Source organism: Lithobates pipiens, unplaced genomic scaffold, assembly GCF_037356315.1.
Source record: "Lithobates pipiens isolate NorthernLeopardFrog02 unplaced genomic scaffold, aLitPip1_a1.2 Scaffold_18, whole genome shotgun sequence".
Classification (NCBI taxonomy): Eukaryota; Metazoa; Chordata; class Amphibia; order Anura; family Ranidae; genus Lithobates; species Lithobates pipiens.
The window spans coordinates 542,439,627-542,722,662 of record NW_027507758.1 but is presented as its reverse complement, the minus strand read 5'-3'; the positions used below and the strand labels follow the sequence as shown (position 1 = coordinate 542,722,662).

The following is a 283,036-nucleotide window of genomic DNA, read 5'->3' as shown; positions in this document are numbered from 1 at the left end:
ACACCAAAGAACAAAGCGGACCTCTCCTTGCTCCTCATCAGCTGGCATCTCCAACCCCACTAGACCTTCAGTCCTCTCTGAAACCTGCTCTGAGAGGAATGAAGGTGTAGAATTAGGTGTGTCACAGCCAAGTGCTTCCGGGCACTCTGCTAGCAGTACACCCACGTCCAATTATAGCAGGCAAATGTCCCTGCCCCAGCTGCTGGACCGGCGAAAGAAGTTCACTCCCAGCCATCCACATGCCCAGCGGTTGAATGCTAGCTTGGCTAAATTGCTAGCACTTCAACTGCTGCCTTTTCAGTTGGTAGACTCGGCCCCCTTCCGTGAGTTTGTACAATGTGCGGTTCCTCAGTGGCAGGTCCCCAAACGCCACTTTTTCTCACGGAAGGCGATTCCGGCTCTCTACCGGCATGTGGAAGGCAATGTCATTGCCTCGCTGGACAGGGCGGTCAGCGGTAAGGTGCATATTACCGCTGACTCATGGTCCAGCAGGCATGGACAGGGACGTTACCTGTCTTTCACGGCCCATTGGGTCACTCTTCTGGCAGCTGGGAAGGATGCAGGACAAGGTGCAGTAGTGTTGGAGGTTGTTCCGCCACCACGCCTCCAAAATGCTACTATTGGTTGTGACACACCTCTCTCCTCCACCCCCTCCTCTTCTTCTTCCTCCATGGCCTCTTCCAGTGCTCTGTCCTCAGAACCAGCGGTGCTCCGTAGGCGTTCCAGGGGCTACGCAAGTACGCAGGCAAAACGATGCCATGCCGTGCTTGCGCTGGTTTGTTTGGGGGACAGGAGCCACACTGGGGCGGATGTTTTGTCAGCTCTGCAGGGGCAGGCCGAGAGGTGGTTGACGCCACGCCAGCTTAAGCCAGGAATGGTGGTTTGTGACAATGGCACCAACCTCCTCTCCGCCCTCCGACAGGGACAACTGACCCATGTGCCCTGTGTAGCTCACGTCCTTAACCTGGTGGTGCAGCGGTTCTTGGGCAGGTACCCCGGCTTACAGGATGTCCTGAAGCAGGCCAGGAAAGTCTGTGTGCATTTCCGCCGATCATTTAATGCCTGTGCTCGGCTGGCTGAGCTCCAAAAGGAGTTGAACCTGCCCAAGAACCGCCTTATATGTGACATTCCCACCAGGTGGAACTCAACGTTGGCCATGCTGCAGCGGCTGCACACGCAGCAGAGGGCCATCAATGAGTACCTGTGCGACTACGGCACCAGGACAGGGTCAGGGGAGCTCGGTTTTTTCTCACCACGCCAGTGGGGCATGATCAGGGATGCATGCACTGTCCTGTCACCGTTTGAGGAGGCCACAAGGATGGTGAGCAGTGACAGTGCATGCATCAGTGACACTGTACCTCTTGTCCACCTCTTGGAGCATACGCTGTGCGGAATAATGGACAGGGAACTTGAGGCAGAACAGAGGCAGGAAGAGGAGGACTTCCTTGCCTCTCAAGGCCCCCTTTATCCAGACAGTGTTCCTGCTGTGCCACCCATCACACAGGAAGAGGATGAGGAGGAGGAAGAGGAGGAGGAGGATGATTGTGTCAGCATGGAGGTGGAGGCTGGCACTCAGCATCAGCAGCAGCAGCAGTCTTGTAGGGATGATTTACAGTCCCAAGAAACACGTGGACTTGTACGTGGCTGGGAGGAGGTAGCTGCGGATCATGTTGTCCTTAGTGACCCAGAGGACTCCGGACCGAATGCCTCAGCTAACCTACGCTGCATGGCCTCCCTGATCCTGCAAAGCCTGCGGAAGGATCCTTGTATTCTTCGGATCAAGGAGAGGGACCATTACTGGCTGGCCACTCTCCTTGATCCACGGTACAAGGGTAAGGTTGCCGACCTTATCTTGCCATCGCAGAGGGAGCAGAGGATGAGACACTCTCCTTGATCCACGGTACAAGGGTAAGGTTGCCGACCTTATCTTGCCATCGCAGAGGGAGCAGAGGATGAGACATCTCCGGGAGGCCTTGCAGAAAGGTCTGTGCAACGCGTTCCCAGAGACTGGGAGGTTACAAACTCCTGGTCCTGGACAACGTGTTGCTGAGGCATCGGTCAGAAGGAGCGGTGGAGAAGGTGGCCGTCTGACTGATGCTTTCAGACAATTTTTTAGTCCGCAGCCCCAAGGTATGATCGGTTCCAGCAACCATCGCCAGCGTCTGATTTACATGGTGCAGGAATACCTAGGGGCAAGGTCAGACTTGGACACCTTTCCCACCGAAAATCCTCTGGCTTACTGGGTCTTGAGGATGGATTACTGGCCAGAGCTTGCACAGTATGCAATTGAGCTACTGGCCTGTCCTGCATCCAGCGTTCTTTCGGAACGCACCTTCAGTGCTGCTGGTGGCTTTGTTACCGATCACAGGGTGCGCCTGTCTACCGAATCAGTTGATCGACTGACCTTCATCAAGATGAATCAGTCTTGGATCACCCACAGCTACCAAGCACCTGAAGCTGATGTAACCGAATAATTTTTTTTTAAATATCATATCCCTTCAAGACTGCCTATGCTGATGCTGAGTGACTGTCCTGTTATGTTGATTGTCTATCCTCTTCCTCCTCCGCTGATATGTTGGAAGAACATTTCTGGCTCTGGGTGATGCCATCAGCCCAATTTTTCTGCCCCTGTTTAACAGGGGCGTTTAATTACAATTTTTGATGCAATGCTTTGCAGCAGGGCTAATTCCTGCAATAAAACTAGAGTATATGGGAGAGGTTGCAGTGTGGTGGCACCAGCACCAGTGCCTGAGGCCCAATTTTTCTGCCCCTGTTTAACAGGGGCGTTTAATTACAATTTTTGATGCAATGCTTTGCAGCAGGGCTAATTCCTGCAATAAAACTAGAGTATATGGGAGAGGTTGCAGTGTGGTGGCACCAGCACCAGTGCCTAAGGCCCAATTTTTCTGCCCCTGTTCAACAGGGGCGTTTAATTACAATTTTTGATGCAATGCTTTGCAGCAGGGATAATTCCTGCAATAAAACAAGAGTATATGGGAGAGTTTGCAGTGTCGTGGCACCAGCACCAGTGCCTAAGGCCCAATTTTTCTGCCCCTGTTTAACAGGGACATGTAATTACACTTCTTGATATAATATTTCACAGGAGGGCCCGTTCCTGTGCCCACCCAGAGTAACTGTGAGGACTTATAGTGTTGTGGCACCAGCACCACAACCACCAAAGGTCAATTTTTCTACCACTGTTCAACAATGGCATGTAATTACAATTCTTGATATAATCGTTCACAGCAGGGCGCTCCAGCGCCCACCAAGAGTCACTTTGAGGGCTTACAATGTTGTGGCAAAACCAACACCTTGTTCCGCCATTTCTGCAGAGCATATAGGGCAGGCCCCTACTTTCAAACATCCAACTTACAAACATCTCCTACTTGCAAACGGAAGGAGACAGCAGCAAATGAGATGAAAAAAGATGGACGACAAAACAAATTATACAGGGGTGATAACCCTTCCCTATGTTTTCCAAAAAGCTTCAAAATAGTTTTTTTGACTGGAGCTACACTTTAAAAATGTACCAGTTGAAAATTACACACAGATTCAACTTAACACAACAAACCTACACAGTCCCTGTCTTGTTTGCACCGCCTGTATACTGCTGTTCTGAGTATATAGGGCCTGGGGGCCACACGCATTTCCTTTTTTTAATATGGGTACTGGGTTCCCCTTAATATGCGTACAAGACCCAAAGGGGCTGGTAATAGGCAGGGAGGGCTACCCATGCCATTTTTCTCAATGATTTTCAACCATATTGCAGGAACCAGATATAACATTAAAACCGCAAGCAGTTTTAAATGGTGTTATTTCCATTTAATGTCATTTTGTGCAGGGACTGTTCTAAACACGGGAAACACGTGGCACTTCACAGGCATACTACAGACACCCCCCAGGCACCATATTTAAAGGAATATTTCACTTTTTTTTTTCACTTTAATCGTCATTAAAATCAGTGCTCCCGCCAAAACGGCCATTTTTAAAAACATTTTAGGCATTGACCCATGTCCCCTGGGGCAGGAGCCAGGTCCCCAAACCCTATTTACGACAGTATCTTGCATATTAGCGTTAAAATTAGCACTTTTTTATTTCGAACGTTCGAGACCCATAGACTTCAATGGGGTTCTAAAGTTCGTACGAATTTGGGGTCCGTTCGAAAGTTCTGGTGCGAACCGAACCGGGGGGTGTTCGGCTCATCCCTAATGGCAGCAGAGACTAACTGGACATTTGGGCACGCTGCACCCTAGGTGGCTGCCTAGTTTGCCTATCGGTAGGGCTGGCCCTGGTGTACTTTAATGTACAACGAGGGCTGTGTTTACCCGCACGGGGATGCACAGGTGTTCCGTGCATCCCCATGCAGGCAATCCTGTTCATGTCAATTGGAATGCAGTGGCTGCAGCTTGTGCACAGCCCTAAATGCAGTGTGCGTTCAGTGCCATGTACCCGCAGTGACGTCAGATTGGGAGCAGAGGCCATACAGCTGCTGTGTCCCAACTAGCATCTCTACATAAAATACGATACCAACCACCCCCTTCTATTTAAGCCTTATATCCCTTCCTGTTAACTAGATCCGCTATAGCAATCCTCACACGAGGGGAGCTTCTCTACCCTAGGTCCCCTCTCCCCCGCCACTCAACTGACCTAATAGGTTCTCCCCACCGACTCAATTGACCTACCTGAACACGGAATATGCCCACTAGATTCACCTTTCTCCTGTGGATTGCTAGTGGTCTGGTGACCGCAATCCCACAGGGATTCAACTGACCTAGAAACATTAGACCACATCCAATGGACACCATTGTGCATCCAACCCATAACAGCATACAACTATCTCTGAAAGGGAAGCATGACCAGTAAGCCGACATTCAACCTCTATTATAGCCAATGCTCCCTAAAATGTTTATCCTCGACCAATACCGATATAGTGAAAACACCCCAAGAAGCACGAGGGCTCACAGCTACCCTAACGGTCAAGTGCACTGTCAAGATAGGCAAACCCCAGTATGCTAACCGAATAGGGTAACCGTGATCATTATATAACTACCCGGTCGCTTTCAGGGCTAAGTGTCCATGTTGTTCATCTTGCTGTTTCTTTTTGAGTCATTATTGTTACACCTTACTGAAAAACAATGTACTATTCCCAATAATATCTCTGATGACTTGTAACATTGCAATGTACTACAATTTAGACATGTTACAAATGTATTCCTATTGTACATTATATCTTTTGTATATAATAAACTTTGATTTTGGGGGAAAAAAAAGTTTTGGCACACTTAACTAAGATGCATGTTTTTACAAATTAAAATGAATATAAGGCCCTGTTTATACCATCAAGCTTCTGAATGGCACCCCAATGCTACCATATATTGCAGACAATGATAAGTGCACCTTTCTGATATGTTTTGGTGTATTAGGCAATCATTTCTAATGAATGGGCTGGCTTAACATAATGCAGGTTAAAGCAGTTGTAAACACCGCTTGGTGATTTTTACCTATAGGTAAGCTTATTACAAGGCTTACCTGTAGGTAAAATGAATATCTCCCAGACATGCACCATTTAAGAGATATTCACTCTGCATGCGGCCATTGACATCATGCGTTCTGAAGGTCCGGCATACCTTGCTGGAACTTTAGAGCTTTGTGCCAGGACCAAGGGCTCCCGTGCCCATGCGCGGGATTGATGTCATTGCGGCTCCGGCCAATAACAGCGCCAAAGCTGGCAAACCCAGAAGAAAGACAGGAGAAACATTTCAGCCTTCTCAGCAGTGACTTTACAGCGCTGGAGGGCTTTGTTTAAAGGTGAGTACTAGCACATTATGCTATGGCCTTTTTTTTTTTAACATCCGCAGTTTACAATCGCTTTAACATGTCATGCACTAATGCAGTGCAATGTGAATTGGGCCTAAATTAATTAATTTTCTAAGAAAAAGCCATATTGTTGTTGCTATGTGCAAAACAAGTGTTTTTTTTTTTTTTTTTTTAATGTGGGTTTTATTGTCTAGTGGTTTTGTCATAGCTTTTGTCTGTTAATGATAACATGCTCCAAGATGAGATGTATTATTTGGACTCATAGTGTGGTATGCGTGCAAAACGATAGGAAAGGAGAAGTGGGTGCCAAACTTTTTTTTATCATTTTATTTATTCACAAAGGTTTTTTGGTCCCAAATATGGAAAGCCACTAGGCCTGCCATAACTTTCATAACCACTCAAGTTCAGCATCTCCACAAATACTGAACTTAGGTTTATCTACCAACATTACAAAAATAAATTAAAGTAATGGGCAGTGCCCACAGCACCCATCTTGCCATAGAATATGAGAATCTGGTTAGATGCTACTGGCAACCCAGTCATTTATTTGCATTTGTATCGTCTTCTATCTGCTATAGATAAAAGGAACTGCACAGCTCAATGTTCTCAGCGATATATAAGATGTCTTCATAATTCTGGAATTCAGAGTGAACTGACTCATTCCACTACCGCACTGCCTGAAACAATTATATTAAATATAAACAGACTACCCTGGCTTACAGCACTTGTCTGTTCAATGTTCTGTTAATCTGTTGCATTCTGAATAATTCAGCTTCTGGTGAGGCATGGTCATGATCACCGGGACCATGAATGTCACACACATGGATTTCCTTTCTATTAACACTGCAAATTTTGTTTTGTTTTTATTAGTTTTTTCTTACTTATACATGCCCAGACTGGCCACCTGGAAGCTCAGACTGGTACCAGAGGGATTGGTAAGAGAGTGCATTTCAGGGCTTGTGGGACCTGCTGTAGGCAACTCATTCTAAGCCCTTGTACACACGGTCGGACATTCCGACGGAAAATGTCAGATCGGACTATGTTTTTGGATAATCCGACCGTGTGTGGGCTCCATTGGACTGTTTCCGTCGGAATATCCGACCGACAAAGTTTTAGAGCTGGGCTATAAAATTTTCCGACAACATGATCCGATCGGACTTTGTCCGATCGTTTGTAGAGAATTCCGATCGGACAAAGTGCCACGCATGCTCAGATCAAATTTCTAGACCAAAGCTATTGGCTACTAGCCTGAACGTAGTCCCGTCGTAACGAAATAACGTCATCACGTTACAAACAATCGGATTTTCCGACAACTTTGTCCGACCGTGTGTATGCAACACCAGTTTTGGACAAAATCCATCGGACAAAATCCGACGGATTTTGTTGTCGGAATGTCCGACCGTGTATACAAGGGCTTAAACCCAAGTAACTACAGCCTTTGTGCACTACCCTGGAATCTCACTGCAAAATTGCTTAGAAGAATGTAGACGGCAAAGTGCAGTAGCAACAAACACAAATCATCTTTTACTCTTCAGTAGAGCAGATCGCTTGAGCTTTCAACCACTTCCATTCCATCCCCTGCTCTTTCACCGAATTCCTTGCTGCTATCCAATATTTAGCCCTGAATTGAAAAGGCTTTGTTGCATACTGTTTCTTGAACTCCTGGAGACTCTGGGGTAAGTGGGGGCAAATATTTTCACCTGAGCACCAGGTTTATCAACCTGTCTCTTACCAGGGGCTGTGACTCTCTTTGCATAGACTGTTATAGGCTACAAAAGCATGCCCTAGAGAGAGTGAGCCTCCATAACAGAATGGGCAAAGACATGAAATCCAAAGAGCTGGAATATTTGGTGTGGAATAGGTGGATCCTTAAAGAGGCTTTCTACATGTAGATATATCCATTTATTTTTTTAAGAAACAACTACTTTTAAAACTCTTTAAACTCTTAAGTTTTTGTCAGCTTGCAAGGAGATGGCTTGTTCTTTGGAGCCTATGGAGAAAAGTCACACAGGTGCATTACCATGTGGCCTGCTGGTAATGCTTCAGTTATGAATGAACACAGTGAGTGTGTTCACTTAGAAAAGATAGGTGCTGGTAAATTACTAGTCCCTTCCCCCAGTCTCCTTCCTGAACTGTCCCCCGCAGCAGCTGGGGGGAAGCCAGCAGCACTCTGGGGTTGGATGGCCAACATGGGGGAAGACTGGGCAGAAGGGGGAATCGGCACTGTACATAGTGATTAGGGTGGGCCCAGGCACACCTGGCACACTCCCTATGATACACATATGGGCATCATGCTGATCCCTCCTACCTGGAGCTTCCTCAGCAAGCAAAAAATAGTATTGGAATATATTCTAGAAGGGGTAAGGATGGTTTGGGGATACATTTGGATGATGCCTATATAAATCATTTAAGATACAGTGCCTTGCGAAAGTATTCGGCCCCCTTGAACTTTTCAACATTTTGCCACATTTCAGGCTTCAAACATAAAGATATAAAATTTTTATTTTTTCTGAAGAATCACCAACAAGTGGGACACAATTGTGAAGTGGAACGAAATCTATTGGATATTTAAACTTTTTTAGCAAATAAAAAACTGAAAAGTGGTGCGTGCAAAATTATTCGGCCCCTTTACTTTCAGTGCAGCAAACTCACTCCAGAAGTTCAGCGAGGATCTCTGAATGATCCAATGTTGTCCTAAGTGACTGATGGTGATAAATAGAATCCACCTGTGTGTAATCAAGTCTCTGTATAAATGCACCTGCTCTGTAATAGTCTCAGGGTGCTGTTGAAAGCGCAGAGAGCATCATGAAAACCAAGGAACACACCAGGCAGGTCTGTAATACTGTTGTGGAGAAGTTTAAAGCCGTATTTGGATACAAAAAGATTTCCCAAGCTTTAAACATCCCAAGGAGCACTGTGCAAGCGATAATTTTGAAATGGAAGGAGTATCAGACCACTGCAAATCTACCAAGACCTGGCCGTCCCTCTAAACTTTCAGCTCAGACAAGGAGAAGACTGATCAGAGATGCAGCCAAGAGGCCCATGATCACTCTGGATGAACTGCAGAGAACTACAGCTGAGGTGGGAGAGCCTGTCCATAGGACAACAATCAGTCGTACACTGCACAAATCTGGCCTTTATGGAAGAGTGGCAAGAAGAAAGCCATTTCTCAAAGATATCCATAAAAAGTCTTGTCTAAAGTTTGCCACGAGCCACCTGGGAGACACACCAAACATGTGGAAGAAGGTGCTCTGGTCAGATGAAACCAAAATCGAACTTTTTGCCCACAATGCAAAACGATATGTTTGGAGTAAAAGCAACACAGCTCATCACCCTCAACACACCATCCCCACTGTCAAACATGGTGGTGGCAGCATCATGGTTTGGGCCTGCTTTTCTTCAGCAGGGACAGGGAAGATGGTTAAAATTGAGGGGAAGATGGATGCAGCCAAATACAGGACCATTCTGGATGAAAACCTGTTGGAGTCTGCAAAAGCCCTGAAACTGGGATGGAGATTTATCTTCCAACAAGACAATGATCCCAAACATACAGCAAAATCTACAAAGGAATGGTTCACAAATAAACGTATCCAGGTGTTAGAATGGCCAAGTCAAAGTCCAGACCTGAATCCAATCGAGAATCTGTGGAAAGAGCTGAAAACTGCTGTTCACAAATGCTCTCCATCCAACCTCACTGAGCTCAAGCTGTTTTGCAAGGAAGAATGGGCAAGAATTTCAGTCTCTCGATGTGCAAAACTGATAGAGACATACCCCAAGCGACTTGCAGCTGTAATCGCAGCAAAAGGTGGCTCTACAAAGTATTAACGCAAGGGGGCTGAATAATTTTGCACGCCCCACTTTTCATTTTTTTATTAGTTAAAAAAAGTTTCAAAAATCCAATAGATTTCGTTCCACTTCACAATTGTGTCCCACTTGTTGGTGATTCTTCACAAAAAATAAAAATGTTATATCTTTATGTTTGAAGCCTGAAATGTGGCAAAAGGTTGAAAAGTTCAAGGGGGCGAATACTTTCGCAAGGCACTGTAGCTATAAAACACAATTTATTGGTGTGTGAATTTTCTTATACCATGTTGCAGGTTGGTCGCAGAGCTCTAGATTACCAGATTTAACTTTTGTATTGCGTAAAAACAACATAGATTGAGCTACAGTTCGCCTTTAATAATGCAATACCTGGCACTATGACAAATATCAGCCTGAAGGAAATAGACATTTTTTCTTGATTGCTGATCTTCTGGAAGACGCTTATCTTTCATGTATTATCCAAACACTGAAACAGTTTACCCGAACAAGATCCTTTACACAATGTACGTCAGGCAAAATAAGCACGCAAAAGGAAACATTCTATAGAATAGTTTTCTGGTGATGCGGTCTTATTGAATTAGCATACTTCCTATCACAAAAATGTTTGTTAAAAATACTAATACATCTATTATAAAATACAGAATACAGAGCATTGTCTGTGCAGCTTTAGTGGTACACTTAGTTATTTAGAGACAAGGATAAAGGTGAGAGACTCATCAAAGTTTATGCGGTAGGAAAGGGCTCTACTGGCCCATAGCGACCAATCAGATCTGTGCAAAATGCAAAATGGCAGTCAAAGAATGGAAGAATAAATCTATGGGGTATAAATCTATGGGGCAACACATACACATTATTGTTTTGCACACCCTAATAAATAAGACCCTACAATAGGAGCAGGAGAGAAGAAAAGTTGGTTAGCCCTCTAACCTCACAGTGGTACTGTCCTGTCCTATACGAATTAAAGCAACCTGTTGCTTTTGCCTGAATGTACATAGCTCCCAACTGTGCATTATTTGAACAGACTGTCCATATTTTTTTTAACAAATCTTTGGTTTAAATTGTCCCTCATTTTGGTCTGATGTATATAGTTATATAATAATGCAGAATTTATCTATCAAAACATGTTTTACAATCTTAAACCTTTCATCCAACTTCTAAATTATTGTATTTTTACATTTCAAAAGGCAGTAAAAAGGAATAGTAGTGGTAAAAAAAGAATTTGTGGGTATATCCAATCTATTTTATTTACCCATTCTGCATGTGATGTGGTGTGTCCTTTGCCTACATAATTTTTGCTAAAATATGTCCCTCTTTCCCATCTCAGAAAGTTGAGGGTAAGCATGTTCCTGTAGTGGTATCCATTGAACTTACAGAAGGCACCTTCAGTTTTCTTTTCTGTGAGTCTTGAAAACACCCTTAATGCAAATAAATGAGAAGTGAGAATGTTGGCCCATCATCTCCCATGCCTTGCTACTGGCCGCTAAGTATGGTGGCCTCCCTAACAGAACAGCTGGGGATGGTCTAGAGTACCAATTTCCTAGTTAATATTTACATTATCGAGTGCCCCCTAGATGTAAAGGCATTGACTTCTATAGAGCTGAAACAAGCACTTTCCCTGCCTGCACTCCACTTTCCACTAGAGCATTCGTTTTCTGTAGACTGAAAAAAACCTGGTCGATCTTGCTGTTCGCTGTCCCTCCCTCCCTGTCTGTGTCCCCGCTGCAGCCTAAGATGGTATAGATCAGTCATTGCCACCTCTACTGAGCATGCTCCAGTTTCCAGAGCTGAATCATTCACCAGCTTTTTTCAATCTCAAGTACTGTGGTGACAAGAGATGATGGCTGTAGTTCTCAGCTGAGATCCCCTGACTCACAGTTGCCATGGCAGGTGGGTGGACCTGGAAACTCGGATTAGAAGATCTTGTCTCTGGAGCTTCAGACAGATAAAAGGAGCCAGCAGGGGACTTACACATCTCTCAATAGCTCCATTCATTTTTGAGTCGATTGAGCCTTGTGTAGAGCAGGTGTTTTTGCCACCTAAATTACCATATGAATAGTATGATATTTATAAGTTAAAGAATGGCTCCCTCTAGCATCCTTTCTTTGCATTATTGTTGTTGGCGCAGAGAGGAGTTGAAGCCTCCAGAGAGGTCTTGAACACAGTGTGCTGGATCAGCGCGTGATCAGATCGGAGGATCCAGGATACTGGAAAGAGTTCAGAAAAACAGTCATCAGTCATCCGACGGAGAGGTTCGGTGTACGGAACTAACTTGGAGCGGGACTGAGATCACAGAAGCAGAGCAGCAACATTGTTCAGGCCCTGTGTGGTGAGAGGGCTGTTGCCCAAGATTTACATATTACTTTGTCCCTTTGCAGACTAGCTCAGAAGATTGCTGAGACCTGTAGTTCTACAGAGTGGTCTCACTGTTATAGACTGTGTCCAACCAGGCCTCAAAGTTTGCCTTCCACATAATATAGGGTGTCTGGTTGCACCCTTCATAGAAGAAGAAGTTTTCACGTGTTTCACACAACCAAGTTCACAGTTCACCTACCACCCTTATCTTATCTTAACATTTGCTTACTCTCTGGATTACAAATACTGCAGTATAATAAAGCTAGCTGAAGAAAGAAGATCAAAGATTTTTGCCATTCACTATAAAGCGCTTATTACTTTTGTTACGCACACTCCGAGGACTGCAGTACAACCTAGGGGGAGCCCTTGAGCATATGTATTGTATTGCATTGTTACCTAGTACTGGATAGTGTACGGCAGGTTAGGAGCGTGTTTGTGCAGCTGCATCGGGAGTGGAAAAGTGCCCAGTGTCAAGGTTTTACCACCCTGGGCATCAGTCTCACTTTGAGGCACGCCCGCATGCGTTACTCATGTGATCTTTGAGTCTGAGTATTTACATGCACCTTGATTATTATTGTTTTAACCCTGTGAATCAGAATCATTATTGTATTTTCTATCCTAAACCAGTTTCCAGTAAACGTACTGTGTGGTTAAAGTACAAATGGTGTGAGACGTTGTCTTTTTCTATAGCAGGTGGAGTGATGGATACCCAGGTAACGGTAAAGGTACAATATATAATGCTATTGTTGGGTTGTTCCTTGCTATTGAGTTTCACACCAACACTATTACATAGGTGTGTCAAGTGCGTTGAGCCAATTCTTTTGGGTTCGGAAATCAGAGTACAGGCCCAATTAATTACCAGCAGCTCCTTCGGGGGTAAGTGCTACACTTGGAATGAATATATTCTTTTTTTTTTTTTTAGTATTATTACTTTAGGATTCAAAAGGTTGTTAAAAAATCAGGAAGTGCCTCAAACTACTTATTGGCTTCATTCTCTGTATTAATTGCCATACAAGACATGAGAAAAATGAACAAATAGCTGAGGCTTCAATTCTCATCTCCAAGCCTGAGAACATTTGTTTTAGATTATCCCCATCAGAGTGAAAATGCTTAGAATCATACAGTATTAAGAGTATCACATAACCATGTAGAACCATCAATCCACTTTTTTAGCTAATACCATGTACTCTATTCATCATTAGCGCAGACCTGATGGTAATTGAAAACATTAAACGTTAGCTGATTATTATTGTGCAATGTGGCCTCAAAGAGTTTAGGATTAGGCATTCCATTGGCATTTGTTTTAATAGAGCACCATCTAGTGTCTGACTGGCTATCTTTGGTCTTCTAAGACTGATCGGTGTACATATAATAGACCAATTCTTTTGAACTTGTTCATAAATGATGTAGCGGTTGGAATAAATAGTTGGAACTCAATGTTTGCTGATGATACAAAGCAAAGAAGAGCTATAACCACACAACAGGATATTGCAACGTTACAGGAGGACCTTGATAAAATAAAGGGGTAGGAATCTACATGGCAAATTAGTTTTAATATTGATAAATATAAAGTGATGCAGTTAGGGGCTAAAAATATGAATTGAATCTATGGGCTAGGGTGAGAACCTCTGGGGAATCAAGGATGGAAAAAGATCTAGGGGTCCTAGTGGATGACAGACTTACAATGATATGCAATGCCAAGCTGCAGCAAGCAAGGTTAGCAGACTATTAGCGTGCATTAAAAAGTGTATTTGCACAACAGATAAAACTCTGGTTTTGAAACATCTTGAGTATGCCATCCAGTAGCGGTCCCCCCCCCCCCCCCCCCCCGGTATAGCCAGGAGCTGGGCTACAGCAATATGGAGAAGGAGACACTGAGGTTGATTTACTAAAGACAAATAGACTGTGCACTTTGCAAAGTAATGTTGCACTTGCCCCAGAGCTTAGTAAATTAGCAGAAGCTCTGCTGACTTCAATCAGCCAATCATGTGCAAGCAAAAATGCATTTTTATTTTCCTTTCACATGATTGGTATTCTATATCGTTTTGCATTGTGGGCAAAAAGTTAGATTCTGGTTTCCTCTGACCAGAGCACCTTCTTCCACATGTTTGGTGTGTCTCCCAGGTGGCTTGTGGCAAACTTTAGACGAGACTTTTTATGGATATCTTTGAGAAATGGCTTTCTTCTTGCCACTCTTCCAGAAAGGCCAGATTTGTGCAGTGTATGACTGATTGTTGTCCTATGGACAGACTCTCCCACCTCAGCTGTAGTTCTCTGCAGTTCATCCAGAGTGATCATGGGCCTCTTGGCTGCATCTCTGATCAGTCTTCTCCTTGTCTGAGCTGAAAGTTTAGAGGGACAGCCAGGTCTTGGTAGATTTGCAGTGGTCTGATACTCCTTCCATTTCAAAATGATCGCTTGCACAGTGCTCCTTGGGATGTTTAAAGCTTGGTAAATCTTTTTGTATCCAAATACGGCTTTAAACTTCTCCACAACAGTATTACGGACCTGCCTGGTGTGTTCCTTGGTCTTCATGATGCTCTCTGCGCTTTCAACAGAACCCTGAGACTATCACAGAGCAGGTGCATTTATACAGAGACTTGATTACACACAGGTGGATTCTATTTTTCACCATCAGTCATTTAGGACAACATTGGATCATTCAGAGATCCTCGCTGAACTTTTGGAGTGAGTTTGCTGCACTGAAAGTTAAAGGGCCGAATAATTTTGCACGCACCACTTTTCAGTTTTTTATTTTCTAAAAAAGTTTAAATTATCCAATAGATTTCATTCCACTTCACAATTGTGTCCCACTTGTTGGTGATTCTTCACAAAAAATTAAAATTTTATATCTTTATGTTTGAAGCCTGAAATGTGGCAAAAGGTTGAAAAGTTCCAGGGGGCCGAATACTTTCGTAAGGCACTGTAGTATATCATACATGCCATACATTTGTCCCAACTCCCAGAGAATCGCTAGAGCCGCCACTAGAGGACCAGGGCCGGAACTGGTGATGATCTCCGGCACCATTTTACAGAAGACCAGCTCTTGTGGAGCCGGTCACTCACCGAGGGGAAGAAACAAGATGCGGAGCCCAGGTGGCTGTCAGTAGAAATGGAGCCCCCGTCCCACGGCCTGCTGCTGGTCTGTTAGCTCCATTCCTATTGGCAGCCACCTGGGCTCCGCCTCTTGTTTCTTCCCCTCGGCAAGTGGAGCTTGGCCTGCACAAGAGATGGTCTTCTGTAATGGTGGCAGAGATCAAATCATGCATTATCCGACAAGAGGCACAGCCAAGGGACTACTGGGGGCACCTGATGTAAAGAGGGACTCTGCTGTGGACACCTGATGTAAGGAGGGACTCTTCTGGGAGCACCTAATGTAAGGAGGGACTCTACTGGGGGCACCTGATGTAAGGAGAGACCCTACTGGGGGCACCTGATGTAAGGAGGGACTCTACTCGGAATGCCTTATGTAAGGAGGGACTCTGCTGGGAATGCCTGATGTAAGGAGGGACTCTGTTGGGGGCACCTGATGTAAAGAGGGACCTTGCTGGAAATACCTGGTGTAAGGAGGGACTCTGCTGGGGGCACCTGATGTAAGGAGGGACTCTGCTGGGGGGCACCTGATGTAAGGAGGTACTCTACTGGGAATGCCTGGTGTAAGGAGGGACTCTGCTGGGGGCACCTGATGTAAGGAGGGACTCTGCTGGGGGGCACCTGATGTAAGGAGAGACTCTACTGGGAATGCCTGGTGTAAGGAGGGACTCTGCTGGGGACACCTGATGGCATCAGGTGGCATGTGGTGCTAAGTGACACGCTCAGGGCTCCCACTGATTGTGCATTATGGTGAGTTGAACTATTTCATTTTATATTACAATGTGATAATAGAAATAATGTGCTTCAATCATCCTGACCCCATAACAACCATGGTGCCGTGATGATTGAAGCGCTAACACCAGGTGTTGGGAGTATTTTTATCTGCTGATTGTTAAACTTTCTGGAATACATATATTTCTATTCTGGTTTTGGATCTGGACTTGCTGTCCCTCCATCCCTGTTTCTTTCTTTCCCTCTCTCTTTCTGCATTTCTTTCTCATTGCATCCCTCGTTCATCTTAGACTCTAACCACACCCCAGTTGAGCCACGCCCCCTTTAACCACACCCAATATTTAGTTTAAACCAAGCCAGTTTTTCGCCACAGCGCTGCACTTTTCTTCCCCACTATGTCACGCCTACAAACAAATGCCCCGCCCCTAATTATAATAAGACTCCGCCTACAGACAAAAAAGTGTCCCTATACTTTTTTTTTTTGCAATGTTGGCAACTATGGTATATTAACTTTGCCTTTATTTCCTGGTTTGGTGCCTATTTTCTGTAGCCACCCTGGCGGTATGATTATGTCAGATTCTTGCGTCTCAAAGCAGTACATTGTTTTGCATAGAAATTTGGCGTTTTACATTGCAGGCCTGTAATTCTTAGCAATAACACACTTAAATCTGTCCAAACCAGAGTCTAGTAAACATCCCGGGTATGATAAAGTTTGAAACACGAAATCATAAATTATAATATAATAAATAACTATAAATAATTATAAAAAATAATAATATAATAATAATAAAATTAATTTCCTCACGATTCACTATATAATTCTGCAAGTATTCTAATTTACTATAGCTGTTTTCTAGCTGGTCTAAAACCACTATTGACATAAACTGACACTTTTTGGTTGTCATGGACAACCTCAAGTTTCCAGGCAGAAAGAACAGTGTATATAATATAAAAGTGCATGCAGGCCACTGGACAAAACACTAGGGACAAAAGGGATGTGAAATTAATTGATACAGTAATGTAATTTTACAGATTACAGTGTACTGTATGTGTTATGTTTTGTGTACTTTTTGAATTTGCCGTTGGGCTCCGCCCCATGCGTTGTGCCGCTCACAGAGAACAGAGCCTGGCACACAGAGCATCAGGCGGAGGACACAGCCTCCGGACACGGGGGAGGGGGGGCGGGGGTCTCTGGGACATCACAGGATCCTGGTGACAAGGTAAGTACACTGGACCAGGATTCGGGGTTACCGCTAATGGTACTGAACTTACACCCCAAGCCACACTCGGGATTTCCACCAGGGAGGTTAATATAGCACTACTATTGGGTACTGAGTATTACTTTCAGTGAATTCCTGTGCTATTGTATGTTTGTACACTCAACCTGGTATGTAAGGGGGGGTTGAGGTCCTTGAGAAGGTCAAGGCAATGAACAGAGGACCCATCCTGCCCAGCAGCTTCTTTGGGGGTAGCACTACATCTAGAAGGATGTGGTGGAGTTGGAGAGAGTCCAGAAAAGGGCATCAAAGCTAATAAGGGGACTGGAGGACCTCAGTTATGATGAACAGCTACAAACATTAAAGGGTTTATAAACCCTTGCTTTTTTGTTTTTTTTTAAATGACAAACATATTATACTTACCTCCACTGTGCAGTTCATTTTACACAGTGTGGCTCCTAACTTAATCTTCTGGGGTCCCCCAATGATGCTTGTGGCTCCTCCTTGCATTTGTAAACCCCCTAGCAGAAGCACTCTCCCTGGGGGTTACCTTGCGGGTGAGCTCCTGAGTCCAGCATTTGCGTCCATAGACACAGAATGCCGGACTCGGCCCCGTCCACTGGCGTCCACGTTGGTGGATTTGATTGACAGCAGCGGGAGTCAATCGCTGCAATGCTATCAATCTATCCACTCAAGAGCCAAGAACCCCAGGTAGAGAGGGTGAGCGCATCTCTGCTGAGGGACAGGTGAGTAAAACAGGTAGGGGGCTGGTCAGTGTCAGAATTTTTTTTACCTTAAAGCGGAGTTCCACCGGAAAAAAATCAATTGAAAGTCAGCAGCTACAAATACTGCAGCTACTTATTTTTAATATATGAACACTTACCTGCCCAGGGCGCCCGCGATGTCCTCACCCGAAGCCGATCTGTCCCTTCGCTCCCAGGTGGAGGCACCGGCATCTTCAGTAAGGGAATCAGTTCACTTCCTGGTTCCCTACTGCACATGCGCAAGTCGCGCTGCATGATCTCACTGGTCCCTGCTGTCTTCTGGGACCTGTGTGTCTCCCAGAAGACAGCAGGGAGGACGGAGGAGGGGACGGACATGATGTAGATAGCTGCGGATACTGTGGAGATCTATGCCCAGAAGTGGGAGCAAATACCTGGTTTATCCCTGATAGGTGCCAAATGTAGCACCAGAGGGGGGGGGATTTCGAAAAAAACAGAAGTTCTATTTTTGGGTGGAAATCCGCTTTAATGCATAGTATGCATTAAGGTTAAAAAAACACGAGGGTTTACAACCCCTTTAAGTTTATTTTCCCTAGAGAAGAGGAGCAAGAGGAGATATTATCACATTGTACAAAGAAATATTTAACCACTTAAGGACCAGGCCTCTTTTTAAGACTCGGTGTTTACATGTTTAAAACAATTTTTTTTTTTTGCTAGAAAATTACTTAGAACCCCCAAACATTATATATTGGCGGTCATTGCAATACTTTTTTTCACACCGTATTTGCGCAGCGGTCTTTGGAAAAAAATGCACTTTTTGGAATAAAAAAAATAAGACAACAGTAAAATTAGCCCAATTTTTTTTATATTGTGAAAGATAATGTTACGCTGAGTAAATTGATACCTAACATGTCACGCTTCAAAATAGCGCCCGCTCGTGGAATGGCGTCAAACTTTTAGCCTCAAAAATCTCCATAAGCGACATTTAGAAAATTCTACAGGTTGCATTTTTTATGTTACAGAGGAAGTCTAGGGCTAGAATTATTGCTCTCGCTCTACCGATCGCGGCGATACCTCACATGTTGGTTTGACTACCATTTTCATACGCTTCTGCGCGTGAGCTAGTCGGGACGGGTTGTTTTTAAAAACCTTTTTTAATTTTTTCTTATTTATTTTAATTGATTTTATTTATTTTTACAGTTTAAAAAAAAAATGGATCACTTTTATTCCTATTACAAGGGATGTAAACATCCCTTGTAATAGAAAAAAGCATGACAGGTGCTCTTAAATATGAGATCTGGGGTCAAAAAGTCCTCAGATCTCATATTTGAACTTAAATGCAATAAAAAAAAAAATGTCATTTGAAAAAATGACATTGAAAAAATATACCTTTAAGAGGTATGGGCGGAAGTGACGTTTTGACATCGCTTCCGCCCTCCTATGGTATAGAGAAGAGTGGGGGCCATCTTAGCCTCACTCATCTCCATACCCAGCACAGGAAAGGAGCCGATCGCCTCCGCTGCTACCGACGGCGCAGGAGAGCGGCAGGAGGGGGGGTGGCACCTCTCCCGCTGCTGATAACGGTGATCTCGCGGCGAACCCACCGCAGAGACCACTATTATCGCACACACGACCGGCGCCTGAAGAGATGGATATCTCGGTTGTGGCAGCAGCTGCTGTCGTTGCCGAGATATCCCTCTTCAAAAAATGGACGTACATCGGCGTGCGCAGTTCGTAAAGTGGTTAAATGATGGTTCTAGCAAAGGGAGAAAAACATTCAGTCTCAGGTTGCTTAACCACTAGAGATCTGCGCTATAGCAGAATGACGGCTACAGCGCAGACCTGCTTTGCCGGGACTACATCTATTGACGTCGTCCCGTGCACGAGCGGCCTGCGTGCCCCCTGAGGGGCGCGCGCGGTACGCTCTGTGATCAGCGAGTCTATGAGACTCGCCTGATCACGGATCGGAGCAAGGGGTTGATCCCGACCCCTTACCACGTGATCAGCTGTCAGCCAATGACAGCTGATCATGTGACACAACAGAGCCGGTAAAAAAAAAAAAGCCAATCACCGGCGGCCGTGATCGGGACATGAGTCCCGATCACGGCCAGCTTATCAGTGCCCACCTGCCCCCTGCCAGTGCCACCTAACTAATAAAAAAGTGCCCCCCATCAGTGCCACCCATCAGTGCCCATAGTGCCACCCATCAGTGCCCACAGTGCCACCCATCAGTGCTCACAGTGCCACCCATCAGTGCCCAAAATCTGCCTCAACAACAGTGCTGCACCCCAGTGCCACATATCCGTGCCCATCAGTGTCATCTACCAGTGCCCATCAGTGCCGCCCATCAGTGCTCAGCAGTGCCACCTATCAGAGCCACCTATCAGTGCCACCTATCAGTGCCCATCAGTCCCATCTTTCAGTGGTACCTATCAGTGCCCCTTAGTGCCACCCATCTGTGCCACCCATCAGTGCCACCCATCAGTGCCATCTTATCTGTGCCCATCTTTGCCCATCAGTGCCGCCTTATCTGTGCCCATCAGTACTGCCTTATCTGTGCCTATTGGTGCCACCTTATCTGTGCCTATTAGTGCCGCCTTAACTGTGCCTATCAGTGCCCACCAGTGCAGCCTATCAGTGCCCACCAGTGCCGCCTCATCAGCGCATTTCAATGAAGGAGAAAAATGACCTGTTTGCTAAATTTTATAACAAACTAAGAAAAATGTATTTTTATTTTTTTTGCATCTTTTTTTGTTTGTTTAGCAAGAAATAAAACTCCCAGCTGTAATTAAATACCACAAAAAGAAAGCTCTATTTGTGGGAAAAAAATGATAAAAATTTCATTTGGGTACAGTGTTGTATGCCCGCGCAATTGTCATTCAAAGTGCATCAGCGCTGAAAGCTGAAAATTGGTCTGGGCAGGAGGGGGGTTTAAGTGCCCAGTAAGCAAGTGGTTAAACCGTAAACCGTCTGCTTCAATAGGAACCCCCCCCCCCCCCCCTGCAAAATAATAGCATATTGTGCCAGTATGCATTGCATATGAGCACATTATAAAATACCTTAAAACGAAGTTCTCTAGTGGCATGCTGCCACTGCTGAGAGGGCTTCTATCTCCCCCCAGTCTTTCTTCTGGGTTAGCGGACTCCGGCTGTGTGAGTGGCCAGAGTCACAATGACATCACTCCCACACATAAGCGCGGGAGCCCTTTCTTAAGGCATGGTGCTCTGAGGTTCAGCATGGTATGCCGGACTTTCAGAGCGCATGCGCCTGTGATGTCACTGGCTGCATCCAGGGTAAATATCTCCTTTACTGCCACTTCAAGAAGACACATGGTCACTCAATTAAGTAGAATGAGAAGCAGTTTAACCTTAGACTTCATAAGGTGTTCTTTAATGTTAGAGCGGTAAGGAGGTGGCACTTCCTTCTACAATTGGTGGTGTTGTGTCATTGGGGTGTGTCAAAAATTAAAAAAAAACTAGCCTATAGAATATAAAGAGATTAGTCTTCACCTTAAAAGAATACCTGCAGATCCTTTCATGAAGGTCCTTGCTCAGGAGCTGTCATCCAGTTTTCCTCCTGCATTGTCATATGCACCCTTGATTGAGACTACAAGCAGCCTTGCCCAAACATAATAGGATTGATTTATTAAAGGCAAATAGACTTTGCACTGTAGAATGCATTGCTCCAAATCTTAGTAAATGAGGGAAATATCTGCTGACTTTTATTATCCAATCATGTGCAAGAAAAATGCTGTTTATTTTCCTTGCATGCATTTGGGTAGTCTTTCAAAAGTGAAGCTTTACTTCATTTCTAAGCTCTGGAGCAACTGTGCACAGTCTATTTGCCTTTAGTAAATAAACCCCAATGCTCCACCATGTTCCACTATCAGGGAGCCATTCCAGAGCAATGATGTGCAGATAACACTGGAATGATTGCATATAGACAGGAAGTGCCTAAAAGAGGTTGAGGGAGATCAGGAACACTATGATTCCAAAATATATATTTTTTTAAAGGGTAAAAATGGCAGTTATGAATTATGAAACTCAGGGGTAGAATTACTAAAACCGGATGACAGCCAGTCAGCTTCTAATTTCAGGTTGTTCAAATAAAGAGGAAGTAACCCCTGATGGGTTTTACTTCCTCTTTTGCTCGCTGCAAAGCCTGCATTTAAAAGCATAATGGGCTAGTATGCATCACATACTAGCCCATTGTGTGCCATTTACCTGCAAAAGAATCCAGCGATGTCCGGTGTGTAGGCAGCGTCCATCTTCTGGCCCCTTTTCCTTCCAGGACGCGGTCTCAGGCTCTGTGATTTGCTGGAGCCGCGTGACTTCACCACGATTAATGGCACAGGCTAGGGGAGAAACGGCACTTAATTTCGTTTCTTCCCCGCGCATGCGCCGTGGGAATTTTCGGTGGACTACAAGTGAAGTATCTCCTAAAGGGCGCACGTTTAGGAGATATTTCCACTACCTATAGGTAAGCCTTATTCTAGGCTTACCTATAGGTAGAAGTCCAAAAAGTGGGTTTACAATCACTTTAAGCTTTGACAATGAAACCTGGAAGCTGATTGGTTTCTATGCAGAGTTGCAGCAGATTTTTCACTCTTAGTAAATAAACACAACAGTGTTTTGTCGAACGTTAACTTGCCCAATCAAGGTTTACATTTACTTAATTGTATGAGCCAAAACCTTCCGATGTACAACCCTATCACAATAGAAATGTGGGTTACCCCGGACAGAACTCAGGACCACCCAAACCTTCAGTATTTCCCTATGCCTTCAATGGCAGAACTTAAATCTTAGAATGTAATTTTTTAGGAAAAGCACTAAAAAGTAAACTTTGTACCTGGGCATGTAAGGGTCATTTTTTTAATGGCCCGTTTAGGAAAAAAAAAGTATTTTGCTTCTGCTTTAACCCTGGTATACCTCCTGCTCTGTCCGCCTGCTGTGACTCAAGCGGAAGGGTAAATGTTACCGTCTATTTTGGACAGAAGTCTGGCCTTTGACGGATAACACACCGGGGTTTCAATAAAAGTCTTGCCCTTAGCTTTGCTCTGGCAGAGCCCTATTCCTGGCCTGTAGGCACAGGTGCAGCGGTTTGGACTGGAGAGTACGTGCAATCAAAGCCTACCAGAATAAACACTGAAGCGTCAGGGGTTTTATTAAAATAAATGGAATGTTTACTCGGGGTCTCTCCAGAGCCAGGCAGACACTTCTTTCAATCCTTCACACGGAGGAGGATGCCAGCGAAGCTGCAGGTGTACGAGGATGATGCCAGACCATGAGGGTTAGATGGATCCGCCAAGCTAAACAGGCTCTCAGCACAGTAGTTGCTTAAGCTGTGATCCTAAAACCTTGCCAGTCCATCGTCTCTCCTGCTACGCGGGATAAATGTGGCCTCTAAGGTGTCATTTTTATTGCATAGGGGATGAGGAAGAATTTTGTCATTTGGGAGTAATCCATGTGTTTTATTATTTTTCATATATTCATTTTAGGAGGCTTTTAAACAAGATTACCCACCACATCAACATGCTACACGACGAGTTAAAACTCTTTCATCAGTTCCTGCCCCAGTGGAGCTTAACCAGTTCAGCCCCGGAAGGTTTCACCCCTTCATGGCCAGGCCATTTTTTGCGATACGGCACTGCGATGATTTAAGTGACAATTGCGCGTTTACGCAATGGTGTACCCAAACAGAATTTCTGTCCTTTTTTTCCAACAAATAGAGCTTTCTTTTGGTGGTATTTGATCACTTCTGCGGTTTTTATTTTGTGCGCTATAAACAAAAGAAGACCGACAATTTTGAAAAAATATATATATTTTTGACTTTTTGCTATAAAACAAATGTAGGAAATCAAATTTCTTTATCGATTTAGGCCAATATGTATTCTGCTACATATTTTTGGTAAAAGAAATCCCAATAAGTGTATATTTATTGGTTTGCGCAAAAGTTATCACTTCTACAGCTAGTTTACTAGTAATGTCAGCGATCAGCGAATTTTTAGCAGGACTGTGACATTGCGGAGGACAAATCGGACACTAAGTGACACTTTTTGGGGACCAGTGACATCAATACAGTGATCAGTGCTAAAACAAAATTGTCACTGTACTAATGAAACTGGTAGGGAAGGGGATAACATCAGGGGCGATAAAAAGGTTAAAGGTGCTCCTAGTGAGAGCTTAATAACTGTGTGGGGGATGACTTAAAGGGGTTGTAAAGGTAAATGTTTTTTCACCTTAATGCATTCTATGCATTAGGTGAAAAAACATCTGACAGTCCCGGCGCCCCCAGCCCCCCCGTTTTACTTACCTCACCCCTCGAATGTCCCGCGCTCGTCCCCCGACGTCCTTTCCACCATTCAGCCTGGCCGCTGATTGGCTGGAGTGGATGGATGGAAAGCAGCGCAGACATTGGTCTGCTGTCAATCACATACACTGACGCGGAGCGCTGGGGGCGGGGCCGTGTGATACAGCGAGCGGCTGTATCACGGGAGCGCGCCCGCAGATGCTTCTCACCATGCGAGGGAGCTCGCATGAACGTGAGAAGCATCTGAGGGAGGAAGCAGAGACAGCCGCCGAGGGACCCCAGAAGAGCAGGTTCAGGGCCACTCTGTGCAAAACGAGCTGCACAGTGGAGGTAAGTATAACATGTTTGTTATTTTTTTGTTTCACTTTACAATCCCTTTAACTGCAGGAAGAGAGAGATACCCATCTTCCTCTCTGCCTTGTTTACTGCCGTTCTGCCTCTCCTGTCAACGATCGGCAAGTCCCGGTGGACATCGCGTCCATCCGACCAGCTGATTGGCTTGTGCTGTGTCCAATTACAGCGAGAGCAGGTCACCGGCGGCGTGTGCGCAAGCCCTAGACCCAGGAAGAGACAACAATGTACATTGTTTCATGCAGCCAGGCCACCCTGCTGCAGTAAATGTGCAGTGGGTGGTCCGTAAGCCGTTAAAGTGTCTAAACGCTGGTTTTAAAAAAAAATTATATTCATGTTCCTAACTCAAAAAAGTACCTTCTATTGCTCTCAGTCTTCTCCAAATTCCTTCTTTTTTTTTTTTTTGCTGCTGTGATATGACTTTCTTAGTTAGAGGGTGGCTACGCATGTTCTCCATGGTCCCGATTTGAAGAGTGCATAGAGCAGTTCACATGACCACCCGGGAACACTTGCCCATTGGTTTTCAATGCTCCATCCTATTCCCTCCATAGCACAGCAGTCAGTGAACGCAAATTACAGTGCGTGAGATTTGAAGAAGCTATATCAAGCATGCTGCTCCACATTGTTTAGATCTTTGGAATCAGAATTGTAAATTATTCTGCCAATGCCCTGCCAACTGAAGCATTGCTGGATCTTTTCCCTTTGTTCCCAGGTGTGCACAGTGGTGTAGTGGTTAGCACTTTCACCTAGCAGCAATAGGGTCACTGGTTCAAATCCTGACCACAACACCATCTGCCTGGAGTTTGCATGTTCTCCCTTCCCTGTGCATGCGTGGATTTCCTCCGGGTACTCTGGTTTCCTTCCCACACTCCAAAGACATGCTGGTAGGTTAATTAGACCTTGTCTAAAAAAATTGGCCTTAATATGTGTATGTCAATGTTGTATGTGTTTGTAAGCATGTCAGGACCCTACGGGGTAAAGGACCACACAAAGCCACAGATGGACTGTGGTGGCAAGAAAGCGTCCTGAGGCGATTCAGTTCACATAGGTAGCGCTATACAAGTTCATTCATGCAAATATGTTGAGAAGGAACACCATGATGGGAGGGGAGAGTGGGCCTAGTAGAAAGAGGAAGCAGAGGGATGACTTCATCAGTTACAGTAACTTCTGTTCTTTTACTGCCCAGTCGGAAGGCTTGGAGTGGAAAGCAGTGACGGCCCTTCAATCCACGGCCACCACCCCCTCCACCTTCTAGCAAAGCGGCAATGTGATGGATCCATCGCTGCCGCCACCCCTATTCATGGTTCTGGCCTCTTTGAGGACGCCGGGCACCTGATATACAGCAGCGGGGGTGTTTTTTTTTAAACACCTGATTAGAGCCAGAGGCTCTAATAAGCTTAAAAAAATTAAAAATAGGGTGGGCTTATGGCGCAGAGCATTGCGCTACGAGCCCACCCAGGTGTTACAACAGCGAATTAATATTCACTGTTGCAACAGTGATCTTCCTCCCGGCCAATCGGGAAGCGGGTTTGATACCTGTCACCTGATTGGCTGAAAGGACAGGCGATCCTATTGGACGCCTAGGAGGAGGGGAGGAGACGCATGGTGGAAGCCAGGAGGAGGGAGGAGGAAAAAGACACAGGAGCCACTACCCGATACCCCGATGCCTGCCACAGCCTGATGTCTGCCGATGCCCCGATCCCCGCCGCTCCTTCATGCTCACTGTCTAGATGGGATAAGTGGACCGACCAGCAAACAGCGAGCAGGGGGGCTTTGAGGTTCCTTAAGGGCGGGGGTTGTTTGCCCCCCCCCACTAAAAAAAACACGAGCCACCACTGGTGGAAAGAAGACACCACTTTATTTCTGTAGCACCCTCCTAGCAAAGGTAAATTTCATTTTTGGCGCCTTCTGTAATCAAAGGAGCAGTGATTGTATGGTTTGGTCTGTTCACAGGCTGGGAGTTTGATTGATTCCCCCTGGCTCTAGAAGAAGTTTCTAGAGCTTAGGGAGGGAGAATTCAAATAACCAGCCTGGATATCGATCATGGCCTAGCCAATCCCCGGGGAGGTATGCCCAGATGGTGGGTGAGAAGCTGATAAATAGTCTGGAGCCCTTAAGAGATTGTCTGGCCCCAGCGAGAAGAGGCTGAGGCAGCATGTGGACTGTGTTGCAGTTCTGTGAGGTTTCAGTGGTGGCAGAGCTGGGAGCTGGAGGCGGTCTGGAACTGACAGCAGAACTTTACCAAAGGGATCTTGTCTAAAGAAGGACTGTCTCACTTAGTGGATTGTGTCTGAAGGAAGCTGTAAGGTGGCAACATAATGAATCCTGCATTGATTCCTGGTGACTGTGTGCTTTTGGGATTTACTGTAAGTGCCATGGGTAGCTTAGGCTGGGACAGCTCCATAGGGTCTCAGATACTGACCATTCCTCCTCCTCAGCAGGACATAAACAGGATCTTGTGGTAATACTGTAAAACACCTCCCTTATTTATTTCTTATGTGTGTAGCACCGGCTCCTAAAGAGCACACGCTATGTTTTTGAAATTTAATATTACACCTGAACTGCAGTTTGGTTTGGGTATAATAATTCCAAATTTTGACCTCAGCATCAGTCTGACTGGACTATAGGGTGTTCAGCCTGGCCACCAGAGGCACTGTCTCTTCTGGCAGGCATGGAACCACAGTCTGGTTGGGTGCTTTAAGGTTACTCTCTCTCGGAGCCCGCCCAGTGGGAGTGTCACTCTTGCTGTGCTTTCTGGGAGAGGGTAGTTAAGATGTGGATGTCACGTAGTTCGGGGTTCCGGTCCAGAAGGGTGTTCTGACTCAATGGTCCTGGTCCTCCTGACCAGCCCCCAGGAAGGCTATGGTCTGGGGTGTGGATCCACCTGACTTTATGTCTCGGGGCTGGCTAGCCCGAGGCAAGGAAACTAAAGAAAGGATTCCGAGGTGGTCCGGTGCCGTCTCTGGTTGTGGAGAGGCCCAGCAACTTCGTAGCTATCCAGGGGAGGACTCTTCAGAAGAAGGCCACGTACGGGTTGTCTTCTTAGCAAGAGCCTGGTGAGGCTGAGTGAATCCAATCTCGTGGGTATCGCCAAACCGGCTGAATGATCCAGATATTACAAGAGTGTTCTACAAGTTCTAGTTTCCTACATGTTCTACAGCAACATCTGTGGCAGAGACTTATTCCTACATGTTCTACAACAACGTCTGTGTTGAGTGAACATCCAGCTGTGAATGGCTATCCTCTGGATTTAGTCAAAGTAGGAGAGTTCTTTATTATTGACTTTGACACTAAGGCCGCGTACACACGGGCGGACTGTCTGCCCAACTTAGTCCGCCGAAACACATTTGAGCGGACAGTCCGCTCGTGTGTGGGCTTCAGCGGACTTTTTCAGCGGACAGTCTGACGAACAAAGTCTTACGGAATTTCCGTAAGATTGTCCGTCCAAACTTGGTTTGAGCGGACAGTCCGCCCGTGTGTGTGCCAGTCCGCTGTACTTTCGAAATGAGCGGACTTTTCCCGCCCGGAGAAAAGTCCGCTCATTTCGAGCGGGTATCCAGGTAGGCGGAGCACGCGACGGAGACGTCGCGGGCCCCGCCGCCTGGTATGGACTTAAAGGGGAACCCCCACGCCGAAAAAAATCGGCGTGGGGTGCCCCCCAAGTCCACAACAGACCCTTGTCCGAGCACGCTACCCGGCCGGCCAGGAAAGGGGGGCGAGCGAGCGCCCCCCCTCTTGAGCCGTACCAGGCCGCGTGCCCTCAACATGGGGGGTGCCTTGGGGGAAAGGGGGGCCGGGCGGCCCCCCCACCCCAAAGCACCTTGTCCCCATGTTGATGAGGACAAGGGCCTCTTCCCGACAACCCTGGCCGTTGGTTGTCGGGGTCTGCGGGCGGGGGGCTTATTGGAATCCGGGAGCCCCCTTTAATAAAGGGGCCCCCGGATACCGGCCTCCCACCCTATGTGAATGAGTATGGGGTACAATGTACCCCTACCCATTCACCTGTAAAATAAAAGTACCAAAAAAAACACAACACACGAGATAAAATATTTTATTGCACAGCTCCGGGGGTCTTCCGTCTTCGGGGGTCTTCTTGCCGGACTCCTCCGCTATCTTCTTGTAGCTCTTTTGCTAGTGGAGGAGTCCGGCTTTCTTCCTCCCCGCCGCCGGCCTCTTCTCCCGACTTCGGGGGTCTTGTCCCCCTCTTCGGTTCTTCTGCCGGGCCACCGCGCCTTCTTATAGCTCTTTTACAGGGGGTGGCCCGGTCTTCTGTCGCCACTGTCGCCGCCGCCTTCCGTTCTTCTTCTTCTTCTTCTTCTTCTCCAGGAGATGTTGCCTCGACGATCTCTCCGGCCGGAATGCCAGAGCCGCGCTGCGCGGCCACTTATATAGTGACAATGGGGCGGTGTCACATGGTATATGTCACATGGGTTGGTGTCACATGGTGACCCTGCCCCCTTACGATGTCATAGTCCCCATGTGACATCAACCCATGTGACATATACCATGTGACACCGCTCTGGCATTCCGGCCGGAGAGATCGTCGAGGCAACATCTCCTGGAGAAGAAGAAGAAGAAGAAGAACGGAAGGCGGCGGCGACGACAGCGGCGACAGAAGACCGGGCCACCGCCTGTAAAAGAGCTATAAGAAGGCGCGGTGGCCCGGCAGAAGAACCGAAGAGGGGGACAAGACCCCCGAAGTCGGGAGAAGAGGCCGGCGGCGGGGAGGAAGAAAGCCGGACTCCTCCGCTAGCAAAAGAGCTACAAGAAGATAGCGGAGGAGTCCGGCGAGAAGACCCCCGAAGACGGAAGACCCCCGGAGCTGTGCAATAAAATATTTTATCTCGTGTGTTGTGTTTTTTTTTGGTACTTTTATTTTACAGGTGAATAGGTAGGGGTACATTGTACCCCATACTCATTCACATAGGGTGGGGGGCCGGTATCCGGGGGCCCCCTTATTAAAGGGAGCTCCCGGATTCCGATAAGCCCCCCGCCCGCAGACCCCGACAACCAACGGCCAGGGTTGTCGGGAAAAGGCCCTTGTCCTCATCAACATGGGGACAAGGTGCTTTGGGGTGGGGGGGCCGCGCGGCCCCCCCTTCCCCAAGGCACCCCCCCATGTTGAGGGCACGCGGCCTGGTACGGCTCAGGAGGGGGGGGCGCTCGCTCGCCCCCCTTTACTGGCCGGCCGGGTAGCGTGCTCGGACAAGGGTGTGTTGTGGACTTGGGGGGCACCCCCACGCCGATTTTTTTTGGCGTTGGGGTTCCCCTTTAAGTCCATTCCAGGCGGCGGGGCCGGCGACGTCTCCTTCGCGGGCCCCGCCTACCTGGAGACGCGCTTGAAATGAGCGGACTTTTCTCTGCGTGTGTGGGCGAGTCCGTTCATTTCAAAAGTAGAGCGGATTGTATGGCGGACTTAGTCCGCCGTATTAGTCCGCTAAAAAAGTGCCGTGTGTGGGCAAGTCCGTTCATTCAAAAGTTTGGACGGACTGTCTGTCGGATTGTCTGACGAACTTAGTTGGCCAGACAATCCGCCCGTGTGTACGCGGCCTTAGAGTACCTGAACCTTTCCTCCTAACCCTCTGATCCCATACTAAGAGACTGTTCGTTAACAACGTTTTTTGCAAATAAAAATCCCTTTAAGCGGATCTGTCGTCGGTCTCTAAAGTTTCTGAGCCATTTGCCACGGGAACCCCTAGACACAAATCGAGGTGAAGAAGGTAATGGTAAGCACAATCAAACCAGCAGCTCCTTCTGGGGCTAGTGCTACATGTGTATTTCTTGAGTTGTTTGCTTGGTGTTCTGCTTTATTAAAATGAAATGTCCTATTACAGTCATACAGACATTCCTAGGAACTCAGCAAACATTTGCTATTCTTTACCGCAGTTTCCTATTTTGAGAAATTTGCGGTTCACTTATGATCGTATAAAGTGAATCATTATTGATGTTGGAAATGCTCACCAAAAAAAGAAGCACACCAGGTAGAATTTGATTTAGTTATTAGACTCAGATATATTTGTAGCACTTACCCACGAAGGGCTGCTGAGAATATACCCAGGTTTCCCAATTTAGGGCAGAGGCTGCCAGTCACACAAGCACAGTTCCACTCATAACGATAATTCAGGTTCAGTCTAGATGTCTTTTTAGTATTTATTGCTGAAGAACTTTAACACGAGGGGGGTTGAGGGCCACAGGATACTCCAAAACAATCAATGGCAATAATGGGAATACAAACTCTCCACTAATCTTCTAATAACAGCCTTTCCTGGAGGTAACAGAATGGTCAGTAAATCTAGGACCCTATTGCAGCAGTCCCAGACCATATAGCAGCTTCTGACACTTGGTTCCTTTCTGGCAATTGCACAACTAATAGTCCACAGCAAGGTCTTTACTCACAGTAATAATGGAAGTAGAGAATACCGCGCTAAGTACAAAATTGAATGATAAATAAATAAATAAAATAAAAAACAAAGCAGCTGCTAGAAACGTGAACTACACACATATACAAATATAAAGTAAAGTAAAGCTGCGCTAAAAAAATAATAATAAAAAGTTGAAATAAAAATTATGTAAATATAGTCGGAAAAAAACACGATTGTGTGGAAACTTCCAACAAGACAGCATCCTGTGTGTTGCACAAATTCAATCCATAGAATGTGCACTAGTGTATAATCTTGTACTAAACACCACTACGAGTGCACCGCCACCACACAGAGTTCATGCTTACCAGAAGGCAAGCTCTTAGGAGCCTGCAGCTATAAACCCAGCCAGGGCTTCTGTCCGGAGGAGTGTTGATATAACAATTCACAGATAATTGATAGGAAGAGTCTTGGGCTAGGCACCAGGCCACCAGGGAGACTCGATCATCAGCCAGGGAGTAGGTCAAGCATTACCCAAAAATGTAAACAGACTCACCATAGTGTAAAACGTACCATATAAGGTTTATTAAAGCTAAAAATTGCACTTACGAGAATGCAGACTAAAATCATCAAGAAAACAGTAAGCCGGCTTGCGAACACCCGTCCACTGCATTACAGTGTGATGAGATCAGCACATCAAACCTCCCAACGCACGTTTTGTCAGAATCTGACGTTGTCTCAGGGATCGCGCTATATAGTGAACCAAAAGAACCATGCCTCCATCTGAGTCTTGGGAGGCGGGACCCAATCCTCCTTAGGGGGAGGTTTTGGAAACATATGTTTAGAATTGTAAAACTTTATTCAAAGTTACAAGGGACCAATTACGGGCCACATTAAAAGATTAGAAATTTAGGAGGTACAGAAAAACTTAAAAAGGGGATAAAACAATACCGAATACGCAATTGCAAAGGTAGCAGCAAGATTAGAAAAAAAAAAATAGTTCTCAAAACTAAACAAGGGAACAACCGGTTGAGCTTAAAGAACAAATCTTGTTTGATAATTAGTAATCGCCAGGCTTTTATGGTGGAAAATACATATACATTATACACCGATTGCGGGCTCACACCAAACAGAAGAAAGCCAGTACAACACTAATTATGGGTCCCATCTCCCGGAAGTGAACAGGAGTTTGGGGCTAAGGGGACATGGGGACTCACAGTGTCCCAAGAGCTATCTGCCACCCACTTCCACAGGTAGCTCCTCAGTGAGGGTGATAAAAAGATCCTTCAGACTAGGACCTCAGGGCAGTACCCTCCAGCAAATAATCCTTTCGCAATATTCTCCAGGCCCTCAGCCCAGCTCTTCTGAGGCCCAGACTGCAATCTCTTGTCTCAGAAGCCCTCCCCTATTTGCAGTAGCCCCAGGAGAACTGGAACCCTCCCTGGAGAAGAAAGAACACTCTGCTCAGGCCTCCCAACCTTTATCACCTCCCCAGCCACCTTCTGGGTGCTTCCTTTCAGGGATTGGCAGAAGCATGATACATATTCACTCTTGTTCAATTGAATTTCCCTGCCCTATACTCTGGAAACTTATTCCAGGGACAGGTGGGAGAAATCAAACACTCAGCTCAGGAAACCCTGAACAGAGCAATCAATCACTGCTCAACTCAATACAGTAAAGTCAAAAACTACATTTAACCTAGCAGCCCAATTAGAAGAGGATGCTACATATTAGAAAGTATAGAGGCAAGGCCTCATTTCATTAATTTATTCTTCCATAATTTCCTCCAGCAGGCCACCATTGCAGCCCTACCATCTCCATTGGGAAAGTGAATTGGGGAAGTATAGGCAGATCATGACCCGGGTGCTTTCTAAAAGTTCTAAAAATGTATTCATACTGGAGAATGCTTATAAAATTTTAAAAAGATGGTACTATGCACCAGCTAGGCTGGCTCACTTTATCCCTGCTTATTCCCTGCTCTGTTTTCGAGGGTGTTTGCAGGTAGACACAATGGCACACAACTGGTGCACTTGCCCAAAGGTGTGCAGACTGTGGGTCAGGGTTTATGCTCTTCTTCACACTCTACTCCACGCTGACCTCAAAGGGGACCCTGTACAAAACTCTTCTCTATAAACCGTTTGCTGAATTGCTTCGCCCAGAACGGCAACAAGCTTTGCATCTTTTTACTGCAACCAAATTAACTATTACATTGTCAAACACCCATGAAAAATGTTGGCGGGTTTGGCAACCCTGGATTGCCCATGCCCAGCCTTCCCGATTTGATAACACTCTTTTGTCCATTTAGTGATCCTCCGCTCTGCCTCTTTTTCTCTCTGCCTTTACTTTTCTGCTCCTCCTGCTTTACTACTTCTGTTCACTTTACATGCCCATCTGGTCACCAGGCAGAGGCGTAACTAGCATCTTCAGGGCCCGGGTGCAAGAAACCATGAAGGGCCCCCACCAGGGACGTTGCTGGGTCTACAAAAGATCTCGGGGCTAGAGCCCATAGCAGCAAAGAAAAGAAAGTCATACACTTGGGCGGGCATACACATGTATATTAGATATATATATATGTGTCATTACATAACTGAGTACGGGTCCCCCACTTACATCAGGGACCCCAGAGAACTTTCCTACTTACATTAGGGTCCCCAGAGAGCCCCCCCTTACATCAGGGTCCCCAGAGAGCCTCCCCTTACATCAGGGTCCCCAGAGATCTCCCCTTACATCAGGATCCCCAGAGATCTCCCCCTTACATCAGGATCCCCAGAGAGCCTCCCCCTACATCAGGGTCCCCAGAGAGCCCCCCCTTACATCAAGGCCCCCAGAGAGCCTCCCCCTACATTAGGGTCCCCAGAGAGCCTCCCCCTACATCGAGGTCCCCAGAGAGCCTTCCCCTACATTAGGGTCCCCAAAGAGCCTCCCCTTCCATCAGAGTCCCCAGAGAGCCTCCCCCTACATTAGGGTCCCCAAAGAGCCTCCCCTTCCATCAGAGTCTCCAGAGAGCCTCCCCTTCCATAAGGGGTCCCCAGAGAGCCTCCCCTTCCATAAGGGGTCCCCAGAGAGCCTCCCCTTCCATAAGAGTCCTCAGAGAGCCCCCTTACATCAAGGTCCCCAGAGAGCCTCCCCCCACATTAGGGTCCCCAGAGAGCCCCCTCCTTACATAAGGTTCCCCAGAGAGTCCCCCCTTACATCAGGGTCCCCAGAGAGCCCCCTCCTTACATCAGAGTCCCCAGAGAGCCCCCTCCTTACATCAGAGTCCCCAGAGAGCCCCTCCTTACATCAGAGTCCCCAGAGAGCCCCCTCCTTACATCAGAGTGCCCAGAGAGCCCCCCCTTTACATCAGGGTCCCCAGAGAGCCCCCTCCTTACATCAGAGTCCCCAGAGAGCCCCCTCCTTACATCAGGGTCCCCAGAGAGCCTCCCCTTACATCAGAGTCCCCAGAGAGCCCCCCTTACATCAGAGTCCCCAGAGAGCCCCCTCCTTACATCAGAGTCCCCAGAGAGCCCCCTCCTTACATCAGAGTCCCCAGAGAGCCCCCTCCTTACATCAGAGTCCCCAGAGAGCCCCCTCCTTACATCAGAGTCCCCAGAGAGCCCCCTCCTTACATCAGAGTCCCCAGAGAGCCCCCCCTTTACATCAGGGTCCCCAGAGAGCCCCCTCCTTACATCAGGGTCCCCAGAGAGCCCCCTCCTTACATCAGGGTCCCCAGTGAGTCCCTCCTTACATCAGGGTCCTCAGAGAGCCCCCCCTTGCATCAAGATCCCCAGAGAGCCCCCTCCTTACATAAGGGTCCCCAGAGAGCTCCATCCTTACATTAGTATCCCCAGAGAGCAACCCCTCCTACATTAGTCTCCCCAGAGGGCCCCTTCCTTACATTAGTGTCCCCAGAGGGCCCCCCTTTGAAAGTGAAACTGATACCTGCCAGGGTCAGAGGCCCCTCCCCTTTCCTCTCCACTGTATACACTGATACTCGGGAAGAGAGAACTACAAGCCCCAGGCACATCCCGCCGCTCACAGGCACCATAGAGCTGCCGATCGCCGCTTTCCACCTCCCCCCAGTGCTTTCTAAAGTGCCAGCCAGAGGTGCAGGGGAGATGCCAGGTCTTGGGCCCCCCCACAGCGGCAGAACGGCAGGGCCCAGTCGCAAGTGCAACTGCAGCGACCCCTATAGTTCCGCCGCTGTCACCAGGCATTGTCCTGATTATCAAAAATTGGAGGTAATTGTTATCTGCTTTAACAGGCCAGCATCCCTCTAATGCCCCGTACACACGAGCGGACTTTTCAACATCCAAAGTCCGTCAGACCGAGTCCGTCAGACTATCCGATCGTGTGTGGGCTGCAACGGACTTTAGCTTCGCAAAAGTCTGACGGACTTTAGAAATGAAGCATGCTTCAAATTTTCCCGACGGAACTCCGCTGGACCCGGTCCCCTTTGAAAACTCCGCTCGTGTGTATGCTACTCCGACGGACTAAAACCGACGCTAGGGCAGCTATTGGCTACTGGCTATGAACTTCCTTATTCGAGTCGGGTCGTACGTCATCACGTTCGAATCCGTCGGAGTTTAGTGTGATCGTGTGTGGCCAAGTCCGTTCGGCCGAAAAGTCTGTCAGAATTCCGTCGGAACTCCGGCGGAACTCCTTTGGAAGTCTGTCGGACATAAGTCCTCTCGTGTGTACGGGGCATAAGGCTTCATGCACACGACACGCAGGTGCAAACTCTGCTGGACACGTTTTTAAAAGCTGAAAACGGCGTTTAGAAACGCCAGTTTTGCCGCGATTTTTACCGTGATTTAGCTGCGGTTTACCGCGTTTTACTGTGTTTGCGTCTAGAAGCATTTAGTTAAGCTAACATCATAGACCCTCCCCAAGCTCAAAAAAACAGTATTATTAACTATTTCAGCCATTTTGTGAGACCAGAGTGAGTAGCAGCAGCTGTAAGAGCAGCAGTGTACTTGTGTTTAGCGTGTCACTTGCCCTGTCACCTGCCACAAGTTGTGGATTTTCCACTTGCCACGTGACTTGCCACATCACCTGACACAAGTTGTGGATTGCCCACTTGCCACGTCACTTGCCACATCACCTGCCACATCACTTGCCACGTCACTTGCCATGTCACTTGCCACGTCACCTGCCACAAGTTGTGGATTGTCCACTTGCCACGTCACTTGCCACGTCACCTGCCATGTTACTTGCCACAAGTTGTGGATTTTCCACTTGCCACGTCACTTTCCACGTCACTTGCCACAAGTTGTGGATTGTCCACTTGCCGCGTCACCTGCCACGTTACTTGCCACATCACCTGCCATGTCACTTGCCACAAGTTGTGGATTGTCCACTTGCCACATCACTTGCCACGTCATCTGCCACAAGTTGTGGATTGTCCACTTGCCACGTCACCTGCCACGTCACCTGCCATGTCACTTGCCATAAGTTGTGGATTGTCCACTTGCCACGTCACTTGCCACATCACCTGCCACGTCACTTGCCACAAGTTGTGGATTGTCCACTTGCCACGTAACTTGCCACGTCACCTGCCACAAGTTGTGGATTGTCCATTTGCCACGTCACTTTCCATGTCACCTGCCACAAGTTGTGGATTGTCCACTTGCTACGTCACTTGCCACGTCACCTGCCACGTCACTTGCCACAAGTTGTGGATTGTCCACTTGCCACGTCACCTGCCACGTCATTTGCCACGTCACTTGCCCCAAATTGTGGATTGTCCACCTGCCACGTCACCTTCCACAAGCTGTGGATTGTCCACTTGCCACGTCACCTGCCACATCACCTGCCACAAGTTGTGGATTGTCCACTTGCCACGTCACCTGCCACATCACTTGCTACGTCACCTGCCACAAGTTGTGGATTGTCCACTTGCCACGTCACCGGCCACAAGTTGTGGATTGTCCACTTGCCACGTCACCTGCCACAAGTTGTGGATTTTCCACTTGCCACATCACCTGCCACAAGTTGTGGATTGTCCACTTGCCACGTCACCTGCCACAAGTTGTGGATTGGCCACTTGCCACGTCACCTGCCACAAGTTGTGGATTGCCAATTGCCACGTCACCTACCACGTCACCTGCCACGTCACCTGCCACAAGTTGTGGATTGTCCACTTGCCACAAGTTGTGGATTGTCCACTTGCCACCTGCCATGTCACTTGCCACAAGTTGTGGATTGTCCACTTGCCACCTGCCATGTCACTTGCCACAAGTTGTGGATTGTCCACTTGCAATTGCAATTGTTTCAAATATTTTTTAATGGTTTTTCATCATTTGCCATCATTTTTGAGATTTTTTATGTCAAAAAAATAGGTCACCTTTAAAAACGCTTATAAATGAAAACGCGGCAAAACACGGTACCGGCATTTTGCCGCGTTTTGCGTCTGAAATGTGGAAAATTTTTTGCTTCTGAACCCATTTTTTTGCTTCTGAAAAAACGAGGTTATACGCAACTGCATAAAAACGGCAAAAAACGAGACTGTGTGCATGGACCCATAGGATAACGTTGAATGAGTTCAGGGGCAAAAAAGTGAAAAAAGTGTCCAACTGCCTCTGAACGCGCGTTTAACAGCGTCTTGTGTGCATGAGGCCTAATGCATGAAAAAACCCTAGAAATTGGACTTTAAAGGCACAGGTGTGTAACTAAATAGTAATCTAGTTTAATGGTATCAAACAGTCAGTTTTTTTATGCCATTAAACTTGAATTGTATACTATTTTGTTACACATTGGTGCTGTATATATAGTACATGAATAGACACCATTAAAAAAACAATGGCAAAGCTCTGCATATGCGTTACAGTGACTGGGCTCTTATGCCACGTACACACGATCGGAATTCCAGCCAGAAAAAGGCAGATGAGAGCTTTTCATCGGAAAATGCGACCGTGTGTGTATGCTCCATCGGAATTTAGCTGTCCGAATTTCCGCCAGCCAAAAATTGAAAGCATGTTCTTAATTTTCCAGACGGAAAAACTTTCTATCGGTAATTCCGATCGTGACAAAAATCACGCATGCTCAGATTCAACTATGAGACAGAAGCTATTGGCTAGTGGCTATTGAACTTCCTTTTTCTAGTCACATTGTACGTGTTGTACATCACCGCGTTATAAATGATCGGAATTTGATGTGACCGTGTGTAGGCAAGACAGCTTGAGCCGAATTCCATCGGAATTCTGTCGGGAAAACCATCAGAGCTTTTTCCGACGAGAATTCCGATTGTGTGTACGCGGCATTAGTTTATAATGTGCATCTAGAGTGAAGAGCTGTACTCCTCCCAGGTTTTTATCCCCTGTCTTGGCTGGGCTATGGCATGAAAAGACTCATCCACATAGTTACATAGTTAGTCAGGTTGAAAAAAGACACAAGTCCATCCAGTTCAACCACAAAAAAAAAAAAATTATAATATCACACAATCCCATATACCCAATTCTATACCCACAGTTGATCCAGAGGAAGGTCAGATCTTTGGATGTGTTTTAGGGACTACTTTGCTCTTTATCCGTTTTTCAGTAGCACAGTCTGCCAGTCTAGCTTCACACTTTTCTGTTGTGCTGTATAGTATATGCTGTATATTGTGCCCTATAGACACAACAAGAAACAAGAAGTAATGACTTAAAAGTGTGGAAAATCCTCTCTTAGGAGTTACTGCAACCAGTGTCCCAACAGATGTCTCCATTGGAAGATGTCCTCTCTATTCTTGTTCTACTTAAACCCAAAACCAAAATTGTCCCCATTGGAAGATTTTCCATCTATTCTTAATCATCCTAAAGAGGTTCCTCGGTCTCTTTGAAAAAATGAAAAGTGAGCGGCTACAAATACTGTAGCTGCTGACTTTTAAGAAAAGGACACTTGCATGTCTAGGGATCCAGCACTGTACTCACCTGTGCCAGTTCTTGGCCAGTCTTTGAGTCCCCAGCACCAGCATGTTTACTGTTGTAAGCCAGCTGGGACTCCTTGCAGCTCCATAATTGACTCCTCACTACGCAAGACTGTGCGAGATGCGCTGCACTTCGGGAATGGTCCCGCAGCCTCCTGGGAACTGACATGTCCCAGGAGGATGCAGACAGGAGAGGAGCAGGTACCTGACAAAACTAGGTACTTAACCCGCCCCCCCCCCCCCCCCCCCCCAAGAAAAATAAATTTCTTTACAAAAGTGGTAGAGGAGGGGGGAGGAGGGCATGTCCTAACAAATGTCCGAATTAAATATTTCCTCCCTATTCTTGTCCTATTTAACCGCATGCCAACCGCTGCACAAACATTTACGTTGGCACAATGGCATGGACAGGCAGATGGGCATACAGGTACATCCCTAAATTTGCTGCCGTGCCATCGCGTGCACTGGAGTGACGTTATCGCGGCTCCGGCCAATCACACAGCCAAATCGTGCAAACCCGGAAGAAAGACCGGGGGAAGATGTCAGTCCTCTCAGTGGCGACAGCGTGTTGTGGGAGGACTTTGTTCTAAGGTAAGTATTCCATAATGTGCTAGTATGCAGTTCATACTAGCACATTATACAACTGCCTTACAGGTGTTTTTTACCAGCCGTGGTTTACAACCGCTTTAAACATTTTAACAGAGTTACCCAAGGTATGGTAATGTAGCCAACAGACTGCCCCTTTAACCATTTCAGGGTCGGAAGGTTTTACCCCCTTAATAACCAGGCCATTTTTTGTGATGCTGCACTGTGCGAGGCTGTACCCAAATAAAGATGTCCTTTTTTTCCCCACAAATAGAGCTTTCTTTTGGTGGTATTTGATCATCTCTGCGGTTTTTATTTTTTGCGCTATAAACAAAAAAAGGCGACAATTTTGAATAAATAAAAAAAAAACAATATTTTTTACTTTCTGTCCAAAAAAAATTTAAAAAAATATAATTTCTTCATTAATTTAGGCCAATATGTATTCTGCTACATGTTTTTGGTAAAGAAAATCCAAATAAGCGTATATTGATTGATTTCGCAAAAGTTATCGCGTCTACAAACTATGGGATATTTTTATGGCATTTTTATTTAGTCATTTTTTTTTTTATTAGTAATGGCGGTGATCAGCGATTTTTAACGGGACTGCGACATTGTGGGAGACAAATCTGACGGTTCACTGACACTTTTTTTGGGAACCGATGACATTACAGTGATCAGTGCTAAAAATATGCACTGCGATTTTACTAATGACACTGGCTGGGAAGGGGTTAACATCAGGGGCGATCAAAGGGTTAGCAGGAACACAAGATCTCCATCTTCTTCCCTGTCAGAACAGTGATCTACCTTGTTTACATAGGCAGATCAACGTTCTGCCTCTCTGGGGAAAAATCGCGGGTGACCGCCAGACATCGGGTCCACCAGACCCGCTAATTGGCTCTCCAACTGTCCAATAAGCACGTGTGTGCCTCTGGTGACACACAGGCACCCCCAGTGTCTATTGCATGAAATGACGTACAGGTACCTCATTTCGCACAATGGAGCCAACCTGCCGCAGTAATTCTGCAGTAGGTGGTCGGAAAGTGGTTAATAGGCAAGGGTAATATGAAGAGCCAGTTTAAGGACATCAGATGACAAACAGAGGTTGCTTTAACAGATTGAGAGGAGGAGGGATGGGGAAGATAAAATTTGGCAGAAGTATGTCCCTTTAAATGGAAACTGGACTTAAGAAGCTAATTCCTTAGTTGGATGGCTAGAACCTACGATAAAATGTGTGCAGGGTTCCTGCCTAGCAGGGAGGCGAAGGGGGTAATCTCTAGTATCTTGCAGGCAGTGTTAATATATACAGCTAAGTGTGGTAAGCTGCAGCACTGAATGGGTTATAGCGCTCGTGTCTGAAGGTAGAGGTCTTTATTCTGAATTCAAGCAACTGGGAACAACAAACACACTTGAAACTATTGCGGTGTTCTATGGGTTCGGAGACCTCTCACCAGGTCCTACAGCACAGCAGGGCAAAGCGATGACCTTCCTGTTGGGGTGCCCCCTTTAGGGTGTGGCTGTGCAGATGGTGGTGACCCAGTCCGTCTGCCTGCAGATTCTGCTGACCTGCATCTTCAGGATGCCCAGCTCTCTGGCAACTTGTGCCATTTTCCAACCCCAGCCCAATACAGCTAGGTCTTGCAATAATATTATTACATTACAGGATTTATATAGCGCCAACAGTTTTCGCAGAACTTTACAACGTGAGGGCAGACAGTACAGTTACAATACAATTCAATACAGGAGGAATCAGAGGGCCCTGCTCATTAAAAGCTTCCAATCTAAAAGGAAGGGGCAAGTGATACAAAAGGTAATAACTGTAGGGGATGAGCTGATGGAGAAAAAAGTAGAGCTGTGGGGTGGGGGCAGAAAAAGTTTTCAGGGATCGCCTAAAAGTGGATAGAGTAGGAGATTGGGGTAGGGAATTCCATAGGATGGAAGAGGCTCGGGAGAAATCCTGGAGGCGAGCATGGGAGGAGGAGACAAGGAAACTAGAAAGCGGTCTTGGGAGGAACGAAGAGAACGATTTGGTTGGTATTTTGAAACTAGGTTAGTGATGTAGCTGAGGGTCAAATTGCGGATGGCTTTGTAAGTTATTGTTAGTATTTTGAATTGAATTTGTTGGGTGAGTGGCAGCCAATGGAGAGATTGATTGAGAGGGGTAGTAGACACTGAGCAGTTTGTAAGGTGGATGAGTCTGGCAGCAGCATTCATGATGGACTGAAGGGGGGTGGCCTATGTAAAGGTAAGCCAATGAGGAGGAAGTTGCAGTAGTCGAGGCAAGACATAACCAGGGAGTGGACTAGGAGCTTGGTGGTGTCATTGGTTAGCAAAGGGCGTATTTTTGAGATGTTGTGGAGGTTGAGGCAGCAAGCTTTGGAAAATGATTGGATGTGGGGCCAAAAGTAGAGTTCAGTGTCCAGGATTACACCTAATACCTTGGAATGCGTAGATGGGTTGATGGTTGTGCCACTGATCTTGACAGAGAAGTCAGGGGAAGGGGCATGAGGGGGGAGGAAATATGAGAAGCTCAGTTTTGAAAAGATTGAGTTTTACGACATGGTGTGACATCCAAACTGATATATCGGTCAGTAAATTAGTGATATGCGAGGAGACTGATGTTGTCAGCTGAGGGTTAGAGAAATAAATTTGGGTGTCATCAGAAAAGATATTGACAGCCACAGGAGGCTGACCCAAGGAGGAGGTTTAGATTGACAATAGATGAGGTCCAAGAACAGGACCTTGGGGGACCCCGACAGACAGAAAGGAGGAAGTAGAGTTGTAAGTGACACTGAAGGTGCGGTGGGATAGGTAGGATGAGAACCAGTGAAGCGCACAGTCATGGAGATAAAAAGAGTAAAGTTTTTTGAGGAGGAGGGGGTGGTCAACCATATCAAAGCAGCTGAAAGGTCCAGAAGTAGGAGTACAGAATAATATCCATTGGTTTTTGCTGTTAGTAAATCGTTTTTGAGTTTTAGGAGAGCAGTTTCTGTGGCGTATTGGGGGCGAAATACAGACTGAAGGGAATCAAGAAAGTTATTCTTAATGAGGTGGTCACTCTGCTGATTGTAGACCAGGCGTTCAAGGAGTTTAGAGGAAAAGGGGAGCAAGGAGATGGGGCGTAGGTTGTTAAGATTAGTGAAGTCCAGGGAAGGCTTTTTAAGTATGAGGGTGACTAGTGCATGTTTTAGTTGGGGAAGATGCCAAAAGAGAGGAAGAGATTAAATATGTGAGTTAGAGAGTGAAGGATAGAGCCAGGGGGTGACTGCAGTATTTGAGAGGAAATAGGGTCCAGGGGAGAGGTGGTTAGGTGAGCTTTAGAAATAAGTTTAACAACCTCTTCTATAGTAGCACGGTTGAAATAAGGGTTGAGTGTAGCCATGGACATGGGGTGTTAGGTGAGGGGGAGGGTATCTTTAGAGTGGAGATTTCATCACAAATCCTATCAATCTTATATCTGAAGTGATTGGCAATCTCCTGTGCAGTGAGTGTGTTAGTAGGTGGGGGCAAAGTAGAGAGTTAAAGTTAGAGAAGTGTTGATGGGGACTGGATGGGAAATTGTTAATGAGAGTGATAAAATAGGTCTGCGTGAAGCGTGGAGGCAAGAATTGTATTTTTTATTTGGAGAGCAGATTTATATTGGTTGAAGTCTTTGCGAGACTTAGTCATATGCCACAGATGCTCAAAAGCACGGCTGTTTTTTGTGACTTCTGGTGTCATCTGATTGCCAGGGTTGTAGGGGTCAGGGTTTGATTCTGTATGTAGTGAGGCGGGTGAGCTTGTCCAGGGTGGAGGACAGGGATTTATTGTAGACAGAAGTGGCTAGATTGGGCCAGGACAGGGGTGAGATTTTGTCATAGAGATGGTCAGTAGCAGAATAGAGAAGAGAAGGGTTGAAGTGGTGAAGGTTTCTATGGGTAATTGTTAGGTGGTTGGAGGGAAAGGTGATGGAAGACAGGGAGAGAGAGAAACTAATAAGGTGGTGATCAGAGAGGGGAAAAGGATTGTTGGAGAGGTTCCACAGAGTGCATAAGTAGGAGAATATAAGGTCAAGGGGGTTGCCATCAGAGTAGAAGCATGTATCCATTTCTTCGGGTTAAATGAGGAGGTTAGACTAAAGCCCCGTCGTACACACTATCAGATTGTCTGCTGAGTTTTTCCTTCAGATTTACCAAAACCATATAATATGAGGTCAAACCTTAGGAGTTTCAATGTGTATGCAATCAGACAGGCCCTTCTACTACATGGTTTTGGTAAATCTGAAGGAAAAACTCAGCAGACAATCTGACAGTGTGTACGGGGCTTAAGAAGTTTAGAAGTAGCAGGAGTGTTAGTACTAACCGGGATTGTTGACATTGCCTAGAATGATTGTGGGAATTTCAGAAGTGAGAAAGTACGGTAGCCAGGCAGAGAAATAATCAAGGAAAGTTGATATTGGTCCAGGGGGCTGGTAGGTCACAGCAATTCTTAAAGAAATTTGAGAAAATAGACGTATACCATGAGCTTCAAATGATTAGAGGGATAGAGAGGGGGCAAAGAACCTGGAAGGTGCTCTATGGGGATAGAAGCATTTCCGCTCCACCTCCCTTGCGTCTACTGGGTCTAAGGGAGTGAGTCCAGAGAAAGCCACCATGGGAGACGGAAGCAGGAGAAGCAGTGTCAGATTCATGAAACCAGGTTTTGGTGACAACAAGTAGATCAACGGAGTTAGTGACTTTATTTTCGTTTTCGTTGTGACAACAGTTGGATATAGATAAGAGATTCAACATGACACTAACAATAGCGATCTGTGTCCATCGAACCTGTGGTTTAATGCGCTTAACCTTAGCTCTATTAGTCCAAGATTATTCTACATAGAGAGAAAAGATTCGACATTATAGAGACACTAGCAAAAAAGATGGAATGTGCCTAACCTAACTCTATTAGTTCAAGATTATTCAACATAGAGAGAAAAGATTCAACATGAAGATTTGAGGATGCAGTTGCTGCGAGTTGACATTTATGGTCAAATGCTCCGCCCATAGGCTATAGAAGAATTCTAATTTTGGTAAACTAGTAATAATAATTAATAAATATAATTATTACTAGTGTCATTCAACATTAGAATTCTACTATAACTTGTAGGCGGATCATTCGTCCGTAAATGTACGATTGCGGCGTCGTAGAGTTTAGCTGCTCCGTCGAATCTTCTTAGAACATTCGACAGAGACCATAAGCCTTCAATGACAGATTTGACCTTAATTATTCCGGATTTTCAGACGAATGCATTTTTTAACGAAACAAAATAAATAAAAACTAATTTTGGGAGTTAATAATTAAATGTATTTTTCGAACGAAAACAAAATTCCGAAAAACAAAATATTTCAGTATGCACATGTCTACTTCCATCTACCCCCTGTGTTCCGAGCTTTCTCATTTTTAAATACACTTGCCCCTTTTCCAGCTCCCTTGGGCTGTGTGGTTCAGTTTCAGCTAATCTAGATGAAAAAATCCCGTTTACAGCATACAAATACCATCGTCCCCAGCATTCCTGTATTGGGTCTTGTGATAACTAAGGTGTGAAGCACTGCCATCCTGTGGCCAAATAAAGTTCTGCATAACAATAACAATGCACATTGTTACAGAAATATAGTGCCTATCAGAGGGTGGGGGAGAATTATATTGCCCATTGGGGGTGGAGAGGAAGAGTAGTGCTCAGCAGACTAAGGAGGAGCGCTATAGTGCCCAGGGTGATGAACAGCTCCGTGGGAAGAATAATAGTATCCAGCATGAGGAACAATATTGCCCAGTGGGAAGAACTATAGTGACCAGTGGGGGTTGGTGAGAACTATAATGTCCAGCAGTGGGTGTGGGACAATCATAGTGCCCAACAGGGATGAAGAGGAAGAATAGTGCTCATCCAAAGGAGAGGGAGAACTATAGGGCCCAGGGAGATGAACAGCCTGGTGGGATAAACAATATTTTCCAGAATTAAGGAACAATAATGCCCAGTGAAAAGAACTATAGTGGGGGGAGACAATAGTGCTCAGCAAAGGTGAGGGAGAACAGTTAGATAACTATAGTGCCCAGAGAAGGGGTGAAGGAGAAAATAGTGCTCAGCGGAAGGAAGGAGGAAAACTTTAGTGCCCAGCAAGGGGGTGAAATATAATGCCCAGGGAGGGAGAACAGTAGTGCCCAGCAAGGGTGGGGGAAAAAAAAAAGGCCCGGTGGGGGTGGGGAGAAAGAATAGTGATCAGCATAAGGGGGATGGGAGCTATAGTGCCCAGGGAGAAGAACAGCCCAGTGGGAAAAACAATATTTTCCAGCACGAGGAGAAATAACGCCCAGTGGGAAGAAAAATAGTGCTCGTGGGGGTGGGGGAACAATGGTGCCCAGCAAAGGTGATGGAGAATGTTTAAATAACAATAGAACCCAGGGAAGGGGTGGAGGAGAACAAAAGTGATCAGCGGAGGAGAGGAGGAAAACTTTAGTGCCCAGCGAAGGGAAGGGGAAATTATAGTGCCGAGCAAGGGGTGAACTATAGTGCCCAAGGTGTGAGAACAGTAGTGCCCAGCAGGGGCGGGGAGAACAATAGTGGCCACATGGGGAGAGGGAAAAACATAGTGCCCAGCAAGAGAATAGTGCTCAGCAGGGGGTGAGGGAGAACTATAGTGCCAAAGGTGTGAGAACAATAGTGCCCAGCAGGGGTTGAAGGAGAACAATAGTGTCCAGGGTGTGAGAACAGTAGTACCCAGCAGGGGGTGAGGGAGAATGATAGTGCCCAGAGTGTGAGAACAATAGTGCCCAGAAGGGGGTGAGAGATTGTGCCCAGGGTGTGAGAACAGTAGCATACAGCAGGGGGTAAGGGAGAACGATAAGGCCCAGGCTGTGAGAACAATAGTGCCCAGCAGGGTGTGAGGGAGAACGATAGTGCCCAGGGTGTGAGAACAATAGTGCCCAGCAGGGGGAAAGGGGGAACTATAGTACCCAGGTTTTGAGAACAATTGTGCTCAGCAGGGGGTGAGGGAGAACGATAGTGCCCAGGGTGTGAGAACAGTAGTGCCCAGCAGGGGGTGAGGGGAACTATAGTACCCAGGTTTTGAGAACAATCGTGCCCAGCAGGGGGTGAGGGAGAACGATAGTGCCCAGGGTGTGAGAACAGTAGTGCCCAGCAGGGGGTGAGGGGGAACTATAGTACCCAGGTTTTGAGAACAATCGTGCCCAGCAGGGGGTGAGGGAGAACGATAGTGCCCAGGGTGTGAGAACAGTAGTGCCCAGCAGGGGGCGAGGGGGAACTATAGTACCCAGGGTATGAGAACAATAGTGCCCAGCAGGGGGTGAGGGAGAACAATAGTGCCCAGGGTGTGAGAACAGTAGTGCCCAGCAGGGGGTGAGGGGGAGCTATAGTACCCAGGGTGTGAGAACAGTAGTGCCCAGCAGGGGGTGAGGGGGAGCTATAGTACCCAGGGTTTGAGAACAATAGTGCCCAGCAGGAGGTGAGGGAGAACGATAGTGCCCGGGGTGTGAGAACAATAGTGCCCAGCACTCAGGGTTTGAGAACAATAGTGCCCAGCAGGGGGGTTAGGGAGAACTATAATGCCCAGGAGAGGGTGGGGGGTATACACTATCACACAGCAGGAGTGGCAGAGAACTATAGTGGCTATCTGCTGTGCGCCTCCCTGCGTTTTAGTGCATCCAGCGCCCCGGGGTTAGTTGTCGCACCTATCGCTCCTGGGGCATTAAAACGCAGTTGGGGGTGGTTATAAATAAATAAGTATTGACATTATATACACATATCACCCTCTGCTACAACACATATAATAGCTTGCAGTGACTTATGTAGTGTAAAGTATGGAATAAGTAACCAGCACTGACAGAACTGTATCCACCAAACCCCTCAACCTGTGCTTACATCACAGAAGTAGTCGTGGCCGAGTGGTTAAGGCGATGGACTAGAAATCCATTGGGGTCTCCCCGCGCAGGTTCGAATCCTGCCGACTACGCGTTCAATTTTCTTTTTCTCCTCCCAAGAAATAAAATAAAAAATAAAAATAAAGTAGAAAAAATAAATAAAGCAGAATATCTGAATGTTTTCTGTGAGCGATCATTTGCTGCATAGCAACCCGGAGCTGGGCTCGGCAGACATTTCTAGAGCTCCCCCGCACCGGCTGTGTATGACTGAGGGGTGTGTGTAGAGCTCCGTCCATCGGGTCCCGTGACCAGCCGCCTCCTCTTCTGCTATGGCGGCCCCGGTGCTCACATCCAGGTCAGTGCTCGTCTCCTTCCCCCGGGCTGAGAGGAGCCCTGTGTGTACTCTGCACAGAGCCGCTCCCCTCCCCCTACACATATTGTATGACTTGTCTGCAAGTTTGTATGAAGAGGACCTGTCACTTCCTGTGTACCCGGGACTGGCCCCCCTGGTGCTATGAAAAGGACCTGTCACTTCCTATGTACCCGGGACTGGCCCCCCTGGTGCTATGAAAAGGACCTGTCACTTCCTATGTACCCGGGACTGGCCCCCCTGGTGCTATGAAGAGGACCTGTCACTTCCTGTGTACCCGGGACTGGCCCCTCTGGTGTCCGGGATTGGCCCTCCTACTGTCCGGGACTGGCCCCCCCCTTCTGCCCAAGACTGGCCCCCCTCCTGTCCGGGACTGGCCCCCCTCCTGTCCGGGACTGGCCCCCCTCCTGTCCGGGACTGGCCCCTCTCCTGTCTGGGACTGGCCCCCCCTTCTGCCCAAGACTGGCCCCCCTACTGACCGGGACTGGCCCCCCTACTGACCGGGACTGGCCCCCCTTCTGTCCGGGACTGGCCCCCCTCCTGTCCGGGACTGGCCCCCCTCCTGTCCGGGACTGGCCCCCCTCCTGTCCGGGACTGGGGCCTTATGGAGGGTTTCTGGGACCCAGTGTGCTGGAACTTACCTGTTTTCTCACTGCAGGTTAGTTGCTGAGCTCTGCAGCCTGGGGGTCCAATCAGTCCAGAGGTGCCATTACCTCTACCTGGGGATACGCTCTGAGGGGGTGCTACCTGGGGATATACGCTCTGAGGGGACTCTACCCGGGGATATGCTCTGAGGGGACGCTGCCCGGGGATGCGCACTGAGGAGCGCTACCCGGGGATGCGCACTGAGGGGCGCTACCCGGGGATGCGCACTGAGGGGCGCTACCCGGGGATGCGCACTGAGGGGCGCTACCCGGGGATGCGCACTGAGGGGCGCTACCCGGGGATGCGCACTGAGGGGCGCTACCCGGGGATGCGCACTGAGGGGCGCTACCCGGGGATGCGCACTGAGGAGCGCTACCCGGGGATGCGCACTGAGGGGCGCTACCCGGGGATGCGCACTGAGGGGCGCTACCCGGGGATGCGCACTGAGGGGCGCTACCCGGGGATGCGCACTGAGGGGCGCTAGCCGGGTATACGCTCTGAGAGGCGCTATCCGGGGATACGCTCGGAGGGGCGCTAGCCGGGGATACGCATTGAAGAGCGCTACCCGGGGATACGCTCTGAGGGGCGCTACCCGGAATACGCTCTGGAAGTTTGTATGAAGAGGACCTGTCACTTCCTGTGTACCCGGAACTGGCCCTCCTACTGTCCGGGACTGGGGCCTTATGGAGGGTTTCTGGGGCCCAGTGTGCTGGAACTTACCTGTTTTCTCACTGCAGGTTAGTTGCTGAGCTCTGCAGTCTGGGGGCCCGACCAGTCCAGAGGTGCCATTACCCGGGATACGCTCTCTACCCGGGGATACGCTCTGAGGGGGCGCTCCCCGGGGATACGCTCTGAGGGGGCGCTCCCCGGGGATACGCTCTGAGGGGGCGCTCCCCGGGGATACGCTCTGAGGGGGCGCTCCCCGGGGATACACTCTGAGGGGGCGCTCCCCGGGGATACACTCTGAGGGGCGCTTCCAGGGATGGGCTCAGAGGGCTGTTTCACACCACAATGCCATGCCAGAAAGAAGCGGCCGCTTTCTGCACAGCGCTCAAATCGCAATGCACTACAGGCCAGTCAAGTTTCTCCACCCCAAACTCGCTCATCCATATCTATAATCTATAATAATCATTTGGTGGAGGGGGATTAGGGTGTGGGGTTGTTTTTCAGGGGTTGGGCTTGGCCCCTTAGTTTCAGTGAAGGGAACTCTTAAGGTGTCAGCATACCAAGACATTTTGGACAATTTTATGCTCCCAACTTTGTGGCAACAGTTTGGGGATGGCCCCTTCCTGTTCAAACATGACTTTCTCACCAGTGCACAAAGCAAGGTCCATAAAGACATGGATGAGCGTGTTTGGGGTGGAGGAACTTGACTGGCCTGCACAGAGTCCTGACCTCAACCCGATAGAATGCCTTTTGTATGAATTCGAGAGGAGACTGTGAGACAAGCCTTCATGTCCAGCATCAGTGCCTGACCTCACAAATGCACTTCTGGAAGAATGGTCAAACACTCCCATAGACACACTCCTAAACCTTGTGGACAGCCTTCCCAGAAGAGTTGAAGCTGTTATAGCTGCAAAGGGTGGGCCAACTCAATATTAAACCCTACGGGCTAAGACTGGGATGCCATTAAAGGGGTGTTCCGGCCGCAATGTTTTTATTGAAAATCAGCAGCTACAAACACTGGAGTTGCTGACTTTTAATAAGGACAATTACTTGTCCAGCAAGCCTACGATGTCGGCCGCCCCCCGAGGCCAATCCGTCCATCAGATCGGGTGTTGGCGCTGGCATCTTAATGAAGGGAAACGGGCAGTAGAGCCTTGCTGCTTCCCTGCCCGATTCCTACTGCGCATGCGCGAGTCGTGCGCCGTTTTGTGAATGGCCCTGTTGTGTTCTGGGACACACACATGTCCCAGAAGGCAACGGGGCCGATCGCTGAAGAGGAGGAAACAGGCAGAATAGGACGAGGCAGATTAGGAAGGCTGCCTAGCAACAGGGGTTTCTAGTAAGTTACATTTTTTTTATTGATTTTTTTTATTTTTATTTTAATGCTATATATATATATATATATAATTTTTTTTTTTTTTTTTTTTTTAAGGGTGGCCCTTTGCGTTAAATTTCATGTGCGTGTAAAAGCAGGTGTCCCAATACTTTTGACAATATAGTGTGTGGTGTGTAAAATATATGTATTATACATTTATTTTTTATTTTTTTTAAATAACAAGCATGTTATACTTACCTGCTCTGTGTCATGGTTTTGCACAGAGCAGTCCTGATCCTCTTCTTTGGTCCCTCGCCAGCGCTTCTGGCTCCTCCCTTTAGCTGAGTGCCCCTATAGCAGTGATGGCGAACCTTGGCACCCCAGATGTTTTGGAACTATTTCCCATGATGCACCACTACACCGCAGAGGGCATGAGCATCATGGGACATGTAGTTCCAAAACATCTGGGGTGCCAAGGTTCGCCATCACTGCCCTATAGCAAGCCACTTGCTATGGGGGCACTCGTTTGGGCTTGCTTAGCCCTGCCCCCCCCCCCCCCCCCCTACTCTCTCCTCAATGGGTGTGATTGACAGCAGCATGAGCTAATGGCTCTCTGTCCAGTAAGGAGAGAGAGATGCTACTCTCATGCACTGTGCTGGATTGAGATGGGGCTCAGGTAAGTATGAAGGGGGGCTGGGGCTGCACACAGAAGATTTTTTCTTCCTTATTACATAGAACCCATTAAAATAAAAAAAACTTCTATTTTTAGAAAACCACTTTGACTGTATTTGTCAGATTCAAACCAAATAAGTCTTTTGGTTGTTAAAAGAATGTCCAAAAAGACTAAGTTGATTTATTGTTGTGTTTATGGGCCACATAAAGGGAAGAGTAGGAACCTTAATAAATGGTTTGTTATTACTATAAAGATGTCCCAGGATATGGTGTGTACAATTCTACAACCGGTGTGCTTTATTACTGCCTTTCTCAACCTTTTAACCCCAGAAAAACCTGAGAGAACCTCATTGGGGCTCATTTAGAAAATACCCTTTATATTGGTGACAAGTGGGAGAATGTACCCCCTTGGCATTGGCCTTGGAAATATGCAGGCACCATCAGATGGCAGGTCAATGAACCCCTAGCAATTCCTGAAGGAACTTGGGGCCCCATTCACACCTGAGCGTTTTGTAGCTTGAAGCCTGAAGCTACAAAACGCTGGAGGGGGGAAAAAAAATCTATTATTCTCTATGGAGAGGGTTCACATCTCCACTCCAAGGCGCCTGAAGCTCAAACAAGTTCTGGACCCTTTTTTGTCGCTAGAAATAGGGCAGATTTGGGCTTTTTTCTTCTTTTTACATTGGTGACCTTTTGCCCTGCACAAAATCGTGGCAAAACGCGGTTAAAAAAACACCGCAAAATCACGGTAAAAGATCCGCAAAAAAATGCTGCAAAATCGCGGTAAAAACGCACGATTTTCTGCCTGAAAACGCTATGCTCAGGTGTGAATGGAGCCTTATAGGTCCAGGTGAAGCTGTCTGAGAACGGCTGCTTTACTAGTACGGATAACACAATCTCTTCTCTTTTCTCCCTGCCCGGGTGTTTTACCAACATGGATTTTATTTGCTACAAAGTATTTACTGCCATTGTTAAAAAATGCCTGGAGGCTTTCATTGCTGTGTTTAGGAGTTTTGTGGAAGCTAGAAATGATACAAGACTGCCGGTGTCAAAGGCCTTTGTTAATAAAAGAAGAATATAATCTATTCCAGCAACCGTTTTATTTATTTTTTATTCTTTCTCCCCTATCAAAATGGGAACGTTTTCACTTTTATTTTCATAGCGTAGTCTACTTCTTGTGCTGCCAAGCACACTCCCTGCTTTCTGGCCTAGGCCAGGCCCGCTGCCTCCTGGGGTTTATACATTTTTTTTATTTCAGGTACTTATATAGCGCCAGTGTGGTCTGCCACGTCACACCTATCCCAAGAGCCAGCGTGTTACCCAGGGCTCCAAGATTTAGCAGACTTTTGCTGCTGCCCTTGGTATGTCTGCACACATGTGAGGGATTTTACAGTGACAGTGCAGATACGCCACAGGGCTCGGATATATACCAAATACTTGGCAGACGTCTGAATCGCACCTGTATGTGCTGGATATTAGAGGGTGGCGGTGGGGGGAGGGGATTGATGCAAAAATGGACATTCTCTTTAATCCATCGAGCAAAAAACTTTATATGACACAAAAATCAAATCAAATCCCTTGTCCTGGTTATTCAGTTCCAGTAATAGTTGTTGTTGCTGTTGTACCTAGACACAAAAACTGATGGGCACTTTGGGTCTACATGGCAGAAGAGCCAGGCAATGGACATGTTGCAAAAGGCATTGGAAAGAGATGTTGTTGCCCTCTATAGTTTTCCCACTATAGTGGTTATAAAGCCTAAGCTTTTTATTTTTTTTACCTTATTTTTTATTTTATTTTTTCTATGCATTAAGATAAAAAAAAATCTGTGCAGAGCAGCCCCCCCTAATACTTACCCGAGCCCTTATCTCCATCCAGCAGTGTTCCACAAGAGCAGCGGCTGTCTGGGACTCTCCCTCCTGATTGGCTGAGACACAGCAGCGGCTGCCATTGACTCCCACTGCTGTCAATCAAAGTCAGTGAGCCAGTGAGAGTGAGGGCGTGGGGCCAAGCCGTGTCTGAATGGGCACACAGGGCAGCGGCTTGGCTCAGGTGCCTCCATAGCAAGCTGCTCTCTATGAGGGTGCTTGACAGGAGGGAGGGGCCAGGAGTTTTGACAAGGGGCTCGAGAAGAGAAGGCACCTGGGCTGCTCTGTGCAAAACCATTACACGGAGCAGATAAGCAATACATGCTATTTTTAAACAAAAAAAAAACAAGACTTTAATATCACTTTCACCACTTGCAGACTGCCCACTGCACATTTACTGCAGCAGGGTGGCCCGGCTGCTCTAAACAACATACCTGTACTTTGCTGGTTCTTCCGGGTCTGGGGCACGCACGCATGCCCCCGGCGGCCCGCTGCTGCTGTGATTGGACACAGCGTGAGGCAATCGGTGGGTCTGGCGGACCCGATGTTCACTGCCACATGCCGATCTCTCCCGGGAGAGAGGCAGAACGGGGGTCTGCCCATGTAAACAAGGCAGATCGCCGTTCTGTCAGGGGGGAAGAGAGAGATTTTCTGTTTCTGCTAAGCAGGAACGCAGATCTCTCTCTTCCCCCAGTCAAAGCACCCCCACACAATGTCACAGTCCCGCTAAAAATCGCTAATCGCCGCCATTATTAGTAAAAATAAAAATAAAAAGTCCATAAATAAACCTCATAGTTTGTAGATGCAATAACTTTTGCGCAAACCAATATATGCTTATTGGGATTTTTTAACCAAAAACGTAGCAGAACACATATTGGTCTAAATTGATGAAGACACATTAAAGATATGGTATATAGGTCAGCATTACAGATATGGTATATAGGTCAGCACCACAGATAGTATACAGATCAGTACCACAAGTGTCTAGTGGCACTTTCACAGCACCCCAAAATCCCCCCCCCCCCGGGTGGCTGAAGGCATTTTTTTTATAGCACCCCCCTCCATCGCGGGTGGCTCCACACAGCACTTTCACAAACCCCCCCCCCCCCTGCAGGTGGCGCCTCACAGCATTTTCAAAACAACCCCCTCACACGGGTGGCTCGCGGCACATTTGCAGCACCCCCCACCCGGGTGCCTCTCGGCTCCTCCAGGCAGCTTTCTCCGCTCTATCCCGTTTCCACCAGAGTGCTGGCCATCCAATAGTCCTTCTGGCACTTTAGTCAATCGGGAAACAGGTCTCATTGACCTGCCTCCTGATTGGCAGGGAGGCACTGTGGTGTGAAAATAGTGAATATTGATTCACTATGGTCCCACAGTTGGGTGGGATCAGGGTGCACTCTCTGCGCCCCAAGCCCACCCTATTTTGAAGCCTCTGGCTCTAATCAGGTGCTTAAAAAAAATACACCCCCCCCCGCCATAGGTGTCCATGCGTCCGGAATCCTGAGAGGGGCCAGGCACATGGATAGGGATGCGGCAGCAGGGATGGGGAGGAGGTGGCACCCGTGCGCCCACAATGCGTGGTACTATTTATTGGTTTGTCTGACCATTGCTAATATTTTGTTTATAGATAGATGCTGGTGAGTTGAATCAAATACTATTTTCTCATACTTTTTAGGGAGGGTGGTAGTGGCATCTATCCTCCTGGAGATCCTAGATGTGCCCCCTACATCATATGGCAACAAGAGGAATCTCAATCCTCTATCTGACAGGGAGTGTAGGATTTCCTAATAATGGCAATGGCAGGTGGATCTGGGAATTTAAAAGCCAGGTCTTTCTCATCACAGTCTCCACGAGGCACATGAAGCTGAGGAGGATTCCTCCAAAGACATCTAAAAAAACCTGAAAGTTTTGTGTGAATTAGTTAGAGAGATGCTTGGATCACTAAATATAAATGTAATTAAAATAATAATTTATAATTAAATATAGCTTGGGCCTGCCCTCCAGCACTTAATAATGGTCATTGAAGCTGCCTATTACACCATAGGACAAATAAAGAAGTTGGGGAGATGGGAAGTTGTGAGATCAAACTCAATTTGTACAGGAAAAGTTAAGATTCGCATTGAGTTAAGCTGCCTATATCTTTGGATCTGCTGATCAGTCTGCTGAAGGTAACCTCTGTTTACAAAGCTTTCATCACATGTTGAGTTTAAATTACTTTTAGTTTTGCAAAGCTATTTTCTAAACTTTGAAGGAACCCTGGCAAAAAAAAAATTTGAGAGAAAAAGCACTAAATGTCTTGCACCCCTGCTGGCACTTGCACAACCCCCCCCCCCCTCGGGGCTCGTAGCTGGCACTTGCACCCTAGACCGCCACCCGGCACTTACCGGGCTGAAGAGCATCCTCTGTGTCTCCACTCTCCTCCACGGAGGTGTCCGCTCCTCTCATGCTTCCTCCGCTTGCTAAAGCACCACTAGGCATCCAATAGGTTTGCCTGGTGCTTTGGCCAATCGGGAAACAGGTCTCACGACCTGCCTCCTGATTTGTGGGGAAGCACCGTATTGCGTAGATAGCGAAAATTCATTCGCTGTGGTCTCTGCCCGGGGCCCACCCTTTTTTTTGAAGCCGATTAGAGCCTCTGGCTCTAATCGCGTGCTTCAAAATAAAAACGCCCCACCATAGGATTCCATGTGTGAGGCATCCTGAAAGGGGACGGTCACATGGATAGGGAGGTGGCAGCAGGGAAAGGGGGGCCTGGCACCCGTGCGCCCTCAATGCATGGGCCGCCACTGCTATAGACACAGACAACAGGACTCAGGAGTGAGTTTGCCCCCATAGAAAGCTCCTTCCTATGGGGGCACTTGCCAGAGAGGAGGAGCCAGAAGCCCTGGCGATTGACCCAAGAAGAGGAGGTTGGCAGATAGTCAAACAGGAAGACCTCCCCTATATAACTCCTCCTACATTGGAAGTACCTCGTTTTTTTTTACCAGTGTCTGTGATGGTCACTGATGTGATACATGTGCTCTTGGAGCATACTTGGAGGTCTAGAATGGTTCTACTGAGAATCAAGGACTTCAATTGGATCCGTTCGAAAAAGCTGTCAGCCAAAATGGATGGTAGCTGAGCCTCATGGGAAGGAGAGAAGATTCTTGAGGTTTGCCTGTAATGCAGCCTTATGGTGCTGGACCCTGCGTAATGGAACCCTGTGTAATGTTTATGCTTTCCTGTAGGGTGTTTTACAGGTCTAGGGGAGTGGACCCCACATTAAGGGGGACCCAGTCCCTGAAGGTCTTTTATGACAAAGCCCATCGTGATGGGTGAAGATTGGACTCCAGTTATGCTCAGAGTCCTGCAGCAGGAATGGTAAGTTTTGCATTTTTTGCAGTTTCTCTTTAAAAAATAAAATAAAAATAGATCTGTCTGGTCTTCTCTCAGTAGCCCCTAGGGGCAGTTTTGCTGTTTAACCCTTTCATGACTAAGCCTATTTTTGGAATTTGGTGTTTACAAGTTAAAATCCATATTTTTTGCTTGAAAATTACTTGGAACCCCCAAACATTATATATATTTTTTTAGCAGAGGCTCTAGAGAATAAAACGGCGATTGTTGCAATATTTTATGTCACACGGTATTTGCGCAGTGGTGTTTTAAACGCAACTTTTTGGGAAAAGGGACACTTTCATGAATAAAAAAAACAAAACAGTAAAATTAGCCCAATTTTTTTGCATAATGTGAAAGATAATGTTACGCCGAGTAAATAGATACCAAACATGTCACACTTTATAATTGCGCGCACTTGTAGATTGGCGACAAAGTACGGTACCTAAAAATCTCAATAGGCGACGCTTTAAATTTTTTTTATGGTTACCAGGTTAGCGTTACAGAGGAGGTCTAGTGCTAGAATTATTGCTCTCGCTCTGACGATCGCGGCGATACCTCACATGTGTGATTTGAACACCGTTTACATACGCGGGCGCGACTTCCGTATGCGTTTTCTTTGCTTCGCGAGCTCGCGGGGACGGCGGGCGCTATAACATTTTTTTTTTATTTTTTTATTTATTTTAAAATGACTAAATTGTTTAAAAAAATAAAAATAAATTGATCACTTTTATTGCTGTCACAAGGAATGTAAACATCCCTTGTGACAGTAATAGGTGGTGACAGGTCCTCTTTATGGAGGGATGGGGGGTCTAAAAGACCACCCACCCCTCCTTTACACTTCAATGTATTCAGATCGCCGAAAACGGCGATTCTGAATACCGAATATTTTTTTAAAACCGGCGCCATTGGCAGCCGAGTAAACGGGAAGTGACGTCATGACGTTGCTTCCGTGTTTACGATGAGGAGACTGGAACGAAGCCGATTACGGCTTCGTTCCAGTTCCTCCCCAGCAGCCGGAGGCGTCGGATCACTAATCGGTGCTCCCGATCGAGCAGGAGCACCGGTAACAGCGGCGAGAGGCGGCGGGAGGGGGGGACGTCCCCTCCCGCTCCTCCGGCATAACAGCCGAGCGGCTTTTAGCCGCATCGGTTGTTATGCCTGGATAGCCAATCGCCTGATGCAAAAAACGGTACCGGGATGATGCCTGCAGGTGCGGGCATCATCCCGGTATAACCCCCGGAAGCCGAGTACGCAGATCTGCGTACGCTCGGCGGGAAAGGGTTAAACTGTTTAACCACTTAAGGACCAGGCCTCTTTTTCAGATTTGGTGTTTGCATGTTTAAAACAGTTTTTTTTTGCTAGAAAATTACTTAGAACCCCCAAACATTTTATATTGTTTTTTTTCTAACACCCTAGAGAATAAAATGGCGGTCATTTAAATACTTTTTTTCACACCATATTTGCGCAGCGGTCTTACAAGCGCACTTTTTTTGGAAAAAAATCACTTTTTTGAATAAAAAAATAAGACAACAGTAAAATTAGCCCAATTTTTTTTATATTGTGAAAGATAATGGTACACCGAGTAAATTGATACACAACATGTCACGCTTCAAAATTGCGCCCGCTCGTGGAATGGCGTCAAACTTTTAGCCTCAAAAATCTCCATAAGCGACATTTAAAAAATTCTACAGGTTGCATTTTTTGCGTTACAGAGGAGGTCTAGGGCTAGAATTATTGCTCTCTCTCTACCGATCGCGGCGATACCTCACATGTGTGGTTTGACCACCGTTTTCATATGCGGGCGCTACTCGCGTATGCGCTCGCTTCTGTGCGCAAGTTCGTCGTGACGGGGTGTTTTTAAATTTTTTTTTATTTTTTTCTTATTTATTTTAATTGATTTTATTTATTTTTACACTGTTTAAAAAAAAAAAAAAAAAATGGATCACTTTTATTCCTATTACAAGGAATGTAAACATCCCTTGTAATAGAAAAAAGCATGACAGGTCCTCTTAAATATGAGATCTGGGGTCAAAAAGTCCTCAGAGCTCATATTTGGGCTAAAATGCAACAAAAAAAAAAAAAAAAAAGAAAATCTGACATTTAAAAAAAATATACCTTTAACCACTTTCAGACCGGACCATTTTGCTGGTAAATGACCAGAGGTCTTTTTACAATTTGGCACTGCGCTGCTTTAACTGGTAATTGCGCGGTCATGCAATGTTGTACCCAAACAAAATTTGCGTCCTTTTCTTCCCACAAATAGAGCTTTCTTTTGATGGTATTTGATTGCCTCTGCGATTTTAATTTTTTGCGATATAAACGTAAAAAAAACGAAAATTTTGAAAAAAAATGATATTTTCTACTTTTTGTTATTAGAAAAATCCAATAAACTCAATTTTAGTCATACATTTAGGCCAAAATGTATTCAGCCACATGTCTTTGGTAAAAAAAAAGTCAATAATTGTATATTTATTGGTTTGCGCAAAAGTTGTCACATCTACAAACTAAGGTACGTTTTCTGGAATTTACGCAGCTTTTAGTTTACGACTGCCTATCTCATTTCTTGAGGTGCTAAAATGGCAGGGCAGTACAAAACCCCCCCAAATGACCCCATTTTGGAAAGTAGACACCCTAAGGAAATTGATAAGTGGCATGTTGAGCCCATTGAATATTTTATTTTTTTGCCTCAAGCGATTGAATAATGACAAAAAAAAAATTTTTTTTTTTTTTTTACACAAAGTTGTCACTAAATGATATATTGCTCACACATGCTATGGGCATATGTGAAATGACACCCCAAAATAAATTCTGCTGCTTCTCCTGAGTACGGGGATACCACATATGTTTGACTTTTTGGGAGCCTAGCCGCGTACGGGGCCCCGAAAACCAAGCACCGCCTTCAGGCTTTCTAAGGGCGTAAATTTTTGATTTCACTTCTCACTACCTATTACAGTTTTGAAGGCCATAAAATGCCAAGATGGCACAAAACCCCCACAAATGACCCCATTTTAGAAAGTAGACACCCCAAGCTATTTGCTGAGAGGCATTTTGAGTCCATGGAATATTTTATATTTTGCCACAAGTTGCGGGAAAATTACAAACTTTAATTTTTTTTTATTTTTTTTTCACAAAGTTGTCACTAAATGATATATTGCTCACACATGCTATGGGCATATGTGAAATGACAACCCAAAATAAATTCTGCTGCTTCTCCTGAGTACGGGGATACCACATATGTGGGACTTTTTGGGAGCCTAGCCGCGTACGGGGCCCCGAAAACCAAGCACCGCCTTCAGGCTTTCTAAGGGCGTTACAGTTTTGAAGGCCATAAAATGCCAAGATGGCACAAACCCCCCCCAAATGACCCCATTTTGGAAAGTAAACACCCCTAAATTTAGGGGTACACTAGTGAGACTAGGTAATAAATGGCGGGTGCCCTGAAACTATAAAAAAATAACTAACCAACCAGCGTCACCTGTAACAGTTATATGGTGATCACTGGTGAAAGGGTTAACTAGGGGGCAATCAGGGGGCTTTATGCGGTAGTATATGGGGGTCCCTGGCACTATAAAAAGCTGCGGTGAACCTAAATACCTACCTGCCTAACTAGCGTCACCTGTGACACTAATACAGCGATCAGAAAAACGATCGCTTATTAGGCTGGGTTCACACTGGAGCGATGCGGGAACGCCACGAATCCGCGGCGGGTTCCCGCATCGCATGCCTCCCGGCGGCAGTTCACACTGCCCTATGCGAACTGCTGGGAGTGTCAGTGAAATGTTAATGACACCCCCAGATCAGTTCGCATATCGCAGTGCGATCTGCAAACTCGGATCGCATGGTGTGAACACCCATGCGATCCGATTCTGCTGCGGGCCAAAAAAAGGGTCCTGTGCGAATTTGCGGCGGGTGCGATGCGAATTCAGCCATACTATCTGTATGGCTGAACTCGAATCGCACAGAGATCGGATGTGATTTGCACTGCAGTGCGGTGCGAATCACGTTCGTTCTCATAAACCGCTGCAATGTGAACCCAGCCTTAGTGACACTGGCGACGGGGGGTGATCACGGGGTTAAACCTTTATTGGGGGGGTTAGGGGGATACATTAGAACTAAAGGGGGCTAACCCTAACTGCCCTAACAGTTATTACAGTCACAAATGACACCAATGCAAAAAAAAATAAAAAATGACATTGGTGTCACTGTGACTGGGGGGCAGGGGTAATTGGGGGGGTGATCGGGGGGGTGTGAGTGTGCCTGGTATGTTCTACTGTGTAGTGTCGTGTTGGTGCAACTCACCGATCCTCTCTCCTCGGTGTCGGAACGAAAAATACCGACACGGAGGAGAGAATACATCACTTCCTCTCCTGTGTTTACATTACAGGAGAGGAAGTGATGTCACGGAGCATTTTCATTCGTCGGGAGCGATCGCGAGGGGGTGGCCATGAATGAATGGCCGTCCCCTCGTCCGGGATCGCTCCCGAACGAATACCGACCGCCGCAGGCACCGGGCCCCGATCGGGCCCCCGACCCGCGGGCAGGCAAGGACGTACATGTAAGCCCTTATGCCTGCCCGTGCCATTCTGTCGACGTACATCGTCGTGCGGCGGTCGGCAAGTGGTTAAGAGGTATGGGCGGAAGTGACGTTTTGACGTCGCTTCCGCCCTCCTATGGTATAGAGACGAGTGGGGGCCATCTTAGCCTCACTTGTCTCTATGCCCAGCTAATGAAAGGACCCGATCGCCTCCGACGGCTCCGGTAAGCGGCGGAAGGTGCGGGAGGGCGGCGGGAGGGGGGGTGGCACCTCTCCCGCCGCCGATATCGGTGATCTCGCGGCGAATCTGCCGCGGAGACCACCGTTATCGTACAGCCGACCGCCGCCTGAAGAGATGGATATCTCGGTTGTGGCAGCAGCTGCTGCCGTTACCGAGATATCCCTCTTCAAAAATAGGACGTACATCGTCGTGCGGCGGTCAGCAAGTGGTTAAAGTTCTCCCTTATTTGATGCTGTCTTTCTGTTTCGACTTTTGCCACATCTTTTGCAAAGAATCCAGAGGGGGGTAACACTGATAAGTGTTAACCGAATTAGCCCAGGAGGGCTTGGTACACTGACATAGCGAGTCTTGTGGGGGGTCACTTCTTGGACACTCCCAGTCCAGTGGGACCTAATGGTCTTGAGTCCTGTACCTCAGCACTGTTGAGCCCTGGAAGCCAGCTTTGGGCAACTTCAATTACAGGACATGGAAATATTTTTTTGCTCGGGGTGAAGCCAGGAAGTGGCACCCACAGAAATATGTGAGTGGGAGATTTTATTTTTCTTTCTCCAATCAGTAGGAGAAAGAAGATTGGCCTTAAGTACCGTTAAGGGTCAAAGTTCGTCCCTATCCATTTTTTTTTCCAGCGGCCGTTGTTTCTCAATCCTGGATTCATACTTCATACAGTGTATAACGTAGACAGTCCCGCCTGTCAGGACATGCTTGTGTCCTTGGGTCTTAAATTTGATCTTGACTGTCCATGCAGAGGCCACTTTTTGAACCAATCTGGGGATTCCGTTGGTCCTTTATCTCGGAAAGTGGCTTATTTGGTGGCTATCACTTCACTAGGTGGAGTGTCAGAGTTGGCGGCTCTTTCATGCAAGGAGCCGTTGTTGGTCTCACATCATGATAAAGTGATGTTGCGTCCTCATCCATTTTTTGCCTAGTGGTGTCTAGTTTTCACTTGAATCAAGACAATGTCTTGCCTTCTTTTCTGATCCTCAGTTGGCAGGAGTGAGATCACTGAATCCTGGTTTGTGTTGCCAGTAGAGCCCAGTTAACTCGGTGGCATCCAAGTTAACTATTTTCTTCGGATTCGCCAGTTAATTATTCAAGCCTATGGCTTAAAAGGGCAAAGTCCTTTTCTTTGAGTACATCATGGGACACAGAGGTCCCTCCCATCTTTTTTGGGATATTCATTGCTTTGCTACAAAACTGGGGTACTTCCTGTGTAGGAGGGGTTATATAGGGGAGGACTTCCTGTTTGACTATGTGCCACTGTCCATTCACCTATAGGTGGCGTATAACCCATATAGTCATTATTATGGTTGCTCTTTGTCATGTGATGTACTCAAATGATTTTACAGGTAGGTATGATGAAAAAAAAATCCTATTTTTAGTGAATTGCAAAACCTTTTTGATAAAAAATGTAGAATTGAGTCTATCTCCCACAAAGGCACGTAATATAACAGAAAATGATGAAACCAGGCATAAGAAACTGAGGCCTCCAACTATTAAAACATTTACCAGTGAATGGAAATCTGCGGATTATGGTGGATCATGCGGCTATAGTTTCAGTAATTTACACAGGCTGTTTTATGTGGAGGGTGTTTTCCTGCATTTGACCTGATTAATACCGATCTATAGATGTTGGATGTTTATCCTTCGTTATCTGTTTGGGGCAACTTTGTATTTTGGTTTTATTATCTATCAAATGGTGTATGCACCAAGACCTCGTCTGCCATGTGACTTTATCCAACCAAATTCATCTGATGCCAGATATTCTTGGGGTACTGAGGAAGCAGACTGGCCTTTTTACCACTAAGACTTTAGCCCCTGGTGGTCTGTGTATGAATAATGCTATGTATATATTTTAATAGTAGGAGGTTGGAGACCCTCCTTTGTATGTACAGTATGTTTCTCTTTCTACTTTTTTAGATATTTGATGTGATTGTAGCCATATTAGTGCACTTGCAACAAAAAAAACAGTATCAGAGACAGTACGCAATTGTTTTACTTTAAAGGAGTTGTAAAGGCAAAAGTTTTTTTTTATCTTAATGCATTCAGTGCATTTAAGATAAAGAAGCTTTCTTGTGTAGCATGCCCCCCAGTACCCCCTAATGTTTACACTGAGCCCCTTCTCTAGCCAGAAATGTCCATGATTCCCTTGGCCGTCCGGGACTCTCCTCCTGATTGGCTGGGGCACAGCCGCGGCACCATTGGCTCCTGCAGCTGTCAATCAAAGTTAGTTAGCCTATCAGGGGAGAGAGGGGGTGGTGCTGGGTCGGGGCCCTGTGTCTGAATGGATACACAAAGCTATGACTTGGCTCGGGTGCCCCCATAGCAAGCTGCTAGTCTATGGGGGCACTCGTCAGGAGGGAGGGGCCAGGAGCAGCAAAGAGGGACCCGAGAAAAGGAGGATCTGGTCTTCTCTGTGCAAAACCACCTGCACAGAAGAGGTAAGTATAAAATGTTTGTTATTTTATATTTTTTAAAAGCGAGACTTTACGATCACTTTAATATACCAAATAAAATATGGCTTATACATTTTAAATAATTTTCCAGTGTATTGATACTACGTACGGTTGTGAGATCTGAAATTTAAAGTTCCACATTATGACTTAATATTGAGAAGTATATACTGGCTCTCACAACTTCTCTGGGTTCCACCATTTACTAGTTGTTTGTTTGATAAGCAGTGGTAACCCCATGTCCTTACAGTGGTGTCATATTGACTTTTCCCAGGCAGATCCAGAATGCATACACAGGCCTTGACATGTGGGTTCCAGAATACCAGGAGATTCGTGGCAAGATGATGACCGGACATGTCGAGTATCAGATTATTGTAGTCACTACACTACCTGCTTTCAAATCGGCTAGACACAGGCCCGAGGATGTCGTACAATTTATTGTGAGTATGGCTTGATGATCTACATAGCTAAGTCATAGAACAGCATGTGTCAGACCTGGCTTTGGGCCTGTTCGATTCCCTCCATGGAGTGTAGTTATATTTATTTCCCCTTTAATGACTTAAGACCTGTAAAATGGATTTCTAATCTGGTTTGGAAATTCCCTTTTTGTGGTTGTGGCAGCTGTGGGCTCAGGCTGCAAGGGGGCTTCTGTGCATCCCTGTGCAGGAAGGCTCATTCATGTCAGTTGGGAAGCAGCGACTGAATGGACAGAGCCGCTGCACAAAATTTGACAGCCGTGTGGGTGCAGGTCAGCCTGTATGTACCCACACAGCTGTCAAATTGGGAGCAGCGGCTGTGCATGTGCAGTCGCTGCTTCCCAACTGACATGAATGAGGCTGCCTGCACAGAGATAGACAGAATACCTGTGCATTTCAACATGGCCCTTGCTTAGGCATACACTTAAGTACACCCGCGTGAATGAGGCTATTGTATCTGCAACAGTAACATTTCTTATTTTAAAATGATCCTATATCAAAAATGGAAACTGTATGTGTGTTTCACTTTTTCACACATATGCCTGTGATATACTGTACATAGAAAATGAAATAATTAAAAGTAAACTTCAGTAAAAGAAAGTCTTGTTGGTGCTTTAAAGAGTTTTTTGTATCAACTAGGTAACAAGTGTGTAACTATTGACAAAACTGTAGCTGAATCAATGAATGTAATGTAAAAATGGATCTAGTCTGTAGGTGGTAAACAACCTCTAGTAATGAATTGGTTGACGGTTGAAGCTGATATTGGGGAACTGTTCTTTGTACTCTCTGATTGTGACTCTCTGACAGCCCAGGCACAGAAACAGTGGCGTATAGATTTGCGTTGAAGTTTCCAATTTCACACCTACAGATGTGATTGCCAGTTGGCACATGAATTCATGCGGTACATGAGTAGCAGCGCCAAAAGTCAGTTTATGTGTTTAGTCTGCCTACTCGCCCAGCACGAAGTGAACTGATCATTTTAATGCCTTTTTTTGTTCTTCTATGTGGAGAATCTCAGAAATGTGCTGCCTCTCGAAGTTTAGTTATCACTAACAGACCTAGCAGAACAGAGCTCATTGTACTTTGTTATAAGTTGTCCATCAAGGACACCCAGGCTGCTCCGCTCTAAGATCAGATTATTTTAATAAGTAGCTAGTTGTAGCCATATATTGGGATCCCTTTTACCATAGAACCACCCCCCTTCTTAAAGCCCAACTTTGTTTCTCATTCATTGAGGGACACAGGTTTCAGAGACAGTTGGGTTATAATGCTGTCTACTGGAGGATTTGGAAATTGACAAACAAAAAAAACAGTGATCAGGTCTGGTGCTGAGCGGCTGCATTCTGAACACAGGAGAGGTCAGCCTCTCAGTACAGGCACCATTCAGAGAACGCTTTGCATTTCCTGAATTGCTGTAAAGTGTTCTCTGATTTGATGAAGTGGAGAGCATAACGTGACCACCTCGCTTCTCCACCTTGTCCAATCAGAAAATGCTTTGCATTCATTCAGAGTTTGTGCTGTGTCTACCTTGCCGCCAATGCTTTCATTCTAAAGTCTGGCTTACTCTTTGTCATTCTTGGTGTTCCCCATAAATGGGAACTAGCATCTCACTCCACCATTTCTCTGTAGCTTGAACAAGTTATCGTTCAAGCTTATGGTCTTAAGTACGGATGAGTCGAACACCCCTGGTTCGGTTCGCACCAAAACTTGCGAACAGACAATGAATTTGTGCGAACACCATTAAAGTCTATGGGACATGAATGTGAAAAATTTAAAAGTGCTAATTTTAAAGGCTTATATGTATGTTATTGCCAGTTTTTGAGGACCGGGGTCCTGCCCCAGGGGACATGTATTAATGTTTTTTCAGGAGCAATGATTTTAAGAATGCTTAAAGTGAAACAATAAAAATTAAATATTCCTTTAAATATCGTGCCTGGGGGGTCCCCTTAGCCCTCCTGTAAATTAGCGAATTTTTCCCATGTTTAGAAAAGTACCTCAGCAAAATGATATTTCTAAAGGAAAAAATGTAATTTAAAATTGCCCACGGCTGTAATATATTGCCAGATACATAAAAAAATAATTAAAAAAACAGCGTGGCCCCCCCCAGTCCATACAAGGCCCTTTGGGTCTAATATGGATATTAAGATGAACTCCACGGCAGATTTTTTTTTTTTTTTAAATGGCGTGGGCCCCCCCTCCCCAAAATCCATACCAGACCCTTTGGGTCTGGTAGGGACGGGGGGAACCCATGCCGTTTTTACTTAATTGTGTCATGACCTCCCCTTAACCACTTCAATACACTAAATTATATATTGTACCCTGCACTGTATTATATATACACTGAGTGCGCTATATACTCTGAACTGCAGTATATATACTATACGGACTGCACTATATACTCTGCTGAAAAATTGGACTTTAGGTGCCAGAACATGGTAATCCCTCACAGTTACTCTTGCTGGGTGTAGGAACTGTCCCTGCTGGTAAATATTATTTCAGAGGCTGCTTGCCCTCTTTTAGTGGCCTCTCCCTCTCCTTTGAGACCTTCTGAACATGATGTTTTTTTTTTTTTTTTAGCACCGCACGACACTGTTTTATATACTGTGTAGACAACGCCTGAAGTGTATTTGAAACTGTACACACTGTATTATATGCTGTGTACACCGCCTGCACTGTATTAAACTGTACACTGACGAATGCACTGTATATATAGGCTGAATGCAGAGTATGTGTGTATGTGTATAAATTTGAGCACCCCTAATGCAATGCAAGACACTGCATTCAGCATAGCCTATATATACAGTGTAAACTCTATATTCAGTCACTACAGGCAGTGTATTTGATATATTCAGTCAGTATATCAGAATATATATATATATATATATATATATATATATATATATATATATATATATATATATATATATATATATATATATATACTGACTGACTATATCAAATACCTTGCCTGTAGTGACTGAATATAGAGTTTACACTGTATATATAGGCAATGCAGAGTGTCTTGCAGTGCATTATGGGGCGCTCAAATTTGCCGCGATAGCCCCATAAAATTTGCTGAACGGCGAACACCCGATGTTTTTGGTCAAACTTACATGTGTATTGAACTCGAAGCTCATCCCTAGTCTTAAGGATAATGTTCCACCATCTCTAGGTGGTTCCGGCACACCATCATTCAAGCATGGGGTTTCAAGAGTCGGTATCCCCCCTTTTCTGTCAAGGCACAGTTATACTAGATCTGTTTGTGCTTCTTGCGCTTTTTGGCATCAAACAACTGTTTCCCAGATTTGCAAGGCTGCCACCTGGTCTTCTGTTCAAGCATTCTCTAGTTCTACTAGGCGGATGCTAAGGCTTCATCCAATACCAGCTTCGGACATAAGGTCCCTCAGGTGACTCAATTGACCCAATTGAATCCTGTGTTCATCAGTGAAAGAGAAAATTCGATTTTTATGCTTACTGTGAAATCCATAGACACGTGTCCCACCCCTTTGTGTCTATGATCATGTGCTTGCTATTTCTTACATACAAAACTAAGGCATGCTGGGAGTGAGAGGGTTTATACCGGATTGGTCACTTTTTTTCTTTGGCAGTATCCAAACAAACCCAATTGTCTATGAATCCCATGTTTCCTAACCACTTCAGCCCCAGAAGATTTTACCCCCTTCCTGACCAGAGAATTTTTTGCGATTGGGCACTGCGTCGCTTTAACGGACAATTGCCTGGTCGTGCGACACTGTACCCAAACAAAATTGATGTCCTTTTTTTCCCACAAATAGAGCTTTCTTTTGGTGGTATTTGATCACCTCTGCAGTTTTTATTTTTTTGCGCTATAAACAAAAAAAGCGACCATTTTGAAAAAACAATATTTTATACTTTTTGCTATAATATCCCCATTTAAAAAAAAAAGAAAAAGCAAATTACATCTCAGTTTAGGCCAATATGTATTCTTCTACCTGTTTTTGGTAATAAAAATCGCAATATCGCAATTGATTATAGCCTCTACAAAATAGGGGATAAATTTATAGCATTTTTATTATTATTATTTTTTTTTTACTAGTAATGGCGGCAATCTGCGATTTTTATCATGACTGCGACATTATGGCGGACACATCACGCAAAGTTTGACACATTTTTGGGACCGTTGGGATTAATACAGTGATCAGTGCTATAAAAATGCATTGATTACTGTAAATGTCACTGGCAGTGAAGGGGTTAACGCTAGGGGGTGATCAAGGGGTTAATTGTGTTCCCTCAAGTGTGTTCTAATTGAAGGGGGGATGGGACTGACTAGGGGAGATGACAGATCGCTGTTCATACTTTGTATGAACAGACGATCTGTCACTTCTCCCCTCTGAGAACCGGGATCTCTGTGTTTACCCACTGCAAGGGTGTTTTCTGGGGTTGGGCTGAAGAAACAGACACCATTTGTAGTAAGCTAGTGACTTTATTGAAGTAAAAATACAATTTTAAACAGTTTGTTCTCATATAGGCCTGAATGTATTAAAAGCATGCTTAAAGGGTAACTCCACTTTTGTGGGGAAAAAATATAGCAAATAAAGAAAAAATAATATAGCGATACAAGTCCTATTGTATTTGAATGTTATTAAAAATTACCTTTCCTTTTTTAATCTGCAGCCGCTGTAATTTTCTATAAATACAATGCAATATGGCTAACTGGAGGTGTTCTGTACACAGAATGTGTAATGACCATTCCCCAGAAACATCTTTTCCTCCTTGTGTGATTGACTCACCAATTTTCCCAAAAGTCTGCCTAAGATACAAGTAAGATTTTAGGCCTCTCCTGCAACAAAAATGTCATTTTTGGTGAGATATTTCCAATAGGAGCACATCTAAAGGGATGCAGGCCCAGCAGCTTTCCTCATTAGTGCTCAGCTGACTGATAATTATGACACCACTCCCATTAGACCCACTCGGTACAGAGGCACAGACAAACACACATGAATTTCTTCAGAATAACAAAGGGTTGTTATAATCCCTGAAATGTACATAGATCACCCAGAGGGGAATGTTTTTTTCTTAATAAGAGTGGGTCTATGCTTTAAGAGCCCTTTCACACGGAGGGAGTTTTACAGGCGCTATAGCGTTATAAATAGCGCCTGCAATCCGCCCTCAAACTGCTGCACCATTCATTCCAGTGTGAAAGCCCCGAGGGCTTTCACACCGGAGTGGTGCGCTGGCAGGACGTCAGAAAAAGTCCTGCCAGCAGCTTCTTTGGAGCGGTGGAGGAGCGGTGTGTTTACCGACCCTCCACCACTGCTCCCCATTGAAATCAAAGGGGCAGCGCTGCAATACCACTGGCAAAACGCCGCTATTGCGGCGTTTTACCGCCGACGCTATGGCCACGGCAGTGTGAAAGGGGTCTAAGGATAAAATTGATTGTTTGGCACAGCCAATCTGCAACCTCGATTTAGCACATTTGGAAGGTGATTGAGTACTATGTGTAGGAGCCATATAGCAAAAGTGGTAACTTTAGCACTTTTTTTTTTTATGCAGCAGTTCCTATGATGTGTTTCAGGCATCTGTCTTTACAGAAAACCCATCTTAAACTTGGGAAGTTCATGGGATAAATAAATAAATGATGTCACATTCCAATATGAATTATTCCTGTTAAAGTTCTGTAAAAGCTTCTACTTCTGTTGCTTTCTTATTGGTATTGTGCTGTGACTGGCAGCCTCACTGATCAATAGAGAGATATGGGGGTTGGGAGAGGGTGCGACTAAGGTAGACTTTTTAAAGTGCTTGTAAACCTCCATCATAAAATCTGAACAAAGCACTAAAAACATTTGTAGTGGGCTTCCATGAATATGGGCTTGAGCCTTGACCTACATTCTTGCCTATCCAAGCCGGCACGGTATCTCTCCTGTATCTGCAGGCAAACCCCCCAGGACCCCTCCTTTCCCCGCCATCTCTCCCTCCTTGCCCTTCCTTATTCCTACATACATTTGGAATTTGTATTGTATTGTGTTGTGTTTCCAAACACTCTTGCATTTATTCATATGTAAAACTCTTTGTAAACAACATGACTATAAGAATACTGCTGTAACGTTAAGGCCATGTTCACATTTGGAATCCTGCAAATACAAATTTCGACAAAACACACAACACACAACGCACACATGGGTGGCATTATTTCTAATGGCAGCCCAGCCATTGCCATTTTTTTAATGGCTGCCCAAAATAGTGCATTTTTGCTGCAATTGTTAATCGTGGCAAAATTATATCTCCTCTAACTACCAATAGGACAGTCAGCATTTCTTATGTCCAAAAATGCTTTTTTATTAGCTAAATTGAGTGCTGCTAGAATATGCAGCAAGGTTCATTCGACTCCCAACCGCATCGGAGCTGGGTGTATTACCTATACCAATTCTGGTGTTGTGCTTCCATCTCCTCCTCCCTCTGCTTAGTCATTCATAAAACACAGTCATGTGATGATGCTGCAACTTTGTTTTACGAATGGCTTAGCAGGGGGAGGGGGTGGAGGCATAACTCGGGGATCGGTATTTGTAATAGGCCTAGTTTCAATGTGGCTGTGAGCCCAAAGTGGAGCTCTTGCTGTACATTCAGGCAGCAATCTGTGGAGCTAATAGATCACTCATACTCACCTAGATGGCTGCAGCATCAATCTGAGCTGCAGCTGTTCCCCGGCACCTCTACACTGAGAACTGAGCGATCTAAAGGCCCGTACACACGATCAGACTTTTTGACAACAAACATGCAAATTAGCTGTTTTAAGGCAACATCCAACCGTGTGTACGCTCCATCGGACAAACTTTTTCGGTTTTCACCAAACAAATGTTGGCTGTGCGAACAGACAAACTTTTCGACAACATAAGTCCGATGGAGCAAAGTCCGATCATGTGTACAGAAAACCATCAGACTTTACAAACACGCATGCTCAGATCCAATGCAAAAGATCAGACAACAATACAGAAGTTGACCAAAGGTGGCGGTAAAGAGCACAAAAACCACGTCATTTGGTGAAAGTTGGCTGAAAAAGTCAGATCGTGTGTATGCTTAACAAGTTCAAGGCCAACGCCCTTTATACAAACTTTCCCGTGGACTTTTGTACAAAGTACGATCGTGTGTATGAGGCTTAAGACTGCTTACTGCTTAGTTCTTGGGTCTGCCCTGAGCACAGAGCAATGACTGCCATTTACAGTTCTGTACTGGATCGGCTGACTCGGGCTCTCAGCAGCACAGTTGGACATCTGGGTGGGTCCCAGCATTATTGTCGGGATTCCTCCAGAACCTGGACTGGCTCTGTGACATCAGCCAACAGCAAACTTTAGCCAGCAGTGGGCTGAATCTGGGTCACAGGAGTGCAAAAGTGTACTCCTGAGACCCACAGGAGAAGTATGGCCAAAAGAGCTTTAACTATACTTGTCCTTTAACTCCCACTCAGCTGGTAGTCTCAGTCCCATAGCAGCTACCACATTTAAAGACAGGGACTCCACAAAAGTGTTCGTGGACTTAGGTGTGTAGGTGTGATCTGACCATCCTTCAGCACAAGATATCTCATAAACAGGGACATCTGGCAAAGCCAAATGTTTCTGTCAAGGAAGGGGCAGAAGGGGATGCCACTGGTAAGTGTCAGTAATGCTTATTCTGGGGGGAGGGGGGAAGCAAAACTGCATTGCACTAGTTCTTTCCTGGTGCTTACATGACCTGCACTTTGGTAGATACTTTTGGATGGAATTGATGCACACAAGTTCAGGTGAGTTCAGCGGTCAATATTTCAAGACCTTGTGGCAGGCAGCAACATTTACAAATGTAGGCAAAGCCAGAAAGTCTCTGCAAAGTCAAAAATTGTTAAAAAGGGGAGAGAGAGACAAAAAAAAACCCTCACATTTAATTGTTATGGAAACGATAAACTTACACCGCAGGCAATTCAAAACCTTTATGCTTTATTTGTGGGTGATAATTTCTTCTAACGGGGAAATATCCAACCATGGAGGTGTTGCAGATGGTTGGTGATACCACTCTGGCGTCGTACCCCTCTATTAATTGTTCATGAAAACATGCAAAGAGGAACACATGTAGAAGGGGCACGGGCTCAACTTTATATTTGGGATATGCTGATTTGCCGAAGGGATTATAATAACAGAATGTAACACTTTAGTACACGGCCGTTATTGTCTTAAATGACAATGTGTTAAACTCTGGGCCAGGGAGAGCAGCGTGGAATCCACCGACACACTCTTTGACTTAGGATATAGTTACCGTTCTTGGCATTTTTTCTGTATTTTGATGGAGAGTCAGATGACATCAGATTGATTCCAGACCCTCCAATGGCATTAGCATCGTGAAGAAACGTGTGAAGCCATGCCTGATATTAAAACACACTAAATTGAATTAATAGTATCTACTTCTGGCACATAGCAGTCATGTTATTTTCATTTGAATTCTGATCTATGACTGCCAAAACATAACGAGCCGTTCTAAGACTCGCCAGGACTTTGTTTTAAAGGAGCACAAACCTGCATTGAGAGAAATATGGAGTCTAGCTTTGGCTGATTTTTTATATTTTTTGTAAATACTAATTTTGTTAACCTTTTCTTGGTGCCCTACAGCATATAGTCTTGTATAGCGTTAATTTTGATATTAAATAAAATGTATTTCTGTGAGTGCCTACATACTTTCCTTCTTTGTAGGCTTATTTCTATGAGCTTAAAGCGGTTTCTTCAGCCTTTTGGATAAAAAAATTAAATGTCAGCAGCTACAAATACTATAGCTGCTGACCTTTAATAAAAGGACACTTACCTGTCCGGGGGTCCAGCGATGTGCTCATCCGAACTGCTACTTTCCCAGTCTTCGGGTCCCTGGTGCCAGAATGTTTACTATGGGCAGCTGGCTGTGATTCTTTGTGGCTTCACAGCTGGCTACCCATTGCACATGAGCTGCGCTTTGTGAATGGTCCCACCACCATTTGGGCCTGTGACATGTCCCAGAAGGTTGCAAGGGGGGTGGGATAGGGGGGAGTAGAACTTCTGGTGGATTGCCATGGTGATATGCCTGGAAGTGTGAGCAAGTACAAAACCAAGTACCAGCTACCCCCCCCCCCCCAAACAAGTACCAAAAATAGAAGAGGAGGGAGCTTCCTCTTTATACTGCCTCCGGCTATGCTGCCCGAGTCCAGGTATGTGAGTGCCCCTTGTACCTGCTGGGACCTACAGTATGCAGTCTTGCTGGACTCTCCAATGTGTGCGGACTCCTGCTTAGAAAAACAACTTTACATGCAGCAATTCCCGAGAGGGACACAGAGCCTAAGCCTTGCTGATTTGGGCATTGCTGTCTATCGCACCTGTAGAGCAGAAGATGCCTGGGCTTTAGCTCTGTGTCCTTTTTGCCTGTGTGTCTCTCTGAGAACAGCTGCTTGTAGCTCTAAATAGGAGCACAAACGCAGTGGAGACTCCACTGGAACTTCAACGGTCTCGGCAGGCAAAGGAGGCCCCCCACATACTTGGTCAGCACTTCCTGGGGGTAGCATGCAGAGGAAATTTAGAGCAGAACAAATTTAAAACATCAAGAACATGTAAGTTCTGCTATTATCAGCTCATTTAGCAAACAAAACAAAAAAAAGACGTTACAATTTTACTTTGAAACACTTTAATTTTCTGAATAAACCTCAGATCCAGGTCAGGTTCCCTCTCAGGGTCCCCTTAGTCCTGTTCATGTGATGAGATGGCAAAACATTGACCATGTGATTTCTGTTCAATATAAATATCAGTTGAGGCAGGAGGCCTTTTTCTGTATATTATCCAACTTCCTTTTCTGGGATCGTCTGGCCTGCACCTAAGCACTTGGGCACACCACGGGTGTATGGCTTTCGCTTTTAAAGCTTAACATCAAAAACCTAAAGTCATCACAGAGTACATAACCTACAGTTAGTATGATGTGCACCTTTTGCCAACTCTTCTTTTAGGAAAAATCTTCCCGTGTCTTACCCTCGCCTTACCATGATCTTCTGGTATTGCGGGATTAATGCAACTAAAGAGCTGCAAGGAACTCTAATTAGGTGATCTTGACAATGCCCTCCCTTTCCTGCCAGATCTACCATTCACAGAAGCCTTACTATAGTTTCTATGAATGACACAGGGTCTATAAATGGAGGATGGGTGGATGACTGTTAGCTAGATTAATCTCATTCATAGAAGCTGTAGTCAAGCAAACTTGATGAGCGCTGACAGCCTCCCTTATTAACCCCCACCGCACTGGAGGATTACAGTGAAGAGTGGGGGTAGGACGGAGGAGCAGTTTTCCTAAAAGAAAAAGAATCAACACGTTCCAACGATTTTCAATGATTCCAATATCATCCTTGCACTAAGTTATGTCAATTGTGCTGATTTTTATTTTTTTGATTATTAGCTAAAGCTTAAAAAAAAGTCCTGGTAAAAAGTGCAACTTCATTTTCACTTACTCACTGCATTCTTTTATCTCTTGTAGTTCTGTGATCTGAGTACCTTAAAGTAATTGTAGAGAACAGAATTGTGATATGAGGCTCGATTCAAATCTGTGCATGCACATGTGTGTCATGGGTAGGTCAGCCCATTCATTTTAATGGACTGCCCTACCTTTTGAGAGACACAGGGAAAGAAGTCCCAACCCCCCCTTTTTTTAAAATCGCACTGCATCAAGTTGCATGATACTGCAGCACCATGTGGTTTGGTGTGTGCCCACACATCTACTAAAGTGCAGTGCATTTCCCTTTAGGCCAGGAAAACATGATTTTGCACTTGTTTTCCAGCAACAGACATGTGAACCTAGCCTAAAAAGAAAGGGGTGCTGTGATGTGAAGGATCTGAGTCATCGCACAAGCATGCGATTCAGGTCTCTGCCGGAAGAAAATTTTACTGACTGGAACGCTGTGAATTTTAATTCAATACCCCTGCTGACTTGCCACATCTGCACAAACTGCCTACTGCAGTGTTTACCCTCGGTCTGTCATCCTACTAGTTTGCATTTTTCAGCCTTTTCCGGGGACCAAAGCACTGGAGAGCAGTGATGCCAACCAACCAGATTGAAATTTACTGACACAACACCCACATTTCTTTTCTTACATCAGGGGACACAGAGCCATAGTAATTACTATGTGGGTTATATCAGACCGACAGGTGCTGGACACTGGCACGCCCCTAAGGCGTGTACTCCCCTATTTAACTCCTCCCATTACTGGGAGTCCTCAGTTTTCTCGCCAGTGTCTAAGTTGTTGGTCACGAGTAAAGATGTGCTGTGCTGAGCTTGTCAGTAAAATTCCACTCCTCTTACTGATCAGTCAACTCCGGTTATGTTGATTAGAAGACAGATTTATTACAGATGTACCAGTACAAATGGATGAGGGACCCTTCTAGCAGGAGGTCCACAGCAAAGTCATACCAGGAAATATCTACACAGTCATTTTATAGTAGTATTTGGCAACCTGCCATTGGCTAAGGCACACTGGTGGCTCATGGTGCATTGTCAGCTTTATTGCCAAAGCCAGAGTGCCTTTTACAAGCTTTTAGTAATATTTGGTAATATCTGCTAGTTTCTCAAGTATTGCCTCAGGTCTTGGTCAGACTCTTTAGCTACACAAAGTACATATAAGGAACAAGGCAAACATCGATATCACCTGTAATTCTTTGCATATTTCTTATCATTCCCTCCTCTGATATCTATATTTGCCTCCTCAATTTATTATTTCAGTGCAGGTCCGTTCCACAACTGGGTTTTCAGACCTTACTTCATTCAGAGGAGTACTCTCATCATCATAGATATCTTCTCCTTGGGGGAACTGTGTGGTACATTGTCCTGGTCATGGCTGTCTCAATTAATCTTTGAGAGAGTCCTCGAATACAGGGAATACAACACCACCCACAAATGACTAAGATGGCTAAAACCACGGCGATAGAGATCAAACATGAGGTGACAAGTCCAGTCCATTTCCCAAACCAACCTTCAAGCCAATTTGTGAATGGATCATTACCCGAGTTTTCTGAGAATTCATTCGATAAAGCTGTCAATCCTTCGAGGGCTCTAGTCGCGGTTCCTCCAGGAGCTGTATTGTTAGGAATAAAAGTGCAACACATACCGACAAACATTTTACAGACCCCTCCTCTTTCTGCTAGGATCATATCTAATGCCATCTTATTCTGCCATGCCATCAGAGAGGTAGGGGCTAATTGCTCTGCTAATCCCTTAACTGCATCCCTGGTGTAGTTTACAAACCTTTGTTGGTTATAGTGTATATATAGTTAATCTAGTCAACATTCTTGTTTACTGTCACCCACCAAAGAAGAGACTCAAATCCAGCTGCCACTTGATTCCTAGCCTTAAACTCGCTTGGCACTCCACATGGAACCCCAATCTCATCCATGTAGATCTGAGGGTCAAAAGACCCTGCAGAAGAGGTGTCCCTTCTGCTCCTCTGGTGACCCTTCTTCCAAGGGGACTCTGACAGTAAGCGCAGAGGCATTGCCAGCTATACCAGGGCACAATCCCCTCGGGAATTGGCTGGGATTCAAGCTCTGAGCCTCTTATCTCCGCATAAGCACCAGACTTCCGCCCTCTGGGTGTCGTGCTCAACCCAGTCGTCACCCTCTCCCTTTACAATTTTGTTAATCCTCTCCATGCAGTAGTCATCCGGTAAAGACCCCAAATCTGTGCCACTCTCATTCCCCGGAAGTGCAAAACAAGTAAAGTTGCCAGGGTATGCCATGACAGCTGGGGGTATCTGAGGTCTCTGAACCTGGGGAAACAACAAACTTAACGTGTGACAGGAAGTGTTGGTGTCAGGTTTGTATGTTTTTTGATACAGTTTTAGCATACACCCTAAGCCATCTGGATCTGTATTATTATTTAAGGGAAAGGGCACTGTAGCTAGCTGGGGTCCGGCCCCTGCACAGACCAAGCAGTTCTCTTTTTAAGGGTATTAGCAGTATATATTAACCATTCAAGCCATTCGTTCTTATTCTGTTTCTAATATTATAGTTTCTTCCACTGTGAGATTGATGAATCTCACTGTGGGTCCTAATACCTCTACTGTAAGTTGGTCCTCATTAGCTAATTCTTTCTTCTTGTTTGTCTCATTCTTGGGTTTGACTTCAAGGAAGAATTTTCCCAAAGGGTCAGTTCCTGATATCCAAGCTCCTATACAGTATAACCTCTGATCTTCTAGTTTGGGGTCCTTCAGGGAAATCAATAATATATTGCAATTCTTTGGCTCTGTACAGGGAGAGTGGGCCGCTTTAGTTATGATTAATCTATTCTTTAAATCTCCTGCTGCTGGGAGCTCATATCCCCAATCCTGGGCTGCAGTTGTCCACATGACTGAATCCCAAGTAGTACACCCGGTAGTTCCAGTCAAGTAGCACACGTATTTGTCTGCCCAGGTCATCTTACCTGCTACATTATCTCCACAATCTGTCATCTGGCAGAAATCCACCTGTATAGTACTGGTGGTTCCCTCATCAAAGGTGAGGTTCAATGCTCTTCCTGTCTCTTCCCAATTGATTGGTTCCACTATCCTCCTGTGTCTCCTACCTCCCCGTATAGAGGCCTCACCTAGAGTCACCAATGCTGCCACGAGGAACAAAATCCCTACCATCCTATCTGAAGTGAGGGGGGCCTAAATAGGGCCTTTTCTTCACCAAGGTTGAGACAAGCAGACCTTTTATCTGCCTCCCTTTGTAGTTGGACTTTCCCCCTCCTTCAGTCTTTTTATGTCCCTACTCTGCCTATGTTTACCTTTTTACAGTGGGATTGGTGAATCCAGGTAGACCTTTCAGCAATTCTTACTGCGGTGGGAGTAGTAAGGAGTACTTGATATGGACCATCCCACTTAGGGGAGTGCCAGTGATTCTTTTTGATCACCTTGATGAGGACCCAGTTTCCGATTTGTACTTCGTCTTTTCCTATAGGCTCTTCTTCTGGAATGGAACACACTTGGTTAATTTGTTTCTGTTTTAATAACCTTGACATGTATTCTGCTAAGGTTCTCTCCACTTCCTCTATGTGGGTTTCATTTGGTAATAAAGGTATTTTATAAGGTCTACCATACATCATTTCAAATGGACTCAGCCCCTCCTTAGTGGGGGTGATGTGCATGCTTAAAATAGCTAGTGGGAGACAGTACATCCAATTTTTCCCTGTCTCTGCCATAGCCTTTTTTAGCTTGCTCTTTAATATCCCATTATGTCTTTCTACGAGCCCTGCTGACTGAGGGTGATATGCACAGTGATTCTTTACTTCTATACCCATCACTTCTGTCAAGTGTCTTATGGTCTGATTTACAAAATGTGGACCATTATCACTATAAATCTTCTTTGGTATCCCAAATCGTGGAATGATATCTTTTAGTAAGGCTTTGGCTACTGTTAAGGTATCAGCACTTCCTGTGGGGAATATCTCTACCCATTTGGTCAATGCATCAATGATTACCAAACAATATTTCTTCCTTTCACATTTGTCTAATTCAATAAAATCCATGCAAATGTGTTGGAATGGATATTGAGGTGTGGGGAACTTCCCTTTCTGTGGTCTTATGCCTCTCTGAGCATTGTCTTGCACATATAATGCATTGAGAACAAAAAGTTTTTTTAGTAGTTTGTAAAGCCATAGGCTGCTACCACTTTATTTAGTATCTCACTCATCCCCCTGTTTGACACATGTGTTACTCCATGGGTCAAGAATGCTGCATACTTAAATAAAGTCTTTGGCGGGACTGGTTTGTTCTTTGGAGAGATATATATGTCCTCCTGGAGGGTGCATCCTTTTGTGACCCAAAGTTGTTTTTCAGATGGGGGTGCACAACTTTGCATATCCTTCAAAATTGTGTGATCTAATTGTATATCTTCCTGTTGTACTAAGATTTGTGTAGATTGATTAGCTGCTTGTTTAGCAGCTTTGTCTGCTTTTTTTATTCCCCTCACATATTGGGTCTTTGCCTTTTGTATGGGCCTGACATTTACATATTGCCAGCTCCATTGGAAGCTGGATAGCATCGAATAATCCTAAAATGAAATCAGTATGTGAAATGGGTTTGCCCCCAGAAGTGACCATTCCCCTGTTTTTCCATTGCTGGGCAAATACATGCACTGTAGAAAATGCGTACTGGCTGTCTGTGTAGATGGTGGCCTTTTTCCCTTCAGCTAGGGTACATGCTCTTGTAAGAGCGATTAATTCTGCTACTTGTGCTGAGTAATGACTAGGTAACATTTCAGCTTCCAGTACCTCTGTTTGTGTGACGACTGCATATCTAGTAGCATTTGTGCCATCAGGATTCTTTCTGCTAGATCCATCAACAAAAAGTGTCATGTCAGAATATGGTAATGGGGTGTCTTTAAAGTCAATCCTAGGTAATACCTTCTCAGCAATAGCGGCCGTACAATCATGTTTTTCACCGTCTGTTGGTATTGGCAGAAGTGTGGATGGGTTTAAAGTAGTGCACCTTTGGATGGTTATATGCGGTTGTGTCAAAAGCACAGTCATACAGGATAAGTGTCTTGCTTGGCTAAGGTGTGAAATTTTCTGTTGTAGTAATATTACTGATACAGCATGTGGGACCTTTAATATGAGCGGGTGATACAGTACAATGGAGGCTGAAGCCTTAATCGCTTCTGCTGCTGCGACCACTGCCTGCACACATGGGGGAAGTGCTCTTGTCACATTATCAAGTTTAGTGGAGTAATATGCGATTGGTCTTTGTTTACAACCATGTGTCTGTGTCAGTACTGATGTCATGTGTCCATCTCTTGAATCTACAGTTTGCTCAAACAGTTTCTCATAGTTGGGTAGTCCCAGCACTGAGGTCCTTGTTAATGTTCTTTTTAATTCAGTAAAAGCTGTCTCACTTTCTTCATTCCACTGTATATCATCCTTTTTCTGTTCCCTTCATTCCTACCTCTTCCTCTATACCTGCCCCTGCCTCTCCCCCTGTTGCCACCCCGACCTCTCCCTCTGTTCTTGGGCGCGGCATCAACAGTATATTCCTCCCCATCATCCTCATTATTGTCACCTTGCAAGAAAACTTTCACTTTCACATTCTTCTTTCCTTTCTCCTTAAGCCACCTTTCATTATGTTTTGCCCATTGTAATGTGTCTAACACTCCAGCCGTTCTATATGTGACCATACTTTTTGTGCTCTGGTTTTAATCCATTAACAAAAGTAATCTTCAGCTGTTGCTGATATGCACTATTAACGTCCACTGATTCCGGTAACCCGGAGTATGATTTGAAAATTTCTCTTAATCTATTTAATCGTTAACGTTTTCCTTATCCTCTTGTGCAGTCATATTGATCTTTTGCCAATCTGTGCGCTGGATGAATCTATTAGTTATTCGTTGGAGAAGATTTAAATCTGCGTGATTTGGAGCAAGAGGGAGTCCCCTATTCCCTTGGTGGTCCACTGCACATGGTTCCCAGTCTCCTTTTTACTGAGGCCCAATCTGGCCCCAACTGATTGCCTGCTCTACCTCCACCCCATTTAATTTATAGCTATCTCGTAGCCCTTGAATATTTTTCAACAAATTCTGCTGGACCTAATTTGGGGTGCTTAATATGTTTGGTGGCTTTTTGCACATTACTTTCAGTCCAGGGCCGATATACGGTCATAGTAAGAGGCTGGACTTGTCCATTTATGTTTTGACCTGCCATTGGATTAGGGACCTCAATCAGAGGGCACATATTCTCCTCCTCATCCTCCCCAGGGTATCTTGTGGGAGCTCTTCGATTTCCGGCTGTTTCCCCCCCTGTGCACACCCCTTAGCAATGGCTTCCATTAATGTCTCTATCATGGATCTGTTTAAGCTAGGGCTGTCATGGGCTGCTTGTGCAATAGGGGAGACGCCCAAGCCTTCCTGTGGGGGCTGGTTGGGTCCCTTCTTGGGGTGGAGGCTTGAAGGGGAAGAGGGTGTGACTGCAGGATGAAGGGGTTAGTTCCAGCCCCCTGCGGCAGGGTGGAATATGTTGGCTGTGGAGGGGGCGGGGCATGATAGGGCGGTGGTTGCTGCACTATACACATAGTATCATCTTCTCCATCAACCAAAGGCAACTGCATTTGGGATTTATTCCTTTGGTTTGATTTAGCTTTACTTTCTGCTCTACTCTGCGCTTGTTGCAACCATTCCTCTGCTACTTGAAGTCCATATCGCTTCTGATCCTTTGGTCCAAACATTTTAATTCTATCTACTAAAGCTTGACAACCCCTCACTGTTAGTTTCCCATTAAAACCACAGTCCTTTTCCCACTTACGGCAATATTTAACATTCTTTGGACTTTTACCATGCATACATTTCTTATCACCTTCTAATGGTACATTTGGTACACAGCAACAACACAAACAAGCGCAAGAAATACCTTTGCAGAGTCTATTCCCCATGTCTGTCTCTCTCTTTTTTTTTTTTTACGCACGCACGCACACACACACACTGCAGGGACACAGAGATATATATATATATATATATATATATATAATCTGCCTTAGCAAACAAATTCCCTACCATTAGCATTTAAGCGGGCCTTTTATCAATTTGTAAACCACCAGACTAGCAACCCTTGGATCATGAACAATAAGAATACAAGAAAAGCAAAAATATCAAGACACTCCACACTCAGTAGAGAATCAAAAAAAAAATCGCTGCAGTAAGGTTAAACATGAGGAAGAAAGACCAAGAGAGTTAGTCTCATGTGTTAACAAATGCAGCAAAAGGAACAGTGCTTGAAATATTAATCTCGAGAGAAAAAGAGAAAAAAGATTCGATCTATGGGGGGAAGTGTTGCTGAGAAAGTTACTCGCACATTCACTTCCTCTTTTGTCCCAACCATCAAAAACCTGAAATGGCCACCGTGACTCTCTGTAATCTATCCAGAATACTTGTAGTCACTATTCACAACAATTATCAATCATCTTCCGGTACCTTATATTTTTTGTAATCTGTCTCTGACAGCGGGCTACGTCTATTTACCATAGGCAACGTCCCCAAGTGCCTCTGTCTTCGGCCACTGTGTCACCTAGCCACAGTGCCGGCATACTCAATAAATAAAAAAACAAAAAAAAAAAAACAAATCGCCTTGAGTAGAAGAGAAAAGAAAAGATCTGTCTTACCTTTCACAGACGGAGGACTGGATCAAATAAGTCCAGTAGCAGAGCTTAGGTGTGGTTCCGGAACCGACCAGCCTCTTTTTACCACTTAACTTGAGTGGGAGGACCTAGGTCTCGGCGAGAGGGAGTCTGATACTCACCGATATTTTGGACGGAACCGTTCGATCCACCACCTAATCCTTGCTTCCGGCTCGAAAGGACCATGATGTCAGTAAAATTCCATTCCTCTTACTGATCAGTCAACTCCGGTCATGTTGATTAGAAGACAGATTTATTACAGATGTACCAGTACAAACGGATGAGGGACCCTTCTAGCAGGAGGTCCACAGCAAAGTCATACCAGGAAATATCTACACAGTCATTTTATAGTAGTATTTGGCAACCTGCCATTGGCTAAGGCACACTGGTGGCTCATGGTGCATTGTCAGCTTTATTGCCAAAGCCAGAGTGCCTTTTACAAGCTTTTAGTAATATTTGGTAATATCTGCTAGTTTCTCAAGTATTGCCTCAGGTCTTGGTCAGGCTCTTTAGCTACACAAAGTACATATAAGGAACAAGGCAAACATCAATATAACCTGTAATTCTTTGCATATTTCTTATCAAGCTCCACTGGTAGTAATCCTTGCTGGGGCTAGCCATGCTGACCGGATCCGTTCTGGTGTCTTTTTATTGGCTAAATGAATGGTACCTGGGCCTCGTGTCTGGAGAAACAAGGTTTTGCTTGCGAATGCTTCTCTTTGAGAGCTGGGCCCTGGGATCTAGTACTTTTTGGTAGTGAGGCCATAAAGTTTTTACTGGCAGGGTGCTGTCGCAGGTCCAGGATTGTGGGTAACCCGAGGTTCTTTGGTTCCTGAAGGTTTCCTAAAAGGTCTCGGAACCCACCGTGAAGGGTGAAGATTGGGGTTTTATCTCTGATAAAACCCTGCTGCGTGGATAAGGCAAGGGAGATTTTCTCAGGTATTTCTCCTTCTATGTATAATGTTGTCATGCCTATGTGTCACCACTGGGGGTTGTATTGAACACTCACCATCCTGTCGCTGGAAACAGCAAGGAAGCCTTCACTCTCCTCTCCTCCAGCCGCAACAGATCCTCCAGGAAGAAGGGGGGGGGGGTCTGGTCTCCTCCTGTGCCCCCAAATATATGTTTTTTCCCCATCAGGGGACAGGATGCAAAGCAATTGATTTTTTTTGAAAAAAAAAAAAAGTACAGACCGCGGCCGCATCAGCGGAGGATTTACCCCCCCACCATGCACAGGACGCCGCTCGCGCGGGAAAGCACTTTTCTTTGAAAGGAAAGGGCGGGGGGCATGGCTAACGGCATCAGACGCCGGCCACACATGGAGGAAGCTGGTCTCAGCGCTGTGTATGTGAACGCTGCTGCTGGCTGTAGAGGGACAGAGCAGGTGGATGGCTTGGTCAGGTTAGTGAACACAGGCTTTTTCGCTTGGCACATTATACTTTACTGAAGCTAGGGTTAATAACAGCTAATGGCGCTGAACTATAGCCTAGCCATGTACATTCTTTTGCATAGTGCCTCTGCTTTATGCTTCAGACTATGAATGGTAATGGGACCACTTCTCTAAAGGGTCATTTGTTTTGCTTTGTAAACTAAATCCATTTCCAAAAGAATGTCATCCTCCTCTGAGAGGGATACGGCTAGTCAGATTGAGCCGTCAGGGGTAGAACACTTCAGTCCCTGTATATATCATACAAACACCTTTTTTCTTCTACCATTTGAAAACTTGAAAAGAAGATGAATGCTATGATGTCTCTCCATATTAGGACTAAACATAGCAGATTCCCATCTAGTCCTCAGGGCCCTTTTGATGTGCAGGAGGCTGGGGATCAGGTAGATCTTCCCAAATATTGGAAGATACTTATTTATCCTCCTTGGAGGATCCTAATATGCAAGGAGTAGCATTGCAAGTCATTTTTCTTGTGTACTCCCTTACTCAACCCTTTTGTTGCCTGCAGCACAGACTCTTGAGGTATCTACCTCTAATTGGGTTCATTAGAACCTCCCCCACCTGGGGATGTTTTTTCCTATTCATGCATAGCTAAAAAAGCTTATGTATTCTGAATGGGAACATCCGGATAAACAATATTATCCTCCCAAGAAATTCTCCACACTTTGTCTATGACAGAGGATTTCTATGAAGAAAATGGGGGGGGTTCCAGCAATTGATGCTGCAATCACCTCAGTGAGCAGAGTCTCACATGTCCGGTGGATAAAGCACTGATGTTAAAGGATCCAGCAAATTAAGGTCGTAACTTCCTTTTAAAGACGTGATGTCTTTTGCAGTTGAGTAGTGCAGCCTGTTCTTGCAGCAATTGGTGTATCTCAGTCCATTAACCCTTTAATGTTCTGCTCCACCATTTTGGTGGAGCACATTTTGAGTCAAGCTAACTCATTGAAAAATGTGGACTTCAAAGGGTTAAGGAACAGTTTGTGGTCTCTCGAGTCCTGACATCAGCGGGGAATTCTTAGCTCCGCCGCCTCTCTTCTGATATGATAACTATAGTCAGCGGGCGGGGCTGAGAATTCCCCGCTGACGTCAGGACTCGAGAGACTTGAGAGGAGAGAGGTGGGCCGGTGTTGTGCCGAGAATGGTTTCCCCGTCTAAATCTGTTCCCCCCCCCCCCCCCCCCGACTCTCGGCTCAGATCGGAACTCCGCCTGTCCAGCCCTCTGCACTGTGGTTCCTCCTCCTCTACCCCGAATGCAAATCTTATTTCCACCGTCCCCTGTACAATATTATTAGTCTATTCTATCCACACATATATTTATATGTATTACTCCATATATATATATATATAAAATCAATGTGTGGATAGAATAGACTAATAATATTGTACAGGGGATGGTGGAAATGTGATTTGCATTCGTGATAGAATGTGAGGAGAGGGCTGGACAGGCGGAGTTCCGATCTGAGCCGAGAGTCGGGGGGGGGGAACAGATTTCGACGGGGAAACCATTTTCGGCACAATACCAGGCACGGCATATGATCGGGATGTATTTACTGTGAAATGCGATATAGTGACACATTTTTTTAAAAACCACATACATTGCATAATGTGCCCCGCTGTATTTATTAAAAAAAAGTAACAGTAAGTAGAGTACAAATGGGTTTGTACTCTACTTACACCTCACGCTGGCTGCATTTGATGGGCACAGCTGGCTGCGTTTGACGGGCACAGCTGGCTGCGTTTGACGGGCACAGCTGGCTGCGTTTGATGGGCACAGGTGGCTGCGTTTGACGGGCACAGGTGGCTGCGTTTGATGGGCACAGTGGCTACGTTTGATGGGGGAGGTTCAGTATTTTTCAGTTTGTTTGCACCCCCCCCCAAACATTTTGAGCACCAGCCGCAATTGGTCAGCACAGAGATGGTACAGGGAACATCACAGGGCTGTTTGTAAGCTGTGGATTGTTATCCCTCCTGACCTCCCAGCAGCCGTATGTGAATGTCTGTACCTTGTAGTGCACTTTAAAGGAGTGAGGTTATTTTTAATTCAAAGCTGAGTTCCAGTCAATTTTTTGTTTATTAAAAGTCAGCAGCTACAAAAAAAGTGTAACTTCTGACTTTTAATAAAAAGAAGTGGGAGCTCGTCAGTAATCGTGATGCATCGCGGAATCGAGTCGAATCGTTGACCAGATAATCGTAATCGAATCGTGAGACCAGTGAAGGTGCGCACCCCTACTCTGCAATAGAGATCGTCGGGGGGGTTGAATCGAGATGACGATTTTTTAGCAATTAATTGTGCAGCTCTACTCTGGCTTATCCGTACCAGCCTTTTGCCGACCCGGCTTGTTCTGTGACTCTCCTTCAGCCTCCTGAATCTGCTCCAGTACTGCTTGTTTGTTTTTGACCCGGCCTGTCTGACCTTTCTGTGTTCCAATCCCTGGGACCATCTTCCTGCATCCTGTGAGTGTCTCCCTGCTTGCCTGCTTCAGCTTCCAGTCTGCTGCATCCCACCTGCTGTTCCAGTTGTCTCAGCATCACCCGGAGCTTCAGACCAGCCATCCAGCTGTCAATCCTGCCAGGCACTCATGCTGTCCTGTACTCCTGTGCTTCCTGTCTACTCTACCAGGGGCCGCAAGTCAGGGACGTAAGAAAGGCCTCCCTCTGCATATCAGGCTCAACGACCAGGTACATGACAGATTCAGACAGCCATGGAGCCTCTCCTATGGATGAACTGTGTTTACATCTAGCAGGCCGGACAAAGGCTGTTAAGAGTCTTCGGGAAGGCTACACCTGCCTGGTAGAGCACGTACAGCTGCTCTCATCCCCTGCTGCACCTCAAGGGACTTCACATACCTCCGTCAGCACCTCTGCTCCACCTGCAGTTGTGATCTTACCCCCAGAGCCTCTTATACCCATACCTGAAAGATTCTCAGGAGATAGCCGCAAATTCAGGGCCTTCCGTAACTCTTGTGAGCTTTACTTCGCCCTACAGCCACGTACCTTCTCCCTAGTGACTACCAAAGTGGGTTTCGTGATCTCCCTGTTACAGGATAAACCTCAGTCCTGGGCACATGACTAACAGAGCAAAAGCTGCGATCCTGACTATTCTGACCACATTTCTGGATGCCATGGCACAACTCTATGAGGATCCACAGCTGTCAGCGACTGCGGAAGCTGCACTTCATTCATTACAGCAAGGTCACAGATGTAGCGCTGTCACCAGCTGGAACGACGTGCCCCTCTGCTACCAGTTCCGTGTGGGACTGTCAGATCCTCTCAAGGATGAACTGGCTAGGTTAGGGGTACTGCAGACCCTGGATGCACTGCATCTCCAGTCCCTCTAACCCAGTTCCTCCAGTGCAATCAGCACCGACTCCTGACATGCCTGAACCAATGCAATTGGGCATGCTTCATCCCCCTCTCACAGGAGAGGAGTGCCAACGGAGTCGCCTGAACAATCTGTGTATGTACTGTGGGGAACCTGGGCACTACGTGAGAACCTACTCGGCTAAGCTCAGTAAGTCTCTCTTAAGTTCTACTGATCAAACTCCTGCTGCAATTAATACCTCTTCTCACCTTGCTCTTCCTGTTTTATTACAGGTGTCTGGAAAGAACATCCAGGTACCTGCTATTATTGATTCGGGAGCATGCAGTTGTTTCCCAAGACTCAAGGACTTTTTGTTCATCTTGCTGATGTCAGCCATCAAGTCAGGAATTGTCACACAGGAGACAACCCCTCTGCCAGCTACCATTGCCAGCCACCATCAAGAGCTATTATGTTTTGACATCATCACATCACCTCTGTTTCCTGTCATTCTCTGCATGCCCTGGCTGCAGGCCTACAACCTTCAAAATCAATAGGACCACTAGAGAGGCTACCTTCCCATCTCCTTATCGCCACAGACATTGTCTTCAGGAAGTTTCCAATAATTCTTCTTCATTATTATGTCTGCACTCTGAGATCTGCCAGTCAGTCCCGGAGGTATTCCATGACTTCCTGGATGTGTTTAGTAAAAAAGGCGCAGAGACTCTTCCTCCTCACAGAGTGTATGACTGCCCTATTGAGCTCCTCCCTGGGGCCGAGGTACCTTTTGGGAGAATCTTCCCTCTAACTGAACAAGAGCTGGGTACACTCAAGAACTACATTGATGATAACCTGAGAAAAGGTTTAATCTGCCTATCCACCTCTCCGGCAGGAGCTGGCATCTTTTTTGTGGAGAAAAAAGACCAATCTCTTGGTCCCTGTTTTATTACTGCAAACTCAATAAAATTACCATCAAGAATCGCTATCCTCTTCCCTTAGTACCCAAACTTTTCCAGAGACTGGGGGCTGCATCTATTTTTACTAAACTTGAGGGACCTATAATTTGATCCGTATCAGGAAAGGTGACGAATGATAAAAAATAGCTTATTGCACCCGATTCTGACATTTCGAGTACCTGGTGATGCCATTCGGACTTTGCAACGCCCTTGCCACCTTCCAGCACTTTATCAATGACATCTTTCAAGATTACCTGGACCTGTTTGTTATCATTTACCTAGACGACATTCTGATTTTCTTCTCCTCCATTGACAGTCATCACAAACATGTTAAATGCCTTTTAGGTTGCCTCCGCCAACGCGGCCTATACGCCAAAGCCGAAAAGTGTGAATTTGAACGACAAAGCATACAATTTCTGGGGCTGATTATTTCCATCAAAGGCATTAAGACGGACCCTCAAAAAATCTCTGCTATTTTGGAATGGCCTGCTCCTACAGATAAAAAGGGGATTCAGCAGTTCGTTGGATGTGCAAACCTTTATCAAAATTTCATTAAAGGTTTTTCAGCCATTATTTCCCCTATTATTCAGCTAACCAAGCAGAGAATCTGTTTCCACTGGACACCTGAGTAAACTAATTATATATTCCAGAAATATATTTAAGTACATATTCTTGTAGTCTTTGACATTTTGTGTCCAGAACACATAAGTAAAGGGGAGGATTAAAAGCCTTTGGCCTTAGGTCAAAAACACTAGACATGTGCATTCGTTTTCGTCCGAATGCATTTTCGTCCGAATTTCAGCTATTTTCGTTTTCGTTTTGACAAACGATAACGAAAGCACAAAATCCGAAAAACGAAAGATCCGACATAAATAAATGCTTTATTTTCGTTTTCATTGTTACAACAGTTCGATATAGAATAGGAGATTCGACATGACTCTGACAACAATTTGTGTCTATAGAACCTGTGTTCGAATGTGCCTAACCTTACCTCTATTAGTCCAAGATTATATAGAGAAAATATTCGACAGAGAAAAAAGATTTGACAGAGAGAAAAGATTCTGCAAGATACTGTCCTAAAAAGTGTTTGGGGACCCGGGTCCTGCCCCAGGGGACATGGATCAATGCAAAAAAAAGTTTTAAAAACGGCCGTTTTTTCGGGAGCAGTGATTTTAATAATGATTAAAGTGAAACAATAAAAGTGTAATATTCCTTTAAATTTCGTAGGGGGGGTTGTCTATAGTATGCCTGTGAAGGGGCGCATGTTTCCCGTGCTTAGAATTGTCCCTGCACAAAAGTGTAATTTATGCAGGAAAAAAAGTCCTTTAAAATCACTCGCAGCTATAATGAATTGTCGGCTCCGTAATACAGAGAACACTCATTAAAAGTCATTGATAAAAAAATAAATAAATAAATTTAAAAAAAAAGCGTGGGGGTCCCCCAAATTCAATTACCAGGCCCTTCAGGTCTGGTATAGATATTAAGGGGAACCCTGCCTCAAATTTAAGAAAAAATTGACGTGGGGTTCCCCCTAAAAATCCATACCAGACCCTTTATCCGAGCACGCAACCTGGCAGGCCGCAGGAAAAGAGGGGGGGACGAGAGAGCGGCCCCCCCTCCCTCCTGAACCGTACCAGGCCACATGCCCTCAACATTGGGAGGATGCTTTGGGGGTCTGTGACCCCTCAAAGCACCTTGTCCCCATGTTGATGAAGACAAGGGCCTCATCCCCACAACCCTGGCCGGTGGTTGTGGAGGTCTGCGGGCGGGGGGCTTATCAGAATCTGGAAGCCCCCTTTAACAAGGGGACCCCCAGATCCCGGCCCCCCCCTGTTTGAAATGGTAAGGGGGTACAAAAGTACCCCTACCATTTCACAAAGAAAGTGTAAAAAATGGTTAAATAAAACAAACACACTTTTGAAAAATTCCTTTATTAAAAATAAAAAAAATAAAAAAAAGATTCCAGCGGCGGTAATCCACTCTTGCTATCCAGCGACGGACGGTCATCTCTCCAGCGATGGCTCATCTCATCCAGCGCAGCGAATCCATCCTTCTTCTGTCTCCGTGTAGGAGACACTGCAGGCATTCCGGCGGCTGACGTTTCTTATATACGGAGGGCGGGGCCACCCGTCACCTGACCCCGCCCCCCTCTGACGCAAGGGGAAACCCGGGGTTCCCTGTGACGTATGGGTGACCCCGCACCCCTCTGATGTAACACAGGCAGGTTTCCGTTACATCAGAGGGGGGCGGGGTCACCTATACGTCACGGGGAACCCCGGGTTTCCCCTTGCGTCAGAGGGGGGCGGGGTCAGGTGACGGGTGGCCCTGCCCTCCGTATATAAGAAACGTCAGCCGCCGGAATCCTTGCAGTGTCTCCTCCACGGAGACAGAAGAAGGATGGATCGCTGCGCTGGATGAGATGAGACATCGCTGGAGAGATGATCGTCCGTCGCTGGATAGCAAGAGTGGATTACCGCCGCTGGAATCTTTTTTTTATTTTTTTATTTTTAATAAAGGAATTTTTCAAAAGTGTGTTTGTTTTATTTAACCATTTTTTACACTTTCTTTGTGAAATGGTAGGGGTACTTTTGTACCCCCTTACCATTTCAAACAGGGGGGGGGGCCGGGATCTGGGGGTCCCCTTGTTAAAGGGGGCTTCCAGATTCTGATAAGCCCCCCGCCCGCAGACCTCCACAACCACCGGCCAGGGTTGTGGGGATGAGGCCCTTGTCCTCATCAACATGGGGACAAGGTGCTTTGAGGGGTCACAGACCCCCAAAGCATCCTCCCAATGTTGAGGGCATGTGGCCTGGTACGGTTCAGGAGGGAGGGGGGCCGCTCTCTCGTCCCCCCCTCTTTTCCTGCGGCCTGCCAGGTTGCGTGCTCGGATAAAGGGTCTGGTATGGATTTTTAGGGGGAACCCCACGTCAATTTTTTTTAAAATTTGACGCGGGGTTCCCCTTAATATCCATACCAGACCTGAAGGGTCTGGTTATGGATATTTAGGGGGAACCCCACGTCAAATTTTTTCTTAAATTTGAGGCAGGGTTCCCCTTAATATCCATACCAGACCTGAAGGGCCTGGTAATTGAATTTGGGGGACCCCCACGCTTTTTTTTTAAATTTATTTATTTTTTTTTTTATCAATGACTTTCAATGAGTGTTCTCTGTATTACGGAGCCGACAATTCATTATAGCTGCGAGTGATTTTAAAGGACTTTTTTTCCTGCATAAATGACACTTTTGTGCAGGGACAATTCTAAGCACGGGAAACATGCGCCCCTTCACAGGCATACTATAGACAACCCCCCCCTACGAAATTTAAAGGAATATTACACTTTTATTGTTTCACTTTAATCATTATTAAAATCACTGCTCCCGAAAAAACTGACGTTTTTAAAACTTTTTTTTGCATTGATCCATGTCCCCTGGGGCAGGACCCAGGTCCCCAAACACTTTTTAGGACAGTAACTTGCAAATTAGCCTTTAAAATGAGCACTTTAGATTTTGAACGTTGGAGTCCCATAGACTTTAATAGGGTTCTAAAGTATGCTATATACTAGCTCCGTCGAATCTTCTTTATACATTCGACAGACACCATAAGCCTTCAAAGACAGATTCGACCGTGATTCATGTGGATTTTCGGACGAATGCAATTTTTGAACGAAAAACGAAATAAATAAAAACGAATTTCGGGAGTAACTAAATAAATTAAGTTTTCAGACGAAAACGAAATTCCGAAACGAAATATTTTACTCTGCACATGTCTAAAAAACACCAAACTGGGTTTTCATTTTAGTGGCAAATTGCTGTAAGGTAAAGGCAGTGTATTGTGCAGATTGTTGTGTTGCTACATTGATTGGTGGATATTCCTAAAGGACATTGTTTAATGTGACACCAGCTAATATCCTTTAGCCTAATATCTTTTAGCTATTAGAATTCAGTCACATGACTACTTTGTGTTTCAAAGGAGGTTGGTGCTGGAAAACCTTTTCTCTGCCATACTCTGTAATTTCAGTTGTGAACAAGGAGCAAGTAGCTATATAATGCCGAGCATGTGTCACTGATTGAAGGTCCCACTTTGTATATCCATTTGGTGACACTAGCCCAATATATATCTTTTTAGTCCTGGCCTGGGAGACAAATGAAACATATAGAAAAACAGAGAGGGCGCACCGACCTTGTGCATTACCAAAGATAAAATGTATTTGAATAGTAAAAACAAAGATCACACTTACAAATAAGCGAATAAAAAAGGCTTAACATTACTCCAAGGAGACGGAGTCCGCTATCGCTGGGGCTCTGATTAAGAGAGTACTCCCTAGTAATGCGCAAGCCGTTTTGTGATGCCACCTGGTTCCTCCTAACATCTGGTCCAGGTTGCAGGTGTCTAGAAGACACGGCTCCGAATCCTTGGAGTAATGTTAAGCCTTTTTTATATGCTTGTTTGAGATTTATGACCTTTTGTTTTTCCTATTCAAATAAATATTATCTTTGGTAATGCACAAGGTCGGTGCGCCCTCCTTGTTTTTCTATGTGTTTCAGCTTTAAGGACACCCATTGTTCTGAGGAGGGCAGCAAGACTTTTGACTTTCCACACATTATCCAAAGGGTTGGCTACACCACTTACACATGGACTAAGGCAGGGCTCGACAAAACCCAGGCGCCAGGTCGTATTTGCGACTAGAATTAGTGACCTGGCGCCTGGGGGTATCCTGTCTCCGAGGACCCCCCCCCGGCATGATCGCGTCGGGCCGTTCCGCCGGCGGCCGGTAATTGAGGCCGCAGCTTTGAGGCCTTCTGTGGTCCTATGATTCCTTCTGGAATCTGGCGCCCTCTTGTGGTGGCCGTTGGTATGACAACCAGCAATGCTAATGGAGCTTCCTCTGCCTGTTTTTATTGCCTGCCTATCTCCTTTCCTTTATTTAGAACCCCCTAAACATATATATTTTTTATTCTAACACCCTAGAGAATAAAATGGTGGTTGTTGCAATACTGTCTGTCACACCGTATTTGCGCAGCGGACTTACAAGCGCACTTGTTTTGGGAAATATAATTTATTTAATAAAAAAATAAGACAACAGTAAAGTTAGCCCAATTTTTTTTATATTGTTAAAGATAATGTTACGCCGAGTAAATTGATACCCAACATGTCACGCTTCAAAATTGCACCCGCTCATGGAATGGCGACAAACTTTTACCTTTTAAAATCCCCATAGGCGATGTTTAAAAAAAATTCTACATGTTGCATGTTTTGAGTTACAGAGGAGGTCTGGGGCTAGAATTATTGCTCTCGCTCTACCGATCACGGCGATACCTCCTATGTGTGGTTTGAACGCCGCTTTCATATGCGGGCGGGACAGGGCGCGTTTAAAAATATATTTTTATTTTTTTCTTATTTTAACTTTTTTTTATTTTTATTTTTTTCACTGTTCTTTAAAAAAAAAAAAAAAAAGTGTCACTTTTAGAATGTAAAAATCCCTTGTAATAGAAAAAGCATGACAGGTCCTCTTAAATATGAGATCTGGGGTCAGAGAGACCTCACATCTCATATTTACACTAAAATGCAATAAAAAAAAAAATTGTCATTTGAAAAAAAATTTAATGTCCTTCTAAGAGCTATGAGCTATCTTCCCCTCACTCATCTCCATGTCAGGCCAGGGACAGGTCCGGATCGCCGTTGCCGACCTGGCTCCTAACTTTTTAAGCTGGCTCCTAGATTCCAAGCAAATTTGTCAAGCCCTGGACTAAGGGCCTGAGCGCAGGAGATTGTTTTGTGTTGCTAGGAGGCAAATGAACCAGCCCAGTCCTCTGTATCGATAAAATCTTTTAGGTATGTGATGGAGGCACGCTGAACCCCAGAGTGAGCTGAGATCTTCGCAGTCTAGATCTTACACTTAGAGGTAGTTCTCTGCCAGCCAGGATGTTCTATAGGGCCAATGGAGCTGTCCCTAAAGCATTAGAAGGATGAGAGTGCCACAAAGCTAGATTTGGTCTAAAAATACTTATTTTTCACCAAATGGTAATCAAAAAAGCCAATAAGCAGACACGTTTCTGTTGACAAGGAACCCATTCCCTGACAAAGGAGTTTTGAGCTCTTGTAGCTTTTTTGATTCCTGTTTGGTGAACAATAAAATGTACTATTGAACTGAGTCAAGCTTTGTGGCACTTTCATCCCTCTAATGATTTCATATTTTATAGACATTCCAATATCAGTGCTCAGATTATTTGTCCTGTAAAGGATAACCACCCTTTCAGAGAAGATTCTTAAGCTGTCATTGCCCTTGTAGAGCAGCTATTCTTTAAATAGGTTGTGTGCCAATCTGAAAATATTTCTGACGTCATTCTCTTGTGTGAATGTATAGCACAACTTATTTAGAATTGTTTTTGTTGGATTAGTAAGAGCAAAGATTTATAAAGTGATTGCTTTTGTAGGTCCCTGCTGTGTGCCTCCTAAATGTCACATTTCTAAAGTTCAGCTAACCTTATATGTCAGAGTGTTCTTAGTTCTACGATTGACCTATGAAACATGAAAACTGCCATGGCTGATCAGTTTTTAAGGATCCGTGCACACTGGGCATAAAAAAATGCAGCTTATACAGATGTTTCGTTTTTTTCTTCAGACTGTAAAAGCAGCTCTATATTACTATTACTCTGTATTAGTATATTATATTACTATTGGTCAACAAGGCTTATAGTGACAAGAATACTATCCCCACTGTGAAGCATGATAGTGAATTTCTGATGTTTGGGGGGGGGGGGGGGGTGTGTGAGTGCTAAAGGCACAGGGAATCTTGTAAAAATTGATGGCAAGATGAATGCAGCATGTTATCGGAAAATGCTGGCAGACAATTTTCATTCTTCCGCATGAAAGCTGCGCATGAGACACTCTTGGACTTTCCAGCACACCAATGACCCTAAGCACGAGGCTAAGGTTCTGGAGTGGCCATTACCTTAATATTATCAAGCCACTCTGGGGAGATCTCAAACGTGTGGCTCATGGAAGACAACCAAAGACTTTGCATGACCTGGGGGCATTTTGCAAAGACAAATGGGCAGCCTTACGACCTGCAAGAATTCTGGGCCTCATAGACCAATATTACTAAAGACTGCATGTTGTCGTTAATGCTAAAGGGGGCAATACACAGTATTAAGAACTAAGTGGATGCAGACTTTTGAACAGGGCTCATTTTTATTGGTTTAATTGTTGCCATGCTTTGTTTTATGATTGTGCCATTCTGTTATCACCTACAGGTACAGAATTTGAATCCCATAAGAATTAGGAGAAATGTTTTACCTGCTCACTCAGGTTTCCTTTAAAAATGGTACATACTGTATATTACCAAGTCTCCACGGGTATGCAAACTTTTGAGCACAATTGTATGAGTCCATGCACATTAGGAAGTTTACAGACATATTTTCAGAGGAACATTTAGATGCAGGAAAAAACCCACTCAGAATCGCTTTTTGAAAGGAGCTTTCGGGCAGAAAAAATGCTAAATAGGCATAAATGGGGTGTTTAGGAGAGTTTTCAAGTGTGCATTGAAATTTGAGCAGAGGGGCATGTTTTGGCAACAAAATACAATTGTAAAAGCAAATGCCCATAAACTCTTCCAGAGGTTCTGCCATTTTTTTTTTTCTGCTCCTAGTTTGCATGGACTCTAAAGGTTCAGACACTGGAGGTGTCATCTGTACCTTTTACTTTACTACTTACTGATTGACTAACTTGAAAAAGTCATGTAACCTGACATTTCACTGGCTGCAGGCTTGTTCTGCATTAGTGATTTACTGTGATTCTATGACAGATATGTTCTGTTAGGAGTAGTAGTACTGTAAAGAAATCTGCAATCAAAGAGGGTGATGATAAACTGTTGTTAGTTACTTGATACCAGGGTGGATTTGATTTAAATCACGATTTAAACCACTGGTAAAGAGGCTTGATTTAAATCATAAATTTTAAAGGGCAACTGTCATTTCTGTTCCGCAGCGGCTCCTCCTCTGACCCGCTGTTGACTCACCGACAGTCCCATTCACTTTAACCTCCCTGACAGTATGATTATGTCAGGAATTTTGTACCAAAAGCGGTGAAAAATTTTGCATGAAAATTTGGTGTTATGTATTATAGGCCTGCAATTTTTAGTAATTACTTACTTAAACCTGAAACAAGACTCTAGTAGACATGCCAGATGTGATAAAAACAAAGAAAATTCAATAAACATCCTGAGTGTGATAAATTTTGAAACGAGGTACAACACACAGTCTGACGTTACAATCCGGACAGTGGAACCTGCTTTCTTTTTGGGCTTTCTTTCCATTGCTATCTCTCTTTGAACAGCAAACCACGCACATCCTGGTAGGTGCTGCCTTTTTTGGCGGTATGTAGTCCATAAAGTGACAACCTGTTAGGCGTTCTGGGTTGGCAACTTCGACAGCATGTAATCCAGGTCTGTTCACAGCTACTGATGGCGTCTGGTGTTTCACAAAAATCTGTTCAGCCACCTTCCAAATAAAATAAGAATGAGTCCAAGGCATTGTTCCAGAAGATGCCTGAAAACCTTTTTATAATATTTTTTTTTTCTGTTTGCGCATAGCCAGATAAAATGTCATTGTCCGACCGGCTCTGTTGACACCTCCCATAGTGTTATTATAGTCTATCACGACTTGCGGCTTCAGCACATCTTTCCCACCTTTTGTGTGGACCATGGCAGTGGAGGTATTGTGCACAGTACTCATGAGACACACTTCCTCCTTCGCCATCGCATTGCCATCATCTTACCCTTCTACCAGGCAACCATTTCTCCGGTTTTTAGTTTTTTTCTTGGAAAACATAGATGGCATGTCACGTCGGTGAGGCCTAACGGTACCATACGCATTAGTCTTGTTTTGTAGCAAAACCTCAAACAGTTCCGGAGACATGTAGAAATTGTCCATGGTCACACAATATCCCTGGTTCGGCAATGGCTCCAGCAGTGTAAGGACAGATGATGTGGCCATCCCATAGCTGCTGTACCTGGGGTTGAACTTCATGCCTTTACCGGTGTAAATGACCAAATTACAGATGTTCCCAGTGGATGACTCGCAGAGCATGTAGGATTTGATGCCAAACCGCGCTCTTTTGGATGCAATAAACTTTATCCAGCTTGAGCGTCCCTTGTAGTCCATTAATCTTTCATCCACGCTGACGTCCCTTTCTGGCATATAGGTCCGCTGAAAATTGGTCCCAATAATTTGGCATACCTCTCGGATTTTTTTTAGTTTGGGCGCAGGATGCATGGCCTCATCAAACTCTTCGTTGTTCGTGAAGTCGAAATACTTCATGATGAGGGAAAACCGGTATTCTGACATCACGGCGCCAAACAGCTGAGTGGCCAGTAGTTTATTGGTGGTCCAGTACCATTTCTGGAGCGGTTTCCCCACCACCCCCTGAAGAATGATGAGTCCCAGAAACTGCCAGATGTCCTCTTTGGTCACCGGTTCCCACTTTCTGCTTCGGGAAAACCTGGCATGCAGCATAGTGGATTGCTGCTCTTGGTAGTGATTTGTCTCTGTGACAATTTTTTCAATTACCTCCTCAGTGAGGAATAATTGCAGGTATGCCAGAGGGTTGTCGCGCTCAACTTCTACCTTCATCCCAGGTGATCCAGTGAAGGGGAATCTTGGGGGGCGCTACCTGGTCCGTATAGCAGTCAATAGGGCACCAAGTGCCTACATCGCTAAGGTCAGGTGCAGGATCATCACCGCTGTCACTTGCCAGATCAGTGTCAAATGACAAATCTCCCCACGACTCACTATTGCTCAGTTCTGCGAGCAACTCCGTGTTGCTGTCACTCAACTGGTCCAAAAGCGATTTTTGTAGCGAAGTTGAGCTTTTTTGATGCTATGATATAAATATTTTATTGGCACAAATTGGAGGCAAGGGGCACTGTACATTTATCAGTGTGAGATCTGAGATGATACATTGTAATCTGAGAGAATTACACTGTATCACCTCTTTTATGTGTGTGTGTGTTTTGTATTTCACTTTTGAATTTGCTGCCCAGTTCCGCTCCCATGCGCCGCTGCTGCTCACAGGGAACGGAACCAGGAAGTCAGATGCCGGTGATCTCGCGGACGTTCGCGCTGACGATCACAGTGGATTGCCAGGAGAAGGTAAGGGCTCCGCTGGCAGCTCTGCAATGTTACCCCGAGCGTGACTCTGGGTTACTGCTCCTGGCAGAGAAAATCAAACCCGTGTCATGCTCGGCGATACCGCCAGGAAGGTTAATGGGATGGCTGGTGATGCGGCAGTGATACAACAAGGTGAGGGACGTGGCGGCAGCAGGGGAGTGGATTCCGCTAACAGGTGCTGCCATGATGCGTCTGAAATGACAGGTGCTCTTTAAATGTAAGGACTTATTCTTGCTGGTAGTTAGAACCTTTAATATTTTCAAACAAAGTGAAGGTTTCCTATTTAGAATAATAAGCTATTGGGTTAGTTAAAACAGAACCGATTTTTGTAGTGTACATAGATTTACAAAACCATATTGTTTTATCTCATAGTTACTGTGATTGTGTGAATGCATCAATGCAGTGCATGCTATTTCAGCTTGCAGAGCTTGGATTCGTTGAATGAGTTTGGCAAGAATGTAAATATTGCAGAATATACAGCCTCATGCTACATAACTAAGCTCCATTCAATGCTGAATAAACAAAATTATCAATTTATCTTAAATTGAAAACTATCTTTAGATCTTATTAAAAAAATATTAAAACAACTGCCCACCCGAAAGACGGCTGCAGCGTGGGCCTTAATTGCCGGTGCCCATGGATTTCCTCCCGAGCAGGTGCTGTCTGCATGACCTTGCGGGTCGCACATGGTGTGCTCTTTGATCACCGAGTCTATGAGACTCGGCTGATCACAGATCCAAGTAAGGGGTCGATCCCAGCCCCTTACCACATGATCAGCTGTCAGCCAGTGACCGCTGATCACATGATGTAAACAGAAGCTCGGTAATCTGTAATATTTTTTTCCCTCACGCTGTCAGCGTGAGGGGAAAAAAAAGCCATTCACTGGCTTCTGTCAGAGGGACTTCAGTCCCTCACACAGAAAGCCACGGCTATATTTTCTGTGCCTACCAGTGTCAGCTGCCAGTGCTCACTGTGCCACCCACCAGGGCCACCTACCAGTGCCTACAGTGCCACCTACCAGTGCCCACAATGCTACCCATCAATGCCCACCAGTGGTGCTAATCAGTGCAACAGATAAGTGCTGTCTACCAGTGCCACCCATTAGTGCCGCCTTTCAGTGCAGCCTCATCAGTGCACATCAGTGAAGGAGAAAAATTACCCGTTTTCAAAATTTTATAACAAACTATGAGACGGTTTTGTTTCCCCCCCCCCCAAATTGTTGGTCCTTTTTTGTTTTATTTAGCAAAAAAATAAAAACCCAGCAGCAATTACCACCAAAAGAAAGCTATATCTGTGTGAATTTTTTTTTTTTTAAATTTGATTTCAACTAAGCTTATATTAGTGTATAGGTTGGTGGCCTGATCCCCAACCAGGCCACCAGAAATGGAGGCAGTTTGGACTATTGCGGAACAATAAGAACAGTACAATAAACAATATAATAAAGTAATAATAATGAAAAATACAGATGATTTTATTGATGCCAAAAAACAAATCATCATTTACATATTAAAAAACATAAGCGCAGTACACATGTATATCTATATCATCAGTGAGTAGTCACAATACAGATGTTGATCACAGATATCAGTTTCCTCGACTAGTTTCGTGCACTTTTACCGCTTCATCGGGAGGTTATCTGTGATTAGATCAAAAAAGCAAATGGGTAGTCAAAAAATAAAAATAAAAAAATAATAATATTGATAAACTTTTATACAGCATCCTAATTAAGAAAACTTTTACAACAAGGTTGGAAACGGGGAAAGAGCGACACAGCTTACCCATGCTCCAAACGGGCGTCAAGCTCATAGTGCTACCACCTAATAAGTAGTCCCCTGCGGCAACTCGGGGAAGCTATATAGTGTGATGATTGGGGTCCAGGTAATAGAATAAAATAAAACAAAATAAATCAGTATACTGTCAGCTTATCGGGGGAAGACAAGTGAAGTGAATAGATAATTGGATGGTAGTGAAAATAGTTGTGAAGCCGTGTTAGTGAGACAAATGGGGAGGAAGGAGCGGTTGCGCTTGTGTGTTGGAATGTGTGAAAAAAGAAACCCAACAAAATCAAAGGTGATGGTGAAATAGTGAAAATTGGTGAGGTTGGTGAAGGGTTGGTAAGTGGTAAGGGTCGCCAATAATAGGACCTGAAAATACAGGGTGCTATCTAGGGATTTGAAAAAGATATATAAAGTTTCAGAGGAACACTTACTAAGGGTTAGTTGGAGCATAACATCCCGGGAACTCGAGTCTAGATCCGCACATCACAGGCAGACACCTGTTCTATATAGCTCCCAACCCTGTGACGCTTCAATCAGCGCCATGAGGCGACGGTGCATGACGTCACAGAGCCCGACTAACGCACAGTGCGCGCGCAAGGTAATAGTGCGCACGCATGCACATTGGCCCCGCGATGCCACGCACATGACACCACAGGGTCAGAGCTCCCGCATAGCACGTGCGCGAAGTAATCGCGCATATGCATGCACATCGGCCACTAGGGCCAAGGGGACACAGTCCCCGCCAGTGCCAATGCAAGGGGTGGAGACCGCCCCGCGAAGCGGGACCGGCTCCACCACCCGGGAGCTCACCGGGCTGCCGCAAGGGGACACAGATGGAGCAATCCGAGCAGACGCCCGTCATGGAGGGGGTAGGGGGGAGGTAAAGCAGGAGGCTCATTTATAATTGTAAATGGAAGGAAATTATGGACTATAAAAATTATAAAAATGTGTTTGGAAAGGTAGTTAATTGTATATCAAAAGGGTACATATGAATAATATGCATAATGGGATAAAACATCCCATGAAGCCGCTGCAAACTACAAATTCGGAAGAGGTCCAAGGTACCAAAAGGGCAAACAGTTAGAGGCCATGGTGGGGTACATCATGGTCAGGGGTGGCTTATATTAGATAGAAAATTAGTGTATGCTGTGACCACAGAACTCCATTAACTGCTTATGTATTGCAATTTGCTAGCTTGATACACATACGTTATCACTAAAATATTTTTTTCTTTTTAACACAGAAGTAAAATTGCCTTCTGCCATGATTTTGTGAACATTTGCAATATTGTTGTTGTCCAGCAGAGGGGGCTGAGATACTGTACTGTCATTGAGCACGTTTGTGCATGCTGTGTTAAAGTTTTCCAGTAGAGGGCAACATTTTACCATTTATTGGGCTGACTTCAAAATAAGGAAAATAAAATAAGAATACGTTTTTAATAATTCGATTTTTATATTTATTTTCATGTTCTCATATATTAGCTTTGATAAAATCTGTTATGTTTACACTGTGTATATACATACAGTGAGTACACCCCTCCACATCTTTGTAAATATTTTATTATATCTTTTCATGTGACAACACTGAAGAAATTACATTTTGCTACAATGTAAAGTAGTGAGTGTACAGCTTGTATAACAGTGTAAATTTGCTGTCCCCTCAAAATAACTCAATACACAGCCATTAATGTCTAAACCGCTGACAACAAAAGTGAGTACACCCCTAAGGCTCGGTTCACACAGGGGCGGCACAACTTGCAGCGCGACTCACAGACGCGACCTGCACACGATCAGCGGCGACTTGCAAAACGACTTCTGTATAGAAGTCAATGCAAGTTGCCTGAAGTCGCCCCAAAAATAGTACAGGAACCTTTTTTCTAAGTCGGAGCGACTTGAGTCGCTCCTATTAGAACGGTTCCATAGTACAGAACGGAGCGCGACTTGTCAGGCGGCTAAGTCGCCTGGACAAGTCGCTCCTGTGTGAACCGGCACTAAGTGAAAATGTCCAAATTGGGCCCAAGTAGCTATTTTCCCTCCCCGGTGTCATGTGACTTGACTCATGTGTGTTAAATTTGGTGTTATCCATCTGACAATATGGATGAAAGCGATCCACTCTTAGATTGCTTTTCAGAGGTGTTTGGCAGGTGGCCAGGAGGTGATATGTCACCTCCTCATCGCCTGATTTAAACCTATTATTTCTGTACTACCGACCCACAGTCACATGTATTGCACAGCAATTATAGGTTTAAATCACACTCGGATCGCTTTTTAGAGGAGCAGCAGTGCCTGCTGCACTTGTGAATGTTAAGAAATCAATGCGCAGCGCCAGTAAAGCAGCGCTTTTAACTCTTCCGGGCGCTAGTGGGGGCTAAAAACACCCCGCGGCTGAATAGCGCTGCCAAAACGACGGCTTTGCGGCCGACATCCCAGCGCCTCAGTGTGAAAGTGCCCTTAGAGTACAAAAGAGCAGAGTATGAAGCACCTTCGCCGTGTGATGTTGTGGTGCTCCAAACAATACATTTTTTGGCATAACATTTGCACAGGAGCACCTTATTGAAGAAAACTTTTTTAATGGCACTTTCATTGTTTCACTTGATACATGCTTGTAAGTTCACTTTCAAATGTGATTATTATTTTTCTTGTATGCACAGCACTTTGCACTAGGGGTGCACCGAATGGGTTTTTTGGTGCCAAAACCGATACCGAAAATGAAAAATACACTAGGCCAAAAACTGATACCGAAACTGACTGATACCGAAAATGACTGTTTTTAAAAAATATTTATATACATGAGATGGTCAGAGACTGAGGACATGGTACAAGAGATGGTCAGAGACTGGGGACATGGTACAAGAGATGGTCAGAGACGGGACATGGTACAAGAGATGGTCAGAGACTGGGGACATGGTACAGAAGATAGTCAGAGACTGGGGACATGGTACAAGAGATGGTCAGAGATTGGGGACATGGTACAAGAGATGGTCAGAGACTGGGGACATGGTACAAGAGATGGTCAGAGACTGGGGACATGGTACAGGAGATGGTCAGAGACTGGGGACATGGTACAAGAGATGATCAGAGACTGGGGACATGGTACAAGAGATGATCAGAGACTGGGGACATGGTACAGGAGATGGTCAGGTACTGGGGACATGGTACAGGAGATGGTCAGAGACTGGGGACATGGTACAAGAGATGGTCAGATACTGGGGACATGGTACAAGAGATGGTCAGAGACTGGGGACATGGTACAGGAGATGGTCAGAGACTGGGGACATGGAACAGGAGATGGACTGCAGACATGATAAAAGAGATAAGTGCAGCCAGTGTTGTCCCCAGTGCAGCCAGAGTTGTAACCAGTGTAGGGAAGAGAGAGAAGAGCTGCCTGGTTGAATAGAGCGTCGGGAAAATCACAGCTTTGATCCTGGGACGGGTGATCTGTCTATCAAAGTTCCCCGGACAAGGGGGAGGGGCTTATGTGACGGTGCGCGATGGGGAACACACAGCTATTGAAATTAAAGCTGTGATGTTCCCCGTGCTCTATTCAACCAGGTGGCGGAGGCGGCTCTCCTGCGCTATACACCCCCCATGATGGGCAGCACCAGGGGCGGGGGCAATGCTCTGCCCCCATCCAGGCCCGCCCCATTTTCGGCATCAATTATCGGACGTTTTTTCCTTTCAGCAAATTGCCGAAAAGGGCATTTTTGGCCGATATGTTTTGGCGGCCGAAATTTCGGTGCATCCCTACTTTGCACTTTTGTTTGAATTTGTGCTTTTTGTATTCCACCAGATCAACTGCGGGTTAAGCGTTTTAAAGGATATTGATTTTTAATTTATTAAAGCGTGTATTACCCCAGCACTTCATATTCCTGGTATGTGCCTATTGTTACATGAACTTGTATAAGAAAATTTCCTGTTCTCTTTGTATAGCTTACTTTTATGTTAAATCTCTGGTGTTCCTGCCAGTCCCTCTGCTTTCCTATTAAAAACTGACCACAGCTGGAAACTCAGTGTACTCTCCTCCGATGATCACACTTGTCCTGACACGCCCCCCTCCCCGCACAGCCATTCACTGGGAAGCTCAGTGTACTGTTGTTTCTCCTCCTTATGCAGCTGAGAACAGAGGGGATGTGATCACTTATAAAAAAGGGAAAAAAGGTATTTTTTATATATATATATATATATATATATATATATATATATATATATATATATATATATATATATATATATATATATAGTGTAATTTTTTTTTCTTTTTTTAAAGCTAACAAAAATGTTTTTCCTTCCATTTCTATTTTAAACACGTGTTGTTTTTACAATGTGATTTGTTTACAATCCCTTTTAATTTTCATGTTTTTTTTGATCAAACATTTCTTTTTCTAATCTATGTATCCCACAGATTTTAAGGCCAAAGTCCATGTTGTCCATGTTTCCTTTCACTTAAAGTGGTTGTAAACCCTTACAACCAACTTTGACCTACCTACCTACCTAGATTAAGGCTTACCTGCAGGTCCAAGAAATATCTCCTAAACCTACACGGTTGAGGAGATATTTGCCGAAAGACAGGCACAGCTGTCTACGGCGCGTGCGCCGTAGACAGTGGCGCGCAGGCGCACTGAGCGTGCCGCAGTCAACGGCGATATGCCGCGAGTTGCGGCTCCCGTGCGCATGCGCGGGAGTGACGTCATCGCGGCTTCGCCGAATGACAGTGGCAGAGCAGCGAGACCCACCGAGAAGATGGATGCGCCGGACTACAGGGGACAGCGGTGACTTCGCTGGCTCCTGTGTCAGGTAAGTGACACATAATGGGCTACTATGCGATGCATAGTAGTCCATTATGCTTTGCCTTTGCAGGGAATGAAAGAGGAAGTAAACTCATCAGGGTTTACTTCCTCTTTAAAAGGTCCAAATAATCTTTTTCCATAGCTAAGCAATTCTATCACCATGAGTGCCGTATCATACTGTAGTAGTATTATCTACATACGGTATTCGGTGTAGTGTCTGGTAGCACCACCGGTGACTTCTTGTCTGCTGCAGGAACAAAACTGAGTCAGGCTGAGTTGTTCTCAGCTATTTAGAGGAGGCATCACATTTTTATCAAAGACTTCCTCTGATTGGCCAAGGTGAAAATCGTGACGCCATTCCCCTGCTGCTCCAACTTCACCAATTAGGGGAAACCCAGTGTGCATTCATAGAAAAACAGGCCAGGCTCAATTTGGTTTCAGCAGCAGATGGGAAGTGACATGAGATGTTGCCAGAACGCAGTGCTGCATACTTTGTGTGGCTGATGCTAGTACAATATGATACAACAATGACAGCTGAAGAATGCCCCAGTCCCTGGAGCAGTCCAAAGTTAGTTTAAAGGATGAGAGTGCTACACATTTATAATAAGTCCACTTTAGATTTATTCATCTTGCTAAAAGATCAGTAGGTAAATCCAATGTGATTTGGGGGCTTACAGCTCTCTAAATAAGGGCCTGAATTGTGGTGGTGATAGGAGAAATTACTGGGCAATGCACGGACATTATTCTAATCCTTGATCCTTTGCTCACATTGTTTAGTATTTTCCCTTATCACTGCCAGCATTCAAGCCCTAAACTAGTCCTCCAGGCAGACATCTACCCATCAGGACATTTTGATATTTGCATAACTCGGCTCCCAAGAACCGACCCGCTGCTTGCATGAGGGCTGAGGGCTTTTGAGAGATGCTGTGATGTTTCAGGAAGCCATGTATTGCCCCCTGCCAGTTCCTCCCTCCAGAGACCCAGCTATAGCATCACGGGGTCTAAAACAAGGTGTGTAATGAAAACAGGTAAAAAAACTTTAACATGGGGGTTTAAGGCGCAACCAGGGAGGGCAAACTATAAGGAGGCTGAATTTCAACTTTGTTTCAAATTTATCTTTATTTTATATTATAAAACATACATTCAAAAATTTTCCATTCAGATTTCACATCATTATAAAACATTCCCCATACGCAACAAAAAACATAGCACCAAAAAAAAAAAAAAAAAAAAAAAAAAGAAAAAGAAAAAAAAAAGATGCCATTACTAATCCATTCAGTCCCCCACTCTTATATAAATTCCCACAGTTTTCCTGAGGTACTCAATTCCTCCCATTTCTTCCAATATTCCGACATCGGTTTTTCTACATATCCCTCTTGTCTAATCTGTTTCTCCATGAAACACACCTCGCTCATCTCATAGTTCCACTCTATTATTGTTGGGGCTACTTCCTTTTTCCATTTCTGTGCTATTACGGTTTTAGCTATTGTAGTTATTTGATAATAAAATTCCAGCTCCTTTCGTTTTAATTTTTCAGGTGTATGGTAGAATAGTATTGTCTTTATATCAAGATTTATTCTTATATCTGTCAGTTCCTGATATATTTTTATTATCTTACCCCAAAATATTTTTATCTTCCAGCAACTGTACCAAATATGCTCTAGAGTACCCTTCTCCTTCTTACATCTCCAACATAATTCAGAATTCCATTTATTTATTTTATTCATAATCACTGTGCTTCTATACCATCTTAATAGAATTTTATAATTTTTTTCCTGATATTTAATAGCTAAGGGTGTTTTATATATTCCTTCAAATACCTCTCCCCACTCTTTCTCTGTCAACTCCTGCCCTATTTCTTCCTCCCATTTTTTTATTCCTGCTATTTTTTTAATATCCCCACCAGGAAGTAATAAGTTATATATCTTAGCTAATTTCTTATTTGCTTTATCCTTATTTATTGCTATTTGTTCAAATATGGTTGGAGATCTATTGATCATTATCTTTATTGGGTCAATAAATGCCCTCAGCTGTAAATACTGAAACCATTTGTTTTTATACTCTTGCCCCAATTCCTCAAACGTTGGAATATTTCCATCATTTAGGATTTGTATTATCCGGTCATGTTCATCTATATTCCATTTCAAAAATGTATTATCCTTTATAGCTGGCCTAAATTCGGGATTACCAAATAAAGGGGTCATAGGGCCTATTAATGATGATAGTTGTTTTTTCTTTATCATATCATCCCATATTTTTAAAGTTGTTTTTACAAAGATAGGCATTTCCTTCCTCTCTGGTCTTGATTCAGGTTTTATCCATGGCTGGTGTTTTATTTTAGCCCCTAATATGTCTTCTTCCAATTTTATCCATTGCTTGTCTTTTTCATTATGCTGCCAGTCGATTATTCTCATTAGAGAGGCAGCTTGTGAATATTTAAAAAAGTCAGGCAATGCTAATCCACCATTATTTTTCGTTCTAATTAATACCTCCCTGCCTACTCTGGGGGTCTTATGTGCCCATACAAAGCCTTCTACCATTTCTTTCAGATCTTTCATAATTTTTTTTGATGGTATAATGGGTACCGTTTGAAAGATATACAACATAATTGGCAAAATCTCCATCTTTACAATATTTACTCTCCCAAACCATGATTGGGTTATTTTATCATATTTGCCTAGAAGTTTCTTTACCTTCTGAACTGCCAAATTATAATTCATATCTTGCAAAAGTTTTAAATCTCTTGGAATATATACTCCCAGGTATTTTATCGCATCTTGCTTCCATTTAAATGGAAAATTCTTTTGTACAATAGTTTGAACTTTCTCTTCTAATGTAATATTCATTAGTTCAGATTTGTCATAATTTACTTTGAAATTACTAATTTCACCAAATCTCTCAAGTTCTTTTATTAAATTTGGTATAGTAATTATAGGGTTGGTTATATATAAAAGAAGATCATCTGCATAGGCAGCCATCTTATATTCTTTACCTTTGACCTTTATCCCCGTTATATCTTTGTTTGTTCTTATAGCCTCCATGAGATATTCCATCATCATAATATATAAAAGTGGTGATAAGGGGCACCCTTGTCGGGTTCCATTTGATATATTTATATACTTTGATAATATCCCATTTGCTCTCACTTTAGCCCTTGAGTTCTTATATAGGGCCATGATCCTTCCTAACATCTTGGGTCCCATCGCTGTTTGTTTCAATACTTCCTCTAAGAACTGCCATCCCACCCTATCAAATGCCTTTTCGGCATCTATGGCCAATAGGCAGGTAGGGATGGCAGTTCTCTGAGCGTATTCAATCAACGTGCATGTTTTAATGATATTGTCTCTTGTCTCCCTTCCTTTCAGAAACCCCGTTTGTTCCAAGCTTATATTATTTGAAACAATATCCGTTATTCTTTTGGATAATATTTTTGAGAATATTCTTATATCTAAATTGGTCAACGATATAGGTCTATAATTTTTACATAATGATTGATCTTTTTCAGGTTTTAATATTAGTACTATATGAGCCTCTGTACCTTGTATCGCAAATGGTTGATCTGCAGATATAGAATTAAATGTTACCTTAAGTATGGGTATTATTTGTTCCTTAAATGACTTATAAAATCTAGCAGTGTATCCATCTGGCCCTGGACTTTTCCCCAGAGCAAGTTCTTCAATAGTCTGTTGAATTTCTTCTGTTGTAATTTCTTCCTCCAACCCCTCCATCTTTCCTTTTAAACAGTTGAATATAGCCATTTCCTTTACATATTTTTGTATATTCTCCCCTTTGTTTTCTCCTTCTTTGTGATCCTTACCATCCTTAATATTATATAATTTAGAATAGTATGTATGGAATGTTTCAGATATTTCCTCTGGGTCGTATGTAATTTCCCCATTTGATTTTACAATTTTCTCTATGTAACTTGGGGGTTGTTGCTTTTTTAAGGCTCTGGCTAATATTTTCCCAGGTTTATTTCCAAATTTATATCACTGCGCTCTATTCTTATCCCTCACCCGAAGGGAATCCTCATCAAGCACAGATTGTAATTCCAGTTGTTTTTCCTTTAGTCTAGCTCCATCTCCCATTTTCCTACTTACTTTATGTATTCCTTCTAGTTCTTTAATCTCATATTCCAATTGAGATATTTTTTGTGTTTTTTCTTTTTTTTTCCTTGCCCCGTGCTTGATGAATATTCCCCTCATAACACATTTCAATGTTTCCCATTGAATTGCAGGTGAGGTTTTGTCCCTTTCATGAGTTATCAAAAATTCTTCTATAACTTGTAGTATTTCTGCCACACATTTACTATCTTTAATTAAATTATCATTCAATCTCCATATTCCATTCTTTTTCTTTGTTTCAATCACTGAAATTTCCACATATATTGGGGCATGGTCCGACCAGAGAAATCCCCCTATGTCTGTTACTGGTTTCATCATTAAGCCCTCTTTATTTATAAAAAAATAATCCAATCTATGATATGAATTATGTATATTTGAATAGTATGTATAGTTTTTTTCCTTTTGGTGTTGAGCCCTCCATATATCTGTTAATTGATATTTTTTTAATATGTCCTTAAATTCCTTTATTCTATTGTTATTCTTATTTTTTTTTTGTAGTTGTATATTTGTAGTGAAGGATGAAAGGATCAAATTTGCTTTTCTTCCAGGACCTGTCCAAGTTAACGTTAGATAAAAGAAGAGCTTTAAAACCCCTTTTGGAACAATTAAGAAAAAAGAATGTGCAATATAGATGGAGATTTCCTTTTCAACTGCAAGCCCAGTATGAGGGCCAAACTGTTATTTATAGAGATCTAAATGATTTGCATGACTTTCAGAAGACCTTGCATCTCGCGGAAGTGACATTACCAAACTGGCCCAAAGACTTTGGGAGGAGAAGATAGGCGGACTGAGGGTGAGGGGGGGGGGATGGATGGAGGAGGGGGGGGGGGTGGGTAAACAATAGTATAATTTAGAAGTGTGGATAAATTATAATGATGATATGCACAATATGGAACAACAAAGATGTGATGTAATTTATAGGTGATATGGCACGAGGGAGGGGAGGGGGGATGGATGGAGGAGGGGGGATATGGGAGGTGATGGAGAGGGAGTGTTAACATATTTTTGTGTTAAAAGAACTATAGGTTAAACAACACTACAAAATAGAAAGAAGGATAAAGTATAGAAATGATACGCACAACATGGAATAATAATGATATAGGCGACACAACACTATTTGCACTTAATTGCACTTAATTGCACATAATGGGGGGGATGGGGACTGAATGGTAGGATATAAGGGGATAGGATAACAAATAGAATAAATTATGAGGGAATGAATAGGGGAATAGGTATAATAACTAGTAATTTTATTTAATATCACCCTTTTTTTTTTTTTTTTCGGATTTTATTTCAATATAAACACTAATATAGTGGATGGTAATTCCTTCACATCCCCCCCCCCCCAGGTTTTTTTTTGGGTTTTTTTTTTTTTTTTTTTTTTTTTTTTCCTCTCCTCTTTATCTCTTCCCATCCCAGGTTTTTATTTCTCTATGGATTTAGATAATTTCCCAACAATGATAAAAGGACTAGAAATTAAAGTCAGGGACATATTAAAAATTATATGAATAGAGGGATAACAAAGAGATAGAGCATGAAAAAGGGAAGAAGAATGTGAAGAGCTTGCATAGGCCAAATGGGAGTATATCAGGATCAGCAGTTTAAATACCCCCTAGATAGGGACCTCACCATTGGTGAGTTAGACTAATATAGTCAAATCTTAGGGGAACAGAGGTGTCATAAGGGTGGGTGCAGAAGGGTAGATAATTGAGTGTGTATGTGCTTGTGGGTATAGGGAGGGTGGGATAACTTTAAGTGAGATTATTGTATATTTTTTTTTTTTTTTTTTTTTTTTTTTTTTTTTTTTTTATTATGGGTAGCGTGAAGTTTTGTTCTTTTAATGTAAGAGGTATTAATTCCCCCGCTAAAAGAAATCAAATTTTAAATTTCCTACATAAGCAGAAAATAGATATCGTGTTATTTCAGGAGACACATTTTCGCTCAGATCATATACCTAAAATTAATAATATAAACTATAATACATGGTTACATGATACTTTTCCATATTCCAAATCAAAAGGGGTATCAATTGCGTTCCATAGGAATTTGCCGGTCCAAATATTGCAAAAATATGAAGGTAAAGATGGAAGATCTTTAATAATAAAGATTATGCTATATGGAAAAAAATTTACTATAGTTAATTTATATCTCCCTAATTACGGACAAATAGAGAGCGGTACAAAAGCCCTAGCGGACGCAATGAAGAAGGTTGAAGGAGTGGTAATAGTGGGTGGTGATATAAACTTTCTAATGGATGTAAAGAAAGATACTACAAATATACAACTACAAAAAAAAAAAATGAATTTCAACTTTGAGGACCCATTCACACTTCAGTACATGGGAAGCGCGGACGGAGTCACGTCATTCTGCCTGTGATGCCAAATCTCAGCAAAACTCGCAACGCGGGTTTTGGGTGCAATTTATTTTAATGGCACCTCAAATGAACTAAGAAAGTGGGCATTTTGTTGTGGGGTAAAATGCGTGAAAACCGCTGAAGATTGCTCTGTATAAAAACGCATCAAAGTTGGCTCCCAAAAAGTTACAGGAGCTACTTTGGTGCTTTTTTTTGGACTGGAGGGTGGCCCATTCAAATGAATGCTGTTGCACCAAAAACGTGCAAAAAGTGCACAAAAAAAAATAATGGAAAAGTCTCTAAATGATCAGCACACAAAAGAGTTTTAAAATGTTTTATATATTTTCCCTACAACTAATAGGCATCATGTACATAATTAGGGATGTTATGTGGATTTGTTTGAGGTTTTTACTTTTAAATTGGCCATTTTGCTTCTGGTCTACCAGTTCTGGAATTAGTAAAAAAAATAAAAATTTCTCATGTCATATCTTCTGTTGTGTTTCTCAGGTGTCCAAGAAATACAGTGAGATTGAGGAATTCTACCAGAAGATTTGCTCTCATTATCCCAAGCACTCACTGCCTGCTTTCCCCAAGAAGGTGTTGTTTGTCGGGGAGACAGATATAAGGGAGAGAAGAGCTACATTCAATGACATTGTGAAGGCCATCGCCCAGGACCGAGATCTGTCCACCTCCGCTGAGCTGTGTGATTTTCTAGGTGTGTGCTTATTGCAGGGTAACAATACTTTTATTTGTTCCTTTCAGCAGCCTTCAGAGTTCAAGGATATAAGTAGATATGAGAGAAGATTTGGTGATTGATCAACGTGGACTAAAACCCTTCACAGATCACCTAAGGCAGTTGTGGCCAACTTGATATGTCGGGCCTCAATTGCAGCCCTTGACATCACCAATGGGCCACACATGAAAGTCAGTGGATATTCAGTGTCAGAGACAGCAGACATACACCAGGATACATTTAAAGTCTATGGACAGGATACAAGAGATTGTCAGAGACTGCACACATGATACAGGAGATGGTCGGTCAGAGATTGTGGACAGGTTGCAGGAGAGTCTATGTGACTGTGAACAGGGTATAGTAGGCGTTGGAGACTAGGGAATTGTTTTAGAAGATTGACAAGAGACATACACATTGGGGGTTATTTACTAAAGGAAAATCCACTTTGCACTGCAAGTGCACTTGAAAGTAAAGTCGCTGTAGATCCAAGGGGGGCATGCAAGGAGAATAAAAAACAGCATTTTAGCTTGCACATGATTGGATGGTAAAATCAGCAGAGCTTTCAGATCTATCCATTAGATTTAGAGCGACTGCACTTCCAGTGCAAAGTGGATTTGCCTTTCGTAAATAACGCCCATTGTATTACATTATAGTGCTACAAATCATTGCTACTGTATAACAGGGCAATAGGGGAAGCCCAGATTAGTGTCTGCAGGGGCCCCAAGTGCCACACAAAAAAATGTCAAAGGGCCACAGGTTGGGCACCAGGGACCTAATGTAAACAGCAGAGTTCAGTCTCTGCAGCATAGTATCAATTCTGTATAGCAGTTCTCCCTCTACAGTGGATAATTTATTGTAGTCAGTGGTAAGCACAGGAATCCCCATACATTTAGCAGAAGTCTCCCTCATTATTTCCTCTTCTGATTTAATTTTTTCTAGCCTAGAGCAGCCTTTCTCAACCTTTTCAACACCAAGGAACCCTTGAAATAGTTCTCTGGTCTCGGGGAACCCCTGCTAAAAATTTGAAATCTACAACTTATGATACATTAATGTGATGGTCAGTGGGAAGAATGGTCCTTGCACTTGTGGTCATTGGGAAGAATTACCTCCTTACAGATAGCTAAAAAGATCAATGGTGTCAGTGGGAACTTATCTGAGAGGCAGAAATTGCTCATTGCTTAAAGAACCCATAGCAACCTCTGGAGGAACCCTAGTTGAGAATCACTGGCCTAGAGTGTTGAGTTATTTTCTCTATGGGTTGAATGTGCTTTACCTCATCTGGTCAAAAATGTCTTAAAGCAACAAATAGAAGCTGGCATTTACTGATATCACAGTCTTTATGGGTTATATACATTATATATATATATATATATATATATATATATATATATACACATACATACATACACTGTGTATGTGTGTGTGTATATATACAGCCCTCAAAAATCCCACTTGCCTGCTCGTAATATGCGAGTGGAAATTAATGCAGAGCGAGTGAAGAGCAGGGGTGGACCAGGCTGACCATTTCCTGGCTGAAGCGATCAGCCAGGAAACTGTCAGCCAGAGGACACAGAGCAGCAGGACCGGACTGCCCTGGAGCCGCTTTGAGCTGAGGTGAGGCTGCAGCACTCCCGCCCCCCTCTCTCTCTCCCCTCCTCTTGTCTTGTGGACCATACACACAGTGGGAATGTCCCGCTATGTGTCATGGAGCTGGCTGGGTCTGTGTTCGGAGCGTGGTGCAACAAGGTCCCACCCCCCTAGACCGGCTCGCGTGATAGTATCAGTGTTCCGCCTATGAAAAGAGCTGGTCTAGGGGGCGGGACTTTGTTACACAGCAGACCAAGCCAGTTCCGTGACACACAGCGGGACATCCCCGCTGTGTGTGTGATACATCCAGGGGAGTCTAGGTGAGTCTGTATTGATGATGGGGCACAGTAAAACTGCATTAATGGGGCACCAAAAAGCTACTTTGATGGGGCACCAAAAAGCTACTTTGATGGGGCACCGAAAAGCTACTTTGATGGGGCACAGAAAAGCTGCATTAATGGGGCACAGAAAAGCTGCTTTAATGGGGCACTGAAAAAGCTGCATTAATGGGTCACAGTCAAGCTGCATTGATGAGGCACAGTGAGGCTGTGTTCATGGGCACAGTGAGGTTGCGTTCATGGGCACAGTGAGGTTGCGTTCATGGGCACAGTGAGGCTACATTAATGGGCAGTGGGGCTGCAGTGATGGGCACAGTGAGAGTGCATTGATGGGCATAGTGAGGCTGCATTCATTGGCACCGTAAAGCTGCATTTGATGGGCACAGTGAGGCTGCATTTGGTGGGCACCATAAAGCTGCATTGATGGGCACAGTGAGGCTGCATTTGGTGGGCACCATAAAGCTGCATTGATGGGCACAGTGAGTGTGCCTTCATGGGTACTATAAAGCTGAATTTGATGGGCACATTGAGGCTGCATTTGATGGGTACTGATATGCTTTATGTTAATATTTTTAAAGTTGTTGTTATTTATTATTGGAACTTAATTCTGCTTAAAACATTTAACAGTGTAATTTCAGAGGTAATTTACAAGGGCGTGTTTAGGGGCGGACTTAGGGCTGGGGCAGGGAAGAGTTTGGGTAAGGCAACTGGTGGGAGTAACCCTTAAGGCCTGGCTAGTGGCTCAGGACTTGAAATTTTGAGCCCTGATATATATATACTGTGTGTGTGTGTGTGTGTGTGTGTGTGTGTGTGTGTGTGTGTGTGTGTGTGTGTGTGTATATATATATATATATATATATATATATATATATATATATATATACACACACATTTAGGGTCCTTTCACACGGGGCGGATCAGTTCTGATCCGCCCCGTGGATGTCCGTTTGCTCAGCGGGGATCACTCCGCCGATCCCCGCTGAGCAGGGAGATGACAGGTCTGTCTCTGCACACTGCGCAGGGACGGACCTGTCACAGCGCCGCTCTCCCCTATGGGAGATCGGATGACGACGGACCGCAGTGCCCGTCGTCATCCGATCCGATCCGCAGACGGATGGAAAAATAGCTTTTTCCTCCGTCACACTTTTTCGGATCGGAGCGGGTCGGATGTCAGCGGACATGTCACCGCTGACATCCGACGCTCCATAGAGCTCTATGGAGCACCCGTTCAGGTCCGCCTGAAAAACTGACAGGCGGGCCTGAACGGCACGTTGGTGTGAAAGAGGCCTTAGGGAGGGTAGTTTTTCTTTTTTCTTTTCGTTGACATTCAAATGCAAATTGGTATATCTTAGTATATGTATATCACACCCAATATTTCAATTGATCTATAGTAATAGTGGTACAGGAAGAAGAATTTTCACCCATTTACTTAAAAAAAAAACAAAAAAAAAACATGGTCCATTTTAGTTTTGCCTTTAGTTTTAGTTTATTAGCATGTTTTATGGTTGACATTATAACTGTGTGTGAAAATGTGTCATGATTTTGCATCTATACATAGTTAGACAGGTTGAAAAAAGACACAAGTCTTTCTAGTCCAGAAAAACAAAAAAAAACATACAATCCCATATACACAATTCTATACCCACTGTTGATCCAGAGGAAGGCAAAAAAACCCCAGCAAAGCATGATCCAATTTCCTACAGAAGGGGAAAAAATTCCTTCCTAAACCCCATAAAGGCAACCGCCTTTTCCCTTGATCAACTCTACCTATAAATGTTAGTATCCAGTTATATTATGTAAACCTAGGAAAGAATCCAGTCCTTTTTTAAAGCAATCCACTGAGCTGGCCAGAACCATCTCTGGAGGGAGTCTATTCCACATTTTGACAGCTCTTACCGTGAAGAAACCTTTCCATATTTAAAGATGAAATCTTTTTTCCTCTTGACGTAAAGAGTGCCCCCTTGTCCTCTGTGACGACCTTAAAGTGAATAACTGAACACCAAGTTCACTATATGGACCCCTTATGTATTTGTACATGTTGATCATATATCCCCCCTAATCTTCTCTACTCAAGAGTGAATAAATTCAGTTCCTCCAATCTTTCCTCATAGCGGAGTTCCTCCATGCTTCTTATCAGTTTGGTTGCCCTTCTCTGCACTTTCTCCAGTTCCTCGATATCCTTTTTGAGAACTGGTGCCAAAAACTGAACTGCATATTCCAGATGAGATCTTACTAATGATTTGTACCGGGACAAAATTATATCTCTCTCTCTGGAGTCCATACCTCTCTTAATACAAAAAAAGGATTTTGCTCACTTTGGAAACCGCAGCTTGGCATTGGATGCTATTATTGAGCTTATGATCTACCAAAACCCCCAGATCTTTCTCTACTATGGATTCCCCCATTTGTACCCCCCCCTAGTATGTATAATGCATGCATATTCTTGGGCCCCAAGTGCATAACTTTGCATTGAGGTTGGCTTGTAAATTGGAGACATCTGGTAAGGATGTTATTCCACTGCATAGCTTGGTGTCATCTGCAAACACTGAAATTGTACCTTTAATCCCAGACCCAATATCATTTATAACGATTTTAAAAAGTAAGGGTCCCAAAACTGAACCTTGGGGTGGTACACCACTGATAACCTTAGACCATTCAGAGTAAGAATCATTAACCACTACTCTCTGAATTCTGTCTTTTAGCCCGTTTTCAATCCATTTATAAACTGATATTTCCAAACCTGTAGACTTTACCTTATGTATGAGCCGTGTGTGCCGAACTGTGTCAAACACTTTTGCAAATCTAAGTATACCACGTCCACCGCCACCCCTCTGTCCAAGGTTTTACTTACCTCCTCATAAAAAGAAATCAGGTTTGTTGACAACTTCTGTCTTTCACGAATCCATGCTGTCTGTTGCTTAAAATATATCTGAGGTATTTTATTAAACTCTCCAGTATATTCCTGACTGTAGAAGATAAACTAACAGGCCTATAGTTACTTGGTAAAGACTTTGATCCCTTTTTAAATAAGGGCACTACATTGGCCCTATGCCAATCCAGTGGTACTATTCCAGTCATTAAATTAGAAACAATGGCTTTGAAATGGCAGAGCTCATTTTTTTTAGGATCCGTGGGTGGATGCCATCTGGTCCAAGTGCTTTATCCACCTTTATTCTGTCTAAATATTTCTGAACCATATCACTTTTGAGCCATTGTGGATCATTTGGGGCTGTATGGACATGAGCTCCACCATACTCCTTTTGTATACAGAGCTGAGGAAAATATTGAAATGTGCCTTCTCTTTGTGCCCAGCCACTGTGGGTATGTATGGTAGTATGTGGGTATGAATGGACACTCATGTGAACACGCCCTTGATGTATACTTTCTAATGCCTTGTAAATCTGATTGACAGGCTGTAGTGTTGGTGACTATGTTGAGTCAAAAAGCACAAAGCCTTATGGGAATCCGTCAGAAGATGTAGATTTCTTTAGAGATGAAGACCCGCCAGACGACGCTCTTCTGCAAATTGCATCCAAGCTGCGAAATACAAAGGCTGAACCACAAAAGAAGGAGGTGGTGGAGGAAGAGGAGGAGGAAGAAGAAGAAGTAGATTTAGATCCACTTGGGTTAATGAAGTAAGTATTCTGTTTCTTGTCCATTACCACGATAACCTATTAAAACAGCTGCCTTTTTTCCATACAAGAACAATACAGATCGCCACTAGGGAACATAGAAAACAATCGATCACACTGCAAAGCAAGTGTAATGTGTGATTCGATCCTGTGAAGAAAAATGGTCACCACACCACACAGAGCATTTTTGACAAAATGTAAATATTGCAATGTGCTGAAACTGCCATCACTACTGGTATACAACAGACACCAGCCCACATGCAAAAGCTCTGCAGGCTGGTGAGAAAAAAGCCTAAGGCCAGTGTATTTCATTGCTGCTATTTGTTTCCAAAAGTAATCGGATCTTTTTTTTAGCAGACCAATCACTGCTCATATGACCAGGATCTTCTTTCATCTATGGGTATATTTAGCTAGAATCCAGACCAAGCTGTAATTGGGTGGATGAACACGATGAATGTTTTAATTATATTGGCGTCCAGCCCCATACACACAGGCAGAATGTTGGAAGACATGTGTCGGCACAAAAAATACCGACCAACATTCTGCCTGTGTGTATGTCGGTCTGTCTGATATGCATCCTGGAAAACCAGCAGCCAACGCACTCCCAATCAGCGCTGTCAGCCAATGGCAGAGAGTGCCAATTGGAGTGTTCTAGTGGGGGGGGGGGGGTCGCATCGCACTGTCAGAACACAACAGCTCAGCATGGTTGGTACAATGTGGACACTTAGACCTCTTTCACACCACACCGCCCATAGCGTGGGCGGTAAAACGCCACTATTTTTAGCGGCGTTTTACCGCCGGATTTGCGACGCATTTCGGCCACTAGCGGGGTGCTTTTACCCCCCGCTAGCGGCCGAGAAAGGGTTAAAACCGCCGGCAATACGCCACAATAGCAGCGTTTTACCGGCGGTATTACAGCGCTGCCCCATTGAATTCAATTGGGATCAGCGGTGGAGGAGCGGTAAACACACCGCTCCTTCACCGCTCCAAAGAAGCTGCTGGCAGGACTTTTCCCTGACATCCTGCCAGCGCACCACTGTAGTGTGAAAGCCCTCGGGCTTTCACACACAAACAATGGTGCAGCTTTTTTAGGGCGGATTGCAGGCGCTATTTCTAACGCTATAGCGCCTTCAAAACGCCCTGGTGTGAAAGGGGTCTTAATGCGGGAAGGAGCCAACAGCGCAGCTGAAGGACCCCAGAAGGGGAGGGCCGGAGCCACTCTGTGCAAAACGAACTGCGCAGTGGAGGTAAGTATGACATTTGTTATTTTAATTTTTTTTAAAAAAGCAAGGGTTTACAACCCCCTTTCATTTCACTTGCAGTTGGCCCCATAGCCACATGAAGGCGCTGTTGCACTACGTTTACTATTAGTGACCTGCCAAACAAAGTGCTGTTAGAAGAAATTAAATCTATAAATGTGACAGCGTTGCTAATAGACTACCTATATTTATTCTGTCAGAAGAAATTGATTGCAGTGTGCCATCAAAAAGCTTTGCTTAATGCAGTTTGAGTTTATATAGCTTTGTCATTACGTAGCGATTCACATATGCAGTATATTGTACATTCACATCAGTCCCTGTCCTCAAGAAGCTTACAATCTAAGGTCCCTAACTCACATTCATACAGTGCATACGGAAAGTATTTACAGCGCTTCACTTTTTCCACATTTTCTTATGTTACAACCTTATTCCAAAATGGATTAAATGTATATCCTCAAAATTCTACAACAATACCCCGTTATAACAAAGTGACAGAAGTTTGTTTGTAAAGATTTCAAATTTATAAAAAATAAATAAAATCACATGTACTGTACATAAGTATTCACAGCCTTTGCCATGACACTCAAAATTGAGCTCAGGTGCATCCTGCTTCCACTGATCATCTTTTATTTTCTACAACTTGATTGGAGTCCATCTCTGGTCAATTCAGTTGATTGACATGATTTAGAAAGGCACAAACCTTCCTTATCCAAGGTCCCACAGTTAACAGTACATGTCAGAGCACAAACTAAGCTATAAAGTCCAAGGAATTGTCTGTAGACCTCCAAGACAGGATTGTATCAAGGTACAGTTCTGGGGAAGGATGCAGAATATTTTCTGCCGCATTGAAGGTCCCAGTGAGCACAGTGGTCTCCATCATATGTTAATGGAAGAAGTTTGGAACCACCAGCACTCTTCCTAGAGCGGGCAGCGTGGCCAAACTAAGTGATCGTGGGAGAAGGCCTTAGTCAGGGAGGTGAACAAGAAACCGATGGTCACTCTGATAGAGCTCCAGCGTTTCTCTGTGGAGAGTGAAGACCCTTAGACCCAGTAGAACAACCATCTCTGTAGCACTCCACCAATCAGGCTTGTATGATAGAGTGTCCAGACGGAAGCCACTTCTCAATAAAAGGCACATGACAGCCTGTCTGGAGTTTGCCAAAGGGCACCTGAAGGACTGAGACCATGAGGAACAAAATTCTCTGGTCTGATGAAACAAAGATTGAACTCTTTGGCCTGATTGGCAAGCGTCATGTCTGGAGGAAACCAGGCACCGCACATCACCAGGCCAATACCACCCCTACAGTGAAACATGGAGGTGGCAGCATCATGCTGTGGGGATGTTTTTCAGTGGCAGGAACTAGGAGACTAGTCAGGATTGAGGGAAAGATGAATGCCGCAATGTACAGAGACATCCTTGATGAAAACCAGCTCCAGAGTGCTCTGGACATCAGACTGGGCTGAAGGATCATCTTCCAACAGGACAACAACTCTAAGCACACAAAATAGTTGTGCCATGCATCATACTCAAAAAGACTTGAGGCTGTAATTGGTGCCAAAGGTGCTTCAACAAAGTATTGAGCAAAGGCTGTGAATATGATGACGCGATTTTATTGTGGGAGGAAACCAGAGTACCCGGAGAAAACCCACGACACAGACACAGGGAGAACAATTTTTACTTGCCGTTTACAACTTTCAATGCCACCAGTTCCTGTTCCTGTTCTTTCAGTGTTGCTTTGGTGTCTTCACAGAAAAGAGTTAAGAGTGGACAATGCAGTCTCAATCTGTTAGCTTGGAGAAGGAGGAGGGTGGTGCGGGGGAGTGCTTACCAGCGCTGGCTTCAAGGCTGTGTGTTTCTTTTGATGCATACAGTGTGGGGAGATTAAATGGTGGCTCCATAGGACAGTGCAAGAAAATAGAATCACAGGAACATTGGCAATTTAAACATTGAGAATTTAAGATAAAGAAGCTCAGCAAGTGATTAAATTAGCTGCTGAAGGTGCTTCAAAAATGGAATGTTTACTATTAATTTAATTACTGTTCGTAAATAAAGTTTTATGTCAAGACACAGACATATTTGTTACAGTTTATACATACAAGAATTCCCTGGTTCTGTCCAGTGCTTCAGTCATTAGTTGGCCATGCAAAGGAGTTTTACTGCTTCTGCTGCATTCTCTGTAAAATCAATAGTGTTGCCAGTGATGCATATTGGCTTGTCTACAGAACATGGACAGAGACAGTGCAGAACATGGACAGAGACAGTGCAGAACATGGACAGAGACAGTGCAGAACATGGACAGAGACAGTGCAGAACATGGACAGGGACAGTGCAGAACATGGACAGAGACAGTGCAGAACATGGACAGAGACAGAGCAGAACATGGACAGGGACAGTGCAGAACATGGACAGAGACAGTGCAGAACATGGACAGAGACAGTGCAGAACATGGACAGGGACAGTGCAGAACATGGACAGGGACAGTGCAGAACATGGACAGAGACAGAGCAGAACATGGACAGAGACAGAGCAGAACATGGACAGGGACAGTGCAGAACATGGACAGAGACAGTGCAGAACATGGACAGAGACAGTGCAGAACATGGACAGGGACAGTGCAGAACATGGACAGGGACAGTGCAGAACATGGACAGAGACAGAGCAGAACATGGACAGAGACAGAGCAGAACATGGACAGGGACAGTGCAGAACATGGACAGAGACAGTGCAGAACATGGACAGAGACAGTGCAGAACATGGACAGGGACAGTGCAGAACATGGACAGAGACAGTGCAGAACATGGACAGAGACAGTGCAGAACATGGACAGAGACAGAGCAGAACATGGACAGGGACAGTGCAGAACATGGACAGGGACAGTGCAGAACATGGACAGGGACAGTGCAGAACATGGACAGAGACAGTGCAGAACATGGACAGAGACAGTGCAGAACATGGACAGAGACAGTGCAGAACATGGACAGGGACAGTGCACAACATGGACAGTCATAGAAGCACACAAGTTATTCAGTTTGCTGTTATATTGCACATATTGGGATCACTTACATACAAAAACATGCTTGTGATGCATGTTAAATATTGAGACTGATAGCAGTAATTCTAGGCCCATTATTCACAATTAACTCTAAATTAATAACCTGTGGCAATGCTTATGGAAAAGGTGGGGTACCATCATCGTTTTGCAGGTGCACGCAGATATAAAGCTTGACCTGTTGGGGTATTTTTATTTAACTGGTACAACCTCATCTTTTATATTTTACTAAAAGACAGGGTAATGTATTGCGTTGTGCATCCTGAAACGTAACTTTAGTGCTTTTTTTTACTGAAATTATGAGCTTGATAACCATGACACAAATATCATATGACATAAAAAAACGCGCTACCGCCATTTTATTCTCCAGGGTGTCTGCTTTCAGATCATTTATGTTTGGGTGTTTTAACTAATCTTCAGACCTAAAATGATGACTTGACAAGAAGTAGCAAAGCAGTTATCCTGAATAGCTGAGGAGGATCTCAGAGGTCAGCTGATCAGAATTCCAAATCATTTGCAAGATAAACCGTATATATGTGTATTTCAACCATATAGAGTGCCTTGAAAAAATATTCATATCCCTTGAAATTTTCTACATTTTGTCATGTTATAACCAAAAACGTCAATGTATTTTATTGGGATTTTATGTGATAGACCAACACAAAGTGGCACATAATTGTGAAGTGGAAGGAAAATGATAAATTGAAAAAATTATGGTTTTAATTATTTTTATTTTTTTTACAAATAAAACCAATTGCCTTCAGAAGTCACCTAAGTAAATGGAGTCCACCTGTGTGTAATTTAATCTTAGTTTAAATACAGATGTTCTGTGAAGCCCTCAGAAGTTTGTTAGTGAACCTTTAGTGAACAAACAGCATCATGAAGGCCAATGAATACACTAGATAGGTCAGGGATAATGTTGTGGAGAAGTTTAAAGCAGGGTTTGGTTATAAATAAATATCCCAAGCTTTGAACATCTCACAGAGCACTGTTCAATACATCATCCAAAAAATGGAAAGAGTATGGGACAACTTCAAACCTACCAAGACATGGGCGTTCACCTAAACTGACAGGCCAGACAAGGAGAGCATTAATCAGAGAAGCAGCCAAGAGGCCCATGGTAACTCTGAAGGAGCTGCAGAGATCTACAGCTCAGGTGGGAGAATCTGTCCAGAGGACAGTTATTAGTTGTGCACTCCACAAATCTGGCCTTTATGGAAGAGTAGCAAGAAGAAAGCCATTGAAAGAAAGCCAAAAGAAGACCCATTTACAGTTTGCGAGAAGCCCTGTGGGGGGACACAGCAAACATGGAAGAAGGTGCTCTGGTCAGATGAGACCAAAATTGAACTTTTTGGCCTAAAAGAAAAACACTATGTGTGGAAGAAAACTGACACTGCACATCACCCTGAACACACCATCCCCACCGTGAAGCATAGTGGTGGCATCATCATGTTTTGGGGATGCTTTTCTTCAGCAGGGACAGGGAAGCTGGTCAGAGTTGATGGGAAGATGGATGGCACCAAATACAGAACAATCTTAGAAGGAAACCTGTTAGTCTGCAAAAGACTTGAAAATTGGGCAGAGGTTCACCCTCCAGCAGGACAACGACCCTAAACATACAGCCAGAGCTACAATGGAATGGTTCAGGGGTCTCCACAAACTATGGCCCTCTAGTTCAGGAATGTTCATGTCTGTGAATGCCAGAGTTTTACAGTGCCTCATGGGACATGTAGTTCTGCAACAGCTGTGTTAAACTTTCAGAGCCTGTTTACATTTGCGCGTTTTGGTATTCTGCAGCATATGGCAGAGCACCTGCTCTCTGTGCAATGTGTTGTGGTGCCATTAATTGTGAATGGCACCACAACACAGTAGTGGAGCACAACACACAGCAGGGCACTGCAACACACATACAGTGCATTGCTGTGCATCATCAAATATAGGTCATGTACATTTTTTCATCTGTTGTGCTGCATTGGGAGCTTATTTCTAATGAATTGAATACATGCCGTAACGTTAACGAGCGTGCATTAACACATTGTAATGGATAGCTAAAGTGTAAATCTGCACTCAAAAGTTTTAAAAATTCTGCCCAAGAACAGCTGCAACAAGATGCCTGCTATTGCTTTAGCTAGCCATACTAATAATGCAAATACTATTACTACTGCCACTACTACTATTACTGTAACATGACATACAATATCTATATATGGCATTCATCTGACTAAATTGAATCTGTACTAAAAATTCAAATCTATTTCTTTTCCTGTATAACCATATCACGGATGGCTATTGGTGTGAGGATGCATTCCTTGTTACAAAGAGGGAAGCCCCCCGCCGTGCCTTCATTTCCAGGTTAGCCGCATATTATTAGTAATTGCTATTTTAAATCCATTCTCTGTAGAAGATAAGAGGAAACCTTAACAGTTTAGAATGGGAGAAAATCCAGAACCCCACAAAAATATTTATGCAGCTGTGAGCTAGAGAATCACAGGAAGTCTGAGGGACAGGACTGCTACTATCATTAGGTGAGCTGAATATTCCAGGGGTGGATGTAATGCAAACATATAAATGGTTCTACATAAAAAGCTACTGTATGAAGAAGTAAAATCAGTCAATCAGCTGCCAATACTGCACAATAAGCATTACAACCATGCTTAAAGCATAACTAAACACAGAAAACAAAAAATATGTTGCAGCTTGCCAGTCTATAGATGTGCTGTCTGCATTAGTTTTCCTTGTTTTTAAAAATGTTTTCCATTATTTTCATCTGTTTATCCTGCCAGTAACACACATCTGTCTTAACCACTTGACCTGAAGATTTAGGCTCTTTCTGACCAGGCCATTTTTTGTGATACAACAGTGCGTTACTTTAACTGAAAATTGTGCAGTTATGCGACACTGTACCCAAATAATTTGTAATTTTTTCCAACAAATAGAGCTTTCTTTTTGGTGGTATTTGATCACCACTGGGTTTTTTTTTATTTTTTGCACTATAAACAAAAGTAAAATTGACAATTTTGTGAAAAAAAAAATATTTTTTACTTATAAAAACATATCTAATACATTTAAAAAAAAATATGTAATTTCTTCATAAATGTTGCCCAATATGTATTCTGCTACATGTTTTTGTTTAAAAAAATACCAATAAGCGCATATTGATTGATTTACGTGAACGTTATAGCTTCTATAAACTATGGGATATTTATGAGATATAGTGTGACTGTGATGATGTGGCGTTCAACCGGACACTAACTGACACTTTTGACACTTTGTAGGAACCAGTGACACTAATACAATGAGCAGTGCTAAAAATATACACTGTCACTTATGGCACTGGCTGGGAATGGGTTAAACATCTCAGGCGATCAAAGGGTTAAGTGGGGCCTAGCCAGTATTCGTGTTTACTGTGTGTGCTGCTTTTCCTAAGGGAAGAGATGGATTTTAGTCCCTGATTTGCAGGGACATAGAATCCATATCTTCCCCCCTGTCAGAACAGGGATCTGCCTTGTCGACATACAGTGCTTTGAAAAAGTATTCAAACCCCATGAAATTTCCCACATTTTGTCATGTTACAGCTAAAAACGTAAATGTATTTTGTGGGATATTTTTTTAAACCTGACAGTTTTATTGGTTTTCAATATTTTCCAACAGAAAATACAAGAAGGCACGCATTGTTGTAGAAAGACATAGACCTGGCATGGTGTCTACATACAATATTGCCAGCGGAAAAACTTGGTTAAGATGTGTAAATCAAATAGCCAAACACAGTGTATGGTATTGATGGGGAACCTTGGCACCCCAGATGTTTTGGAACTACATTTCCCATGATGCTCAGCTACACTGCAGAGTGCATGAGCATCATGGGAAATGTAGATCCAAAACATCTGGAGTGCCAAGGTTCGCCATCACTGATGTATGGCAACATCAGATCTATTGAGTAGAAAGTAAATTGTTTAGCCTACGGGTATGCAGTGCACCAGGTGTCAAATAAGGCATATCTCCTGGTTAATTGGCGGAAGAGAGTAGATTTTCTATCTGTATCTGAAAGGGACTTTCCACGCCCTGCAGAGTGCTTATCTAGGCCAGGGGAATAGGTCTCCTCCAATGACCAAATATTGGTGGGGAGCTGCAAACAAACGATTATACACCTTGGATAGAAAGGAGTTTTGGTTGACAATCGGGCATAAATGTTACATAGAGCAAGGTTAGATCCCTTCCAGGTGCCTCTGAGAATAAGGTTTTGTCCTAGAGGGTCTGTGTATAGAGATTTCAATTGGAAGGGGGAACCCTGCTTAAAAAGGATCGCTACCCCTGTCAGTTTCCGTGGGTTAGAGGCGAGGTATATTTGAGGGAAGTGTTTCAGAGCAAATGCCATACTGCCAGACTTGGAAAGGTGTGTCTTCTGGACAAAGATAATGTCCCCTGCGGACCGTTTGAACTTGCGCAAGGCCAGGCTACGCTTAACAATGGATTTAAGGCCTTTCACATTTAGCAACAGTATTTTAATCATGGTGGATACAGAAAGAAAAGGAATTACAGCTTACCGAACAAACCGGGCAATGGCTAGACGATCGGGGGCCGGGGGGGGGGTTGGGGGCTGCAGGTTTGTTCCCAAGGAAGGTCTCGGATCGGAGGGTCTGGACCGGGCAGATGGAGACTCCAGAGGCGGGGGTGTCCAATAGATTAGTGAATAGAGAAGAAAGAGAAGAGCCATGGAAAGGAGAAGAAGAGAAGGCAAAAAAGAAACAAAACATATAGCACAAAATCAGATACAATCAACATCTCACAATGTAACCCACCTAGAGAAGGTGGCGGATTGGGAATCTCCAAGAGGTTCTTCCTGACGGGAGTGGGAAAAAATGCCCCATTTAGAAAAAGACAAAAAAATATTAAATTAAATTAGATAAGGAACCATTCGGAGAGCCCCTTGGGGGGGGGGGGGGGGGGGGGGAAGAGATCTGCTCCTAGGCCTGCCTGCAATTGTAGCTAGAAATGAACCTGCATTTATCAAGTAGCTCTAATGCCGCGTACACACGGGCGGACTGTATGGCGTACTTAGTCCGTCGTACAATCCGACGGACAGTCCGTCATACTTTCGACTGAACGGACTTGACCACACACGGATACCCAAACAGTCCGTCGAAAGCTTGCGCGATGACGTGTACAGCACGTACGACGGGACTAGAAATAGGAAGTCCAATACACAGCAAAGCACCCTTCCGCCGTGTAAATCTTTTCTGGGCATGCGCCATTCTTAGTCCGTCGAACTAACCTACTGACGAGCGGATTGTCCGCTGAAACCAAAGTACGACGGACAGAATTTCGAAAAATCCGAAATACTTAGTACGCCAGACTGCACGCTGAAAAAGTCCGCTGAAGCCCACACACGAGCGGACTGTCCGCTGAAATGTGTTTCGACGGACTAAGTACGCCATACAGTCCGCCCGTGTGTACGCGACATTACTGTAACTATATCCCAAGTACAACTTGATGGGCTTACTGCTCGGGATGAAGTCCAGAAGCCACTAAATTTGGCATAAATGTTTCCCCTGCCCCAGCACCCCATGAAAGGGTACCGATGGGGGGGTCCAAACAGGTATAAGGTAACAACCGGTTAGCAATGGGAAGGGGGGCTGTCATCTGTGGCAGACAGAGCCCCAGAGGGTAAAAATAATCAGACTAGCTATAAGAGTGTGTCTAAGAGTATGGACTTTTATTAGAAAAACATCAAGCACTCTGGCTGGAGTACAAGCAGACCCCACCTAGGAACATTGAGAAAGGTGGGGGGGCCAGTCATCAAACTTTCAAAAAAGAGAGACCACCGGGGAGCAGAAATTCAGCCTTGGTGAGATGGCGGAGAGGGGCCAGTAGAACGTGGCCATGGCGCTTCCTCCCGGGTGACCTGGATCCAAGATTGCGGATGTGGTGGAGGAGCCAGCCGGGAGGGGGTCCCAGCCGGGAGTAGGTGGTATGTCCAAGTCTTTGCAAAGGTACCGCAGATCTTCCGGGTACCGTAGTGTGGTGGACCTCCCACCTCTCTTCGCTGTGAGGCTGAAAGGGAAACCCCAGTGGTAACGAACATTATGATCTCTCAGCAAGGTAATGAGCAGTTGTAAGGAACGTCGTTGCTGAAGAGTGATCCACAATAAATCCAGGAAGAGCTGTATGGGGGCGCCTTCAAAGTCAATAGTGCGCACGTTTACATGCTTTTCTCATGATTTCCTCTTTGAGGGTGTAGTTGTGTACCCTGCATATCACATCCCGGGGTCTAGACACCGGCCTGCAAGGGTGGAGGGCACGATGAGCCCAGTCCAATTTAACTTTTTGATGTTCTGGGCGGCCTAGTATATTGTTGAAAATAGCTTGTAGGATAGAAGGTATATCTTCATTCTGGGTCTCCTCTGGGTGACCTTGGACCCTGATGTTGTTGCGCCTGCCCCTATTCTCCAGGTCCTCAAGATGGCATTGAAAATTCCGAAGAGTGGAAGCTTGTCAGGAGAGGTCGGGTGGCAATTTGTGAGAGTTAGTCCTTGCTGTCATAGACCTCTTCCTCTAAGGATGTAACTTTAGTAGAGAGATGGTGAAGATCAGTTCGTAGCATGGTAATCTCAGATCAGCAGGTCTCGCGCACCTCTTGAATGAGCATACGGAAATCTTGTTTTGTAGGCATGCAGTGGACATAGTCTCGCCAGGAGGTATATGCTTCAGGGTCAGTGTCAGAGTCTGTTGCAGTGTGGGCATAGGGGCCCAATGATGGGGCCATACAGGGTGAAGGCAATGGATATCTTCCCTGGGGTGGCTGGTAGGGTACAGTAGGCTTGTGTTTAGCCTTCGTGGAGGAGCCTTGCGAAGGTCCTAGATAAGAATGAGCCCTCAGGTGTCCTGATGGTTGTGAGGCTTGAGGGAGTGCCTGAGTGAGGGATTTCCTCTGGTGTGGGGAGAGTGAGGATGTTCTGTACCTATGGCCTTGGGATTGTTGGAGGGATTGCGGGTCTCATTCAGGGGCTGAGGAGCCCCAGGATGAGGATGGCTGGGCAACTTGAGTAGCTGTGGATGGCGGGAGCTCCACGGGGCACAGGGAGAATGGCTGTGATAGGCTTTCCAGCAGGTGTCCGTCTGAAGGAGCAGGGACCCCGGCGGGAGAGCTGGCAGGGGGATCGGAAACATAGGCGGATGTGAGGTCTCCTTCCGAGCCATACCTGTGTGATCCGGCTCCTGGAGAGGCAAGTGCAGGAGAGAGGGCTGCAGTGAACAAAGCAAGCGCCATCTTAGGCACATGCTTTCCCACCGGAGCCATGTGGCTGAAATATTGCGTAAAGAGTGGCGGAGGAGGACCTGGTATTGTGTACCTTGAGTTTTTAGGATCCTTGTTCTTTGGTTAGCCCATGTTCATGGGAGTAGAAGCTGCAGGTGTGAGCAATATAGGCAGGCCAGGCGAAGAAGCTTCAACACAGCACGTCCACTCCCGTGACCATCCAAACCATGCCCCTTTATTGGGATTTTATGTGATAGACCAAAACAAAGTGGCACATTATTGTGACATGGAAAGAAAATGATAAATGGTTTTCAATTTTTTTTACAAATATGTGAAAAGTGTCGCTTGCATTTGTATTCAGCCCCCCTAATAATTTGTAGAACCACCTTTCACTGCAATTATGGCTGCAAGTCTTTTTGGGGATGTCTCTACCATCTTTGCACATCTAGAGAGTGACAGTTTTGCCCATTCTTCTTTGCAAAATAGCTCAAGCTCTGTCAGATTGGATGGAGAGTGTCTGTGAACAGCAGTTTTCAAGCCACAGATTCACAATTGGATTTAGGTCTGGACTTTGAGCCATTCTAACACATGAATATGCTTTGATCTAAACCAATTCATTGCAGTTCTGGTTGAATTTTTAGGGTCGTTGTCCTGGAAAGTGAACCTCTGCCCCAGTCTCAAGTCTTTTGGTTTTCTTCTAAGATTGCCCTGTATTTGGCTCCATCCATCTTCCTATTAACTCTGACCAGCTTCCCTGTCCCTGCTGAATAAAAGCATCCCCACAACATGATGCTGCCACCACCATGTTTCACAGTAGGGATGTTGTGTTTGAGAGTGATGTGCAGTGTTAGTTTTCCGCCACACATAGCATTTTGCTTTTAGGCCAAAAAGTTCAATATTGGTCTCATCTGACTAGAGCACCTTCTTTCACGTTTGCTCGACTAATAGTTGCCTTGTGGACATATGCTCCCACCTGACTTGTAGATCTCCGCAGCTCCTCCAGATTTCACATGGGCCTCTTGGCTGTTTCTCTAATTAATGCTCTCCTTGGCCGGCCTGTCGGTTTAGGTGGATGGCCATGTCTTGGTAGGTTTACAGTTGTGCCATACTCTTTCCATTTGGTCTATTACATAAAATCCCAATAAATTACATTTACGTTTTTGGTTGTAACATGATAAAATGTTGAAAATTTGAAGCGGTATGAATACTTTTTATGGCACTGTAGGCAGATCCCCGTCCTGTGAAGTTTACCAGGAATCGGCAGATGCCGGAGAACATTGAGTGCCCCCGACACCCAAAGATCGGCTTCGGCTGTGAATTTTCACAGTAGAAGTTGCCCACCGGCGTTGCGCATGCCCCCTGCAGGCGGAAGTGCAGGATCACATATATATACGTGATCCTGTGCACAGGTGCTGCCCACTCCTCCACTATTTGTATGGAGCAGTGTAGCTACTCTTGGACAGCAGCATTGTCAGCTTGTAGAGAGGGTAGTGTTAGATGGACTAGTAGATTCAGATGGACTTTATGTAAGTGACTTGTTAGCAGTTTTTTTTTTACTTTTGGGATAAAGGTTTTACATGCATGAAATCTGACCATTGTAAGCACTCCTGCCAGTGGTTAATGGTGTCCCATATGATTATCTTCTTAAACCACTCAATAATCAAAGCTTGATTTTTTTTTTGCAATGTATTGATATGGATTTTGCTGTAATTTTTTTTAGGTGGATCATTCGGCTTTTTCTCAGAAATTTTTATAAATGCTGTTTTGTATTACTTTGTCATTGATACCACACTGACAACTTAAAGGGCTTGTAAACCCTCAAGGTTTTTCACCTTAATGCATTCTATGCATTAAGGTGAAAAACCTTTTGTGCTGCAGTAACCCCCCCCCCCCCCCTTCTTACCTGAACCCGATCGTTCCAGCGACAGGGTCGAGCACAGCAGCTCTCCAACCGCTGTCTTGGGTCCTCATTCGATAGATTGATAGCAGCAGGAGCCATTAGCTCCTGCTGCTGTCCATCAGATCCAGTGGCATGGGAGTCGGTGGGTGATGCAGAGTCCTGCTGTCTGTGTCAATGGACGAAGCAGCAGGAATGGGGAGCGTGCTAGCATGAGTGCCCCATTGAAATCGGCTCTGGAGAAGAGCAGGAGCACCATTGGAGGACCCCAGAAAAGGAGAATCGGGGCTTCTCTGTGTAAAACCCTTGCACAGAGGAGGTAAGTATAACATGTTTGTTATTTAAAAAACAAAAACAAAGCTATAAATCACTTTAAGGTTCTGTCTAAATCAAGTCTTCATTGCGGTGCAATTCCTGTCCAAATCACATGTGGTTTCTCTGTCAGTGGACAGATACTCCCCTAGTACTGTGATTAAAGAATTGACAGGGAAAGGTTAATTGTTCCTCCCAAGATTTTGAGCTGGTGTCTGCCTTCTAGGGAGCCTGAGGAGTACACTGAGCATGCCTGAAAAGGGAAACCTCGGAAACACGTTGCAGTATCCACAGCAACCACTGCTGCCTTGGGCTCACCTTCCCCTAGCCTTCACCTGCTGTGGCTCTATGCTGTCTGCCAGTCCGGAAAAGACAGGTGCCGGTAATTTGACAGTTCACCGGTCATTGTCACAAACATTGGCTCTTGCTGTCCTTTTGTCCTTGCCTCTTTTGTGGACACAATCTGACTCTGTCTTCTCACTCTGCATCTGGAGGATTATACATCAGCCACATAGCAAGGATGGATCGGAATGAAGCATACCACAAGCTTTGTGACAGGCGTGTGTACGGTGTGTACCCAGGCTTGTCATAGTAAGTTTAACCTGGGTTCACACAGGAGCGGTGCAGGAAGTCACATGTGATTCGAACAGGAATCGTACCACATTCCTGTTCAAATCACATGCGATTCTATGCAGTGTGATTTGAGCCCATTCATTTGGTATGGGCTCAAATCACACTGCACTGCACGATACGTATTGGTAATTGGTATCGGCAAGTACCTGATTAAAAGTATTGGTACTCGTACATAAAAAAAGTGTTATCGGTGCATCCCTAGCATTCCAGTCAAACCCTAACTAAGTGTACATCTACTTTCACCCCCATAAAAGAAAAGATGCCTAGACAGTACTTATTCTAAAACACTGTGGTATGGTCACATGATCTCTCCAGCGGCAGCGGCAATCCATAGTCGGCTATCCCTCCTCTACACTGAAACAGGCGCTGGAAGCCGGTCATATTATCAGCGCAGGTTTAAAATGGGTAAGTATTGACATCTTTCCTTTTACAGGGTAGATAGAATAGTCCCTGTACACGCGGTCGGACATTCTGCCAACCAAATCCGTTGGATTTGGTCCGACGGATTGTGTCCGTAACTGTTGCATACACACGGTCGGACCAAGTTGTTGGAAAATCCAATCGTTCAGAACGTGATGACGTTATTTCGTTATGACGGGACTACGTTCACGCTAGTAGCCAATAGCTTTGGTGTAGGAATTTGATCTGAGCATGCGTGGCACTTTGTCCGATCAAAATTCTCTACACATGATCGGAGTATGTCCGATCGGACCAGTTTGTCGGAAAATATTTCCAACAAGTTGGAAAATTGGGTCCGACGGAAACAGTCCGATGCATACCACACACAGTCGGATTGTCCGACAAAACGGTCCGATAGGACACATTCCGTCGGAATCTCCGACCGTGTGTACAAGGGCTTAGAATGGGGATGGGAGTAGATTTATGCTTAGTTAGGGTATGGCTAGTCTCCTGCAGCCCCCTGCACCTTCCTGTAGGTCACTTAATACTGTCCACTGCCTCACTGGCCAGTATGAAGGTGAAGGAGTGGGAGAATTTTGGACTGAGCACATCTGTCTGAGCACGAGGATGAATTTCTATAACAGAGGACCCCTAGATAAATTCTAATTATCAAGAAGATGGGGGAGGAATCTGACACATTTTCTTCAGTTGTGTCTAACAGTGAAAGGGGTTTAACTATTTCTTTTGGGGAAAAAGTGTGTGACTTTTAGTAGCAAAAAAAACAAAAGCATAATGGGTTAGGCCGGAGTCTCACATTTCCTTCTCGCTCCAAATATAAACCGTTAATGCCTCAGGCTGCCAAATGTTTCCGTCTGATCCTGTTTTGCTGGGTTATTAATTCTCTTATTTGGGACTTTGGGGAGTTCACAAGTAAGGTCTGTTAACACAAAGATAAACATCAGCCTCTAACTGTTTTCAGACCCTTTCTATCGCAAAACCTTTTGGTACTGAATATGTACTGGAGCTGTTGGCTCGTGGAATATCAAAAGCTATTTCAGACATTTAGTTGGTTTAACATAAAAATGATCATAGTGTATCTAAAAAACTATACTATAAGCTACAAATTGCAGGAGACTAGTATCCAATCCACCATAGAGGAGAATAATAACACCTAACATTTTTGAGATCTCTGGAGCAGAGTTTTCCAACTAATGTTACAACCCTAATTACCAAAAAGTTGAGATGCGCTGTAAAATCTTGATAAAACAGAATGCAATGATGTGCACGTTTCATAAACCCATATTTCTCTTACGTTTTATTGACAGAGCTCTTCTATTCTTAACCATAGAGTTATATCGCCACCTACAGGAGGTGGTGGGACTAAAAAAGAACACAGCACCACCCATGGGCAGTGCTAGCTGTTATAGACCCCCTTTCTGCTACAAGAAAGCCAAATATTCTGCCTAGTGTTGAGGAGTAAGGACTCGCTCACTGCTGGGACCGTTGGTTTCATAGCCTTTTTTCTTTTTCCCCTTTCATTTTTTTCCTTTTTTTCTGGATGGTGATGGGGTCCTGGGTTTGAAATTAGCACGGGGTTGCTGGTCGCTGGTGGAAGCTTGGTGGCCTTTCAATGTCCTGGAGCCTCAGGCAATACCGGCTGTGTCTAGTGGACTGTCTTTCTCTGTGGCTGCTCTGTTGGGATCACATCAGACATCTGGCCTAGGTCAGCCACCAGGTGGCACAAAGCATGTGGCAATGGCGCTGTAGCCCCCCTGCATTCTTCAGTGGGCAGAATTGCACATACTGGCACTTTTTTCCTTGTATGTCCCAGGCGCTGAACCCTGGCAGGCGGATGTCTTGTCCAAAGCTGGATCAAGGAAATGGTCCCAACCCCCGGATGTGTTCCACCATCAGATCTGATAACGCCGGAAGGCTCCCAGACATTTCTGGTCCTGAAGTTGTGCTTTAACTGGATGCTATTGTGTTTTATAGGATGCAACAGCTGTGCTGGGGGGTACCATGGATCATCACTGTGTTTACGCCTTCCCTTCTTCTGAGATGCTCCCTACCTGATGGCAGGGTGGCAACAGAAGGGGTTCCGATCCTACTGTTGATTCCTGTCTGGCTTTGTTAAAGTGTGAGGCTGCCCATTGACACCCAGTGGCAGCTGCTACCTTGGCTGGCCCTTCTGTTTCATTGGTTGTTTTGTCTTCCTGCTTTACCATCTATGGTTGGCGGCTTGGCCTTTTAAAATTCCTGGGTTTGTCGGATCAGTGATCCCTGCTAGGTTGCTGTCTTGCATGTCTATCTCTCAGGAGTATGTCTTCAGACCTAGCGGGCTCATCTCATCCAGCACAGGGTATTTTTTTTCATGAGCTGCCCTAAGTGGCATTTATGGCCAGGATTGGCCCTGGCAAACTTCTTTTGCCATCCCTTAGCCACCACCTCCCTGCCGCGTACCTTTAGCCCAGGGGTTCATCTGTTGGTACCCCCTGTACGTTTCTTCCTTGTTACCTTGGAACCTGGGCTTGGTTCCTTTGGCAGCCTTCATTTGAGGACAGGACTGTTATTCCCCACTTACATATTTCTCATTGGGGGTCATCACCGCTTCCTCTCGACAGGTGCCATGGTGTGTGGCCCTGTCCTGTAAGGCTTACCATTTGGATTGGGAACAGGAATGTGGTCATTCTCCATCCACGTTCTTCATTCCTGCAAGGGTTGTTTCAGATTTCCATCTTACCGATTATATTTTTCCACCTTCCCCATGGCCATGACTCTTGTTGCCTGCAGAGCTTGATCTACACTCCTTGGTGGCAGTTTGGGAAGTTTGTGTATTTTTTCCGTAGCAATCTTCTTTCAGGAGTCGATCTCTCCTGGTGCTCACATCCAGCCTGGGGTAGGGTCTGGGGATCTCCTTGGCCTCTTGGCTCATTTGGTTCCTCAGACGAGTGTCCCAGTATCTGCTTTTAGGGTTGGGCTCCTCCCTTTTTGGACATTACAGTATGGGTGTCTGTGTCTCTGGTTGCAAGGGGCCCCCCTGATTGTCTGGGCTTACTTTTCTTACCTTCTACAAATTCAGATGCTTGTTTGGGCGAAAGTTGCAAAAACAACCCTAGCAAAATGTTATAATGCATTAAAGTGTTTGTTCACCAATGCCAGAAGTCTGCCAAGCAAAATAGGCGAGTTGGAAGCTCTAGTACACAAGAAGAGCTATGATGTAATCAGTATTGTTGAATCTTGGCTTCATTCCTCATATGACTGGACTATTAATATTGCTGGCTATGCACTCTTTCGGAGAGAAAGAGTAAAAATTAAAGGTGGCAGTGTCTGTTTCTATGTGAGAAGAGATCCCCAAGTGAGTGTGAATGAGGACCTAATTAATGGAAAGTGTTATGGGTGGAACTGCATATAGATATGTGTAGTTCGAAGTTAAAGTAGAACTATAGGCAAAACTTTTTTTTTTCCCCATTTTGGATAGAGCAAGGGAGGGTTACAACCCCTGTGAGATTTTCTTTTGCCTTCTGTGTCACATTGCAGAGAATTCCCTTCACTTCCTGTCCCATAGCCAAACAGGACATGAGGCGAATTCCTGCAAATAAAGGGAATTCCTTGGGGACAACCAGATCACCAGAATTAGTGTCCCTATTGGAAGACATTTCTGGGGACAACCCAAAATTTGGGATTTTCTTTTTCTTTCAATGTCAATGATAAAGGTAAACAGGACAAACAGAGAGGGAGAATTGCCTTAACGTAGACACAAACGGCAATAAAAATGTACAGATGTTCTAATCCCTCTCCTCTCTATCCAAAACAAAAAAAATGCTATGCCTTTAGTCATACTTTAATTATTGGAGTTTGTTCTGGACCACCCAATGTTAATGACGAGGTGGAGACTCCGCACCTTGCACAGATGGAAAGGGCTGCAAGAGTTGGGACAGTGATGATAATGGGGGATTTTAACTACCCAGAAATTGACTGGAGTCAAATGACATTGCTGAAACAGTTAAAGGGGAAAGATTTGTAAACCTATTACAGGACAATTTTATGGTCCAATTTATTAAGGCCCCAACTAGGAATGATGCTCTGTTGAACCTGGTAATCTCAAACCATGCAGAGCTTATTACTAATGTTCATATAAAGGAACATCTGGGTAGCAGTGACCATAACAAGATTTCATTTGATGTTAGCTGAAAGCAAAAAACACATACGGGAAAGATAACACTTAACTTTATGAGGGCTGCTCTCCAGGACTTAGACTGGGAGGGAATATTGACATTGATGAACACAGAACAGAAATGGGAACTCTTCAAAAAGACTATGTGAACTCACTGCAAAGTATATTCCCATTGGCAATAAGTTTAAAAGCATAAAAATAAAACCTATGTGGCTTAAGGCCGAAGTTAAAAAAGGCTATAAATAAGAAAAGAGCTTTTAAAAAATATAAAAATGAAGGAACACTATCATCGTTTAAATGTTGCAAAGAATATAACAGAATATGTAAAAAGGAAATCAAGGGCACAAAAATTCAAATATAACGACAGACTGCAAACGACAGTAGGATAAACCACAAAAAATGTTCAAATATATTTATAGTAAAAAGGTAAGGTCTTAGTATGTATGCCCTTTACAAAATAATCTAGATTGGGTGACTGGGCACAAAGAGAAGGCAAATTTATTAAATACTTTCTTCAGTTTTGTGTATACATAGGAGCATGGGGGAGCTCATGTACATAATGGGTGGTATTGACAAAGCACCAAATGATCCACAATGGCTCAAAAGTGATATTATCCAAAAATATTTAGACAGAATAAAGGTGGATAAAGCACCTGAACCAGATGACTTCCACCCATGGATCCTAAAAGAATTGAGCTCTGTAATTTAAAAGCCATTGTATCTACTTGTTAGTGACTCATGACTGGAATAGTACCACTGGATTGGCGTAGGGTCAATGTTGTGCCTATATTTAAAAAGGGAACAAAATCTTTGCCAAGTTATTATAGACCTGCTTAACTTTATATTTAAGAAGATACTGGAGAGTTTAATAAAAGACCACATGAGTTCTTGCTGGGAAAAAAATGTTTTAAGCAACAGACAGCAGGGGGTACCTGAAAGACAGAAGTTGTTGATTTATTTTTATAATCCAGATACAGTTTGTAAGGGCGCTCTGAACTTCAGGACCAAGCAAAAAACAGATGTCTTTATGAACCAGAAAGTCTATAATAGGGTATCTTCCACACTTAGGGCTGCACTTATGGAGAGAAGCAATCTCTGAATAGGAAACAGAAAAACAAAGAAAAGGCGCCTCTAAGTGTAGAATTAAAAGCTGTTTAATTTCCCCAAAAAGGGTTAAAAACACTTACAAGATATGTAGACTGGCAGAGCATATCATTAATATCCATGTAGGTGGTCCGGCATGAATGCAGTGGTCACTGGTATATACCAGTTCTTTAGGCTGTGTGTGTCCAGTAGCAGGGAGGTCCAGGGGATGCCAACAGGAAAAACAGCAGGGAGCTCCAAGAGAACTGACAGGCCAGTCCGCAATCACAGTCTCAAAACACGAGGATCCTGGAAGTGACGTCAGCGGCAGGAGACAATAACCAGCAACCAGCGTGGACCACAAACAGGAAGCAAAACAGGAAGCAGTCATCAAAGAGGGACGCGTTTCGGAACATCTCAACTTATCAACTATTCCTTTATGTTGGCATCCCCTGGACCTCCCTGCTACTGGACACACACAGCCTAAAGAACTGGTATATGCCAGTGACCACTGCATTCATGCCGGACCACCTACATGGATATTAATGATATGCTCTGCCAGTCTACATATCTTGTAAGTGTTTTTAACCCTTTTTGGGGAAATTAAACAGCTTTTAATTCTACACTTAGAGGCGCCTTTTCTTTGTTTTTCTGTTTCCTATTCAGAGATTGCTTCTCTCCATAAGTGCAGCCCTAAGTGTGGAAGATACCCTATTATAGACTTTCTGGTTCATAAAGACATCTGTTTTTTGCTTGGTCCTGAAGTTCAGAGCGCCCTTACAAACTGTATCTGGATTATTATGTCTTAAAGCAACCCAAAGGCTGCTGCACTGAATATATGGACTAATTTTTGAGCAGACTGTGTAATTTATCCCAATTTTGCCTTTTGTTTTGTATTTATTCATTTGTTCCCCTTCCCCCACCCTTTTTTCTCCTTACCCCTGGTACACACATATATACAAATTTTATGAGCGTTTAAATATATATATATTATTATTTTTTATTTTTTTTCTATCTTTTCTATTACTATGGATTTCTTATCAGAAATAGATTCTTTCAAACACTCGAGAATCAAAGAACTCCTTGCTATCTTTCCTAGCAATTTTTTTAAGCCACTTCCCCAATTTTCACATAAGGAATATGGGTCCTTATGCTCATTGTTTCATAGATTAGAGAAATTAATTAAAAGGAGGTTGATAAAGGAACCAATGAGATGTTCCGAAACGCGTCCCTCTTTGATGACTGCTTCCTGTTTTGCTTCCTGTTTGTGGTCCACGCTGGTTGCTGGTTATTGTCTCCTGCCGCTGACGTCACTTCCAGGATCCTCGTGTTTTGAGACTGTGATTGCAGACTGGCCTGTCAGTTCTCTTGGAGCTCCCTGCTGTTTTTCCTGTTGGCATCCCCTGGACCTCCCTGCTACTGGACACACACAGCCTAAAGAACTGGTATATGCCAGTGACCACTGCATTCATGCCGGACCACCTACATGGATATTAATGATATGCTCTGCCAGTCTACATATCTTGTAAGTGTTTTTAACCCTTTTTGGGGAAATTAAACAGCTTTTAATTCTACACTTAGAGGCGCCTTTTCTTTGTTTTTCTGATTTATTTTTATGAAGAGGTAAGTAAAACCTTGGATTTTGCAAAAACATTTGATACAGTTCCCCACAAATGGCTAATGTGTAAGGTAAAGTCTACAAGCTTAGAAAGATCAGTTTGTAAATGGATAGACAACTGGCTAAAAGACAGAATTCAGAGAGTAGTGGTCAATGATTCTTACTCTGAATGGTCTAAGGTTATCAGTGGTGTACCCCAAGGTTCAGCGTTGGGACCATTATTTTTTAATATCTTTTATAAATGATATAGGGTCAGGGATTAAAAGTACAATTTCAGTCTTTGCAAATGACACCAAACTAAACAGTAGAATAACTTCCTTACAGGATGTCTCCAACTTGTAAGCCGACCTCAATGCACTGTTTAATTGGTGCGACTATGTGGCAGATGAGGTTTAATGTAGATAAATGTAAAGTTATGCACTTGGGGGCTAAGAATATGCATGCATCATACATACTAGGGGGAGTACAACTGGAAAAATCCATAGTGAAGGATCTGGGGGGTTTTGGTAGATCATAAGCTTCATAATAGCTTGCAATGCCAAGCTGCAGTTTCCAAAGCAAGCAAAATAATTTCTTGTATTATTAGAGGTATGAACTCCAAAGAGAGAGATCATTTTGCCCCTGTACAAATCATTAGTAAGACCTCATCTGGAATATGCAGTTCAGTTTTGGACACTAATTCACAAAAAGGATATCGGGGAACTGGAGAAACTGCAGAGGAGAGGAACCAAACTGATAAGAGGCATGGAGGAACTCCACTATGAGGAAAGATTAGAGGAACTGAATTTATTCTCTCTTGAGAAGAGGAGATTAAGGGGGCATATGATCAACATGTACAGATATATAAAGGTCCATATAGTGAACTTGGTGTTATTATTTCCTTTTACGGTCAACACAAAGGACAATGGGGCACTCTTTACGCCTAGAGGAAAAGAGATTTCATGTCCAAATAATAAGGAAAGGTTTTGTGACAATAAGAGCTGTGGAAATGTGAATAGACTACCCCCAGAGGTGGTTCTGGCAAGCTCAGTAGATTGCTTTAAGAAAGGCCTGGATTATTTCCTAAATGTACAGACATTTATAGGTAAAGTTGATCCAGGGAAAATCCGATTGCCTCTTGGGGGATCATGAAGTAATTTTTTCCCATACTGTAACAAATTGGATCATGCTTTGCTGATGTTTTTCACCTTCATCTGCATAATTGTGGGTATGGGATTGTATGATTTTATTTTTTTATTTTTATGGTTGAACGAAATGGATTTGTCTTTTTGCAACCTGACTAACTATGTAACTGTGAAAGGTCCAGTTCTTGGGTTTGCCCACTAATCATTAAGTCACTGCTTTGGGCTTTGTAGTTATTGCCATGCGATTTTAAATCGCCAAGTATGAATGGGGCCTATATGTAGAAGTGATCGGGCAGCTTTACATACAACATGACAGCTCACAGTAAAAAGGGAAACAAACTCCCAGTTGCTATAACCAGGAGTCTCTTTTTACATGTTGGTACTGCCGCTGGCATAAGCCTTACATCAGTAGCAGCAACAGGGTTAAAGGAGATGCAAAATCAATGGATCTACTGGGATGAATAACAGGTACTACAACGATGTTACGGGAGGGGACTCAGAAAAACAATGCTATTGACAGACTGTAGCACATATGTCATTATTTAATGCACTCATAGTAGCACTTTAAGATAAGTACATGACCAACTGTACCTCCTGGGGAACAAGTGATTCTGTTTTTATTTAACCAAGTGACTCAGTATAACCAAAATAGTTACCTGTTTAGCATTTTAGAAAGATACGAATGCAGCAGATGCATATAGCATCTTGCAGAGCCCAACTGAGACAGCTAGGACATAGGTGAATTATTAATAAGTCAGAACTGCGGAGAGATTCTCCTTTTTACCTTTATTATGTCTGTTCAGTGCAGGGCTCAATAAAGCCTTTCAGCCAAAGAGGGGCGCTCTGAATGTCTATTGCTGTTAGACAAAGTGGATTTCTCTTTAGCATCCTCCATATTTTGGCAGCAGGCTTTTTTGGGAACTCGCTGAACATTGAACCTCTGTTATGTCAAATAGTCTCCATTCAAATTTTTCAGGAGCTTCAAAACCTGTATGGAACAAAAAACTGCTTTATCCATCCACAATTGCCGACATTCTACACATTGAACATTGAAGCGTCGCTCTTTCATTTAGGATTGTAATAACAAATTTAAGGGAATAACCATGTTTTCTTTGGACTCGCAGCTTGCAGGCAAAGCACGTGGAAGGGAATGTGTTTTATATGTGCACTGAATTCACAGTAAACACCAAGAGAACTCAGGTCTGGCCAAGTGCAGACTTGTGTTGGGTTTTTAAGCTCATAAAGCTTTCCTTGTATCATATTGAACGAAGACCCAGTGCTGAAAAGATGAATGAGTGCCCCTTTTGTGTGTCCCTTGTGTTTTATTAAAATCTGCTCTTTGTTTTGAGGCCTTCCAGCCAAAGCTGGGGTGGAACATGGTTTCAGTAATGAGTACTTTCTATATTCTGATGTGTTGCTATTTGCAGACAGTCATAGGTTGGCCATACATGGACACACAGAGCCTCCCAAGTCCTTCCAACCTTCAGAAAAACTCATTATCGCACAATGATTTGTTTGAATGTTTCTGTACGGGCAGGAGCTGGTCATTGTGTTTTCTATAGGGATAATGTAAGAAAGTGTTGGATTACATACACCGCTTTAAAACTTTTTTTAATAACATAGAAGTTTTTAGTGGATTTTAGTTTTAAAGTAGAACTCCATTTTTTTTCTTCTAAAGTTCCCAGACTTGGGAAAGAGTCTTTAAAAGTAAAACCCAGTCATTGACTACTGTATTGATGGCCACTTGTCTCTAGGCCTATGCAATCTGCTCACATCCGGAAACACATTAACATGTTTTCACCTGCAAAATGTCATCATTCATCTGGCACATCTTGTTGTCTGCTATACCTGCTGCTTCTATAAAGATAAATTCTGATATGAAACAAGTGTTTAGTGCATTCAGCTATCTGATAAAGACTGTCCGCGGTGATTGTACCTGCTTATACAGGCCAGGAATAGAGGTCTCATCAAGGGATAAGTCACTATTAAAGCAGTTGGGAGTCAAAATACTCACCTTTTCTCCAGTACTGCCCCCACATACTCTTTGCTCTGACGCCAGGCCTCTTCTGAATTGAACGAAGATAATCATTCTTCAACCCCTTTTCTGTGAGCCCAGGCTGTCTTGGACACACCAGTTATGAGTGTGTCCCCACATTGGCCTGGGCTCACAGTATAATACTGCAGATGGCAGTGCTGACTTCATAAAAGCTTTCTTGAAACACCCATCAGCTGCAGAGAATGGAAGCAATTTTGGCTGCTGAATCCTTCTAAAAGTTTGTTTAAAGCAAACCTAGATAATCGTTTGCACAAAACTGTGTAAATATGTATGTCCAAGCTAACCAAATAGATAATATGAATGCCAAAGAGTCTTCCCGTTTCTCCAGCATAGATTTAATTAGCTTTACTGTGCTAGCATGTCCATCTTGCTTGGCATTTTACAGTCCATGGACAGAGCAGGATCCCGTTTTCACCAGTGCAAGAAGTAAGGGGAAATCCTATTAATAACAACACTAACAGTGTCCTCCTAAAATAGAAAAGTACTAGTTATTAGCATTGTCTATAGCAAGGGTGTCAAACGCAATTCCATTGCGGGCCACATCAGCGTTACGGTTGTCCTAAAATAGCTGGTTGTATCTGTAAGACTAAATGTCCAGAGCACCCCACCCCACTTACATCATATGTCGAGAGCCCCCTCACCCTCTCTTACATCAGGGTGCACCCCCCCTTAGCTTGTGCTACTGCTGGGAAGAAGTTGGGGGTTGAGCTGGGAAGCAGAATGTGCAAGGTCTGCAGGAGGACCAGAGGAGGGTTGGAGTTATCTGCAGGAGTCAGCTGAATGCTGAAACCAGGGGAGGCAGAAACGAGGGGGTGCTGGAGCTGCACAGAGAGGTGCAGGATCTGCATGAAGAGTTCTTTCCTCCTCTCTGCTGCCAACTGCTGAGACAAGGAGGGGGTGGAAACAAGGGAGTGCTGCAGGAGAGGTGCGACATGTGGTCTATAGGCTTCTGGCAGCTGATCTTTTTACCATTACCGTGGGAGAGGTTCAGAAATGCATGCCGGCTCAGAAGCACGAGTGATGGCGATATTGATGTCGACCAAGACTCTGTATAGTGGGTGTAACTCCAGGGCACATTTTGAATATGAGTGCACTGTTATGTGTTTTTTACATTTTATTATTACCTTTTAATAAACGTATTACGAGATTATTGGGTATTGTTTTTTTATTCTGAGATCACCCTGATGGAATAATGCAAAGGACAGAGACCACTTAGTGGATGACCAGGATAGAATCATTGCAGATACATACCTCTTAAAGCTGTGCGGGTCCTAGCGGCCCAAAGTGATCTGGTGAGTGGCCCCATTTTCTCAGGTGGAGTTGCACATCACATAAGGACACATTACTTTTAATACTTTCATGTTTGCAAGTGGTGGAGTTTGATGAAGTGGATGAAAAGAAATTCTATATTTTTGGAAAGGACTTTTGTTTAATTGATCATTTTTGTATGGACTATTTACACATACATATTTGTATATATTAAGTTTATAAGTGGTTTATTAGATCATTGAGGTATACACTTTTTGATTTGTCACAGTGGATCACTGAAATATATTTCACATGATTAGTGCATTTCTTTATGGATATATCAATTTTATATAAAAATGTAAAACTGGTTCTTGCCATTTACAGTATTGCTAAAAAAAAAAGTAAGGCATCAGCACACCATTTTTCTGATTTCACTCTTTGGTGCACGTAGGTGACGCTGTTTCATATATATATATATATATTTTTTTTTTAACAAATGAAAGCTACTAATCTCATCCATTAATCACTGCAACTGTGCCAAAGTCAGAAGGTTCACTCATTTTACCCTAATCTGAGTTACGTATAATCTCCTAAGTGCAAATAACTCCATGGAGGTCAGAAGGAAGGCAGTAACTTCCTCTCTCTCACTTCTTTGTTGGATCTGATTGGTGATTGTGAGACTAGCATTTAGTATTGCAATTTTTACAGTTTTTTTCATTGTTTTAGAGGCAACAACTTCACAGCAACTTCACTTTAATGCCAGTTATTTTAAACTGGGATGTCCAGTATGATCATATAGATGTAATATAGAAATGAAAGGCAAAACATTTAATTATAGATATATAAACATTATTATTTTTTTTTATAAGTGATCACATATCCTCTGTTCTCCGCTGCACAAGAGCTAGGGGAAGAGAAACAGCAGCAGACTGATCTTCCCAGTGAATGGCTGTGCAGGGGAGGCGTGTCAGGGCAAGTCTGATCATTGGAGGAGAGCACACTAATTTCCCAGCATAGCTGGAGAACTGACCATGGTGTGTTCTCATGGCTAGTGTGGTTGGTATTTAACCGCTTCCTGTCCACGCTATAGCCAAATGATGGCTACAGCATGGATCTTAAATGCTGGGAGGCCATTGTATGATGTTCTCCCGTGCATCCTGATCCTGGCCCCTTACCACGTGATCAACTGTCGGCCAATGACAGCTAATCAGGTGATGTAAACAAAAGCTGATTACTGGCTTTTGTCAAAGGGACAGCGGTCCAGAAGAGGGTGAGACATCACCCAAGTATCTGTGCCCACCAGTGCCACCTACCAATGCCCACCTGTGCCACCTATCAGTGCCCATCAGTGCTGACAATCAATGCCACCTATCAGTACCCTTCAGTATCACCTACCAATGCCCATCAGTACCACCTGTCAGTACCCACCAGTGCTACCTATCAGTGCCCATCAGTGCAGCCTCATCAGCGCACATCAATGAAGGACAAAAAGTACCCGTTTGCAAAATTTTATAACAAACTATAAAAGTTTTTTTTTTCAGCATTTTCTGTCATTTAATTTTTTTTTTTAGCAAAAAATAAAAAACCCAGCAGTGATTACATACCGCCAAAAGAAAGCTCTATTTGTGGGGGAAAAAAAATGTATTTGAGTACCGTGCAATTGTTATTTAAAGAGCGACAGCGATCTGAAAGCTGAAAATTTGGTCTGGGCAGGAAGGGGGTTTAAGTGCCCAGTAAGCAAGTAGTTAATAGGAAAGCAGAGGGACTGGCGAGAACACCATGAATTTCACACAAAGGAAGCAATACAAAGAGAACAGAATACTTTTTCATATATGTATATGTGTATATATAGTATATGGTATAGCAGACACATATGAAATATTGAGCATGTTATAGAAAAGAAAGAAAGATCCCAAATAGGAAATCGATAGGACAAAGTTTCTCTTTTCCAGATTGCGTGTAACATTGCAAACTTTTCAAATTATAGGAATAGATGATATACTAGTAAAGAGACATTTTAATGGGAAGAAATAAAAGGTAAATTAAGATTTCCGGAGATGGAAAATGTCTTGGAAAGTCAGATATTGAACTGCAGGTTCTTGAGCTGCGAGGTTAATTATGAGTTTTCTGAGGTCAGTACAATGAAACCACTTGTTCTGCTGGAAGAGAAAGACTAACATAATAACCTGAAAATACACATTTAAATCTGAATAATATACTTACGTATGACATTTTCTAGGCTGACAGAGAAAGTGAATTTGACCCTTTGAGGTTTAATAAATATCATGTATCTTGGAGAAAGCTTCTAAAACTTTCCTACTCAGACTTTGTGCTAAACCCTGATGACCCCTAACCCTTACAACTTGCAAATGCCATTTCAAATGTGGCTATATATTGAAAATCTACACCAATAAGTCTTAACTTTAACATTAATCATCTTGTTACAATGGCATCTGAAAGTATGTGGGATATATTAGGCAGCGAGTAAACTTGTTATCCCTGAAGTTGATACGTTGAAAGCAGAAAAAATAGGCATTGCAATTTGTTGTGTATGGTCAGGGTGGCCATACTGACTTGTGTCCAGAGCCAAAAGAGCCCACAATGAACATGTGAGTATCAGAACTGGAACACGGAGCACCGGAAGAAGGTAGCCTGGTCTGATGAGTCACATTTTCTTACATCATGTGGATGGCCGGGTTTGTGTGCATTGCTTACCTGGGGATGAGATGGAACCAGGATGCAGTATGGCAAGAAGGCAATGTGATGATTTGGACAATGTTCTGTTGAGAAACCTTGGTACTGCCATTCATGTGGATTTTACTTTGACATGTACCACCTACCTAAACGTTGTTGCTGACCAAGTACACCCCTTCACCCCTTCATGGAAATGACATTCTCTAGTGGCAATGACCTCTTTTTTTTTTTTTTTGTAAGCTTATGAACCCTTTCACATTGTAGCAGTTGTTCAAGAACAGTTTGAGGAACAAAACAATGAGTTTGAGGTATTGGCTCAAAGGTTATATGTAAGGTTGTACTGGAAAAACAAGTCCTATCCATGGAGGCCCCACCACACAACTTACTGGACTTAAAGGATCTTCTACTGACGGATTGGTGTCCAGATACCACAGCATACCTTCAGAGGTCTAGTGGAGTCCCTGCCTTGATGGCTCAGGGCTTTTTTGGTGGCAAACAGGGGACCTACTTTAATAATAGGTGGGTGATCATAAAGTTATGACTGACCAGTATATGTGCATTTTATTGTGATTTTGTAATAATAATAACAAAATTATTTGACATATTTGGCTTGCTTTTGGATAGCATTGGAGTTCAGTATTTTTTTGGCTTCCCAAACCAGAGTTTTTTTTTTTTTGGTATATAGTTTGAATATTCTGCATGTGTGTATGTATGGGGGTTTTCTCTGGCTGAGAGTAAGTGAGAGGAATTGTGCCCCATTGTTGGTGTAATTTTTTAGGAAGAATCATGCCCCATTGTTGGTGTCATTGGGAGGAACTATGCCCCATAGTTGGTGTCTTTGGGAGGAATTGTGCTCCTTGGTTGGTGTCAGTGGGTAGGGTCATGCCTCAATGGCTCAATCACTTTGGTGTGAATGTTTATTATATAATATCATATTTAGATTAGATATTATGTTTATCGCTGCACTCATCTAATATGTTCTTACTCTACTGCTGCTCTACTATAAGTAAACTGTGACTTCACCAATCCTCAGATAGCAGAAATGATGCATTATTAAAGGAAGTAAGATAACAAATAGAACTTTGTGTGTTAGTTTCCTTTGTAATGTACATAACAAATGATATATATATATATATATATATATATATATATAGTATGTACAGTTATTGCATATGCAGCAAAAAGGAAGGCTAAAAATAAACTGTATTCTGTTGATATGTTCAAAATTGTACTATTCGTATAATAAATGTCCTCTGCTTAACCACTACCAGGCCAATTCTAACACTTCTGTCATAGTTACATAGTAGGTGAGGTTGAAAAAAGTCCATCAAGTCCAACCTATGTGTGTGTGATTATATGTCAGTATTACATTGTATATCCCTGTATGTTGTGCTCGTTCAGGTGCTTATCTAATAGTTTCTTGAAACTACCAATGCCCCCCACTGAGACCACCGCCTATGGAAGGGAATTCCATGTCCTTGCCGCTCTTAAAGTAAAGAATCCTCTACGTAGTTTAAGGTTAAACCTTCTTTCTTCTAATTGTAATGAGTGGCCGCGAGTTTTGTTAAACTCCCTTTTGCGAAAAAGTTTTATCCCTATTGTGGGGTCACCATTATGGTATTTGTATATTGAAATCCTATCCCCTCTCAAGCGTCTCTTCTCCAGAGAGAATAAGTTCAGTGCTCGCAACCTTTCCTCATAACTAATATCCTCCATACCCTTTATCAGCTTTGTTGCCCTTCTTTGTACTCGGTCCATTTCCAGTACATCTTTCCTGAGGACTGGTGCCCCGAACTGGACAGCATATTCCAGGTGCGGCCGGACCAAAGTCTTGTAGAGCAGGAGAATTATCGTTTTATCTCTGGAGTTGATCCTTTTTAATGTATGCCAATATTCTGTTTGCTTTGTTAACAGCAGCTTGGCATTGCATGCCATTGCTGAGCCTATCATCTACCTATCATCTACTAGGACCCCCAGGTCCTTTTCCATCCTAGATTCCCCCAGAGGTTTTCCCCCCAGTGTATAGATTGCATTCCTATTTTTGACATTATTTTACATTTTTCTACATTGAACCTCATTTAACATGTAGTTGCCCACCCCATTAATTCAGATCTTTTTGCAAGGTTTCCACATCCTGCGCAGAAGTTATTGCCCTGCTTAGCTTAGTATCATCCAAAAATACAGAGATTGAACTGTTTACCCCATCCTCCGGGTCATTTTATGAACAAATTAAATAGGATTGGTCCCAGCACAAACCCTGGGGGACCCCACTACCCATCCCTGACCATTCCAAGTACTCCCCATTTATCACCACCCTCTGAACTAGCCCTTGTAGCCAGTTTTCAATCCATGTACTCACCTTATGGTCCATGCCAAGGGACTTTATTTTGTATACTAAACGTTTATGGGACACTGTGTCAAATGCTCATATATGTAAAAATATTTTTTTTTGCTAGAAAATTACTTAGCACTGACAAACATTATATATTTTGTTTTAGCAGAGGCCTTGGAGAATAAAATAGCGTCCGTTGAGATTTTTTAAGTCACAAGGTTTTTGTGCAGGGATTTTTCAAACGCTTTTTTGGGGAAAACATACACTGTAATGAATTAAAACAAAACTCAATATATAACCCATTTTTTTAAAAATGTAATAGATGATGTTACACTGAGTAAATAGATACTAAACATGTCATGCTTTAAAATTGAGCACGCTTGAGGAATCGGCAAACTACGGTATTTAAAAATCTCCATAGGCAACGCTTTAATAATTTCTACAAGTTACCATTTAGAGTTACAGAGGAAGCCTAGTTTTAGAATTTTTTCTCTCACTCTGACATTTGTAGCGATACCTCAAGTGTGGGGTTCGAGCACCGTTTACATATGTGGGTATGACCTACATATGCGTTCACCACTGCGCTTCAGCACGGGGGGGGGGGGGGGGGTTGGGGAGCTTTACGTTTTTTATTTTTTATTTTTACACTGTCCCTTTAGAAATAGTTTTTCATCACTTGTATTGCTATCGCAAGAGATGTAAACATTCCTCTTTATGGAGAGATCTGGGTCTATAAGACCCCAATTTTCTCCTCTTTTAAAAGCAAAAGATGAAAAAAACATTTTGATCTGTTGCTTAAAAACAAACAAAAAAAAACCTTGTTTACCTGTACATGCACTAGGAACTGGAAGTTACATCATAAAGTCCATACAGAATATCGGAGGCCATCTTGCCTTCACTCATCTTTATTGCAAGCCACCGGTGACGCCGGATGGGTCCAAGGCTTTTCTAATCGGTCAGGTAAAAGCGATCCAGTGCTAAATTCACCACTTGGACTACTTTTGTCTTGTAGAGAATCTCTGACTACAAAAAAAAAAACAATACCAGGGTTATGGCATATTGCTGCAGCCATAACACCGGTATTCAAAAATAAGCCCTACCCTGAAAAGAAGACCTACAAGGACTTTAACTAGGGCTTATTTGGGGGGTAGGGCTTTTATTGCAGCTATCACCGACAATCACACTAGGTCTTATTTTAGGGGAAACAGGGTAGGGGGCAGTGTAGGTGTTATGTATGACGTTATGTGTTTTTTTTATTGTAGGGGGCGTGGCCTGGCATGTGACATCACTGATCGTCTTTCCCTATAAAAGGGAACAGACGATCGGTGACAGCCACAGTAGGAAGCACGGGGAGAGGTTTGTTTACACAGACCTCTCCTCGTTCTTCAGCTCTGTGACCCGGTCGTGGGACACCAGCGGTGATCGGGTCCGCTGGTCCTGCGGCCACGGTCACGAGCTCAGGACCGGCGGTGTGCTCCCGACCCATGGCTGGGCACTTAAAAGCACAGGTACCTGCTTGTGCCCAGCCGTGCCATTCTGCCGACGTGCATCGGCGTGAGGCGGTCCTTAAGTGATTAAGATATACCCATTCTATTTTGTATATTATAAAAGTGAATTTGTACTTTTAACTGAAAACCTCAATAAAATAAGATTTAAAACAAAGCAGAAAGCCTCCGGATCTTCCAGACCACACAGAGCTTTAGTTCAGATCAATTATCTCTCATAGGTCAGAAGCCTCATGGATGAAAATGCCAGCCCATCCCAAGGGAAATAAACCCACATATCAGCTCAAAGGAAAACAGAAACATCCATAGTGTTGTCTGCATACATTTTATTCAATAAAAATAAATGAAATAAAACTTCCATTAAAAAAGCATAACAATCTTGTATGCATGTACAAAAGCGTAACAGTCTTGTATGTACAATCCTGTGTGGTACAACACTTATTAATGCAATGGATGATACACATTCAAAGTGCAGGCCACTACACACTGTCACAGCAATACCTCTCCTTTAGAACACCAAGCTCCACCCAACATGTTTCGTCTTTACTGATGCCATCAGGGACATGGAGAGAGGTGGTCAAGGGAGATTCAAATATACCTGCAATGTGTAGCCACTGCTGGAACAGCCTCCTCTCAGCCCTGCCCACATCTCCATTTAACCAATAATGGGACAGGCTCTCCAGCACCATCATGCAAAAATCATTAAATGCAGGCACAAGTTGAACAGTAACCTCAGACATAACTTGCTAAGAATCCTCTGAAGTGTAACATGCACTCTGTGTGTGTGTGTATATGAATGACAATATATGTGGTTGTATATTGTGTAATGTCTTGTAGAGACATTAAATTGTGAGCTCCTCTGAAGAAGGGATAGTTGTGAATGACCTCGCTGTTCTGTGTGAACTGCTATGAAATATATAGGTGAACATCATTTTAATTTCAATGGGATCTTATGCTTAACTGTGCCATACACTAGTTTTCTAAGACAAATCCCAAGGATTACACAGTTAATTATCTGTACACGTTTTCTCCCCTTCAGACTTTATTCTGATGCCTCCTAATCCATGTGGAAGATTGGTGTACAGATACTGTTCTGTTGACGGTTATGTAAATTTCTTGTCTTGAAGCGTTTTTCATTAGACATAGTCAAATGTCACTATTTCTTTATATTAATAACTGCTTTAATTTAAGCACTAGATCTGCACTGATGGCAGTATTTTTAAAGTGATTTGTTTTCCAAGGGATAACAGGTAGTTATTATTAATGTAGTCCTTTATTATTATACTTTTTTAAGTTTTTTCTTAAAGCGATATTAAAGCCTTGTTTTAAAAAAAAAAAAAAAATAACAAACATGTTATACTTACCTGTTCTGTGCAGTGGTTTTGCACAGAGCAGCCCAGATCCTCCTCTTCTCGGGTCCACTCCTGGTGCTCCTGGCTCCTCCCTCCCATCAGTTGCCCCCACAGCAAGCAGCTTACCCTGGGGGCACCCAAGCAGGCGAGCTCTTGAGTTGCTTGGGTGCCCATTGATACACATACTCTGTGTGTCCATTCATACACAGAGCCGCAGATCGGCCCGCCCCTCCATCTCCTGATTGGCTCACTGGCTGTGATTGACAGCAGTGGGAGTCCCCATAGAGACAAGGCTCTCGTGGAGATGGCTGGATTGAGAAGGGGCTCAGGTAAGTGTTGGGGGGGGGGGGGTGTTGCTGCACACAGAAGTTTTTTTTACCGTCATGCATAGAATGTATGAAGGTAAAAAACACTGTGCCTTTGCAACCATTTTTAGTAGTCCTTAACACCTAAAGCCTAAACCTTACCTTTCAAGTGAACTTGCACTTTACCAGTGCAAGACAAAGAAAAAGATTTACTTAAAGTTCATCCGTGCCTAAGCTATGCACATTAAAGTATTAACATGTTCCTAACAAGCAATAAAATATCTCTATAACAGCTGGCACTGCAGGAACATTTTGTCCTCAAAGTTCACAACAGAGGTACTAATGTGATTCCACCACCCCACCTCTCCACCTCATCCAATTAGAGATCCCCTTGTATTCATTGAAAAATATTACACCTGAAAGATGGCAGTGCTGAGCTAGTGACCCCCTGTAGTTACTATGCAGAAGGGCAGTCGTGGCTACTAGGGGGATATGCAGCTTACATAGGGATTGGTCAGGTATGGAACTATGGAAGAAAAATCATACCTAAACTTCTGCTTTAAATCCAGGTTAGGGGTTCAGGTTAGGGTTAAAGTGGATGTAAACCTGATTCATGAAATTTGACACAAGTACATGTATCTGTAGTGTTTTCTTAACTCTCTCCAAAGCACTGAGTCCCATGTCTTTCTGCTGCTCCATTCTTCTGTTATCAGTATAACTTCTGACAAGTTCCATGTCAAACGAGATAAAACCAGCCTGAAATTTGTGTCGGTGGGAGGTTGCTATAAATAGATTAGCAGAGGGCTTGACTTGTCACAGCACAGCTCTCCAAGTCTCTGCCTATGTGGAGACGGGGTGTGTGCCTTTCCTCCAATCAGTTGTCTTGGCTGTATGCCAAGAATCCACTCCCAGTGCTGAACAGGAAGAGAAAATCTCTAACCCGATGTGCACTTTATAATGAACATATAAAGCTGAAGACAACAGATATGCATGTAAAACTTATGTAGGGAGATTTGTTTAATCTCTGTGTATCATCTGAGGCTCTTCACTTCATTGGGCATATGTGAGGGTTTACATCCACTTTAAATCTGGTTAGCAGCTAATCTTAGCACATGCAGCCGGTTTGCTTTAACTGCCCTTCCCAGACCCCCCACTTTCCCCCAGCAGCACTTGCTTACCATTCCTCCTCTCTGTTCAGTGCCAGGAGCAATGGTAAATATCCAGAACCTCGAGGTATGGAAGAGCAAGTGACGTCTCTGGACCAACCAACTTTGTCAGACAGAGGTGGTTATTTACAAAAGGAAAATCCACTTTGCACTGCAAGTGCACTTGGAAGTGCAATCGCTCGAAATCTAAGAGGTAGATCTGAAATGAGTGGAAGCTCTGCTGATTGCATTATCCAATCATGTGCAAGCTAAAATGCTGTTTTTTATTTTCCTTGCATGTCCCCCTCGAATCTACAGCGACTTTACTTCCAAGTGCACTTTCAAGTGCAGTTGCAGGGCAAAGTGGATTTTCCTTTAGTAAATAACCCCCAGAGTGTCCATAACCCTGTCTAAGCTCCAGCTACAGTGACTCGTAACTAACAAAGGGCTTTTCTTTCAATCTACAGAATGGTGTGGGAGCAAAAGGAAGGTGTAGAGTATGTCCTCCAGGGGTAGAAGGTATTAAAGTGATCCTGTTGCTTTGGCCTGCATGCTTAAAGGGTTGTAGAAGACAATAAATGACTACTAATTCTTCAGGTGTGATAAATTGCATTTTTAGCTGTGGTTAATGTGTGCCAAAATTTAAACTCTAATAAAAGTTGTTGACAATGGAAATTTTTGTGCGGAGATTTCTGACACGGAAATTTTTGTGCGGAGATTTCTGACACAGAAATTTTCATGCCCAGAACAAGCATGCCAGTTTTAAAAAGCGAAAAACAAATGTACCAGCTTAAGTGTTCATGGAACATTTCAGGAAGAATGTGTAGAAAAATAACATTGGCCTTAGAAGAGAGCAGTCCGATTTGAAGGTAATGCCATAATATATGTGTGGCAGTGATGGAAACAATGGCTGGTTACATAAGAAAAAGAGCAGGGGGATTATGGGCAGGCCGAGACTGTTATTGCTGGATACATTTTGCATAGGTGCACACTTATGTTGGTGCGGGAATGCGTGTCAAACGCATTTCCTTACCTGCAGTGAACCGCAGGCAAAACAGGCTGCGCTTTCTTAATTGCACCCTTTCACATCTGGAAACACAGCGTTTTTTCGGGTGAATGAAACTGCATTGTGCAAAGGCACCATGTGCTTTTCCTCCAGCTATAGTTGGATTGGGTGCAGGGACTTTTTCCCTGTTTTCCACAAGTACAGTAGCTTGTTGAAATGAATATACTGCTGTGCCCGCACAAATGAACGCATAGATATGAACCTAGCCTTACAGTAGAACTGAACTGTCAAATTAAAGTGAATCATTTTGTGTTGCCTCCAATAGCTGAATCCGTTTCCTCTATAATTGAATATCCTTTTACAAATACGTTTACAAGAACATCTCTGTGCAGGGGTCTCTTGCCACGTCTGTTTATGTGCACCTTTGCTCCAGACATGGGTGCACAGTTTCTTCTTGTCAAGTGGCAGTGGTGAACGGATTATAGTTCCCTGCATGCAAAGCACATCAGCTGAAGTACACATGCATGATAGGAGTGAGGCCGCGTACACACGGGCGGACTGTTCGCCCAACCTTGTCCGCTGAACAGTGTTTGGGCGGACAGTCCGCTCGTGTGTGGGCTTTCAGCGGACAGTTTCAGCGGACAGTTGGACGGACAAAGTCTTTCGGAAATTCCGAAAAACTGTCCGCTGAAACTGTGTTTGAGCGAACAGTCCGCCCGTGTGTGGGCCTGTCCGCTGTACTTTCGAAATGAGCGGACTGTTCCCGCTCGGAAAGTCCGCCCATTTCGAGCGCGTGTACAGGTAGGCGGGGCCCGCGAAGGAGACGTCGCGGGCTCCGCCGCCTGGAATGGGCTTAAAGGGGAACCCCAACGCCGAAAAAAATCGGCGTGGGGGTTCCCCCAAAGTCCACACCAGACCCTTGTCCGAGCACGCTACCCGGCCGGCCAGGAAAGGGGGGCGAGCGAGCGCGCCCCCCCTCCTGAGCTGTACCAGGCCGCGTGCCCTCAACATGGGGGGGTGCCTTGGGGAAGGGGGGGCCGCGCGGCCCCCCCACCCCAAAGCACCTTGTCCCCATGTTGATGAGGACAAGGGCCTCTTCCCGACAACCCTGGCCGTTGGTTGTCGGGGTCTGCGGGCGGGGGGCTTATCGGAATCCGGGAGCCCCCTTTAAGAAGGGGGCCCCCGGATACCGGCCCCCCACCCTATGTGAATGAGTATGGGGTACAATGTACCCCTACCCATTCACCTGTGAAATAAAGTACAAAAAAAAACACAACACAGGGGAAAAAATATTTTATTGCACAGCTCCGGGGGTCTTCCGTCTTCGGGGGTCTTCTCGCCGGACTCCTCCGCTATCTGTGTGTAGCTCTTTTACTAGCGGAGGAGTCCGGCTTTCTTCCTCCCCGCCGCCGGCCTCTTCTCCCGACTTCGGGGGTCTTGTCCCCCTCTTCGGTTCTTCTGCCGGGCCACCGCGCCTTCTTATAGCTCTTTTACAGGCGGTGGCCCGGTCTTCTGTCGCCGCTGCCTTCCGTTCTTCTGTCGCCGCCTTCGGTTCTTCTGCCGGGCCACCGCGCCTTCTTGTAGCTCTTTTACAGGCGGTGGCCCGGTCTTCTGTCGCCGCTGTCGCCGCCTTCCGTTCTTGTTCTTCTTCTTGTTCTTCTTCTTCTTCTCCAGGCGATGTTGACACGTCGCTCCCTCCGGCCGGAATGCCAGGGACACGCTCCGCTGCCACTTATATAGTGACAATGGGGCGGTGTCACATGGTATATGTCACATGGGTTGGTCACATGGTGACCCCGCCCCCTTACGATGTCATAGTCCCCATGTGACATCAACCCATGTGACCAACCCATGTGACATATACCATGTGACCCCGCCCCATTGTCACTATATAAGTGACCGCACAGCGCGGCTCTGGCATTCCGGCCGGAGGGAGCGACGTGTCAACATCGCCTGGAGAAGAAGAAGAAGAACAAGAAGAAGAACAAGAACGGAAGGCGGCGACAGCGACAGCGGCGACAGAAGACCGGGCCACCGCCTGTAAAAGAGCTACAAGAAGGCGCGGTGGCCCGGCAGAAGAACCGAAGGCGGCGACAGAAGAACGGAAGGCAGCGGTGACAGAAGACCGGGCCACCGCCTGCAAAAGAGCTACAAGAAGGCGCGGTGGCCCGGCAGAAGAACCGAAGAGGGGGACAAGACCCCCGAAGTCGGGAGAAGAGGCCGGCGGCGGGGAGGAAGAAAGCCGGGCTCCTCCGCTAGTAAAAGAGCTACACACAGATAGCGGAGGAGTCCGGCGAGAAGACCCCCGAAGACGGAAGACCCCCGGAGCTGTGCAATAAAATATTTTTTCCCTGTGTTGTGTTTTTTTTTGTACTTTATTTCACAGGTGAATGGGTAGGGGTACATTGTACCCCATACTCATTCACATAGGGTGGGGGGCCGGTATCCGGGGGCCCCCTTCTTAAAGGGGGCTCCCGGATTCCGATAAGCCCCCCGCCCGCAGACCCCGACAACCAACGGCCAGGGTTGTCGGGAAGAGGCCCTTTTCCTCATCAACACGGGGACAAGGTGCTTTGGGGTGGGGGGGCCGCGCGGCCCCCCCTTCCCCAAGGCACCCCCCCATGTTGAGGGCACGCGGCCTGGTACGGCTCAGGAGGGGGGGCGCGCTCGCTCGCCCCCCTTTCCTGGCCGGCCGGGTAGCGTGCTCGGACAAGGGTCTGGTGTGGACTTTGGGGGAACCCCCTCGCCGATTTTTTTCGGCGTTGGGGTTCCCCTTTAAGCCCATTCCAGGCGGCGGAGCCCGCGACGTCTCCTTCGCGGGCCCCGCCTGCCTGTACACGCGCTCGAAATGGGCGGATTTGCCTCCGCCTTACGTGGGCGAGTCCGTTCATTTCAAAAGTTGAGCGGACTGTTTGGCAAACAGTTCGTTGAAACAGTCCGCTCGTGTGTGGGCAAGTCCGCTCATGCAAATTTTGAGCGGACTGTTTGCCGAAACTGTTTGACGAACAAGGTTGGGCAAACAGTCCGCGCGTGTGTACGCGGCCTGAGAGGGACTTTCCAGGGAGACATGCATAGGCACATATAATTGTAGTTGATGCAGGAACAAGCACCCCCAGGTGACATCTCTGCTCCTCTTAATAATCTGGGGGCACTCAGCAACAGAAAGAGGGGACCGGCCTTCTATAGAAAGGGTGCAGTGAGTCAGGGGGCATCATGGTAGGCAACAATTTATTGGATTAAAAAAGAATAAAGGTTTCAGGTTGAAAAGCTGCTTGTAATTCTGAGCAGTAGAGAACCGCTTCAGTCCAGCACCTCTTATGAGAAGCTGTTATTGCCTGTTTATGTTCCCCTCTCAAAGGCGCCAGGCAATGATTTGCGGCATGCACCGCTCTGTACTTGACAATTAAAAACGAAGTGATTTTAAACAGCTGCATTGTAACAGAAAACAATTCTCATTATTCTGGGATTCTGTTCTGTTCTGTATTTAGATCTCTTGCAATTATTTCTCGCTTTCACACTCTGTAAGAATAATATGACAGAGAATGTGAGAGGTGGAGCACATAGGGAGGTTGCCTACTACCACTGTTACCTAATAGCCTGGTTGCATAATATAATGTAGCACAATTTGTTCCTTACAAAAGGAGGAAGAACAAGTTGTCAATAAATCTGTAGATCTGAGGTTACCCTATCTATGGAAACCAAGCGTGAAACAATATATGACCAATAAACAGCCTTCAGACAAAAGTTCTGCTAGCTCTTTCAAGGATGCCTTATAGGATATGCTGGGGCTCGTTGCTGCTTGGGGGCTACACTGTAGCCAAGCCAAATGGGAATAGGTTATGCTTAATGCTTACATGCCAACAGCATTCCAAACAAATAGTTGAGGGCAGATTTAAAATTCGGCATTAAAACTTTATGCCTGGTTAATATAAAGAAATTTATAAAAAAAAACGTGTAAATGAATTGAACCTAAAAGAGGGATGTTACTAAAGGCATCAAAAGTTGTATGCCAAAAGTTTCGTAAAACTTGGTTCTACTGGATGGATTACACCCTCTCCTCCAGTTACTTTGCAGATCTTGCCACCTAAAAGCTGCCATTTTAGAGCCCCTGTTCTTGGAGTTTTGCTGAACCCCCAGTATGAGGATCCTCCTGCTACATTTGAAGGCTTCTCCCCCTCGAGGGCTGTTGAATGCCACTGTTAGGGATGAAAATCTGATAACACCAACCTCACACTACCCCCCCACCCTCACCCTTTTTTGTTTTTGCTCTACTCTGGCAACCCAAAATTGTAGCGCTTCAATGGAAGGCAAACCCTACGAATGGCAGGGGGATCCTGCTTTTTCTGTGGCAGGAGAACCTCTCAAAGAAGGTTGTTACAACTCAGGATTGTTTCCTTGCTCCACAGCCATAATTCTATACACCCACAGCAATTCATTTTTTTTCCTTTTTGGTTATTAGTTTTTTTTTTCTGGTTCTATTTAAAATGGGGGATATTCCCTAAAGAGTTGTTGTTTCTGCATTTTGTATTATGCTATAAAACTTTAAATAAAAAAATGAATATAAAAAAGTATGCCTGCAGACTCGAATTAGGAAAATCTGGCTCTGCTCATTGATATCAAAATGAGACATGTGTAAGCTCTTAAAACCCACTCTTATTTATGGGACAGAAAAGGCTTAGAGGGCAACTTTACTTTGAAGTTGCCCACTAAATATACCATATGCCCCATCAATGGAACCCACACAGTACTTACTCAATCTGAATATTCTTCACTTTGTGTGCCTGCCAGGTGTTTCACAGCCTTTGCAAGAATAACATCCCCGTTGAGTCCTCTGGCTAGTGCGCACACTTGCCACAGCCATTTTTTCCTATGGATGGCTCATAGTCATGGCTTCCCCCTAGCCATTTAGCTGTGTACAGACTATCCATATGAATGAATGAGGCTTTTATTGGGGCTGCTCCCTACAGTTAATCACCAGGAACCCCCACTGGCGTTCTCGCATTTTGCAAATGTGAATATGGCCATAGTGATGCTCAGTATAGTATTTGTGTAAAATTGAAGAATTGCATGAATAGCCTAAAAATATTTTTTTAAGGAGTAGGGAAACCTGTTTGGTATATTTTTTGTTGGTATGTGTCTAGTTGGAAAGAGTAACAGAAAATGAGAGCAACTCTTTACAGTTAGGTAAATTCCCCTGATAGTTGTTATTGAAACGGGAAACATGTGCCCTAACCTCTTGCCCCTCACAAAGGGAGATATGGAAACTGCTGTTGCTGACCTTTTATTCTTAAAATGCTAGCTGCCTAGGTGTAATGCTGATCCAGTGGTTTTAGTACTAGGTTACTAGAAGCAGTCAGGCAACTAGCATTCAAGAAGTCAGCAATAGGGAATCCTGGCTATCTCAAGCCTGTTGGTAAATAGGGGGCATTGTAAGTGGTACTGTAACATCAGCATATATCGTAGCAACTAACGAGATCTAGCAAGACTGTCTTTTGAATAGGAATGTGTCCATTTAAATTATATTTTTTTATGCTTTATAGAGGTCAGCGTAGAATTATAATTGAAGAGGATACTCTCCTTGGTTTGTATTGCTAGGTCTACAAGTTGCTAAGATATAAACTGGTGTTACAGCATCACTTATCCTCCCTTACCTACTAGTTGTCCCTTTTTACTGATGGGCTTGAGGCAAACTATTCTCTGCTTTTATTACACAGTTTTATAATTGTTAACAACAGTTTTTTTTTTTTTTTTATAGCAGTGGGAAATCTGGCACATATTAGAGGTGTATTACATAATTCTCTGCTATAATGATATGTTTGCTAAATACGTGACATACAGCAGCCACACAATGTTCTAGCAGTCTGTCATCAGTACTGTAAATTCATTGCCTGTTGCAACATGATCTTTGGTGTAGATTTATTCAGCAGACTCTGTTTTTTAAGATTCATTTGCATTAAATACATTTTGTGTAGTCTTTTCCAGAGTATTCCTGGAAAGGGAAGTCTTGATTATCATTTAAATGCACAGTACATCATGTAAATTGTACAGTACAAGTTTGCACCTAGATTACCATAAAATAACTTCAGAACAAGTTTCGCCTACAAAGCCCCATATAGAAGGGCGTCAAAATGGGGTTTCTGAGCTGAAAGCACATGGAATTACATGTGTACACTCCCATTCTTACAATAATAAAAGTGACAAATTAAGTAACAGCAGCATTATCAGCCACATTTCTATTATTTCCAGGTTTTGTACATTACAAATCAAAGTTATAAATGAATACAAAATGTACAATAAATATACACTGTATAAAAATCCTACCCTATTGTAGTGTCCCACATCCCTGATATAAGGAACAACCAACAAAAAAAAGCTTAATTGTACTTTTTAAAATTATTATCAAAGAATACATGTTAAAAAACTACTAAACACTTGACCAAAACTTGTAAGTATAGAAAGAACATCTATGAAAACCTCCAGCAGAAACCCATCAAATATGTAGTCTGGTTTGATCCATCCATTTATTACTTTTTTTTATTTCTCGTACCTTTTTTATATTTTTGTGCAAGTTTACATGCAGACCAAGCTGTTAAAAAATGCAAGCAGAAGATGTGACTTACTAGAACTCAGTTGTAGATTGATATATATATATATATATATATATATATATATAATTTTTTTTTTGTATTAAATCACGGGACTAAAAGTTGATTGTTGCAAGCTCCCCTGGCAGTAAGTTTTAAGTAGACACTCTCAGCCATCAATCAGATTCAAATTACCTTGGAGGCTGCATGCGATTGGTGCTGCAGGAAGCACCGGAATTGAGAAGTTACACAATACAAAAGCACACAGTTTGTGTGCTTAATCTTCAGTGGATAATATAAAATTCTGACCTTGTATCTGCTGCCTCTTTCTCACAGTAGACTCTACGTAATGATAGATATTTACCTTCTTTCCTGGCTGATTATGCCAACTAATCTGGTTCTTATTGTCACGAAGCAGCTGTAAAAAGTACAGCAGAAGTGCTAAGGGTTTACCATGCTGTAAATACAACATGTTTTCAGGCACTAGGAACTGGATGGGAAAATGTTTAGGCAGCTTACAGAATGAGGACAGCACAGGAAGGACCCCACAAATTTGGTGAAGCTCACTTTTAGTCCAGGCAATTGTCTGGAGAAGATGAGATTTCACATGTAGCACAGTGGCAGGCTGTGAACAGTGGTGTCACCATTTAATATATTTCTTGGGTGCTGTGGGCATCATTCAACTCAGAACACTGTGGCAAAGGAGGTACAGTGAAGGAAAGCTTTAAGTCAGGGCTGCTTTTTTTTCTTATTTTTAATATAATCCTCACAGGCCAACCTTTCTCAATCTTTTTTAAAGTGTGAGTAAACGCCCATCTCTGACTTTGACCTAGAAGTAAGCCTATAATGAGGCTTCTCTCTAGGTACTGTAAAAATCTCATAAATGTGCACCGTTTAGGAGATACTTACTGTACATGTAGCCGGTGACATCACCGGTGTATGCGCTCTGAAGGAACGGCTTCCCATGCCATTCCGTCGGAGTCCTGTGCCTTAAGCGGCGGCTGTCCTACACACGTGCGGGAGTGACGTCATCGCGGCTCCGGCCACTCACACAGCCGGAGTACGCAAACCCAGAAAGGAAGACTGGGTGAAGATAGAAGCCCTCTCAGCTCGTCATTGGAGGGCTTGATTTTCAGGTAGATTTCACATTATGGCACTACCTTGCAGGTTGAAAAAAAAAAAAACTGCGGTTTACTACCGCTTTAACCCTGAGGAACACTTAGCCTCAGTTCACACTTTGAACCGCATGTGAATCGCACAGGAACCACAAGCAATCCTGTTCAATTCACATGATCATTTATGATAGGCTCCAAATCACATTGCACCAAAGTCACACATGCACCAATTTTGGAACTATACTGCAACTGAATCCAGTGTGGGCAAATGTGGGGTATCGTTAAGATTGCACTGACACCCGGTGCAGATCGCAAGGGCAATGCAATATGAATGTGGTACAGGAAACGCACACAAATCAAGGGGTTTCCCAGACAGCATTAATGTGAACCTAGGCTTGGAGTAATCAGATCTTCGGGAACCCCTACTAAAACCAATGCATTGGAGATCATTGTTGTTTCAGCTGACTCAACCAAGTGTGTTGGCCCTGGAACTATGCAGGCACCATTAAACGGGGCTAAATCAGCTTCAGCTTAAGGAACTTCCACATAACCCTGGTTGAGCCTGGCTGCTCCAGAGGGGTGCATAAAAAAACCCCAGAAGCTGGCTTCAAATACTATAATAATTTAGCTAGGCTAGGCATTATTATTGTCGTATGAACAGCAATCCAGATAGCGTGATTGATAGAAGAAAGACTTATGTCAGCCATACATTAATCAAAATTCAGCAAGTTTAGCAGAGACCGGTCAAATTTCAAACCATGTATTGGCTGGCTCGTTGTATACAAGTCAGTCCACCAATCGACATCTGTACAACCAGCCTGTTGGGTTTGTCCCAAGTGATCAATGCCACCAGCTACAGTGGGGCAAAAAAGTATTTGTCAGCCACCAATTGTGCAAGTTCTCCCACTTAAAAAGATGAGAGAGGCTTGTAATTGTCATCATAGGTATACCTCAACTATGAGAGACAAAATGTGGAAACAAATCCAGACAATCACATTATCTGATTTGTAAGGAATTTATTTAAAAATTATGGTGGAAAATAAGTATTTTGTCAATAGCAAAAGTTAATCTCAATACTTTGTTATATATCCTTTGTTGACAATGACAGAGGTCAAACGTTTTCTGCAAGTCTTCACAAGGTTGTTGCTGGTATGTTGGCCCATTCCTCCATGCAGATCTCCTCTAGAGCAGTGATGTTTTGGGGCTGTCGCTGGGCAACGCGGACTTTCAACTCCCTCCAAAGGTTTTCTATGGGGTTGAGATCTGGAGACTGGCTAGGCCACTCCAGGACCTTGGAATGCTTCTTACGAAGCCATTCCTTTGTTGCCCGGGCGGTGTGTTTGGGATCATTGTCATGCTGAAAGACCCAGCCACATTTCATCTTCATTACCCTTGCTGATGGGAGGAGGTTTGCACTCAAAATCTCATGATACATGGGCCCATTCATTCTTTCATGTACACGGGTCAGACGTCCTGTTACCTTTGCAGAGAAACAGCCCCAAAGCATGATGTTGCCACCCCCATGCTTCACAGTAGGTATGGTGTTCTTTGGTTGCAACTCGGCATTCTCTCTCCTCCAAACACCACGAGTTGAGTTTCTACCAAACAGTTCTACTTTGGTTTCATCTGACCATATGACATTCTCCCAATCCTCTTCTGGATCATCCAAATGCTCTCTAGCAAACCTCAAACGGGCCCGGACATGTACTGGCTTAAGCAGGGGGGCACGTCTGGCACTGCAGAATCTGAGTCCCTGGCGGTGTAGTGTGTTACTGAAGGTAGCCTTTGTTACGTTGGTCCCAGCTCTCTGCAGGTCATTCACTAGGTCCCCCTGTGTGGTTCTGGTATTTTTGCTCACCGTTCTTGTGATAATTTTGACCTCACAGGGTGAGATCTTGTGTGGAGCCCCAGATGGAGGGAGATTATCAGTGGTCTTCTATGTCTTCCATTTTCTAAATATTGCTCCCACAGTTGATTTCTTCACACCAAGCTGCTTGCCTATTGCAGATTCAGTCTTCCCAGCCTGGTGCAGGTCTACAATTTTGTTTCTGGTGTCCTTCGACAGCTCTTTGGTCTTCACCATAGTGGAGTTTGGAGTGTGACTGTTTGAGGTTGTGGACAGGTGTTTTTTTATACTGATAACAAGTTCAAACGTGCCATTAATACAGGTAATGAGTGGAGGACAGAGGAGCCTCTTCAAGAAGATACAGGTCTGTGAGAGCCAGAAATCTTGCTTGTTTGTAGGTGACCAAATACTTATTTTCCACCATAATTTGCAAATAAATTCTTTCAAAATTCAGACAATTTGATTGTCTAGATTTGTTTCCATATTTTGTCTCTCATAGTTGAGGTATGCCTATGATGACAATTACAGGCCTCTCTCATCTTTTTAAGTGAGAGAACTTGCACAGTTGGTGGCTGACTAAATACTTTTTTGCCCCACTGTATAGCTGACAACACTGATCATTTGTATTCTGATGGCAGGAAAGGCTCCCCCTTGTCAGAATGCAATACCGCAGCGGGAGTGATTCCCCTATCCACCTCGAATGTGTGGATGGGGGAATCGGTTCTTATATTTTTTCCCATTGAACCTGCTGGTTGAATTAAAAAAGATGAATCATGCATGGCCAGCCTTGCTGGTTTCAAAGGAAGAATGAAAGACTGTCTTAGTGGCACATGAAATACATACAATCGTTAATCCCCTGGTTTAGTGAAGATGATCACTAGCAGAGGAAATAAAATGTTTGAATTACTTCCATCCCCTTAACCAGCGAGGCAGGCAATCATGCAGAGATAAAATCAAACAGATTTGCTTAATTACAGCTTAAAGTTAAGTATGTGGAAAAGCTCCATGCATCTCTGGTGAATCCCACTGTGGTATATGTAAGAGGGAAGCTTGTTTTATTTTAAGCCTTCATTTTTCATGCAGCCTCGTGTTGTAGATTCTGTCTTCGTCCTGGTAACAGCTTGTAGAATGTCTTGTGCTTCTAATTGTACTTTGAATTTGATTTGGCAGCTAATGTACAACTTCTCGAAATTTGAGTTCCCTATGACAATTTTGATTAGCTTCTGCCGGAGCTACTCATCCTTGTTTTGGGCTGTACATTTCAAAGCGTCTTGGGGAATTGATATCTTTATATGGTGCGCGTTGCCTCATGGAAACCAATTGGATTCACATTATCATTATCCAAGCTTCATTTTCTAGGACAGCTTTGAATCTTATTGATTTATGTGACACAAAAGAGCCTGATCGTAGCCATTTTGCCCCAGACAGACAAGCAGCGTAATCCACAATTTAAAAGGTCAGTCCTCTCAACACCAACAGTACTTTTTGGGGGACTCTGGTACGTTGACCCATATGCTGGCTCCTTATACATCTCAGAGGCTAAATTTCTTTCCCTCCCCCAATTGAAGTCCTAAGCCACAGGACAAAATGTGTTAAAAATCTTAAGTGGGCTCTTCACTGGTTGTCAGCAGTACCTGGACAAGATCATCCAGTGTCCAGGGCAAAGATGCCAAACTGTACCCCCAACTGCCCCCCCCCCCACCCACCAGGGGCAATATAAGCCCTATCTCGATAATAAGCACTAGTAAAGTCCATGTAAAAATGAATAATCGGTTTTGTAAAAATTATATACAATGTCCACTGTCTCCTGTTTATAACTTTATTGTCAAAAATACAGCGCCACTGGGCGATCACGTGACCAGCTGGAGATCTTCTCCTCTTCTCTCGGCTGACATATGTGGCCCCTCTCTCTGCAGTACTTGGAGCAGGCTGACATCAGCAGGCATCTCGGCCCTTCCCTCGGCAGTACTCGGACCAGGGAAGAAGAGCTCCAGTGGGTCACGTGAGCACCCAGCAGTGCTGTAAATAAGGTATTTTCGACAATAAAGTTACAAAGATAGACTCACTGGACATTATATAATATTTTTACAAAACGGATTACATATTTTTGGGATTAAATCATGTCATAATCACTCCTGCGCTGACAGGGCGAGAGAATATAGAACATAGTTAAGACATCCCTCAAAAATAAGCCCTAGTGTGTGTTTTTGTTGCAGAAATTAATATAAGACCCGGTCTTATTTTCGGGGAAACACGGTAGTAGAAGGAACTTGCGGCACTCTTACAATACATTCTGCGCCCAGGGCAACTGCCCCTTTCTGTCAGACATGTGAATGTCCTCTATTTTATTTTGCAACTTTGTACTTTTGTGCCTTTTTTTCTAATATAAATCTATTAAAATAGAAAAAAAAAAATGAAAATGTTCCAAAAAAAGTTATTTTTTCAAAAAATGACTTTTATGACAAAAAAAATCTAATGCCGCATACACACGATCGGAATTCCGGACAGAAAAAGACCGATGAGAGCTTTTTATCAGGAAAATGCGACCGTGTGTATGCTCCATCGGAATTTAGCTGTCCAAATTTCCGCCAGCCAAAAATTGATAGCATGTTCTCAATTTTTCCGACAAAAGAACTTTCTAGCGGTAATTCCGATAGTGTGTATGCAATTCCGACACATCAAAAATCACGCATGCTCAGATTCAACTACGAGACGGAAGCTATTGGCTAGTGGCTATTAAACTTCCTTTTTCTAGTCCCGTTGTACGTGTCGTACTACGTCACCGCGTTATAAACTATCAGAATTTGATGTGACCGTGTGTAGGCAAGATAGCTTGAGCCGAATTACGGATTGGGGAAACCCATCAGAGCTTTTTCCGACGAGAATTCCAAACGTGTGTACGCGGCATTAGTAGTAATGAGCGCAGCTATAATTGTTGAAGAGGAGGGAAGGCCTGGAAGCATGAAATGTTAGAATATCCCTGCCGGTATAAAACATGCTGCTACAATCAACCCACTAGAGTCTAGCCAAAAATGAAATAATACATTTGAGTAGACTGGCCCTTTTACCTCCAAATCCCCATCTGCTTCTAATGTCTGTAGTAACACTGAGAGGTCTTCATGCTGAATCCTCTTGATCACTATAGTAAACAGCTTTATTCTTTTAGGATGTGCTTAGTGATTCCTGCATTTTAAAACCATATCCTGCATTTTCATTAGACCGGAGTTCCTCTATAACTATAATTATACTGTGTTTTCCTGTTTATGTAAGCTAGATTTTCTGATTCACACGGATGTTCGTTACAGGACATTTTTAATGAGATATGTACTGTACATAGTTTATTGTTTTAATCCATTTTCATGAAACATGTATGAGGTTTGCATCAGACAATTAACTTTCCTGTTTGTGAGGAAAGGTGTGTAGTAACAGAGGAAGGCAGAGGAGTTAGGAGGAACATAATTACCACTAGAACATTAACAATAGCCAAGTAAGTGTTTGTGGCAACTTACTGTGATCTCTAGATAGTAGGTGATAAAATGGTCTCGTCAGCCACCATTTACAGGTGGATCAGACAGATTGTAGTACAAGCCTACGCCTTGAAGGGGCAGGTGCCCCCCTTTCCAGTCATGGCCCACTCTACGAGGGCAGTCGGAATGTCTTGGGCCTTCTGACATCAAGTGTCTGTCACTCAAGTGTGTAAAGTGGCAACCTGGCCGTCTGTCCACACATTTACAAAGTTCTACAAGGTAGATGTCAGTGCATCAGGTGATGCCGGTTTTGGCCGCAAAGTTTTGCAGGCGGCTGTATAGTTGCAATGGCATATGCAATTTTTTTCCTGTTTTTTGGGGTAAAAACTGAGTACCTGTAAGTTAATGCACTGTTGCATTCGTTACCTTTGTTTTTGGTGCAGTTTGAGGTTAGTGCTTCTCCGTTGAGGAGCACCTTGTTTTTTTGTGGTGGTTTTTCCACACACTGTAGCTTTTTTTTGTGGGTAAAGTTTGTACTAGCTCCCACATGCCATGGTGGATGAAGTTTTATGCTGTTTTCCCACCCCTCGTTTTGGCACTGCTTGGGGACGTCCCAATGGTCTAAAGAGAGAAGCTGTGTCAATCGGTGAATAGAAGAGAAAATAGGATTTTTTGTACTCACCGTAAAATCCTTTTCTCTGTAATTCACCGACTGACACAGCACCCGCACCCGCCATATTTTTCTTTACGTTATACTGCTTGTTGACGTACTGAGGGGTTATTACCTAAGGAATCGCCCCTTGGTCGGAACTAGAAAGTTCTAGTTGTATTATCATGTAATGCCTAGTCCTCTCCTGAAGGTGGCATAACAACCCAATGGTCTAAAGAGAGAAGCTGTGTCAGTCGGTGAATTACAGAGAAAAGGATTTTACGGTGAGTACAAAAAATCCTATTTTTGCAAAGAATTGTGGTAAAAAAAATTAAAACTTCAAAAAACCTCACAATGCCTCTTACTAAATACCTTGGAATGTCTACTTTCCAAAAAAGGATAATTTGGGGGGTATTTGTACTGGCCTGGCTTGTTAGGGTCTTCAAGAAATTAGATAGGCCATCAGTACATCAGGTCAACTCCGGCTCTCAGTGTCTCCAGCCTCAGCTTATTTGGCTGGGCTTCTCCTATGGGCAGGCCTTTTTTTCTCAGAAAATAGGTACAGGAACTCAACCACAACCCCCTAACCCCCCAACACACACACATCCTGCATGCCGCATCAAAGAGTGGGTGTGGTAAAATTTTACGAACAGTGGGAAGATCTTAAAGGGGCACTAAATCCCAGCAGTGCACTAGATACCAAGTGCAGAGTTCGGGATGGGGGTTTACACATAGAGTGTAGAGTTCAGGGGTGTGCTACGTACATACTGTACAGTTCAGGTGTGCACTGAATACAGACTGCAGAGTTCAGCCTTCTTCCACAGCTGCATCCCCTATCCACATCTCACTTTCACCCATCTTTAGCTCTGACCTCTGCATGCAACCCCACCCCCCTAAAGCAGTTTCCCAGAAATGGAACTTCCGCTGATTGGATTCCTCCCCTTTTTTCCTTTCCTTTTTTTTTTTCAACATCCGCGGTTTACAAACTGCTTTAACTGACAATTGCGTGGTCTTGCACTGCTGTACATAAATAAAATGATGGCCATTTTTTTTCCCACAAATAGAGCTTTTTGCTTTGGGGGTATTTGATCACTTGATCACCACTGACTTTTTAATGTTTTTGCGTTTTAAACATAAAAACACAGAGAATTTTGAAAAAAAAAAAAACGATTTTTTTAAACTTTTTGCTATAAAACATATCCAATAAAATTTAAAAATAAAATTTCTTTATAAATTTAGGTCAGTATGTATTCTGCTACATATTTTTCAGAAAAAGAAATCCCAATAAACTATGGTATATATAGTGGAATACTGACTGGCACTTTTGACACTTTGTGGGAGCCAGTGACTCGGATACAGTGATCAGTACCAAAAATATACTGTCACTGTACTAATGACACTGGCTGGCAAGTGGTTACACATCTAAGGCAATCAAAGTGTTTAATTGTGTACCAAACAGTGTTTTTGTGTGTAACTAAGTGGTGCTTTTACTAAGGGATATGCTGGATTTTATTCCCTGCAAACAAAATTCAGCACATCCCCCATTTACAGGATACATAGGCAGAGCTCTGTTCTTTCTTTCTCTTCACTGATCAGCGGGTGCCAGTGGTCATCCATTGGCCAGCACCTACTGAACGGCTTGAGCTATGACTAATCACAGCATTGGTGGCGCACGCAGGCCCACTACGGAAGGAGAGGCACTTTGCTGCCGTATAACGGCCTTTTACGGACGGCAAGCGGTATTAACTTTACTGCACCATGAGATGTGCTTTCTTTTGCTCCTTTTTCCTTGTTTCATACAGGTTTGCAGCGCCTACCCACGCACCCTAGCTGCAGCAGCACTCTTAGCCCCTGTACACACGGTCGGAAATTCAGACGGAAAGGGTCCGATCGGACCATGTTGTCGGATAATCCGACCATGTGTGGGCTGCATCGGACTTTTTCCGTCGGAATGTCCTACCAACAAAGTTTGAGAGCTGGATATAAAATTTTCCGACAACATGGTCCGATCTTTTTCCGATCGTTTGTATAGAATTCCGATCGGACAAAATGCCAAACATGCTCAGATCAAATTACGAGATGAAAGCTGTTGGCTACTAGCCGCAACGTAGTCCTGTCGCAACGAACGAACGTCATCATGTTCCAAACGATCGGATTTTCCGACAACTTTGTCCAACCGTGTGTATGCAAAACCATTTTTGGACAAAATCCGTCTGAAAAAATCCAACGGATTTTGTTGTCGGAATGTCCGACCGTGTGTACGAGGGGTTACAGTTCAGCGTCCAGAGGACTGAGTTTATATTTTTTTATTTTTATAACTACCTGCTTTGGGTTGTATTCAGTTCTCTACACTGCTTTGGACATTGTGTTATTACTGTTTGTATGTTTGATATTCTGTTCTATCCATGTTTCAAAGTTAAATTTTTTCTGATTTGATGTACACTATTTTTTCTTCAGTGTAGGTCTCAGGCCTGTTTAACACCTATGCATTTTTAGTGCTTTTTGCATTTTGCAGACTTGCACCACAGAACATGTTCCATAGGAATCCATGTTAAATGGACGGTAGTGCAAATCTGCAAAATGCAAAAAGCACTAAAAATGGATAGGTGTGAATCCAGCCCTACAGCTTGTCTGCAGCCCTTGACCTTTACATTCTCAGCTGTGAGGCACATGGTTGATTAACTCCATTTAACACACCTTCTGTGGGTGAGCACTGCAATGCTTTCCACAGGTCTTTCCAGTGGTTCTTCTCATCAAAAGGATTCAATATTTCAGGAGTCACTGCTCCAGAACAAATATGTAGATCAGGAGTTTTCACTTTCCCTTTACTTCACTGCCTGCATGCTTGTTCCCAGAATCAGAAAGTAGCACTGTGACTGCTGTTTTTTGCCTAGCTTTGTTTGACTGAAACTTCCGACAGAACCCTGTGATAAATGAGTTGCCACTGCCGTGATTCACTCATGATCAGTCATTCGCTTGTATGTAAATTGCAGTTTGGGAGCTCATGGTCTGTAAACAACAAGAATACATATATACAGCGCTTAGAGAAATGCATGTGCTCATTTAAAGTGCTTGTAAGGAAAGAAGTTGGCGCTTGCATCAACCTTGGTGAGGATCCACTTGTCTATTACACACTTTGGTATATAAAAGGCAATGATAAAAAGTGTTTGCAAAATAAATGACTATGTATAGTCTATAAAGTTTGTGATATGGTGCTTGAAGGCAGCTCAGTGGAGATTAGAAGCAATACAGTTTGTGGAGGCTGCGGAAGAAAGCACAAAGCGCCATTCTAAGTGCAGTAAATCGGAACAATTTATTTAGACAAAGGATTCATATATACTCACAAGAGTATGTAAATAATAGGCATGTCAGGAAATGAAGAACACCCGTCCAGGAGGGAGTCCATCAGGGGCAGAGTATGGATGCCATGGAGCGGGTTGTGCTGGTGGATGCCGGCGTTTCCTGGCCCTCTGTCATACGGGATGCCGGGGGATGATTTCACTTCCGGTTGGATGGAATGTCAGTATGCAAGCGACCCGTTTGCAGAGCATGCGCTCCTTCTTCAGGTAGAAAGAGAAAGCCACCACTCCAGGCCGTTCCGCCATGACAAATGATTATCTTCCACACAGAGATTCTATGTGATCTTTTATTTTCAATAAAAAGCACAAGAAAAAGGATTTTCTTTCCGGACTGCGGCTATCCAGAGTTTTTTCTTGTTTCTGCTCCTTCTTCAGGCCTGGCGGGGGCCATTTTGGTTGAGAGCTTATATGCTATGCTGGAAATAATGGAATATTATGCTATGGAAATAATAATGATAATTAAAATGAAGAAAAGTAAAAAATGAAAAAATAATAGATGAATATCAAACATAAAAATAAAAGTAAAAATAATAATAAAAATGAAAATAATAATAAAAATAAATATAAAGAAGAAATAATGAGAATACAAGAAATCGCTGCTATTACACTTATTTAGGATGAGTCTCAGTATGATTGTGTCTGTAAAAATGATTGGATAATGTGACTATAATTTGACTATATCTAATTGTATCTAATACTTACTTTGGTTGTGGAAGACCTTAGGGGTCCAGGGGCCCTAGATGGGAAAAATTCTGAAAATAAATTATTTTATAAAAAATAATAAATTCATAAATTAAAAATAATTGGAAACATTTCTATTTTAACCATACTTTTTCTATTATTGAATATTTTTGTTGGTATTGTACAACTGGGGAAGAAAGAAGAGGGGAAGGGGGTGAGGGGAGAAAAGAAAAAGGAAACGGGGTGAAGAAGAGGAGGGAGGGAGATGGGGGGGTGGAAAAAGGAGGGGGGGGTAGAAAAAAAAGGGGGTGGTAGAAAAGGGACATTTGACTGAAAGGACTTATCCTTTTTCTTATATCCCCCCACCCACTTCCTCCTTTTTTCTTCCCCATTTGTACAATCCCAACAAAAATATTAAATAATAGAAATAGTATGGTTAAAATAGAAATATGTTTCCAATTATTTTTAATTGATTAATTTATTTTTTTATAAAATAATTTATTTTCATAATTTTTCCCATCTAGGGCCCCTCTCTTCCTCCCCTCGCTTCCTAGTCCTTATATTCCACACTGGACCCTTAAGGTCTTCCACAACCAAAGTAAGTATTAGATACAATTAGATGTAGTCAAATTATAGCCACGTTATCCCATCATTTTTACAGATACAAACATACTGAGACTCATCCTAAATAAGGGTAATAACAGTGATTTCTTGTATTCTCATTATTATCATTAATTCTTCTTTATATTTATTTTTTATTATTATTTTTGTCTTTATATTTGTTTGATATTCATCTTTATTTTTTATTTTTGTTTTGTTTTCTTTATTATTTGTTATTTCCATTTCCTATTCCCCTTTCATCCATGGTCTTATTACTATCGCATCCATTGTGCCCATTTCATGCCAAAGGCTCCATCCTGTATTTTTACAATCTCTTCATATTCATATTATTTTTAGATTTTTAATTAGTATTTTTATACTATTCAATCTTCCTTCTTATGCTATTTGATTCTCATGTCCACTTAGACAATTTCCTTATTGCTTCCCATGCTCAAGCATATTTAGTCCTTCAATTCGGAGTCCCCTTTGTTCCACCCCAAGCCTTATGGTGACTAGGACCCAGGAGCTCTGGCAGCATATCATATAAGCTCTCAACCAAAATGGCCTCACCAGGCCTGAAGAAGAAGAGCATGCTCCGCAAATGCATTGCCTGCATACTGACATTCCGTCCGACCGGAAGTGAAGTCATCCCCCGGCATCCTGTATGACAGAGGACCAGAAAACGCCGGCATCCACCGGCGCAACCCACTCCATGGAATCCACGCTCTGCCCCTGATAGACTCCCTCCTGGACGACTGTTCTTCCTTTTCTGACATTCCTATTATTTACATACTCTTGTGAGTATATATGAATCCTTTGCCTAAAAACATTGTTCTGATTTACTGCACTTAGAGTGGCTCTTTGCGCTTTCTTCCCCACCCTTATATAAAGTGCTTTTCCAGGCCAATTTTCAGCTCTCAGTGCTCTTGCACTTTCAATAAGAATTGCGCAGTCATGCAACACCGTACCCAAATGAAATTTTTATAATTTTGTTCACACAAATAGAACTTTATTTTGGTGGTATTTATTTACAAATCAGTTTTTATTTTCTTGCGATATAAGCGAATAAAGAGCAGAAATTAAAAAAAAAACAATATTTTCTACTTTCTGTTTTGAAAGAAATCCAATAAAATCAAATTTTGTCATAAATTTAAGCCAAAATGTATTCTGCTACATGTCTTTGGTAAAAGAAAATTCCTGTTAAGTGTATAATAATTGGTTTGTGTGATCACGGACATATGTGTGCAGATGATCATTGGGACATATGATTTTACTGTTACATATGTGGGACAGGTGTTTTTACTGTGTGGGGACAGTGCTTTGGGGACATTGTGATTCTACACTGTGTGGGGACACTGGGCTGATCAGTGTGTAAAAAGCTGTAAAAAACAGCTCATACTCACTGATCACCGGCTGGCTGCAGCGATCCCCTCTCCTCTCCTTCTGTGTGAGGAGAGGAGAGCTGATTGCCTAACAACCTGCTCTCTGTTTACATCACATGACGGCTGTGATTGGACACAGTCATCATGTGATCAAGAGGGCCAATCACAGAGCCCTCCTGCCGATAGGAGATGCACCGTGTCCAAGTGGCATGAGCGCATTGGGATCGCACCTCTGCGAGGGCACACGTGCGCGTGATCCCCCTTCTTCTGAGGGACGTTCCTGAACATCCACTCAGAAGGAGGAAGCTCACACCCAGCCATATATATGTGTAGTGGCTGGGTGGGAGGTGGTTAAAAATATATAGAAAATAAAATTATTCTTGGACTCTTAACGGCAAAGGAAGAGCTTTCTTTATACTGGTAGATACTGACTTCCACCCAGGCATTAGATTGTAAGCTACTTAAGCCTCATACATACAATGTGACTGTTGGCAGGGGATTGTCTGTTAACAGACTGTTGTCTTAAAATCTGACCATTGGTACACACCTTTTGACAATTGTTGTTTAACTTTCGGCCAACAAATGCTGGATAGCAGGCTTGTAAACTTTTGGCGGACAGCGTTCTGTTGTCAGTTTTTCGTATGGTCGGTACACAAATCCGTCACACAAAAGTTGAAGAAAGGGTGGCGCTCAAGAGCAGAAACCTCTTGTGGTACGTCACTACGTTCATGTTTGTTGCACAACAATTGTGTACCATTAGTATGCAAGACAAGATCCTGGCACACACCCTTAAGACAAAAATCAGACGCTCTGTTGGCCAACAATCGTACCGTGTGTACGAGGCGTTTAGAGTGTCGTGACTGATGTACATGGTTCTGTGTTCTCTGTATAGCTTCACTGAACTTGTCAGCCATGTATAGATGAGTAAATGAAATCTCCTAGACCTATACCCACAATCCAACTTTAGGGTATAGGATCGTGTATATGGAGGTTTTCTGTTTGTTGATTTTTTTCTAATGGTCGAATTATATGGACTTTTGTCTATTGTCAACCTGACTGTACATTTTTGCAACAAAAATGACTTCAAATTGGATTATAATGTGGAGATATCATAAGAGAAAAATCAATTTAAAGTAATGAATATAACCCGGTCAGCTGTTTTTTTGATGTATTGCAGTTTGTTTTTGTTGAAGAAAATCGTTTGTGATGTAATCTATTATTGTTTTCAGTCACAAGTTAAATTTTCAATATAATGAGTAATTCGGTATTGTTGAAGACTTCTGATGAGGTTCCGTCTCCTCCGATAACCTGTTGACCTGGGTGAATTGCAGGAAATGGTGAATCTATAGGCGTCCTCTCTAGGAGTTGCTGTTCCTCGTTGTAGATAGGTTTAGCCTCTCCATGATTTTCAATTGAGCAAAGTGCTGAGCAGGATTCTCAGAACAATGCAGGAGTTTAGGCGGTGAAATCTATCTATTCTATCTTTTGTTAAAACAATCGAATGGGCAATAAAAAAGGGGGCCTTTGGTGTGTTGGAGCTGACTTCCTGCCTGGATTGTCCTGTCCTACTACTGGGACTCTGACTCCTGTCTCCTGTCTGCTATGTAGTGTGTCCTGGCGCTTGTGCTTCTCTTTTGTTATTTATTCTAAAATGGGATGAATAGATGAGTGATATTAGGTCAAAACAAGGGCACAAAGTGAGTTTTAATGCACAGAGGGAGGGAGAGGCAACAAATGTAGATGACAATGAAATTGGTTCCATAAAAAAAAAAATGATTGTCATGGATCACATTCATATTTTTTGATAGCTTGAGGAATAGAAAAATGATTTCAATTCATGAATATAGTATTAAGGAACCAGTCAGTGCATTGTAGGAGCTAGTGGACAAGTCTAGACTCCGTAACTTGGAATGAGACATCTAATCTGGCCCAACAAGTGTTTTTTAGCCAAGCAGTTCCATACAAATGGATAGCCAATGAAGGGGTTAAGCCCCTTTCACATTATTATGATGCCAACAAGTTTTACACAGTGTGGTACCATTTACAAGTAGGTCATCCCATATTTTGAATGGCCTGGCAATGCTTAAATTGCTTCAGTCTCTCAATCAACATTGACTATTTTTAATCCTTATGCTGCAAACATTAGTAAATAGGAAAGTATATCATATTTACTTGTTTAAACTTTTTTTTTTTTTACATTTCTTCAGTTACTTCCTGGTTACCAGGCCTCGGAAAATGACATCATACATCCCAGATGCCTTCAGGAGGGAAGGAGGGGGGTCTCTCACCTAAGCACACTCTCCTGTATGCGTGCATGGGCTAAGGGCAGATGGATTTCAGGAAGTAAATGCTACATGAATCATCTGCCCTCACTCAAGATGGCCACAGCCAGAAATGCTAGGGGGTGTTTTTCAAAGTGATTTCCCAGCAAAATAAAGCATGGAGGCATGGAAGAATGGATTAATTTTCTTTAAATCTTAAAAATGAATTAAATAGTGTTTTTGGTTTGTGGTGCTCAGGTGCAGTGTAGTTCGACTTTAATGCACTGAAAAAGACATGCACTATTTTGCTTAAGATCACTTCTGACACATATTAATAAATATTTTTGTGTTCAATTTTTATATCAATAAATGTTTTTAAAAGGATAGGTTCACCTATGGAACATGGTACATGTTCCACCTGTATTTAGGACAGAACATGTAACATGTTGTAGCTCCTGCCTCTTCTTCTTCCACCCCCGTGACAGTTGGGGTGGGGGGAGGAAATCTTCTCCCCGCACCTGTTGTCAGAATTGAAAAACTGCAGGGCTCCGCTCACGCGGCTGCATAGTTCATTCACAGAGTTCTGTGAATGAATGAACTACAAGTATCATCGCCCTCTGAAACTTGTTCTTAATGAGCTGTGAGGGCGCTGGGGAGCACTCTTGTAGTCCATTGATTCTTCTTGCCATTCAGTAACTGCCTGCCTATATCAGAGGTACAGGCAGACCGTGTACTGAGAGTCTGCAGGATCCTGGCATTGCACCCACGATCTGCTGATCACAGGTGCAATGCCTTACTGGTTGCAATAAATTTGTTTTTTACCTGCAAAAAGATGTGCATTTATTTATTTTCCTATTTTTTTTAAAGGTGAACTTCGCGCTTAACCACTTGCCAACTGGCACTTAAGCCCCCTTCTTAACCAGACCAATTTTCAGCTTTCGGTGCTCTCACAATTTGAATGACAATTACTCAGGCATGCAACACTGTACCCATATGAAATATGTATCCTTTTTTTTAACACAAATAGAGCTTTCTTTTGGTGGTATTTAATCACTGCTGGGTTTTTTCATTTTTTGCGCTATAAATCAAAAAAGACTGAAAATTCGGTAAAAAAAAAAAATGTCTTTGTTTCTGTTCAAATTTATTGGTGAGTATTGGCGAGTATTGGCAGAGTATGACAGAGTGCTGGCACTGAGCAGCGCAGTGGGCAGGATCTTTAGTGCCCACAGAGCTGCAAACAATCTCTCCCCTCTCCTCTCACACTGTACCAGTACAGAGAGGGGGAGAGCTAAGCCGGGCATGCGCCGGATTGTTTACAAGTGATCGCTGCTTCATTTGATGGCGTTAACGGAGGAACTGGCATCATGACATGACGCCGGTTTGTTTACAAGTGATGCTCCGTCATTTGACGGAGCAATCACACAGTAAGTGGCCGCTATCAACGGCCATTTGCCATGATCCGTGATGTGCCGGGTCCCCCGGATCCAGCGGTCATGGATGTTCCCAGGTGAGTGCCCCAGGGGGCCGCGGGAGCGCGATTCTGTGAGGACGTCCCACTATTGCAATTGAAATCTACTGTACAGCTAAACTTGGATCAGCCTTTTTCAGCCAGGTTGCCCAGGCACCCTGGGTTGCCGTTAGCTTTCTGCAAGGGTGTCTTGGCAAAATGCCTAAAAATTGCCCAAAAATTGCATACAAGCCAGCGTGTGGATGAAGGCTGCCTTTTAGTTACACTCAATTATAGGTTTTCATTGTGCATCATTTCAATCTTCTACGGCCTGGCATCCTAAAGACTAATGGCATCATCTGTTGTAAAGCAGGATGTCAGTCGCCTGGATAGCATCCTTGTTTGACCCTCCCCTTCTCCATCAGTGGTCGGGTCACATCAGCTGAGTGATGGACAAACTAGTCAGTACCCTGTTTCCCCACAAATAAGCATGGGTCTTATATTCATTTTGGCAGCCAAAAACACAGTAGGGATTATTTTCTGGGTAGGGCTTGCCATTTTATGTGCTGTCTTCTCTCCCCCTCTCTCTCCCAGCCTATCAGAAATCCCCAGTGTGAACAGAGTAAAAGTGGTTGTAAAATGCTAGAATCCTCTCTATTACAGTAGTATATATTGTAAAAGCTGTGTGTTTCTGTAATCGAATTGTGTTAAATACCTTCTTATAGCGCCGGTTGGCGCTTCCATGACCAGCCTGAGTGGTCTTCCCCACTCCCCACTCCGAACACTGCAGAGGGAGGGGGGCCCAAGATCCCCCCGCTGACAGCTGGCAGAAGAGAAGAGGCGATCAGTGGGAGATCAGCTAAGCACCGAGCGGGGTTATAAGAAGGTATTTGACTTTGATTACAGAAACGCACACCTTTTACGTTATATAATACTGTAATAGAGGGGATTCTAGCAGTTTCCAACCACTTTAACCGCTTCAGCCCTGGAAGATTTTACCCCCTTCCTGACCAGAGCACTTTGTGTGATTCGACACTGCGGTTATTTAACTGACAATTGCGCGGTCGTGCGACGTTGCACCCAAACAAAATTGATGTCCTTTTTTTTCCCACAAATAGAGCTTTCTTTTGGGGGTATCTAATCACCTCTGCGTTTTTTATTTTTTGCGCTATAAACAAAAAAAGAGTGACAACTTTCAAAAAATCCCTATTTTTTACTTTTTGCTATAATAAATATCCCCAAAAATATATATAAAAAAATTTCCTTTTAGGCCAATATGTATTCTTTTACATATTTTAGGTAAAAAAAATCGCAATAAGAGCATATGGATTGGTTTGCGCAAACGTTTTATGGAATTTTTATTATTATTTTTTTTTTTACTATAATGGTGGCAATCTGCAATTTTTTTATTTTTTTATTTATCGGGACTGCGATATTATGGCTGACACATCAGACACTTTTGAGACATTTTTGGGACCATTGTTATTTATACAGCGATCAGTGCTATAAAAATGCACAGATTACTGTAAAAACATCACTGGCAGGGAAGGGGTTAACCACTAGGGGGCGATCAAGGGGTTAATTGTGTTCCCTCTCTGTGTTCTTACTGAAGGGGGGAGGGGACTGTCTAGGGGAGATGACCAGTCGCTGTTCATACTGTGTATGAACAGACAATCAATCTCTTCTCCCCTCAGAGAACCAGAAACTGTGTGTTTACACACACAGATCCCGGTTCTCGGTGTGTCAGCAGCGATCGTGACCGCTGAGCACTCATATTGCCTCCAGGGGCGAACAGTGAGCGCATGCCCTTAGTGGCCACAGGGAAAAGCGACGTTGCATAACGTTGTCTTGCCCAGCCGTGCCATTCTGCTGCAGTAAAACTGCGGCGGCTGGTTGGCAAGTGGTTAAACTAGGGTTTATTTTCGGGGTAGGGCTTATATTGCAGCCCTCCCCGAAAGTCACAGTAAATAGGTCTTACTTTTGGGGATACATGGTAGTACCAGCGTGCAAAAGTGTATTTGCTTTGGAATAATAAATCCCCTCTTAACGTTGGGTGTGCTATTTAGACGTGTGGATGTTGCTGCAGTATGTAAAACTATTGGAATAGCTTTAACATTTTATAATTGGAGGCCTCGAGATTGTCCATAATTATTAAAGGGTGCCTTGACTAAAAAAAAGTTTGAGAATCACTGACTTATGCCGTGTACACACGACTGGACTTTCCGGCAGACTAGGTCCGACGGTCTTCCCGACAGACTTTCGGCGGACTTCCGTCGGACTTTCCGAACAAACAGACTCGCACACAATCACACCAAGGTCCTATGGATTTGACCATGATGACGTACGACCGGACTAGAATAAGGAAATTCATAGCCAGTAGCCAATAGCTGCCCTAGCCTCGGTTTTTGTCCATTGGACTAGCATACAGACGAACTGATTTTTCGACCGGACTCGAGTCCGTCGAAAAGATTTGAAACATGTTCTAAATCTAAAGTCCGTCTGATTTTTTTGACAGCAAAGTCAGATGAAGCCCACACACGATCGAATTGTCCGATGGATTCGTTCTGGATTCATTGCTGTCAAAGTCCGGCCGTGTGCACACAGCATTAGACTGAGGGAGCAGTAAAGGGAACAAATGTGCTAATGTAATAAAAAAAAAAAAACCTTCTGAAAGAAGAAGAGGAAGAGAGTATAGTGACTGATAGATGAGCTCATCAGTCTTCTCAGGAAGAGACCTGTTTGAGTTGCTTAAAGCGGAGGTCCACCCTAAAGTGGACCTTCCGCTCATTGGAACCCTCCCCCCCTCCGGCGCCACAATTGGCACCTTTCAGGGGGGAGGGGGTGCAGGTACCTGTACAGTACAGGTATCTGCACCCACTTCCGGCGTAGATTCTGCAGAAGGTACGCCCCTTTCCGCAGAATCTACGCCCCTTTCCGAAGGTCCCTCGCTGCCTGCTGGGAAACACACGGATCCCAGAGACAGCGGGGACCATCCTTATTGCGCAGCGCGACTCACGCATGCGCAGTAGGGAATCGGGAAATGAAGCCAAAAGGCTCCACTTCCTGATTCCCATACCCAAGATGGCGGCGGCAGCACCCGAGAGACGGTCGAGAGATCGGCTTCGAGTGCCGACATCGCGGGAGCGCTGGGGTGCGGTTAAGTGTCATTATTTTAAAAGTCAGCAGCTGCAGTATTTGTAGCTGGTGGCTTTTAAAAAAAAACGGCAGACTACCACTTTAAAGTGGTTGTAAATTCTCTAAAAAAAACAACAACCTGCAAGACAAAGCCATAATGAACTAGTATGCATGAAATACTTACCTTAGAACGAAGCTGTTGCAGCGGTCCCCGTACACCGATGTAACCGGCGACATGTCTTTGCGGACTCCGACGCTGTGCGCATGTGCGCGAGTTCCGTCAGTTACGGCACAGCTACTGAAGACATGGTAACAGCGAGCCATTTCTTCAGTGCACATGTGCCGATGATGTAGGCACATGTGGATATAGTGAATATCTTTTAAACGGTGCAAGTATAGGAGATATTCACGGTACCTACAGGTAAGCCTTATTATAGGCTTACCTGTAGGTAAATGTGGTAGTAAAGGGTTTACAACCACTTTAAAGTGGCTGTAAAGTCAGAAGGTTTTTTATTTTAATGCATTCTATGTATTAAACGTGTTACTAAACCCAGAACCTGCATTCACTATATCTGGTCTCCCACAGAACATGGAAACGCAATTATTTTAGTGAATATTAACTGATAAATACCTTTTCTAATCAGCAGTATATAGCAGTCTTGTGACTTCCTAGTAAACCTTGTAGGAGGAGTTTTCATTGTCGCCTGGTCCTCTGGCTGGACAGTGTTGATTGGCCCTGTGCTGATCACATGCACCCTCCCAAGAAAAAAAATCTCTCTAGCAATATACACCAAGCTGAGCATGTGTAGCCCATCCACTGGCTCTGTAACTATCAGGTTATTTTTTTTTTTTTGCCTCCCTAATACTTACCTGAGCCCCATCTCTATCCAGCGATGTTGCAGGAGTATCTCGGCTGCCCGAGACCCTCCTTCCTGATTGGCTGAGATGGCAGCGTCATATCATTGGCTCCCGCTTATGTCAATTAAATTCAGCGAGCCAATCAGAGGAGAGAGGGGGGTGGGCCAGGCCATGGCTCCGCGTCTGAATGGACACAGGGAGCTGCGTCTCGGGTCAGGTGCCCCATAGCAAGCTGCTTGCTTTGGGGGCACTCAACAGGAGGGAGGGGCCAGGAGAGCAGAAAAGGGACCCAAGAAGAGGAGGATCAGAGCCGCTCTGTGCAAAACCACTGCACAGAGCATGTAAGTATAATATGTTTGTTATTTTTAACTCAAAAGAAAAGGAGACTTTACAATCACTTTAAATGCAGTAGAAACAAATCAGGTTTCCTATCCTGCAAGACAGAGTGCACATTTCAGAACTGGATGGGTAAAAATACAAATAGTTTGGCAGGTAAAACACCACCATATGAGTTAGATTTAATTTGCTAAAACTGTGCATTGTATTGAATTGCAGGTTTTTACCTTAAAACATTGTTTTTAAACTTTTTTTATCTGTTGTTTCATCTCAGTGCTGTAGATGTTCTGCAGCCTCTTTGTGTCTATCAGCATGCACTCCAGTAATGGCTACCTTGAATTTCTCAGGTTGGACTTCCTGGTGGTGAAAGCTGTGGACCATGGCTGTGTAATATGTGTAGAATAAACCTCTCGTAGCTTCTATCAAAGGACGGGGTGACTGTGTGGGAGCACAGCCGAGAAACGGACTGTCCCACTACAGCAGGAAGTGTCCGAACAAGGCCCTTTATGTCAGAATCACCAGGCATTATATTAACCTCTTGTCCCAAAGCCACAAGGGGAAGTGAAAGGAAATCTTCCCAGTGGGATACAGATGGCAAAGAAAAGAAACCCTCTCTTACACTATCCAAGATAGAAATGAAAAAAGTTTAGCCTTCAGTTCTGTTTTAAAGTGGTTGTACAACCATGTACAACCACTTTTACCTATATTACCTTGCCTATATTACGGCTTACCTGTAGGTGCTGGAAATATCTCCTAAACCTCCACAGTTTAGGAGATATTTCCAATAAAGCTGTGTGCCAATATCTATGGCGCATGCGCACTTTAGAAAGGGCAGATCGTGCTATTTCTAAAGTGGGTAATGCCGTGACTGGCGGCTCCTGTGCGCATGCGCGGGAGTGATGCAGGCTTCGTTTTCAGGTAAGTGACACATAATGGGCAGTGCATATGCTTTACCTTTGCAGGGAAATAAAGAGGAAGTAAAACCAACCAGGGTTTACTTCCTCTTTAATAATCGTGACACTCAGAGGTTTTAGAAATATGTACTAACAGAGAAATGTTTTGTGGTTACCACCCTATTTTATTATTTTCTTGCCAATGTAACGCTTCTAAGTTTAGAAGCTCAGAAAATTCTCTGGAGACAAAGTTTATTCTGTTACAAATGTTTCCATTTCAGAATTTATAGGATGTTTATAAATCGCTGCCAAGTTACGGTGCAAAATCCACATTATCTCAGAGACAGTTCACCCTGCACATCAGCTGCGAGGTTTGTTTGCCACCCCAATTATTTTATTCACTTTTATAGCGCTAGCACATTCCGCAGTGTTTTAGAGAGTACATCACGCTATGCTCATCAGCCTTTGCTTACTTGCCTACAAACTAATGTCCCTTTCACAGTCATACAAACATTCGTTTGTTCAGTTTTAGACAGTATCCAATCAAAGTACATGCAAAACCAGTCACCAAAATCTTATATAAAATTTAAAGTGGTTGTAAACCCTTACATATACCCAGTGAAGTGACTGGCCTCAAGTTATACACAGACATGAAACACATCCTCCTACATACAGTGCCTTGCGAAAGTATTCGGCCCCCTTGAACTTTTCAACCTTTTGCCACATTTCAGGCTTCAAACATAAAGATATAAAATTTACATTTTTTGCGAAGAATCACCAACAAGTGGGACAGAATTGTGAAGTGGAACGAAATCTATTGGATAATTTAAACTTTTTTAGCAAATAAAAAACTGAAAAGTGGTGCGTGCAAAATTATTCTGCCCCTTTACTTTCAGTGCAGCAAACTCACTCCAGAAGTTCAGCGAGGATCTCTGAATGATCCAATGTTGTCCTAAATGACCGATGGAGATAAATAGAATCCATCTGTGTGTAATCAAGTCTCTGTATAAATGCACCTGCTCTGTGATAGTCTCAGGGTTCTGTTGAAAGCGCAGAGAGCATCATGAAGACCAAGGAACACACCAGGCAGGTCCGTAATACTGTTGTGGAGAAGTTTAAAGCCGCATTTGGATACAAAAAGATTTCCCAAGCTTTAAACATCCCAAGGAGCACTGTGCAAGTGATCATTTTGAAGTGGAAGGAGTATCAGACCACTGCAAATCTAAAAAGACCTGGCCGTCCCTCTAAACTTTTCAGCTCAGACAAGGAGAAGACTGATCAGAGATGCAGCCAAGAGGCCCATGATCACTCTGGATGAACTGCAGAGAACTACAGCTGAGGTGGGAGAGTCTGTCCATAGGACAACAATCAGTCGTACACTGCACAAATCTGGCCTTTATGGAAGAGTGCCAAGAAGAAAGCCATTTCTCAAAGATATCCATAAAAAGTCTTGTCTAAAGTTTGCCACAAACCACCTGGGAGACACACCAAACATGTGGAAGAAGGTGCTCTGGTCAGATGAAACCAAAATCAAACCTTTTGCCCACAATGCAAAACAATATGTTTGGCGTAAAAGCAACACAGCTCATCACCCTCAACACACCATCCCCACTGTCAAACATGGTGGTGGCAGCATCATGGTTTGGGCCTGCTTTTCTTCAGCAGGGACAGGGAAGATGGTTAAAATTGAGGGGAAGATGGATGCAGCCAAATACAGGACCATTCTGGATGAAAACCTGTTGGAGTCTACAAAAGACCTGAAACTGGGACAGAGATTTATCTTCCAACAAGACAATGATCCCAAACATATAGCAAAATCTACAAAGGAATGGTTCACAAATAAACGTATCCAGGTGTTAGAATGGCCAAGTCAAAGTCCAGACCTAAATCCAATCGAGAATCTGTGGAAAGAGCTGAAAACTGCTGTTCACAAACGCTCTCCATCCAACCTCACTGAGCTCGAGCTGCTTTGCAAGGAAGAATGGGCAAGAATTTCAGTCTCTCGATGTGCAAAACTGATAGAGACATACCCCAAGCGACTTGCAGCTGTAATCGCAGCAAAAGGTGGCTCTACAAAGTATTAACGCAAGGGGGGCGAATAATTTTGCACGCCCCACTTTTCATTTTCTTATTAGTTAAAAAAGTTTCAAAAATCCAATAGATTTCGTTCCACTTCACAATTGTGTCCCACTTGTTGGTAATTCTTCACAAATTTTTTTTTTATATCTTTATGTTTGAAGCCTGAAATGTGGCAAAAGGTTGAAAAGTTCAAGGGGGCCAAATACTTTCGCAAGGCACTGTATGTTGTACCTGCTTATCTGCAGCCATCTCTTATCTACAGCTGTTCAAAGTGTACAGTTGAAACAGTATTTCTGAGGCAAGGGACTGGAATCTGATGTCACACACTGCATAGCATAGATTAGGGAGCTGAGTGTAATCTCATACCTGAGTGGAAGGAATGGACACACCACCCTCTGCACTGTCTCATAGGGAAACATGCACAGCTGAAACTGTCAATCATAGGTTGTGTGCTGGAGCACACCTCCCATCACCTATGATTGCTTGGAGTCAGCATAACCTGTCAGAAGTGACTCCTGCAGATAGCAGAGGAAGGAAACCACAGACTGAAGTCACACTAGGTTTTTTGGATTGGGGCAAGTACATAGTATAGAAGAGTATATGTTTTTTGTTCATTTTTCATTTCAGGGCTTTACAGCCACTTTAACATGCAAATGTAATTTCAAAAGTATTTTCCAATATTTTTACATCTGTAGCTCTTTTTGAAATATTCCCTGGTGATCCTGCCAGGAAGGGCTTGCTGAGGCACTTCCTGTTATAAGGTGAAAGCACTCTGTCCCTGTCTCCCAACTCTGATTCTTCTTGGTCACACAGTCCAATGATGAGACTACAAGTGGCCATTTCAACACACATCAAGCAGGCTGGAAACCCACCCTGAGACATGCTGTGCAGTCATCTCTGCTGTGCATGTAGACAGAAGGTGGCATAAACATAATTCTTTATAATACATGTTGCTTTAGAAAACTAAAAGCCATTCAGGTAAGGCTTATATCTGCTGTTAACGTCCTGGAGGTTTTTATGGTTGTAGGATAAAACCGGGCACCCAGACAAGGCTGACACAAATATGAATGAATAGACAAACTTCATGACAAGTGTCTCCAATTAGAATTAAAATCATCGGCATCATTTCTGCAAGTCTACATCCCATAAAGAATAACACACGTCTATAGACCATGAGTGGGCATTATCCATGGGTCAACTTTCGAACTTTGCATACAGAATATGCCTTGGTCTCAAACAGCCTCAATATTTCATGGCATGGATTCCACAAGCATTTCCTTTGAATTTCTGCTTCATTTTGACAAGATTACCTCACAAAATTTCTGTAGATTGTCAGTTCCACATTCATGCCTACCCTCTTTCTGGTAGAAATTCTGATTTCATTAGATCGGGCTACATTTTTCTAGTTGTCAACTGTCCAGTTTGGTGAGCCTGTGATCTCTGAAGCCTCAACTTTCTGTTCTTGACTGACAGAAGTGGAACCCGATATGGCCTTCTGCTGCTCTGCAATCCGGGTGGCTTTCTTTTCAAATGGAATCATCTCACCACAGTTGTGCTTATTGGTTATCTGAGCCATCTAGACATTATAGTATACAGTGGTTATCTAAACAATCTAGACTTTATTAGCACAGTGTTTATCAGAGCCATCTAGACTTTATAATACGTTTAGTATTATAAAATGTTTTTTTTATATTCCTAACATGTTTTTTTTTGGAACAATAATCTACTTCTTCAGGGTAAAGTAATAACAAATGAGGATTCAAATGAGGATCGCTAATAAATTTAAAAGAGAAATATGGGTTGTATTTTTTGCCCATTCATACTTACCTTGGTGGAAGCAGCATCGGTCTGATGCTACATTTGTCCCCCGGTGCCTCTGCACTGGGAACCGAGCCATCAAATATCACTGATGGCTTGGTTCTCACAATTCCCTGAGTAGAGAGCTGCTGACTGTCTCCTCTCTGCTCCTCCATGCTCATTGGAGCGCTGAGCTGTGGAGGTGTGGGGGGTCTCTGGCTCTCACTGGCTTGCCGAGAGGCTGAGATGGGTGTCAGTCCAGCCACCTTGTGGATCCAGACTTTATTGTTGTGATGACGTGGTGCCTGGCCCATAGGAGACCCATAGGCGAAGCCCAGCCAAACAAGCTCATCCTGGACTTCTCCTTTAACACAAATTTGAAATATAAATCCAAAACAGTATAGAGGCACACACAGGTCTTGTAGAGAAGATGGGTCAAAACTGCAGCATTTTTATTGTCAACATTTCCATGACCCTCAGTCAATCTTTCTGAAGAACTGGCTGGCTACCCTCGATATATATATGCAGTATGTATGTATATATATATATGTGTATATGTGTATATATATATATATATATATATATATATATATAAATTCTGATATTTGAGTTCATATAAAATTTACTTCTTTGAAAGACATACAGGTATATTATGCAATTCATACAATTTTTCATCAAAGAAACAGGCACTGCCCAGAAACCAAAGTTGGGATAAAGCACATTTGAAGATGGGAGTTGGTTTGGCCAAGTTTGGCCTTGTGTCTCCCTTTTCTGTCCTTGAATGCCTCATCGTGTGTAAGTGCATTCAGCCAGGTGGTTCAGCAATGTTTTCGGCATTCCCTTTCTTTTGGATACAATGTAGTCTTGATTTTATGGTACGACCAGCCAGGTCCACTGTGCTATTTCATGCGGTATACACTGATATCACTTTTATTAAAAACTTCATTGATCACCTTCCTAAACCTATTAACCTTGAACCCCCCCACCAAGCTGCTTAGTTACCTCTTAATGACAGCTGTGGCCTCCTTGGCAATTTACCTCCTTTTTGACATTGGCCATGTCTGTGCTGTGCCCCCTAGTCACTTGAATAGGACCTTACTTTAAACAGCGTTATTCTTGGAGCATGTAAACAGTGGAGGAGACTTTGGGTTATACTGAGTTAAGTAAAGAGGGTATTATTACCCCGGCTCCATTGTGTTCCCCATTCTTGATGACCTCATACCATTATTATTTTGGGGCCTGTGTAGAAACACAGCCTGCATTGGTAACTTAGTACTTCTTAATTACTGAGACTTCATGAAGAAGAAAGTGGTTAGCACAGCAGGTATTCCAAGATAGCTATTCAATTCATCCGCACAGAATTAGGAAACATTGAGAGCAAGTACACATCTACACAGTAGGGAGAGCCAGCTTGTGCTTTGGTTATGTGTTATGATTACACAGCCACCCACTGCAAACTATCTCTTCACAGGCACTTGTCTTAGTTGCTAAGATATGAAAACACATAATTAGGACATTTCGTTCTATAGCAAGAAAAGTTTGTCTCCACAGTGTACTATTCAGCTCAAGCACTTGAAACATTTAACCAGGCCGTTTCAGCTTCAACAAGAAGGAATGCACCTTTTTTTGTTATGCGTCTATGTTATTGTGTGAGACGTTCTGTAAAAATAATCTTGGCTAAAATAAATTCACTCCTCAATTTGCGGTAATTGGGCCTCCCAAGTTGCCTTCTTGGAAATCTCCAATTAGTGCCCTGTAAAATACAAAGAATGGTGGCTATTTTGAAACAATGCTTGCATTTACCATCCTTCTAACATGGGGAGTATAAAAAGGCGTCCCAAATTATATAGCTGCAGACTTTTAATATCAGGACATTTACCTGTCCACCGATCCTGTCATGTTGGCACCCCAGGCAATATTTCGATCGGCTCTCGGGTGCTGTCGCCACCATTCCTGGTAAAGGAAACCGGCAGTAAAGTCTTCTGGCTTCACAGCTGGTTCCCTACTGTGCATGCATGAAGCACGCTGCGCTTTCTAACTGGCCCGGCGGCAGAGAAAGGAGGAGGGGGGCCCGAGGTCTCCCAGAAGTGGGTGATGGGTACCTGTCGAAAACATGTACCCACCCTCCCCTGGTGATCCTGGCCCCTCCCTCTTGCCAAGTGCCATTTGACCATTCCAAATCACATGACAAGTCACATCCCATTGCCTGCAATAGAATCGGTCAAATTGCAGCGACTCATGCCGCAGTGACTTTGAAAATGATTCCTGCACTACTTTTTTCCGATTTCATTGCGACTTACGTAGACTTCTGTTAAATGAAGTCACATGCCACAATGAAATCGGAAGTGCAAGTTTTACTGATCTGCGGCTCTTGAAGTCTTGCTGAAGTATCGCAATTTCAAAGCCACACTGGTGCGAATCGGGGCTAAAAGTCCATCTTTTTCTTCCTTTTTATCCTTCTAACATGACCCACTCTATAAGGTATAAAATAATGTGCTCCTGAGATAGAGAAGTTCAGATAGGTTCAGAAATATAGCACTATGGGGGTTATTTACTAAAGGCAAATCCACTCTGCACTACAAGTGCACTTTAAGTTTAAAGTGCAGTCACTGTAAATCTAAAGGGAAGATCAAATCATCTGCAAGTAAAAATGCTGTTTTTTATTTTTATTTTTCTTGCATGTCCCCCTAAGATCTACAGCGACTTGCCCATTCTTCTTTGCAAAATAGCTCAAGCTCTGTCATATTAGATGGAGAGCATCTGTGAACAGCAATTTTCAAGTCTTGCCACAGATTCTCAATTGGATTTAGGTCTGGACTTTGACTGGGCCATTCTAACACATGAATATTTTTTAATCTAAGCCATTCCATTGTAGCTCTGGCTTTATGTTTAGGGTCATTGTCCTGCTGGAAGGTGAACCTCCGCCCCAGTCTAAAGTCTTGCAGCAGACTCTTAATGGTTTTCTTCTCAGATTTTTTTTTTTCTGTATTTGGCTCCATCCATCTTCCCATAAACTCTGACCAGCTTCCCTGTCCGTGCTTAAGAAAAACATCCCCACCAAACGATGTTGCCTCCAACATTTCACGGTGGGGATGGTGTGTTCAGGGTGATGTGCAGTGTTAGTTTTCCATCACACATACTTTTTGGCCTAAAAGTAAAACGCTAACATTTTGGTCTCATCTGACCAGAGCACCTTCTTCCACATGTTTGCTGTGTCCCCCACATGGCTTCTCGCAAACTGCAAGCAGGACTTCTTATAGCATTCTTTCAACAATGGCTTTCTTCTTGCTACTCTTCCACAAAGGCGTTTGTGTCCTGTCCACAATAGTTGTCCTATGGACAGATTCTCCCACCTGAGCTGTGGATCTGCAGCTCCTCCAGAGTTACCATGGGCCTCTTGGCTGCTTCTCTGATTAATGCTCTCCTTGCCCGGCCTGTCAGTTTAGGGGGACGGCAATGTATTGGTAGGTTTGCAGTTGTGCCATACTCTTTCCATTTTCAGATGATAGATTGAGCAGTGCCCCAAGAGATGTTCAAAGCTTGGTCTATTTATTTTTATAATCCAGAGATCAGCATTCACCCCCAAGTTAGAGGTTCCAACATTCCTAAAAAAGAAGTGGACAATTTCTCAACCCAAAATTCTATTCATCACTAAATTGAGAGGCACAAGGAGTGGGACTGCCGTAATTTTGATATTTTGCACTAAACATTTGAAACCCATCCTTCTAAAATATTAAACTATAAAAAAAAACATTTTTGATGAAAAAACTCTGTTAAGAGCTGAAGCATATGTTGGTGCCACATAAATTAATAACATAAAAAACACATGTGAGAAGGATGACCTACCTACATGGCATTACATTTTTTTCTGTATGCATGTCTTGTCTTAGGTTTGCAGTTGTTCCATACTCGCTCCATTTTTGCATGATAGATTGAACAGTGCTCTGTGAGATGTTCAAAACGTAGGTTTTTTTTTATAACTCTATAGCCTCATACACATGATCGGACTTTGTACAAACTTTCCCGTGGATTTTTGTACAAAGGGCGTCGGCCGAGAACTTGTATTGCATACACATGGCAGGACTTTTTCAGCCAACTTTCACGAAATCACGTGGTTTTTCTGCTCTTTACCGCTACCTTTGGTCAACTTCTGTATTGTTGTCTGATCTTTTGCATGTAAATGTGTTGGAATGGCCTAGTCAAAGCCCAGACCTCAATCCAATAGAAAATATGTGGTCAGACTTAAAGATTGCTGTTCACAGGCACAAACCATCCAACTTGAAGGAGTTGGGGCAGTTTTGCAAAAATTTGCAAAAATCCCAGGGGTAAGATGTGGCAAGCTCATAGAGACTTATCCAAAAAGACTTGGAGCTGTGATAGCCGCTAAAGGTGGCTCTACAAAGTATTGACCTTAGGGGGGTAAATAGTTATGCACATTGACTTTTTCTGTTATTTTGTCTTATTTGTTGTCAACGTTGTGGGCATGTTCTGTAAATTAAATGATGCAAATCCTCAAACAATCCATGTTAATTCGTGGTTGTGAGGCAATAAAACACAAATAATGCCAAGGGGGGCGAATGCTTTTGCAAGGCACTATTTTATTGGGATTTTATGTGATAGACCAACACAAAGTAGCACATAACTGTGAAGTGAAAGGAAAATGATAAATGGTTTTCAAAATGTTTTAAAAATAAATGTGGCGTGCGTTTGTATTCAGCCCCCTTTACTCTGATACCCCTAACTAAAATCTAGAGGAACCAATTGATTTCAATTAGTAAATAGAGACCACCTGTGTGTAATTTAATCTCAGTATAAATACTGAAGCCCAAGGTTTGTTAAAGAACCTTAAGCCTCATACACACGATCGGACTTTGTACAAACTTTTCTGTGGATTTTTGTACAAAGGGCGTCGGCCGAGAACTTGTATTGCATACACACGGCAGGACTTTTTCAGCCAACTTTCACCAAATCATGTAGTTTTTCTGCTCTTTACCACCACCTTTGGTCAACTTCTGTATTGTTGTCTGATCTTTTGCATTGGTTCTGAGCATGCGTGTTTGTACTTTGTACAAAAGTCCTATGGTTTTCTGTACACACGATCAGACTTTGCTCCATCGGACTTTTGTTGCCAGAAAGTTTGTCCGTTCACACAGCCAACAAAAGTCAGATGAAAACCGAAAAAGTTTGTCCGATGGAACGTACACACAGTCGGATGTTACCTTAAAACAACTAATTTGCATGTTTGTTGTCAAAAAGTCTGATCATGTTTATGGACCTTAACCCTGACCTGTCTGGTGTGTTCCTTGGCCTTCATAATGCTGTTTGTTCACTAAAGGCCCATACACACGATCAGACTTTTTGACAACAAACATGCAAATTAGCTGTTTTGGAGCAACAGCCGACCGTGTGTACGCACCACAGGACAAACTTTTTTGGTTTTCATCAGACTTTTGTTGGCTGTGCGAACGGACCCATTTTCTGGCAACAAAAGTCCAATGGAGTAAAGTCTGATTGTGTGTACAGAAAACCATAGGACTTTTGTACAAAGTACAAACAGGCATGCTCAGAACCAATGCAAAAGATCAGCCAACAATACAGAAGTTGACCAAAGGTGGTGGTAAAGAGCAGAAAAACTACATGATTTGGTGAAAGTTGGCTGAAAAAGTCCTGCCGTGTGTATGCAATACAAGTTCTCGGCCGACGCCCTTTGTACAAAAATCCACAGAAAAGTTTGTACAAAGTCCGATCGTGTGTATGAGGCTTAAGGTTCTTTAACAAACCTTGGGCTTCAGTATTTATACTGAGATTAAATTACACACAGGTGGTCTCTATTTACTAATTGAAATCAATTGGTTCCTCTAGATTTTAGTTAGGGGTATCAGAGTAAAGGGGGCTGAATACAAACGCACGCCACATTTATTTTTAAAACATTTTGAAAACCATTTATCATTTTCCTTTCACTTCACAGTTATGTGCTACTTTGTGTTGGTCTATCACATAAAATCCCAATAAAATAGTGCCTTGCAAAAGCATTCGCCCCCCTGGGCATTATTTGTGTTTTATTGCCTCACAACCACGAATTAACATGGATTGTTTGAGGATTTGCATCATTTAATTTACAGAACATGCCCACAACGTTGACAACAAATAAGACAAAATAACAGAAAAAGTCAATGTGCATAACTATTTACCCCCCTAAGGTCAATACTTTGTAGAGCCACCTTTAGCGGCTATCACAGCTCCAAGTCTTTTTGGATAAGTCTCTATGAGCTTGCCACATCTTACCCCTGGGATTTTTGCAAATTTTTGCAAAACTGCCCCAACTCCTTCAAGTTGGATGGTTTGTGCCTGTGAACAGCAATCTTTAAGTCTGACCACATATTTTCTATTGGATTGAGGTCTGGGCTTTGACTAGGCCATTCCAACACATTTACATGTTTCCCTTTAAACCACTCAAGTGTTGCTTTAGCATTGTGTTTGGGGTCATTGTCCTGCTGGAAGGTGGACCTCCGTCCTAGCCTCAAATCACACACACAGTGGTACAGCTTTTGCTAAAGAATATCCCTGTATTTAGCACCATCCATCTTTCCCTCAACTCTGACCAGTTTGCCAGTCCTGACCGCTGAAAAACATCCCCACAGCATGATGCTGCTACCACTATGTTTCACCGTGGGGATGGTGTTCTTTGGGTGATTTGATGTGTTGGGTTTGCGCCAGACGTAGCATTTTCTTTGATGGGCAAAAAGTTCAGTTCAAGTCTCATCAGACCAGAGCACCTTCCTCCGTACATTTTGGGAATCTCCCACATGCCTTTTTGCAAACTCAAAACGTGCCATTTTGTTTTTTGCTGAAAGTAATGGCTTTCTTCTGGCCACTCTGCTATTAAGCCCATCTCTATGGTGTGTACGGCGTATTGTCATCCTATGTACAGATACTCCAGTCTCTGCTGTGGAACTCTGCAGCTCCTCCAGGGTTACCTTAGGTCTCTGTGCTGCCTCTCTGATTAATGCCCTCCTTGCCCGGTCCGTGAGTTTTGGTGTGCGGCCGTCTCTTGGCAGGTTTGCTTTTGTGCCATGTTCTTTCCATTTGGTTATGATAGATTTGATGGTGCTCTTAGGGATCATCAAAGATTTGGATATTTTTTTATAACCTAACCCTGACTTGCACTTATCAACAGCATTGTCCCTTACTTGTTTGGAGAGTTCCTTGGTCTTCATGGCAGTGTTTGGTTAGTGGTGCCTCTTGCTTAGGCGTTGCAGCCTCTGGGGCCTTTCAAAAAGGTGGGTATATGTAATAAGAGATCATGTGACACTTAGATTGCACACAGGTGGACATCATTTCACTAATTATGTGACTTCTGAAGGTAATTGGTTGCACCAGAGTTTTTTTATGGGTGTCATAACAAAGGGGATGAATACATACGCACATGCCGATTATCAGTTTTTTATTTCTGAAAAATAGATTTATGTATATACTGTGTTTTTCTAATTTTACTTCACCAACTTAGGCTATTGGGTTCTGATCCATCACATATAATTCAGATTAAAAAAAACATTTAACTAAAGGCTGTAATGTAACAAAATAGGTAAAAAGCCAAGGGGGTGGGTGAATACTTTTGCAAGGCACTGTACGTTTTTGGCTGTAACATGACAAAATGTGGAAAATTTTAAGGGGTATGAATACTTTTTCAAGGCACTGTACATGTTGGTATAGTGAATATGAACCTGTCCCACCATTTCAACTTATTAAAAAATAAGGGGGGTGTTATTTGGTACATGTTGCCTTATGAACAATGAGGCAGTAATTATTTTATAATTTTTTCGCAGCCATAGCAACACCATAGGGTTGATTTACTAAAACTAAAGAGTGCAAAATGTGGTGCAGCTATGCATGATAGCAAACACAAAAACTGGAAGCTGAGTTTTTTATGCAGAGCTGCACCAGATCTTGCACTCTCCAGTTTTAGAAAATGAATCCCCACCATGTAGAAGTTTTGCACTTGAGAAATACCTGAATTTGCTGCAGGAATCGGATAAAGCAACGGAATTGACGTAAGGCTTTTAAGAATTTAGAGCAGCGCTTTTGAATGCGGCCATACTGCCAGAAACGTATTGCGATTACTCTATTGAATCGCCTGTGTATTTTCTGAGCTTTGTAGAATAGTCTTCTCCTGAGATGGAGAGATGGTGTTGGGGATTCAGTATATTGTACATTTTGGAGTTTGGGTAATAGCCTGCTCCTGATAGAGAGGTCGTGATGGCGACACAGTAAAGTGTATGTTTTGAAGTTCATATAATAGACGATGCCACATATGGCGAAACGTACGTAGGGTGGTCTTGACGTGCTTGACGCAAATCACGTGACATTTGGGCTTTCGCTTTGCCGGCCGGCTTTTCTTAACGCTGATTTGACCTTTATGTTTGTGAGTATGTTTTTTTATTATGAAATAAAAGATTTTGGCTTACGGTTTTACGCTATGGGAGTCTTTGCTTGCCTTTTATGAATGGTCCAACCACATGAAAACGAGGTGATGTCCCTGTGTGATGACCCCTAAGATTTCTGATATCAAATGCCTTTCTGATTCTGGGATTTGATAAGCGCGCATTTTTACCATTTATCAGCACGGTGTTGGTGAAGAAAATTCTCTCTCTTGCATCCGCATAGGATTTTTTGAGAAGAAACACTTATGATTATTGGACTGTTATGCTCACGATTACATCTTGATGGAGAACTACATATAATTTTTTAGCGCTTTATTCATAATATTTCTGATTGTTCACAAAAATTCTGTGCACTTTACCACTTATGTTCATTACTATGTCTTTAGTGAGGAACTGTTGCTTATATATAATTTTTGAGCACTTTATATATATATTTTTTGTTGTACACTTGATTATTGTATGAGTTATAGAGTATATTTTTTATTATTCACTTAGTTGTGTTTTTATATTATAATTTTTGACTAGTTATAGTGTATACATATTATTCTGTTTATAGGTTTTAGATATTTTTTTTTTTTTTTTTTTTTAAGTGTGAGCGCGGCTGAAATTCCTGAGTTATATAATAGGCTGTTCCTGGGATAGAGCGGTGGTGACAGGTTCAGGATTTTAGTTTGTTATATTTTGACGTTTATGTTGGATTGTTTGGTTTTAGCGATTTACTTACAAAGGGTATTAGATGGCCTTCATTGTGTTTTTTGTTTTATTTTTTTTATTATCATGCTACTAGGTGCTCTGCCAAAATGTAATGGTGCAGCAGTTTGTACCAGCTTCTTGATAATAAGAAAAATTGTGATATCCAGTTTAGCATTTTACATTTTTATTAGGTCCAATGAAAGAGTAACTCCACCCAAATGGTAAAATGTAGAGTTGGTAAGCATAGAAGAGAACTGTACTTATAAGAGCAACGCAATAAAAAACAAACAATATATCAAATATATTATGGATTAACAAAGAACAGGCATTAGCCGAAATGTACAGTATATCCATAGGTATGTGTCGGGTGTGCATGGGAACACCCTAAACACCCCATGTGGAGCAGATTTCTCTTGCTGCCTGGGTCCCTATGTCACTTACCGACCCCTTCCTTTAATGAATGAACACACTGAGTGATCGGTACTGATCACCCACTGTGTTCATACATAACCGAAGCATAGTAAACTGTGTTATACGTATACACACACAGGGATGTGTGTTTGAGTGTTGGGTTGCGCGCCCTAATGCAATAGGCTGCACACACCTATGAGTATATCATTTGGATTTGTCATTTGGATTGTAATAAGACAGGTTACCTGAAGATTTAATGAACAAGTATCGCACTAAAGAGTAAAGATCGTTCCTGATGAACCAGTCAAAATCCACTTATAGGGTGGCCCTGCTGCCCCCACTCTGACAAGTCGATCAGTTGATTGACATATGTCTATGGAGTCAACTGGAAAATATTCGGACAAACACTGGCTGTATCCAATTGACTGCGATTCAGCTATTCTGAAAGCCGCTAGCTGCAGCTGACAGAATATAACAGCCCAGCAGAGAGATTTGTCCATGCACGCTATTTAACGTGGAGGGAGGAATCTTGTTAGATTTCTTTTGAAACAAATCTAACAGTGTACAGCCAGCTTTAGTTAGCCATACTTGTACCCCACAGGCTGAAAGAGAAATCTAATGTATTCCTCCATCCAAGGTGGATTCTCCACTGCAGGCTATTGTATTCAATCAGCTGAGACACTCCTTGGCTGCTTGAATACCCAAACATTGTTGCCATCTTTCTCTCTCTGGACTACAGAACACCCCCTCCCCTTTACTGTGCTCTCCTAATATGCTATCATTCAAAGGGCGATTTTGTTATGAAATAGATACAGTATAGTGAGTGAGGTGTTGTCACCATAGGACTGGCAGTGTGTTACTGACATCATCAAGGGAAAAAAGGAAGGAAATATTAGGCCACTAAAGGGAATAGAGAGGTGAGCCCAGCAGTTTGCTAGTTTAGTATCTGTTTGATCAGTACTAGCAGAGTACTTGCAGCTAAAAAAAATTTTGCATTTATAAGTTTATTTTATTTTGGGAGCCTGTAAAGCATTACACCAGTGATGAGCAAATCGCTGGTGCCATGCAGATCTGCCAGTGTATCTGCTTGTCTGTATATCCCGTACAATAGAGCTGCACGATTAATCGTTAAAAGATCACAATCTTGATTCGACCCCCGCCCATGATCTCAATCCAGCATTTTAACGATTCATGTAAACATTCCCTTGCCTGAAGCTGTGAAAAAAAACAAAAAAAAAAAACAGCCAGCAATGTTTATCAACAACATTGCTCAGCTGTTGAAAAAAAAAAACATTGTATCTTTCTGTTCATTTACAGATCAAAGGAATGAACTTTGGTCTGGGAATGAAGTCAGTTTAACCACTTTCAGACCGGACCATTTTGCTGGTAAATGACCAGAGGTCTTTTTACACTTTGGCACTGCGCTGCTTTAACTGGTAATTGCGCGGTCATGCAATGTTGTACCCAAACAAAATTTGCGTCCTTTTCTTCCCACAAATAGAGCTTTCTTTTGATGGTATTTGATTGCCTCTGCGATTTTTATTTTTTGCGATATAAACGTAAAAAGACCGCAAATTTTGAAAAAAAATGATATTTTCTACTTTTTGTTATTAGAAAAATCCAATAAACTCAATTTTAGTCATACATTTAGGCCAAAATGTATTCAGCCACATGTCTTTGGTAAAAAAAAAGTCAATAATTGTATATTTATTGGTTTGCGCAAAAGTTGTCACATCTACAAACTAAGGTACGTTTTCTGCAATTTACGCAGCTTTTAGTTTACGACTGCCTATCTCATTTCTTGAGGTGCTAAAATGGCAGGGCAGTACAAACCCCCCCCCAAATGACCCCATTTTGGAAAGTAGACCCCCTAAGGAAATTGATAAGAGGCATGTTGAGCCCATTGAATATTTTATTTTTTTGCCTCAAGCGATTGAATAATGACAAAAAAAAAAATTTGTTTTTTTTTTTACACAAAGTTGTCACTAAATGATATATTGCTCACACATGCTATGGGCGTATGTGAAATAACACCCCAAAATAAATTCTGCTGCTTCTCCTGAGTACGGGGATACCACATATGTGGGACTTTTTGGGAGCCTAGCCGCGTACGGGGCCCCGAAAACCAAGCACCGCCTTCAGGCTTTCTAAGGGCGTAAATTTTTGAGTTCACTTCTCACTACCTATTACAGTTTTGAAGGCCATAAAATGCCAAGATGGCACAAAACCCCCACAAATGACCCCATTTTAGAAAGTAGACACCCCAAGCTATTTGCTGAGAGGCATGTTGAGTTCATGGAATATTTTATATTTTGCCACAAGTTGCGGGAAAATTACAAACTTTTTTTTTTTTTTTTTTTTTTCACAAAGTTGTCACTAAATGATATATTGCTCATGCATGCCATGGGCATATGTGAAATGACACCCCAAAATAAATTCTGCTGCTTCTCCTGAGTACGAGGATACCACATATGTGGGACTTTTTGGGAGCCTAGCCGCGTACGGGGCCCCGAAAACCAAGCACCGCCTTCAGGCTTTCTAAGGGCGTAAATTTTTGAGTTCACTTCTCACTACCTATTACAGTTTTGAAGGCCATAAAATGCCAAGATGGCACAAAACCCCCACAAATGACCCCATTTTAGAAAGTAGACACCCTAAGGAAATTGATAAGAGGCATGTTGAGCCCATTGAATATTTTATTTTTTTGCCTCAAGCGATTGAATAATGACAAAAAAAAAAATTTGTTTTTTTTTTTACACAAAGTTGTCACTAAATGATATATTGCTCACACATGCTATGGGCGTATGTGAAATAACACCCCAAAATAAATTCTGCTGCTTCTCCTGAGTACGGGGATACCACATATGTGGGACTTTTTGGGAGCCTAGCCGCGTACGGGGCCCCGAAAACCAAGCACCGCCTTCAGGCTTTCTAAGGGCGTAAATTTTTGAGTTCACTTCTCACTACCTATTACAGTTTTGAAGGCCATAAAATGCCAAGATGGCACAAAACCCCCACAAATGACCCCATTTTAGAAAGTAGACACCCCAAGCTATTTGCTGAGAGGCATGTTGAGTTCATGGAATATTTTATATTTTGCCACAAGTTGCGGGAAAATTACAAACTTTTTTTTTTTTTTTTTTTTTTCACAAAGTTGTCACTAAATGATATATTGCTCATGCATGCCATGGGCATATGTGAAATGACACCCCAAAATAAATTCTGCTGCTTCTCCTGAGTACGAGGATACCACATATGTGGGACTTTTTGGGAGCCTAGCCGCGTACGGGGCCCCGAAAACCAAGCACCGCCTTCAGGCTTTCTAAGGGCGTAAATTTTTGAGTTCACTTCTCACTACCTATTACAGTTTTGAAGGCCATAAAATGCCAAGATGGCACAAAACCCCCACAAATGACCCCATTTTAGAAAGTAGACACCCCAAGCTATTTGCTGAGAGGCATGTTGAGTCCATGGAATATTTTATATTTTGCCACAAGTTGCGGGAAAATTACAAACTTTTTTTTTTTTTTTTCACAAAGTTGTCACTAAATGATATATTGCTCACGCATGCCATGGGCATATGTGAAATGACACCCCAAAATAAATTCTGCTGCTTCTCCTGAGTACGGGGATACCACATATGTGGGACTTTTTGGGAGCCTAGCCGCGTACGGGGCCCCGAAAACCAAGCACCGCCTTCAGGCTTTCTAAGGGCGTTACAGTTTTGAAGGCCATAAAATGCCAAGATGGCACAAACCCCCCCCAAATGACCCCATTTTGGAAAGTAGACACCCCTAAATTTAGGGGTACACTAGTGGGACTAGGTAATAAATGGCGGGTGCCCTGAAACTATAAAAAAATAACTAACCAACCAGCGTCACCTGTAACAGTTATATGGTGATCACTGGTGAAAGGGTTAACTAGGGGGCAATCAGGGGGCTTTATGCGGTAGTATATGGGGGTCCCTGGCGCTATAAAAAGCTGCGGCGAACCTAAATACCTACCTGCCTAACTAGCGTCACCTGTGACACTAATACAGCGATCAGAAAAACGATCGCTTATTAGGCTGGGTTCACACTGGAGCGATGCGGGAACGCCACGAATGCGCGGCGGGTTCCCGCATCGCATGCCTCCCGGCGGCAGTTCACACTGCCCTATGCGAACTGCTGGGAGTGTCAGTGAAATGTTACTGACACCCCCAGATCAGTTCGCATATCGCAGTGCGATCTGCAAACTCGGATCGCATGGTGTGAACACCCATGCGATCCGATTCTGCTGCGGGCCAAAAAAAGGGTCCCGTGCGAATTTGCGGCGGGTGCGGTGGGTGTGGCGGGTGCGGCGAATGGCTGAACTCGAATCGCACAGAGATCGGATGTGATTTGCACTGCAGTGCGGTGCGAATCACATCCGTTCTCATAAACCGCTGCAATGTGAACCCAGCCTTAGTGACACTGGCGACGGGGGGTGATCTCGGGGTTAAACCTTTATTGGGGGGGTTAGGGGGGTACCTTAGAACTAAAGGGGGCTAACCCTAACTGCCCTAACAGTTATTAGTCACAAATGACACCCGCCGGGTGATCAGGGGGTTAAACCTTTATTAGGTAATAAATGGCGGGTGCCCTGAAACTATAAAAAATAACTAACCAACCAGCGTCACCTGTAACAGTTATATGGTGATCACTGGTGAAAGGGTTAACTAGGGGGCAATCAGGGGGCTTTATGCGGTAGTATATGGGGGTCCCTGGCGCTATAAAAAGCTGCGGCGAACCTAAATACCTACCTGCCTAACTAGCGTCACCTGTGACACTAATACGGCGATCAGAAAAATGATCGCTTATTAGGCTGGGTTCACACTGGAGCGATGCGGAAACGCCGCAAATCCGCGGCGGGTTCCCGCATCGCATGCCTCCCGGCGGCAGTTCACACTGCCCTATGCGAACTGCTGGGAGTGTCAGTGAAATGTTACTGACACCCCCAGATCAGTTCGCATATCGCAGTGCGATCTGCAAACTTGGATCGCATGGTGTGAACACCCATGCGATCCGATTCTGCTGCGGGCCAAAAAAAGGGTCCCGTGCGAATTTGCGGTGGGTGCGGCGGGTGTGGCGGGTGCGGCGAATGGCTGAACTCGAATCGCACAGAGATCGGATGTGATTTGCACTGCAGTGCGGTGCGAATCACATTCGTTCTCATAAACCGCTGCAATGTGAACCCAGCCTTAGTGACACTGGCGACGGGGGGTGATCATGGGGTTAAACCTTTATTGGGGGGGTTAGGGGGGTACATTAGAACTAAAGGGGGCTAACTCTAACTGCCCTAACAGTTATTACAGTCACAAATGACACCAATGCAAAAAAAAAAAAAAAAAAATGACATTGGTGTCACTGTGACTGGGGGGCAGGGGTAATTGGGGGGGTGATCGGGGGGTAAAGGGGGGGTGTGAGTGTGCCTGGCATGTTCTACTGTGTGTGTAGAGTGTTGGTGCAACTCACCGATCCGCTCTCCTCCGTGTCGGAACGAAAAATACCGACACGGAGGAGAGAATACATCACTTCCTCTCCTGTGTTTACATTACAGGAGAGGAAGTGATGTCACGGGGGATTCCTATTCGTCGGGAGCGATCGCGAGGGGGTGGCCATGAACGAATGGCCGTCCCCTCGTCCGGGATCGCTCCCGCACGAATACCGACCGCCGCAGGCACCGGGCGGGGGCCCGATCGGGCCCCCGACCCGCGGGAGGCAAGGGACGTACATGTACGCCAATATGCCTGCCCGTGCCATGCTATCGACGTACATCGTCGTGCGGCGGTCGGCAACTGGTTAAAGCTGACCATCCGTGGGAGGATCCTGCTAGCTGCAACATGTTACACCTCGAATATGGTTGCAACATGTAACATGTTACAAAGGGTGAACTTCTCCTTAAAATATCAGTACCGTGTGCAAGTACCCTTAGTACTTTGTATTCGCATAAGTTAGGCCCTGTGCTACTAGTAGACACCACCACTCTCCCTCTATTGACAGCATAGTACCTCCTTGTGTGTACTCACTGAAAATATGGTTTCTCTTTTAATACGTAGAAGGGTCTAGTCAGTGGATAGGAGATTATTATTTTACCAGGAATTTCCCTTAAGGATAGTAAAGAATGTAATTAATCAGGTCACAATACTCCAAGTAATAGTCACCTGTTCGGCATTAACTCACCAGGAAATGTCACTAACACTTCCAATTAAATTAAATTGAGATTAGAGATTATAAAGAAAAACATATTCAGAATGGGTTTTATTAACGTGGTCCCATGCCATATGTCAAACCTCCCTGTAATCTGTTATTCCAAAATACAGTGTACCCTTACATAAAAGTGAAATTTAAAGGGAACCTGTCATTATAGCCGATTTCCCCACCCTTCACACACACACACATATCCCCAATCTGAAGTTTATATTTGTATTTAGGATGCCTAGTCAAATTTTCCACACACATTAAAATTTGTATTTATGCTATAAAATTACTTAAAGTGGTTGTAAACCTCAGACATGAAATGAGAATAAAGCATATCCCTCTATAGTGTGTATTTGTCTCAAAAGCACTAAGTGTAATTTCTGTCTGCTGCGTTGTTCCTCAGTATGAGTCAAGTTTTCCTGACACCAAGAGACAAATGGTGACAGCGGAGATATCTCCAGCAGAATGACAGCCTTAGCTCTGCTCCTGTGTGCTTTGTGAAGGGGGGGGGGGGGTGTCTCTTCACTCCAATCAGCTCTCGGACCTCTCCTCACTGAGCTCTGCAGAGTGTAACTTCATCTCCCTGCCGTCTTTTTTTTTTTTTTTTTAACTCTCAGACAAGCTTCTACACTATTGCCAAAAGTTAAAAATCCTCCCCGAATGCCCCCGGAGGACCAAGACCTAGGGGGTCCTATGTGAAAACGAGACTTACCTTTGCAGTCTTATGTGGGGTTCCTTTTTTGCCCAGTGAACAGGAAATGACTTCAGAGAATGATTGTAATGTGCCAGGTGCATGTGCAAAGCTGTTGTTGGGGCTCATTATTCTGTCCCATCCTCAATATAGAGCTTTCTAAAGGGTCAGCTGTTCCCAGAAAGAACTAATGTGAATGTACTATATATATATATATATATATATATATAATAAAATATCAATGTGTGTGTGTATGTAAAGCACTCTGTAAATTGGCGGTGCTATATAAGTATCTGTAATAAACAAAAACTGTCATCCATGGCTGTCCAGACAGGGAGATATGAGCTTTTTGCCCTCCGTTATACGCCGTTACTTTATGTGTCATTTATACGGTATTCTTCCATTATTCCAGAACAAAAATCAAAAAGAAAAAAGTCATTGTAAAGAAAGATGAAGCTCCCCAGATAAAACCCAAATCCACCATGTCTCTGTTCAGCGATGAAATGGATCCAGATGCAGAACTGTTTGAGCCAAGTAAAAGAATTCCAGCCACTGGCAAGAAATCCTTTTCAGCATCTGGTGGTAAGTGGTCTTTAAGTGTCAGTATGGTGTGAGTGGCCTTTTAGTAATTTTTCTGACCTTTGCATTGATATTATTTTTCATTGTTTTATTGTTTCCTCTCTCTTTTGACATTTTTTTCACTTTTCTCTCTACGGTCTACAAAAAAGACACCTACAGTGGCTTGAAAAAGTATTCACACCCCTTGAAACTTTCCACATTTTGTCATGTTACAACCAAAAATGTAAATGTATTTTATTGAGATTTTATGTGATAGACCAACACAAAGTGGCACATAATTGTGAAGTGGAAGGATAAATGATAAATGGCTTTTTAACATTTTTACAAATAAATATCTGAAAAGTGTGGTGTGCATTTGTATTCAGCCCCCTTTACTCTGATACCCCTAACTTAACCACTTCAATACCGGGCACTTGTACACCTTCCTGCCCAGATGAATTTTGAGCTTTCAGCTCTGTCGCACTTTGAATGACAATTGCGCAGTCATTTTGTTCCCACAAATAGAGCTTTCGATTGGTGGTATTTGATCACCTCTGGGATTTTTATTTTCTGCTAAACAAATAAAAAAAGGCAGAACATTTTGAAAAAAACATTTTTTTTGTTTCAGTTACAAAACTTTGTAAATAAGTAAGTTTTCTCCTTCACTGATGGGCACTGACGGGGCCGCAGTGACTGGCACTGATATGTGACACAGACACTGATAGGTGGCACAAATAGACACTTATAGGTGGCACGGATTGTCATGGATAGGTGGCACAGATTGGCATTGATGGGTGCCATGGATAGGTGGCATGGGTGGGCATGGATAGGCGGCACGGATGGGCATGGATAGGCACTGATAGGCGGCATGGATAGGCACTGATAGGAGGCATGGATGGGCACTGATAGGCAGCATAGATGGGCACTGATAGGTGGCATGGATGGGCACTGATAGGCGGCACGGATGGGCATTGTAGTGTACAGTATTGTATAGGGATGGATGCCAATCAGTGCCAAACAATAATGCATGCCAATCAGTGATGCCCATTGTGGGTACTGATTGGCATCCATTGTGGGCACTGATTGGCATCCATTGCGGGCACTGACTGGCATCTCTGGTGGTCTAGGGGGCATACCTGTTGCTGGGCATCCCTGGTGGTCTGGTGGCGTCCCTGGTGATCCAGTGAGGGCATCCTCGGGGGGGCTGTGCTGATAATCGATCAGTACAGACCCCCCCTGTCAGAGGAGCAGCCGATCGGCTCTCCTCAACTCGCATTTGACAGACACGAGTGAGGAAAAGCCGATCACCGGCTCTTCCCATTTACACTGTGATCAGACGTGATTGGACACGGCTGATCACATGGTAAAGAGTCTCCGTCAGAGACTCTTTACCGAGATCATAGTTGCGGGGTGTCGGACTGACACCCCGCAACAACAATCGCCGAGATGCGCGGCCCCGGGGGCGCGCAGCGGCTTAATATCCTGATCACGTCATATGACGTCCGGTCAGGATATTAAAACCACTTTGCCACTGTCATTTTGCTATATGGTGGGTGGCAAGTGGTTAAATCTAGTGGAACCAATTGCCTTCAGAAGTCACCTAATTAATAGAGTCCACCTGTGTGTAATTTATTCTCAGTATAAATACAGCTGTCCTGTGAAGCCCTCAGAGGTTTGTTAGACCCCTTTCACACTGGCAGCGTCTGGCCATTCAAACTAAAGCGCTGCTTGTTTTTGCGGCACCTTTGCTGTGCTTGTCGGCAGCTAGCAGGTGCTTTTTACCCCCCAAAAATTGTAAAATTGCCCATTTTGCATCGCTTTCAAATTGCTTTTCAGGCGCTTTGGAAGCGCTGCTCATTCACTGCAATAGGGCGCTCATTACAGCGCTCCCAAACCGCCCGAAAGATGCTGCTTGCAGGACTTTCTGTAAAGCAGGACTTGGTGAACAAACAGCATCATGAAGGCCAAGGAACACACCAGAAAGGTCAGGGATAAAGTTGTGGAGAAATATAAAGCAGGGTTAGGTTATAGAAAATATCCCAAGCTTTGAACATCTCATGGAGCACGATTCAGTCCATCATCCGAAAATGGAAAGAGTATGGCACAACTGCAAATTTTCCAAGATATGGCCGTCCACTAAAACTGACAGGCCGGGCAAGGAGAGCATTAATCAGAGGAGCAATCAGAGGCCTGTGGTAACTCTGGAGGAGCTGCAGAGATCCACAGCTCAGGGGGGAGAATGTCCTCAGGATAATTATTAATTGTGCACTCCACAAATTTGGCCTTTATGGAAGAGTGGCAAGAAGAAAGCCATTGTTGAAAGAAAGCCATTAAAGGCCTGTTTGCAGTTTGCAAAAAGCCATGTGGGGGACATAGCAAATATGTGGAAGAAGGTTCTCTGGTCAGATGAGACCAAAATTTAACTTTTTGGCCTAAAAGCAGAATGCTATGTGTGGTGGAAAACTAACACTACACATGACCCTGAACACACCATCCGTGAAACATGGTGGTGGCAGCATCATGTTGTGGGAATGCTTTTCTTTAGCAGGGACGGGGAAGCTGGTCAGAGTTGATGGGAAGATGGATGGAGCCAAATACAGGGCAATCTTAGAAGAAAACCTGTTATGCCGTGTACACACAATCGGAATTCTCATCGGAAGAAGCTCTGATGGTTTTCCAGACGGAATTCCGCTCAAGCTGTCTTGCCTACACACGGTCACACCAAAAGCCAATAGCTTTTGTCTCGTAGTTGAATCTGAGCATGTGTGATTTTTTGGAGTGTCGGAATTGCATACATACGATCGGAATTACCAATAGAAAGTTTTTCCATCGGGAAAATTGAGAACATGCTATCAATTTTTGGCTGGTGGAAATTCGGACAGCTAAATTCTGATGGAGCATACACACGGTCACATTTTCCGATGAAAAGCTCTCATCTGACTTTTTCTGTCCGGAATTCCGACCGTGTGTACGCGGCATTAGAGTCTGCAAAAGATTTTAGACTGGGGCGGAGGTTCACCTTCCAGAAGGACAATGACCCTAAACATACAGCCAGAGCTACAATGGAATGGTTTGGATCAAAGCATATTCATTTGTTAGAATGAACCAGTCAAAGTCCAGACCTAAATCCAATTCAAAATCTGTGGCAAGATTTGAAAATTGCTGTTCCCAGATGCTCTCTGTCTAATCTGACAGAGCTTTAGCTATTTTGCAAGGAAGAATGGGCAAAAATGTCACTCTCTAGATGTGCAAAGCTGGTAGAGACATCCCCAAAAAGACTTGGAGCTGTAATTGCAGTAAAAGGTGGTTTTACAAATTATTGAATACAAATGCACACCACACTTTTCACATATTTAATTGTAAAATATTTTTAAAACCATTTATCATTTTCCTTCCACTTCACAATTATGCGCCACTTTGTGTTGGTCTATCACATAAAATCCTAATAAGATACATTTACATTTTTGGTTGTAACATGACAAAATGTGGAAAATTTCAAGGGGTGTGAATACTATTTCAAGACACTGTATTAACAGTTGGATTTCTGTGTGTAGGGTTTTAATTAACATGCAGGCTTCCCAATAACCATATGACCTGTCTTCTCCTTCCGTCCCTCCTTTTTCTAGCATTGAAGTGGTATTAAAGTTTCTGCTTTTTTTTTTTTTTCTTAAATAGCAAACATGTTATTCTTAACTGCTCTGTGCAGTGGTTTTGCACAGGGCATTCCTGATGTTCCTCTTCTCGGGATTCCTCCACCGGTTCTCCTAGTTCCTTCCCCTTGACCAGTGCCCCCAATAGTAAGCCGCTTGCACCAGGGGCACTGGTGTATGCTCACTCCTGAGTCCTACTCTATGCATCCATAAGACACACAGAACCGTGGCTCGGCTTTGCCCCCACTCTCTCTATATTGGCTTACTGGCTGTGATTGATACCAGTAGAAGCCAATGGCTCCCGCTGATGTCTCAGCCAGTGAGGAGAGGGAGTCCTGGGACAGCCGAGGCTCATGTGTACATTGCTGGATTGAGAGGGGACTCCGGTGAGTATTTGGGGGGGGGGGGGGCTGCGGGGGGAGCAGCACACAGAAGGTTTTTTTACCTTCTTGCATAGAATTCATGGAAGTTAAAAAAAAAAAAATACTTCAGCCTTTTCAACCACTTTAAATGGCTCAGCGGTAGACACATTTATATGCAAAATGCAAGGTCCAGTTTAGAAGCCAGTAGGAGCTTTTAAGTAAGCACAACTGGAAAAGTTCATAAGTACGCCATCGGGTCCATTGGCTACCGAGTCCCAGAAATTAGCCCAGTTATGGTATACCTTCTATTTAACCATGTGCAACTGAAAGATACAAAGACACTGGAAAAAACGAATACACTATCTATTCTCCCTAATTCTTCTCAGAATATTATAGTTGAAAATATCTAAATCACAGAAAAAATGTTCTCCTTCCATGCAATAAAATGTAAGCTTTCTTTGTTCTACTTAGTCTGGGTATGATGAAGTGCAGGAAGTGGGCATAGACCAAGCTACAGTGATGCTAGCCATACAGGGGCAGATTTTTCTTCAAGAATGACAGAGAATGCTACCATTGATTATCATGGGACTCTTCAGACAAGATTTAGCAGTGAGCACACCCTCATTTCTTCTGTAAGCTACAGGGGAACCATGGTAAAGGCACGTAACCAGGTGATCGTTTCTCTTTAAGGCTGGGTTCACACCGCTGCGATGCGGGAACGCCGCGAATCCGCGGCGTTTTCCCGCATCGCATTACTCCCGCCGGCAGTTCACACTGCCCTATGCGGACGGCTGGGAGTGTCAATGATATGTTAATGACACCCCCAGATCCGTCCGCATATCGCAGTGCAATCTGCTGACTCGCACAGGAATCGGATCGCATGGTGTGAACCCCCATGCGATCCGATTCTGTTGCGGACCAAAAAAAGGGTCCTGTGCGAGTTTGCTGCGGGAGCGATGCAAATTCAGCCATACTATCTGTATGGCTGAACTCGCATCGCTACGGAGATCCGATGTGATTTGCGGTGCGAATCACATCCGGATCTCCCCCCACAGCAGTGTGAACCCAGCCTAAAGCATATTTCCACTTCTGCAGCCAAATTAGGATAAGACCTAATTTATTCATGGTAGATGTTCCCATTAACAAGTATAACATAAAAGAAAAAATGATTGCTTAAAAATTGTTCCATGCTCTCCCTTCTTTATAATGTTTAACCACTTGCTGCCCGCCCACAGCACTTCTACTGCGGCAAAAGATACAGGATAGGCAACGTACGCGGCCTGTTTTGGGGTTTTCAGGCATGCATGCCCAGCTGACCTGTTCTGTGATTGGACACATCACGACTTTGCCAGTAGATTTCAGCCAGTGATTTTGGCTCTATACCTGTTGATCAGCTGTGGCCAATCACAGCACGGAGTTCTGTGTTTACAAACGCACAAATCTGTACACAGACAGCGATCTAGCTGTTTTGTTCCCTGAAATCAATTCTGATTTAAGAGAGAAAAAACAGCCAGTTCTGTGAGTAAAAGCCGCACAAATTACAATTGTTAAGCACACAGTTAACCCTTTAATTGACCATTGATGTTAACTTCTTCCCAGCCAGTGTCATTAGTACAGTGCAAGTGTACAGTAATATATCCGATTATTGTTTTTGTGTCAATTAGTGTCCCTCCCAGCCAGTATCTGTTAGCGCCAGATTTTCCGCTACACTATCACAGCCGCACTATAAGTCACTGATCACCGATATTACAGTATAGCTTCTATAGCTGCATAAATTCCAGGATATATACCATAGTTTGTAGGCACTCACACAAACCAATTAATATACACTAAGGCCCCTTTCACACTGGGGCGGTGCGGGCGTTGGCGGTAAAGTGCTGCTATTTTTAGCGCCGCTTTACCGTCATTTTAGCAGCGTTATTCGGCCGCAAGCGGGGCTGTTTTACCCCCCACTAGCGGCTGAAAAAGGATTACAACTGCTCGCAGAGCGCCGCTGCAGCGGCGCTTTGCCGGTGGTAAAGCCGCGCTGCCCCATTGATTTCAATGGGTAGGAGCGGTGAATACACCGATCCTTCACCGCTCCAAAGATGCAGCGCTATACAGGTGCTATTTTTAGCACTGTAGTGCCTGAAAAAGGCCTCAGTGTGAAAGGGGCCTAAGGGTTCTTTCACATGGACGTGTCCGTGCACGGAGCCCGCTTTGCTCAGTGGGGGATCGCTCCGTCAATCCCCGCTGAGCAGGCAGATGACAGGTCCGTCTCTGCACGTGCAGGGACAGACCTATCGGAGCGCTGCTCTCCACTATGGGGAATCGGATGATGATGGACCGTAGAGTCCGTCGTCACCTGATCCAATGACTGATGGAAAAATAGGTTTTTCCTCCGTCACACTTTTTCGGATCGGAGCGGGTCGGATGTCAGCGGGCATGTCACCGCTGACATCTGACGCTCCATAGAGGTCTATGGAGCATCCGTTTTGGTCCGCCTAAAAAACTGACAGGCGGATCTGAACGGATCGTCCGTGTGAAAGAGGCTGGGATTTATTTTTTCTTTACCAAAGACATAGCAGAATACATTTGCTCTTCATTTAGGAAGAAATTTGATTTTATTGGATATGTTTTAAAAAAGAAAGTAGAAAATGTCCTTTCGGTTTATTCTTCAAAATCTTCAGTCTTTTTTGGTTTATATAACAAAAAATAAAAAACCCAGTGTTTATCAAATACCACCAAAAGAGCCCTAATTGTGTGAAAAAATGATATACATTTAATCCGCATACAGTGTTGCATGACTGTGCAATTGCCAGTTAAAGCAGCGCAGTGCTGAATAGAAAAAAGATGGTCTGGTCACTAAGGGGGTAAAACCATCCGGAGCTCATGTGGTTAAGGCACACATAGAAAAACAGAGCCCAGAATTTGCAAGCGGAGCGATGTTTATTATATTCCAGTGCTGGTATATTTTCACTGATCATTTCTGTGCTAGCTTACTATGCAGACCCGGTGGTGAATTGCTCTTCTAGTTGTTATTCCAAAGTGACAAAGATAAAAGATCTCTGTTCTAAAGCAGTAAAGGACAGTCTTAAACGCAATAATCAACTTTAGTAAATGGCATTGTCCGTAAAAAGGAGTTTGTTTTGTGATTTATTATCACTTACTTCAGGTTTGTTCCTTGTGACATGGCTTTTGTAGTTCTCACAGTATGAATAATATTGTTCCATCATTTCTAAACTTCCTATTTTACCAAGCAGTGGGAGTGGGGGCTGGGTGTAGCCCTCCACGTGGTTTACTAGCACAGTACATGTAATCCCAAACCTTAGAGCTGTCATAACACACATGATATAGTGAGTCTTACAATGGGTGTATGTCTGTCTGGTACAGAAACCTAAATATACTGCAGCTGGGAAAATACAAAAACCCAACTCATTGATATACGTTGCTGTTTCCACAGAAATTATTTATGATAGATTGTTTAGAACTACGCAGTATATTATTTGAAAAAACGCAGGTTACCAAGGGAGTCGATGATGTATGTCATGTGCCTTTTGAAGTTGCTTGTTCAAGCTTTATTTACAGCAACAGAACAACAGACATAAAACAGAAGAACGTTTAGAGGGGTATTCTAAAACGCAGCCCAGAGGTCCAAGTGCTGGATGAAAATGAAAATACAAATTATTTAAATTCAATATTTAAACTATGCCCACGTTTTTCAAAATATTACATTTTTCAGACCTGACCTTAATCCCTTCCTGCCCTGCTCCGGTGTCCCTGTAACTGGGTCTTTACGGAGCATGGCAGACTGATTACATGACCACAGTAATTGGATATCACATAATTAGAAACCCGTTTTGCTGGCTCCAAATCATTACTAGAGACCAAGAGCTTTCTATAACAGCTCGATCGCTGTGCTGGGAGCGCACAGTGAGCACACTCCCAGCACAGAAACCTTGACCATCCATGGACGCGTATGCATGGCATGTGGGTGTTTAGGTCCATTGCCTTTGCTACCCCATATATATGGGAAGTTAGTGTTACTAAACCCAGCACCCTGCATTCACTATATCTGGTCTCCGACAGTACATAGAATATTATTTTAGTAAATATAAACTGCTAAATACCTTTTCTCATCAGCAGGATTTAACAGTGTTATGACTTCTATGAGTGTCTGGTTAAAGCTTATAGGAGGGGGTTTTCTTTCTACTCTGACTGTCCTATGAGGCTGCAGGACCCCTGACCCTCTGGGGAGTGCTCATTGGCCCTGTGCTGATAACATGCACCCACCCTAGAAAAAAGAAACGCTCTAGCAATACACACAAAACTGAGCATGTGCAGAGTACCCCCGAGGCTCTGTTTTATCAGGAGATTGATTGGGGACTGTGGAAAAGGGGGAGGATCAGAGAAGACATGATCAAACAGCCTTTTTACACAATACAGTTCCACAGTGAGTATAACAAGCATGCCTTACTACATAAACAGACTGATTTTACTGTTGTGGGTTTAGTAACACTTTAATACATAAAGAAAATATGTACGAAAGGATAGTTTCTTTAAGTAGAACTCCATTACACATTTTACTTAAAAATTTTAAAGGAGAGTTTCTTTATGAATGTATGAAAAAAAAATTAACATACAGTACATACTCCGTTCCCTGCTGCAGCATCGGTATGAGCCTGCAACTGTCCCCTGCCAGCTCTAAGCCTAAGAACTGAGCGATCACATGACTGCTGATCACGCAGTTCTCTTTCTGCTTTGAGCAGAGAGTGGTGACTGTCAATTACTCCTCTTTGCTCAGCTTCCCCGGTGCTCACAGGCGCGCTGGGCTGGAGAGGGGGTAGGAAATGGTTTGCTCAGGCTGAGTCATCTGCTTTCAGGCATCTGGGTGGATTCTGGCATTACTGTACTTCCAGAGGCTGGTGTGGCACAGTCATGCCAGCCGACAGCAGGCTTCAGTCCACTGTCGGCTGATTCTGATTCACAGGAAAGCACAAGAAAGTGCACTCCTAGTGACCCAGAAGAAGCTTTGGCCATACTTCTCTTTTAATAGTAAATGCTTTGAAGAAAATTAAAGTCACCATGTTGTCTGCTAGCAACTTTTTTCTGTTGCAATAGTTTTTATTAAAGTTTAGAAATATAGTTGTACAATGAACAAAGAGCTGCAGCATTACACAAAGGCTTGTACTAAAGTGAAAATGCAAAGATTGTTTGTAATTTGACATGGAGAGCACTAAAGGGTACCAAGGATTGCAAAAATGTTGTGCAACTCTAGTTGGATAGGGAGGAAAGTGAGCGGCAGTAATGTGCACTCCTCATATGATGAACACATTTCATAAGTGGGGCGAAATTCCCAAAAGAATTGGTAAGAATAGAGAGGTTCTGCTGCTGCCTCGAAGCGCCCCGTGAGAAGAGGGCCAAAAGGGTACTGATGTGGAGAAATAAGCCCTGTGGAACATGGTGGAACTTAGAAGGCTTAAGAAAAGAGAGCAGAAGATAAAACGGTGAAGAGGAAAGAAAAAGGAGAGGAGAAGAAAATAAAAAAAATAAAAGGGGGTGGGGGGGAGTGTAAGCGAGGGAAGGAGGCATAAGGATTGGGTCAGAGCAGGACTAGGAAGCATCTCGCACCCCAGGGCGAGCCAGTCTAGATTATAGCTGGATGCTTGTCAAAGTGACCACATACGGTCAAATAATTGGAAATCCGGGGTTACAGATTTTTTGGAATTTCCTGACCTTGTTCTGCAGGACTGCTACCATTTGTTTTTTAATCAAGTACCACGTCATCTTAGTTTTGACCTGTGCTATAGCCAGAACCCCTGATTTCCAATTCCTAGCCAGGGTTGTTTGGTGGCTGTGAAAATGAAAGATATCAGTTTCTGCTATCATCTAGCTAGAAGATCTATAGCATTTGTATATGCAAAGTGCTTAACATCCCTGCGTTTGAGTTGAACCCCTGCCTCTGCGCATTCCCCATCCTCCTTATTGGAAAACTTGAGATGTGTGGCAGCACCGAGTGGCCAATTTAAGTCGTGCCAATATCCTGAACTTGAGTTAGGGGTTGAATGGTATTGGTTTATGGGGCCTGTGTGTCATCCTTGGCTGTACAAGAAAAGGTTCAGTCTGAGTGCAGGTTTTTTAGTAAAATGACATTAATATGTGTTAGGAGTGGAACACTTTACACAGAGAGTGATACATCTTGTGGTAAAATTTAAGATTTTTTTAAAATAATCTAATTAAAAATACAGCCAACACATTGCTAGTGCATAGGACACCACCTTCTTCAGATGCTATTGAGCCTTAAAATAACTGGTGATTTCATCCGGGTTGCTGAGTTTTTCCTGTGTTACGTTTTTCTGTAGAAAGAAGACTATCACTGATTAATCACAGAGATTTGCCAACATGTTTACCACAGGAAACAAAGTTTTAGTCCATCAGCTCCATCACTAGTTGGATATCATGTAGGCTGACATCTCTATGGGTCTGGAGTAGCCCCTTGGTGATTGCTGGAGTTGTGATAAGAAATGAGACAATGTCTAAAGCTGCGTACACACGGGCGGATTGTATGGCCTACTTAGTCCGCCGAAACACATTTCAGCGGACAGTCCGCTCGTGTGTGGGCTTCAGCTGACTTTTTCAGCGTGCAGTCTGGCGTACTAAGTATTTCGGAATTTCCGTAATATTGTCCGTCATACTTTGGTTTCAGCGGACAATCCGCTCGTGAGTAGGCTAGTTCGACGGACTAAGAATGACGCATGCTCAGAAAGGATTTACACGGCGGAAGGTTGCATTGCTGTGTATTGGACTTCCTATTTCTAGTCCCATCGTACGTGCTGTACACGTCATCGCGCAAGCTTTCGACGGACTGTTTGTGCATCCGTGTGTGGTCAAGTCCGTTCATTCGAAAGTAGGACGGACTGTCCGTCGGATTGTATGACGGACTAAGTAGGCCATACAATCCGCCCATGTGTACGCGGCTTATGGCAAGATATACAATCAGTGGGGAAGTTTTGGAGATTTAAGTTCTTCACAGAGATGTCCACCTAAATGCTGTTCGATTGATTTTGCAGCAAATGGGCTGAAACTTTATGCATTACTATTACATACAGTATGCTTACATAATAGCGTTGTGGTTGGGTGGCCAAAGGATGAGTGCACAAAACTATGTAAAAGGAGCGAACACCGGTCTTTTCCAGACGCTCTTGACTCACTTTTAGTCGTTAGAATGCAAATAAAAGCTAATCCCTTTCCTGAATTCCATGCATTGAAATGACAACCGCTTCAAAAAAGAGGAGATGTTTCTGCTTTGTGTCTAAAATGTGTAGGCCAGACCAAACATCAATCATGTATAATACTGCCATAAAGGTCAACTTCATTTATTTTGGATATTATTGAGGTGGTGTGTGCACAGATTGATGATCAGACTGGATCTGTTTGTGTATCTGGACATGAATGCAAACTTACAGTATATATAAAGTTTATGGGTTGGATATAATCACGACTTTGAAGAGAAACATAGAAAAAAAGTTTACAGTAAGTGTGCATGTGAAGGCGGGCTAAAAAAAAATACTGGGCACAATTTTTTAAAACATATAAAGGTGTCCTTCTATTTCAAAAGTGTCTCATTAGCCCAAATGCCACCTTTTGCACCCAGTGTCATGGCAATTGGACAGTGCCATCATGTTTAGGCACACCTATTTTCATTTTGGATTAAGCAGGGAATGATTAACCACTTTCCCTCCCGAAGATGCTATTATTGCTATTTGGCACTGGATTATTTAACTGACAATTGCGCGGTCATGCAATTTTTCTTTTTGGTGGTATTTGATCACCTCTGGGGTTTTTTATTTTTTTTTGCTCTATAAACAAAAAGACTGACGATATTTTTAAGTTTCTGCTATAAAATATGTCTAATAAAAAAAATGTAAAAAATCGAATTTCTTCTTAAATTTAGGCCAATATGTATTCTGCTACATATTTTTGGTAAAAAAAAGATGTCCTTGTCACATCCAGTGGGAGAAAAAAACATTTTTTTTTCAAATTTTTAAACTCCATCTAACACTTACTTACATTGCTAATAATGGGTGTTTTAGTTTTGCTTGGTAGATGTAACTTAAGAGCCTGTTCACACAGGGGCAACTCGGGATCTGACTTCAGGTCGTCCCAAGTCGCGCTGTTGAGAAAATCAGTGTTAGTTAAAGCGGGAGTCTGCCGTTTTTTTTTAAAAAAAGCCAGCAGCTACAAATACTGCAGCTGCTGACTTTTAAAATAATGGCACTTACCCGCCTAGCGTGCCCGCGATGTCGGCACCCGAAGCCGATCTCTCGATCGTCTCTCGGGTGCTGCCGCCGCCATCTTGGGTATGGGAATCAGGAAGTGGAGCATTGCGGCTTCATTTCCCGGTTCCCTACTGCGCATGCGCGAGTTGCGCTGCGCAATAAGGATGGTCCCCGCTGTCTCTGGGATCCGTGTGTTTCCCAGCAGGCAGCGGGGGACCTGCGGAAAGGGGCGTACCTTCCGCAGAATCTATGCCGGAAGTGGGTGCAGATACCTGTACCAATGAGCGGAAGCTCCACTTTAGGGTGGACCTCTGCTTTAATGGAGCCATCTTAATGTACACTACAGCAGTCGCTCAGACTTCAAAAAAGGTTCCTGTACTACTTCAATCCAACTTCTAGGCGACCCATTGATTTCAATGGAAGTTGCCTCCAAGTCAGAACTCCAACTATATTGAAGCGGCAATGTCGCCTCTCTCACAGAATAATCAGCTCTCGAGGGGTAACTCCACGCCAAATTTTAAATAAAAAACCAGCATGGGTTCCCCCTCTAGGAGCATACCAGGCCCTTAGAAAAAATGGCGTGGGGGTCCCCACAAAATACATACCAGACCATTATCCGAGCATGCAGCCCAACCGGTCAGGAAAGGGGGTGAGGACGAGCGAGCGTCCCCCTCCCCCCGAACCGTACCAGGCCGCATGCCCTCAACATGGGGAGGTGGGTGCTTTGGATAGGGGAGCGCCTTGCGGCCCCCTCACCCCAAAGCACCTTGTTCCCATGTTGATGAGGACAAGGGCCTCTTCCCGACAACCCTGGCCGTTGGTTGTTGGGGTCTGCGGGCTGAAGGACAGATGAGACCGGGCTGATGACACCAGAGAGCGGGAGAAGAGGCCGCAGGACGCCCCCCTTCCCCAAAGCACCCCCCCATGTTGAGGGCATGCAGCCTGGTACGGTTCAGGAGGGGGGGTGCTCGCTTGTCCCCACCCCCTTTCCTGACCGGCCAGGCTGTGTGCTAGGATAAGGGTCTGGTATGGATTTTGGGGGGACCCCCATGCCATTTTTTCGGCGTAGGGGGGTTCCCATTAAAATCCATACCAGACCTAAGGGCCTGGTATGCTCCTAGAGGGGTAACCCATGCCGTTTTTTTATTTAAAATTTGGCGTGGAGTTCCCCCTCGAGAGCTGATTATTCTCTGATTGGCCACGGCAAAAGTCGCCTAGCCTGGGGTGACTTAAAGTCATGTAAGTCGCCCCAAGTCATGTTGAAGTCCCTCCAAGTCGCACTGTTATTCATACTCAAGTCGTGTCCAAGTTGCCTCCAAAAGTCAAGCTGGAAGTCGTGTTGCCGCTGTGTGAATGGCCTCTAAAGGGTTTGTTTACCCATTTGTATATATATATATATATATATATATATATATAAAACTATGCCAGCTCTATTAGATATTATGCTCTATTAGAGGCAGGCATAGCACATTGTATCAGTAGTTTTCCAAAATGAGTGTTGTAAATACCTAATTATAGCTGTCTTCTGGATGGTGACATGACTCATGGCCGCTTTCCAGCTCTGATGGATGGCTTCTGAGGGAGGGGCCATGATCTCCCTCTGATGTCAGCTGGGAAGATCACATGGGCGCTCGGCTCTTCCTCAGAAGCCACCTATCAGAGCTGGAAAGCGCCTGTGAGTAACGCAACCAGCCTGAAGACAGATCAAATTAGGTATTTACAACACTCGTTTTGTAAAACTAATGACATAGTGTGCTATGAAAATTTTATGATTTCCAATTTACAAGCAATAGGGGTGGGGCCGGGCCGGAGACCGACACAGAGGCAAATCACAGGGAGGAAGGAGGGGGAAGAGAGCAGTGCAGGGGTGACACCGTATGATGGAGGGCCTCAATGAGACCACAGTGATCAGGGTGGAGCAGCCCTGGTTATCGTGGTCTATTTAGAGAGGACATGCAGGCAGTGGACTTTATGCCTTACCACACATTCTTGCGTGGAAAATTCTTGGCACTTTGCTCTGTTGGAGCTGAAAATTTTGCAGGCACATGCGCGGTGGGCACAAGGAAGTAGAAGTGACATTTGGGGAATAGGCCTCACCTATGTAAAAGATAACATAGAAGCTCTTCAGTTGAATACTTGCCAGGATTCACTTTCCAGAATTTCCAGTGATGAGAAAGGAGGCACCCAGAGGCATATATAAACCGCATATTTGAAAGGGGAAAAGCGCTAGTGACCTGATTGATTTCAAGTCCAATCCAGAAGGTGAGAGCGGTATTGCACTGGTGGTGGGAGAACAATGACTATAAACGCAACACTTTAAAACACACCAGAAGTTTTTTTGCATTATTGAAGAAAATATATCCATGCTTGATGGGAACAAAGATAGTATAACTAAGTGCAAAACGCCACATGAACAGTGGTTGGACACTCAACCCTTGAACTATATTTTTCCTTGCATGATTTATTATTATTATATTTTGGCATGATGGACTTATTTATTATGCATTTACAAGTTATCTTGGTATAAATGCAGGCACTTAATTAATGAACAGGTTAGATTGTGTTTATTGTATATTTTTTTGATTTGCACTGCATTTGATTTCCATGTGTTTATTTGATACATAAGGAATATAGGAGGTCCATTTGCACAATCAAGTTTTTTTTTCTTTTCTATGCAACCACTTTATTGATGTTCATGAGTTTATTTGATTCATTTTCTCAACTGATGGTATTCATGAGATAAGTGGATATTGCAGTGAGCTTATGTATTGCGCAGCACTTTTTTTTTAATAATATTATCTAGATACACAGGTGTAGACAAGAACACTTTTCTAGTGCCAGTTGCAACACTATATACACACAGATTGTTTTTCACTAGTAGATATATTTTGCGTGGGAGTATTCAATTTAAAAAGATCACCAAGCAACTATATTCCTTTTCTCCTGAATAGTAAGAGGGCTCATGCACACTGCAGCTCAAAGAAGTGGCTCCTACAGGCTTTTGAGCTTTTTTGAGCTCTCATTTTTTTCTGCCTGGAAACTACCCTCCATGTAAGCCAATGTGTCCATGCAAATTATGGCTTTTTCAGGAGTTTACAGGCATATGCTCTAACAAGGAAGAAAAAAAAACACCAAACTCGCATTTTTTGAGTTGAGCCTTTGAGCAGAAAAAGACGCCTAAGTGCCTAAAAATGCTTGAAAAAGCTCAAAACGCACCAAAAAATAGGAAAAAATGGGGAGGGTTTGTGAAAAAAAAAATGCTTCGGCTCAGAGAACCTCAATAAAAATGTGCAAAAGAGCCCAAAAAAGTACAAGCTTCTTCAAGCTGAAATAAAAGCTCAAATGCCTATAAAAGCAGCTTTTTCTGAGCTGCAATGTGCAAGAGCCCTAAGTCAATGAGTTGGTTCTGACCAGTGTGAAGCAACAGAAACCTCAGGTTCCTGTGCTCTGAGCAACAGCTCAATACAAACTGAAGTTTTCACAACTTCACGTAAACACGACTGGGCTGTTGGATCTTACACTTGTGGGGTAGTTGAAGGAACTTATGCCAAGCGCCCCATTTTTAAAGTTCATGTTGAGTTGGCCTAGAGCAGTGATGGCGAACCTTGGCACCCCAGATGTTTTGGAACTACATTTCCCATGATGCTGAACCACACTGCACAGTGCATGAGCATCATGGGAAATGTAGTTCCAAAACATCTGGGGTGCCAAGGTTCACCATCACTGGCCTAGAGGTTTCCATGGGACCACACCATACAAATACCACACCAACTACCATCATAAAAAGGGTTCCCTGATTTCACCCTGGACTTTATTGTTTTAATTATGAACAATATTGTGTGGAGCAATGTGCACTTGTGTTTATTGTTTCTGCAACGTATTGCCTTTAATCCCTTAACAAAATTCAGCTTGAGTACATCTCATAATGTCTATATATTTTTCCATTTCTTTGGCTTGATTGTAAGTCCGAAGCCTCTGTACACTAGCCCTAAGTAATTATGTCGTCCATATTTGTGTTTTCACTACATTCCCATTAACATTCTTTAATTTTGTTCTGTCTCTTTTAGATGTTAAGTTATTTGAAGAACAGGACTTGGGTGGAACTGTGAGAAAAGGAGACTCGTTGCTACTACCATCTGCTTGCAATGATGACCCATTGTTCAAACCTTCAGGTGCTGAGAATGTAGATGATTTATTCCGGTAAGCAGGCTTTGTAATCTTTAAGACATTGGCATAATGGTTAATTAATTCCTCAATGTTGAATATTATCAGCAACATCCATAGTTCTTTAAAAACAGTGTCAAAATGCGTTAGTAGACTAGAGAATGATACATTTAAAGGTGAAATCAAAATCTCCTCCCGCCACAGCCCTACGACCTCACACACAGCAGTAAAGTAACTTCACACCTGTTGAGAAAAAAAAATTCCCTTCTGGGTGATCTCTGTACATTGCAAGGTTTGCAACAAACTTTGTTCAGATTCCTACCTGTTGTTACTGAAGAAATAGCTGATTGTTTGTCTTTGTCCATGTAGAAAATGAATATGAATGGGAGTGTTTTTATAATTATCAATCAGCAGCTGCACCTATAGTGCTCTAATGAGGTAAGTGGCGGGGTCTGCATCCCTTTAGATTTGATCTACTTTGGGAGCATCTCGCCAACATTTTTTTGTTGTTGCATGGGATGCTCAAAATCTAATTTCTATCTTGGTGCAGACTTCTGGGAAAATCCATAAGTAAATCATGCAAACAGGAAATTACGTTCCTGAATGGCGTTCTGTATACCATGTGTGTACAGAACGCCTCCAGGTAGCCAAATTGCATTGCATTTTACAGAGAATTACAGAGCTGCAGTTTGAAAAGGAAAGGTCATTTTTAATAACACTCAATTACAATATGACTTGTATCGCATTTCTATGAGCTATATTATTTTTTATGTTTTCCCCACAAAAGTAGAGTTACCCTTTAAACACATGAAAGGCTTGCTGAATCTAGCTTCATGTACTTATATTATACTCAGATTTAGGTAAATTCAGTTTCCTCGTTAATATGAGTATTTTTTTTTTATGGCCATTAAAATGTATATCTCAAGTGAGCAACTCAGTCTCGAGTCACAGCGAGGCTTGGGGGGCCGTTAGTAATATTAGACTTCACATATAGATTAATCTACTGTGTCGTTCAGTGCACAGGCACTGAAAAAATGCTCTATGCAATCCTCTGATTCACAGATTCCATAGCTTGCGGGAGGTCATTCTTCACTCAGCTGTACCAGTTATCATTAGAAAAGGGAAAGAAGAACCAAAGCGATAACAGCACAAATGAACTGCGTAAACTAAACCTCATTTTCTTTTTTAATGGGCAGCTTATAATATTTTTCCAGTCTGTTATGGAAAATGTGAAACACTTCTTTTCCTCCACCCTTTTTTCTTTCAGTCCAAACCTCTTGTTGCATGACTTATTAGAATGAAAAATAGCTCAATGTTTGTTGTAGCTATGTTGCACTTTTACGCTTCTAGGCTTTACTGATTTGGTTAGGCAAATGTTATATCCTGGTGACATCACTACTGCGTCAACATAAGAGTCTCAGTGACAATACAGGAGAACTGCAGCTTGAAGAGTAGTGGAAGAAGGCTTCTACATGGTAATGATTGAGGAAGTTCTATAGCTGAGTATTGGGAAACAGTTCTGCAGTGCTGATTTAGATCAAAAGCATTATGCATACATACACAAAGATTGCAATGCCATGTACGTCATCCTTCTCCCATGTGTTTTTTGTGTTAATATATGTGGCACCAACATATGCTCCTGCTCTTAACGGAGTTCTTTTTGTCAAATACGTTTTTTTATTATAGTTTAACATTTTAGAAGGGTGGGTTGCAAATGTTTAGTGCAAAATATCCAAACTACGGCAGACACAGGCCTTTGCGCCTCTCGACTTAGTGATGGATAGAATTTTGGGTTGAGATATTGCCTACTTTTTATTTAGGAATTTCGGAAACCTCTATCTTGAGTGGTCATGTTTTTGTTGCTATTGTACTTCTTTTCTACTGCCTATATCTATTGCTGGCTTAATTCTTCTTGGTGCGTGTATTCTGGGGTGAATGCTGCTCTCTGGATTTGAGTGCTTGGGAATACCACTACCGCTTTTTGTATAGGTTGCATGTGCTCTGTTTATTGGTTGTAACTCAATAAACTTTATTTTTGATAAAAAAAACATGTATTAAAATTACAAAGTCATTTGGGTAAATAGTACAGACTCAAGTCATATACAGTGCACTTGGAAAGTATTAACAGCGCTTCACTTTTTCCACATTTTGTTATGTTACAGCCTTATTTCAAAATGGATTAAATTCATTATTTTCCTCAAAATTCTACAAACAATACCCCATAATGACAACATGAAAGAAGTTTGTTTCAAATCTTTGCAAATTTATTAAAAATATAAAACGAAAGAATCACATGTACACAAGTATTCACAGCCTTTGCCATGACACTCAAAATGGAGCTCAGGTGCCTCCTGTTTCCACTGATCATCCTTGAGATGTTTCCACAACTTGATTGGAGTCCACCTGTGGTAAATTCAGTTGATTGGACATGATGTCAAAATGTCCCACAGTTAACAGTGCATATCAGAGCACAAATCAAGCCATGAAGTTTAAGAAATTGTCTATTGACCTCCGAGACAGGATTGTATCAAGGCACAGATCTGGGGAAGGGTACATAAAACTTTCTGCAGCATTGAAGGTCCCAATGAGCACAGTGGTCTCCATCATCTGTAAATGGGAAAAATTTGGGACCACCAGGACTCTTCCTAGAGCGGGACGCCTGGCCATACTGAATGACCGGGGAGAAGGGCCTTAGTCAGGGAGGTTACCAAGAACCCGATGGGCACTCGAGCATTTCTCTGTGGACAGAGAAGAACCTTCCAGAAGAACAACCATCTCTACAGCACTCCACCAATCAGGCCTGTATGGTAGAAACAAAGATTGAACTTTTTGGCCTGAATGACAAGCGTCATGTCTGGTGGAAACCAGGCGCCGCTTATCGCCTGGCCAATTCTATCCCTACAGTGAGGCGTTGGTGGTGGCAGCGTCATGCTTTGGGATGTTTTTCAGCGGCAGGAACTGGGAGACTAGTCAGGATCGAGGGAAAGATGAATGCAGCAATGTATAGAGACATCCTTAATTAAAACCTGCTCCAGAGTGCTCTGGACCTCAGACTGGGACGAAGGTTCAACAGAACAATGACCCTAAGCACACAGTCAAGATAACAAAGGAGTGGCTACGGGACAACTCTGTGTATGTCCTTGAGTGCCTCAGCCAGAGCCCAGACTTGAACCTGATTTGAACATCTCTGGAGAGATCTGAAAATGGATGTGCACCGACACTCTCCATACAATCTGATGAAGCTTGAGAGCTCCTGCAAAGAAGAATGGGAGAAACTGCTCAAAAATAGTTGTGTCAAGCTTGTAGTATCATACTCAAAAAGACTTGAGGCTGTAATTGGTGCCAAAAAAGATTCAACAAAGTATTGAGCAAAGGCTGTGACTACATATGTACATGTGATTTTTTTTTTCATTTTTAATAAATTTGCAAAGATTTGAAAAAACTCCTTCCTGTTGTCATTATGGGGTATTGTTTGTAGAATTTTCTGTAAAATGAATTTAATATGTAAAATGCAATGCAGGGAGACAGCCTGGAGGAGTTCTGTTCACAGATGTTGTACAGAATCCCCCAGATCTGTAATTTCCTGCCTGTGTGATTGGCTCACTGATTTTCCCAGATGTCTGCACATGCCAGATCTTGGGCATCCCTTGCAACAAAAATGTCATTTATAGGGAAATTCTCCCAAAGGGAAATCACATCTAAAGGGATGCAGACCCTGCCACTTACCTTATTAGAGCCCTGCAGGTGCAGCAGCTGATTGATAATTATATCACTCCCATTCACATTCATTTTCCACATTGACACAGACACACAATTAGCTATTCCTTCAGAATAACGAAGGGTAGCAATCTGAAACAGGGTTTGTTAAACTCCCTGCAATGTACCTAGATCACCTAGAGGGGATTGTTGTGTTTTTTTTTTTTTTGTTTTTCTCTCAACAAAAGTTGAGTTACTATTTAATTATTTGGAATTAGGGTTGCCACCTCATCCCTTTAGCCTAGGTTCACACTAAATGCGGGTTTGAAATCGTATGCTTTCAGTTGAAGTCACACGATTTCAAGCCGGCATTTCAGTCCGACTTCGGGGACGATTGAGAGACATGCACAGATGTCTATTCATATTGCCCCCGAAGTTGACAAAAGTGGTGCAGGAACAACTTTTGTGAATCGGTGTGGCTCTGCAAAGTCAGTGTCGCACTGAATCGCACGGTGCCGATTTGGCATGTGATTTGACATGTCAACGGGGTCGGAAACCCGAACACATATGAATTACACAGGTTCTGAGGCTAATTTAATGCAGATAAGGCACCAGGTGAGTTTAATTACCACCTTTATTATCTATAGAAACTGTGTAATTATTATGTGTTCGGTTTTAAGGATGAGGTGGCAACCCTGTTTGTAACTAGTGTTGTTTTTAGAGGTGATTGTGCTCTGTGTGTGATTGCTGGGCATGAATCAAGGAAGTGAGTCTCTGTTCACAAAGCTAACAAACCAGGATAAAGATCCTAAAGCAACCATTTTTTTTCCAGGTGTGTTCAAAAAATAAATGCATAAATATACTGCAGTATTCTCTTCCATTTTAAATCCCAACTTTGAGAGAACTAAAAGTCCTCCCTTGCATTGGGGCTGCACCCATAGTGCAAGGGTTAAGAATCTTGTTTCTCTCTAGTGTAAGGTGACCATATTTTTTAAATTAAATCCAGGGACATTTTTTTTTACTAGTAATGGCGACAATTAGCGACTCTCTGCCCGTCACCGCCGCCACCCGCCTCACAGCCTGTCAAGTCTTACGCTCCAGGCCCCGGCAACTACTGGGTGGGGAGCAGAGGCTCAGGGAAGGCAAGGAAATGGGCAGGTGGCTGGCCGGGACTTGAGCCAAGCCAGAAGAACATGCGAGCAGGACCAGAACGGGCATGCACCCGAAACTGAAGAAATATTCTCTCCGCTCTGACCAGCACTTGATCATCAGAAAGGGGCACAGATAATGAAAAAAATACACCCCACCCCCTAAGTTAGTAGGAGCAGCAGAGTGTGGGGGGGGGGGGTGTAATTCAGATATTTCTTTTTTTATTCTGCACTGACTGTCTTTGAAATTGCCCCAACCCTGTTCAAATGCAATCCGGGGACAAAACCGGGGACAGACTTGGTTCGGGGACAGTGTCCTCAATCCGGGGACTGTCCTCGGAAATCAGGGATGTCTGGTCACCCTACTCTAGTGGCCACGAAAAGCACTTATGCTTACCTGATTCCCTGCTCCCCCAGCAGGCAGTGCTCCTCTATACTCCGACAGTGGACTTTCCCTCAGTTTCCTAACACCAAAGAACTTTAGGCCACTGTTGTTTACCTTTGGAACAGTGATCTGTTTCATCTGTCAATGTTTTCAATTCGATAAACCTGTCAGACAATAGAGTTCTGTCTTCTGCAACATGGTGTCAATTCTGTATAGCAGTTCACGCTCTTCAGTAGTAGATGATTCGTTGCACTGTCATTGATGAGCACAGGAATGTCTGAACTGATCTAATCGAATGTTATTAAGGCATTTTTTCTCCTAGGATCAAATGTTAGGGAATGTTACATGCACCCTGTGAAAGGCAACAAACGGAAACTGGCATTTTACACATACTACAAATATTATTTGTGACTTGTGTGCACATGCTTACACATTCACAAAGTGAATTTTTTTAGACCACAGATAGATAGACCACATAGGCAAGACATAGATGATGCAATTTTCTTTCCTGTAACCACAGGTTGTAGGAAAGAAAATCGCTTGATTCCCTCATCAACACTGACTGGGAATCCTCCCTGTGGAGCTATTGTGTTTTGTTGGCAGGGGGGGTGCAGGGCGCTGTAACTGCCAGGAGAACACTGTGAATATAGACACTGGCAATAATCACATGTAAAAATCTGACATGTTAGTTGTACCTAAGTAAATCGATGGATTGACTTGGGTACAATCAGCCTGCCCATAGATGGTTAGAATCTTGGCCAGTCGTTGCTGAACCAGCTGCGATTTAAACCATTAAGCAGGCCTAGTTTCATACTTCATTTCTTTGCTGTTAACAATTTATTGCTATAGTGACAATGGGTAAGAATGGTAAAACTGGTCTGCCAGATACATGGTGATAACAGCAGCTTTGCAGTCCCAGACCGCTCGACAGTAATCCATTTTAATACGTAAAAACATGACTCACCGGTTCCTGTGTTTTGAAGCTGTTTACTTTAGCTGTAATTATTTCATTTATTCTAATGTGCTGCTAAGAATATCTGGGTTACATCATCTTGAATAGTTTCTGCCAGGTACTTCCTCTCTTTTGGGACTTGCTCACACCAGAACGCATTAATTATCTTGTGTGGCATTGATCTAGGTAGAATACACGGTTCCTTCATACCAAGTGCATTGTCCAGTGCTTCCAAATGAAGGGACATGGTTCATACCCAACACACTGTGGAAACATTCCTGCATTCTGAATGTTATCATTAAAGTCAATTCCACTGCAGTCTTAATCACCTCAAAACCGGTATGTTAGGACCCTTACAAACTGGGCATTTAGTCTAATGCCTTGTACACACTATCGTACTTTCCGACAACAAAACCATCTCATTTTGTTCGAAGGCTGTTGGCTCCAACTTGTCTTGCATACACACGCTCACACAAATGTTGGCCAACAATTATGAACGTGGTGACTTGCAAGACGTACGATGAGTTGAGAAAAAGGAAGTTCAATAGCCAGTGCGCCACACTTTGGGCTCCTTCTGCTTTATTCTGAGCACGCGTGAACTTTTGTGCGACGGACTTATGTACACACTATCGGAAAGTCCGACAACAACGTTTTCTTGGCGGAAAATTTGAGAACCTGCTAGCCAACATTTGTTGGCGAAAAGTCTGCCAACAAATGTTCGATGGAGCATACTCACGGTCGGACTTTCAGACAACAAGCTCATATCCAACATTTCCCGTTTGAAAATCCGACCGTGTGTATGCAGCATGCAGTATGCAGGTGTGAAGTCCAGGCCTGCTGCCAGGGAGAGACTGATAGCTTCTGCGGGTGGGCGGTGCACAGAGTAGAACTTACATTTAGTGCCGTATGCATCCAGGGTTGAATGCCTGCAACGCAGATTTCTTGTGTCCTGGGCATTTATCCATGGGTGTACAGCCTGGCCCCATCCAGCCACAGCAGCTGTCAGTCTTTCATAGAGTTTAACAAGCTGCCAGCAGCAGCAAACATGTGCTTTCCACTCATGGCTAAGCACAGGAGCCCCATGCACCAAGGCTAAATGCCCAGTGTACATGGGGTCTAATACCCCTTTCCTGTCCAGGTAATTTTTCCGTTTTCAGCGGTGTGATGGTTTGACTGACAATTACTCCATCATGCACCACTGTACCCAAATCGAATTTATATAATTTATAAAGACAGTAAAAGCTTTTTTTATTTTGGTGGTATTTTTTTTACCACTGGGTTCTATATACAGTGCTCACCATAAATGAGCACACCCCTTCTGAAAAGGAAGATTTTAATCAATATCTCAATGAACACAAGAACAATTTACAAAATTTTGACCAAACTGAGTTCTATAGAACTTTTGTTTAGCTCATTACATGAAAGTAAGGTTAATGATATAAATTAGATGACAAAATCTTAATTTTTACTCAAATTAGTTGATACAAACATTAGTACACCCCAGAGCAAAAACTACTACTCAACTTGTCTCTTCAGAATTCCCCATAGGTGCACCAGCAGCACTCATCCATCCCCATGGAAGGACACTGCCACCACCAGGTTTCACTGTAGGCACCATGTGTTTTTCTTTATACCCCTCACCATTGTGATGCCATACAGTTTTGAAACCATCAGTTACAAAAACATGTATCCTTTTCTCATCACTCCAGAGTACACTCCCAGTAGTCTTCTTCTTTTTCAGCATGGGCTCTGGCAAATTCTAAGCTGGCTTTTTTTGTGCATGGGCTTTAGGTGAGGCTTCCTTTGTGGACGACACCTATGCATGCCATTCCTCTGCAGCCTATGCTGTATTGTGTCGCAGGAAACAACCGCCCCAGTTTGGCTTTCTACTTCTTTAGCTAACTGCAGTGAACTTGCATGGTGATTTTCTTCAACCCTTTTCATCAAAAGACGCTCTTGTCAATGTATTCACTTCAGTGGGCAGCCTGGACATCTCTGTGAGATGGTTGCAGTTCCATCTTTGTTACATTTTTGTATTACTTTTGCTACAGTATTCTGGCTGATAAGTAAAGCTTTGCTAATCTTCTTGTAGCCATCACCTTTCTTATCTAAAGACATTATTTTCTTTCTCAGGCCTTGTTACATATTTCTTTCATGTGGTGCCGTTGCTGACAGCATGAAATGGGAAGGGTTTTTTTTGTTAAGTATCACCCTTTTATAATAGACTGTCTGCTGGACACCTGTTTAACCACTTACAGCCCGGAATATTTGGCTGCCTAATCAGGGCTGTCTTTAATATCGATTGGACCCTGAGCACCCCACGAGATGTTTTGGTGCTCCACTCATATACCACTCATATACCTTGTAAAGGAGAAAAGGGCCCCAATAGTGTACTGCTTTTAAAACTCTTTATTTGAATACAAAATTGTGGAAATGTACTCACATTTAGCATAAAACAATAAAGCATATAATGCTGACACTAACGCCGACTATCAAGTGATGCAAGAACGTATTTTGACTCCGCCCTATGCATTTCGCCACTCTGACATCATCTGGAGTGTACATCCATGCTTGCTTCACCTCCTATTTATAGTACACCATGACCTACATAATTACGGCGGCCATTTTTGGTGGAATATTGCAGACCGAAGTCCAAAATGGCTTTTCTATGTACAGCTATGGCGGCCATTTTCGGTGAGATTATTCAGACCAAAGTCTAAAGTGGTCTATGTGTTTAGCCGCGGCGCCATATTTGGTAGGATTTTGGAGACCTGGAGCTTGGCAGCAATAGTTGCAGCACCTCACACTAAGATATTGGGACGCAGCACAGATGTCTTAATTTTTTTGAGTGAATCTGTTAAAAATGTATCTTACTTGGAGGTCCTGCCAGTAAAATCACTTTCCTGTTGTAGGCTGAAAGCAGTAAGCCACTGCCTAACAGTTGGTTGCAGCATTGTCTGCCTGTCCTGCAAGCTTCTCCAGTTGGCTGTTGGACTACCCATTTCTCTCAAATAAGCAGACCAATGGAAACTTAAAGGAGGTTGTACAACAGGCTCACAACACTGCTGCTAACTGAAGGGCGGCAGCTTAGAATTGTCAGCCTGCAACAGGAAGTGATGTTACTGGTAGGATCTCTGAGTAAAAAAACTTTCTAACAGATTTGCAAAAAAACGCTTCAATGCTGGGCACTTTCATCCCCTTCCTGCCCAGGCCAATTTTCAGCTTTCAGCTCTGTCACACTTTGACAATTGCGTGGCCATGCAACGCTGTACCCAAATGACGTCTTTATAATTTTTTTCACACAGAGCTTTCTTTTGTGGGTATTTAATCACCACTGTTTTTATTTTATGCTAAAAAAACGGAAAAAGACCGGAAAATTAGAACAAAAAATGTCCTTAGTTTCTGTCAGAAGAATTTTGTAAATAAGTAATTTAATGCACTGATGGGCACATTGAGGCTGCATTGTTGGGCACTGATAAGGTGGTACTGATGAGGAGGCAGTAATATGTGGCACTGGTATGTAGCACTGATGAGCCCTGATAGGTGGCACTGGTGGGCACTGATAGGTGCCACTTATGGGCAATAATAGGCAGCACTGATGAGCAGACACTGGGCACTGAAAGGCAGCACTGACTGGCATTTCTGATGAGCACTGATTGGCATCACTGATGGGCACAGATTGGCATCACTGATGGGCACTGACTGGCATCACTGCTGGGCACTGTTGGGGCTGCACAGATAATCAGGGCATCTGTACAGGTCTCCCCTGTATCTGCACAGGTCTCCTCTGTCAGTGTGAGGTGAGGAGAGGCGATAAATGCCACTTCCGTGTTTACATGTGATCAGCTGTGATTGGACACAGCCGATCACATGGGTAAAGAGCTGTGTCATCAGCTCTTTACTGAGATCGGGTTTGCGCCGTGTCTCCGGGTCACGTCAGTGATCAGCAAGCCCCTGCCTGCGCGCCAGCGTGGTGAGACTAGGGCAATGTCATATGACGTTGTCCAAGAAAGGGAATCCCGCCCGCCATCATTTGTCTATACGTCAGGCGGCAGGAGGTTAAAAACTGAATACAGTGAGGCAAGATGTAAAACATAGCGAAGCATACATTGTGAGAAGAAAAGAGAAGGCACTTCTAACTACAATAAAAATTAGACTTAAATAGCCCAAAATTGTTAAAATCAGGTATTTAGGCTCATCATGTATTGGGAAGCATCCAGCAGGAGGTATTCCCTGGGTGATCCTGCCAACGTGTCTCCTGGCCACTCCACCACTCCAGTGGTGTGGAATGGCGTGACTGATACCCTGGGCAATCCGTTGCACTGCCGGAACTAGCGTGGACCGCAGTAACCAGATGTGCCGTTAAGAGGGGCGGTGATGCGTTATGGCGCAAGCGCACTGGCTCATTCTTCATGACTGACTGTGGAAATGGAGGACCGGATTAAGTAAGAGTTTTGTGTCAGGTTTAGGGAAGATGTTCATTTTAAGTATCGGGGTTTGATTGGAAATTATTTTTGAAGCATGGTAAATGCTAGGGTATTAGTGATTTAAGTGTTACTGGATGATTATTAGTTGGGGATATATTTTAATTTTATGAGACGATTGAACACTTTTTACTTTACCTTTGATTTTAGTGCTGAAAACCACAAATTTGCTCTTGCCTCTTGCGCATGCACCGGGAGAGGATGTGAGAGTTAAACTCCCCAGTTTGGGCATAGACCGCGGTAAATATTTTGACCCCTTCCATCTTCATCAACAAAAAAAAACACAATTTAGCTAGAGTTGGGCTTACATGATTCATGATAGCCGGAAGTATTCCTGAAATTTTTATGGCAGACACTTACTCTGTATCGTAGGACTGGACAGATGCCAGGTAATCATGGCATCTAAAATTATTGATATCTGCCGCAATTTTATTATCTTAACTTTTTTTGCTGTTGTAATCTAAGCACACTTTCCCTGTTTCTTCAAAACTAGATACTAAATAGGAAAAATTACTTCTCCATGACTTTGCTGGCCCCTGATTGTTATCTACATAGGGTGATTTCCTTAAAGGAAGCAGGCGCTGTCTGCATTGCTCTGATGTTCCTTTAGGAATATACTTGGGATTCCCATAGGGTTTCCTGGGGAATAAAAGGGACTTTTTGTTTCAGAACAGATATTCTTGTACATCCTTTACTATTGACAATTAACAGTTGATAGTAGTGGTTCATACAACACCAAAGGGTTTGTTTAACTTATATTTTGATAGAGCTGGGAAGAGTTTGAAATCCATGTTAGTTTATTTATTTGCTGCCTGTATTTCTCTTAACTTCCTGTCCCAGAGACTCAACAGGAAGTAAAAAAAACAAACAAATCTCCTAAAGTGAGGGAAATTCCCATCTTTTTTTTGGATGTAGTAGAGAAAGGAGGGTTAAAATCCCTGTCAAGTGAGGAAAATTCCCATCTTAGGCAGATGTCCCCGTTGGAAGATTTTCTCCTAACAGTACAAATAGAGGGGTGAATATCCCTGATGGGAACGCAGGATCTAATAAAAAAACTTGACAGATGATCTAACCCTTTCCAACACTTTTCAAAAAAATTAAAAAAGGTTTTGCCTATAGAAACAGTTTAATAGTGCGAGTAACATTAAACAGAACTGAAGGCATTTAAAAAAAAATACAATCAGTCAGACTTTTTACTGCAGACATGCAATGTCTGTTCTGCAATAAAATATAGCTACCAACTTGCCCACAGACTTCTGTGGCATGTAAACTGACCTGCACATGCAGAGGTCCATTTATGTCACCAGCACCCTTCCTGTGTGCCAGGGTGACTGCACAAATTCAGGAGTTATGTCATCTCATGCCAGCCAATGAAGATGCCTGAAGCCCAGCACCTGAAAGGATATGGGTGAAGATACCTCGAGGGCTTGGGACTGTTACAGAGGAGGTAAGTATAGTGCATTAAGTTCTGCCTTAAATTATGCTGGTGGAATTGCAGGGTCTTGTTAAATCATTCCTTGCTGTTAAACCTTCCTTCCATGCTACAGTATGCCGAAGAGCTCTTTCACACTCGCTGTTGAGTGTGGTGCCCTCTTAAGAACAGTCAGCGGTTGGTTCACGTTTCAGAGGGCATTTCACAGGTGGTGAGGAGGCAATTATAATGCCTGATAACTCCATTATTATGTTTAATCTCTGTTTATTATTATTTTTTCTTTTATAACAAGCTCGCATGAAAAAAGGTAGGGAAAAAAAAATGGGGGGGGGGGGGGGGGTTGGTGGATATGGCTCAGACATATATATATTAGAACACACCAGCTCAGTGAAAGTAGGATATTCATGCTGGTACATATCAAAAGACTTGGTTGTCCCCAATAGGTAAATAACAAAGAAGCATAACGACCCTAGTAAATGGGTATTGATGCACTCAGTAATCATGCAAAAATACATAGTAAAGTTTATGTCTATACCAAATATACCTTATACCAAAAACAAAAGAAACATAATAATTCATTCACACTGAGAGGGGTCTTTCTACAATAAGAACAATAGGGATACCTCTCTCGGGTGGACGGATAACAATAATATGAAAATAGAGGAGCGATTGGAAGGGAAAGAAAAAAGCAAGACCCAAGCACTATGATGAGGGATGAAGTTGGGTATCCAATAAAGGGTAGCGAGTAATTTAACAGAGAGATCAAAGGTAAGAGGCAAATTTAGAGGAATGTCGGAGTGATCCCAGACCGAAATTGTTAGAATGTAATCGGCAGATTTAGCTGTTTGCCAGGAGATCAGATTTTCCACATGACAAATAGAGATCATCCCACAGGCCCATTCTATGAAGGATGGGGACTGTGGCTTTCACAACGCCCTGGCGATCACAGTAAATGCGGAAGTCAATAAGTATTTTGTTCATAGGATCCAGGCATCATTGATAGGAAAGTAATAAGAATAGAATTAATGATTCCATCTCCAATCATAGTAGAGGTGAATTATTTGGTCCCAGAAAGGAGTTATGCACTTGTGGTACAGTCCCATTTGGGCGAGTTTGACCTTGTGGTAAAATGCAACGGCACAAATTAAAGCATCATGTCCGTGGCACGTGAAGAGACCTAGCTGGCTGTATTCGGACAGCTCAGGTAGGAGATGGAGGGGGGGCACGATATAAAAGGGTCATCCAGGAATACTAGCACCCGGTGTATTCAGGTGGCATGCCATGCTCACCAGATGAATGTAAGGATACAAATTAGAGTCTCTCAGCAGATAAGCAACGTGCTTGGAGTCAGTTTAGAGGCAACTTTTTTTCTATTTGATCAGTGTGTACCATTAATAAACACCATAAAGTGCAGACTTCTGTTAATGCTGTGGAATTGTCCCTCTTAAGTACATTTTTGTCACCATTCCAGTGAGACTCCTGGACATAAACCGAAGTAGCTAAATGAACATTGTGTATTAGTACAAACTGTTTAAAAAATGCCGTAATCTAAATCCTCAATGAGCTTGACAGACTTTTGGGCACGCAGCTTGTTATTTAAAACGTTTAAAATGGACCTGATATCAGAGCCATAGAGAGGAACATTTTAATGAGTTAATTTGCAGGAATGTGTCCATCTAATGAGAAACCTCCATATTGACAGTTACCGTGAAGAAAGGCCACAATTTGATGCCTTTATTAAAATGTGTAAGCTTTCAGAGGTAAATTTATGATGTGTAGATGAACTGGGCCAACTCATACATGGTGGTCTAATAAAGTGGACCTGTACATTGTCCCAAATTGAGGAGATGCTGGAACAAGGTGATCGGAATGATTACCAATCTATTTGAGGTTAAAGTGTCACTAAACCGACATCATAAAAAACTATCAATAAATGGTGTATTACATGCTGTTCATACTCACTCAGTCACTATGAGATTACATTTCTGTACAAGTAGTCCTGGGTTACAAACAAGATAGGGACTGTAGGTTTGTTCTTAAAGCGGACCTCCACCCTAAAGTGGAACTTCCGCTAATCGGATTCCTACACCCCTTCGGTGTCACAATTGGCACCTTTCGGGGAGAGGGGGGACAGGATTCCGGGAGTCCAGCCATGGCCGTGATGCAGCCATGACGTCAACGCGGGGCTCCCTCCTCCTCCACCCCCGGCCACCAGGCTAATAGGAGATAGGAGCGGGGCCTCGCCCATGTGCAGTAGGGTTCCAGGCGTGAAGCTGAAAGGCTACACTGCCGGGTTCCCTTACCCGCAATGGCAGTGGCAGCACCTGATAGCTGATGGAAACATCATCTGCGGTGCCGACATTGAGGGACTGCAGGACAGGTAAGTGTCCATTTATTAAAGGCCAGCAGCTGCAGTATCTGTAGCTGTTGGCTTTTATTTTATTTTTATTTATTTTTCCCGAACACCGCTTTAAGTTGAATTTGTTTGTAAGCCAGAACATGTAGATTTATAAGTGTAGCTCCAGCCAAAAAAATCTTTTTTATGCTTTTTGGATAACATAGGGAAGGGTTATCATCTCCCTGTATCATTTGTTTTGCTGTCTGTGCCCCTGTTCAGAAGATTTCACCTCACTTCTGTCTCAATGACAACTGGATTTTGAAAAATGTGGGTTGTTGTAGAAACCAGGATTGGTGATAAAGCTTCAGTGGAGACACCTTTTTCCCCATGATAACTCTTAGACCCCTTTCACATGGACGGACCGTCTATCCGTTTTTCTTCCATCTGTCAGCGGACGACAATGCATTCCAATGGGCAAACAGATGACCATCCATTAACCTCTGCTTCCGCTTTTTTTTTAACGTACAAGGCTATGTCCAGATCCGTCAAAACGGATATTGACTGACGTTAATGCACAATGTCTGTCAACATTCAATCAGTTAACATCCATTTTGAAGAAATATTTTTTTGTTTTTGTTTATCTGTATGGGAGGAGCAATGCTTTCTGGGTAATTTCCTTAAAGGCACAGAAACTGCTGTTAATGGATCAAAACAGATAAAAAAAAAAGGATGTAAACGTGTACATTAACGGATAATAATGGAACGGAAGACGGATGAAGCAACAGATAAGAACTGATACTTTTTTTAACGTGGCTAAACTGATGGTGCCCTTGTGAATTTCCCTTCCTAAGGGTAGATTTCCTCTCACTTCCTGTTGTCTCCCTCTGTTTGTAAGTAGGAGTCTTTTGTAGGCTGGATGTTTGTAACCCGGGGACCACCTGTATTCTGAAAAAAATCTGGTTGATCCTGCTGATCCTGCTGTAACCCGGGGACCGCCTGTATTCTGAAAAAAATCTGGTTGATCCTGCTGCTCTCTATCTCCACCTTCTGCCCCCCCCCCCCCCAATTCATCTAGGTATTTTGCAGCTGTAGCGGCAACGCTGCATATACTCCGTTTTCAGTGAGGTTTCTATGCTAAGCTCTTCCTTTCTATCATATCTGAGCAACCCATGTGACTATAGAGTCACACATGTGCATGTATACACAGGGGTGCATGATAGCCCACTCCCTCCTTTCTCCTCCATGCCCACTAACCATCTAAACACATTGGGAGTGGGATATTACATGTAGATTAAAGTGATTGTAAAGTCTCGTTTGTTATTTTAATAGAAAAAAAAAATGTCATACTTACCTGCTCTGTGCAGTGGTTTTGCACAGAGCAGCCAGGATCCTCCGCTTCTCGGCTCCCTGTCTGGAGCTCCTTCCTCCTCCCTCCTGTTGAGTGCCCCCACAGCCAGCAGCTTGCTATGAGGGCACCAAAACTAAGCTGCAGCTTTGTGTATCCATTCAGACATAGAGCTGCTGTTTGACCTCACCCCCTGTCTCTCCTGATTGGCTAACTGAGTTTGATTGATAGCAGCGGGAGCCAATGGCACCACTAACTGAGTGGGGAAAACTGTTGCACCACGAATTGGCAGAACAACACACTTCTGTCTGCGTGGAACTAGCTGACCTCTTAGGGTGACATTATTAAAAATGCCACAGGTGAATAAGAGTACTCTACTTCCACAGGCCAGGAAGGCTAAGGAGCCATGCCGTATTCAAGGGCCCTCATTTTTCGCTCACAATCGGCTTTTTCGTATGCCCAGAGCTTCGACCAAGCGTCCCCAGCCCAACAGGACAACCGTTGAAGGACTAAAGCATCCCTGGAACCGCAAGCCTGTGAGCAAAAGTGCTACCGCATGAAGGCTTGCCCCCATTCGCAACTCGGGTGGGGGGTCGCCTTCAGGAGTTTGCAGCCCAGTGGACCTCTTGGCTGTCCAACCTATGGGTCTGCGATCTGATTTCCTCCGGCTGCAAGATAGAGTTCCTCTCTTGGCCGCAAAACAGATTCTTCCCCTCCAGCATACCCGTACTCCCAGCTCGCCGGGAGGCCCTTTTGAGGGTGGTAAGGGACCTGCTGTGTCGTGGGGCGATAGTACCTGTTCCGGACTCGGAACGTTCCAGGGGTTCTACTCAAACCTGGTTTGTAGTCCCCAAGAAGGAAGGGGTATGTCCAATCTTAGATCTAAAAGCACTCAATTACTTTGTGAAAGTACAGAGGTTCAGAATGGAATCAGTTCGTTCAGTAGTCGCTGCACCCCATCAAGGGGACTCCCTGGCATCCTTAGATATCCAGAATGCGAACCTGCACATATTCATATGCCTCCGGCATCAGAAGTTTCTGTGATTCGCAGTCGGAGAAGCCCACTATCAGTTTGTGGCTCTCCCTTTTGGTTTGGCATCAGCATCCCAAGTCTTTACCAAGGTATTGGCTCCTGTTTTGGCATTGCTATGGAAACACGGGATTGCGATCGTGGGATACCTAGACGATCTCCTCCTGAGAGCATCTTCCGCCTCAGAGTTAGAGGAGGATGTGGCGATCACCATGCAGACTCTGCAGGAATTTGAGTGGCTGTTGAACCTAAAGAAGTTGGTGATTGTACCGACTCAGTGTTTGGAGTACCTAGGCTTACTGCTGGACTCCATGGATGTGAGAGTGTTTCTCCCTTCAGACAAGCTGCAGACTCTCAGAGCCGTGGTGAAACTGCTGATGAACCGCAAGTGGTCGTCACTACGCTTCTGCATGCGAGTCCTGAGACTCATGGTGGCCATCTTCAAGGCAGTATCGTATGCCCAGTTCCACACCAGAATCCTGCAGAAGGAGATTTTGACAAAATGGCACAAATCTCCGCTGTCTCTGGATCGGCAGATTCAGGTGAGCCAGTTAGGGATTCCCTGCTCTGGTGCCTGAGGTACCCAGCACTTTAGTCCAGGAAGTCGTTCCTACCTCTGAAATGGACAGTGATCACAACGGATGCCAGCTTATCAGGCTGGGGTGGAGTAATGGGAGTTCAGTCGACCCAGGCCCTCTGGTCGGAGGAAGAATCAGAGTTCCCGATCAGTCTGCTCGAACTGAGAGCGATCAGGCTATGCATCTCCACATGGTCGATAAGACTGCGAGGGTGTCCGATCAGGATCCAGTCAGACAACGCCATGGCTGTGGCATACATCACCAAGGAGGAACAAGAAGTTCGGCCGCTGCACGGGAGGTCGCTCACATACTTCAGTGGGCAGAGCGCCATGTGCCGGCCCTGTCGGTCATTTACATCCCGGGAGTGGAGAACTGGCAGACGGACTATCTAAGTCACCAGATGCTGGACCCAGGAGAATGGGCGTTGCATCCGGAGGTGTTCAGGCTACTGTGCCTGCAGTGGGGCACACCAGACGTGGATCTTCTGGCCCCCCGTCTCAATCCGAAGGTGCCTAGATTCGTGTCTAGGACAAGAGATCCATGGGCAGACGAATCAGATGCACTGGTTGCTCCATGGGATCAGTACCAGCTAATCTATGCCTTTCCTCCACTAAAACTGTTACCACGTCTGCTCACAGAGTGGAGGCCGAGGGGATCCCAGTAATACTGATTTCCCCAGATTGGCCTCAGCGTCCCTGGTACACAGACCTAGTGCGCCTGGTGGCAGACGCTCCTTGGCGACTGCCATTACGAGAAGACCTTCTGTCTCAAGGTCCGATTCTCCATCCTGCTTTACCATCGCTGGTTTTAAGGGCATGGCTATTGAGAGCCAGGTGTTGAGGAACCGGGGTCTGTTGGACTCAGTAATCCCAGCTATGCCGAGGGCACAGAAATCTTCTTCTCGGAAGATATATCATTGTATCTGGAAGGCCTACATCTCCATGTGTGAGGAGAAAGGATGGCATCCGCCCTCCTTTTCTATATCCAGGGTCCTGCCGTTTCTTTAGCAAGGAGTGGACCAGAAGTTGGCTTTGAGCACCATCAAAGGACAAATATCAGCTTTGGATGTCTTTTTTTCAGCGACCCCTGGCATCTCACTCTCTAGTGAGTACTTTTGTTCAAAGGGTGTGACACGTAGTTCCTCTGGTGCGTCCACCATTACCCCCGTGGGATCTGAACCTGGTGTTATCGGTGCTGCAAAAACCGCCATTTGAAAATATCAGAGACATCCCTCTGTTGACTCTTTCCCAGAAAGTGGACTTTCTAGTGGCCATTACATCGACCAGGAGGGTTTCGGAACTGGCGGCCTTGTCCTGCAAGTCGCCCTACCTGGTTATGCACAAGGATAAGGCGGTGTTGCGTCCGCAACCTTCTTTTCTGCCAAAGGTGGTTTCGGGGTTTCACATCAATGAAGACATTGTGTTACCATCTCTGTGTCCTAAGCCGACACATCCTAAGGAGGTGGCCCTCCATTCCCTGGACATGGTTCGGGCTCTGATGGTGTATTTGTCTGCCACGACTCCCTTTCGGAAGTCAGACTCCTTGTTTGTTTCGGAGGCTGGTCCGGAAAAGGCATGGCGGTCTCGTCGGCCACCATTTCCAGGTGGATCAGACAGATTGTAGTACAGGCCTACGCCTTGAAGGGGCAGGTGCCCCCCTTTCTGGTCACGGCCCACTCCACAAGGGCAAACAGAATGTCTTGGGCCTTCCGACATCAAGCATCTGTCACCCAAGTGTGTAAAGCGGCCACCTGGTCATCTGTTCACACCTTTACAAAATTCTACAAGGTAGATGTCAGTGCATCGGCTGATGCCTGTTTTGGCCGCAAAGTTTTGCAGGTGGCTGTATAATTGCAATTGCACATAAAAAAAATTCTTGTTTTTTTGGGTAAAAACGCAGTACCGTTAAGTTAATGCACTGTTGCATTTGTTATCGCAGTTTTGGTGCGGTTTGAGGGTAGAGTCTCTCTGTTGAGGAGCACCCTGTTTTTTGTGGGTAAAGTTTATTCTAGTTCCTACATGCCATGGTGGATGAAGTTTTTATGCTGGTTTCCCACCCCTCATTTGGCACTGCTTGGGGGCGTCCCAATGGCTAAGGGAGGAGTTGTGTCAGTCGGTGAATATAAGAGAAAATAGGATTTTTTGTACTCGCCGTAAAATCCTTTTCTCTGTAATTCACCGACTGACACAGCACCCGCCCCTCCTATTTTTCTTTACGTTATACTGCTTGTTGACGTACTGAGGCAGGCTGGGGGGTTGTTACCTAAAGGACCGCCCCTTGGGCGGGACTACAAGTTCTGTGTTATGCCTATGTCCTCTTCTAAAGGTGGCGTAACAACCCAATGGCTAAGAGAGGAGCTGTGTCAGTCGGTGAATTACAGAGAAAAGGATGAGTACAAAAAATCCTATTTTCTTTATTGTACATCATGGGACACAGGGCCTTAAGTAATTACTTAATGGATTATAGGCCACCTTCAGGTGTTGACACTGATTATACCCAATCAAGGAAGTTCACTCCCTATATAACCCCTCCTCCTTCCAGAAGCACATCCGTTTTTTCGCCAGTGTCTAAGGTGTTGGTCACGAGTGAAGATGTGCTCTGTGCACACACCCCCACGTGAACACTTGGATACTCAAATGAGCTATTGTGAACAACACTTCTAATGATCCAAGAATCAGTGAATTAAATGTGATACTTCTAAAAAGTTGATCAAGGGATCACAAATTAAATTCAAATAAATAAAGTATACAGTGGTGTGAAAAAGTGTTTGCCCCCTTCCTCATTTCCTGTTCCTTTGCATGTTTGTCACACTTAAGTGTTTCGGAACATCAAACCAATTTAAACAATAGTCAAGGACAACACAAGTAAACACAAAATGCAATTTGTAAATGAAGCTGTTTATTATTAAAGGTGAAAAAAAATCCAAACCATCATGGCCCTGTGTGAAAAAGTGATTGCCCCCCTTGTTAAAACATACTATAACTGTGGTTGTCCACACCTGAGTTCAATTTCTCTAGCCACACCCAGGCCTGATTATTGCCACACCTGTTCACAATCAAGGCATCACTTAAATAGGAGCTGCTTGACACAGTAAGGTCCACCAGAAGATCCTTAAAAGCTACACATCATGCCGAGACCCAAAGAAATTCAGGAACAATTGAGAAAGAAAGTAATTGAGATCTATCAGTTTGGAAAGGGTTATAAAGCCATTTCCAAAGCTTTGGGAATCCAGCGAACCACAGTGAGAGCCATTATCCACAAATGGCGAAGACATGGAACAGTGGTGAACCTTCCCAGGAGTGGCCAGCCGCCCAAAATTACCCCATGAGTGCAGCGACGACTCATCCAAGAGGTCACAAAAGACCCCACAACAACGTCCAAGGAACTGCAGGCCTCACTTGCCTCAGTTAAGGTCAGCGTTCATGCCTCCACCATCAGGAAAAGACTGGGCAAAAATGGCCTGCATGGCAGAGTTCCAAGGAGAAAACCACTGCTGAGCAAAAAGAACATCAAAGCTTGTCTCAATTTCTCCACAACACATCTTGATGATCCCCAAGACTTTTGGGACAACATTCTGTGGACCGATGAGACAAAAGTGGAACTCTTTGGAAGGTGTGTGTCCAAGTATATCTGGCGTAGAAGGAACACTGCATTTCATAAAAAGAACATTATACCAACAGTAAAATATGGTGGTGGTAGTGTGATGGTCTGGGGCTGTTTTGCTGCTTCAGGACCTGGAAGACTTGCCGTGATAAAAGGAACTATGAATTCTGCTGTCTACCAAGAGATCCTGAAGGAGAATGTCCGACCATCTGTTCGTGTACTCAAGCTGAAACGAACTTGGGTTCTGCAGCAGGACAATGATCCTAAACACACCAGCAAGTCCACCACTGAATGGCTGAAGAAAAACAAAATGAAGACTTTGGAGTGGCCTAGCCAAAGTCCTGACCTGAATCCTATTGAGATGTTGTGGTATGACCTTAAAAAGGCCGTTCATGCTCGAAAACCCTCTAATGTAACTGAATTAGGACAATTCTGCAAAGATGAGTGGGCCAAAATTCCTCCAGGACGCTGTAAAAGCCTCATTGCACGTTATCGCAAACGCTTGGTTGCAGTTGTTGCTGCTAAGGGTGGCCCAACCAGTTATTAGGTTTAGGGGGCAATCACTTTTTCACACAGGGCCATGATGGTTTGGATTTTTTTTCACCTTTAATAATAAACACCTTCATTTACAAATTGCATTTTGTGTTTACTTGTGTTGTCCTTGACTATTGTTTAAATTGGTTTGATGTTCCGAGAAAACTTAAGTGTGACAAACATGCAAAGGAACAGGAAATGAGGAAGGGGGCAAACACTTTTTCACACCACTGTAAATATTAAGGTGAATTTATGAATTGGCCATTACATATGAATAAATGTTCAAGATATCCAGAAACCTTGTGATAGAAGGAGATAACCCACTATAACCTACAGTCATTATTTACATCAAAAGTCATAAATTCTTTTCAACTGTAGCCAAGGTACCCAACAATGAAACTATGTAGCAAAACTTCTTCTTTCTTCATATAACACCACCATACGCTGATAACGCAGAAATCAGCCAGACAAAAGAAGTGAGACCAAAAGGTCGCTTACCAGATCCTTAAGGTAACAATCACATAAAGATATACGAGGATGACCCCTCCACACTGGGCGATACTTGGTCATGATCCCTCAGCACAGATCATCCAATCCTCGGATAAGCAGCAGCCGTCTACTCCTCAAATGCACAGCAGTCTCGTCCTCAGTCAGCGGTGGTCTGCACTCCGCACTCCCTGTACTTCAGAGACCACAGACATGACGGCGTCTCGCTCAGGTTCAGCGTATGGGGCAGAAAAAAGGAGTATATAGTGCAATATTGTTGAAAACTAAGAGGCTTATTTATTGTAATAAAACAGTGGAGAGAGAACCATAAAATTGGCAGTCACATAGTAAAAAAAAACGGCAACCGGATGGATAAAAAAGCGGTGTATCGATATAAACTGCAGCTGCGGCAAAGGCCAGCTAACTGCACCGTACGTCTGATCCTCTGGCTCCACCCAGAGAACCACATCACCCAGAAAGCGCCTGATCTCATCTGAACTCGGAGGCTAAGCAGGGTCGGGCCAGGTTAGTACCTGGATGGGAGACTGCCTGGGAATATCAGGTGCCGTAGACTTAAAAGGGTGGAGCCAGAGGACCAGACATACGATGCAGTTAGCTGGCCTTTGCCTCAGTGGTAGATGAGCCTTTTTCAACCTCTCAAATCTGAGCAATTGCTGATACAATCTCTTACATTCATGCTACCCCTATCGGAGTCTCCTGAAAGTTCAGTTTCTTCCTTGGGTTTCTTAACCTCCCTGGCGGTATGATTATTTCAGATTTTAGGTGCTGAAAGCGGTACAATTATTTTGCATGGAAATTTGGCGTTTTATATTGTAGTCCTGTAATTCTTAGGAATAACTCCGTCCAAACAAGCCTAGCTCTGTCTAGCAGACATCCTGGGTATGATAAAGTTTGAAAAATGAAATCATAAATTATAATATAATAAATAACTGTAAATAATTATACTAAATAATAATATAACAATAATAAAAATTTGTCAATAATGTAATCAAATCAATAACACTGAAATTTGCCCAGTTGCAGAATTGTCACTGTCATTACTTTTCAGTATTTGATGACGGATCTCCCCAGAAATCGAAATCCCTCAATTCTGCGAGTGATTCTAATTTATTATCGCTGTTTTCTAGCTGGTCTAAAACCATTTTTGATGTAAAGGGACAGTTTTGGTTGCTATGGACAATCTCCAGTTTCCAGGCATAAACAAAAGTTTTTATATTATAAAACTGCATGCAGGACACTGGACAGAACACTAGGGACAAAGGGGATTTGAAATTATTACATAAGCAATGTAATCTGTAAGATTACATTATACTGTATGTATAGTGTGTGTTTCACTTTTTGAATTTGGCACCGTTCTCCATCCCCATGCGTCGCAGAGCTCGCAGGGAACGGAGATTGGCTCCGTGATGAATCGAGTGGAGCACGGCTCATTCGTACAGTGGGGGGACTTCGCTGGATCCAGGAGAGAAGGTAAGTAAACCCTCCCTGCATTCAGCGATGCGGTCCCGAGTCTGGCTCTGGGTTACCGCTTTTGGTATGAAATCTCCACCCGAGCCAGACTCGGGAATACCGCCAGGGGGGTTAAAACCCTCTCAACCTTTGCATGCGTTTCCTGCACATGCATTACTAGAACAGCTTATTTTTGCTGAATGGGATCACCCAGATAAGCATTTTCTTCCTCCTAAGAAAATTGCAATTCTCTATCCCCTGGAGGAGAAATTCTCCAAAAGATGGAAAATACCAGCAGTTGACACTGCAATATCCAATTTGAATAAAGGCCTAACTTGTCCAGTAGACAATACACAGATGCTTAAGGATCCAACAGATAAGGAGTTGGAATCCCTGTTAAGATCTACTTTTTCCATGGCAGGTACCATTACTCAGTCTGCAGTCGCTGCAATAAGCGTCTGTCAATCCCTAAATGACCAATTTAAACAGGTCCTTAGGCTCGATTCACACACATGTAGTTTTAGTACTTTTTGCATTTTGCAGATTTACACTACAGTCCATTTAACATTGTTTCCTATGAATCACATGTTGTAGTGAAAATATGCAAAATGCAAAAAGCACTAAAAATGCATAGGTGTGAATTCCGCCTTAGAGAGATTCCTGCACAACAAGTTTGGGATTTGGCTGAACTACCAAAAGCATTATGCTTTGCCATAGATGCTATTAAAGATTCTATTCACCAGGCGTCCCACCTTACACTTATGCTTGTGCATATGCATATAATCCCGTGGATAAAACATTTGGTCAGCTGAAGCACCATGTAAAGACCTCCTAACTGGGCTCCCTTTTTCATAGGGAGCGACTATTTGGAGAAAACTTGGACAATTATATCCAAACAATTTCTAATGGGAAAAGTTCTCTTTTGCCAGTCAAAAGAAGGGATGGAGCAAACCCCATATATTAGTGATAATAATAAAAAATGGTGATTATAATGAGTATAATAATAATGTAAAAATAATAAATAAAATAAAAAGTGTTCAATCTTCTGTGCAGCCAAAAAACACCAAGGATCGTGACCACCACCACACAAAATACGCGCTTACCAAAAGGCAAGCGATTTCATGCCCATAGTCAATCTCTGCAGCACCTCCTCAGACCATAATCACAGTAGGCTCCCTTATTGAATAAAACAGGCCAGGACCGTCAACAGCAGCACATGAAGCAGAAAGGCAGTACTCCGGATCCCAGGGGAATGGAAAGAAGACTCACCATAGCATAATTCCGTATAACAAATTTAATAAAAGTAAATAAATACACTTAGAAAGCAGTAAAAACGCCCATAAAAAATGCAGGCCAGCATGCAATCACCCGTCCAACCTACGCTGTATCGCGATGACGTCAGCATGACGTACGTTTTGTCACCATAAGACTTATTCGTGGGGACGAACCATGGTGGCTTCATATTACAGCTTGCCTGTATAATCCTTTCCTTGTAGTACATTATGGGACACAGAGGTCCCGTCCCTCTTTTGGGATTAGGTAAATTGCTTTGCTACAAAAATTGATGTGCTCCTGGAAGGAGGAGGGGTTATATAGGGCGCTTCCTTGATTGAGTATAACAGTGTCAACACCTGAAGGTGGCCTATAACCCATTAAGTAATTACTGTGTCCCATGATGTACTCCAAGAAAAGGATTTTATAGGTAAGCTGTAATAAAAATCCTATTATGGGGTTGCTAAGGAGGGGTAGATTCCACACAGAGGGTGGTAGACCCCAGCATCATTGCAGAAAGTAAGGGAAGAAGAATCTTGTTCTCCTGTCTCCAGGTCTCACAAAGCCAATGATTAATGTTCAGTAAATGCCATTAGGTTTGGGTTGAACCAACTAGAAATCTGTAACAGGTGAGTAATACTAATTCATACCAGCAGAACCATTTTTTTTTTATTCTCCTGCATGCCCTTCTCTGTTGTGATCAAGTACTCCATCTCATGGATTTAACTGACTTTTGCTAACCAGATGGGGAGAAAGGGTGCTTGGTGTTTCCAGAAAATCGGGGTACAACTTTTTTCCGCATTCACCAGGAGAGGGACAATAGTGTGTCTATAATGCCGCGTACACACGAGCGGACTGTATGGCATACTTAGTTCGTCATACAATCCGACGGACAGTCCGTCGTACTTTCCACTGAACGGACTTGACCACACACGGATGCACAAACAGTCCGTCGAAAGCTTGCGCGATGACGTGTACAGCGCGTACGACGGGACTAGAAATAGGAAGTCCAAGACACAGCAAAGCACCCTTCCGCCGTGTAAATCCTTTCTGGGCATGCGCCATTCTTAGTCCGTCTAACTAGCATACTGACGACCGTACTGTCCGCTGAAACCAAAGTACGACGGACAGAATTTCGAAAAAACGAAATACTTAGTACGCCGGACTGCACGCTGAAAAAGTCCGCTGAAGCCCACACACGAGCGGATTGTCCGCTGAAATGTGTTTCAACGGACTAAGTACGCCATACAGTCCGCTCGTGTGTACGCGGCATAAGTCTTACTTGGAATTTCATGATGGTGTAACAGAAAAAAGGCAGGGTCACAAAGGGATCATATGGTTTGAAAATTTCTGGGTTATGTGTCGAACTTCCAACCAGAAATCCTGAAGTCTACTGCGTGTCTAGAAAACATGAAGCATGTATCCCACCGTCTCCCTGCATCTCGAATACGTCTCTGTGCACTGCAAGCACATCTTGTGAATCCTACTGGGGGTGTAGTACCATCTGGTCAGGATTTTAAATCCAGGTATTTGAAGCAAATGGACGTTTTGTATGTAAAGAGGAGTATCCTCTCCGTCTGCTTAGTGGAGAGAGTTATGCGGATGTCCCTCTCACACTGTTTTTTTAGGGAGGTTTGAAACCCTCTGGAGTAGAGATGAGTAGATGATACGTCATTATTATGGTGTGCTGTAGGGATAAGCAATGTACTTGTTGGCATACTTTTCATGCAAAAACCTTTCAGCATTATACTTTATGAAAATGTTAAAGGTAAGCTGGGATTAGGTAAAAATGTGAGAGCAATGTCTTTAAATAGGTTAGCTAGTCTTTACATACTGTATAACATATTTCCATTGCTAAATCATGATTTTTTTTTTTTTTTTTTTATCTTCGTTACCACAGAGTTGAAGAAGACTTCCAGAACCTTTTGAATCTTGGAGTGAAGCCAAAGATCAAACCAAAGCCAAAAATTCCAGCCAAGCCTAGTTTTCTAAAAGAGACAAAGAATTCAGACAACAACCTGGCACAGGTGGACTCACAGCCCAACGTACAGGCCATGGACGAGTCAGACATCCTTCGCTACATTAAAGAAAATGAGTCCTCAGACAATGACTCACTCAGTCTGTTTTGAAGGAATGATGCTGAGATTGCTCTTTGAAGTGCCCTTTATCCCTGCTGCATAAACAGCGGCACCTGAGCTACCTCCAGTAATAATTACTAATGGTGGCAGAAGTTTAATAAACATTAACTGCATCTGGAATGTGAAGATGCCCTACAGCAACAGATCAGTTACCAAAGCTCTCAGCGTGCTTTGCATGTTGTCAGCTTTTGCTGGGAGCTAGAACATAAAATGATCTTTTATTCGGCCTCTAAAGTAGGAAACTGCAGAAGCCTGATTTGAAATGGTCAAAGCCAGTGCCTTGAATAGCTTAAGTTATAAGCAAGCCAGCATAGCACTGGATGAACAGCTATTTTAGGGCACTAATAAATACTAAAGCATAAGTCACACCATGAGCATTTCTTTCAGCATGGCCAATCAAATCACATGGTTCTGTTAATAGTCTCACAGTGTTGTACAATGTTAGCCATCAGGCGGCCACAGAAAAATGTAGACTTAAAAAAAAAATTTCACTGAGTAAGATGGAAGTGCAGTCAGTTTGTCTCCTCATCGGATATGTTATTCAGAAACTAAAGATTCATATATCTGTTTAGCCACTATTTTCATCCAAGCACCTCTGCACCAAACCATCACTTTGTTCATTCCTTTCTCTTCTCTTGGCAGTAAAGCTGAATATTCACTAGTAGATTTTTCTAACAAACACTGGTATGAGCATTTGTACCAAAATTCTTTGTACATACGATGACTGGACAAATGTCTTTCGAAAGTAATTAAAAATGTTGTACGCTTTTAACAGTTGATTTTGGAGTGAATGTAAATTCCCAAATGAAAATCGCATTCACGGTTGGAAAATCATTTGTCTAAATAAAATTTTCCATCTTGTTCCTTCAGATCGAAAACAAACGTCGAGTTGACCCCACCAATTATTCGAAACCAAATGTTCTTAAAGCAAAAAAATTCAACTGAAACTCTACTAGTGGATAGCCAGCTTAAGCTCCCAGGTTGGATTGATAGCACTATGCAGTGCAAAAGACCCTGTAGTGGCCGACAGAATAAATACAATTAATCAGGAAGTTTATTTTTATTTCAGAAGTGTATAGCTGATGCTAGCAAAGGATTGCTACACAATGAAATTTAAAATAATACATGTTCTTGATATGATGTCTAAACGCTGATTGTAATTTTCTAGTCGAAGACTGCAGATTTTGATATTGGGCATTAAAATATTTTGTATGCTTAGCTGCTATTTAGTAAAGAATATAGTTTTGCTTGTCATTATTTTAGTATCACTATACGCCAATCGTTTATTATTTTTGTACTGGTTGGAAAATGTCAACCAAACATTTCCTATTGGTTAGCAAGGTGATTTTTCAGGAACATTTAATTTTATGCAATCATACATATGTCTAACTAGGTAAAGAATAACTGTTTAAAAAAACTAGGTAAAAAAAACATTCCTTTACACCATATTTAAAAAGAGCAAATTCAGGCAACAGGTGAAATCTGTAAGCCCACGTACACACGGTCGGAGATTTTGCCAACCAAATCCGTCGGATTTTGCTCGTCGGATTTAGTCCGACGGATTGTGTCCGAAACTGTTGCATACACACGGTCGGGCCAAGTTGGCGAAAAATCCGATCTTTCAGAACGTGATGACGTAATTTCGTTACGATGGGACTACATTCAGGCTAGTAGCCAATAGCTTTGATGTAGGAATTTGATCTGAGCATGCATGGCACTTGGTCCGATGAAAATGCTCTACACATGATCGGATTAGGTCCGTCTGGCCCAGTTGGTCGGGAAATATTTCCAACATGTTGGAAAATTGGGTCGGACGGAGATTCGGACGGAATCAGTCCGATGCATACCACACACAGTCGGATTATCTGACGACACGGTCCGATAAGACTCATTCCGACAGATTCTCCGACCGTGTGTACAAGGGCTTAGGGAACTGCTAGCGCAGTCAGAATGTCCATTACGTTTAATATTAAAAGTGATTCTTTTTTTAAAGTACATTTAACCAGTTTGCACCAAACCCCCTAAACCCTTCATGTGACCATAACTAACCCATCTCATGTTTGCTCCTGCAGTTTTGCATCTCCATATATGTCTACAGGCATGTAAAACCTGCTTTAAGCGGGTAAAGGCGGGTTTGAAACAAGTCAACTGCAAGTCATAGGCACCTGTCAATGAATTCTGAATGACCTCACAATAGGGGAGATTTACCAAAACTGGAGCACTCAGAATCTGGTGCAGCTGTGCATGGTAGCCAATCAGTTTCCAACTTCAGCGTGTTCAGTTCAGCTTTGACAACAAAACTTGGAAGCTGATTGATTTCTATGCAGAGCTGTACCAGATTTTGCACTCTCCAGTTCTAGTAAATCAAACTCAATCTAATATCCGGTATCCCCCCCCCAACCTCATTATTATAGTAATAAAGTGAGAGGGTAGAAGTAAAGAGGGCATTATATAGAAAGCAATTGAGTTGACAGACAAGGTTTTTTCGTCCCTAGATTGGCCTTCAAATTCCCAAATACTTCTCTGATTTTGGTTGAAGCTAAGGTTTACAAACTTGCACAAGGGATGCGTCCCCACAGCAAATGAAAAATGTCCTCTGTGATGGTGGCTTCTGTTTTGCTTGAAATCCTCCGTGCCCCTCGCTATACCCCTGGAGCTGTGTTCTTCTGATACTGCAGGTGTAAATACGAATGGCTCCATCTGTCACAGTCACGCATCAAAACTGCCAACTATGCCCACCCTTTCAGTTCCCCTGCTCTATTAATAAAAGCTGTACTATCAGTTCCCACAAAAAGCAGCTCTATCAATGGAGGTGGACCTTTCATTCATCCGCCTATTATTCGTTCATAGAACGCTTTTCATTGTGGGAACTGATAGTATAGCTTCTATGAATGGAGGAGGGGACAGAAAAGGTAGGCACTTTAGATGGCTGCCTGTGACAGGAGGAGCTGCTCATATTGAAACCCACAGCACAGAAGATCACAGCTGTGGTGTCAACTGGGTGGACAGAGGACAGAAGACTTCAAGCAGCACAGCAGCTACCATCACAAGGGACACATTTCATTCATTGTGAGTACCGTCCCTGGTCCAAATTTAAGAAAAAAGTTCACAAATTTTCAGATTCAATATCATCTCCCGTATGTCTCCAATAGAATAATGATGTGCAGAACATGCTGTTATCAGGTTAAATAATTCTCACTGCCTGTACCTTTTCTTTAAATAAATGTACATTTTGATTCACTCCCTTTGCATTGCGTTGATGTGCAGATTGATGAGATGGAATATGCAGGACAAATTTGAAAAAGCGGGGAAACATTTGTTCTGCAATTTCAGACTGCTTATAATATAAAGCTGAACTTCAGGCAGATAATAGACACACATTAATTCAGCTCTCCAAACATTAATTGTATTTAGAGGGGTTGTAAACCCTCATGATTTTTCACCTTAATGCATCCTATGCATTAAGGTGAAAAAACTTCTGTCACTGACCAGCCCCCCGTTTTACTCCGCTGAGCCCGTTCGTTCCCATGCCGGAGACATGCTCACCCTCTCTGCTCGTTGTCTCGGCTCTTGATTGGATAGATTGATAGCAGCACAGCCATTGTCTCCTGCTGCTGTCAATCAAATCCAATGACACAGGCACTGGGGGGGGTGGGGCTGAGTCTGTCATTCTGTGTCTATGGATGCAGAATGTGCACTTGGGAGCACGCCCGCATGGGGACCCCCAAGGAAGTGGTTTCCCGATGCGGGGAGGATCCACCAGCGCTGTTGGGGGTATCCAGAAGGATGAGGATCGGGGCCACTCTATGCAAAACTAACTGCACAGCGGAGGTAAGAATGATATGCTTGTTATTTGAAAAAAAAAAACATGAGGGTCTAGAAACCCTTTAATTTAATAATTATTAATAATAATGTAATAATTAATGATTTTAATATAAACATTAAATTCATTTTTTTAAATGAAAAACATATAGGGGGTTATTTACAAAAGGAGAATCCACTTTGCACTGCAAGTGCACTTGGAACTGCAGTCGCTCTAAATCTAAGGGTTAGATCTGAAATGAGGGGAAGCTTTGCTTATTTTATCATCCAATCATGTACAAGCTAAAATGCTGTTTTTTATTTTCCTTGCATGTCCCCCTCGGATCTACAGTGACTTTACTTCCAAGTGCACTTGCAGTGCAAAGTGGATTTGCCTTTAATAAATAGCCCCCATAGTTACATGGTTACAGTCCATCAAGTCCAACTTATGTGTGTGATTATATGTCAGTATTACATTGTATATCCCTGTATGTTGCGGTCATTCAGGTGCTTATCTAATAGTTTAAAGAAAATATTGATGCCCCCCGCTGAGATCACCGCCTGTGGAAGGGAATTCCATATCCTTTTCGCTCTTACAGTAAACCTTCTACATAGTTTGAGGTTAAACCTCTTTTCTTTTAATTTAATGAGTGGCCACGAGTCTTGTTAAACTCCCTTGAAAAAACGTTTTATCCCTATTGTGGGGTCACCAGTACGGTATTTGTATATTGTAATCATATCCCCTCTCAAGCTTCTCTTCTCCAGAGAGAATAAGTTCAGTGCTTGCAACCTTTCCTCATAACTAATATCCTTCAGACCTTTTATCAGGTTTGGTGCCCTTCTTTGTACTCGCTCCATTTCCAGTACACCTTTCCTAAGGACTGGTGCCCAGAACTGGACAGCATATTCCAGGTGCGGCCGGACCAGAGTCTTGTAGAGCGGGAGAATTATTGTTTTATCTCTGGAGTTGATCCCCTTTTTAATGCATGTCAATATTTTGTTTGCTTTGTTAGCAGCAGCTTGGCATTGCTGAGCCTATCATCCACTAGGACCCCCAGGTCCTTTTCCATCCTAGATTCCCCCAGAGGTTCTCCCCCCCCCCCCCCCCCCCCGGTGTATAGATTGCATTCCTATTTTTGCCACCCAAATGCATTATTTAAAATTTTTCTACATTGAACCTAATTTGCCATGTAGTTGCCCACCCCATTAATTTGTTAAGATCTTTTTGCAAGGTTTACACATCCTGCGGAGAAGTTATTGCCCTGGTTAGCTTAGTATCGTCCGCAAATACAGAGATTGAACTGTTTACCCCATTCTCCAGGTCGTTTATGAACAAATTAAATAGGATTGGTCCCAGCACAGAACCCTGGGGGGCCCCACTACCCACCCCTGACCATTCCGAGTACTCCCCATTTATAACCACCCTCTGAACTCGCCCTTGTAGCCAGTTTTCAATCCTACTCACCCTATGGTCCATGTCAACTGACCTTATTTTGTACAGTAAACCTTTATGGGGAACTTTGTCAAATGCTTTTGCAAAATCCAGATATACCACGTCTACGGGCCTTCTTTTATCTAGCTGACAACTCACCTCCTCATAGAAGGTTACTAGATTGGTTTGGCAAGAACGATTCTTCATGAATCCATGCTGATTACTGCTAATGATACTGTTCTCATTACTAAAATCGTGTATATAGTCCCTTATCAGCTCCTTCAAGAGTTTACATACTATTGATGTTAGGCTAACTGGTCTGTAATTCCCAGAGATGTATTTTGGGCCCTTTTTAAATATTGGTGCTACATTGGCTTTTCTCCAATCAGCTGGTACCATTCCAGTCAGTAGACTGTCCGTAAAAATTAGGAACAATGGTCTGGCAATTACTTGACTGAGTTCCCTAATTACCCTCGGGTGCAAGCCATCTGGTCCCGGTGATTTATTAATGTTAAGTTTCCCAAGTATCATTTTAATTCTGTCCTATATTACCTATGGAGGTGCTTCCTGTGATGTGTCTTGAGGATAAACACTGCAGTTATGGTTACTGAAGCCCCCCGATTCCCTCGTGAAGACAGGAGAAGAATAAATTCAAAACCTTCGCCATCTTCACATCCTTTGTAACCAGATGTCCTTCCTCATTCTTTATGTGGCCAATATGGTCTGTCCTCCCTTTTTTACTATTTACATACTTAAAGAATTTCTTGGGATTTTTTTTGCTTTCCTCCGCTATGTGTCTTTCATATTCTATCTTAACCATCCTTATTGCACCCTTACATTTCTCGTTGCATTCTTTACAAAGTCTGAATGCTGATGATGATCCCTCAACTCTGTATTTTTTGAAGGCCTTCTCCTTTGCTTTTATATGCATTTTTACATTGGAGTTAAGCCATCCAGGACTTTTGTTCGCTCTTTTAAATGTATTACCCAATGGGATGCATTGGCTAATGTCCTTATTTAATATGCTCTTAAAGAAAACCCATCTCTCCGTTCTTTGTGCATAAGATTTTATCCCAATTTATGCCTTCTAGTAAGGTTTGTAGTTTAGGGAAGTTGGCTCTTTTGAAATTCAGTGTCTTTGTATTCCCCTTATGTTTCCTATTTGTATGATTTATACAGAAGACAATTGACCTGGGGTTGCTGTTTCCTAAATTGCCCTGTATTTCCACATCCGTGATCAGATCTACAGTGGTGTGAAAAAGTGTTTGCCCCCTTCCTCATTTCCTGTTCCTTTGCATGTTTGTCACATTTAAGTGTTTCGGAACATCAAACCAATTTAAACAATAGTCAAGGACAACACAAGTAAACACAAAATGCAATTTGTAAATGAAGGTGTTTATTATTAAAGGTGAAAAAAAATCCAAACCATCATGGCCCTGTGTGAAAAAGTGATTGCCCCCCTTGTTAAAACATACTATAACTGTGGTTGTCCACACCTGAGTTCAATTTCTCTAGCCACACCCAGGCCTGATTATTGCCACACCTGTTCACAATCAAGGCATCACTTAAATAGGAGCTGCTTGACACAGTAAGGTCCACCAGAAGATCCTTAAAAGCTACACATCATGCCGAGACCCAAAGAAATTCAGGAACAATTGAGAAAGAAAGTAATTGAGATCTATCAGTCTGGAAAGGGTTATAAAGCCATTTCCAAAGCTTTGGGAATCCAGCGAACCACAGTGAGAGCCATTATCCACAAATGGCGAAGACATGGAACAGTGGTGAACCTTCCCAGGAGTGGCCGGCCGCCCAAAATTACCCCAAGAGCGCAGCGACGACTCATCCAAGAGGTCACAAAAGACCCCACAACAACGTCCAAGGAACTGCAGGCCTCACTTGCCTCAGTTAAGGTCAGAGTTCATGCCTCCACCATCAGGAAAAGACTGGGCAAAAATGGCCTGCATGGCAGAGTTCCAAGGAGAAAACCACTGCTGAGCAAAAAGAACATCAAAGCTCGTCTCAATTTCTCCACAACACATCTTGATGATCCCCAAGACTTTTGGGACAACATTCTGTGGACCGATGAGACAAAAGTGGAACTCTTTGGAAGGTGTGTGTCCAAGTATATCTGGCGTAGAAGGAACACTGCATTTCATAAAAAGAACATTATACCAACAGTAAAATATGGTGGTGGTAGTGTGATGGTCTGGGGCTGTTTTGCTGCTTCAGGACCTGGAAGACTTGCCGTGATAAAAGGAACTATGAATTCTGCTGTCTACCAAGAGATCCTGAAGGAGAATGTCCGACCATCTGTTCGTGTACTCAAGCTGAAACGAACTTGGGTTCTGCAGCAGGACAATGATCCTAAACACACCAGCAAGTCCACCACCGAATGGCTGAAGAAAAACAAAATGAAGACTTTGGAGTGGCCTAGCCAAAGTCCTGACCTGAATCCTATTGAGATGTTGTGGTATGACCTTAAAAAGGCCGTTCATGCTCGAAAACCCTCTAATGTAACTGAATTAGGACAATTCTGCAAAGATGAGTGGGCCAAAATTCCTCCAGGACGCTGTAAAAGCCTCATTGCACGTTATCGCAAACGCTTGGTTGCAGTTGTTGCTGCTAAGGGTGGCCCAACCAGTTATTAGGTTTAGGGGGCAATCACTTTTTCACACAGGGCCATGATGGTTTGGATTTTTTTTCACCTTTAATAATAAACACCTTCATTTACAAATTGCATTTTGTGTTTACTTGTGTTGTCCTTGACTATTGTTTAAATTGGTTTGATGTTCCGAAACACTTAAGTGTGACAAACATGCAAAGGAACAGGAAATGAGGAAGGGGGCAAACACTTTTTCACACCACTGTATATTGTTAATTATCAGTAGACGTGTAAGTACCTAAATTGACCTGGTGAGCCTCTTGCAGTCCCTGTGCAGAAGAGCTGGACTGTGAGAGGAAGAAGCCAATCTATTCATGTGCTGATGAGAAGCAGGCTGATAGGAGGTGAAACCAGAGTGGCAGAGGATCGTGCTCATCATTGTGCTGCTTGTCTTTATCTCTGTCCATTCACAGGCAGATCCAGGATGACTTGGGCTCAGAAGGAGTGGGTTGAATGATGCAGACTATCAGACTGAAGACATCTTGTGATGCAAAGAAGTAGGGGCAGTGGATATTGCAACAAAAGCTGCTTTTTTTATTTATTAATTTTTTTTTTTTTTTATTATTGGCTGTAGATCGGCTTTAAATTTTTGGGATACATTTAAGTTCATTTTTAGAGTGTTAAATGAATTGTAAATGTGTGTTGGGCGGTGAGCTCAGTGTCCATTACAAATCATACATACCACAGAATCCTATCTGCAAATGTCACAAGAGAGAGATTGAGACTGATGACTGTGTTGGATCTAAATTGCCTGTGTAAGGGCTCATTCACACTTCATAATATGGAGACAGCTTGCATCCAGGGGCATACATCTGTACGCTTGCACATTTTTACATTAGGACTGGCATTTACCCATGTACAGTTGTATCCTGTAAGTCATTTATACGCAACATGTGTGGAGCATGGATGCTGAAATATAGGTGTATTTTACATTGCACACCTGTGCAAATGAGCCCTTGAAGTATACTAAAACCACAAAACAAATAATGTACTATATTGAAAAATAATAGTCCTTGGTGTGGCTGCTGCATTTGTTTTCATTTTATTTTTCAAGCTTCTTTTGCTTTCTCCTCACCTGATAATCCTGAAATCTACACATTTCCTGTTCCTGGGTGGCTACATCACTCATCTATTGTATTTATGGAGGGAGCCATAGTTGTATCTATGGAGGGAGCCATAGTTGTAACACTAGGTTGCTCTCCTGATGTAGACTAAAAATATGTTAGTATCTCTTCATCTCTGTTACATGGATGCTGGGCAATTGGTACATTACTGAAGATACCTGGAAGGTCAGGTCTTTTCTGCAAATGTTGAAAATTTTCTTGGAAAAAAAAGGAGACGTCTATTGATGTCCTCCCAGAACCGGGTGTTCTGTGATTGGGGTATAGGGCCAATCACAGTGGGCCTTTACCATATGATCAGCTGTGTCCAATCACAGCTGATCACAATATAAACACACTTTGTGGTTATCGCATTCCTTTCCTCATGTGCTGTCACACTGTGAGAAGAGGAGAGTCGGTAACCGGCAAGTGTAACATCGGTAATCTACACTGATAATCAGGCACTGATTATCAGTACAGCCCCAACAGTGCCAATCAGTGCTGCCAATCAATGCCCATCAGTCCTGCCTATCAGTGCCTATTTGTGTCAATCAGTGCCACATATCAGTGCCTCCTTAGTAGGCGCCCATCAGTGCAGCCTCATCAGCGCATATGAGTAAAGGAGAAAAATGATTTGCAAAATTTTGTTTTGCAAAAAATAAAAAAAAACAACAGGGATTAAAAAAAATTATAAACATTTCATATGGGTACAGTGTTGCATGACTGTGCAAATGTCATTCAAAGTGTGACAGCGCTGAAATCTGGCCTGGGCAGAAAGGGAGTGAAAGCGCCCAGTAGGCAAGTGGTTAATCTGGCCAGCACATCTAAGAACAGTAGGTTGAAATATATGACACTTTTTGGCAGTGCATGTCCCTTATAATTGTGGCAGACCTTTCACTGGGTTTCCAGTGGCAAGTGGTGAATGATCAGCAAGCCAGTCAGTCACCACTTTCAAAATATACCTCAGATGTCATTAATTCTTGGGAGGGTAAGATAAGGAATTCCATGGAAAGATACAGTTGTTACTGAAACAAACAGATAACGTGACTTCTGGAGGCAGTGGCTCTTTAAAGCTTATGTAAGATTTTAGTGATGAAGTTTAACTATAGAGGGAACCTATTTGTGGCTCCCCTCATTCTAGCTGCTCTAGCACTATAGGGTCAGAGTCTGTGACAATTTGAACTGTCTGACCCTAACATATGGAAAGTGAGGTCTTCTCCACCTGCCAATACAGTATTGTAAAGGAAATCAGTTACCTCTCTCATTCCACTGTGAACAGTATGAAAGGAGTATAAACTGGAGTGAATTCTGGTTGAGACTGCCTTTGCGGCTGAATCCATCAATCTCTATCCATCAACTCCTCCATGATCAACTTTTGGTGAACGGGATGTTGGAAAATTTTCATTTGATCAGCAGCTGTAGCCAATGGGCTGCAGTGCTGAACAGTGTATTCTGGCACTGGTGGAGTTCCAGCTGTCAGAATACAATAAATAACCGGGATGAATTCCTCCAGCCACCTCACATGTGTGGAATCTGTTTGTTTTTTTTTTGTTTTTTTAGCAAGTCTGCTGGCTGATCTATCTGTGGACAGCCTTAAGTTAGTTATACACATATCAAAATTCATCTGGTTCAGCAGAGATTTGGATCCATGTGTACCCCTCTCTATTCAACGTAAGCTTGTTGTTAGACCGGCTTCTGTTGAAAGATGAAATAGAAAGAGTTGTCCCCACACCACTTAAATAAAGATAACATTATGAATAAGCAATGAGACATGTGTGAAACGCGTTAACCATTGCAGATCCAGTGTCATTTATGTTGTCCCTGTGTGATACATGCAATAAAGTTTGAGCATCTTAATTTAACCACTTCAGCTCCAGAAGGTTTTACCCCCTTCCTGACCTGCCAATTTTTTGCGATGCTGCCCTTGCTTTAACCCTTTCATGACTAAGCCTATTTTTGGAATTTGGTATTTACAAGTTAAAATCCATATTTTTTGCTAGAAAATTACTTGGAACCCTCAAACATTATATATATTTTTTTAGCAGAGACTCTAGAGAATAAAACGGCGATTGTTGCAATATTTTATGTCACACGGTATTTGCGCAGCTGTGTTTTAAACACAACTTTTTGGGAAAAGGGACACTTTCATGAATTAAAAAATAACGAAACAGTAAAATTAGCCCAATTTTTTTGCATAATGTGAAAGATAATGTTACACCGAGTAAATAGATACCAAACATGTCACACTTTATAATTGCGCGCACTCGTGGATTGACGACAAAGTACGGTACCTAAAAATCTCAATAGGTGACGCTTTAATTTTTTTTTTACGGTTACCAGGTTAGCGTTGCAGAGGAGGTCTAGTGCTAGAATTATTGCTCTCGCTCTGATGATCGCGGTGATACCTCACATGTGTGATTTGAACACCGTTCGCGACTTCCGTATGCGTTTTCTTTGCTTTGCGAGCTCGCGGGGACGGCGGGCGCTTTAAAAAAATGTATTTATTAATTTTATTTGAAAATGAATAAATTGTTTTTTTGCTGTCACAAGGAATGTAAACATCCCTTGTGACAGTAATAGGTGGTGACAGGTACTCTTTATGGAGGGATGGGGGGTCTAAAAGACCCCCCATCCCTCCTTTACACTTCAATGTATTCAGATCGCCGAAAACGGCGATTCTGAATACCGTATATATTTTTAAAACCGGCGCCATTGGCAGCCGAGTAAACAGGAAGTGACGTCATGACGTCGCTTCCGTGTTTACGATTAGGATACTGGAAAGAAGCGGATTACGGCTTCGTTCCAGTTCCTCCCCGGCAGCCGGAGGCGCCGGATCTTGAATCGGTGCTCCTAATCGAGCGGGAGCACTGGTAACAGCGGCGGTGGGAGGGGGGACGTCCCCTCCCGCTCCTCCGGTGTAACAGCCGAGCGGCTTTTAGCCGCTTCGGTTGTTATGGCTGGAAAGCCAATCGCCCGCTGAAAAAAACGGTACCAGGATGATGCCTGCAGGTGTGGGCATCATCCCGGTATACCCCCCGGAAGCCGTGTACGCACATCTGCGTACGCTCGGCGGGAAGGGGTTAACTGACAAACCCACATATAATGTATGTCTTTTTTTCCCACAAATAGAGCTTTCTTTTGGTAGTATTTGATCACCTCTGCGGTTTTTATTTTTTGCACTAGAAACAAAAAAGAACATTTTGAAAAATAAAAACAATATTTTTTACATTCCGCTATAAAACATTCTCAATAAAAAAAAATTTTTAAATCGAATTTCTTCATCAATTTAAGCCAATTTGTATTCTGCTACATATTTGTGGTAAAGAAAAAAAAAATCCCAAAAAACTTATATTGATTACTTTGCACAAAAGTTATAGCGTGGGATATAGGATAGATTAATGGACTTTTTATTTATTTTTATTGTTTTTACTAGTAATGGCGGCGATCAGCTACTTCTAGCAGGGCTGCGACATTGCGGTGGACAAATCTAATGCTAAGTGACACTTTTTGGTGACCAGTGACACCAATACAGTGATCTGTGCTACAAAAAAATGCACTGACACTGTATAAATGACATTGGCAGGGAAGGGGTAAACATCAGGGGCAATAAAAGGGTTAACTGTGTTCCCTGGGAGTGTTTTCTTACTGTGTGGGGGAGGGACTGACTCAAGGAAGAGAGACATCTGTGTTCCTGAATAGCAGGAATCACAGATGTCTCTCTTCCTGTCTGACAGAACGACGGTCTGCCTTGTTTACATAGGCAGAGCGCCGTTCTATCTCTCCAGAGAGTGATCACAGATGGCTGATTGGCCCTCGCTGTGTTCAATCACAGCGGGAGCGTGGATCTGGCAGCCCCGAGCCCAAGAGCCGTGCACGACAATCATGTACAGGTATGTGATTTTGCACTTAAGGGCTGCCCTGCCGCAGTAAATGTATGTGAGGCGGTCCTTAAGTGGTTAAAGAAGTAATGTCAGAAGCTTATTTTATCTTAATGCATTCTATGCATTACAATAAAAAGCCTTCTGTGTGCAGCAGCCCCCCTCAGTCCCCCTAATTACTTACCTGAGGTCCCTCTCTGTCCAGCATTATCCACGAGTGTCTTTGCCATCCGAGGTTCCCCTTCCTGATTGGCTGAGACACAGCAGTGGCTCCATTGGCTCCCGTTGCTGTCAATCAAAGTCAGCTGGCCAATCGCGAGAGAGGGGGCGGGGCTGGGTTGGGGCTCCTTGTCTGAATGGATACAGGAATCTGTCACTCAGCTTGGGTGCCCCATAGCAAGCTCCCTGCTGTGGGGGTACTGAACAGGAGGGAGGGGCCAGGAGCAGAGAAAAGGGACCCGAGAAGAGAAGGATCAGGGCTGACTGTGCAAATCCACTGCACACAGCAGGTAAGTATAACATGTTTGTTATTTTTAAAGGAAAAAAAAAAAAACTACAATCACGTTAAGTGGTGTGCAGCCAGCTCTTTCTATTTTACTATGTGGCGGTGGCAATCTGGGGCAAGCACCCACTACAGAGATCTCGGTCATTGTTGCCAACCTATAAGTTTGGAATATACTGACACGACACCCAAAAATTACACTCCAGTCCAAACAAGACTGACAGTCCCACTCCCAGTTTGCCTTGCTCCCATCCTGCAGACCCGCACACGAGGCTCTGGCCGCTCCGCGCAGCTCCCTTACACCATGACATCATATGACATGCTCAGGCACTGCCTCCACCAGACCCACACCCTGCCCGAACACACTGGCAGACACCCGACTAGTCTCAGCCAGGTCCGGACCAGAACTGTGCATGCCAAGCATTACAGCCAAATTTTTAATGGCAACCTTTTCTTGTCACTGGCATTTACTGGCAGGACAAAAATGCCTGCTTTTTTACTGGCTGTCAGGAAAAATACTGATTGTTGGCTGATCTCGGTATATGGATTACGATCCCAGCTGGAGCGGTGTTACCTTTTCTTTGGACATTTTCTGTCAAATGATCCCCTCTGGAGGCACAGTGAAGAGCGTTGGGATGTGGCCTGCTTGGAGTCCAGGCTGAGGTTACCACTCTACTCACCACTACGTGACACCTAGATGTGCGACTTTTAGGTGCCACCCCATTGCTCTTTGAAGCCCCACAGGAACCAGGACGGGTTCCATCCCCTGTCGGCACTCAGTAGCAGCTGCGGAAGCATTGATTACATACCCCTTACCACCAAGCCTGAGGGGCACACACACATTTCCCAGGTGCCAGTAAAAATCCTGACGGTTGGCAACACTGATCTCGGTATATGGATTGTGGTCCCACCTGGAGCAGAGTTACCTTTTCTTTGGACATTTTCTGTCGAATGGTCCTGCTGGATGACCAGCCTTCAATTAGCTGCAGCACTGATCAGTGTATTTTGACAGGGGGGAGTTCCTGCTGTCAGAATACAATAGTGTGGCAGGGGAAATTCCTACATCCACATTGCTTGTATGGGTGCAGAAATTTGGGAGGTTTTTTTTTTTTTTTCATTCAACCCTCTGGTTGAACAAGAAAAAACTCAGTGTATACCTAGCTTTACAAGTTTAACAGCTATTCTGAAACCCCAGTATAAACAGCTGATGCTAGCTCTTTGTTAAAATGATCTCTAACACGTCTCTATGATAAACCTAATGATTTTGCAGAACATGTGCTTGTCAGATTAGAAGTAATTCTTTCAGCTGTATTTATTGAGTGGCAGAATCTATTAATACATGTACAGTACAATTTGATGTAATCGGTGTTGTGTTGCTGTGCAAGGATAGAGACCTCAAGATCAAAACCTAGAGGTGTTAGTGATGAGATGGGACAGCAAGATAAAAACATAACATTGTCATCAATTTTAATCAAGGAAACAAAAAAAAACTGAAATAAAAATGAATTCCTTTGAAAGATGTATTTGTAACAAAGACAAAAGCACTTGTATTCTCCGATTCCAGAGAACTTGGACATAACCTAAAAGACCCGGCAAATACAGAATACCAGCTAGAAATGCACTCAGCTCCTAAATTTCCTAATGTGGGTTGACGGCACACAACATTTTAGGAGACTGAATGGTGTCAGCCCTGCCCAGTTGTCTTTTGATAAACAAAACGTCTGACCTCTGTGATTACCAGTGATGATTTTGCCACCAAGTACTAAGTCATGTTTTGCGTCGGGGTCAAATTTCTATTTCACTCAAAATGAAAATCAATTAATAACTTTTTTGAAATGCGTTTTTTCACTTGTGTGTGAATGGGGGGTTTAGGGTTTACTGACACTTGAAAACATTGGGCCTTCTGAGAAAAGAATGTTGTGCATTTTGCAAACCATTCTTACTAAGGTTCGGTTCACATATGTCCGACCGCGGATTCTATGCGATTCTTAAAGGTCTCAGGTGCGGTTTCGTTCACCGGTTAAGGTGCGATTCAGGTACAAATGTTTTCTTGAAATTGCACCTGAACTAGACTGAGAAACGTACAAGACTCTTTAAAAGTGGACTGCAGCCAGCCCGGACATATAGAAACCGGCTCCATAGAAAGCCGGTTCAGTTCACATGTCATGCAAATCGAGTGCCGTTCAAAATGCAGCCAATTCACATATAAGTGAACCAATCCAAAGGGAGAATAAAATGATCTAAATGGTTGCTATAGGCATTAGGCTGGATGTGTTGACTCATTGACTTGTTTCCTTAGACCAGTGGCCCGGGGGCCAGATGCGGTCCTTTGCTTGCTTTTATCTGGCCCTTGGGGCAATATTTGATCTTCTGACACCAAAAATGAGGCATAGTTTCCCCCCCCCACACCAACAAAGGGGCACAATTTCAGCTAATGACACCAACAATGGGGCACAGTTCCTGCCTATGACACCAACGATGGGGCACAATTCCTCTCACTGACACCAAAGATGGGGCATTGTTTACTCCCACTGATGCCAGGACATTGTTCTACTTCCAGTGGTCACAGTCCGGCCCCCCTAAAGTCTGAAGGACAATCGACTGGCCCTTCATTTAGAAAGTTTGGAGACCCTTGCCTTAGATCACGAGGTTCCTTTGTATGCATTAACCCTCTTTTAGGAAAGAGTCAATATAAACTAATCGGCCACTTAAGCCCCATACACACTATCAGTTTTTCTGCTGAGTTTTTCCTTCAGATTTACCAAAACCATATAATATGAGGTCAATGCAATCAGGCAGGTCCTTGCACTACATAGTTTTGGTAAACCTGAAGGAAAGACTCAGCAGAAAAACTGATAGTGTGTATGGGGCTTAAGGGTGCTATCAAGACTGCAACATTGTATCTCTTGCATCTCTTTCCCAATACTCCTGAAAGCGAAGACAGATAGTGTAAGGGCATGAAGTGACATGTGTGCCAGAGTAGCTGGTTGGTGATGTCTTCTCCTTAGGTGTGTAGAGATGGAATTTGAAGTCCTCAGGATAGGATGCTGAAGCAGATTGGCACCAGAGCAGGAGATGGAAGCAAATAAAAACAGCCAATGTCAGCCAGGCAGTAAGTGACTGAATCGGCAGACAGAGCAAGTCCAAGAAACAGGCCAAGGTTGGTAACTGCTGGGCAAAGCAGTGCAGAATCAACAGGCATAGACAAGTCCGGTAAACAGGCTGGGGTCAGGGTAACTGGATGAGCAAGGTAGAGGCAAAGGCGAAGTCCAGGGAAAGATCAGGTCATACACAGGTAAGTAAGAACAGCGCATCAGGTCTCGGGACACACGGAACAAGCTAAAGGCCATTCAGCAACTTTTCCTAGTGGCACATCCATTTAAGCAGACTGCTGGGCACTAAGTCTTCATTCCAATTACTCCGTACACGTACATGCACTGGGTCATCATAGTGCATCTGGTGTTGACCTTTTGTCCAGAAGTATGCAATGCAATGTGCACGGCATAAGAAGCAGTGCAATACGTGCAAGCATGAGCAGCATAAGTCCTCACTGGTTTCCTGAGAATCCGATTTACCTTACAGGTTCAGCTCACACTGGCAGTTTTAGCCAAGCCTCTGCAAAAGTTCCCCCCTTGTCCGATTTTTTTGTGTAGTGTAAGTGCTCCAAAACATTCCTGGGAATGGTTAAGTGAACCATGCTAGGGACCACTTGGAGGAAGAGTGTAAGGTGCCTGACAATTAAAAAGAATGGGATTCTGCATGTTGGCCGTAGTGTAAATGAGGACTAACTTGTAATACCTACCTCAAAATAAAACTTTTTTCTGCATTCTATCCCTTTGTTTTTCTGTTTAGTTATGACATCATAACCATTAATCTAGACGCAGAGGTGGCCCAAGCCAGCCCCTGTCTGGTTTACTTGAGACATTTCCGGAATTAAACTTGTCCTTACATGTGGACATAACCCATGACTCAATATTCCTTTAAAATTGATTTGAAGCAGGTAGGAATGTCTGGTCTAGTCACACAAATCCTTCATGTGTCATAGTAAGCGCTGGTGAGGAATTATGCTGCAGTATTGAAATTCCTGTCCGCTGACCTGAGAGAAAAATGTACAGGCCCAGCGCATTGTCTTCTCTCCGCACGTAGAATAATGGGAAAGGAGCAGCTGTGTGCGACCTGTCCGATGTCTGGGGTATGATATTCAGTCCCTTTTTTCTCCAAAGGACCCCCTTATTGTATAATGTATACACTGGGGTATTATCACATTATTTTAAGAAAGGAAGAAAAAAATAAAAGCTTTTGTCAAGTGTGGCTGTACTATTTATTTTATTTTATTTTATATTTATTTTATTTGTATACTTATTTTTTCTTAAATAGGTTTATAATATTTAAAGGACCATTATCACAAAAAATATTGTAATCTGAAATTAAGGTTGCTCCTAGCCAGTATTTTAATGGCTGGTAATATTGGGATTTTTTACCAATGTTATTATTATTATTATTATTCAGGATTTATATAGCGCCAACAGTTAGCGCAGCGCTTTACAATATGAGATATACAATATATATTATTACAGTAGTAACATTAGAAGACAAGTTATGTTTCCTAGGGAGGGTGGTAACCTTATCTTATAACTGCAAATTTAATATAGGTGACAATAGTATTCATTATTTACCGTAACTTCCTTTAGCCTGGTTGAAAAAAGACACAAGTCCTTCTAGTTCAACAAATAAAAAGGGAAAAAAAAAAATATATATATATATATATATATATAAATATACAAAATAAAATAAAAATTTACTGTTGGGAGTTATAAAAATCCTGTATAATGATAGTAATCATTTATACACAGTTCTAGTTTTCCAGCAAAAGTGACCATTGGGACAAACTATAACATTTTGGAAGTGTTATGCCGCGTGTGTATGCGGCATTAGGGCTTGTTCACACTTGCGGGCTATGAAAAGGACTCATAGCCACACTGACTTGGACTCACAGTACAATGCTTTTAGAGAATGGTGCTGATCTCATAACATTCTGGAGTTGAGCTTTATTTCACCTCTTTACTTGCTTTTGTTCTGTAAGTCTCTATCAGTCTTTAAGCCCCATACACACTATCAGTTTTTCTGCTGAGTTTTTCCTTCAGATTTACCAAAACCATATAATATAAGGTCAAACCATAGGAGTTTCAATGTGTATGCAATCAGGCAGGCCCTTGCACTACATGGTTTTGGTAAACCTGATGGAAAAACTCAGCAGAAAAACTGATAGTGTGTATGGGGCTTTAGACTTGGCTAGGCATATGTGTTTGCTGAAAATTAGTGCTAAGTAGGAACATCTCCCTTCTATAATAATACAATCAGTTGCAATGTAGTAATAAGAAACAGAAAGGAAGGAGAACATATAAAGTCCACATTTGTGTTTTTTTAGATTCTTATGTAATATTATCCAATGCGTTTTGGGGGTTCAAAGGGTCCCTGCCTCATCGGGCTTGATACCGTTGAACAAAGTTTGTACTGGACTTTGTGTTAAGCCTAACCAGCATCTGGAGCAATCCTACTACTAAGCACTCAGGATCCCTCTGTTTGTATTCAACAGTACCAAATCATGTTGAAATCACTTTGATTTCCACGAACACATTCATTTTTCATGACATAAGAGTCTAAATAAAATTGAATCTTGACTTTATACATTTTGTATTTGGTGCTTTTTTTTGCACTCTCAGTTCCTAATTGAGTAAAGACCAGATCTTCAGCCACCACTAGGAGAGCTGCTTAGTAGTGTACCCCCTAAGGAGCAGCAACAAATTGAGATCCCCACTCTGCACAGCCAGGCACACCGAATCTTTACAGTCACACTTGAGTCAGAGAACCGTCCGTGGCTTTGTTTTTTTTTGTTTTATTGAGGGCAATTACTTGGATAGGGATGGGAGTTTATAGAATGCCCATTTGACTTCAGCAACAACTTCAGTGACAACTCTTCCTATATACAGTCTCTATGTACAGCTCCACTTCTTCCTCTAGACCTCCCTTGCTTGCAGAAACCAGCTGGAACACTGAATATCTGACAGTCAGTCAGTCAGACCAAAGCAATGACCCATTACAGGCAGGAACCCAAGGCCCTTGGTTGTGTAGTAGGGTTTCAGTGTCCAGATTACATCTCTCCTGTGGCTACTGATCCCAGCACCACCTCTTCAGGCACTGCCAACCCACCTGGATGCAGCTGCCCCTTTCACTAGCCCTCCAGGCTAACTTCTCCTTGAAATCTTTTAGACTGGCACTCACCTGTCCACCTGACTGACTCTCAGGAGATCTCCCTGACCTGCTCCTGCTGTCCTCTGCTTGCTCCTGTGCCTCCAGGAAAAGCTTCCTCGGTGTGTTTTGGCAAGATCCTTCCAGCACCCGAGCCCCAGGCCCAAGGTCACCCTCCAGACTAGGGGGAACTCCCAAGGGCCACTGCCAGCCTCCTCAGCACTCCATCTTCCACTCAACTGGCCTGCTGACATGACTTATGCCTACTTATGAGGTGGCCTGCCCTCTGCCAGTCCTTTTACTGGAGATTGGCTGAGGTCATCATAAATTTTCCAATCAATTCCTCCTAACCTCCACCCACTATGTCTAGAACATTCTCTAATGTCCCAGAAAACCTGCTAGGATGAGCCACCCAGCTCTGAACTAAAGTAACCCTGTCCCAGATTACACAGCTCAGGTTTATCCCTGAGCCAACCATATATTGCCTACACTAACAGCAAACCTATACTAACTTTAGCACACTTCTAGAGGGTGCTACATGAGAATCATAATCACTTCAACCTGACTGAGAAGATCTACTTCTTTAAGAGATTCAGCCATTGTTTTGCCAAGTACCTAACTGGGCATAGCTTCAATTTGATGTCAAGCTCTATGTAAACTTCTGGATAAAGCAGTGAGTGAACTGCAAAAGTATTGATGAAAGAACCCCGGGAAATCCAGCATAGTTGCAAGATAACTTGTGTGTTTCATTCGTTTTGGAAAATCATGGTTGATTACAGAATAAATAATAACATCAAATTACAAAATAGCTTGTGTTGCAATAATATATTTTACAAAAAAGTAACACAATAAAACATGTTTAAAACCTCAGTACATTACTTGTGTATTTTATTTATTTTATTTATTTTTTTTGTCCTATTTGTTGTGATAGAATAAAAATAATATGGTCACTTAGGTGGCTGGCATATGAACAATTACCTAGAAGAAAAAATATTTTTTACTCCTAGCGAGAGTGGTCTTGGGAGATCCATATTTTGTATTCCAAGGAAGTTGGAGGCTGGGCTTTCAATCATTAGCTGTTCAGTAAGTGCGCAGATTGTAATACGGCACGTCAGAAGATAAAGTGTGAAGAGTCCAGATCCCTAACACAATGTTCTGCATGTCTTCCACTTGTGGAGTGCCTCTGTTCTTCTTCAGCCACAAAATATGTTTCTGTTGTACATTTCTGTGCAAGCTTACGAAATGCAGAACAACTAGTACGTAAAACAAAGCAACAGTTCATTAAATTAAGCAGTAAATATAATTAACATCTAATCTAACATTAATCTGGAATGTCAGCTGGATCATGAGTCTGCCTTTAAACTAGAAAAGATGTATATTGTGTTGTTGGGGATTTGTAAGAACATACTTGTAAGAATTCGGAAAGTTGCATTATTTTAAATATTTTGATTACAATTTTTTTTTTAATTCCATGCCAATTACTTAAAGCAGAGTTCCGCCATTTAAAAAAAAAAAAAAGCCAGCAAGGGATCCATGTGTTTCCCAGCAGACAGCGGGGGACCCGCGGGAAGTGGCGTAAATATCCGCAGATTCTGTGGATATCTATGCCGGAAGTGGGTGCAGATACCTGTACTGTACAGGTATCTGCACCCCCCTCCCCCCTGAAAGGTGCCAATTGTGGCGCCGGAGGGGGGGAGGGTTCCAATGAGCGGAAGCTCCACTTTAGGGTGGAGCTCCGCTTTAATGGCATCTCTTGATAACTACAGGCATGTTTTCTATAACTGTGTACTTTGCCCACTAGAGGCACTGTTATGCACTCTGCCATAGTTCCACTTACTTCCTCAGTTGCCCCCCTTTTTGATCTGATATATAGACCTCTTTAAAAATGTATAATTTAACCAGCTCATGAAGGTTTACCCCCCTTCATGACCAGACCATTTTTTGCAAGACGGCACTGCGTTACTTTAACAGAAAAATTACCCAAATATAATATATGTCCTTTTTTTCCTACAAATAGAGCTTTCTTTTTGTGCTATTTGATCACCTCTGCATTTTTTATTTTTTGTGCTATAGAAGACCAACAATTTTGAAGAAAAACTAGTTTTTACTTTCTGCTATAAAACATATCCCATAAAAAATGTAAATAAATCGAATTTCTTCATCAATTTAGGCCAATATATGCTACATATTGTTAGTAAAAAAAAAATCCCAATAAGCAGTTTTACTACGGGACTGCGATATTGTGGCCGACAAATTGGACCCTAACTGACACTTTTTTTGGGAACCAGTGACACTAATACAGTGATCGGTGCTAAAAATATGCACTGTCACTATATTAATTACACTGGCTAGGAAGGGGTTGCTATTCAGTAATAATGGGTGCTGTATTGACCACAGGCTGGGAACCCTAGACATTCAAGTGAAGAAATGTCACCAGCACACCAAGGATTCCTCAAGAAGGGTCCAAAGCTTTATTTTCATGGTCACATAGTACGCATAAGGCAGTGTTTTTCGGAGGCACGCAGGGCCCCTTCGTTAGGTAAGTAACGCGTTGGATGGGGTGGAGGGGGATCTGGACCTGTCAAGATTTTATTGCTGTCTGTGTGCCGATTAGGGAGATTCATCCTCTCTATTTGTCCTCTATTTGACGATTATGCCCAACAGTGATACCAATGTAGCAAGGCCTCTGACTTTGTCCAGTCTAATGGGAACTTTCCAGGCCAAAGATAACTGAAATCCTTCTGTATGTGGTGGGTTGTGAGGCATAGTGGGTGCAAGGTGGACAAAGTTATTGGGCGCCAGACACTTCTTGGATGTAAAAGAGGTTGTATTTCTCTTAACATTCCTTTTTGTATTTTTGGGGGAAAGAGGGTTAGGGCCATGACACCCTTAAGTAGTTGTAAATTCAATTGGCAGACTCCAAGACTTCAATAGGAGGACAGCCGTGCAGGGAAAGGCCCCAGCAAGGTGCCACATCTGCAAATGCAGAAATGCTGTCTCCTATGGCAACAGTCTTTAACAGTTCCTAACTCAAACATAACAGTTCCTTCAGCTTCACTACAACTACTCCTTGTACTTCAACACTGAGCTCCCGGTCCTTCACTAGACCCTCTGATTCACTGACTCTGAATCCCTTGAGCTCCTCCAATCTTTGTGGTAGTATCTCCCTCAAGCGTCACCAACGCTTCTCTGCTGGGTCCCTAGCTTGGCACTCCAGATACTTCTCAAGCTTCACCCCTGCTGACCGGCTCAGTCCCTAGCTTGGCACACAAGGCTGCTCTGCAAGCATCACCTCAGCTGGTTGGGTCCCTGACTTGATCACCGCCTGAAGTTTCCAGATTCTCCACCGTGGCCGTTTGGTGAGAATGTTTCTCTGGGACCTGCTTCAGTTACTCATTGTGGTCCCTGGTAATAAGGTGGTTGGCCCCATTGTGTCAACAGCTTGCCTTCTACCTCCGACCATTGACAGGTTCTCCGGCAGAACCGTCACTTCTGGTTAGACAGCAAGCCGCAATCCCAACCCTGCGTTGCTCTCTTACTTCTGGAGAGGTGGTCTAGCAGCCAGATGCCCCCGGGATAGGCCCAATCTCTGGCCTAGCAGCCCGGGGTGCATGACACACGTCCACCTAGACAGCCGTCCAGGTGGCACAAAACGTAGCTTACCTGACTCCACCCAAATATATAGGTTCTCCCAGCAGGCCAAGGGATTCAAGAAAACCCCTGCCCATTGGCTGAGATACCCCATATACCCATAACTTGACCTTGGGTTGCACTTCTCATGTCTAGTACCACCTTGTTCCCGGCCACCTAGTGGTAGAAGAGAAAAGTGCAACAAGGCCAAACTTAGGGAAAAATCAATAGATCTCTAACAATTGACCAGGATAACTACTCCTGGCAGGTAAATTTGCGAGGAGGTCCCTGCCTAAACTCCAGGGCACTACACCAAATTTTGTATGGTCAGCAGGACAGGAAAAAAGGGAAATCTTCCAGTGGTGACATTCGTTCTGGCGACCCTGGTGACAACCAAGGATTTCCTTAATTTTGGAGAGATTGCCTTTCACTTCCTGTTTTGGGTATTGGACAGAGAGTGAAGAAGAATTTTGCCAATGGGAAACAGATAGCAAAAACAATTGACAGGGGGTATAACATCTCCTACTCTATCCAAAATGGAAAAAATGTCCCTTCAGTTTTACTTTAATTACCAAAAGTATTACAACACAAAACATCTTTCATTCCCACTTTAAATGATGGTCTTTGTTATTCTGAAAAGCCAGTCTAACCCCTTCCAGCTAGAGGCGATTCAGTTCGCATTGTGCGCTATATAAGTATTTCATTCATTCATTCATTCATGGGCCCCTTGGCAAAGTAATGCACTGGGGCCCCTACCAGCTTGCCCCAATTTACCCACCTGCTCTTAAAAAAAAAGTATACAAAGCTGGATTAAACATACTGTATTTTTATTAGTACTTTTAATAAAATTAATTTTAAACAATAAGAAAACATGTCATAAATCAAAGACTAATCAGCACAAAGGGCACAGCACAGAGAGAGGGGGAGGCAGCAGAGCTCAGTACGTGGGGGGGAATTAGGAGGGCACAATGCTGGGATCAGGATGGCACAGTACAGATTTCTGGGCCATCCCAGGACAGCTTAGTAAAAACGATGACTGTCCCAGCAAATTTGGGACAGTTGGCAAAAATTATGTAATGCAAGATTATCATAGGGTCCCTGGGCGGTGCCCATGCATTTAGACAGCCCTGCCCAGTAGCATAGGTGAGATTTTGTGCCCTCTGTACTGCTATCACTGGGTGATAGAGGCAGACTTTCTGATGCAATTGGGATTTCTGCCCTCAGTTTGCAATCTGGGAGCTGTTGGTGACAGTGCAGTCCCTGTGCTGGGAGCAGTTACAGAAAGGAAAACCACTGCAAGTAAATATTAAAACAACTTGATTTTTTTGTGCTTTTATCCAACACATCTTTTGAATTGGGCTTTAAGTTGGTTGCATTGTCTCTTTAATACATTCCACAGTTTAACAATTAGTTTATTTAATGAGTGTGTAAACTGTATGACTTTTTTTTTTTTACGTGTGTCCAGATTACATTGGATAGCACTGGTTATGCTGGTAGCAACAGGTTGCATTTATTTGTGTTTGTTGTTACTACACAGGTTGGCTGGTGGTTTCCTGGTGACATCAGGATGAGAATATTCTTACACATAGAGGAACAATAATACGTTATGCTGTAGGAATGTCCTTCCTCCTGGGGGGGGGGGGGGGTGATCAAAGTACAGTGACGGGGAGGCAGGTGTGGGGAAGCCCAAGCAGGAGAGTCGCACCGCATTATAACATTGTCCTAAACATAAAACAAAGGAACATTTCTTCAGTTCTGAGTTCTGGAAAGTTACAGGAAAACATCTGTAATGCCGTGTACACACGATCGGAATTCTCGTCGGAAAAAGCTCTGATGGTTTTCCCGATGGAATTCCAGCGGAATTCGGCTCAAGCTGTCTTGCCTACACATGGTCACACCAAATTCCGATCGTTTATAACACGGTGACGTACAACAGGTACGACGGGACTAGAAAAAGGAAGTTCAATAGCCACTAGCCAATAGCTTCTGTCTCGTAATTGAATCTGAGCATGCGTGATGTTTGGCGTGTCGGAATTGCATACACATGATCGGAATTTCCGATAGAAAGTTTTTCCATCGGGAAAATTGAGAACATGCTATCAATTTTTGGCTGGCGGAAATTCGGACAGCTAAATTCCAATGGAGCATACACACGGTCACATTTTCCGATGAAAAGCTCTCATCTGTCTTTTTCTGGCCGGAATTCTGATCACGTGTACGCGGCATAAGACTTATGCCGCGTACATGCGACCGGACTTTTCGTCAGAATAAACTCTGACGGTCTTTCCGACGGAGTTCCGACTGAATGGACTTGCCTACACACGATCACACCAAAGTCCGTTTGTTTTTCGAACGCGATGACGTATGTCGAGACTAGGAAAGGAAGTTCAATAGCCAGTAGCCAATAGCTGCCCTTGCGTCATATTTGGTCCGTAGGAATAGCATACAGACGAACAGTTTTCCCGATAGGATTTGATTCCTTTGGAAAGATTTAAAACATGTTCTATTTCTAGGTCCGTCAGAATTTTTGAAGAAAAAAGTCAGATGAAGCCCACACACGATCGGAATATCCGATGAAATGATTCCGTCAGACCTTTTCTGCCAGAAAGTCCGGCTGTGTGTACACGGCATTAGAAGAATAATGTGCTAAAGGAATTGTTATGCTATATTCCACATCACTATGCCATGTATTCTCACTGCTGTATTTATTTATTTCATTTGTAGACCTCACGCTAAGTATGCTGGAAAAATTTTACAATATAAAGCATTTTATTCTTCAGAAAAATTTACCATTAAGAAGCCATCCAGTGACTTTCGCTAGGCTGAGATAATACCATCAGTGCTGCAGGTAGGGGGAAGCATTACCTCAGTCTTCTGCGTGAGTTTCCTCCAACACTCTAAAGACATGTTGGTAGGTTAATTGGCTCCTGTCGATATTGGCCCTAGTATGTGAGTTAGACCTTTAGATTGTAAGCTCCTTGGGGGCAGGAAATTATGTGCATGTACCATATATGTACAGCGCTGTATAAATTGACAGCACTATATAAGTACCTGTAATAATAATAACATTTAGGCCAAATGCATTCTTCTACATGTCTTTGGTAAAAGAAAATATCAATAAGTGTATTTTGATTGGTTTGTGTGAAAGTTGTAACTTCTACAAACTCTGGTATATACAGTATACTGGAATTTTCATGTATTTATTTTTGTGAGGCGCACAATATGACACTAACTGACATGGGTGGGAACTTATAAACTGACATTGACATCAACAGTGACACTAATACAGCAATCAGGGATAATAATTTAGCTGCGACATTCAGATGGTAGGGTCAGAATTTGGCGTAAACATTAAAGCAGGGATCCATCCTGCCTTGTATCAACGGTTCAGGCTGGTGGTGGCAGTGTAATGATGTGGGGGATATTTTCTTGGCACACTTCAGGTCCCTTAGTACAAATTGAGAATCGTTATTGTTGCTGACCATGTCCATCCCTGTATGACTACAGTGTACACATCTTCTGATGCCTCCTTCCAGCAGATAATGTCACACAGCTCAAATCATCTCACCACTGGTTTCTTGACCATGACAATGAGATCACTGTACTCCAATGGTCTTCACAGTCACCAGATCTCAATCCAATAGAACACCTTTGGGATGTGGTGGAACTGGAGATTTGCATCATTTGCATCATAGAGATTTGCATCATAGATGTGCAGCTGACAAATCTGCAGCAACTGGATGATGTTATCATGTCAATATGGACCAAAATCTCTGAGGAGTGTTTCAAACACCTTGTTGAATCTATGCCATGAAGAATTAAGGCAGTTCTTAAGGCAAAAGGGGGTCCAACCTGGTACTAGCAGGGTGAACCTAATAAAGTGGCCATTGAGTGTAGTGTTTGTGCTTTGATAAAAATCTATAAGACCTCATTTACAATTGTGTTGCTTATCAAAGGGCTTTGATAGGTGGCTGGGAGGCAATATTTTACTTCCTCTCCACCTGTTTTCCGCCTGTAAATCCTGCACCACCTTTCCCCAACTGCAAGCAGCGCAGCCCTATTCACTTCAATGGGTCTTGTTCAACAGACAGTTGGTGTAAATCTTGCCGAAGCCATAAAGCAAAGTGTCATAATCAGGTAAGATGGGCCTTCAGAGGGTGGTAAAACTTCAGCACAACCACCTGCTTTTTACTACCCCCCAGCTGCAGGTCTACTAAGTCTAAGTCAGCTAATTGGAAAAAAAAATGCACTTCCTGTATCTGATATGATATTGCAACAGTTGTTAGGGCCCATTCTTACTATCTGCGGTAGTGTTTTTCCACACTGGATCAATGCAAGTCACCACAAAGGAATCCCCCTCTATGGGTTTGTGAAAGAAGAATATAAAGGTAACTTATTGGAAAGGTATAGGCAGTAGAAGAAAAAAGTTGAGAAGGAATAAAAAGAGGGGTTCGAGAGGTAGGGACCCACAAGTAATCCTTAAGGTGTACAACTCCTTATTTTAGGGTCAGTATTGTTAGTTCCAGGGTAGGCGGGTTAATGAGGTGAGCAAAGGCATCCAAATCCTGACAATTGTCGTGAGAGACCATTAGAATGCTAGACAGTCGCTCATTGGCTAGGAACACGTGAACACACTGTCAAAACTTTCCATAAGTAATGGTCTGTTTTTCCATGAATAAGCTATACTCTGCTTAGCCACTAAAAAAATGAAAGGCTAACTAAACCCAAGAGCAAAAAATGTAATGTTGCAGCTTATAGTTCTTAGATGTGATGGCTGTATTAAGCATACATTAACCATTTTTTACATTAAACCAGTAGGTTCACCATGTTAAAATAAAGCAAAAGCTGGAAAAAAAAATATATATAATCACCACACCAAGTACTAGTAAGCTGCAATATATTAAATTTTTGGTTTTGGGTGTAGATACACTTAAAGTCCACCATGTTCCTCTGGTACACACTGCAATCTATAACAGATAAAAGTAACAGATAAAAGTAAAGTATGAAATAGTGCAGAGAGTAATCTGTAAATCCTAGACCAAAGAATAGGGTCACCATATACGCATTACATGATCCTCATCATGTAGGCAGGTGCAGTTAGCTACTTTGTCACTAGGTGGCTCTGTACCAGAATAGTACATGGTTACAGTAAGTAAGGTCAAAAGGTGCTAGGCTGCTTTTAGGTAGAACTCTCCTACAATGATGTCAGGGGTGAGGCAGCACCCATATATGTCAGGTAGGGAGGGTCACAGTCAGTCTTGGGGCATGGGAGCTGAACACCCCAAGCCTATGAGGATGTAGAGAGTACAAGTGGGCCCTGGACAGGGCAAAAGGCTGGGTGGAATGACCTGTACTCAGGAGGAGCTAGCTGTAGTCCTTCTGTCATATATGTAGGTAGGGTTTAGGTTGGTTAGCAAAAGGCCTTTTAGGCTAGGCTGAAGATCCCTGTATGAGGCTGCTACCCTGGAGGGTTTCCAGGAGAGATGTACCTAACGAGGAAGTGACTTCAGAGAGCAGAGAGAGTCCTGTGCGTACTAATGACCATGGGCAGAGGAGAGACTGTATGACCCCTTTCACACTGGGGCACTTTGCAGGCGATACAGTGCTAAAAATAGCGCCTTCAAAGCGCCCTGAAAGAGCCCCTCCTGTGTCTCCAATGTGAAAGCCCTCGCGCTGGCAGGACGCTAAAAAAAGTCATGCTAGCTCGGTGAAGGAGCGGTGTCTATACCGCCGGCAAAGCGCTGCAGCAGTGCTTTGTGGGTGTTTTTAAGCCTTTCTCGGCCACTAGCGGGGGGGAAAAGCACCCCGCTATCGGCCAAATAGCACCGTGAAATTGACGGTAAAGTGCTATTCGCAGTTTTAAGGTTTTAGCGGCGCTTTACCGCCAAACGCACCCACCGCCCCAGTGTGAAAGGGGCCTACGTGAGATAGCTACTCAGGTGCTGCACATGCTTTCCCTTGTGACTACTACTGATCCACTAAATGTGATTGACTGTGTAATGTTAAGTGACTCCTTGTGTGACTTTATACTGTTTCCTGAATACCGCCAAAAAGGAGCTGCAAAACTTCTTGTTTGGACATTCCTTGCTTGGGGATATAAAGGTCAATGAAGGAGAATGTTGTGTGGAGGCCTGTGGCATGGAGTGGGGCACAAGATGGTGGTGGGTTCAGCCTCACCAGAGGAGGACAGTGTTCTAGTAGGACAGGAGCGGACTTGTGCTCCAGGCACCAAATCTAGTCAACCACAAAGATTCTCTTACAACTTCTAAATCAGGTACTAGGGTATGAGGGATTAAGATAGGAAATCTTGGACGGAACCATCTAGTAAGGACCTTGGATGCAGGTTCCAACAAGGAGACATTCATTGAACATTTATATATATATTAAATTTTTTTAATCACATAATGGTTATGCAGTGCATGCAATTAGATGCACGTAATATTTATCAGGGTTTCCTGATAGGATTTGTCCTTGGAGTTATACATTACAGAGCAAAACATGCCACTGAAACCAATTGATTACACGTTGTTCTCTTACCAGCTGACCCCTGTGGTTGCACACGTTTGACATCATAAAATGTCACGCACAGTGAGACTTTAACCTACAGTGACGAGCTATCCATCCAGTCACAAGCGTGCTGATAAGCTATATACACAAATACTCAACAGTACTTGTGGCACTGAGAAAACATTTAGATCTGGGACATTTGAAGAGGATTTTGTATTCTACCCAACAAGCTCAGAGTGCATTGTTCAAATTGCTAAACTAACAGAGACGAGAGTGTTTTTATAGTAACACATGGAATACATTGGTTTCTAGGCAGGATATGGGTTTTTATATCTGCTCCCTAGACACTTTGTCCCATTGTTGCGAACAGGAAGTTCAGCGACACGGTTTCCTGAGATCAGTCTTTGCATGTAACAAAGAGTTCAAATATACTGCTGGGACTGGCTAGGATAGCCACATTTATTTTTAAAATTCAAATAAAAACGGGCTTATTGAACTAAAGCCTAAAATACATTCTTGACATCTCTCCTAACACTTAGGGGCTTATTTATAAAGTAGTCAATCTGCCATTTACTGAATATTCAATGCAGGTGAACCTTTCAGCCTTTTCATAATAACAGTGGTTAAGTCTCCAACAGTTGCATTCATTGCTTTGTCCCTTACCCTATGGTAGATCTACACCCTAACTGGTCTAGTTTGCTAAACCACCATGTATCATAAACAAGTGCATTTTTTTTATCTTTTAGAAAATACGGCTTTTGCATTTGTTTCATTCACTTTTGTATCTCAATTGAGTTGATCTCCTACAGCCTGTTTGCGACCACTTCCTCATTGCATGTCATGCCTGCCTATATACATGGCTTTTAACACCAGCAAATACAGGGTTAACAGCCTTCCTCTTTTCGGTTGAGAAAGGGGGGAGGAACAGTGAAGGGAAGTCAAAGGGAGCAATAGCAAGTAGCTCCAGCTCCTTTACTGTCTATGCCTGTGGTCTCCTTTGCTTGTTTTATTTGACCCTTGAGGCATGATTTCATCCACTGATACCAATATTGGGGCATAGTTCCCCCCTCTGACAACAATGAAGGGACAAAAATCCTCCTAGTGACTCCAACGAAGGGGCCCAATTCCTCCCAACCAATGTTGGCACACAATTCTTCCCAATGACACCAATGATGGGGCACAATTTCTCCCAACGACACAAAACAATGGGGCCCAATGACACCAATGATGAAAGACAAATTCTCCCGCTGACACCAAAGATGAGGCATTATTTTTTACCACTGATTTTGGGGCCTTTTCTACTTCCAATGGCCACAGTCCAACCCTCCTAAAGTCTGAAGGACAGTAAACTGGCCCTTTGTTTAGAAAGTTTGGAGACCCCTGGTCTATGCCTTGTCTGGTGCAGACATGGCAAAGAGATCAGATCACTCCTAACTAACAAAGAGGTTTGTGCCCCCTTTGTTATTGCTGAACTGCAAGAATTCAGCCAATCTGTCTGACAAGGTGCATCCCACCTCATGAACTTATCTCTTTAATTTAAATCTGACAGTTTAAAGAGCTCAGGTAGTAAAGCTATATCCCTACACTTCTGGAGCTCTGACAGGAGAGATGCTGCCTTCTAACATATAACATCTCTGCCCACCCCTCTCCTCTGCTGCCCATTCACAGGAGCCTTTGTAATTTGTGAATGAGTTCACATACACAAAGATCTCTGTGATGGGCCACCTTACTTTGATGACTCATTACTATTGTCTTGATAAAGCCTTTTCTTACCTGCTGTTTTTTAGCCTGCTGCATAAATATAGATCCTATGCCATTGGAGAACTATCATTTTCTCTTTCACCCCTTTCCCTGCCTATATCTTTATCCTCTTTTCTTTCTTCTTTATCTCTTTCTCTTATCCCTTTGTTTTTGCACTCTACTACTCTCTCTCCACCTGTTAGTATCGTTGCTGGTTCCTACTTAACATGCCATTTTTGCAGCCTCACCACCTGTCAGACTTATTTGCTCCTTGAGGTACCCTCCATTGTCCTCCATAGCAGAATTAGGTTAGTTTTCCCAGCTTCCAAAATGCTTGTTATTGTTACATGTAGCTTTGTATGAACACTTATATGCCACAATGGGCACAACACTGTCCCTCTATGTACCTTTCCTTGTATCTGCAATGCTCTTGTTTGTTTTATTTAAATTGTTACCAAATTCGGGACCCTGCATGCACCATATCTGGTCTCCCACAGTACAAAGAAATGCAATTTTGTTTTTTTAGTAAATATATACCACTAAATACCTTTTCTCATCAGCAGTATACAGCAGTTTTGTGGCTTCTATCAGTGTCCAGATGAGCACTGGTTAAAGCTTGTAGCTTGTATTTTTCATTCTCCTCTGACTGTCCTATGAGGCTGCACGACCCCTAAATCTATGTGTGGACAGTGCTGATCACATGCACCCTTCTAGAAAAAAAAAAAACTCTCTAGCAATACACACCAAACTGAGCATATGCAGCTTGTCCCAAGGCTCTGTACTATTGAGCAATAGGGACAGTGGAAGAAGGGGAAGATCAGAGAAGACAGGATCAAACAGCCTTTTTACACAATGCGCAGGATTAACCACTGTGAAAAAAAAAACATGCTTTACTGCATATACACACTGATTTTACTGTTGTGGGTTTAGTAACACTTTAAAACCAACAAATCTGACCAGAAAGATCTCTGCGATGGGGCAGGAGGAGAGGAGGGACGGGCACAGTGGCTGCATGTGTTTCTGCAGCTGCTCAAGCTGAGACCAGATGGTACAGCATCAGAGAGCAAGAGCTAAGCTTCTGAGGAGGCCGTAAAAATGTAAAGCTTGGAAGAGATGTAAAAATGTAAATTGTAAATTAAAGAGATAAGTCTATGAGGTAGCTTTCATCTTGATGGACTTAACCTTTAGTAGTCCAGAACATTTTCAAAATGGCTTTTTCCCAGAGTTTAGCTTTCATTGGGAGCAAGATATACTCTGTTTTCTCAAGTTAGAAGAGTAGCACAGGCTTTATGCCAACACCACTCTTTGTTCCCTTGTTTTTAATGACTGTTTCTAAGATTGAAGCAATCAAATACTAATTAATCTGGCTTCTCTTCTATTTTAATAGACACAATATTTTTTCTCATTAATCACGGCTACATTTTCCTTGTAAATCTCTTAAAATAACAGAAATGTTCTTGTGTTTTTTGGAATCTAACACCAATGGCTGGAGGCGAAATAAGTATGACATTCCTGAATGAGAGAGACTTCTATCAGTGTTCTGCCTTTATATAGGAGTTTTCTTTATGGAGCTATACTTGTCTAGCCACAGGAATGTACTTAGTAGCAAATAAGGTTGTCTGTAATGGAGAAAACAGATATTTATTGCTACTTTGATTCTAAGTAATAGAATAATTGATTAGAATAGCTCTGGTGGTCATAAATGATGAATGAATTTGACCATTTTAATTTCCCAGAAACTTCATAAAAAATTTAGGAGGGGAAATTAAGGGGGTTGTGAAGTGTTTAATCGGCTTTAAATGGCTTCTGAGGCTCCTAAGGCTTATAAAAACTCATTCCAACTAGCCAACTTGGACCTGGAAGTAAATACAGACAGCGAAAAAAGTAGTATAAAAAATGATTAAATCTACATAGAAAATACACAAATACAAAGAAAACTAAATTAAATAAACTGTACTACTCCAAATACACCCTCTTTAACAAATAAATTAAATAAGGAAGAAAAAAAGCTCAATGAGTGAAATTGAGAATTTCTTCTTTTATCGAACCTTACCAACGACATAATTGGTCATTTGTGCAATTTTGATCCATAAGGGAGCAAATTAACATGAATAGGCTGCTAATGCAATGCACGTTACGTTATGTAAAATGTGCTAACGGATTGTAGTGGAAGGGGTTAACATTGTGAGGGTGAGCGCTGATGTCATGCCTCTGGGGGGAATGTTGCATGCCAAAAAGCGCTTTCTGACAGACGGTATTTAGGAAGCATCTTCCCACCTCTGCTCTTGCTGCAAGAGCTGTAGCTTAAGGAGAAAGAGGTGCCTGGTGTAGTCCTCTAAATTGGTCACTAGATGTCGCTATAGTTATAGGTGGAAACCCTATAGTCAAAAGTAGGTAGTGTAGGTGCATGGGAAGCTGCTAGAGGTCCCCAGAGTAGTGAGTGGGATGCACTATTGACAGAGAGGTAGTGCCAGCCCTGCCTCTGCCAGTGTGAGGCATACTGGTTAAAAGGGCCCTGTGTAAATATTCGAAGGGGAATCCACCTAGAGGTCGGTTGGTCATGAGAAGCCGACTATGGCAATTGTAAGAGTATGAATGGAAGCAGTATTTTAAAATAGAACTATAGGCAAAACGTTTTATTTTCATTTTTTTTTAGAGCAAGGGAGGGTTATAACCACTGTCAGATTTTTATTCTCCATCTGCGTCCCGTTCTGGAGATTTCCCTTCAATTCCTGTCCCATAGCCAAACAGGAAGTGAGAGGAAAACCCTGAAAATAAAGGGAATTCCCTGGGGACGCCCAGGACACCAGAACTAGTGTTCCCATTGAAAGATTTTCCTTCTGTTACTTTTCTGGGGACAACCCCAGATTTGGAATTTTCTTTTACTTTCACTTTCAATGATAAAGGTAAACAGTACGAATAGGGAGGGTGGATCTCCCTAATAAGGACACAGACAGCAATGTAGCACTAACCCCCAAAGGAGCTGCTGGTTAGATTTGGGCTTACCGTTACCTCCTGTTTTCCTCGTTGTAAGTCTAGGGCAGTGATGGCGAACCTTGGCACTCCAGATGTTTTGGAACTACATTTCCCATGATGCTCCTGCACTCTGCAGTGTAGTGGAGCATCATGGGAAATGTAGTTCCAAAACATCTGGGGTGCCAAGGTTCGCCATCACTGGTCTAGGGGTTCCCCTGGTAGATGGCCCAGTAACTTACAGATGTTTGAAAGTAGGGGCCTGCCCTATATGCTCTGCAGAAATGGCGGAACAAGGTGTTGGTTTTGCCACAACATTGTATGCCCTGAAAGTGACTCTTGGTGGGCGCTGGAGCGCCCTGCTGTGAACGATTATATCAAGAATTGTAATTACATGCCATTGTTGAACAGTGGTAGAAAAATTGACCTTTGGTGGTTGTGGTGCTGGTGCCACAACACTATAAGTCCTCACCGTTACACTGGGTGGGCACAGAAAGGGGCCCTCCTGTGAAATATTATATCAAGAATTGTAATTACATGTCCCTGTTAAACAGGGGCAGAAAAATGTGGCCTTAGGCACTGCTGCTGGTGCCACCACACTGCAACCTCTTCCATATACTCTAGTTTTTTTGCTGGAATTAGCCCTGCTGCAAAGCATTGCATCAAAAATTGTACTTAAACGCTCCTGTTAAACAGGGGCAGAAAAATTGGGCCTTAGGCTGAGGTGAATATCGCGGTGTATACTGCGGTCAGGGCACGCAGACAATAACCAGAAAACAGCAGAGATAAAGGGGTATATACAGATGTATACTGTGCTGTGCTGGAGGCACACACAACTTCCAATAACTCCTACAGATGGCAATTGGGCTCAAATAGAGAACAGCTATGTAGGTGGATTATAGCGGTATGTACTGGGTACAGAGCACGCAGACAGCACGCACTATCTCCTAACACTACTGACTGCAAGCTCTATTATTAAAGATAGATCACTAGCTATATAGGTGAGGTGAATATAGTGGTGTAAACTGCGGTCAGGGCACAGACAATAACCACTACACAAGAGCAAGATAGGAAATCAGCCAAAAACGATCGGTGTGTAACTGTGTTGAAGGTACACAGAACACCCACTGCTTCAGATGCCAACACACTACACGAGGCCGCCTCAAAGGCGGCCTTATATAGTGTGGGGCGTGCACTACACAGCCTGAGCTATGATTGGCCACAGGCATCCTGCCTGTGGCCAATCATGGCTCTCCTCGCTGCTGGCGCTGCGATTGGCCAAGCATGCGGGGTCACAGTGCATGCTTGGCCAATCATGAGCCAGCAATGCACTGCGCCATCGCAGTGCATTGTGGGCCGTGCGCGCCACACAAATTTTGGCGCGAACGGACCAAGAGTTCGGATTTCGCCGAACGGACGAACAGCCAATGTTCGAGTCGAACACAAAGCTCATCCCTACCCAGGAGACACAGCTGCAGCATACAGCTACCCATAGTAATAAATGGCTGTAGATGCATGCGGGTATGCGCAATACTTGCATAAACACATGCGCAGATATGAATCCCTGGATGCAGCTAGTGTGCGTCCATGGATTTACCCACAAGTGCATGTTTATGCAAATATTGAGCATAACTATATACAGCTAGCATACAGCCATTCATCATTATGGGTGGCTGTACAGTGCAGCTATGTCTTCTGGGCGTGGAAATAAGTCTACAATTTAGATGCACAACCTCATGCGCCCATATACACAAGACCTTTAAGAAAACCTACAATAGGGAATTATGAGACTCACCATTTTGACCCAATAGTTAGGTACTTTTACCTAGTTAGGCACTTTTAGAGTCGCTAACCTGGGATAAGTATGCAGATCAAGATTTATTGCAGGGTTCGCAGGTATTGCTGAATTATTGCAGGTCAGCACGTAAAAGAACTGACGGCCATAGATCAGCATAGGGCCCTTTGCATGCTGCGCTGTCTAGGTGCAGTACATCCCCCCACCATTTTAGCGTGGACAGGAAGGAGAGGCACAGCATCCAGTCCAGCTGCCTATGGCAGGCTGTGGCTGGACGGGGCTGAACCCCCATGGTACCCGCATTTAGGGTTCTGTATGTTCAGTAATGAAGGTCCGAAACGCAGCTCTCCATCCCAGGTGCACTAAAATTCCAGGAGGGATGTAGTGGACCTAGACAGTAGTGTGTGTATGGGGCCTAATAC

General features: G+C 43.6%; 1 protein-coding gene, 1 non-coding gene and 1 pseudogene across 3 annotated transcripts; all 3 read left to right on the top strand.

The window, feature by feature from the left end:
- The first annotated feature begins 47,138 nt into the window (after positions 1-47,138).
- TRNAS-AGA (transfer RNA serine (anticodon AGA)) lies at positions 47,139-47,220 on the top strand. The gene has a single exon. It is a non-coding gene; the product is annotated as a tRNA-Ser (tRNA).
- A 104-nt stretch (positions 47,221-47,324) lies between these two features.
- On the top strand, positions 47,325-249,585 carry HS1BP3 (HCLS1 binding protein 3). 2 transcript variants are annotated; one of them, XM_077488849.1, is made up of 7 exons: positions 47,325-47,483; positions 63,536-63,701; positions 111,290-111,497; positions 116,853-117,075; positions 202,875-203,044; positions 219,358-219,490; positions 246,108-249,585. In XM_077488849.1, the coding sequence occupies exons 1-7, from the start codon at positions 47,458-47,460 to the stop codon at positions 246,334-246,336; spliced, it is 1,155 nt and encodes a 384-aa protein (XP_077344975.1). In that variant the 5' UTR covers positions 47,325-47,457; the 3' UTR covers positions 246,337-249,585. The 2 variants fall into 2 exon arrangements, with proteins under 2 accessions (XP_077344975.1, XP_077344974.1); XM_077488848.1 differs by lacking the exon at positions 47,325-47,483 and adding an exon at positions 55,957-56,021.
- On the top strand, positions 241,921-242,039 carry LOC143990910 (5S ribosomal RNA; annotated as a pseudogene).
- Positions 249,586-283,036: the final 33,451 nt, after the last annotated feature.

Coding starts and splice junctions, on each gene's coding strand:
- HS1BP3 (XM_077488848.1), top strand. CDS start 55,972: ATGGGTGAAGATTGGACTCCAGTTATGCTCAGAGTCCTGCAGCAGGAA. Junction 63,702..111,289: donor AGGATGTCGTACAATTTATT/GTGAGTATGGCT, acceptor TGTGTTTCTCAG/GTGTCCAAGAAATACAGTGA. Junction 117,076..202,874: donor GATCCACTTGGGTTAATGAA/GTAAGTATTCTG, acceptor CCATTATTCCAG/AACAAAAATCAAAAAGAAAA.